Source organism: Botryllus schlosseri, chromosome 11 (assembly GCF_051294905.1).
Source record: "Botryllus schlosseri isolate E-star chromosome 11, Bs_hap1, whole genome shotgun sequence".
Classification (NCBI taxonomy): Eukaryota; Metazoa; Chordata; class Ascidiacea; order Stolidobranchia; family Styelidae; genus Botryllus; species Botryllus schlosseri.
In genome coordinates, this window is record NC_137246.1 from 18339200 (window position 1) to 18582308 (window position 243109).

A 243109-nucleotide genomic window follows, 5' to 3' on the forward strand; every position below is an offset into this window, starting at 1 on the left:
TTACTTCAGCATTATGTAGGGGGGATGTGGTACCGATGGATCAAAAATAGCAAAATGATCTCTGGCCCTCGAACTTCAGCCGAGAATAGCAGATCTTTTGCTGTCTCAACACTTCGATACGAGCTCTACCTATCGCGGACATTTACAAGAGTATCTGCCTTTTCAAAAAATATTCATTAACGTTTAAAATTTGTTGCTCGATCGTGTCATCGGTCTCCACCCGGTGGGTCCAAAGGCACACGACCATGGGACCTATGAGACATGCGCCCAAAAACTCAAATTTGTCAATTTGTTTTGTTGTGTACTATAATCTAAGCTACAGCAAGCAAATGAAGAATGTTTCGTCGCCACCTTCAGGAATAAAACAGATTACAGCAACTCAACTCAAATGTTGGCATAAATTCACGTTTCACGTTTTAACTTACAAAACATACATATTACCCGCAAATCGACATTTTGACTTTCAAATGCAACATGTTTACATTTTATAGTGCAATCCATAATTAAGATTTCCAGTAGGGATGGTGTGAACGTGAGGTTCACGTTCAGGTTCTGTGTGTGAGCCTCATACATGTTAAGGTTCACGTTCACAAACGAACCTTATGGTATAGGTTCTGCACTGCGAACCTTTTTCATATATTACAATTTTCATTTTAGTATAACATCTTTGGTTGAAATTAATTGCATTTTAACCACTGAGCTATATAAACTCTATGCATGTTGCTGGCAGCATAAAAAAAATCAACACTAACCGAGCATGCACCTTGACAATCTCGAAAATTTTACTGGCTTTGTTACAAAAGTTTGCTCGAAATATCCAGCTTTCCGGTTGTGACTCTGCTGTGAGCAATCACGCAACATCAGGAGCGAAATACACTACATTCATGTAGTCATCGAATGATGTTTATTCAACCAATCAATAAAATTGATATTGTTGTCTGATGTAAAAAGTCTAGCAGGCGTACGGAGACAATCTTGATTTCATACGTTTATTGTCTCATAAAAACCGATACCGTTCGATTGGGGTGTTGGCTACTGCTGCTGTATAACTTGTTAATGGGGATAATATCGGTAGCAAGTATAGAAACCGTTTTACACTTTGCTCAATATCAACGTAGCAATACTCAGATGCCGAATACATTGTCCGGTCTGGCCTAGACGGTTGAGGCGTGTAAGCTTATATTCACTTGCAAGTCCTCGTCGAAAAAGTTGGCGAAGCGACGGAAGATATTGATTTTATGGGATGGTTATATCATTTGATTGCCCCAGTTGATAAATTTGGCGACGTTTAAAACGTCAATATGTACTTCAGCATTGTGGCATTATGTGGCTTGGTATCGTGTGTATTAGGCTATCATTTCACTGAAATGTAGGGTTGTAATTAGCAGGACGTCGCGTGACGTCATGAGGTTCACGTTCTCGTTCACACAGAACCTTTCCGTGATACTGTCCATGATACTGTGTCTTATTTTTCCTTTCGTTCGTTAGTTTATTTTAATCTCATTTTTTATTCATTAGTCATCGACTGTGAAAATTGTTCCTGTCCCTGGTGGCTCGGCTCTGAAGACTATGTCATATCGAGCCTCCCGTCTACCTTGCATGTCACATTTCACTGTTACATTTGTGTAGTGTTATGTTGATATGTAATGTATACGAATAAAGATTCTCTCTCTCTATCCGGCCCGCTGACTGGAGAAGTTTTCCGCCATTGATCTATAGTATAGATTCTATACTTTGGGTACGGTATCAAATTCAAATTGAGTTGGTATGCCTCCAAAGAAGAACTGGTTTCGCCACTGATTACCAGCATGCATGGAGTTCAAGACTGGAAATAGCTGAGGCTTTACGCAGTTGAATACATGTGGGCATCACACATGTCCGAATCCATCTTCCGCTATCATATGGGAGATTGCAAAATTGTATCCACGACGTACGAGCACCATTTACGAACGAAGTTTTTCCAATAACAATATACTATGCGCGGTTATTGCAATCGCACGTTGGATTTATATCTACACACAAAGGCATGCATGGATTCTAGAGATAAGGATGCATACAACCCCAAATATTGAAACATGGTTGGTGATTATATTGAGTTACATTTTACGGAGAAAAGACGGTTCGCTTTGGGCGGTATCAGATTTATCCGGACTGTTAGTAAATTTATCTGAACTCTTAAACATGATTTTTCCTATATATACAGGAGTTCTGCTCATCAAATCAAACTGCAAATATCACTTCGAAAATTTGCATGGCTTGAATCGTGAAACACGGCCAACATGTACAACGCATGCGACATGGACATTCGGCCGTGCATGGGTGCTGGGCATATTGGTTCTAGTACTCGAATCTGAATCGAGTAATAATTGTAATGGTTCGAGTCGAGTAGCGATAGACGATTTCTTCCAGTACTGGATTCTTACCCTTTTTTCCAATGAGAGTTATGTTATCAACGAAAATCTAATTTTAAACAAATAAATTCCAGGGTCGTAATGACTCCATACTCGCGACTTTTTGGTGACTCGAGTCATTTTCTTAAAAATGAAGAATGACTCAACTCGAGTCAATTTGAGTATTGACTCGACTTGTATTCTAGTCATTGCGCATGACCAGAGGTGGTCAGTAACGAAGTACTTCTACTTTTTCGAAGTACTCAAGTAGTTTTCCTCTACTTCTGGTACTTACTCAAGTAGATCTGATTTTCGCTACTTCTACTTCATAATATTTTGTGATCTACTCACTTACATTTCGCTATTTTCAGTTTGTCAAGTAGAAGTAGTTCAATCCTCCAATCATGAAGATAGCCTGAGGACTTTCGGGGCTGCTTTCACAGAGTATTAACATATAATTTTCATAAAAGTTGAGTAGAGCCCCGACTTTTCGTCGCGCTTTGCGCGCAATGGATGTGGAGTGACCACTATGGTTTCACGAAAGTCCCGGTGAATATAATTTAGGTAGCGGGTTAGTGTGGTCCCGTTCACACCACATTGTCTCCCTTCGCCCATATGAAATATTTCATCACAGTATATATGGCTCATCACAACGTTTGAAACTGATGTTTCGCAATCTAGCATAGCATATCGTTATCTAGCATGTCCATGGTGTGTCCTAATCTGGAAAAGTGGACTCTGCCTTTTCTTTTAGTTTTAGAGCTGTTTTAGCATAGGCTACCACCTTTGAAACTTTCTGGACTAAAGACATGAAATACATGTTCTGTTTTTTGAAGTAGTATTTATATTTCACTTTCGATTCCCATTATCATATACGTTGGGTTCTAATTAATATCAGTTCTTTTGTCTGGCTAACATACATGTTGAAGTATAAAAGCAAGTGTAGTAATGTCTTTATTCTCTGGAAATAAAGCTACACAATATGGCAATTTTACGGTCCACCATATTTTTATTACCGTTTGCTAATCGCGCTAAGTGTTTACACCGTATCATATACAACTTCTCCGTATTGCTCTTCGACTAAACTACGGGCCTTATAATAGGGCGGAGGGCGCCATACCATGATATTTTCAAAAACGTGTTGTTCGAGAAAACAGAGGATTAGTATCGCATTTCCATATCAATACTATCATTTTCATCCCATGATCGAGCTCGGCACCTTTCGCATAGTTCAATTTGCACCATTTGACAATCCATGTGAACGAATTAGGATCGTTTTCACAACTACTTACTTACTTGAGTAGATTTAAAGTCGGTCAATTCTACTTCTACTTCAAGTAGTTTTAGGTTGCTTATGGAAAAAAGTACTTCTACTTGTACTTGAGTAGATTTTTTCGTCGCTACTTCTACTTGAGTAGCTTTCTTGACTACTTTGACCACCTCTGTAATTTCGAAGAATAATGAAGTTATCACACTATTATTATGTCGTCTATCACGCAGTACTTGGTACTCAGTGTTGGGATGACTCGAGTCATGACTTGACTCGAGTCACTTTGCCAAAATGACTTGACTTGGCGTATCAGAAATGTGGATTGACTCGTGACTCGGAGCAAAATTCACGAGTCAATTTCAAGTCATCAAGTAATCGGTGTCGATAAAAATCACTGTATCTTGGATATGTTCGCGAAACGCTTGTGTAACCCGTGAGACTGAGAGCGACCAATCATTCAATAAGCGTGCATTTCACCGAGCCTCGATTGTTCTCTCACAAATAAATTGACTGCAAACGAAGCTTAAAGCTTACGTTGTCGTAACTCTAGTGGTAAAGTAATAGAATAGCAAAATGTCTATTTTTGTTCTCATCTTACCTTAACCAAACCGATTGTTTTATTGAAATTGAAGTCGAATATAGTTTATATAGTCCTCAACCATTGGCACAGGCTCGATTGGTATCATATCTATTTGTAAATGGGTAACGTATTGCATCTTATCAATTCGTGTCCCTATTCGCAATTTTGGCTGGTAACTATAAACTGAGGCTATGCCATTACGTAGTTTAACAGTTCTACGTACATGTGAGCGATAAAGCGCCTTCTTGCGTGTATATTTAACTCTATATTCGTTCATCGGTTCGGAATCAATGACTAATGACCACTCAAACTGTATTTCAGACAGCTAGCAAATTGCAATGACGTAATCATGCCTCATACATACATCGAAAAGGCAACTTGACTTGAAATGTGACTTGAATTGAGTAACCTCCAAAAATCGAGTGACTTGACTTGACTCGAGTCAAAATGTGCAATGACTCGTGACTCGAAGGTAGTGACTTGATCCCAACACTGATTCATGGTACTATACTACTATGACTCGAGCCCGAGTCCAAGTCATTGTGTTTACTGCTCAGTTTCCAGTTAAAGTCTTGTTAAACCCACTTTTTAAACTCTGCTTGGTCATATCAGATGGCTCGCATTTATAATAAAGAAATTTTCTGCACTTTACCAGTTTCTAGTCGCATTTTCAAGTACCAGTAGCAATAGACGAAATCCCAATAGGGTGGTTACTTTACTATTCTTCGAAATTACAATGAAATGTCGGTCTTGGCCGTCTGAATCTAGAGTCATATGACTTGGTTCGAGTCGTGCTCAATGACTCGATTCCAAGTCGAGTCAATACACAGATTGACTCGAGTCATTTCCGTATTTTGAGAAAATGACTCGACTCAAGTCGAGTCATCAGAAAATCCTGACTAAGTCGAGTCATTATAAGCCTGGTATGATCAACCTGCAACGTTACCATCACTTTATGTTGTCTCAATGGCATATAGTTATAGGTCTAGTCTTTTTTGTCGCATAAAATATTTTGTTTGAGGTGTCTGCCTCATTCAGACTATAATGGGTATAGGTAGGCTTACCATACGTCCTCTTTTAAGAGGATTTGTCCTCTTTTTTGACTTTTTTGAAAGTGTCCTCGGAGGACGCCCTTTTGTCCTCTTTTTTGAGATTTTGTCCTCTTTTTTGAAAATTTAGGTCAGATTTAGAGGAAATTGCGAGTGATATGCCGCAAATTAGCGCAGAAGTGAAGCTCCGGCGGGTATTTGGGAGGGAAAAGTGGTGATGACAGCTCTGAGCGAGAAGAAGACCTTTTTTTTTTTTTTTAGTCATCCACCTGGCAATGTGGAGTGAAAAACGTGATTTTGAGCTCTGAGCCGAAGTGATGACCTTTTTTTTTTTTTTTTTTTTTTACTTTTAGTCAACCGATCATGAAGTGGGGAAAATTTACCGGTTTTTGAGAATTCTTCTCCAGTTTTGCATGTCTGAAATTTCTGAAAAAGTGTCCTCTTTTTTCATTTCCGAAATATGGTAAGCCTAGTATAGGTCAGGGGCGGGCAACATACGGCCCGCGAAGGGATTTTGTCCGGCCCGCGCACAGTTTTCCGTCTTATATGATAATGTGACACGCGGCTACACTACAGTCTGCCGAGATACCCCGCTTCTGGCTTACTACGTCAAATTTTAGTGAGTCTATGTTATTTGTATGTGCAGCGTGCAAGTGGAGCTTGCGCGTAAGTTCGTCGAAGCGAGAAGACTTGCATTATCGGCATTTACGATGTACTGAACCCTAATATCGTTTGTGGTAATCCTGTTGTTTGTAGACTACAATGGTCATTTACACCAGACCGATGTTACTAATTTTTGATTCCGTAACCGCCGACTTGTAGCACGGCACACTTGTAGGCTTTTGTAATACACCGCTAAGGCCAGGGGTCGCCAACTCAAAACGGGTCGCGGGCCACTTTTCAAATTTCGTAGATGCCGCGGTCCGCATGAATTTAATATCGAGATAAAATAGGTCACACAAATGAACAACGACGCTATCTCATCACGTACTCAGCCCTAATGAATTGATATATTGGTAAATGTGGGTTACTGGGCTTATCGAACGCCTTGAAATATTATTTATGGATTGCACCGTGAGTTGATTGATCACAGCATAGTGTCCTATAAGGTGTGTACAGTGGTGGCTTTTGGGGTGGGCGAGGTGGGCGGTCGCCCGAGGCCCCCCTATTTGGATGATGCGCGCCTTTTTCAAGGATAAAAACGAATAAACATGGAAATCCGTGTACCAAGCAAGAATATGATTCCGTATATACGTGTCAATCATCATCAAATCTCTGCATTTGTTAGAAAAGTCCTGTATCCCGATAATCATCACGTCTATGCATGCGGTAGAATTACTTAGTTTTGATGTAGTGTATCCTTACACATGCAATAATAGACATGGCCGAATCCAGCACCTGACCGAACCTTACCGTGGTGAAAGATAGATAATAATAATAATAGATGCGAAAGGGGGGTCTGGGGGGCGGAGCCCCCATAAGTTACGGTTAGATGCTTATAGGGCCCCCCCGGTAAGTCTCGCCCAGCCCCCCCCCGTTCGTAGGGCCACCACTGGGTGTGTACACAAGCAAATCTCACGGCTCAGTGAAATTGGTCTACGTCACACTTTCCCTTTGGTCAAAGGCAATTTGGCGGTAATTTTTGACCGGCTTGCCAAGCATTAATATTGATAAAACGGGTATCAATGGAAAGCTACCGCGGCACTGATTGCGGAAATATAAATTCTATTCTGCTCGTGGTCCTGGAACCCCCCAAATCAGCTTCGAATATTGCATTGTAACGGAGTTTGGTATCGTGACGCACTGACGCAACCATGCCGTCAAATTGCCTTTTACCAAATGGAAAGTGCGACGAAGACCAATTTCACTGAGCCGTGAGATTTGCTTGTGTCGACACCATATAGGACACAATGATCAGAGAGAAGCAGACATGGCTGCGCCTGTATGACAATGCTGTTCTCAAATCCACATTATATCCTCGTCATCATCGGCGAGAAATGGCTTTGAAGTGACATTACTGTCGTTAAAATACATTCAATAAATACAATTTATTCTTTGTGTATGTGGATAAATGGGCGAATAATGTATCCATTCAGCAATCCGGCCCGCCAAGTACTTAATTTTTCTATATCCGACCCGCCGACTGGAGAAGTTGCCCGCCCCTGGTATAGGTGACACACCATACACGACTCGAAGCCTAATACTGGATTTTGAATCGAACCACTCTGGTACTTGCCCAGCCTTATTTATGACTAGAAGGTAGCCACTTGATACCAACACTCTTCCAAGGTAGCAAAATCCTGGCAGAATATAACAGAGCGTCTCACATGACTAGGTTTGTTCATATATCTTCACAGAAAAGGTAAAATATGCTAGTTCTCGAGTAGCCTGTGTCAAAAGTATATTTTGATGAAATTCGTCACAGATGCGACCCAACGAGGAACAATATATCTTGGCTGTTTGAAAGTTTCAGATAATATGGGACGCGTATACTTTGCTATACTGTTCTTCTCCTGGTGAAGACGTTCTCTCAATTTCGCATTCTTAGTGACTAAAATCATTTGCGCTTCCAAGTCCCTATGAACGGATCGCAACCCAAAATTGGTGGATCCGATAATAGTCATATCGGGCAATTTTTCACCAGGTGGGTAATGCCACATGCCCTTTCCATGAAAGGTCCAGTTGCTTCGTACGTATTCCAAGAGAGAGAAATGACTTTGCCTTCCGGCGCCTTTAACATTGTCATAGAATTTTTTGCACAAGTGTATGTAAACTTGAGGGATATGCCTGCTAAATCCATTGCTGCTGAAAAATCCGTTTGCTTCAGGAGAACTCAATATTATATCGTATCGGGCATCGCTCTTGATGATTGTGTCACAGTAATCAGCAGTTACATTGAAATACCCTGTTGTGAAGTGCACTTTACTCTCTGGCAAAAACGATTTCATCAAGAGTTTCGTAACAAATTCATCTTGACGAATACTAAACAGCCCCATTTGAATTGTTGGATAAATCCAAGTATCTACAAATTCATGTTTGTCAACCGCACCAACGCTTGGTACATCACATTTAGCGATATTTTGAGGCTTGGTGGGAGGTGATGTAGAGGCATAATGGGTAAACTTCTTGAATAAATTTCGAGGTAATTCACAGTAGTCATCACAATGATTATGTGCTTTTGTGGACAGAGCTAGGTGAGATTGAATGAAATGCTTGACTTGTTTATTGGCATTCACAATGAACTCTCTCCGATTCCCTTTGTAAGGGTGCTGGGAGATGCTGTGTGCGAAGTCAACTTTCTTGTTCGGCATAAGTTTGAATGAAAACGATCCAACTGTGTCAATCAAGGCATTAAAATAATTGGCAACTTCTGGACAGTTACGCAAAGAAATGTATCGATCTTGCCGGTTCACAAAGTAATCGTGACTTAGATTCGCACCACTCATTATCAAATTATCATCAAAAATAAAAGCCTTCATATGAGCTACACTAATTAGTTCATTCCATCTTTCAGGTAAAAAACGTTTCATAAGTCCACGCAGGTTTGGTGTATGATAGAGATAAACCTGTAGCTTATCAGAATGTCCATACCGATTGAATAATGGGTTCAATATTTCAATTGAATTGTCTTTCCCTCTTGAGCCCCGAATGCAATCCATTAATATTGTTATGCTTATGCCATTCGCATTATCTTGTGCAGCCAGACAAATTGCTTCTATCAGTTCCTTTTCCAAAGAGCCAGTGCCCACATACAAGGAGGCCAACACGATTCTTTTCTTAGCGCAGCGAGCTTCTTGAATCAACTGTGTATGGAATTCTGAAGGGGTGTGTAAAATCTTGACGGAATCTCCATTCACACCAAACTCGGGTGCAAAACTGTGCAGCCACTGCAGTTCATGGTTAAATGAACCACTACTGGTACTTTTTTCCATACGAGCACGAGTCGTATCACAGGCTGTTAATTTATACCAGATAGGCTGTAGTGTAGTTTCTTACATCCCCTAGAAAAAATGTACAATGTACATAGATCTGATGTCACTTTTGGATTTTGGTAAACTATTTTTGCAAAAAAAAGGGGTTGTATAGGGTGCAGCGCAGTCATAGTATGATATCCAGTATCCACAATCTCAAGAAAACCAGATAAGATCCATAGCCAGTCGCGACAGTAATCAGTTATGAAATCGGTCTAACGTGCGTGATGTCAGTAGCTGTGAGGTGACAGAAATTAGCATAGTCGATTTGTGTGAAGTCAGGAACTCGCCTGATAACTGGTACTTTTTGGGGGGGACCACTACCTATGTTATTAAATTTTGCATAATGGCATTCATCATATTAGATTAGGCATGTACATCAAGTTTTTAGGCATCATAAAGGGCAGACGACGTCATAGATGATGGATAGTGACGTCACTTCCTGTTCAATTTGGGGAAAAAACCTTGGGGCTGGTTTTTCTTTTTCATATATCTGTCTTGTCTGAGGAAGGTAGGATCCGCCCCGGGCAGTAAGCCTAAATCATATGCTACCGCTTCCTACTGACCTGCAGCTTCAGAATCCGTTGCGTTGAATGTTTACAACTCGTACAATAAATTTTACAACAGCGTAATTTACGACCTATCTGATCTCAACGACCTTGGAACTTTTCATCGACGTCATAGCAGTCCTATGCACACCATTGCACCTTGATCAATTGATTCAGTATGATTCAGGTACCGGTATGTAATGTTATGGCATATATAAGGTTATATCTCATCTAATCTCTAGATGGTAATTATAAATTAAACGACACCGCGAGACCGCCATCATCATTGTGCCATATTCGCATACACATGTTGTGAATGTTTATGTATAGCTCACTCATCATCGCCTGATTCGCCGAGGAAGGTTGGTTCGATTGGTTTGAAATAAGGACAAATATGTTAGAAATGAGGTGAGTCTCATGTCAGAAATGAGGATAGTCATGTCAGAAATGAGGATAGTCATGTCAGAAATAAGGATAGTCGCTATATTCACTATAAAGTCAGTTACAGTACCAGGCACGACTTTCTAGTGCTGCTAACCCAGTCCGAACACATCCCAGACATGATGTCCAAACACGCCCCAGACACGATGTCCGGGTATCAACACAGGCCGAACACGCCCAAGACACCATGTCCGAACGGCAACACAGGCCGAAAACACCCCAGACATGATGTCTGAACACGCCCCAGATACGATGTCCGGGTATCAACACGGGCCGAACACGCCCAAAAGACACCATGTCCGAATGGCAACACGGACCGAACACGCCCCAGACACGATGTCCGAGTGTCAACTCAGATCCGAAAACAACCCAGACACCATGCTTGAATGGCCGAACATGCCCCAGACACGATGTCCGATTGGCAGCACAGGCCGAACACACCACAGACATGATGTCCAAACACGCCCCAGATACGATGTCCGGGTATCAACACAGGCCGAACACGCCCTAGACATCATGTGAGAATGGCAGTACAGGCCGAACACCCCCCCCCCCCCCAGACATGATGTCCGAACACGCCCCAGATACGTTGTCCGGGTATCAACACGGCCGAACACACCCAAGACACCATGTCCGAATGGCAGCACAGGCCGAACACACCCCAGACATAATGTGTGAATGGCATCATAGGCCGACCACATCCCAGACATGATGTCCAAAGTCGCCGCAGACACAATGTCCGAACACAGCCGAGACACCATGTTTGAATGGCCGAACATGCCCCAGACACGATGTCCGATTGGCAGCACAGGCCGAACACACCCCAGACATGATGTCCAAACACGCTCCAGATACGATGATCGGGTATCAACACAGGCCGAACACGCCCAAGACACCATGTCCGAATGGCAACACAGGCCGATAACACCCCAGACATGATGTCCGAATACGCCCCAGATACGAAGTCCGGGTATCAACACGGGCCGAACACGCCCAAGACACCATGTCCGAATGGCAACACAGGCCGAACACACCCCAGACACGATGTCCGAGTGTCAACTCAGATCCGAAAACAACCCAGACACCATGCTTGAATGGCCGAGCATGCCCCAGACACGATGTCCGATTGGCAGCACAGGCCGAACACAACCCATACATGGTGTCGGAACGCCCCAGACACGATGTGCTATTGGCAACACAGTCCCAACACCCCCCAGACACGATGTTAATAAGGTTGGTCGTGTTTGAAATAAGGTCAGTCTAGTGTTTGAAATAAGGATAGTCATGTTAGAAATAAGGATAGCCATGTTTGATATAGGGATAGTCATGTTTGAAATAAGGATAGTCTCATGTCAGAAATGAGGATAGTCATGTCAGAAATGAGGATAGTCATGTCAGAAATAAGGATAGTCGCTATATTCACTATAAAGTCAGTTACAGTACCAGGCACGACTTTCTAGTGCTAACCCAGTCCGAACACATCCCACACATGATGTCCGAAAACGCGCCAGATACGATGTCCGGGTATCAACACGGCCGAACACACCCAAGACACCATGTCCGAATGGCAGCACAGGCCGAACACACCCCAGACATAATGTGTGAATGGCATTAGGCCGACCACATCCCAGACATGATGTCCGAAGTCGCCGCAGACACAATGTCCGAACACAGCCGAGACACCATGTTTGAATGGCCGAACATGCCCCAGACACGATGTCCGATTGGCAGCACAGGCCGAACACACCACAGACATGATGTCCAAACACGCCCCAGATACGATGTCCGGGTATCAACACAGGCCGAACACGCCCTAGACATCATGTGTGAATGGCAGTACAGGCCGAACACCCCCCCCCCCCAGACATGATGTCCGAACACGCCCCAGATACGTTGTCCGGGTATCAACACGGCCGAACACACCCAAGACACCATGTCCGAATGGCAGCACAGGCCGAACACACCCCAGACATAATGTGTGAATGGCATCATAGGCCGATCACATCCCAGACATGATGTCCAAAGTCGCCGCAGACACAATGTCCGAACACAGCCGAGACACCATGTTTGAATGGCAGTACAGGCCGAACACCCCCCCCCCCCAGACATGATGTCCGAACACGCCCCAGATCATCGCACTGATTTGACACTGGCAACAAGGTCACTAATTCACACGCGGAAACTGCATACCATCTCAATCGCTCCACAGCTAAAAGAAATTCACGCTAGCACAGAACATGCAATATCCAGCCATACATCTCCCTAGCGATCGAGAAGCCTCAAGGAGACACAGCACAGAATCGCAACCATGTCGAACGAGCGACCACGAGGATCTCGATGCCACTAGGGGTCAAATGAGTAAAACACGGGTTCGGAACAACGAATGACAGCTCGCAGCAGTTCACTTGACTCTGCGAATGTTATATTGGCGATTGTTGAATTGTTCGACAACAATCGTTGCAGCATATTAATTCGTGCCTCATCTCGTATTGTTTCACTGCGCTGTCATTGTACCTGTACGTATCAGGGATGGTGTGAACGTACGGTTCACGTTCGCGTTCTGCGTGTTAACCTCAAAAATTTAGAGGTTGACGTTCACAAACGAACCTTGGCAGGTTCTGCACCGTGAACCTTCTTTATATATTGCAATTTTTCACATCAGTATAACAGCTTTCGTTGAAATTCTTTTAATTTCAACTTCGGGCCACTCTGTGCATGCCGCTGACAGCATAAATAAATCAACACTCACTAAACGAGCAGGCACCTTGCCGATCGCAAAAAATACTTACTTTGTTAGGCCTACAAAAGTTTGCTCGAAATATCAAGCTTTCCGTTTGTGAATATTTTGTGACTCTCTGCTGTGAGCTTGGCCCGCAATCACACAACATTACGAGCGAAATACGCTATCATGTAAGTAGTGAGCGAATGCGATGTTTATTCAACCAATCAATAAGATATAAAAAGAATACATCTTTGTCTAATGTAAAAAATCCAGCAGGCGTACGGGATCCCTCTTGATTCTATATGTTTATTATATTATAAAAATCAAATCCGTGCGATCGGGGTTATTGTTATGTTGGCTATTGTATAACTTGTTAATGGGGTAATATATAAACCCGTTTAAAACTGTTCAATATCAATGTAGCAATAGTCAGACGCCGAATACATTGTCCGGTCTGGCATAGACCGTTAAGGCGGAAGCTTATATTCCCAAACAAGTTCTCGTCGAAATCTTTGGCAAAGCGACACAAGATCTTGATTTTATGGGATTATTATATCATTTAATTTAATTGCTTTGCTTGATGACACATTTAGTAACGTTCAAATAATCAGCATGTAGGCCTACGTCAGCATTGTGGCATATGTGACCTGAGTCGTCGCCATGTATCGTGTACGACGTACGTACATTAATATATCAATTCACCGAAATGCAGAGTTGCAATTGGCAATATGACGTCACTTGACGGCATAGTTTCACTTTCGCGTTCACACAGAACATTTCAAAAAGGTTCAAGTTCACACGAACCTGAACCTTTTAGAGATTCATCCCATCCCTAGTACGTGGGGAATCCGATTTCTAGTTCCTTGGCGATTTTGAGGGTTTTCTGGTGCCCTGGCTCTTATAAAATATAATACAAATACATGTGTGTTGAATGGCACTGTTTTAGTGCTATAGGTCTATATACCCGATGGCATCAATGTTCTCTAGCTTCTTCGGTATATTCCAGTGATTCTCAACCTTTTTTCCACCGCCGTCTCCTCTCAGACATTCATGGTTGCCGCTTCCATATTTAAGCATTGTACTAAAGACGATGCGGTAAAGGTCGAAGTATGGTCGCTCATGCCGGGTTTTGACTTGACCTAATTAGAATTATTTCGCTCATGAATCGCGCCCAATGACCACTCAACTATTTATCGAACTAATAATTGTATGTACTATTTTCGGGATAAAATCAAGGTTGATATTCCGAGCGCAGGGTAGGGGCCATACCTATCAGATCGAACCCAATGTATAGTCTATATAGCGGCTAGGATATAGCTTAGGTTCTACCCGACAGGTAAAGCCCAGGGGCTCTCAGCCTATTCTTGGTCGTATAGGCCTTTTCCGGTTTGAAAATGTGTTGTGGCCCACCTCTTATCTTAGAGTTATAATCTTGTTGATTGCGTGGTAATCGACAGCGCCGATATGCATATTTCTCTAAAATATGCGCATATTTCTTTACTGATGAGTGATGATATTAAAATCTAGGCATAATGGGGCATGAAATCGCGCGAAGCGTGACAGAATTTTCCAAGTTGAATAAATATCCACTAACAAACGACCAACAAAATAATATTGGACCCCTACGATCTCCCAATTGGGGGTTTCGGTGTGGCAGTTACAGCCCTCGTAGATCATAGGCTAGAAGTCCTGAATATTATTCTGATCGCCCGCTGCTCCATTCGCATCGCGAAACACGATGATCAGATCCCGGCATCCACTGTGTAATTGGGACTTTAGTTCCACTGTTGTGTGGAATAATGATCATTCTGGACCAGCTTCGAACAATACATTGGTGAATGGGGTACTATACAGCAAAGTATCTGCGATTTCAGCTTTAATCCAATGATAAAATCAATTCATACGACTCTTACACAAATATCAGTGCATGGTCGCGGTGCTGTATCATTTCTGACTCAAAAGGTCCCCGTAATGTAGAGAAACCTGAATCGTGATTTAATAATACAAATAAAATACAACAAATTCAAAAGTCCGCGTTTACAGTTGAATCTCTGGAATTCATCAATCCTCACAACGCATACATACGGTTAACGATATATTACGACTCAAGTAAATGGAGCATAGAAATAAGTGAACTTGTATCGTCGTTACCGCGACTGTTTTAGCAGCGGTTCATAAGTGCATTGAACCAACCAATCATCATCGTCAATTTCATTGTTCGCGATCAAAGTGTTGCTCTACTTATTCTTGCTAGCTTGGTAACAATATGTTCAAGTGAAAAGCAAAGCCGGTGGCCCGCGAGCATTTCGAATGTTTGAATCCGGCCCGCGACGTAATTTTGAGTTTGACAGCCCTGGTTTACAACGCAGGATATTTGTGGCCAGATAGTTATTGTTTTTAGTTGCTTGCTGATGCTGTATAGTAAAGCGATGCAGTGAAGGAATATGAAATTGCTATAGTTGTTGAAATTTACGGACGGGTGATCAGAATAGAACCCCGAGGAAGTATCTGGCAGATGTTCAGTACGTTATCGCAAAGTATTCGAAGAAAGAGTGCGACTGTGATTCCGATTTTTGAAGACACAACTGTCCAGCATTTTGGCATATTAATATTAAATGATGAAGATTATGCTTTTGGAGATGCTGACTATCCACTGAGGACTTACTTATTCACGCCACTATTATGGCCAAGAACATTGACCGAAAAATGTCACTATTGTTTTCATACATAATGTTACCCTTTCTGGCATAGAGCACAGTGCTTTGGGTGTTGAAAAAATATCTCGCGCATTGCCTATATTCAAGGAAGAACCTCAGAATATAATTGTGACAATAGCCTGCCTCTGCCTTCACAATCTATCAATTCAGACGAGGAAGATGGAGCTGAATTTGATGAAATACTTCAAATGGAAGCGTTGAACGCACTCGCATGGTGTCGACTCCTACAGACTACACCAGTGGTTCCCAACCTTTTTTGGCTCATCGCCCCCTTTTCAAACTCCACGCCGATCATCGCCCCCCAAATATGGGGAACCGAAGAATGGGCATACAGACTGAAATCACCGGCGAGTTGACTAAGAAAAAAGGTCAACTTTTCGGCTCGACCGCGAAATTTCACTTTCCCAGCTAAATTTTGGTGAGCTGAGTAACAAAAAAGGTGATTTCTCCGACTTGATTCCAAAAGGACCATAACAGCACTTCGTCAGCCCCCAATACGTTGGTCTTGACCCCCCCTCCATAGGGCGATAAAGCAAACTTCTGCACCCCTCATACCCAACTCCCCCGATACCTCTTCACCGCTACTTCTCAGCACAAATTGTTGGACTCATTAGTTAGTCGGCTTAATTCGTGCGAAGCGCGAAAAATTTCCATCGGTATGATTGAATCGGTCAATATGATCGGGAATTGCATATATATTTCTATCAATTTCTTATCCTCTCTCTGCTCATGTATTCAGATTTACCGGTAAAGCTGAGTTAGGTGTCTTGGAAAATGTAGGGCCCGTAAATAATAATTTAACATATTCGGGCGAACCCGTGGGTATAATGACTTCGTTACGTAATGACATTTTGTGGCCTGTCTGCTATGCCAAAAGATATTCAAATCGCCCATACGTACTAAACTAAAAGATTCACACGAGTTGAAATTGGTATGTCTGCACAGGCAATTAATTTTTCTCTGCGAGATGGCATAATTTTGTGGGGTTCTGATTGCCAGGACAGGAACATTTGGCGCCAGCCATTTAGGCGCATATATACAATTAAATATATATGTCTATCGTATATATATCGAAGTCGGTCAGCATAAAGGCAGGCCTTTTCCCTAAGGTTTTCGCGTTCTGGCCCACTTCTCGGAGTCGCATGTTACATGGCCTGAGACTATACATATCTCTTGGTGCGACATGGTGTGACTGATGCCGAGATGCCCATTTATATAACTCATGCATATTATTTCTTGGAGGAAGGGTATCCAATAAGTAAGAAATATGAGACCAAGAAAAGGCGCGCAGCGCGGAATTTTTTTGAAAAAGTTGCCTAAATTTCCACAATAATTATTGTTAATTCACGAAAGAATTGTGGGCCTCCTTCGATCTCGGGCCCCCATCCCAATTGGGGTTTGGGTGTGGCAGTTACGGTCATGGACGCCAATATAGCCATTTCAACGCGCCATCGCCCCCTATCGCCCCCTTCGTCCGTTTTCGCCCCCCTATCGCCCCCTTGGCTATTTTCGCCCCCCTGGACCGACAAATCGCCCACGTTGGGAACCACTGGACTACACAAATATTTGCATGACAACGCATGATCTTGAGATTTCTCCTAGCTAGCATTCATGAATATTCTTGTTTGCAATACATTTGATTACACTCCAAAACATACTTGTGCTTTATTGCTTGCGACACGTCAAAATGAGGTAAAATGTGCATTATGGCTGTATTAAGTAAGTTCAACCTTATAAATTTGCGACACGAGATAGCGAAGTTATTGGGGCGTGTTCGGCCTATGATGCCATTCAGACATTTTATCTGGGGCGTGTCGGCCTGAGTTGACACTCAGACATCGTGTCTGCGGCGAGTTCGGACATCATGTCTGGGGTGTGTTCGGCCTGTGCTGCCAATCGGACATCGTGTCTGGGGCATGTTCGGCCATTCAAACATGGTGTCTCGGCTGTGTTCGGACATTGTGTCTGCGGCGACTTCGGACATCATGTCTGGGATGTGGTCGGCCTATGATGCCATTCACACATTATGTCTGGGGTGTGTTCGGCCTGTGATGCCATTCGGACATGATGTCTCGGGCGTGTTCGGCCTGTATTGATACCCGGACATCGTATCTGGGGCGTGTTCGGACATCATGTCTGGGATGTGGTCGGCCTATGATGCCATTCACACATTATGTCTGGGGTGTGTTCGGCCTGTGATGCCATTCGGACATGATGTCTCGGGCGTGTTCGGCCTGTATTGATACCCGGACATCGTATCTGGGGCGTGTTCGGACATCATGTCTGGGATGTGTTCGGACTGGGTTAGCAGCACTAGAAAGTCGTGCCTGGTACTGTAACTGACTTTATAGTGAATATAGCGACTATCCTTATTTCTGACATGACTATCCTCATTTCTGACATGACTATCCTCATTCCACACATGAGACTATCCTTATTTCAAACATGACTATCCCTATATCAAACATGGCTATCCTTATTTCTAACATGACTATCCTTATTTCAAACACTAGACTGACCTTATTTCAAACACGACCAACCTTATTAACATCGTGTCTGGGGGGTGTTGGGACTGTGTTGCCAATAGCACATCGTGTCTGGGGCGTTCCGACACCATGTATGGGTTGTGTTCGGCCTGTGCTGCCAATCGGACATCGTGTCTGGGGCATGCTCGGCCATTCAAGCATGGTGTCTGGGTTGTTTTCGGATCTGAGTTGACGTTGACACTCGGACATCGTGTCTGGGGCGTGTTCGGTCCGTGTTGCCATTCGGACATGGTGTCTTGGGCGTGTTCGGCCTGTGTTGATACTTGGACATCGTGTCTGGGGTGTGTTCGGCCTGTGTTGCTATTCGGACATGGTGTCTTGGGCGTGTTCGGCCCGTGTTGATACCCTGACTTCGTATCTGGGGCGTATTTGGACATCATGTCTGGGGTGTTATCGGCCTGTGTTGCCATTCGGACATGGTGTCTTGGGCGTGTTCGGCCTGTGTTGATACCCGGGCATCGTATCTGGGGCGTGTTTGGACATCATGTCTGGGGTGTGTTCGGCCTGTGCTGCCAATCGGACATCGTGTCTGGGGCATGTTCGGCCATTCAAACATGGTGTCTCGGCTGTGTTCGGACATTGTGTCTGCGGCCTATGATGCCATTCACACATTATGTCTGGGGTGTGTTCGGCCTGTGCTGCCATTCGGACATGGTGTCTTGGGTGTGTTCGGCCGTGTTGATACCCGGACAACGTATCTGGGGCGTGTTCGGACATCATGTCTGGGGGGGGGGTGTTCGGCCTGTACTGCCATTCACACATGATGTCTAGGGCGTGTTCGGCCTGTGTTGATACCCGGACATCGTATCTGGGGCGTGTTTGGACATCATGTCTGTGGTGTGTTCGGCCTGTGCTGCCAATCGGACATCGTGTCTGGGGCATGTTCGGCCATTCAAGCATGGTGTCTGGGTTGTTTTCGGATCTGAGCTGCCATTCGGACATGGTGTCTTGGGTGTGTTCGGCCGTGTTGATACCCGGACAACGTATCTGGGGCGTGTTCGGACATCATGTCTGGGGGGGGGGGGGTGTTCGGCCTGTACTGCTATTCACACATGATGTCTAGGGCGTGTTCGGCCTGTGTTGATACCCGGACATCGTATCTGGGGCGTGTTTGGACATCATGTCTGTGGTGTGTTCGGCCTGTGCTGCCAATCGGACATCGTGTCTGGGACATGTTCGGCCATTCAAGCATGGTGTCTGGGTTGTTTTCGGATCTGAGTTGACACTCGGACATCGTGTCTGGGGCGTGTTCGGTCCGTGTTGCCATTCGGACATGGTGTCTTTTGGGCGTGTTCGGCCCGTGTTGATACCCGGACATCGTATCTGGGGCGTGTTCAGACATCATGTCTTGGGTGTTTTCGGCCTGTGTTGCCATTCGGACATGGTGTCTTGGGCGTGTTCGGCCTGTGTTGATACCCGGACATCGTGTCTGGGGCGTGTTTGGACATCATGTCTGTGGTGTGTTCGGCCTGTGCTGCCAATCGGACATCGTGTCTGGGGCATGTTCGGCCATTCAAGCATGGTGTCTGGGTTGTTTTCGGATCTGAGTTGACACTCGGACATCGTGTCTGGGGCGTGTTCGGTCCGTGTTGCCATTCGGACATGGTGTCTTTTGCGCGTGTTCGGCCCGTGTTGATACCCGGACATCGTATCTGGGGCGTGTTCAGACATCATGTCTTGGGTGTTTTCGGCCTGTGTTGCCATTCGGACATGGTGTCTTGGGCGTGTTCGGCCTGTGTTGATACCCGGACATCGTGTCTGGGGCGTGTTTGGACATCATGTCTGTGGTGTGTTCGGCCTGTGCTGCCAATCGGACATCGTGTCTGGGGCATGTTCGGCCATTCAAGCATGGTGTCTGGGTTGTTTTCGGATCTGAGCTGCCATTCGGACATGGTGTCTTGGGTGTGTTCGGCCGTGTTGATACCCGGACACAACGTATCTGGGGCGTGTTCGGACATCATGTCTGGGGGGGGGGGGGTGTTCGGCCTGTACTGCTATTCACACATGATGTCTAGGGCGTGTTCGGCCTGTGTTGATACCCGGACATCGTATCTGGGGCGTGTTTGGACATCATGTCTGTGGTGTGTTCGGCCTGTGCTGCCAATCGGACATCGTGTCTGGGACATGTTCGGCCATTCAAGCATGGTGTCTGGGTTGTTTTCGGATCTGAGTTGACACTCGGACATCGTGTCTGGGGCGTGTTCGGTCCGTGTTGCCATTCGGACATGGTGTCTTTTGGGCGTGTTCGGCCCGTGTTGATACCCGGACATCGTATCTGGGGCGTGTTCAGACATCATGTCTGGGGTGTTTTCGGCCTGTGTTGCCATTCGGACATGGTGTCTTGGGCGTGTTCGGCCTGTGTTGATACCCGGACATCGTGTCTGGGGCGTGTTTGGACATCATGTCTGGGATGTGTTCGGACTGGGTTAGCAGCACTAGAAAGTCGTGCCTGGTACTGTAACTGACTTTATAGTGAATATAGCGACTATCCTTATTTCTGACATGACTATCCTCATTTCTGACATGACTATCCTCATTTCTGACATGAGACTCACCTCATTTCTAACATATTTGTCCTTATTTCAAACCAATCGAACCAACCCTGTAGGATTCGCCTCGTCTCCTCAACTCAACATTGACTGAGAATTGCGTAATGACGAGCTCGCTCAACCATGACCTACCTGCATGTCTAAAAAGAACAGGGGATAAACAGATGGAAATCACCGATCCGATAAATTTCGATGGGACATGGAATTATAATAAATTTTAAGCATAATTTGGATATGCATATGAAATTTTTCATCATTTGTAATCTTCAATGCGACTTTTGAACAAATTCCAACCATTACCGAGTTTGGACTTCGGACGTGGATTTAAAAATGATACCAAATCAAATATAGATGTTAATCTAAAATCCCTGATTGCTCTAGCTAGTTATAATTACTAAATTCAACATATATCTATCTATTCTATAAATCCATTATCCAACGACGAACAATGTTATCCGCAAGAGGCAAAATGAGAACCAACACCCCACGCTAGGGGTGCGAATAGCGCAGTGGATTCTTCCATCAGCTACTGCACGCTTCGTTGGTTACTGCAAGTGATTCGTAATGTGTATGCTCTGTGCGTGCATTGTGCACTGCACCTTTGGCATTTCCATACTATACGGCAGGGATATATAGATAGGAGTTCTAGATATCCTTGCTATACGGTAACCGTGTAATAGTTCACGTGTGACTAAGCAACATAACAGTAAGTAAATGTAGACCTGTATGCAGTTGCGCTAATTTGCTTATGTTAACATTCAGTTCAGAAAGTAACTAAATAATTCCAGACATCGATATGGCACTGCGTTGGGGAATATGTGCTACTGGCAAAATCTCGACCGATTTTGCTGCGTGTTTGTGTGCCCTGCCTGACAGTGAGCATATTATCACGGCTGCTGCGGCTTCTTCTCTTGAACGCGCCCAAGACTTCTCTGAACGATTTAAAGTAACCAAAGCCTACGGATCGTACAGTGATCTGGCAAAAGACGAAAATGTGGACGTCGTGTACGTTGGCTCCATTAATACGAAACATACCGAACAAATAAAAATGATGCTCAACGGAGGGAAGCATGTTTTATGCGAGAAACCCATGTGCCTGACTGTAAAAGAAGCTACAGAGGTCACTGCGTTGGCTACAGAAAAGAATCTCTTTCTCATGGAGGCAGTGTGGAGTCGTTTCTTTCCAGCCTACCAAATGGTTAAAAAGTGCATTGCTGATGGTGAAATAGGGCAAGTGAATCACGTTCAAGCCACGTTTGGTATAAATGCTCGTACTGTGAAAAGGCTTTTGAGTAAGGATATGGGCGGTGGTTCTATATATGACTTGGGAATTTACCCGATACAACTGGCTCAATTCATATTTGATGAAGCTCCGTCACAAGTTGTAGCTGGTGGTTTTCTGAATCAAGATGGGGTCGATGAAATGGCTGCGATAACTCTCAAGTATTCTGAAAGAAAAATTGCTTCTCTCGCATGCTCTTTTCTCACCAACATGCCAAATGAAGCATGCATATCTGGATCTAAAGGGTACATAAGAATCCATATGCCATTTTGGTGCCCTACCAGGATCACTGTCAAAGACAAAGTTTACGATTTTGAACTGCCGGAAGTACCCTTCGAGTTCAACTTCATCAACAGTGCGGGTTTAACATATGAAGCCCAAGAAGTCCGTCGATGTATATTGGAGAAAAAAACACAAAGCCCGGTTGTACCTCATTCAACCACTCTTGGATTTGCTGAAATTATAAGGAAACTGAGGAACGACTTGGGATATAAACTCGACGAAGACTAAAAAACTGTGAAGGACCTAATGATTCGATTGTGTCGGGAAATAAGCTAGTGCCATTGTCTCATTCTGCGGCGGTCACCACAAAGTTCAATTATGCGTGGTTTGCAACAACATCAATCACTTATAATTGCAGTTCTTGGGTTTATTCATATTATATGCAGCTAGGTACCCAACTACCCATGGCCCCTCTGAGGGTCCTTGAAGCCTTGTCTCCAGTTCTGATATTAAAATTTCACTCATCTTTTCCCTGTATGCCCCTTTCTCTGGAGTTCTGTATAGACCAGTGATTCCCAAGTGCGGCCCTGAGGGCCGCATGCGGCCCCCAGCTAGCCTTCTTGCGGCCCCCATAAAATATTAGGAAATCGAGTTGTGACAAAAAATTAAATTTATATTTATAAAATACACTAGCTTGGCTTGGAGTCTGGAGTTTTTAATTAAGACTGCAGGGAAGTCGTGAGTAAACTGCTATCGTTACGTCCATTTGAACGAGCAGTGGCTATAGATATAGGTAAAGACAGGACTGTAACTGCCGCACGCCAAACCCCCAATGAAGGGAGGGGGGGCGAGCTCGAACGGGGCTCAAAATTATTTCGTGAATTAGCATAAATTATAGACGCAAGTATTCATAAATTATAGAGTATTTTTTGGAAAATTTATGCATCTTTTTCAATTTTTTTTTTGCTGTAGGCGTGATTTCATGCTGCCAAATATCTTGATTTTTGGGTACTCATCCCCAAGAAAAAATGTGCAAGATTTATAAAAATGGGCATTGGGCATATCGGCGTTAGCTTTAACCGCGCCACGACGCACCAAGCGAGAAAACCTTGGCCGAACAGGACTGCCTTTATGCTGACCGAAAACGTCGTTATATATACAAAATACTGTCACTGTCTTGGCAATCTTAACCTCACGAGACAAATACCATCCCACAGGGAAAAATTATATTCCAGTGAAGAATTACCAATTTGAAATCGTGTGCGTCTCTTAGTTTAAGAGCCTGTTTGGGCGATTCTATATTTTTTTGATATAGCAGACAGGAGGTCACGAAATAACATGTTACGGAATCATACTAATGGGCCCTACAGTTTCCAAGACACCTCACTCAGCTCTAACGGTAAATGTGATTACGTGAGCAACGAGGACAAGAAATTGATAGCAATATATATGCAATTCCCGATCATATTGACCGATTTTATCAAGAATTATCGAAAATTTTCGCGCCTCGCGCTGGCTCACTTAACAGTACAACTAGTTTCGTGGGAAAAGCGAATGAGGTGATAGGGATAGGTTTATCACCCTGTGGGAACCCTACTTTTTTTTTGGGGGGCGGGGGGCTGACGAAGTGCTGTTTCGTTCCCGCCAACGGGTATCTACGTCCGAAGATGTTTAATTATTATTGAGGAGCCCTACCTTTTCAAGCACACTTCCCTCGGCTCTACCTGTAAAACTGATTACGTGAGCAGAGACAGGATAAAAATTGATGGCAATATATATGCAATTCCCGATCATATTGACCGATTCAATCATGAATTACAGAAAATTTTCGCGCTTCGCGCGTCTCGGCGATAAAACCTGTCTCTCTAAATCGCCCCGAAGGCAGCATAATTGGTAGTCCTATAGCTCACGACTGAAGCGTCCGCATAATTTGATAGGTCCAGTCTTTATCAAAAGCTAGTTTCGCACTGATTACAAAAATGCAAATTGGAATCTCGCCAGGGCAATAAAACTACTCCGAAATAGCCTCCAAAGGTCGACTGTTCTGAATGGCCAATGGCGTCAAGTGATTGATCGGAACAATGCCAATTTTCATATTTTGATGACATTTGGGTCCGTTTAATTGCCCTGGTATTCGTGCGGCCCCGACCGTGCTATGAAATTCTAAATTTGGCCCTGACACCGAAAAAGTTTGGGAACCACTGGTATAGACACTGTATTAACAGCTACACAGTGAAGACTAAAAGCAGCATCATCCAAATGCGCCCAACACGCTCTCGACTATCTACTTCCAGTACATACAATTGTAAGGTGTCCGGTCAATACCGAGAATACTATTACCGAGAATGCTAATACCGAGAAGGACAATACCGAGATCGTACGTTACCGAGAATGGACATTACTGAGAATGCAATATATGCAATGCAGGCATGTTATGCATCTGAACAGGTCGTGTGTGTGCATCAAGGTGTTGCCACATTCGGTATCGATTCTCAGGTATAAACTTTTCGACAACGTCCGTTAGATTAAGCTAGATTCTAGGCATTGGCTATTCTCGGTAATGTCCATTCTCGGTAATGTCCGTTCTCGGTAATGTCCGTTCTCGATAATGTCCGTTCTCGGTAATGTCCGTTCTCGATAATGTCCGTTCTCGGTAATGTCCGTTCTCGGTAATGTCCGTTCTCGATAATGTCCGTTCTCGGTAATGTCCGTTCTCGATAATGTCCGTTCTCGGTAATGTCCGTTCTCGATAATGTCCGTTCTCGGTAATGTCAGTTCTCGATAATGTCCGTTCTCGGTAATGTCCGTTCTCGGTAATGTCCGTTCTCGATAATGTCCGTTCTCGATAATGTCCGTTCTCGGTAAAGTCCATCTCGGTAATAGCATTCTCGGTAATAGTATGGAACCTAATTTTAAAGCCCCAATATAACTCAAATCACATCATTGAAACTGGTTCAACACCAATCAACCGAAAAGCCTGATCCATCACACGTTTGGCAGCTCTCATCAAAAGTATCCGGGCTGACACGGTGGGGATCAGATGAGGCAAACCTTCGACCAGAATATGATGACGTGAATAGTAAGCGCTGATAGATCGGCAAAACTGGTGTAGGTATTCAGTCAACTAAAACATGAATAGACAATATTGTTACCTCACCTATTTATGGCATTTATAATAATAATACTTACATGGTGGCAGTTTAATACGACATTGTGATTTTCAAAAACGGGAATTGTGTTATCAATAACATCGTTGAATGGCCATAGATAGTCTATGAGCAACCGCCACTCAGCGTCTTCGCGAAAGCAATTGTAATCCAAGTGTTCTATTGCAACATCAGGGTAATAACCTGCAATAGAAACTTGCGAAATATGCACAATACCATAGAATGATGTGCAATTGTGCAGTACAAGTATTCAAGCTCTGTGATATCAAGTAGCAGGTGAGCTACATCACCTGCTACTGAACATGCACCGGCACTGGGCAAACATACAGCTGTGTCTGGAATCACAAGTAGAGATGGGAAGTCTAGTTAGGTGCAAGGACATCTAGGCCACGTAGGAGTTAATTGGATGGCGTGGGCTAAAATCTAGTTTTACAGATGATTAAGAAAACTAAACCATAGTGTAGCTGTCATGTCACACCACAAGGAAACACGCATACCTTGGTTTACTTTTGCAGAGAATGCTTGCAGAAGCATGCAAATTCGAGAATAATTGTACAATATGAAGATGGCGTCGGTCGACAATCGATTTTCAAGCTTAATCTGACTTTTGCTACAATTTTTCAGGAATTCCAGCCTGAGAACTGCCGCTCGCATTTTCTTGAATACATTGTCCCAGTCATCTCCTGGAATTTCAATTTGATGTAGATAGCAACCTGAATGAACACTTCAAACTTGCAGCTCACCATCAGTATTTTCTTGCAGTTTAGATTCGAAGGACTCTTTAATTTGTTCTCTCCTCATATCGAGAAAATTAGAGAGAGTAATATTGGCAGCGTTACGAACTCCCGCATGGCAAAAATATTTATCGTCTTGACCAAAATCCACAGGATTGTCACGCTCACAATCCTTTTGCCACGCATAGAATAATTGAGTTTGCTGAACCACCACAGTGTTAGTTTGGTTACAAATATGAAAACATTGCACCTTATATTTTAAAGACTGGGACACCTTTTCCCTACATCCAAAGCACGTTAAGTTCTTATAATTGTTGATGACTTTTGAAGCAAAAGCCGTAGTCATCCTACTGTGACGCAGCGCTTGTAAACATTGATAAGCTTCGTCGGACTCCTGTATACAATCAGAAAAGTGAATTGGAATAGTTGTAGTTTGTTTGGGAGTTTCCTCACGGGTAAGACTGATGAAATTCAGGTTCATATTGAGACTGGAAATGATATCTTGAAAGGTATCGTTATCTTCACTATCCTTGGATAGAAATACTCGACAGGTGTTTGAAAAATGTCGTTGCATTACTTCACAGTAGAATAGGCTTCTCAAGTCGTGTAAGGTAGGCTTCGCGTTCACGTGACAAAACAAAATATATTGATCTTGAGAAGTAGGCTGCGATGCTGACGACAGATTCAACACTCTCGGTAGTATATACGAGAATGCTTTGTACTTATCCACATCAAGAATATATCCTCTGTCATTTTTGCTCCAGGATTTCAATGGAATTTCCCATACGCGACTGCCTTCGATTAACAGACACAGGGATTCATTCAATCGAAGCTCGAAAGCTTTCCCTTCGTCATCAATCGCAGCATACCTTTTCTCAAGAATCGCTAACATTGTCTTGATAATTTGGAAGTCGCCTTTCTTTCTCAAATCTGCATGTCGCGTTCTTTGCACAAAGCATTTGTTGCATGTTAAGTCGACACCATAGTTTTCATTGAGTAATTGAAGAAGCGTGGTTGAAATTCGCTCACAAAAGCTTTGCCTACTCAGTACATCGTCCATGACTCAAAAAAAACATGTATCTCTGAGAATGAAATATCAAAACACTGAATAGGACGATTTTTCATGATTACAACAGAGCCTTGAGACGCAACTTGAACAAAACACGAGACGAATGTATCTCTTCAACACTGAAAATATTACCAATCAAAAATAGCATTGCATTGTATACCATATCGTAAAAATAATACATGTCAGTGACAGCGATCATACAATATGAATTCAGTTCATGAACTAGCGATCGTAGAGTGTAATTGATCTTTATAATTTGCAGTTAAATGGTCCTCCCATGTAAGGCCATCTCCTATCGGTGGCATAACTTTTGGGAGAACTACGTTAAAAAGGAACGATTTGGCATCTTTGAATTGAAGAATCGTACCCCAGTTCCGTAAAAATCCCAAATGATATGGATTTCTGTAAACAGATCCAAGTTTTCTCGCTTTTTTATATTCCTTGTCGTTTATAAGTTTTTCAATGCTAGTTTCTCCTAAACTAATCAACCGGAACTGGATAACTGTCAGAGTACCCAATGCCGCAGTAACGGCCATGCAGAGTAGCCATAAGAACACGACGTTCGTTCTGAAGGAAGCGCTTGAACCAGAACACATGTCAATTAAATTCGATTGCAACGGAAAAACACCATCATTTTTATACTTGTCACTTACAAGATGAGACATCAACGATCTTTTCTCTGATGCATTTTGCATACTAACTACTTCGAAGTCGGGATTTGAATACAGACTACCAATCCAGTCTTTAGCACCTTGTAGCTTGGTTGAAACGTGGAAACAATCATAAAAAGCAGACCATGTCGTAGTGGTTACAAAAAACGTGCCTAACCACATGAATATGCAAAATGATATAAAATACCGGTGATTGAAATGGCCGACACAGTTGTTGATCCACGGGCAATGATGATCCATTTTCAAAATACATGTTTGGCATACACTGCAATGATGCGTTCTAGGAGGTTTCGGCAAGATACATTTCTTACAAACGGACGTCACGGCTCTATCAGCAGCCTCCTTAGGAGGTTGACCCGGATCTGTGGTGACAGCTTTGTAATAATGGAACACAATCATAATCAGTAAATAGTGACCATACAGTATAGTGATCATGGCGTATATCAGCGAATGCTGATCAAGCAATATGGGAATAACAATTACATAATATGTAATCACAACATATGATATCAAAACAGATACCAAAAGTACAAACATAAAGCCGAACCATCTTGACATAAAGTCAACAACGGTTATGACAGGTTCAAATATAAGCTCAGTATATGTGGAGTAACTGTTAAATGTTAGTGACAAGTAACATAATTTGACATATCGCAGTCTTCTTTTCAACCAATAACAGTCTGGGCATTTCAGAAATATAACTTTCATTTCAATCCTGTACAGATGGTGGTCCACTTCAACAATCTTCTTACAAGGCTACCACTTAATCAGAGATTTTCAGATCATTGTAGCAAAAATTTATACAACACTATCCGTGGGTTATACAAAGGATAGAATCTAGAGAAAAGTAAAAAAAAGTTGACAGCAAGTTGTAATCATATCATTTTGCTACAACATGAAACATAGTGCACAAATATAACATTATGGACGTCGTTCTAAGTTCACCATCAGTAAGCTAGGACAGCATGTACTCTGTGGCAGTCACAGACCCTTAAAATGAATCATTAAAAAGTATTAGTCATGTATAAAATACAGCATAAAACCAACACGAAACATCACTTATTCCGATTCAGGCGCAAAGATGACTTTCCACAAAACGGTGATTGATATTGTATGCCAACTTTTTCAAAAGCCCGCACAGGTATCCCCAAATCGACCATATACAAGGTGCCGTATTCGACAGGGAATGAAAAAGGCAACCCTGAACAAATAGACCACTTGATATGCAGATCAGGTGATGACTCCGAAGGTGGTGAGAGACACATTAGCGGAGCCCTGTTTTCATTACACCACTGTACCGCATGCCGATACCACGATTGTTGGGATGAAATGCCACAGTCATCTTCATTCATGGCGGATAATATCAAGTCAACCGGGGTCACGGGAAGTAGGGAATAATCATTTATGATCACTGCATTCGTTAAAGAAATCAATCTCAGTTCCTCTTGCAAATTGGGATGAATCTTGACAAAATGGGGTAAAAATACAGTTACTTTCACATTATGATTGGACAAGTGGCGAGCTGTAGCAATACCCTGCGCCCCAGTACGATGGGGTCCACATATAACAAGCACAGATGGAGGTTGATGAGAGTTTTTAGGGTGAAGGCGATTGGTACCTCCCAGCAGCGAGAGGGACATCAAACTGGCATTAGCACCAAATATTTCAGCCTGTCTATCAGCACCGAATCCCATCAACTCCGCAGCGTGTAAAATCTGCTTCAACGTATCATGGGAGATGGTGGGAACGACAAGACCAGCGTCGGTGTAATATTCTTCGATGCCAGTACCGCGAGGCTCATTTGTGATTATTTGCCGGTAAACAACAGGCCCCTTTTGTAATACAAACTCATCATGCTTGTATTTTTCTTCCACTTTTCTCCTTCTGTGCTTCGAAGGTGTCAGGACTTCACCATCACTCCCGGAATTGATTTCTTGGTAGACAGCGGCTTTATCAAAGAGAGCAAGGTTTTTTGCGAAGTCAAACTCTTCCATCATATCCGTAACATCAGTACCAAAGCACTCATCGTCTTTCTTGTATAATCCTTTCTTAAATTTAGGATATTGCTTCCGTGATGAGTTGAGTTTCAGGTTGATAGGCGATTCTCTGGGCTCATCGCTCCTACTTTCAGTTCTCTTTTTTTCTTTCTTAGAGGGTGTGCTCTCTTCTAGCTGGTTCGATTTCTCCAGCAATGCATCTATGATGATAATCTCAATGATATCAGAAGAACGGAGAGTTAACTCAGTCTCTGTTAGTTTGATTCCATTTCGGTATGGATTTGAAATAGTTATTGTCTGCGACTTTTGATCAACCTCTTTCACAACACCTTGACAATGTCCTACAGTATTTCTGCAGTTGATAGTCACCGTAGATCCAATGTAACCTGCCATAATCCCATAGAGGTACGTGCTTCAACACAGTATGTACCAATTACCAATAGTGATCAAATTATGTACGGTACTATTACAAGTGTACATAAATATTAGCAATATCTAGCTAGGCGATGGAAAAGATACCTTCATACGAACTGTAATTGACAAGTTTCATTCTTAGTTTCATTACGGCATGCCGCACTCCGCAGAAAGAAGTGGCTACTGACATTAGCAATCAGTCGAGGCATAGATTTCATAGACAACTTGTGAATCTCTGAAACCAGAACCCGTTCCCTCGAGAAAAAATACAACCTTTATAGATTCCGTGTTTTAACATGACGTCATCATTTGCTTACTCGACTACGATCCGCACTATCACACGTGCTCTGTCGATTTCGATGAGCGATGGTTGTTGTCACATGTTAGGTTTTTTCCAAATGCATTTTCGTCGTTTCAGGTTATCTTAGCCGCTATTAGTAGTTATATATATATTATTTCGACTTATGATTAGTTACGGTCGCTATAGCTAAAAATTGATACTGTAATATAAGGATTGCGCGATTCTATTACTTATTGATTGCTGTATCAGAATATTGACAGCAGCCTACTCAGTTCAGTTCGGCTTATTAGCAATTTTTATCAGTTCAATACACCACGAAAATTGCGATACAATGAATAGATAGGAAGGTGTCGAAACGACTTGGAGCTTCCCATGACATGCCGCCCTATTTCTTGTCGCTTTCTTTTTCTATACTATCTTCTTTACTTTCATTCAGTGTGCATGCCTCCTCTTTACATCGCCTAGGCCAGTGGTTCCCAACCTTTTTCGGTGGGAGGGCCAAATTTAGAATTTCAGAGTACGACCGGGGCCGCACAAATACCAAGGCAAGGAAAGGAACCGAAAATAGTCACCAAAATATGAAAATTGGCATTGTTCCGATCATTCGCCTGACGCCATTGTGTTGCCGCGCTCCCGTTGTTCAGAACAATCAACCTTTGCTGGTTATTTCGGAGTAGTTTTATTGCCATGGCCAGATTTCAATTCGTATTTTTGGAATCAGTGCGACACTTGCATTCGATAAACCCTGACATATCAAATTATTCGGACGCTTGGGTCGCGAGCTATGGGACTACAAATTATACTGCTTTTTGCCGGCTAAGCAGTACGCATCTCGGCGTATTCAATCGTGAGTCACTTGCTGCACATCTATCCGTAAATTAGTTATCAATACCCAGGGCCGTAACAGCACTTCGTCAGCCCCCCCCCCCGAAAAAAGTTTCTCTTGGGCCCCCCAGGGTGATAAACAGAACTTCGAAGCCCCCAGAACCCCTCAAGCTAGATGGCTGTTTCCCGCTATTTATCATCATCATCATCATCATCATCATTGGTTTATTAGCAATTTTATCAGTTCAATACACCACAAAAAATGCGATACAATGAATAGACAGGAAGATGTCGAAGCGACTTGGATTTGTCAATGGAATCGGACACCCACCTTGGCCTAGGCGTAGTAAAGAGGAGGCATGCACACTGAATGAAAGTAAAGAATACAGTATAGAAAAAGAAAGCGACAAGAAATAGGGCGGCATGTCATGGGAAGCGAGATCGATAGGTCAGTCGTGGTCCGGTAATCTTGAGGATGGACTGTATTTATTTAGTAGTAATTGCTTGTATTTCGACTTGAATGTGGACATGCTCGTCGACTGTCGGATGGCCGGCGGGATACTGTTCCACACATCAGGTCCGGCATATTTGATGGAGCGATGATCTTTTCGGTCGATCATATGATATTTGGACGACGTGGACGCGCGTGTGTTGTACTTGTGCGCTTTTGATTCAGAGGTAAAGAAGTCATTGAAATATTCGGGGCAACGACCGCAGTGAAACTGATACATAAACTTGGCGATTTCTAGTTTCCGCATATCTTCTATGTTTAGGACGCCGAATCTCTTCAGCAGCGACTTATTGGATGGGCAGCCAGGCCCCTTTGGGGCCCTAGCTATGATTCGGAGCACTTTATGCTGTAGTTTCTGCAGTGGCTTGAGTGCAGTTTTACTGGCAGCCCCCCAACAGAGGATGCCATAATGTAACTTCGATTGGATTAAGGATTTAAAGAGTATCAGGAGAACCCATGCTGGCATGAAGCGCCCAAGGCTGTAGAACAGGCCGCACTTCGGTGATAATTTAGTTTCTAGGGACTGAATATGACTCTTCCAGGACATGTTCGAGTCCAGTAAAACTCCGAGATATTTGGCATTATCTGTGTTGGAAACGGGCTGACCAGCGATATTAACATCTAAATCGGGTGTCCGTTTGAGGCACCTTATCTCGACTAATCGCGCGAAGCGCGAAAAATTTCTATAATTCATGATTGAATCGGTCAATGTAATCGGGAATTGCATATGTATTGGTATCAATTTTTATCCTCTCTCTGCTCACGTAATCAGATTGACCGGTTGAGCCGACTGAGTTGTGTTTGAAAAGGTAGGACCACTCAATAATAATTAAACATCTTCGGGCGTATACCCGCTGCCAGGAACGAAACAGCACTTCGTCAGGCCCCCTAAAACACTTAGATCTTGAGCTCCCGTAGGGTGATAAACCGACCCCCCGTGCCGTTGTTCGCTTCTGCCACGAAATCTGGATCCCCGTTTAGTGAGTCAGCGTGGAGCACGAAAATGTTCGATAATTCAAAATAAAATAGGTCAATAAGATCGGGAGTTGCATATATATTGCTATCAATTACTTTTCCTTTCTGCTCACGTAATCAGATTTACCGGTAGAGCTGAGTGAGGTGTCTTGGAAATGGTAGGGCCCGTAAATAATAATTAAACATAATCGGACGGGCGGACCCGTTGGTACGACTTCGTTACACGATGTTATTTGTTATTTCGTGACCTCCAGTCTGCTATATCAAGAAATATAGAATCGCCCAAACATACTAAACTAAAAGATGCACACGATTTCAAATTGGTAGTTCTTCACCGGCATATAATTCTTCCCTGCGGGATGGTAGCCTATTTGTCTCGTGACGTTCAGATTGCGAAGACAGGAACATTCGGCGCCAGTCATTTAGGCGCCTATGGTAAATTATACCTATATGTATTTTGAATATACATAACGACGTTTTCGGTCAGCGTAAGGGCAGTCCTTTTCGGCCAAGGTTTTCTCGCTGCCGATCGTTCTGGCACACTGCTTGAAGTAATATGTTACATTGCCTAAAACTATATATGTCTTCGTGCGTCGTGGAGCGGTAATGGCCAACGCCGATATGCCCACTTCTATAAATCTTGCGTATTTTATCTCTGTCGAAGAGTACCCAATAATTAAGGTACTTGGAAACTTGAAATCGCGCGCAGCGCCAAAAATCTTTGAAAAAGTTGCATAACATTTCATAAAATACTCTATAATTTATGCTAATTCACTAAATAATTTTGGGCCCCCTTTAAGCTCGCTCCCCCCGATTGGGGGATTGGTGTGCGGCAGTTACGGTCCTGTCAATACCTATATCGATACCTATATCTATAGGTACTGCCCGTTCAACTGGAAAGTTAGGGCACATTGCATTGAAACAGCAGTGATGTAATCTTAGCAGTCTACTCACAACTTTCCTGCAATCCTAATTGAAAACTCCAGACTCCAAGCCAAGCAAGAGTATTTTATAAATATATATTTTTTTTCATAAATCGATTTCTCAATATTTTTGTGGGGGCCGCAAGAAGGCTAGCTGGGGGCCGCATGCGGCCCTCAGGGCCGCGGTTGGGAATCACTGGCCTAGGCCAAGGTGGGTGTCAGATTCCATAGACTACCCCTTGTCGCTTCGACATCTTCCTGTGTTTTCATTGTATCGCATTTTGTGGTGTATTGAACTGATAAAATTGCTAATAAACCAATGATGATGATGATGATAAATCAGACACCCACCTTGTTTACTCGTCATTTGATTTGAACATCATCTTCCCCCAATGATATTTATACTATAAATACGCTTATTTGACAGATGAAGTGTCAAGTAGATATAGTGGAAAATTGTAGTAAGGATACTTTCATCAACCTTTTACAACCAAAGCGACGGCCATGTGTCATCAAGGGGCATGATATAGGCACTTGCAAAGATAAATGGACGGTCGAGCATTTATGTAAAGCTGGTGGGGATACCATAGTAAAGATTCACGTTTCCGAGCTGCCCCAAATGGACTTTCTGACAAAAAATTATTGTTACAAAACATTGAAATTCGGGGAATTGGTGAAGCGAGCGGCGGAGAAGCGGCATAACGATTATTTCTTTTCTGAAACCGAATACTATTATTTGAGATCTCTCGGAGTTGACGCAAGACGGGATGTTGCAGATATTAAACAGCAATTTCCTAGTCTTGCTGACGATATCAATTTCCCAGATTTTTTTCCTGAAGACTCGTTTTTTTCAAGCGTTTTCCGAATAGCGTCGGAGAACATGCAGCTATGGACTCATTACGATATAATGGACAATCTGCTTATACAAGTCAAAGGTCGTAAGCGTGTTGTTCTTTTTCCTCCAACAGATGTTGAATGTCTTTACCTTGACGGCGATAAGTCAAAAATTATGGATATTGATAAACCAGATACGGAAAAGTTTCCTTTGTTTTCGAAAGCCAACCGCCATGAAGTTTTTCTTGAGGCCGGTGATATCTTATTTATCCCTGCTCTTTGGTTCCATAATGTTGTTTCATTAGAATTTGGTGTGGCAGTGAATGTATTTTGGAAAAATTTACAACCAGAATTATATGATAAAAGAGACCCATATGGGAACAAGGATTTGGTTCCTGCAAGTAGAGCAGCGGATTCTCTGCGTCATGCAATGAAGTTGCTGAGTTCTTTGCCTGATGAATACAAAGACTTCTACGGCAGAAGAATGGTAGAATCTATAAAATCCCAAACTTACAATAGTAACGCTTAGCACTATCATCTAGGGCAGGTATCAGCGGCCTTGTTAAACGGCATTCCGACACCTCCAAGTTGACCAATATGGTGGACCCGAAATCATGTCCTATAAACATTCTTCAATGTAATCAGGATAACAATTTCAATTCACAAAGTATTTTCCATTGTTTTTCGGTGTCACAGATTCAATGCGATGTAAAGAGCAAAATAAGGAGACCTATTTCTGCAATTACTGATGGTTACTATTTAATCGAAGTTGCAGAATTATAGGCATCCGGGATATGTCTCATCTTGGAGCAATAGTTTTTATGTATTGTTGCATATGTTATATCGTATACAATTTCCAATTCGTGCATCTATGATTCTTTTGTGTATTTTACCTTAGCCTTGTATTACTATACCTGACATGAGTATCAAAACTAAGACATCGTGGAAGGCATTGCCTATCAAGTTGGACTTCAACGGAAGACAAGACTTGATAAGCTTTGAAGAATTAACAGAATATGACGTTGCTGATGCGGTAAGAAGTTTTTTTTCGCTCATTCGCTCACCCTTGATTCTACCTTTATGCCTCCAAATGGTAGATATAAATTACGTTTGTTCCAGACCGTGAATGAAGAGACCCAACCTGCGCAATTGACTGAGGCAAAAGTTAGCAAGCGGCAGAAGCGTAGGGTCGAAAGACTTAAGGAGATAGAAGCTAAAAAACTTCGTCTAATGGAGGATGCCAACATAGCTGCCGCAGAACCGGAGGAAATTGTTTCTTCTTCAAAAGTTCTTCACAGCAAAAATAATGTGAAGAGGAAAGAAACCTCGAAGAAAAAGTCCAAGTCGTCTCAAAAGCCCTCAAAGAACGACACCACAACTTCAAAAAATGAAAATCCTACCGGCTGTTCATCTAAATTCAAACCACCTGAAGACATAGACATGTCAGCTTGGGATGCGTTGATGGTTCCCGAAGAAGTAAAAAAAGCTCTGGCAGAAATGAACTTTGGTAATCCCACAGATATACAGAGTCGGGTAAGCTCATTAAAAGTTTTACAGTGTTGTGTCGTCCAAAATAACTCCATTATTGTGTATGTGTGTTATTTTTACTAAATAGAGCTTAAACAATAGCAAGTATTGTATCAAGACTGCTGATACCGTATAGTAGTATGACTCGGCCGTCTCCGACTTGATACTTGTTTGCTGTTGTGGGTTTTATCGATACCCTGATCTGATTAATGTGCGCTATTTTGAATTTCTTTCAACCTGATCTTCGTCAGGATGATTTCACGGGACTAAGTGAAGTTCTCTATTGACAGGTTATCAAGTCGGCTATCCAATCCAAGTTAGACATCGTCGCTGCTGCTGAAACGGGTAGCGGCAAAACTCTGGCGTTTGGCATACCTCTCCTATATCATATGATGGAGGACAAGAGGAGGGGCATCGATAAAGTCTTGCCACAGCAAGAACAGCTCGAACTGCAAGAGGATGATGTGCGATGCTTTGATTCTTTCGATAAGGATGTGGTCGTTCATTTCTAACTTGATTTGCTTAGATCATAGTTGACGACTCAGAGTTTCCTGTGGATGAAGATAAGTCTCCAGAAAAGTCACTTTTGTCACTTGTACTGGCACCAACGCGAGAACTTGCGATCCAGGTGTCGTATTATTATCTATGGTTACTTTGTACGACCGCATCAACTTTCATGGCACCCCTCTATATGTCTGTAGATAACATTTATGAATGATATGCTCTCAAGGCTGCTTAATATTTGGAGGGCAAATTACTTCCTATTTTGCAGCCTTGTTCAATGCTATTTTGTACTTCAAATTTTTTTCATGTTGCAACGTTGTTAGAAAAATGACAGCAATTTTTGAATTGTTCAAATTCAAGTCGCCTTCTATTTGTTGTGTATAGGTGAAGGAGCATCTCACTAAAGCTGGTAAGTATTGCGGGTTCAAAATTATTGCTATTGTCGGCGGCATGTCAGTACAAAAGCAAGAACGTCTGCTTAATTCAAAACCGGATGTGATCATTGGCACCCCTGGTAGACTATGGGAATTCATTCAGAAGGGTAAGTTTCAAAATCTGATCTCTTAGGTTTTGTGATAATGCTTTTATACCTCTTGGATATTTTAATTCTATAGAAGCCTAAAATACTAAGTATTTGAGAACATAGTGTGTCTATTTATAGCAGCTACAATGTGACATTACACTAAAATCATGAATTTCTTATGCTCTGTCCTGACCTGCATCTCCCCCTCGTTAGATCTCTCTTGATGCAGTTTGTTGTATGATTAATTATTCAAAATGTATAAAATAATGCATTACTAAGTATAATATTCCTCAAATATACCAACTAGCTGTCATATCGAGTGATTACAGACTTCATTTATTTGAATAGTAATCCTGTGTTATAGCTGGTTTTGGCCTACCATCAGATCACCCTATTTTTTTGCTTCTGCTGTTAATAGGTCTGGAAATCAGTATCAGCACAAAAGAGGACACTCTGTTTTGATTGCAGGTAATGAATACCTCTCCAAGCTTCATCTTATTCGGTACTTGGTTATTGACGAAGCTGACAGGATGCTGGAGAAAGGCCACTTTGATGAACTCGTCAAAATCTTGGAAGTGATAAATTGTCAAGAGTCGAAAAAGGTGAGAGTGCACGTTAGCTCATTAGCATAGGCGCCGAACGCTAATATCCTTAGATATGCGGGTTCGATGACGTCACAAAGAAATGACGTCATAATGTGACGGAATTGATAGCTAGGGTTAATATAGCATCGATTCATGAGGGTTAAGTGCATGCCTAAATGCCAATTATACATTACAATCCCTTCGTGTTAACGAACTTGCGCGTATGATATTAAGCTTGTCAATGAGTCCGGAAGTGCTGTCAATTAGCAAGTCCCTGATCGCTCGCGAACAATTAAATACGCCGCTTATCAATGCGTATTACATAACCTCTGCGACGATTTGCGCAAGGCAAAATGTCCGAGTTGTTATGGAATCTGTTCTATAATGGCACCGATTTCAGGTTGTTCAAACCCTTCTCGTCTTTTACAACTCAAGCCTTGACACACCTCTTCTGATGGTTATGTTTAAGTATTAGCGGAATTAAATTACACATGCACGGCGCACGCACAATCGCACATGTCTGCGGACATTCGATGTCATTCAGTTTAACGATGTCACGGCATTGTCTCCAAGCCATCGAGAGATAGGAGCCAACGCATGCTAGGCTCGAGACGCGATAGTTGGCCAGCGATCTTTCATACCAGGCCTGTTGCAGATGCGATTGTGTTGGCAAGCGATGATATCGTTCGCGCCAATGCAGATGCGATAGTGCAGGCTAGCGATGGTGCAGTGCGCACCGGGCCTAATGCTGATGTGATTGTTCAAGCTAGTGAAACTAGGCTTGTTGGAGACGCGATAAATCAGGCAAGTGTCCTAAGCGACAATTGCCGAGCGCACGGCAATCAACGACATAATTTCGCGATCATCTCAGCGGGAAATCGCGTCGCGTTACATTGTGTAGTGTGCTGTGCAAGTGTGCATGGACGAATCTTGCTAATTGGCAACACAAATCTCGTTAATTGGCCTTGCGCAATTGGTTACTTCGCTCACATAAGCGGCAGCAGGTAATGTCGTAAACGGAAATACATTGCGATTTGTTCTAATAAATAACACGGTCGGGGTTTATGCCGATACATGCCAAACCGAATTCTAGGTATGCTGCATATCTAAAAAAAAATTGTCTAGGTATGCGTGGCATACCTTGCATACCAAGGTTCGGCGCCTATGCTCATTAGTCAATATTTTTTTACTAACATGTTGTACTCGGAAAGCATATATATTCCTACATGTGCTGAAACTATTATTTGATTCAATGTATCGGATTGCAGTCCAAAAGACAAACATTCATGTTCTCCGCCACACTCACGACCGTCCACGACATGCCGAATAGACTGAGGACCAAAGCAAAAGTAGTCTCCAAAACCAAAAAGCTTGAGACATTAATGAAGAAAACAGGGGTAAAAGAGAAGAGATTGGTTGTGGATTTATCAACTGTGAGTACCGTATACTGATGATGCACAAATAGGTTGTATTTTATTAATGTATTCACTACTGGTAGCAGTCTCAGCCAAAGGCGCCTACTTTTATTTTTTTACGGGGTGGCGGAGTCTTGTCATAATCGTTCCATATCGATGACGTCATCATCGTACTAGAAGCACTTTACTACATGCCGCTGGTGTGCGTGCACCGCTAAACCGTTCGTGCGACGTTTTACTACCGGCCCCGTACTCATTAATATCAAACCATACAGTCGAGTTATTGAATGGATCTTAAAACGGTACGATCATTCAATAGTGTAACTGCGCTACCAGTCCGTCCGACGGAATATGGACGGCTCCCGTTCAAATGCACCGAACAAAAATCAGAATTTACGTCACTGAAAATTCGGAGTTGCATTAATGTTAGTCACGCGCAATGCGCCGAGTGAATAATGAAATTATACTACGCAGTGGCCTGGCAAGTTCGCAAGTAAAACACGACAACTCTCGAATACGAGGTTTCAAGTAGACGATAATGATGATTACAAACGCGAAATCGCGCAACCAATCAGTAATTGTCTCTGTTTGTGGCTTCGCGTTGAGTAGCTCGCATTGCGGCAATTGTTTGTAGATTAAAACAGCTCTTTTGGCGGCATTGGTGAATTTCCCGATTTTCTCTCCGTCTCCGCTAATCATTTTTGGAGTACATCGGTGTATATGCCGTAAATAAATATAGGAAAAAAATGTAACGTCCTATCCATATTTAATGTAACGATTATGGGCTAGATTCAATTCAGCTTCGCGATCTTATCAATGGAAATCCACTGTCTACCCAATGTACAATAGTTTAAATTTCGATATTGTTGTTCTCGATACTAGTACGTCCAGCTATCAAGTTTATTGGATTATAGAAGGTTCCCCGTTCAAACGAATCGAATAAATTCAGAATTTGTGCCACCCTGAATCGCATGGCCTACTGCACGTTAATAACGAAAAGGAAAATGACATTGTGCGGCAATTCCAGAGTACGAATATTAGGGATGGTGTGAACGTGAGGTTCACGTTCGCGTTCTGTGTGTGAACCTCGGAAATTTAGAGGTTCACGTTCACAAACGAACCTTGGTAGGTTCTGCACTGTGAACCTTTTTTCATATATTACAATTTTCACTCATTATAACATCTTTTGTTTAAATTTATGGCATTTCAACTGCGGGCCACTCTATACATGGTGCTGGCAGCATCAAAAAATCAACACGAAACGAGCATGCACCTTGGCAATCTCAAACATTTTACATGCTTTGTTACAAAAGTTTGCTCGAAATATCCAGCTTTCCGTTGGTTTATATTTAGTGACTCTCTGCTGTGAGTTTCACCCACGGTCACACAACATCAAGAGCAAAAAACACTACATGTAGGTAGTAAGCGAATGATGGTTATTCTACCAATCAATGAAATTGATATAGTTGCCCGATGTAAAAAATCTAGCAGGCGTAAGGGGTCAATCTTCATTTCATATGTTTATTGTATCATGAAAACCAAATCCGTGCGATTGGGGTGTTGGCTACTGTTGTGTAACTTGTTAAAGGGGTAATATCGGTAGCAAAGCAAGTACAGAAACCCGCTTTACACTCTGCTCAATATTAACGTAGCAATTATACTCAGACGCTGAATACATTGTCCGCGGTCTGGCCTATACTGGCATAGGCTTATATTCCCTTTCAAGTCTTCGTCGAAATCGTTGGCGAAGGACGGAAGATATTGATTTATGGGATTAATATATCATTTGATTGCCCCAGTTGATACATTCGGCGACGTTTAAAACGTCAACATGTACTTCAGTATTGTGGCATTATGTGGCCCGAGTCGTCGCTAGGTATCGTGTACAACTGCACATTTATATATGCTATCACTTCACTGAGATGAGAGCAAATTAACATTCCACAAAACATGTCAAATCCCGGAATTTTTGGTCGCGCTTCGCGACGATGTTTGCTAGATATGTTTTCATAAATGTAGTGGGTTATTATAACTCATGTAAAACGAATTGCGCGTACTTTTAGATCGCCAATTTCCCGTTAAAGCAATGCCGTCACGCTTGCTAGGGTTATTTTCAACAAAATGTTTCCAATTAGGTATTATATCCCGTAGCGCACAGCGTGTGAAAATCGAAGAAGGAGGCACTGTATATCACTTTTGAGAGTGAGGACCCCTTGTACATAAAATAAGTTTTGACGCTTTGTGCACAAAAATGAATAACTAAATATACTTGTATTTGAGAGCTACAAAATTAAATCTTCGGAATATTTCTTCATCGTATCATAAAGGATGATACCATCTAACGTTGTGGTTCACAACCTCATATGAACGTTATATAATATGAGTTGCTTTGTTTGGAATACATTCATGGTAAAATTAATAACTGGGTACAGTACTAAATTCAATGTGAGCAGATATATGCATCCCATTCTCAGCTGACTTACTTATAGTTACACAAAGCACTAAGACAAAATCCAAAAGCGCGATTAAAACGCGAAATATTTCCAATACCAAAGTCCCGAAAAGACCGACTGGACTTTGACCTCTTGCCAGGACCGAAACTGCAGCAACCCAAACCCCTAATCGGTGCGCTCGAAGGGTGCCCTAAATTATTTCGGTAAATGAACATAAATTACAAATAATGTTTTGACGACTCCCCCACGGAAAAATACCCATTTCGGCATCGGCCATTACCACGCCACGATGCACGAAGACATATAAAGTTGCGGTCAATATGGGACTCCGAGAAGTGTGTCAAAAAGATCGTCAGCGAGAAAACCTTAGCCAAAGAGGATTGCCCTTATGTTGACCGTAAACTGCGATGTACATAATTCTAATTGTCCATAGGTGCTTAAATCGCTCGTGCCAAATTATCGTCGTCGCAATCTGCACCCCACAGGACAAATAACATCCATCAAACAAAATTATTTGCCAGTGATGAAATACCAATTTTGAATCGTGTGCTTACTTTAGTTTAATACGTTAATGCGTTTCAATATCTTTTGACTATACAGCGACAAGAGGTAACAAAATAAAATCATGTAACGAATTAATTGTACCAACGGGCACGCCCGAATATGTTAAATTATCAATTACATGGCCTTCATTTTCCAATACAACAGCTCACTCAGCGCTACTGGTAAATCTGATTACATGGGCTGAGACGATAAAAAGTTTATAGCGACATATACCACCTATTCATTCATGCATTATAAAAAATTTTGGCGCCGAGGGCGACCAGGCCACACTAACTTTGCTGACCATCAAAATCACCTGACGGGGTTTTTGGGGGCGAAGCTCTCAGATGTTTGGTTTATCACGCAATGGGTGCGCAAGACAATCGTTTTTTAGAGGGGCTGACGAAGTGCTGTTACGGCCCTCCCTCTTACCCATTGTCTTTATTACAGTCCTTACAGTATGAGGTGGGAGGCGGTGGAGCACGATAATTTTTGAAAGTGGGCGCTGGAGGAAAAAAGGTTAAGAACCACTGGTATAGTGTAAGCGGGGGCCTATTGCAGATGCGATTGTCCAAGCCAGCTGAGTCAGGCTTGTTCGAGACGTGATAAATCAGGCCAGCGACGATTGCCGAGCGCACGGGAATGAATGACCTAATTTCGCGACCATCTCAGCGGGAGATCATCACAGACTCTCTCGCTAATTGACAACACTCTTCTCGCAAATCGGCTGCGCGGAACACTGATATTACAATTATTGAGTTGCAATTGAATATTAGAGTTCGAATGGTCGTTTCAAAATGACGTGGTTTCGCGTTTCACAAGGTTTCGATCCTGAAACCCCCTGGCTTTGCGCCTGGCACACGCGCGCGTATCGAAATCGAGCCGTCTCTAACGAGGTCGCGTCGATTCGCCTGATTACTAATTATTCGTCACAAATCACTTGGGCGTTTGAGCATTTTGTACGAGGTGGCCGCCACCTCGTAAATATGGCGACGAGGGGGCTGCGCCACTTCGTAACGTCGTAAGTCGGCGCCTATGGTCTCAGCTAATGCTCTACCTACAGGGCCCAGTATTTTGTGTTTATGAAGTGCGGCGTATTTTCAAATACCGTGATTTATTGTGCAAATCTATCCAATTCTGCTGCGAATGATGTTTTATACGTCCGCCAAATACAGTAACAGAACCTTTCTTTTATGGAAAGAAAAATGGAACGGCTGCCAATCTTTACGAGGCCAGGATCATTTGCAGCAACGAAGAGAAGGACCTGTACATGTACTACTTCATTCGGTCGCACCCTGGAAGAACTCTGGTGTGTAGTCTGTAATACCGTGCATCGGCAGTCAGGACACTTATTTTCCGAACCCTTCGGTTTTTAACAGATTTTCGCAAACAGCATTGACTGTATATTTCATATTACCGGAGTGCTGGGGGTACTCTCCGTGAACCCACTTCACCTTCATGCCAAGATGCAGCAGAGACAGAGGCTGAAGCATCTCGAAAGATTTCGCGATAATCCAAACTCAATTATGATCGCAAGTGATGTTGCTGCAAGGGGTATGTGCTGGCTTGCATCCATGGTTGTTACCATGTCACAAGGCTCAGAGTCACAAGTCAATCTCACTTTTTTAGTTTTGACTCGAGTCAAGTCGAGTCATTTGTAATTCACTACCGAGTCAAGTCCAAGTCCAAGTTAGCAAGCAGAGGGTTGAGTCCGAGTCATGGTATTATGACTCGAGTCCAAGTCATTGCGTTGTCTGCTCAATTTCGAGTTAAAGTCTTGTTAAAACCACTTTTTATAACTTTGCTTGGTGATATCAAATGGTTCGCATTTAAAGCATACTAATTTTCCTCACTTTTAACAGTTTCTGGTCGCATTTTCAAGTACCAGTACCAATAGGTGAAATGGTTGCCCGACATATGAGCATGCGACACAATGAAAAACAACAGTTTAGCATGCGACGCTATAGCATGAGGACACATTAGCATGGTAACATATGCGCATAGGGACACATGAGCATGGGGACACATGCGCATGGGGACATATCAGCATGGTGAAACATGAGCAAGGGGACACATGGGCATGGAAACATATTAGCATGCGACACTTGAGCATGGTTACACATTAGCATGGGGACTAATCAACATGGTTACACATGGGCATGGTACCAAGTGAGCATGAGGGCACATAACCATTGGGACACTTCAGCATGTTGACACTTGTGCATGGTGATATATTAGCATGGTGACATGCTAGCATGGTGACAAATGAGCATGGGGACACTTGCGCATGCGACACTTGCGCATGCGACACTTGAGCATGCGACAATTGAGCATGCGACACTTGAGCATGCGACACTTGAGCATGCGACACTTGAGCATGCGACACTTGAGCATGCGACACTTGATCATGCGACACTTGAGCATGCGACACTTGAGCATGCGACACTTGAGCATGCGACACTTGAGCATGCGACACTTGAGCATGAGACACTAGAGCATGCGACACTTGAGCATGCGACACTTGGGCATGCGACACTTGAGCATGCGACACTTGAGAATTTGTCATTTCTTAGTGTATAGTTAACTAGCGTCAAAATCATGGATTTATACCAGTCCGAAAATGATATATCTCCCCTCCTCCACCCTTAATACCCCCCTCCCAACTTTGATACCCATCACCCCAACCCTAATCTTGGGATACCGTAACCTTAACGCAAAGCCTAATCCTAACCCTAACTCTAACCCTAATCTTGGGATACCTTAACACCTTAACCCTAACCCTAACCAACCCTAATACCCCCCCCCCCCAACCCTAATACTCATTACTCATCACCCCAAACCCTAATCTTGGGATACCTTAACCCTAACCCTAACCAACCCTAATATCCCCCTCCCAACCCTTATACTCATCACCCCCAACCCTAATCTTGGGATACCTTGACTCTAACCCTAACCAACCCTAATATCCATCCCCCCAACCCTAATCTTGGGAAACCTTAACCCCAACATGGACCCTAATCATAACCCTAACCTAACCTAACCCTAATCCTAACTCTAAGCTAATCCTAACCCTAACCTAACCCTAATCATAACCCTAACCCACCTCCAACCCTAATGTCCCCCCTACCCACCAACGGCACGTAAAACTAAAATAATATAACAAGTCCCGTGTCGAAATGCGAATTTGCAATCGCTTTCGTCTCACAAAAAGATATATTCTTTTAGTTCGTCTGATACGTGTAAACGATTCCAATATATGTGGAGCAATGACAACCTTTATCGCTTTACCGTGATATTTGGAGCTTTTCAGACAAATCTATACGGTCACATGCTCATATGCTCAAGTGTCGCATGCTCAAAAGTAGCTTAAGACACGCAAGTGTCGCATGCTCAAGTGTCGCATGCTCAAGTGTCGCATGCCCAAGTGTCGCATGCCCAAGTGTCGCATGCTCAAGTGTAGCATGCCCACATGCTCAAATGTCGCATGCTCAAGTGTCGCATGCTCAAGTGTCTCATGCTCAAGTGTCGCATGCTCAAGTGTCACATGCTCAAGTGTCGCATGCTCAAGTGTCGCATGCCCAAATGTCGCATGCCCAAGTGTCGCATGCTCAAGTGTCTGCATATCCACGTGTCGCATGCTCAAGTGTCTGCATGTAGACGTGTCGCATGCTCAAGTGTCGCATGCGTACATGACCCCATGCTCATGTGCACCTTTGCTCTTATGTCCCCATGCCCATGTGTCCATATGCGCATGTGTGCCCATGCTCTTGTGTACCCATGCTCATGTGTCGTCAAGGCTCATGTATCGCATGCTCATGTGTCACCATGCTCAAGTGGCACTTATTAAATTGTCACCATGTTGATGTGTCCCTATGCTCACGTGTATCCATGCTCGTGTGTCCCTATACTTATGTGTCCCCATGCTAATATGTCTTCATGTTAATATGTCCCTGTGCTGATATGTCTACATGCCCACGAGTCGCCATGACCAAAAGTCGCTATGCTCAAGTGTCGCATGCTCAAATGTCGCTTGCTATTGTGTCGCATGCTAATATGTCCACGTACCAGGTGAAATACCAACAGTGTGGTTACTTTACGATTCTTCGAAATTACAATGAAATGTCGGTCTTGGCCCCCTGAGACTCGAGTCATATGACGTGGTCCGAGTCATATGACGTGGTCCGAGTCATGCGCAATCACTCGCGCCCAAGTCGAGTCAATACACAGATTGAGTCGAGTCATTTCCGTATTTTAAGAAAATGAGTCGAGTCATCAGAAATTCACGACTTGAGTCATTACAACCCTGCTAGCATCTTATCGCTCGCTTCCAAAACTCTTTGAGAACACTGCTGTTGAATAAGATACGCCCAGGCTTGGTTTGTTTTAGTGCAGTGGTTCTCAACCTTTTTGTCTTCGCGGACCCCTTATGTACTGTCACGGACCCCCGCAGACCCCCTCAAGTTTTCGTTCAAAATTTGCTCAAACATTGTGCAACCGTCATATGTGTTGTGCTTGTGAGAAACAGCCACACAATGACTTTTCATGAAAATAACATCATACTATATGTTGAAATTGGGTATATAATTTTATTATTTCGAAGTGAATCTTCTCCAGGGTGCTACATCTCTGATGTAATTTTTCAGGGCTGGACATACCTAATGTGCGGCACGTGATTCATTACCAGACTCCCAGAACTTGCGAAACATACATACATAGGAGTGGACGTTCTGCCAGAACCGGTTCGTGAAAGCAATAGGCCTTTTAATGCGCGATTCTCATATTAAAACGATATCTCACAGGAAAAGAGGGACTAAGCTTACTCCTTGTTAGCCCGGAGGAAATGCCGATGTATAACAAACTCTGCCGGTCAATGAAACTTGAAAACGGTATTCCGGAATTTCCATGTGATACCTCGGTTTTGGTCACTACGAAAAAGGTCGTCAATCTAGCTAAAGAAGTCGATTCCTTGGAACACATCCGCAAAAAGGTCAGCAAACGCGTGTCTGCCTTCCGCACAGAGATTCAAGGCTTGCTTTGCTCTTCGTTGGTTTGATGTCTATATTTTACAGGCTCGTCTTAACAATGATTGGTTCAGTAAGGCCGCCGCCGAGATGGATATGGAATTGGATGAGGACTTGTTAGTTTATGATGAAGATTCTGTCAAGACAGACGCGGACCTTAAACAGAAAAGAAACCAGCTGGACGCCCTTTTGAAGCGACCGATTTTCTCAAGACAGTTCAATGGTAGGGGCTGTTTTTTTCCTTTCCGCCATACTAAACCGATTCGATTGAAAGTTATTTTGTCATTCGATTTTACAGCGAAATCTCAGAAAGCTGGCAAGATGCTTACTTCTGAATCAACACAGAGAAGTGCTATTGACGAAGTGAAGAAGATTAAAAGAAAAGTGTAGTCATCAGCATTTCTGTTTGACGATCGTGAAACGTTTTGATAATGGGTCTCCTTAAAATATGAAATGTTATTGATCGTGCAGATCGCCACAGTTGTTGTTTCGCGATCTTAGCTATTCGATATTGTCAGTCGTCAGTGGAGAAAAGTCTTCGTCTGTAGAAGATAACCGTTTTTGGGTTCTCCATTCCAAACAATTTAAGAATTGTCAGAATTTTACACAAATGTAACTTTGATCAAAATTCCATGAATTTCAAGCTCATATCAATCCCTGCATCGTGGTGGCAGCAAAAAGTGGAATTCAAGTGAAAACTTGATATAGATATTGTATCAATAAAACTTCGATTGGTTATGTCCAGAATATCACGCAAGTCAGGTAGCGAATAAATTTGCTTCATTTCGCAATTGCAATATGCTTAGGCCCGGAAACGGGCTAAAAATCATCCTATATTTTCCTGTGCAATAGCATAGTTACCTATGCCCGAGACCTTGAGAACTGAAATGTAACCCCGCGTACCAGTGTTGGGATGACTCGAGTCATGACTTGACTCGAGTCCACTTTTTCGCATGACTTGACTTGACTCGAGTCACTTTGCCAAAATGACTTGACTTGACTCGGCGTATCAGAAATGTGGTTTGACTCGTGACTCGGAGCAAAATTCACGAGTCAATTTCAAGTCATCAAGTAATCGGTGTCGATAGAAATCACTGTATCTTGGATATGTTCGGATTGTTCGCGAAACGCTTGTGTAACCCGTGTGACTGAGAGCGACCAATCATTCAATAAGCGTGCATTTCACCGAGCCTCGATTGTTCTCTCACAAATAGCTTGACTGCAAACGAAGTGATCGAAGCTTAAAGCTTACGTTGTCGTAACTCTAGTGGTAAAGTAATAGAATAGCAAAATGTCTATTTCTGATTTCATCTTACCTTAACCAAACCGATTGTTTTACTGAAATTGAAGTCGAATATAGTTTATATAGTCCTCAACCATTGGCACAGGCTCGAATGGTATCATATCTATTTGTAAGGGTAACGTATTGCATCTTATCAATTCGTTTCCCTATTCTCTATTTTGGCTGGTAACTTTAAACTGAGGCTATGCAATTCCGTAGTTTAACAGTTCTACGTATATGTGAGCGATAAAGCGCCTTCTTGCGTGTATATTTAACTCTATTCGTTCATCGCTTCGGAATCAATGACCACTGATCACTCATACCGAAAAGGCAACTTTACTTGAAATGTGACTTGACTCGTGACTTGACTTGACCACCTCCAAAAATCGAGTGACTTGACTCGAGTCACCTCCAAAAATTGATTGACTTGACTTGACTCGAGTCAAAATGTGCAATGACTCGTGACTCGAAGGTAGTGACTTGATCCCAACACTGCCGCGTACGAGGGATGGTGTGAACGTCAGGTTCACGTTTGCCTTCTGTGTGTGAACATCATAAATTTAGAGGTTCACGTTCACGAACGAACCTTGGAAGGTTCTGCACTGTGAACCTTTTTCATATATTTCACTTCTTTATACGGTCTTTGGTTGAAATTTATTGCATTTCAATTGCGGGCCACTGTATGCATGGCGCTGGCAGCATAAAAAAATCAACACTAAACGAGCATGCACCCTGACAATCTCAAAAATTTTACTTGCTTTGTTACAAAAGTTTGCTCGAATATTTAGTGACTCACTGCTGAGAGTTTGACTCGCAATCACACAACATCGGGAGAGAAATACACTATATATAGGTAGTCAGTGAATGATGCTTATTCAACCAATCAATGGAATCGACATCGGTGTCTGATGTAAAAAATCCAGTAGTCGTACTGGGTCAATCTTGATTTCATGTGTTGTCTACTTGGTAATTGGGGAATTTCGGTAGCAAGTATAGAAAACCGTTTTACACTCCGCTCAATATCAACGCAGCAATAATACTCAGACGCCGAATACATTGTCCGGTCCGGCCTAGACCGTTAAGTCGTAAGATTGGTATCGTGTACAATCTAGCTAGGCCATGGCCCATGGGTTCTCAACCCGCGGCCCGCAGACGATTAATTTGCGGTCCGCGACATCTTTCATTATGAATGCAATTGCTACTGGCACGGTGTTGTCATGGAAGATCGATGTGTCATAATTGTCCAAGAGCAGTTGTCGTAACGAAGCATAAGAAGCTTAAAATGATACGATCGTTTCTTCTGGAGTTATACAATACATATCGCTTGATCTTGAAGAAAACGTTGCTATCTAGGTGTCAAGCCAAGCAATCCATATTTCGAGGCATTGTTCAAAATTGCTTGGAATATCGATAAGCCCAAGAATCTGCTAGAGAAGGTGTGACTTCAATAAAACTTTAATGCACAGTGCGAATATTCGCTGTTTCCGGAACTTAGCAGCAAGGCCAACATCACCTGACAAATTTTGGAGCTACAGATGTCTGATTCAACCTTCACCAGAAGAGTAACAGCAATGTCAGTCGATCTTTTATCGCATGTTCTGAAACACCTTGCCTCGTAGACTACATTAGCCTATCATAGGACTAATCCATCGACTTCACACACATTGCATAGCTAATTATCCAGGTGCGTTTTACCAGACTGGACAGTGGACATATTTCCAGAGGAAATGCTGACGGGTTAAACGTGGGGACAGGACCAGTGAAAAATATCAACTTGACAAAGCTAACTTCTGTAACTATTGGTGCAGGGCTCCAGCCATGGAAGGAAAGAAGAAAGGTTGATTGGTTTGCTCAGAAATGACCCCGAACGCCTCACTTCTCATATCAATGAGAGTTCAAAGTGATAATGGCCTCTGTAACGAAAAAGTTGCAGTAATTTTATACTTGCTCGCTCACGCATTGAAACAGAAAGTTTGGTTCTCTGGTGGAAGGGTTTGAGGGTGCATCTGCATATACCGACTTGGCGACGAATGCAATGCACGATCCATGAAGGGATTTACTTGCGCCGCTGGAAGATCGATATTCTCACAAAAAAGCAGCAAATGCAAACTTACGAACGCTGTCCCTCCATCAATGCTTTCGAATGCGAAAAAATGTACTAAATGCCAGAGATGAGCGGATTTGAAATTTCTATGTCCTAATCCAATCCAAATCCGAACCTTGAAATCCAAATCCTAATCCAAAACTTTTTCTTATTCAAGTCCATGTCCAATCCTAATCCGATTCCAACTGGAAATTCAGAAAAAATAATGATTTATGCAATAGAGGGATTCGAAAATATTCTTTCACAACCAACAATTCACTTGATTCAAGATAACTTAGTAACCATAAGTACATTAATAACTGATCTGAATAAAGTTTGTCGCCATTCGCCACACGACATTTCAATCTCCCAGAAAATAGGTGAATCCAATCCAAATCCTAATCCGTTCTGAAAAAAATGTCTAATCCAAATCCAATCCAAATCCGACAAAATTTCACAAATCCTGTTTTTTCAAAACCTAATCCTAATCCATGCTCATCTCTGCTAAATGCCCGTATAAGACTGGTAAATAGGCTACAGTAGCCTAAATTTAATAGCAGCCAACAAACGCATGGTGATAATGTTCTGCGGCCCGCAGCGTCTTTTGCTGTCAAAATGCGGCCCGTTATACGAGGGAAGTTGAGAACCTCTGAGTTAGGCTATCACTTCACTGAAATGTAGGGTTGGAATTAGCAATACGACGTCATGAGGTTCGCGTTCACACAGAACCTTTCAAAATGGTTCGCGTTCACGCGAACCTGAACCTTTCAGAGGTTCACACCATCCCTACCGCGTACCTCACGTGTTAATGAGTTCTCATGAAATCATTATCGGACATTGTGCCCTATAGTCACTGGCTATACTTCGTCGGCGACGTACCTGGGTAAGAAATTATTTGTGATAAAATGGCATTGTAACATTACTTGGCGTATGTGCTCACACGAAATCTTAAATAAAAGTTCGAATCTTTGACTATATTTTTAGTCAGTGAATGAAGTGTGTTCAAGAGAACCATTGAAAAAGCTGCTGGTGTTATACCACTTCAGATGAGCAGCTTTCTATTTTTCGGATTCTACGATCGAAATACCTTACAGACAAAATCGTTCCTACTTTTCGAATTTGATTTACTCTATTACTGACGTTCGCTACTGATGAGAGGCAGTCGAAAAGCTTTTAGCGAATAAATTCACAATATGAAGTTATTGTCTCGCGTTATTCGGAAGTTCTGTACCCCAAATGGCTTGTTGAAACACATTCTGTACCTATTCGACTGCGGATTTGTATCATTTTCGTTGAATAGTGATTTTGGTTATCTATTGACGCACAACGCTCTATTGATAAATACCGATTTCGTCACCACGAAACACATACATCAAATATTCGAGCCTGCAACTCGTTTTTTTCAATATTCGCAATGGTCCAGAACTACCGATTTTTGAGATGTCGCTCCTATGATATTTTTGATTCATTCTCGACCTGACTTGAATAAACCACGTGAAATCCAGTGGTGAAGCCAAGTTATCTGGTCGCTATTGGGCTGCTCTGTAGCGACTATCTAACCTAGCATGGGTGCTCGACATATGCACAATTTGAGTATGCGACGCAGTGAAAAACGACACTTGAGCATATGACTTTACAACCCCAAAACGAACCCTAGACCTGAAATTAACCTTAACTCATACTAAATGTAATCCGCATGCTCACCGTGCCGAAAGTTGCGGTTTAGTGAACAATTTTTTGGCGATTATCGCATATTCAGGTCACTTGCACCACGGTAATGAAAGTTGTGATGTTCATAATTTTCATGCTTTTGGTACGCTTCGCGGACGACTTTCAGTCACGTAGGCCTATCCATTCATCATCATCTCACTCTCACTTCGATGCGCTCTCTTCAGTGTTTTTCGAAGCTGACTTTATACCTGATCCATCCTTCAAAATAATAGGATCATTAGTGGAATAAGGGGACCTTTTTACTATCGACTCGACACATTTAATAATTTTATCCTGTCGGGGTCCAATTTTTTCCATGTTGTATTTTTGATGTAGACATAGAATTTTCGAAAGATTGCATTAAAGCAAGGGTTCTTAAAGTATGGGTCGCGACCCAAACATGGGTATACCTATGTGTCGCGACTGTACCAGAGCGATCTTTTCATACGTATGTAATGTTTACTGAATTTCTCGCAACAAAAAATATTCTTTTCGCGAGCTCCTATTGTTATTTTTTGCATACTTTATCCAAAGACACGGCGTTGAGTACTATATAGCAAAAAAAAAGGTCAGCTTTCCGGCTCAGCTCCCGAAATAGCCGATGGAGCGTTACTTCAGTGCTGATTTACTGTATCTCAGTCGGATTTGGCCCTATATTAAACCAAAATTCTCAAAAATGAGGACAAAATCTCAAAAAAGAGGACATTTGGTGATTTGGGCGTCCTCCGAGAACACTTTCAAAAAAGTCAAAAATGAGGACAAATCCTCTTAAAAGAGGACGTATGGTAACCCTATGTGAAGACCTTTGTATGCGTGCGTCACACATGTTTCGTAGAACTACGTGCGTACTGTTGATTCCGAGCACATATTTCATACGTGCCCGTAAAAACGTAGCATTTTTAACATTACAATACATTATTTCGATGTGTGAGGCTTTGGTCGTGACTCGCGAGATGCCAATAGAGCTCAGATATGGGCTGCGGCTCAAAATGTTTAAAAACGACCGTCTTGTAGCAATTAACATATAGATCAGTGGTTCCCAACCTTTTCCGACTCATCGCGCCCTTATCAAGCTCGACGCAAATTTTCGCCTCCCATATTTCGAAGCCGAAAAAGAGGACATATCAACGGGAAATTTTATACAATTATACTCTGATCGCTGTGAAATTGACTAAAAAAAGTTCATTTTTTTGACATGACTCCAGAAAGACCCGTCTCCACGTATAATCGGTCGGAGTGGTCTACCTTTTTTAGTCAATTATCGAGGCACCAGGACACAGTGCGGAGCGGATCGACAAATTCCCTGGTCCGGCTCCAATCCGGTTGTGCAATTCTCTGGCCCGGGTCCGATCCGGCTCCGGCCGCATCAGGAAAAGTGCTGATCCGGCTCCAATCCGGTTCCGGCCAAAAATGAAAAAGTCCGGCCAGAAATCCGGCCCTACTCGGTACGGAGGTTCCGTGAATTGATAAATATGCCTCGTTTATGTTCACACTGGCTTGGTGGTTATTTACGTGTGGTTGGTTGGTAGTTATATAGTTATAAAAGTTATGCTTATCCATAAAGATTCTGGCCGGATCAAAAAAGTAGTGATCCGGCTCCGATCCGGCTCCGGCCGTAACAGAAAAAGTACTGATCTGGCTCCGATCCGGTCCGGTCAAAATTGTAAAAATCCAGCCGGACATCCAATCCGGCTCCCGCCCATGATCCGCATTACCAGGACAACCCGTTTTTAGGTGCATTTCGTGCCGATTATTTAAATATCGCCGTTCTAACATTTTCGCCCCCGTTCGTACGCTTCCGCCCCCAATCGCCCCTTCGTTATCTTCGCCTCCTGTTTCTCAGAACCACCCACTGGGGCGATATCGCCCACGTTGCGAAGACTGAGCTATATAAACACGAACAACTGTACTAGATGAAGATTTTTTATCATAAATATTACCGCTAGAAGGCGTATAAGATATGTTATTTATTCACAGTCTGTTTTGGTTGCTTGAGCATTAGAATAAGGCGATCACCGACTATGATCCCAGTGGCAATGTATGATATATACAATACAGTCAGTTTAGGGCCTACATTGTGGGACTCTACTGGATTTCCCTAATTCCATATATATCATATCTCTAACGCGGGAAAATGTTGGAAATAGGAGTTCTTCTGAATTCAGGTGCGCAAGTCGAAGATTGCGGATTGAGTCCAATTTACGAGTGTTTATTAGCTCATTTTCCGTAGAATTCGAGCGGATTCAATGTACGCTTCATAGCTACTTTGGACCAGTATGAGGTTTCAACATCACTTTAAAAGTATTCCTTCGCAGTTTTAACCAAAACAAAAGCTATAGACCAGGTGCGCGTGGGCGCCAGGTCGCCTGTAAGGACAAGATGAGTCGCCCATGATGGCAGCAAAAATAATGAAATGAGAGCTTTGAAGGTCGAAGCGGAGAAGGGTTCCATGTGAACAGCAGTTGAACATGAGAGTCAGTTAACATTAAGGAACAGGCGCTGCTCGTCTTTGCGCCTGCAGATCCGAAAGGGAAGGTATAGTTAATATTCGCGAGCGTTGACGCAGAGATTGGGGCTTGGGCGCCCGGTTCGGCAACGCAACTGAACTCAGAGACGCTGGCGTGAGTTCGGTTAAGAGTTATCTTTAGTTGGTAATAGGTGGAAACACTGCCCGTTGCCCCTAATGTCAAAATGAAAAGATTCAACAATACACGGGTAAACGGCGGGAGGAATTGGTAGCCTTCGCATTAATCAGTACCCAATACCCAATAAGTAGCTCTTGGTTTAAAAGGTTGATCACCCTTGCTATATAGACCCATGGTATGATTATTTATTAATCGTATCATTGATAGAGGGCCTAAATGTTAAATTATTTATATTTCATTAATATATTTCCATCTCGGTTTTCCAGTTACTTTTGCTGCTTGCTTTGTACTATTTTCGATAACAATATCCGTCGATCTACTTCAATTCAGCATTTACATGAGACACGAGGTAAATATCACTGTAGAATGCTTATAAATAAATTTCGGCAACTAACGCTCATCTGTCTTATCGAGTTATCTAACAGACGCGCTACCGCAAAACGGCTTAGTCATCAACTGAGGCATGCTGAGATAAAGTGAGTAAATTTCACGAGGAACTTACATTCAATCGGATCACCGTGTTATAAAAGAGTCCGGCGCGCAGAGAGAGTCAGATACGAGATAGCGACAACGCTCAAGTTGCATCACGTTGTTTCAGCCTTTATCGCGAGGCAAAGGCAAAGGCGTTATTACCGCAGCGTCAGCGCTGTGCGATGTGAGAGAAGGTGTTTGGTGAAATGAAAGGAAAAAATATTGCGAAAAAAAGAACAGGATTAACAGTTCTTTATGATATTCTATCATCTTACAGAATTGTAACGGTACTGTTATGGTGAATATATTACATGGGCGACTAATAAATCCCTAAAACAACTTTCGCAGAGGACGCATGTTGAAAATTAATATCTATCTTTCCAGATAATTATCCATCGATTTAATATATATAAAGATGCACTTTCTTGCTATGAAACTACGTTTTCTCATAATTTTGATGTGTATTCTGCCGTTATTTTCGCGACGGTCGGTAACAAAACCCAAGCGCGGATGTCATCTCGTAGGTGAGTAAATTAACCATTCTGTGTCCCACAACAGTTATTTCAATTGGCATCAATCATACTGTTTTCTGCAGGCTTTGATTTAGTGGTGAAGAAAGATAATTGCCAAAAGACTCAAGTTCACATAAATGCCTGCCGTGGTTGCTGCGCCTCGGTATCGTATCCTTCGTCGTACGAAACAATTATGCATTCGCACTGGACGCGAAACGTTACGGCGCGGGCTTCGTGCTGTTCCATGGCAAGGACGCGTCGGGTGAGCTATACGTTGTTGTATCCAGAGGTTGTTCATTCCGTTAGGGTATATTGGAATTAGTTGACAAATGTTCGCCACGTGCGTTATAGCTACAGGGAGGTTCGAATCGGTGGATAAATCGGGTAGTGTGCGTTAAGGCCCTAACACGGCAGGTTTGAGATCGAATCCAAAAGTTAATCGCAGCTTGATTTGAGCGTTGAAATTAGCCAAAGTTTCACATCAGTGATTAGTATACTATAGAGTGGTTATTCGGCCCGATTTATTCCCGAAAAGCGTCTTAGTGGTGCCGATGGGTTGTGAGGTCGAGTACCACTAGGTGTTAGAGGTTGATCTAGATTTGGATGATTTAAAATGGACACGGTCGAATTTCTATGTATACTATAAGTCTATAACAACAAATCAAAAATATTCCCGGAAAGCCTACCCGACTTCCACCGCCTAGGCCCATAATGCCCTAAATTTCGGATTCTAAATAACGTGAAGTTATTGTAATTACTACATTACATGATACCCATACAAGTCTGACCCGAGCAATTCCCCCCGCTTATATATTTTATGTATGTGGACTGTAAGCTTGACTTCGGTTACTATTTAGCAAAGAAGATTCCGTCGTCGGACTGAATCTGTTCTGATGTTCCCGCCACTATAGGTTTCAATCAGGCGATGATAATCTCCCGACACGTATGAGGTATATGAGTTGAAAATAGTGTTCTAAAGCTACCGTCCTGTACGCGGGCGATGTTGCAATTTTGGCTTCCCACGGGAATCAAACTTTGGTTGTAAAAATTCCACAATGGTTTAAATCGAAATTAATACACGAAATTGTTAATTTCAACCCGCAAATGAATAAACGCAAACTGTTTGGTACCAAACATTATTACAACAATGTACTCGCTAATAATATAATCACTAATCAGTCACTCTGACAGGACAATTTATAAACATAGAATATATTATATTTACAATACTTATTCACAAAACAGCGAGTGGTGTTTTTTTTCATATGTGGAAGCACCGGTATAAACATTTTGTAAAGATCATTGAATTTGAGAAGATGATAATAGTTCCGAATGTCCTGTTATATAGCCTACTTGGCGTTCGTAGTTCGTACCACGCTAAGCCTTTAGGTTTCATAGAATATTTATGGCAGGAAAGAGTTAACTTCGTATTTGTGTGATGAGCGCAGGTTGAAGTATAAAATGTATTGTTGAGCACTTTTTCCTTGTGCTGATTCCACTGATCTTGTAGTACGCCAAAATACCAGCAAGTCAATTGAGCGTTTCCACCACAAAGTACATCCTTATCAACGATACGTATAATACCTCGTTAGAACTAGCGAGCACAACTTCCGTGGTGCAAGCGTCCTGGGAAGAAGCGATTCTAGAGGCAACTTTTTATTATGATAATAACGTATTGCTCCGTTGTGATGTCACAGGTATACGACGTCGTCACGATAGGTATAATGGCATTTCTTGGCCGCACTAAAATAATATTCTTGGTAATGTAGCCTACATAGTTGTATAGACTGACTTGAACTTTGTAAAAGTGTACAGCAGCTGCAGAATATCATTATGCTATATTTTTTAGATATAGTGTGACCACTGACCATGACCATCCATTTGACCCTTAGTCACCGAGAGCCATGGTTGCATTTTGCTCGCTCCTATATTTCTATACAGTCAATGTCCAGTTCATTGTCCATTTTAATCACAATCGGTAAGGTTTTACCGCAGACTGGATCAGTGAGGTCTGGACTGGATAGATCCTCGCCGTATAATCCATATAATTACAAGTGAAACAGAACGACACATGAAAATAATTCACAACAATGCACATCGAGATTTGAACCTTTTTTCGTATCATCGAAATATTGTGCCTTTGCTTGTTATGACGTCGCACACACCCCAAACAACTGCAATCAAGTTATCAAATCCTCTTTAAAATATTCAGCATTTTATTATCAAATTTCCACATCACAGATCGATGAATATTGATAAAGATGTGCTGTGAAAAAATAAACTCTTCCTTCCCCGTTTGAACTATTGGAACATACGCTGGCGACCCTGCCGAATAATTGACTCAATATTTGTTCAAGGATAAGGCAGTGTTTATGGGTGGTATAGGCACACCGTTATCGTTGATCTAGACCATTTTTCAGTACATAAAGGCATTTTTCAGTACATAAAGTCTCAAATCCATAGACAAATCGAAATAATTTGAAGGAACCCATTCCCATTCCCATTCCTTCATTACAAGCACCGCGATCTCGTATAAATTTTGGATTTCCCGAATCTGATCTTCTCCAAGATAAAATGTTTAATCCGTGATACACGCTTTAGAGTTGATATGAACAACAGTCTCCGTATGCCCGAACATGCCCTTAAACGCAGCAGAACAACGCAACAAGATAACAACGAACATCCAATGCTTTTGTCAAATGATTACAGTCCTATAAAAGTGATATAGAGTTACGAAATTTGCATCCAGGTAGATATATATGTATATACAGAACTATGTATTTTCAGGTGCGCTTCCAGATTAATTGCGGGGGATATCCGATGACGGAGGTTATTCATTCTGCTGTTTCGTGCGCATGCGGGACATGCGACAATTACTGAATATCGGCTTTGCGAACTACCTAAATTGGATTTGCATTTTCAGCGACTCCTCTTCGCAGAACTTCTTCTTACGTAACTCTTGCAATGCATTGTTAGAACTTTATCCGTTTGCTTTGTGGTAAATATACGGTTGTTTTGTGAAAACTGTGCTTGTAAACCCAAAATAGCTGCACAGTGCCCACTTTACGCAACATTCGCAAACAAATAGACAGAGGATCAGATGCACGTTTTCGAATGCATGAGGTGAAGTAGCTAACAATCAGAGGTAGTCAGTAACGAAGTAGTTATACTTTTTTGAAGTACTCAAGTATCTTTCTCTACTTTCAGTATTTACTAAAGTATATCAAATATTTCGATACTTCTACCTCGTAATATTATGTTATTTACTTTTACCTACTTTTCTCTGTTCACAGGTCGTAAAGTAGAAGTGATATGTTCTTCCAACGAGAGAGAGAATGAGACGGGGAAATTTAGTGACTTTTATTCGCTGAGTGCCATCAATAACTACGCTATATCACAATAGTTGAGGAAAGTTCAGAATTTTCGTCGTGCTTCGCGCGAAATAGATATGGAGTGACAAGTATGTTTTCGCGAAAGTATCGGCCAATATAATTGAAGTAGCGGGTTCCTTTCATGTCGCATTGTCGCCCGTACGACATGTTTCATCACAGTCAATATGGTTCAGAAAAAATGTTTTGAACTATCGTGTATCGTATAATCTGACCTGCAACTATCCTATCGCAATCTAGTATTCTATATAGCCGTACAGCAAATGTTCAATTAGGGAAAAAAGGGGTACTTGACTTGGCGTTAGACCATTGAGCGTCAACCATCGTTGAAACCGTCGGGACAAAATACATGAAATATATTACCCCTTTTCATAGCTTTATTTCTCTTTGTGCACGGTATCGTTACAGAGAGATCTTCTAATTCAGTGGTTCTCAAACTTTTTGTGTAGACACGCCCTTTTTATGATAGTGAAAAGTTTCGCGCCCCTAATCGTTATATCACAAAATAATAAAAAGAGCAATCAGAAAGCTAGCAATCCCAATGGATGTTTGATGGCATGGAAGGTTAGGGCTGTTGATTAGCGAATACTCAAATATGAAATTTGGACTATACACAGAGCAATAACTACGAGCTGGTGGTAAATCGTCCGGTGTGACTAAGAAATTTCAGTTTACTGCAGCATCGCGCCCCCTTCGGATGCTTTACAATGCGGGATACTTTGCAGAAGTGCTGCCAGTATAAGAATGAACTTGATCCAATTCAAAACAACAACATCGGGATTTCGGCATCATTGCTAGGGCCCCAAAAGCGCCTGGGTGTGCAACTGAAAAATCGTTATACACAAAAGATTTGGTGTTCCGGACATATAAGATATGAGGAAGCTAAAAATTGTCAAGCATGTGTATCCGTTCCATTGCAGACCCTGTCCGCTAAAGCTCATCACTAAAAAAAAGATTCACCACCTCAGCCCAATCCAAATCACAGCTTAGATTTGGTCTATTTAATATCTAAATATCTACCTAACAACAGGTATATGCCATCACTTCCAGTACTCATCACGAATTGATACCAGTTAGCGAAATATCTAGTCTTTTAGTAGTAGTTTCGACATCAGCTTTTAATTGAATACCTAAAACTAGTCCGCGGAACTCCACAGGTTGAAAACCTTTGCTCAAAGCGAATATTCGTGTCTGATTTAGATACTAACCCATGTAGTTTTATCACTCTATATAATCTTTTCATTATATCGCAATCTTGTGGGGTAAAAATTATAAAAATGACTGACGGACCGTTTTAAGGATATCATAAACGCAATTGTTTACGAGTATTCGATCCTTCAAACCTGCCCACATGTCGCACTCGGGCCATGGGTCGTTCTGTGGCAAAGTTTTACCTCATTTGAAGCGAGAAAATTCCTACTAAATTCAAAAGCCTGAGCATAATGTTACACAGAAAGGGTATAGAGATGGACTGATTACTTACTAGTCAAAAATTCCTCTCTTAAATATATTGCAAGACAATACTTCATTGACGGGCTGATGATACGTTTTGGTTACCTGTTAATATTTTGGAATGTAGGTCAGTGCTAGAGTTGCTTCTGTTGTGACTGCCTATGCTACGGCCCTAAAATGATTTAGCCTTATGCAAGGAGGGATGAGATCGTTATCTTGTTCAGCTCATCCCATCCATCCTAAACATGAAGGCTGTTTACTAGTGAAGGGAGTGAATATATCTATTAGGCTTTCATGCAGGTGTTGCGTTAATCGGTGAAAATTCACATTCTAATTGTATGAAGAATCGTCCACAAATGTACGTCCTATTTTAAACATTGGTATCATGAATTTTAAAAATACTTGTCAGGTTTATGCAAAAACAATCGGGTATCGTTAAATACTGTGGGTTTGAATGTATGGCAACAAACTTGACAGAGTATGGACATGGACACGCATTCATTATCTCCATAAGAATGTGTTGTGGATAAAACACGTTCATGAAATATGCATGCACTGCACGGTACGTTCACGTTCACCCGCATATAGCCTACTACAAGGCCGCACTAGAGCTTATATAAGGAGATTTACAGGTACAGTACGATCTATGGGATTGACTAATCGCAATAATAAAACCTAAATTTATTGTTATGAAACCACCGCATTGCCAAACGATAAAGACGTAGCTCTGATCGGTATAGTCAATGACCACTGGTAACATAACGGCGCAGTACCGTTAATTGGAAAGATACGTTCCTTGCAGTCGCTCCACTGATTTGCGGTGAAGTAGAATTAAAAGCCGCATCAAATTTGACTACCCAGAAACACACTTCAAGCACGACGCAGATGAATAATTACCGCTTAAGCTTCTTATAGCCTGCATAATCCAATTTCCCTGCATTATAGTACTACTCGCGTTTTAAACATGTGCTAGCACGAATTTGTTGCGCCAAACGTACGCTTGGCGTCTCAAAGCTCTTGAACCGACGTTTGGCGCATATGCCTTTGCTGTGATCGTCAACGTTATCTGCGAGATCTTGTCTGTTGCGGATGCCCTGAAACTCATTAGACAATCGGAATTGAACTGTTCCCCAGACTGCTAATTCCACTGCGTGTGCGAGTCTGGTAATCCACATCATTACAGCTCCAATTTGCATGTCTTCGAGCATTTTAATTGTTTTGAAATAACTCAACCCAGAAACGTGTTGCGTTTCGCTAATGGATTTGATAATCGAGCGATCCTGCTGTTTTCCCACTTACTAACGACACCGACACGGAACCACGGTAATGAGGTAATAGGTTAAATGCATGCGCGCTGCTTTGATAAGCTTTGCTTGTCTGTTTGCGACAACGCTTATGAGTGCTATTTGGGATTAGTTGCGCTACACATTGTGAGTGTCTCACGAAGGATACTATAGTGCACATTACAATTTTTTTGCGTGGCTCTGTGTGCTCTGTGCGTATTACAGCAAATTAACGTAATAGGAAGTAAATTTGTTTGGTCTCAAATTCGACAAGGGATGGAAAATTAACCCAGAAACATTCCGCATTTCGTTATTAATAGCAACTATAAATTCCTGATGTTTCGTATTAGGTAACATGGGTAACTTGAACAAGGCATAACATGCATATAAAAGTCATCGTCTAAATATATTACAAATAACGTGCGTAATGCCGTGAATTTCTCCATTACAAGGTCGATTCGAATTCAGCCATTGTGATTTTTGCAAAACGGAAATAGAATGGATATATATGAATGGATTCGATAACTAACCAGGTCAAACATCGTGAATTTGGGCTGTAGTGTATATTTTGAAAGGTGACTCAGTCTCATTCTTGCCATTGGAGAATTGCTTCCGAGTCATTTCGCACAGTCAGTTAAACAGGTAGCAGAGTTTGTGAACTATATACGGGACGATGATGCTGTATATAATACGGAACAACTATAATGCTGAAGGATAAGGTAGCCGGTAAAACAAATCAATGTCTACATGTTTGTTATGCGGAAAACGGCTCTAAAAAATAAATTAAGCAGTATACACATTACACATAAGAACAACAGACTGCGTACACTGGGTTTTGGAAAAACGGAAAATAGAGTTTGCTGAGATGACTTTTTTATAGCGTACTCAGAGTCTGCTTGTTTTTGCCTCGTGATCTTTATATCAAGCTAAGAAACACAGGCCAGTATGTCAGTATTCCAACATCCCTGTCACATGCACTGCGCGGTACAGTTTCCCTTTCCATGTGTTGGATTTTACGGACTCTCATCAACCGAAGTAAGTCTTAAATCTAGATTAGAGGTGCCGTAGATGGAAAAGACGGAAATACTACAGAAAAAAATCACACTCGCCAAAACATCAGGGATAAGGAAGAAGCAGTCCCGCACATATAAAGTAGTTGCGATATTACCGAAAGCCTAGGTTACGCCAGGTCTTGGAAGCATATAGCCTACTGCTGTAGAACAAGGCCGTCCATGTCTCCAGGCTCCAGTTATTTATAATAAACAACGGTGACGGAATGATGGCGATATCCAACTACCAAGGTTTGTTCGAATGTAAGTAAGTCTATTTCACAAACGATCGTATTTAGATATCGACCTCAAAGAACTCTATTCAATACACGTAAATGTTAACACACTACAAGACCCGGAATGATATCAGCAACGGTTGGGGACCATTGATCGTGATCCGAGTCGAGTCAATAACTCCGCAGTCGTGAGAGATATCGATATCCTCGGAAATTAATCAACCGCTTTGACAAAGAGAGAAATCAACATGATCAACATGTTATTGACAGGTTAGGGAACTTTTCCCTCGCTGCAATTAATAACTCGACTCGGAAAATGCCAATACAATAGCGAAAAGCCTGTAACGTATACAAACACATAGTAGATAACAGCGGGCGGTGACGCAACTCGAGTAGTTGAAATAATTCCACAATGACGCAACAAATATTTACCAATTCAATTGGTAGCTATAACGAGAGTACTGAAGGACTGAATTAATGATCAGACTTCCGCCAATCACCGTACACGCGAAATTGCTGAAACGAGCGGTTGGTCATGGTCATGTGAGGTTGCCATTTATTGAGAGTTTCGAACTTACAGTCATCCCAGGAATGCGGAAAAATATTTTAGCAACACAAATGGTGCATGTTGTGGATTCCGATTCTTTCCTAATACTCTGTTCATGTTCTCATTTCTCCGAATTTCGTTAAAGCAAACGCATGCGTCTTACGTCATCATAGGCGTGACAAGATCTGCTACAAAGTTTACCTATATTCGTTGATTCATATGCCCCCTTCAAACTAGAATCCCACCGCACTTTGTTACTGCCATTAATCAATTTCAAACTCCGATTCAGCATTCCTAGAACCTATTCTCTCTACCGCATATAGAAAGCTAGCCTGGAACCTACCTTCCGGTGGTTTCAGATAGGCCTGGTCAACGGATAGGTGATACCGTATACTACAAAACGTGTCAATATATTATCTATTACCTATTCAAATTAATCGCTCCCATTAAAGATTTCAATATGTTTGCATACCCCAAATTGTATAATATAATAAAGGGCGAAAATGTGGATGCGACTAATACAGGCGTATAGGAATTTATCTTGTGGTGAAGTCGGAATCGTGTCACTATAACACGGGGGCTTCCAACCAGTGAGTCAAAGGAGCGTTTTGAGATGGGCAACAGAGCTATTTGGAAAATTGTAGATTTTGTTAAAGTTTAGTTATACTTGATGTTATTCAAAGTCGAAAATGGGAGGGGGAACAGTAAGGTCATCATATGCCCTCCTTTATGAGGATTTGTCCTCCTCTTTCAGAAAATCGAAAATGTCCTCCGAGGATGCCTAAATGTCTTCCTTTTGGGGAATTCGTCCTCCTTTGTCGCTTCGAGAGCCAGGCTGATGGTCAGGCTCAACTAAAAATGCCATAAATGACGTGAAATCTGCGATGAGGATGTTCGGGCGGATCTTTCAGGAGTGTATTATGGACAAATGGAAAAATGACTTTTTAATTTTTATCTTTTTAGTCAACGCCACTGCAGCATTGTTATAAAGTGGGTCATTCGGGAGTCGAGCCAGAGAAACGACCTTTTTTTAGCCAAGACGACATAGTCTTTTCTATTCCCGTAAACATACTATTGTAATTTGTATAGATTGTCCTTCTTTCCAGATCCCAAAATATGGTAACCCTAGGCAAGGGCATATTTTATCCCCCGGCTACGCCTATGATGACAGCATACGACTAACAACAAATAAGATCATTTCGATTTTATGAAAGCTGGAAGTTAATGCTGAATTAACCAAGTCTACCGGCAGGGTCCTACGTCATATGCCGCTCAAACGGGTATGCTTAAACAAGCAAGGACTGAAGTGTATTTGATGAGTGCAATCGTTCTGATGAAAACTGGGAGATGCAGACTCTTTATAATGGTAACAAATTATAATCTGAAAGAAAGACTTCGGGCTAGATATTTTAAGTTGTCGAATATGACAAGTATTCGTACAAGAAAAGTCCACGTCTTCGTGAGATTTCAAAAACGACGCATATTTACCTATGCTAATATTTCAACCCTTTAAATTTCCACCTCGCAACTAATTTCATGCGCATAATTGCTTGACTACTCAACATGGGTGCTAATGACCACACCTCGGGAGCATTTCAATCGGTAGCCACGTCTCATATAAACGTGACGATGATTCCCAAACTTGTTCAAACAATTTATGAAATATTTAATATTTAGTACTCTACAGACGTGAGACACATGCTGACAGGGATGGTGTATAATAGTTAAAGGAAAACTACAAAAATGAAAATATAATGAATGGACAATGGACATTGACTTTTAGTTTTCATATTTCAATGATTTTCTGGTGCTGTTTTCCGTCATTTTATAGTCAAATTCATACATGTGATGGACCACGGTATACCTACAGTTTGATATCCACCGTGTTATCCACAGGATTCATTTTTAAAAGGCATTGATCGAAGCTGAGAAAATGGAAAATAATGGGACTTTGAAGCCATTGGAAGGATTATGCGTGTTACCCCTACACCAAAAACTATATGCATCGATGTAGCAACGAGTGGTCACACAAAAAGCAATTTACAGGATCGACTAAGATATCAGTATCGATAATGGATATGCATTTAGTCACTATACACATCGCCTTACCATTTAAGCGATTTGAAAGGACAGTATCAATATATACTTTTGCAGCAAGCATGCAATTTGCAGCAAGTAATAAAAATAGAACATATTGGAGACATCTTACGCTGTTATCCAGCAAGTTGACTTGAAGCTATGTAATATGCATTAATACGGTATAGCGTCCTTAAAAATCGTTTTTACGTCATGAATTATTGATATATGGAATGAGCGTCAACCGAAAATAGCGTAACGTAATATCTGCGGTATCATATTAACGCGGTGAAATCCCCCGTTGTGCTCTCGTGAACCGCAAATGTTATAGAGACGCCAACACTGTAGGATGACTCCTGACTTGATTTTCAGTATATCGATACAGAAAGATTTGTATAAATGTCGAGTCGATTTCCAATCACTGAATATGAAATACTAACCCAATCTTCAACATCCTATGACATTTTCAGCTATAAGGGTATTAGATCACCCAGTGTGCGTGCTTTTAACGCGTAATCTGATACCTATTCCCGAAGCTTCGAATATCACCTATGCATATGAATAATAATCATTCGTAGTAGGAGTTGAGGCCCGTTCAAAACAGGTTGCAGAGAGTTGTGATCCTTCGAGAGCCGCGAAAAGCAGTGCCAATTAATTGTATATCAAGTTCATCCATCCCTTGAAGTAACTTGACCAACTGATATGACGCAATGCATCTCCCAGTATTTGTCCAATCCGTGGGTTTCTTGGGCGCCCCGCGTTTTTATCCACATGTTTTCCGCATCGCGTCTTTAGCTGTATGCGACGTTTTCGCAATCTTCGGCCTCACTATCTCCCGGTCTATTTTTACCTATATATATATATATATCATTATGCTTCGCGGAATGACAATAATCATGCAAATCACACACCCCTCCCGGTACTGTATAATTGCGACCACAGCACTATCCGAGTCATTTCCTAGTGTGCGCTAGCGCAGTGGTTCTCAGCCGACGGTCCGTGGCAAGTTTCCTGTCGGTCATCCAGATGTGATAATATTTTAAAGCTCAATTCCATTATGCAAGAAGTTGGGTGCTTTTTCCAATAATTAGAGATATATAACATCGAACGTTAAATATATTCAGAAGTGTGGAATATATTGTTTTGTATGATGTCACAATAGAGAGTTAGTGAGTGGTCTACTTTGGGCTTGCGTTACAATATGGTGCAAGTGTTAAAAATTAGCCTACAATTCGTTTCGGACAAGTTATATGTAAAAGCTACGGGTAATTTCAAACAAACTTTGTTAAATTATGGCAGCATAATAGAGGTTATAGCAAATAGCAAAGTCGCATTTCTTTCAAAGGATACCGAACCATCACCATCACGTTAGCGGTCTTTAAAATCACTTCGCGAGCTTCGCCTAGCAGAAACATTAATAGAACCCCGTATAAATATCAAGTATAAAAAAGACATTAAATGAAGTTCCAATATTATATTTAAACTGCACGCATTTATCATAATTAACTTTAGTGGGAATTTCGGTTTTTGAAGTTTCACCGATTCTCAGCATTTGTCTTGACGTTTTACGGGTTCGCGAGGTCAAAAAGCTTGAAAACCACTACACTAGTGTACGGTACACATCCTTTCACATGAATCCGCGATTTGCAAGTGTGTCCTATATCTCTCTCTGTCGTTTTCGGAGCCCATGAGTTCAAAGTGCAAGTTCAAGTGCAAAAGATCTGAATATGAAACTAGAAATTCCGTTGGAATACAGAAGAACCAACTCCATTGTTTTTAACAAATTACGCACACGACACGCTTGTTAAAATGGGAACTAATCAGATAAAAATTGAAACCACACATACACTGGTAAAAATACGCCTTAACTGACAAGAAACTATGCGAATTGCGGGGCGATGAGAGCGCTTAGTTGCCGCAAATGTCAAACATTCATGATGCGCAAAACCGCTAAACCGATATCACACCGATCTGTACTGTATGTGGCTCTAGCATAGGGAATCGGTTTCATGCTCCTTCTTCAGCACTTACGCAATCAGATTGCGTGTAAACTTTCAAACCTGTGCAATGTGAATTCACATTACATACGCCCGTATGGCTTCGTAGCAATGCGTGAACCTCCCATCGCAGACGGTGACACACCCGCAGTATTGGTGACGTCGATTAACAGCCTTCGAACATTCTGTATTCGTCTGCTCGTTCTGAATTCCTTTTCATGCGCCGAAAGTACGAGTCATAAATATTCACAGTTAAGCATTGTTATCACTTTACATGCGGTAATGAAGTCGCGTTTCTGTCGCGCGTTGCAACATGTTGCAGGATTATCTTCACGTGATCAGTCACCTTCGTATATCTACTATATAGTTTTAAGCTCCATGCTCCCACTCGCAAATTGGGCTCAATCTATATCTTAAAGTATATATCGCGATTTAATAAGAGAGCTATTTCTACCAAGCCTCCACAGAATAAGCAGTTTCCTCTCACTGATATCAGTATCCGCAATGTTTGCTTTAAATGGATTTTGTTTTAAATGCAACCCTATAGTTGTAACGCAACCTCAGTGGTTATGTTACTCGGGACAGCACTCTCATAATCGACATCACAGAGATAGTGAATTCAGAAGCACACGCACGATAGCGAGGCGATAAGCTGTGCAGTGAGCAACTCAATGAATTTAATAAACACTGAAAATATTCCCAGGATTTGCTGAATAAATGAGTTCATAACACTTGCCGGTACACCACATGCACCATGCGTTAACACACACCTGATCAATGATCATGTAAACATGATTTAAATCAAATGCTAACACGCACCCGACGCCGCATATAGCCGAAAATGTGCTATCAGCCTCAACAAAAAGGCGCTTGTTATGAGTTCAGATTGACTGGCTCCTCTTAGCACGGTAGTTGTGGTCGATTGGAGTAAACGCTCGTGGCAGTATAGTCGCGGAACGGCAGTGAGCGCTCATACTGTTCGCTGCCCAATCAGATGTAGTAGGAACTAAGGAACAACGAATATTGCCCGTTAGCAACGACGCCTCAGTTTAGAACTTCAACGATTGAAGTAAAACATTTCGGAAACACATGATTTGGAAGCGTGTATTTCCATTGTCTTGTCCAGGAAGACTGTATCTGCTTGAATTGGGATGAATTATACCAACTTACCTCACCATGCAGTAAAGCACATGGAGATGATAAAAATGACATCCGCAAAATTTGTGCAGGATAATCTGCCACTAATATTCATCCGCCGAATCGGGGCAATTTCTGTTTAATTTAAATGATGTGTAAAATGAAATTAGCGTTATTCAACAACTCGCTTATTCTTCCGCATTTTTTTGTTTTTATTTACTTTTGTTCCAATGATTAGAATTTTTAGTATATATGGTCCGCTGTATAGACGCAACAAAATTGTCGTGGGCTGTATCACGTTGTGCAGAATTACAATACTAGATACCATGGCTTTCATTTAGTTGAAACTCTATCTATACATCCACCGGATAGTAATTTGATTCGACTTAACGCACTATATAATATTTTTTCATTCCCACCTGCACTTTCTCGTATAGGTACTAATCGACAACTCTTCGTCGAAAGTATATTCAAACCACGTAGCCGTGTAGAGGATGTAAGTTGAACGAAGTTATAAGGAATGACAGGCATTTTAGCGGGGTTCCGAATCGTGTTAAAGCCGTGTAACCAGGATAGGCATGCATTGTTTGGAAAGTAACTATATTGTCCTAAAGGTAAAAATAACTTGAAGTACTGTGAGACAAACAGAAATTGACTTCGTGACGCATATCTCGATACGTTCGCATGGCTCGCAATGGTACAGATGGCACTATCCTTTCTACGACCTTTTGTAGCGCGCACTATCGACAAACCAACCGCATGATCTACCAAGTTATTGACTGACAAGAACGAGTTTCCGCGCCACGAAAATTTGGTTCCAGTTTCGCTTCATATGAGTCCTACTCGTGCACAGATAGATTGATTTGTTTGTTTATTCTAGGTTATATTTAGACATTTCCCATCACAACCAATAGTCATATTTGTCGACGATTTACACCTCTCGAATAAAGGGCAAGCGTAAATCTCAACAGAAAAGGTTAGGATATCGAGTTTGGAATTGAATGTGATTGGCTTGACGCAACCCAGTGCAGGACCAGCACCTGCCGGTCTCAGAACCGACTTCTTAGAACAGGGGTGCCTAGTATACGTCGATCGTGATCTCCAGATAAACCGGGAAGGTAAGTCCGGTAGATCCTCCATACCAACCCGGTTCAGGCCTCGATTCAAGTCAAGCGCCCAGCATAATGGGGCTGGCGCATATGTCATCCATTTCCATTTTGGTCAAAATATAGTAACGGCTTTCAAACATGTGAAATTTGATATGACTTCAGGAATCATTAGAAGTTAGAAATACATATAAACGTAATGCGTGTTGTTTATTGACACTTCGTCGGAGAAGTCAATACGTTCTCGAAGCCGATTGAGAAACCAAATAGTGACAGTAAGTAGCATATCCACCGGTAAAATTCGGCGCACGTATTTCCGCGAGTAGCAGACTGAAACATATTTTCGGCTTTCTAGTTGGCAACATCGCACGACAACGATAGCCTTTCTGAATAATTATCCAGGATTTCATGCCCCATGAACGGCCGTCATTTGACCTGACCAGCCTAGCGTATTTGCCAGCGGGGTTACGAATAATTCTTGCGTTCAATTTGCGTTTCGACATTCTCATCCATGCCAACAAGACATTCTCGCTGTGTGGGTAAATTTGTGTTTGTTTAAGACTCACGACGGTGCGGATAATGCCGGCACAGCTTTCCTAAACAACTCCGCCACTCGCCTTTAACAGACAGTGAAGACTTTGCAATCGGCTTAAAAGGTTGCGGCGTTTTATTTCTACAAAGGATGGGGGCTTACGAAACTTGGTTGCCAAGGGGCATGTGATGACTCTCATGTATAGCAAGTTTGTTTCAGTTCGGGTTTTGATGCGGATACGAACACCACTAATTCTTTTTTTAATCGTTGCCGTAAACATGCCCATTTGCTACCGACATTCGGATGTTTCGGTGTGCGTGAAAATTCCGCGGGGGAAAGACATTTCGCTGGCATGTCTGATCGCCTTGATGTACGTCATCAGTGCCCTGTCGGGTCGACATTTATATCCGATCAATTTTTTAATGAATTCTCATTGCTCAGTTGATGCAGTTTTGGTATAAGTAACTCGTTGTTTGGATATTTTCGTGTCAGGCTTTGTATGCAGTGCGTGGGATCAACAAGCGAATGTCATGTTGGGTTTCGAGTTCATTATTTTTTTCTTCAACATAAAGATTGGGATTACAATTTCCAATGCAACTAAATAAATCCTCTATTCAGGTTTGATCGACTCTCTTTGCAAAGGAACTATAGATCTCGCTTTGCCTAATGCCTATGCGCAACCATAAAGGAAGGTTGCAAACATATTTGATCATTTTCGATTGCAGCAAGTTATTTTTCACGTCCAGAGCATAATTGCGGTCAAATGTCTGGCGTAATCACAAAGGCAATAAATTCATATATGTCATGATTTATACTATCCATCGAATAGGAAACGTTTGCTTGAAATTAAATCTTCACCGACAGAAAGATGTCGAGCTGAGGGATTCAATTATGATTGTTGCATTTCAACTGATGTTCCGTTTCGATAACTATACCTTTCCAGTCGTACATTGTACTAAATATCACGGGCAGAAAATGCAAGTTTATTACATCCCTATCATCTTAATCAAAAATCGAAAAGTGTCACCAATTTGTTTTAATTACTTAATTAACTAACTATAACTTCAGGAGATTGTTATTATTGTAGCCTATATAATTAGAAAACCGATCACTGTAATTGTAATCGAATGTTTAACACCATCAAATGGGTTCCACATTCCTTGGTACAAATGTAAACATTACGCAGTTATTTGTATAATCTGCCTTAAAAATGAAAGAGCAGCTTACTTTGCTCACTCTATTAATCGCCTGATCCGGTAACGCAATGATGCATTTAATATTTTAGCGAAACTACGTTTCATTCCGCAGTCTTGTGTAAAAATCCCTGATTTATACTTGAGCTCCACCGGCATTATTTGCTGCAGTTTCAATGTTATGAGGAAAACATTTCGAAATGTCCTGGAGTTTCTCAATCAGCAACCTATTCCTATGTCATACTGGAGGCAGTTTTAATGATAAGTTGATATACAAATACGCATATCGATTTCGACGGACTCGAAACCATTTCGGATAATTTTGGTATCATTACCATGTTTATTATATAGCATAATGGGTTTCAATACGGTTGTATGCTATCTGACACATTACCAAATCGGTATAGTTTGCTATGTTTTACCTCGAAGGTACGCTATCGGAAATTTGGCTAACGCGAACTCGACGAAACACGAACGTATAGGTTTTATAACCGAGCACATAATTGCCCGCATTATGACAGACTGAAACGCAAACACGTTGATATTAAAGTGTATGTAGTGTACAACGTTCGGAGTTTGGTATCGTCACATGTTCAGTAATGTTTAATTCTCGTTTTGATTACTGAGCTGCCGACTCATAACACAACCCATAGTGCCGCAACACCAATGGGCTAAATGGCAGTGGTTCTCAGCCTTCTTGACCTCGCGGCACCCCCAAAAAGGATTAATAGTTCGCTCCCATACAACATTTTGAATATCCCGAGTGAGAGGGTTCGGAAGTTGCTAACTAAATATTTCACCAATCCGGATGTTCGTGCCTTATAGTGCTGACCCTGATTACAAAAAGGTAATCACTGCCAGCCCTGCATTAATATCCAATTGGAGTGTATTCATTCGTGAAGTTTTATAGCCATCAGCACCATAAAGGATACCTAGGATTTGGACGTTGTCGATTTTTGTTGTATGTCGACAGTACATCAGGCCAAACGGTACCCCGGTAGAGAAACACTACGTTCGAGGTTAGTTTGTGGTGGTAACGGCACATTAACCGAAATTCCTTGGTGTGACCTGTACAAGTTATGAACCCATCTCTCTCAGTTCGAAATAAAATGATTTCAACGCAATCAAGCAGCTTTTAAACTTCGCCCCGTCTTGGCTGCGGTGATTCAAGTAAAAAATTCAGGGGAATTACGAAAGAACTGATGATGATGATTAAATTTATTCTAGAATATTCGCAACAAGCTATATACAAAGTCGCGCAGTATTGCTGTGGCGAAATCCAGTGTGCCAAAACTGGTGATCAAGTTTGGGCAAAATTTGCTTCTGGCGATATGGCTGACACGGTAGATAGCGGAGAATAGGATTCTAGGAAATTATCGAAGTCACACGGACCATTTGACTCCCATAGAGACGAATCGCCAATGTCAGTGTCCGTCAGATAAGCTAGTTTCATTGCCTCATACGCGTTTGCTCCTTCGCTGCGATCATGCAGCAACGCTACTGCCACTTCGGCGGCTTCTCTTGAATTGCAGCCATCCATAAAATACTTGACCGGCAAACGCGTTCAGAAACCGACATCTCAGGGGAGCTTGGATGAGTTTCCCGATCTCTGACTCAGCCGTTAACATATCTGCATGTTTTGGATAGCTATATTGAATATTACAATAGGATATGTTTAATATATTACACGTAAAATGAGTATTGCAACCCTAAAAGCATAAATGATCGATTATAGTTCGAGAAAAATGTTATATCCATTGTTCGGCACCCGACACGACTGGTAAAGATGCAATACGATCGCTTTGCACTTGAATTCACTCGGTTAAAGTATATAAGGCGACATATATACTGTGATCACCAATACTGCGGTTATCCGTTTATCCATTATGCGTTCTTATGTAACTCCGGAATCCACAAGTTATCAATGAATCGCACGCGCAGGTGTATGTGTTTTCATATAGGAAAATCCATTTTCCATCGAGAGTGAACAAATGATAGAGCAATATAGAGTTTATTAGAATATTTCCTTAACGTGGCTTCAAGCCCTCCATTTGTTTCTATACCTACCATACAAAATATTGGTTTTATGCACACATCAAACATAGTGGTGTTTTTCTAAATCATACTAGAACATCGACATCGTCTGTATTCACGAGATTGCTAGATAAAAATTCATTACGACGCTTACGTTTATACGATTTTTTACAGAGCAATCGATTGTATACATGCTAAAATGAACTACTATTAAGATTACTAGAAAATGCAGTAATCATCGTAACCGGTTACGATTGCAAATCACGACTATAAATAAATGTCCAGAATGAAACAGTAGATGTGTAAAACTATCGAATTCAAAAATGTAAAAGTAATGGTGGAAATATATTGAATTTATTCTACAATTTTGACACCCGCAATGAACATGTGATATTAGTTTTGACCTGCCCCCATATATCCCAGTTTAACAGGTGTGTTTAGTAAAGGGACAAAATTACTGGTATATTTTGGGTAAATTTACGACTATATTTCATCAAGACCAAGTTTATTAATATCGGAGTATTCAAATTCTTAATATTTCGGACGACTCCTACCCGCATCCGGCACCAGTCCTTCTATGTCCGGGTTAGACGATGAAAACCAATATAAATCTCCGTTCCTCGGTTACCTGAGCACGCAAGGTGAAATAAGGTATAGGTATAACCCATCATGCAGTGGTTCTCACTCAACCGGTGTTCCGTTCCTATTGGAATGCACAGGGGAGCCGCGAGAAAGAACGGTCAATATCAGGGCTGTAATTTATTCAGATTTATTCAACTTCTAGCTTTCTTCGCGTTTCGAGCTATTCAGTATGACTTCTATTTTTAAATAAAATTTAATATGAATAGCGAATACCACTCACTGCCAAAAAATGAATATACGCATCATCTGCAGAAATTAGTCTACACTCTACAGTCTACACATAATTTGGACTTGAAGGAATGGTCTACCTGTTTGCGCAATTGTTGGAAAACGATATATTCATACCATCACTTAATATCGCTGAGATGCTTTAGTCTTGGCAAGGGCACTTTGCAACTGCAAATGCATCGGCATTTCAGCGTACGGGTAGTCTTGACCGTTTGACCTGAACAATGCTTGAGATGTACGTACATTGTACAATTACGGGCCTTGGAAGTCCCCGGCTCTACCGGTACATATGGTCATGCGGGCTGCGAGAAGATAAAATATTAATATTATTACATTTACATGTGCCAATGTTATTGGCCAAATCTTTCATTGACTTTAAAAAATTTTCACGCTTCCCTTGAGGCCACAACTAGAAAACGAATACGAAGTAAGCTGATAAAAGGCGCTCGCTACTGTTACAGCTTGTTCGTGAATGGCTATACGTGAGCAGATTGAGCACCGAGCAGTGTGCGTGTTGCCAAATGGTACGTATAAAGATTTGTAACGAACTGGGCAGTGGGCCGTATGATAAGGGGGTCTGGCGGGTTTCACGCCTAAGAATTGTGTTATGTATCTTGCGGGCGCTCAGAACCAACATTTTGGTGTGTGACGAGGTATCGGTGGGCCCGCGCAGCGCTAAGGTGCCGCGAGGTCAAATAGTTTGAAAACCACTGGTAAATCCCATGTATGTGCACGTATATGTTCATAATATATGAATCAGGGCAATTGTTACATGTTTTTATAAATTGTATGCTATCTTACAGTTTCGAAGTATTGCCACCGATGTTACACAAGTTAAATTGAAAATATTGTTTGCACAAAATTTGGCCATCTGTATAACATAAAGTTACAGCTACACGGCATTGCAGGTCCACAAATTGACATTAAAAGGTGCGTGTTTACTCCTTGGCGATTCATATTAGACATGTGTTTTTCTTAAAGCACAACTTTCAAAATTGTTAAACGCACCTCGCACGGCTCTGCGGAAACGCGGTGACGGGTGGCAAATAATATAACTACAAGATTATTGTCGGCAACGAGACACACGATATGCGCCATATGTGGCTACTGGATAGTGGTTATTCCACTCATAAACAATGCATGTACGACGTACGTGCGTTCATTTAATATTTTCGAGATACTCAAAACTCTTGATGTATAGGAACTATCAAAACAGGGATTTGCGTATCAAGGGTGGTCGAAACCTATAACAGCTACTTTGATGAGATAGCGCGAGTCGCGTAACCTAATTGAAGGATCGGTTTTAAGTATGATACGGACGTTGCTGACCAGCAATGCCTAAATTCTATATACAAAGGATTAGACGTCGACCCTCTATATTTTTCGCCTCATAAACATGATTTATTGTCAACGACAACTATTCAGACAAGAATTTACGTGTATTTACCCCTCACATTGACTGTGCCCATATAGCAGGGAACGGGTGTTTGAAGGTCTTCTATAATCCACAGACAAATGTTTGCTTTGCAAATTTCCACGTTTGAAACATTCGACGCCTCTTTCGACGATCTTTTCCCCCAAACGAATTGGGTAGACCTGTTATACGGAGTGGATTACTAGTTTTTTCTCAGCCTTGGAGCGTAGGACAGCATCACTAGTCCGAAAATCTCTTCACGTAAAAGTTCACGGCGATTAATTGCTTGTGCACGTGCCTTTTCGGCGATCAGCTGTAAAGCAAGGAGGTTGTTGTTGTTGTTGTTTTTATTAACTCATATAATTGGCGCTTGCAACTCGTGGTTATTTGCGCCCACACAGTAAATTTCATACATTTCATAATGGCATGTCTTCTTGAACTTGAGTCTTTTTTTCGGCTCATTTGCTGCCTCCTTTCATGAGTTCGGCTCTCTCTTCGTCTGGGCTTTTCAATGCGCTGTATTACAGCGGGATCGGCGATGAGGAGCCCAGATAAACCTCCGACACATAGAAACATGGCAGAGCCGACACTCGAACCATCAACCATCGATGTCGTGACTGCAGTGTTTAACCAACTGCGCCACTCGCTTCCCCAAAAGCAAGGAGGTATTTTTCGATTTGGGGCGGACTTCGGCCTATTGCGATCCGATTCGCAACAACGCGAGAACGGCGAAACAAAACAAGGTTGCGGAGACTTTGAAAGGTATGCGACGCATTATAAGAAATTTGAAGCGGCTGGGTACATCGAAATCAAGACACTACGAACAAGTTCAATTCACGGCTGCTGAATTGATCGCACACATGCCGCCATTTTACAAGACCTGCGAGTAGCGCCGGCACAATGATCCGAGTCGTTTATTATCAAATTGTAATGATTCGAGTAGGGTAGTGCGGGACGATTTGTTCGAGTAATACTGAAATTATACGCCCCCTACACCCCCCACCACCAAGTGTTATATCTTCAACGAGAATTAAATAGTTACGATATCTTTTCCCCCAACATGGAAGCCTTGAAATCTCGACTGATCGCATCATAGCATTCAACCAAAACATCACGATTCCTATACGAAGCTAGGCACATTAGCAGAAATGACATTTCTGTGAAGCCGAGACCAACCCACAGCATTGTCACAAAGTCCAATGAAGTATATGTGTGATCGAAAAGTAATAAAATTATCTTTATGTGGTTTAGAACTGACAATAATTTATTTGTAATCGCATATATGGTACATAGTTGAACTTGCCTTTATCATCCATACTCGTATATGACGAAATGACGAGTGATACTCAAATACTTGACTCGACTCAAAGCTCGATTTGTAATCGAATTATACTCAGGTACTCAGCCCAACGCTACCCGCAAAGAGGTCAAAGCCTGTATAGGTTTAATTTCCAGTCAGCCAAAACACAAGATTCAAGCTATATATGACACGGATCGTTCGAAAATATTTCGAGCTTAACTATCGATCGACAAATTTTCTGGTCCTACTCCGATCCTGTTTTTTAGAGCTCTATGGTCCGACTTCGGTCCGACCCCTAAGGCGGATTCACGAAATGACGGTGATCCGGTCCGAAAAACTACGATATTAATTATATACTGACAGGATGCCTATTGAATATTGATTGAAACAATGCGAGCAGGAAAAGAAAAACTCAAAGATCAGGTCCAACCCTTATCTGAAGTAACTATGCCAACTTCGACTTGACATGTGGTTATTTCCGTGAACGTTTCACTTTAACTATATTGATTCGAGGGTGGAAAAGGGTAAGGCTGTCCTATTCTCAGTAAAAAGTAATGATGCGGCTCCGACCCGACTTCGACCGTATCAGAAAAAGTACTTATCCGGCACCGAACCGGTTCCGTCCAAAAATGAGAAAATCTGGTCGGATAGAATCGGGCTCCATTCAATGCGCCGTTCTAATGTGTTCTACAGTTTCCAAGCACAATATCAACCTTCGTTATCGGTCCCATACACAGCGCGATTCCACCACTGGTGGTACGTTTCAGATGTGTTTATAACTTACTTGTGATCACTCGATGACACCCATCATGCTCCCATGCTGATGTGACCCAGTGGAAAAAGGAAATGACCGGCTCTGATCCAATGTTGTATATAATCTGTGTTTTTCAAAAATATGCAAAATCTCTTTCTTTTCATGTACATTACAAAATACCGTAGAGCTTTATAGCATTTTTTGCACGGAAATGATTATGCATAGGTATATTCAACCGTTGAAAGTACAGCAAACAAGCAGACCCGTAATGAATTTGTAAATATGCACCTGTCTGCATGTACGAAACCTTACCATCCAGGGATTTATGTGAGTCCCGAAACCATACTCTCCAATTTCTAGCACCTTTCAATTATATATTGAGATTAATTTCTTTAGTTTAGTGATTGATGGCGGGCTGATGCATGCTTCCTGAAATATTTTTGAAATTTTATATGAAATATTCAGAAAAATGAACTCCGTGTAATGTGATATTTAGCTGAAATACTGTTTTGCGCATGGAAGAGAAACTGATAAGAGATAATATTTTACAACAGTATAGCAGAGATCCCATATCGAAAGCAGCGAGTGATGTATGCAGAAATCCACTTATCATAAGTACACCATTAGTAGTGCAAATAATAATTTCGTGTTTGGTGAATTGGTGACAGCTGTTAGGACAAATGTATTCCCTTAAAATATTTTTAGGGTTAAAGCAACATGCATGAGGGAATGGATATATTTATAGCTCAACTCATGTCTAAGCCATTTGATGTTACTGAATATCATACTCACTACGTTCAAGGAGCCAACTCTACCAGGTTGCGATTCCCAATAATGCGACATCACTTTCATCGCAATCCCATGACTATGTTGCTTATATCGACTATATGTGGTGTGGTATATATCGGCCTGCAAATTTGTAAACGATTTATTCTCATTTGTGTTTGGACCGAAAACAATAACAACATCGCGAGCTTTTGTGTATTAGGGTTCGGTACCGCAATACGAACGTTGAGTTTGGCACCTAATATGCTATGATAAGATTACTGCTTAATTTTAACACGCAATGTATCTATAAGATGGAACGTTATTGCAACCACGAAGGTGATTGTTTTATATTTCATATACGACTACCGTTACAATACCATGCGAAAGAATACCGTGCAATCGCTCACATTACAGCATGGAGTGACAAAACAGCACGCAGACTGCAGACTCAGTTCAGAGCCATTTCCCATTAGACATTTTTAGAGGGTTGCGGCAACGTTACGCCTTATCTAATAATCTCACAATTACGCGCAGATTCCGTGTAATTAGATAAGGATCAATTTTCACAATTGCCCCGCACGAATTTGAACTTTTGTTTCCTTTGCTTAATTATACCGCCGGGAATCTGACTGGTTTGAAAATATATAGGCAGATAACATCTTAATTGAAATGAGGTCTGGCTTACAATAGCATTACAGCGCAGGGTTCGTAATGATCAGTGTTTTTGGTCGTTAAGACACTGACGGCGGTGGCACGCACACGGCTTGTCGTGTTCAAACGCTACGCCTAACGCATTTTAACCTAATCAACGTCAGGTGAGATGTATGATGTGTTCCACCTTTTACTGTCGCCAAGGGTGACACGGGCACAATTAAAGTTAGCGCCCTCACCAGACGCCCTGCTTCATGCTCGTGCAATGCAACCCCAAATATGCGATGCGCGTTGTTTTTAACTGTATGCAAAGCATCCGTGACAGCAGTTCAAAAACAATGAACACTCCATCAGCCATTAATTATCTGGTAATCATCGAAATTTTGCGTATATATAGTTATATTGCCGGGAGCCGGCTCAACTGTGAACTCCGGACAAACCAGCAAATTCTGTGTGGATTACTCTACAAAAAGCTAACGGTTTGAGCGGCTGGTATTGATAGCGAGACAATGGCATATCGACGATTGTGTGTGGAAGCTTAGCGTATTTTTGGATGCGACATCGCATGCATTCGCAAAAGACATTCGTTCTTACAACATGAATAATCGCATAATGTACATACCAATCCACAAGTTCAAGAATGCTATAATTCTTTCATCCTGGACAATTTACAACACAGGCAATGTTTATCGGTATTGTAACGTATGCGGATTTGCGAACGCGTTGAAACGTCGGTTATGAACAATTTCACATGGAGTCACTGTGGTTATATTTGCGAACGATCCTCTATATTGCGCATCGCGCAAAACAAGTTGTATAATACATACATGGTTTACCGTTTACGGAAATTAAATAATAAGAGTCTGATCAGGCGTTGAGTTTTAGGTCGTTTCTGTTGATGCTTGGTATCTTACGAAACACGACGTGTTGTAAGAGGTGACTATTGGGAAAACACTAGGGATGGTGTGAACGTGAGGTTCACGTTCGCGTTCTGTGTGTGAACCTCGGAAATATAGAGGTTCGCGTTCACAACAGAACCTTGGTAGGCTCTGCACTGTGAACCTTTTTCATATATTACAATTTTCACTTCATTATGACATCTTTGGTTCGAATTTATTGCATTTTAACTGCGGGCCACTCTATGCATGGCGCTGGCACCATAAAAAAATCAACACAAAACGAGTATGCACCTTGACAATCTTAAAAATGTTACTTGCTTTGTAACAAAAGTGTGCTCGAAATATCCAGCTTTCCGTTTGTGAACATTTAGTGACTCTCTGCTTATTCAACCAATCGATGAGATTGATATCGTTTTTGATGTAACAAATCTAGCAGGCGTACGGGGTCAATCCTGACTTCATATGTTTGCTCTATCATAAAACCAAATCCGTGCGATCGAGGTGTTGACTGCAGCTGTATAACTTGTAGGATAGCCTAATATCGGTAGCAATACTCAGACGCCGAATACATTGTCCGGTCTGGCCAAGACCGTTAAGGTGTAAGCTAATATTCCCTGGTAAAGCGAAGGATAATATTGATTTTATGGAAGCATTATATCATTTGATTGCCTCAGTTGATACATTTAGCGACGTTTAAAACGCCAGTATGCACTTCAGCATTGTGGCATTATGGGGCCCGAGTCGTCGCTTGGTATCGTGTACATCAATATAGGCTATCACTTCATTGAAAGTTACGGTTGGAATCAGCAATATGACGTCACGTGACGTCATGAGGTTCACGTTCGCGTTCACACAGAACCTTTCAAAAAGGTTCGCGTTCACACGAACCTGAACCTTTCAGAGGTTCACACCATCCCTAGAAAACACCACAAGTGGATATATTATATATTGCTTGTCACTCTTTTTAGCTGTGCAATCTGCCATGTACAGTAACCTACCTGGAATATTGGATGCATAGGATTTCTTTAATAGGGCTGCAGTTGAGGTTGGCGTCTCCTGTCACAGTGCTTACATGATTTATCAATAGCCTTCTCACCATCACTGTCTTAGTGGGTTGTTATGAAGATATGTCATAGGGTGAGATGGATTCTGTACCACCCCATCAGTGAGCAAAAAGTTGGTACAAAATTCACCTCGCCCCATTGATATGGCCTCATTTGCGTGGGACTGTGGGTATATTTGACTAATTTTTACCAACTATGGTTATAATTACGTTCCCAAAATCGCAGCTAAGTTGTTTCGCATGCCACACAATTTATGTCGAAAATCTGGAATGCCTACTATATATCCACCCACATCATTTATACAGTGTCCACTGTCCAGCCTCTACGTTAATTGTCGTTTGGACGAGGCACCGTAAATACCAATCAACGAAAAACCATTTGCTTTGGGTATTACGCTTGAAGTTCGGTGTTTAAGTATGCACGATTCCCTACCATTCCATTGCATTAAATATATTATGCGTGGGTAACGTCGTAGTTCTCTGCATATCTATGAAAATCTCTGGTAAAGTTGCTTCATCACCAGTCTGCCGTAGAGTGAAAGTTCATAGGCCTGCATAACGTATCAAACACCGTACGTCGTGAGTTTTGGCGCTTCATATGCGACAGTTTCGGAGTGTCACGCTCAATTTATTTCATTATCTTAATATTCTACACGGTTTACTTGACGCTGACTTTCCATCGACGGAATATGTGCCCAGTAGCCAATACTTTTGTCAGAACCGATATATATTAGGTCTGAACTATTTAGGTGTCTGGTGGTTCCGAGGTCATCGACAAGCAATGTCGCTACTGACGCATGATTTAAATAACTCATTGACGCATCCGCCTGCAAACCCTGTTCAAAAGTGCTTTGATAATACGATTATACTACTAAACACAGCGGCAGAATAGACCGACTCTAACCGAACCGGAGCCCTTATATTCCCGTCAGTCACGGAACAGTACGCGGTTGTTATATACCTCCAAATACCTCCTCGACATAAAAAGCCCTCTGTTTGATCGGGAGAGATATCGCACAAAAACTTGAATATTTTGATTGTATTTTTCGACAGTTCCCACGCGAGGAAATTCATAAAAATAAAAATGAAACTCTTGCATATATAAATACATAGATAAGAACGCAATAAATTAGAACAGCATTAAAATATCGAACAGTAAACTTTAAATGTGCAAATAAAACAAGATTATGAACTATAGCGCTCGTATTGATACCATTCGGCGACGGCGCTTAATACCAGTGATTAAACCTGTCGCAACGACAACCGTATCCATCCAAACATATAAATACCGATGAGAATGCCTTGAAAAGCAATACAAGGCGCGCACCAATCGGCAATCTGGCTGATCCAGAAATGTCATCCGGATAAGCAGATTTAGTCTGCGTTATTTTTGCGAATCTTGAGCACCGACATATTCGCATTCCGGAATGTGCCCAGCATAGCGCGTTAATGAAACACAAGTGTTGAACAAGAAAATAGATGAAGTGTGCAAATATGAGTGAGGCACGGAGTTATACGCACAGTATGGCACCATAAAGAGTTGAAACCGGGAATATTTTGCTGCTGTGGTCGCCGTTACAATGGCCTGCACGCTGTGTTCGTTCCTTTGCATTTTGAACATGAACAGCTCTTTATGATGGCGATAACGTGTCTGCTATCCACTCCCGGGTTGCATCGCTGCAGGTTAATAGTCCGGTATTCGACTTTCTTCGGTCTGCACACTCTGTGGTTCTTTTTTACGTACGGTGGGTGCACGTCGGGTATCTCCCACGTTTCGCACATGCCCGCGCATATCCCCGTGTAGATGTAATTCGTCCGGCATCCCGGTTTTGTAACAGGTACCCACTGTCCTTTAACCTGGCATTGCCCGCATTCTAATTCTTTCGCTATTGCGTTGCCCGTGAACGATCTTTTAGGCACGATCGTCCTTCTTCTCATGCTTAGACGCCGGGAGTTTCCTCCTCGCCGATGCCGCTTCAAATCGTGAAGAAATTCGCGAAATTCAAGGTACTCCTTAGAGATGGCCGGTCTGCGAAGGCGGTCGACGCGGCTAGAAATATCGAACATATCGGCTGTGGCGACGCCTCCCCTCTTTAGATCAAAATCTTTTGATATTAAATCCACGCCTCTCATCTTTCGCGACGAAGTAGAAACGGAGCACTCGGCCGGTACGGTGAAAATTGAAATGTAACAAATCGCCATCGCCAGTGCGGGTATGCTGCAGGACACTTTTCGTCGGATTACATCCAGATTTTTGCAGCATACGTTTCGTGCGGCAGACGCTATTGACGCGGTCTGCATTTTACAACTTGGTTGTACTGTAATCTCCATCAATGTCGATTTAACTCTCGGTTTTTCTCGCTCGGATATATCCGTCTCAAATATACGACTGTTCCAGATTTCAATGTGACAACTGAAAGTCGCGCCCCTCTTATATAGATTTGGAAAGAGTGCGAAAAAATTCCCGTTCCGTATTAGTCACTGACTGCTCGTTAACCCAAGGCTGACGGGGAAACAAAACACGGCAATCCTGTTTCTTTTACCGAAACTCGCTTCTTTTTTTCTTTATCGACTTATTAAAAGGAAACAGTCACAGATTGAGCTACTTCGGTGCCGTGCGAGCGCCCTCCTGAGCCTGCAAATTCCAGAGTCTTCCGGATCACTTCACCGCCGCGGTCTAGACCGCATTTCAAACGCGCCGCGTTAAGCCACAAGGCGGAGGCAGCCGATGTTTTGAATCGGCGCCGTGCGATCTATATCAAAGATTAATTGATGAAATTTCACTTATCTCTCTACATCATATCTTAATTTGATCGATAAAGATCGCTCATACAGAGTTATCGCATTTTGAGTTTTCATACCCCGAGAAGGTAGGTAGACTTCCTTTGGTCAATCCACACGCTATTGGGATGATGAAAAATAGTAGTAATTGGATTTCCACTCTCGTGACTCTCGTAGATGCGATATTCTACCCGGACTTCAAATTAGGTTTACTGCTTTGCCATCATTTTTTCTGATCAAAGATATTGACGTAACCGATGACGGAGGCTTCAAGTCATATCTGATGAGTAGCGAAATGTTGAGTGTATCACACTTACTCCTAACGATTTATTCGCACACCATTCTAAAAGCTTGCACGCAGAGACGTTTGTCTATGCGTGAATAGCTTTCTTAACCGCCAAACTGCGAAACACAACGATATATTTAGGTCAATTTGGTGATTATCGTTAAATTAGATGACACGCTACTCGGGATGACCCCGGTTCATTGTAAATATGCTAGTGTCTTGGGTGTGGCGTGAATAAAATTCGAAATATAGTCAACATATCAACAGTTTATACTCGCGATTACATCTACCACGACAAATCTCCCCTCCAGTAGGCCTACATAAAAAAGTCGCAGACCTGCCTTTGTATAGGAAAAATGAGAATTCGCTATCTGTTGCGGAACAAGTGATTTGTAACTTCGTATGGCGTTTCATGTAATCATACATTGGAACACTGGCGGCGAGCATTTACCAAACTACTTTTTTATCGCTAGGAACTAGAGTTAATTTCAAACTTGCTGCTTGTAGTACAATTTAGAAAACAGTTACTTCGACTTCTGCGCAAGTATACTTGGAATGGCATTTGTTTTGCGCCACATAAAATGCTACAGAGTTTTTCTGTGGTCAGCTTTTGTTGCGCAATGATACATAATTTAGGCACGTCACAATTTACGTAAGAAGAGAGATGTTCAAATTTTGTCACTCTCCGACCGTACTGCAACTGCAGTACTGCAGTGCACTGAAATGCCCATAGATGCAAAGTGAGCTGAGCTGCAAGTAGCCTAGGCACGCGGTAGCAAAGACCACGATCAGGACACATGGAAGTGAGAGCGACTGAAGAATGACCGCGAGAGAAATTGAAAGACGTCCACGAGCGAGAGTACAATGACCGACCAATGAAAATTACGAAATTCGTGTCGTGGAGCAGAAGGCCTAAAAGGCGATACCACTGTCTCGTGAACATTTATACATACATACCAGAGATGAGCGGATTTGAAATTTCTATGTCCTAATCCAATCCAAATCCGAACCTTCAAATCCAAATCCAAATCCTAATCCAAAACTTTTTCATATTCAAGTCCATGTCCAATCCTAATCCGATTCCAACTGGAAATTCAGAAAAAATACTAATTTATGCAGTGGAGGGATTCGAAAATTTTCCTTCACAACCAACGATTCACTTGATTCAAGATAACTTAGTAACCATAAGTACATTAATAACTGATCTGAATAAAGTTTGTCGCGATTCGCCACACGACATTTCAATCTCCCAGAAAATAGGTAAATCCAATCCAAATCCTAATCCGTTCTGAAAAAAATGTCTAATCCAAATCCAATCCATATCCGACAAAATTTCACAAATCCTGTTTTTTCAAAACCTAATCCTAATCCATGCTCATCTCTGATACATACATAACTTGCCCAATCAATGGGGCAGGATTTTCTTGTATCGGTTAATTTCAGATAGCAATGTTATCTATTTGCAACTAAACGTTTGTGTACAGGAAACCGATACATATCTCCACAGTCCAGACTCTTAGAACTAGATAACTGACGCCTGGACGACGTCAAATTGGACTGCGTCTTACATCGTGTCTTGATGAAACCATGTAGGCTGATTGCAATAAATAGTGTGGAAATCCGCCTAATATTACGGCGTTTAAAATAGATGACTGGGATATATTATACTTTCAAGTTACCTTGACAAGGCCACATAATGACCAACCTGTCTTCTTAGCTTATTTTATATGAAGCCAATATCCCACATTTTATTCCCATAAGACCTATAACTTTACAAGACGGTACTGTCATAGTTTGTTGATTAGGGTTGCATTTAAAATGAAAATCAATTTAAAACAAACTTGTTTCAAACAAGGCCCTAATTTAAAACATGTTTTCATTGTTGTTTTTTAAGCCATGACGTCACAACGTGTTCAATGTTGGTGCAAACGGCCCATTGTCTACCAATGAAGAGTTCAATGCCCTTTAAGCGTTACAGAGCCGCTGTGGATCACAAGCCCAAACCTATTTTGATAATCCATGTGTTAAATGTTTCCTGAGTAAAGGTTTCTTCGATTCATGCCAATGATCGGTGCTACAATGATTACAGTAAGGTTACTATATGATGATCATGTACAACAGTTTTGGCTCATGCTTGCGATAACTTATCGTTAAGTTATCGTAGGCCCCGGTAAAAGCAATCAAGCTTCTTTATTGTTGTTGTTTGTGGTATTCACGGTGTTTGTTGACTACTGTTGCCATTGGTCATTTACACCAGGCCGATATTCCTTACTTTTGATTCCGTATCTGCCGGCCTGTGTAACGGCCCACTTCGGAGTTTTGTAACACACCGCTTACGCGGATGTGAGGGCGAGTTTCTAATTCAAGTTTCTAAACCAGGGGGAGGGGGGTAACCTGTGGCCGTAGAAGGAGATTTGTGCGGCCGTGGACACGTAATTCAATTAGTATGTGTTGGCGGCCGTGGACAATGTGGACATGCAAATTTAATTTATGAATTGACTCCCGAATTTTTGAGAGATTTTAATTAAAATCTTGATATTTTATTCGCGCCATGCCTTCATTTTTCGATTTTAATATAGTATCGCCCTTTGCAATCTAAGCACCATAGAACAGATGTGAACAGCAGAGGAAAATAATGCGCCCACTCCCCCGTGAATATCAAAAAGGTTGGCCACCCCTGTTCTAAACCTAAGTGTCCAACGAAGGTGTCACAAACAGCTTCTTGAATATCCTTATCCGCCTAATCTAGTTATCTGTGTTGTAATCGAAATAGCTGCTATAGCGCTACCCAGAATAGAATATAGCTAGATCAAGGTCCATGCAACTACATTTAAAACAGGGGTACGCAACTATTTTCAATGGCGGGTTGGAATGGAATATTGAGGCGGGTCAACAGTAGGGTTGCCATATTTTGGAATAGGGAATGGAGGACCCTTTTATCAAATCATAAAAGTTAGTTTACCGAAATTGTAAACAGCTGATTTTAAAATATTTACTAGAAATCTTGTTGCGTTGACTAAAAATAAAAAATAAAAAAGGTCATCACTTTGCCTCGACTCCCGAATTTCCCACTTTTTACGATACTTCTGTGGTGTTGACCAAGAAAAAAGTTCATCACTTCGACTCGACTCCCGAATTATCCGCATTTTACGATACTTTTGTGGTGTTGACAAAAAAAGGTCATCATTAGGGCGATTTGTTTGACCCAAAAAACGGAAGATTGTGACCAAAATAATCAAAACTTTGACACTTTGGCACTCTAATAGCCGGCTGGACTCGAAGCTCAATGTTCTACTTAGAATTGAATCATTCATGTACTGGGTTTTGCTCAGCCCGAATTATCAACGGGAATTATGGTATCGAATCTCGATACTTTTTCGCCAGCGTTGTTGTTGTCGTCGTTTTTTTGTGATATTCCTGGTGTTTGCTGGCTACTATGGTCATTTACACGATTCAATTTTCTTCATTTTTATTCCGTAGATTCCAACTTGTAGCACGGTCGACTTCTAGGCTTTTATAAGACACCCCTTAAACGGATGAGATGGCGAGGAGAAGCCTAGATTCTGGAGTCGACCTCGGTCGGACTCGAAGTTGCAACCCATTGGTGTTGCAGCTGTGGATTATACCACTACGCTATCTCGCCGCCGGGCTAGCCAACGTAGAAGCCTTGAAACGTCTATTGCTCGTATAACAACATCCAAAACATGTAGTACAAACTGCCCACGTTAGTGGAAATACAAATTATCTGGAGTCATGATCAACCCACAGTATTGTCACAAAGTGTAATAAAACAGGTATGGACGAAAAGATACCAAATTAGCTTGATGCGTAGTAGAACTGGCATTATTGCATTTGTGGTCGTAGGCCTACATGCCCTACATCAGGGGTGTCAAACTCAATGTGCGTCGCGGGCCATATTCAAACCTTCATATCCCTCGCGGGCCGGGCCAAAATGTTACCTTAAAATCCATGACCTTGTTTTTCACTGAATACTTTATTATCCAGCCCATGTTACTTTATTACATTATATTACGGACAATAGATGTTCAATTGTACAATTCTAGCAACACCTTGATACGCAAACAACAGAATTACCAAAAGAAATACGGGGATTGGTCATTTGCATACCGACATCTATCTTTAAATCGCGATTCGGTTTTCTCATGAGGCTGGGGCCTTGTGATACAAAATTCAGACAGCAGTGCGACCACAGATTTATACTGCTGTGTAGCCTAACTATAATATTCTATATGTATCTTGCATATAACGGTTTCATTTTGGCGTTTTCGCTTCTATGAATAATTAGGTTTTGGTCCATTTGTCCACAACGACCACAACACTCAGTGCGTGCACTTTTTTGCCTTCTCGGAATTGGGTGTCAATGTCAGCGACTTGTTCCATATAGTAACTGTAGAGTGAAACCACAAATCCGCTGTCGGATAGTCATAATGTCGCCTACGACGAACAATGAACATAAACATATACTCGACATTTGCTATATTGAGGGATTATTATATAATCGAAGTATTTCTTACAAAAAAATCTAATCATTTGTTAGAAATATACTGGATAATATAGGCATTTTGGGATCTACTCAGAATTGCTTCGCGGGACGAATGCGGTGATCGGGTCGTCTGTTTGACACCCCTATACCCTACATATTTGAGTTTTTCATGTCATTCATAGTCTTATGACGAGTACATACTCGAATCAAAGTCTCGATTCGGAATCGAATGACCCAGTTAGGCTACTTGATTTTGCCCAGACAAAGTTATTACCATTCCTCCCGACGTATTTTTAGCCAGAGACTGCCTTCCTCTTCAAATTTTCGTGTCCGGCTCTCCATTGCAAAATGGTCGCCGACCCTGTTTTACGTCACGTTACCATCAGTCGTACGGTCTACTCTACAATGAACGCAATTCTAAACAATAATATTTAGACCATGATTAGATTACACCGACACCTTTGAAATGGAAACATCCGTAACCCCAAAGGCAAAGCAATCGGCGGTAATCGAATCTAGTTTGATCGATAAATATTCATTTGCATTCTAATCACCGAATTCCTCAACAACATCAACAAAATCTGAGATGCGGCTGAAGTAAAAGATCCCAACCGAATCTGTAATACGAATTTAAGCATTAATTATAAACAATTTGATCACCACACAGATCACAATCGTTAGAAGGCAAAATGCACATTTGTTTTGCATTACCCCGTGCTGGAATTGGGTCGGAGGTGAAACTGGGCAGCGGGGCCTTATTACGAAAGCTCCGATAGGAGTAATACGCGGTAGAGTTGTCAAAGAATTGAATTCGTCCGCAGCACCGTAACTGCCGCACCCCAAACCCCCCAATTGGGGGGGGGGCGAGCTCGAAGGTGGTCCAAAATTATTTCGTGAATTAGCATAAATCAGAGAGTAAGTTTTTCAAAATTTTCTCGCGCTGCGCGCGAATTCAAGTAGCCGTTTATCTTTATTGTTGGGTATTGGGGCATTACCGCGCCACGACCCACCAAGAAATACAATCAAGTTTTAGGCCATATAACATGCAACTCGAAGAAGTGTGCCAGAACGATCGGCAGCGAGAAAACATTGACCGAAAAGGTCTATGCCCTTATGCTGACCGAAGACTTCCTTATATATACAAAATACATATAGGTTTAATTGTCCATAGGCGCCTAAATGACTGGCGCCGAATTTTCATGTCTTTGCAATCTGAACCTCACAAGACAAATACCATCCCGCTGAGAAAAATTTTATGCCAGTGAAGAAATACCAATTTGAAATCGTGTGCGCCTCTCAGTTTAGAAGCCTACGTTTGGGCGATTCTATATTTTTTGATATAGCAGACTGGAAGTCACGAAATAACATCATGTAACGAAGTCATATCAACGGGTCCGCCCGCCCGAATATGTTTAATTATTATTTACGGGCCCTCCCGTTTTCAAGACACTTCACTCAGCTCTACCGGTAAATCTAATTACGTGAGTAGAGAGGACAATAAATTGATAGCATAATATATATGCAATCGCCGATCTGATTGACCGATTTTATCATAAATTATCGAAAATTTTCGCGCTGCGCGCTCTACTCACAATACAGTGCAGATGATTTCGTGACAAACGCGAACAACGTAATGGGGGGGGGGGTGTTCAACAAACAAACTCCCAACGAAAATGATAGATAGCTGTAAAAAATGTATCGCTGGAGGGGGTCTGGGGGGCGAAGCCCCCCAGAAGTTCGGCCTATAACCTTATGGGGGGCCCAACACCAAAGTTTTTTGAGGGGGCCTGACGAAGTGCTGTTACGGCCCTGTTCGTCCGACCTCACCTTCTGACAAATAAAATAGTCGCGTTATTAATCTTAAAACGGAGCATAATTGTCCTTATTTTTGCGTGAGGCACTGAATATCCAAACCAAGGTTATGTAACGCATGGCGAAGCGTAACAGTCAAAAGTCGCTGGGTTTCCAAATAATTGGAAATAAATTATGCGGTATTCCAACAGTTCACCGGAATGTTAACGGTCGTTAATATATGACGTCACGGCTGTACTTGTGCCCGGAATTTTAGCATAATTTCACGGTCGCAAAAACAACTGATAAAGTTCATTTCAGTTAATCTACAAGATCTCCAACAAATGTTTACGAATCTCTTAGATTTCGGTGTTATCAGCTACGGCCGCGAACGGAGAGAAAGCCGAAATCGTGAAGGCGTCGGTGAGACTGCGTGGAGACCAAAAACAAATGAAGCTTTTACCGCTAGTGAGGTATATTAAGGCCTTGTTATCTACAACGCCTATAACTCATTTTCACCTAATCTGCGACTATATCATTGAGACGAGTCAAAAATAAAACCGAACTTACGTCATTTCTCAGACGTGATGAGATGCCTGGTGCTTTCGATGAACTGCAAGACAGAAATTCGATTTGTGGTTAAATGTTTCAGGTCATTAATCATTCTGATATGATGTCGTTTGGTAAGTTAGGACCAAGTTTGACATTTGTAACAAAACTGTTTATATTTCTTAGCTATAAATAATCATATTTTCAATGGAAAACATCGTATCAGCTACACTGATCTGCTATAGGAGGGTATACGTGATTGATAACCGGGCTCGATTCCGAGTCGGAGGTTATTCTGGGCTCCTCATCCCCGCGTCGTCGCTGTTCTTATGGCGACAAAGAAGCCCAGAAAAAAGACCCGATGAAAGAGCGCACTCGCATGGACTGGAAAGACCAAGAAGGAGCCGCCGAATCAAGACAAACATCGAAAAAGAATTGTGAGATCGGACACTAGGTCGAAGTGGATGCTATAGTGCAAGAGAACGCAACTATATGGTCGTTTGGCATCCTCCTATCTGTTCATTACATCACATTGTGTCTTATCGCATTGTACATTGTGTGTTTCTTGTTCAGATGAAAATATAGTTGAAAATGTCAATATCAACTTCAAACTGAGCAACGAAATTTTAGATTTTGCGTATTGAGTAAAATATGGGTGCTATAACTGCTATATATATATATAGATATTCTATATGTATGCATCTCATAAAATATATAAATATAATATAAAATTGTCACTCATGCTACGCGAAATGAAAAAGTAAATCTGAAAAATTCTATCTACACATTTTTGTCAATGACACGATTGCAAAGTTGCAATTAATACGTTCAACAATCCAGAATGGCGGCAAATGGTGCGATTTTGAAACCATGCGATTCGTAATCGGCGAAGTAATATCATCTCATATGTCTTGTTTTTCAAAGTTGTGTAGGGGAAACAAGCCTGCAGTCACACTGGCTTAAATTTGAATTGGGGGGAATGGCCCATACTTCTTATAAGAAAATAATGTTTTCTTGTAGATTTTTCAGAAGTGGCCTAAACACGTTCGCATTTCATACTATATAGGCCTACATTACACAACACATTGCAAAATGATGGAACAGGAACAAATCCATTTCAAGGCTACGGACACGGATATTGTGGAATCAATTTCAATGTTTTATATTTTCATGCATAGCTGTCGCCGAGGCTTCGGAGCTTTCGGGGGTAATTCCTGTCGCATCAGGACAGGATCTTGAATAAAACTTGCTGATTGTGATCTCATATGATCAAGTCTTCGCGGTCTCTGGGGCTGCTTCAGTCTATCCTGAGTTATATCCGGAAGATTGTCATCACTCCATATATGATCTTCATCGGACAAAAACCTGAGTAATCAGCAGTTCTACGAGTATCATACCATCGCTCGTGGTGATTGGTGACCGATAACTGTTTGTTTTGCCTTCCAAACTTAAGCGGATTTATTCCTCTCCATCGATGCTTATCTAACGGTATACTTTGAATAATTTTGTTTCTGTTTGTGAAGTTTCATTTTGCACCAAGCTATCTCACACGCCATGTTTGTAATGCCTGATTGCAATTGCCGGTAACTAGGAATTTTCGGATTCGACCTTATATTGTGTTGACGATGCGATATGCTTCATTAGTTCTATCAAAATATATTTGTCTTGCGAATTATGTTAACAGTCATTGATGCAGTTTCAAATGTTAACTGCAGGTCACGGTCACCCATTGGTAGCTGTATAGAATATGGATAACGAATTTGACATTTTGATGTAAACTCTTTGTCTTCGGCAGACCTACCAAGAATTGCAACTGACCATTTGTTATATTTTGAAGAAAACCTACACCAATGAGCAAGGTGCTACGATGGTTTGAATATAGAAGACTCGACAAGGAATGCTGGTGAAATTATTGATAAGATGACCCTGTTATACAATGGATCGAGACAAGCTGTTATCACCACGAAGACGGTTGAAATTATGTGAGAAATGTCAGCTCTTTAATATCGATATTCATACTTTTGGGTTTACTTGGGTTTGTTTTACTTTTGTATTCAAATACCACATGCCAAGGTGTTGTTGTTGTTGTTGTTGTTGTTGTTTGTAATATTCATGGTGTTTTTCGACTACTATATGGTCATCGTCCGGGTTCTTGATCAGTATAGGTCGTGGATTATATCCCAGGTCGGGTCTGACCGAAGACCTGATCAATAAAACTGGTACCAGCGCTGCCTATTTCCGGGACAACATGCGGAAGGGTGGTACAAGCCTTAGAAAGCCCCACAAGACTATTTCTGCACACTCCTTGTCCAGCGGCATATGCTCAATTGCTCATGCTCATCATGCACGCATCGTATGCATAAGTAGGCCTACTGATCGTCTGTATGTGTTGTGTACCATGCGTTGCTAGACTATATGAGTCGGTGTATGATACCGCAAAAAAATCAAAGACAAATGAACAAACGTCTTATATACTTCAGTAAAGAGTGTATAACACTGTACACATTACGACCTGACAGTCGTATCAACAATTTACCTTTCTCTGCGGAGCAATTTCCCAGAGCCCCAATGTCAATGACAATGCTGCCAATAAAATTGCAAACTTCCTTGGCGTCTCAATTTCAGGTTCACGCATGCAGTGTTTTCGTTAGGATTAGATATAATACTTCCGATATCTCGTACAACCAGATTTGATAGAATGTATAGAAGATGTATTACCAAGCGCAAATGTGTTGTATTCAACCTCTCGCCTTAATTGCGCGCGGTTTCGGATACTTGTCATCGCGTTTACCATGATTCGATTTCGAGCAATACGTATAGAACAAAACCAGTTATTTGTTATTGAGGAGGTAAAAGGTGCTGGACGGCGAGCATATGAGGATTCTAGAGGTTTCTGAACTAAGAAAGATAGTGTATCCGCTTCACGCTATCACGTTCGAGATTCCAGATGTAGATACGTGACAATAAGTACTTTCAATAGACCTACTAATTTGTCCTTTGGGCCTTTGTTCAACGCTAAGAAATATGTTTTGTCTTGATTCCAATCGCTGATCTCAATCCGTAATATCTTCACCTTTCGGCGTTGGCCTTTCGTCTACTGATCTTGGACTGTCAGATAAAGCATTGCATGGGTTATTAAACAGCCAGTTAGAGGTAATTTCAATTTTAAATCGGATGAATTACTCTGCAAATTTTATGCCGATATTGATTGCTCTGATAATTCGACCATGGCAAGCATGCCGCCTTGCGTGCACAGCATCAGCAAAATCCTTCTTCCCTGCGTGGGCAAAGAGTTGTTGCATGATACCCGCGTAGATATGGCGACAGTGGTGATGTCAATCTTAGACGGAACTTTGCATAACCTTATTACTGTCACATTATCTATAATCCTGCTTGACTTTATAAGCATCCATCACCTCAACACACCCACAAACACTGCGGGCAAGACACCCGATCCGAGGTATGGTGCCTTTTTTCATTGGCGTTTCCTCGACGTGTTCATCTTACTATGCAGTCTGCTCTCGACGCCGTAAACCTGCGCATCGACACTCAGCACAGCGGACGGACTGTGCCTAAGGACTCTGTCAATGCGGGTCTTGCATTGCTGCTCTTGAGTAACTATATATTCTCTACTCGACTCACCTAGGAATTGTGACCTTGCTACTTTCTCATGACTTCCATTGTGCTTCCCAATAAGCTAAAACTCAGTATTCTATGCATAGAGTTGGAAATATTCACTATACAACTTTGGCTTCAATAACCAACCCGTTAAACTTCGAAATAAGTTCCATCCCAAATCGAGATCAAGCATTCAATCAACATCAAAAATCACCGTCGGCTCCAATGTATTGAAGAAAATTGCGGCCACAACGTCATCTCCCCGACCATGAGTTGTGCCGTAGCAAAAACGCAACGTACGACACCCAGGAACGCATATACCCCAGTAGGGTTCAAGTATACGCAGAGGTGATCAAAGTAGCCAAGAAATCTACTCAAGTAGAAGTAGAAGTAGCGACAAAAAAATCTACTCAAGTACGAGTATAGAAGTACTTCTTCCATAAGCAGCCTAAAACTACTTGAAGTATAAGTAGAATTTACTGACTTTAAATCTACTCAAGTAAGTAAGTAGTTGTGAAAACGATCGTTATTCGTTCACATGGATTGTCAAAGGTGCGAATTGAGCTATGCGAAAGGTGCCGAGCTTGATTCGTTTTGATGCATACCAGGAGGTATCCAATTTTCGACAGCATAAGCATTTGTCCGCATCATGGGATGAAAATGATAGTACTGATATGGAAATGCGATACTAATCCTCTGTTTACTCTAACAGCACGTTTTAGAAAATATGCTATGGTGCCCTCCCCCATATCATAAGGCCTGTAGTTTATTCAAAGAGCAACACAGAGAAGTTGCACAGGATACGGTGTAATGTAGTGAAATATAAATACTACTTCTAAAAGCGAAGCATGTATTTCATGACAATAGTCAAGAAAGTTTCGAAGGTTGGTATGCTAAAACAGCTCGAAAACTAATAATAAGTCTGAGTCCACTTTTACAGATTAGGACACGCCATGGACTGCTAAATTACGATATGATAAGTAAATGCTAGTTAACGACATTTCTGTTTCAAACATTATGGAGCCATAATATTATATATACTGTGATGAAATATTTGATATGGCGAAGGGCGATAATGCGGTGTGAACGGAACCACGTGGAGAAAATTTTGGGTTTTACTCAGATTTTATCAAAATTAAATGTTGATGCTCCGTGAAAACAGCCCCGAAATTCCTCAGGCTATCTTTCCGTTTGGAGGATAAAACTACTTCTACTTGACAAACTGAAAATAGCGAAAAGTAAGTAAGTAAATAAAACAAGTGCGTAACACCTGTTCTGATCAATTTATTCGTGGCTTCACTTTGTAGGAATCCATTTATGTTTTATAAAACACAGGAAGTCTGGTTATCGCATATGTTTCACACGTGTTAATGGAATGGTGTTTCTTTCGAACAAAACCTGAACATTTTTCATTTAAGTATCTCCCATGACCCAAGTCATTGCCTTGGCCATTATTGTTTTGCCGGGAATGTGATCCTTAAGTCTTGAGTTAAAACGTTTCCGCTGTTGGATCCCACCGTGCAAGTATAATTTAGCGGCGAAATGTAATTTCCCTACCATAACGACAAATCAGACCGCGATCGTAGTGTGGTTTTTTGGCAATTATGCAATTACAAAGACTTGGCAATAATCAAAATATACAGTCGATGATTACGTAACGTTTTTCAAGTGGTAATAGAGTCGCTCTAACTGCTAACAGAATATTCACGCAGCGTAAAAATGCGGATGGATAACGGATATAAACGGTACGTAAAGATACTTGGATGCTGGGTAATTTGTTCGCATTAGTATCACATTAATTATTAATTTATTATCGATAAATAATCCAAAGGTCCCTGAAATTCATCGAGGCAGTGCATTTAGATCCGCTAGATCCAACTGGAAATCTATTGAAATTATTTCGTAATATGATCAGATGTTTTTCATACGCTTACAATGTCAAGTTTAGATGGGTGGATAAGTGGTATTTTTTGGCGAACGTACCGCCGAAGGTAGACTGGATTTATTATTTTCACTACGAAATATCTTAATGAAAGTAGATAGGGGGAGATGTGGTACCGATGAGAAACTGGGACCGAAAATACTTGAAAAATACTCTGTGATAATCCCATGATTACAGTACGAGAATTTGTTTACAATGGCATGCTGACAGAATCTTTCCTCACATGCAAAAAACTTCGACCAGTGTGAGTTATGAGGTCTGTGACAAATGATTTACGTTTTAGGGGGTGTAAAGTAAATTTGAAATCGACATTTGCATTTTTATATCACCTTCCAGACTAACAAACCCGCCATAATTTTTGATGTGAAGTATAGGGCTTGTATCAGGGTATATAATGGCACATATTTTTTGAATCAATACCATCCTCGATCGGACTATTTTCAATTAAATTACAAAATTTTTGGGGTGGGGACATACGGTACCATAGCCAAGTCAAGCAAAATAGATGGACCAACTAATCACTTAAAACAGAAACACGCCTACATATATAGAGGCTGTAAATCATGGTTGACTGTGGTGCTTTATCGCTATTACGAGGTATTTGAAAGTCAAAATGTCGATTTGCGGGTAATATGTATGTGGCAATAATTTTGTAAGTTTGGACGTAAATCAAAACGTGATTTTGTGCCAACATTTGAGTTGATATAATCTATTTTATTCTTGAAGGTAGCGACGAAACATTCGTCATTGGCTTGCTTTAGCTTAGATTGTATTACACAACAAAACAAGTTAACAAATTTAAATGTTTGAGCGTATGTCTCATATGTCCCATGGCCTTTGGACCCACCAGGTGCGGACCGATGATACGTTCGAGCAGCAAATTTTAAACGTTCATAAATATTTTTTGAAAAATCGGATATTCATGTAAATGCCCGCGATAGGTAGAGCTTGTATCGAAGTGTTGAAACCGCAAATGATCTGCTATTCTCGGCTGAAGATTTGAGGCCCAGAGATCATTTTGCAATTTTTGATCCATCGGTACCACATCTCCCCTACTGAAGTCATTGGCGTACGCGAAATAAATATGTATCGAAGCCATAAATTACCTGGAATTGAACAAAAAGAAGCCACGCATCGGTCTTACGCCTATAGTGAAGGATACGGTATGTGCGAAATGAGATGATGAGTCGCTAATTTGAGCTGAGCGGGGCAAGTTGATTCTAACCTGCGCACCTGCCAAGCATTGGATTTCATGCGGAAGTAAACACAAAGGTCATCGATGTTAGTCAAGTTCTGTCCGACCTGGGTCATGACACTGAACCCATGAAATCTCGCTGCACCAAAGTACGTAAGAAAGATGAACACTAATGTCATGTCTGTATATGTGCACTACTGTGGGATGCGTTGCAATGGTATGACGATATCGGAGCATTACAAAATATATGTCGGTTAAAGTAGGGGTACCAGCATATATGTCCTCTTTTAAGGGGAGTTTTCCTCTCTTATTCTCAGTGAAAGTAAACTGTCTTCGGAGGACGTCCAAATGTCGTCTTTTTTCATATGTCATCCTGTTTTTTGCCGTGAGCGAGACGTTTAGGCGATTAGACATCGAAGACTAAAAAAGGCCATCCCGTACAGTGTACTCGTGGATACCGATTTTTACGGTCTTATCACGGTGTGTTGACTAAAAAGGTCGACTTTACCGATATCCGAATAATATGTTTTGTTTACCAGGCCAGGTCGTCCCAGGCCTCAATGTAGAATCTTCACACTCTTCATTCTTCCGGCTCATCGTGCATCAAATGTCGGCCATTTTGTGGGTTATCGAACGAATGCGTAAGTGACTGTTGGCACTGGAGAGTGCCGTGTTCTGTTTGTTTTCGATATAGGAAGGCTATCTTTACTTGCCTGGACATGGGTTTGTTTAGAGTTTGATTGCATCGCTTTACGGACGGCCCGTGATTATATCTCAATGTCAATTACAGACGCAAAATTGCTCAATCGATCGAGTCGTTTGATAAGACGATTGGAATCGAGGTCAAATGATTAGTGCCTACGGAAGCAGCTGCTGTCAGGTATAATGAAGGATAGGATACTTTCAGCGACTATTTTCCTTATTAACCTCACGATCTTCACTTAGTTTTGGTGTAAAATGGTGCTTCGACTGCTATGATTTGTTCGTAACAGACAATAACATTGACTTCATGATTTCTATGCCAAGCGATCATCATCCCAATCTTCTGATTGTTCTCACCCGATCAGGAGATCATCACACATTCTCCGATTCGAGAGGGGCATTATGACCAATAGGTTGTGGGATCGAGTCCGATCCATCGGTCAACTCCTTTCCCAAGTGTTGGAGGTTTATCTAGGTTAATCCTCGACATCTGATACGCGTAAACGGTGTCTTTAAAAAAGCCTGGAATTAGGCCGTGCTACAAGCCGGCAATTGTGGAATCATATTAAAAGAATTTCGGCCTCGTGTAAATGACCACTGTAGTCAAAACACATCATTCATGAATACCACAAACAACAACAAGGGGGCCATTATACCCGCAGTGCATTTAATTAGCCTACATGTACGTTGTATAGTCCCTACTGCCAATTAAAAAAACAAATTTTCTTCCGTGGGTGCTGTAGGTCGCACAAAGTCAATTGAAAGAATCGTTTGGACTTGATATGGTTATACTGGATGGTATTTATCTCATCACCTCTCTGTGGGTTTCCAATATGATGCGGGGGGCTCTTGTTACAGTGTTGCATAATAAGAAAAGTCCAATATAATCGAGTACGAGGATCAATTGTTGCTGATCAGAGCTGATGATTCGGGTGCCAGATGTGAGGATACTGGAATCAGAGCATCAAATGAAGAAATCATGTACAAATTTGTGTGACGATGATGCAGCATAAACTGCCAATGCAATTGCCTCTTGGTATCAAAATGCCAAATTAGGTTTCAGCTCAGTTATCATTCGCATGTTTCATCATCTCACTGATCATGAATGACATTTACCATTCCGTAATCAAGATACATTTAATAGTTAGCCATGATGTTGCTACTTCCAATCGTTTTGTCATCAACGGCGAAGCTTATTATCGACACCATGTTAGCCGCACGTGATAAAGCCACAACAAATATCAATTTGATTCGGTCACAGTTATGATTGCTAACTTGAGGGTAGAATTGATTAAAGTATTGTAAATGAACTTAAATATTTCTCTTTCAATTCGTATCACATGGTAAAGTTGATATATCGTCAGATGTTATGGCGCTCTCGCCCGCGTGTAAGTTCAGTAGGCCACATACCATTCCATCATACTATCTTTCTCTTGAAACTGCAACAGTTCGCTTCTCAATACCGCCATCAATAATGTTGTGACGATAACGTGAAATTTCAGGTTGCCCGACATGATATCTCTGCATTTGATATTTGTTGCCAAATCATAACAGGTGGCCCGCTTACATTTACCCGGGACCGTAATAAAAGAAACCTTGATAACATCGGAGGTAATCCAATTAGTTATCCTACCACACACGAGACTTGAATCAACCAGGAAGGGTTTGCGTCTCATCAATAATAAGGATGTTCTCACACAGATTTCACGCTTCTCAATAATGTCGTGCTACAGTGAAGGCTCTATCAGCACTTCCAATTTCGGTTACATGCGTACAACGATCTCACCCTGCAAGACGACTATATACCACCAAGTCGTCGGAAACCGATAATTTCAAAGGTTAATTTCCAAAAATCATATTCCCATTATAGGTGTGCAATGAAGACGCAATCCCTGCGTAGATGATAGCAATCTTACCTAATTTTGAAACCCTTAGTCGGTGAGTGTTGCTACACGTTGATATTCGTGATACTTCAATTATTTTATTCGTTTCCGATGCATGTAGTCGGCAATATCTTCACGCTACAAAGTAATTGAAGCAGTGTGTCCTTCATGCTTTGTCGACACTTCACTGTAATATTTCCTTGATAGTACTTGATTGCTTGGTTTTAGTTGATTCAATATGAGTTGATTTGTGTCAAACTATACACCATTGAGTCAGAATTAAGCACGGCTGTATAGCAATGTATGGTGAGCCATACAAAATATAATGTGACGCTGACAACATTTTCTCCTTTAATACTAGCAACAGGTCGAAAATTTTTAGCAATGCCAGCAACATCGATGCGTCGAATGTGAAAATAGTCAAAATTTTCCCTCAGCTATGAGTACTCTCGTCTACTAACTCTACAATATATATACAAAGTCAAAGGCCCTAGTTGCGGAGCCGGCACTATGCTGTAACACCATTCTCGGTAATGGCATTCTCGGTAATGGTTTTCTCGGTATTGACCGGACACCCCGAGTACCACGCATCTGATAAGATGGTAGGCCTACTATATACAATATGCATAAGTGCAACTTCCGCATAAAAGACGAAATTCGACCAGTGGCAACTGAATGTATTTCTTATTTTCCCATGGACAATTTTGTCTCATTATTACAGTATCTGTTTAATACAAGTTCAAGAGTAATTGTAATTGTTTTTTGACACTGGTGGTACAGCAGTTGAAGCATTCATGTCATATTTGTTGTGGATTAACGAATTCGAATTTTACATGTTATTTTCATCTGTATAGGAGATCATGACTAAAAGCATTAAAATACAAAAAAAACAAATTTATGCTTTAAATTCGTATCCATTTTAAACAAAATCCTCCGCATACTTAGGTGCGCGGATTCTGCATACAGCACGTATGCAAACTGGAGAACTTTAGGTAGATTTCGCTTTCCCATAGTATACTGACTGACCCGTCACCATGAAAGTGTTCAATTCGCAATGACGTTTTCACTTGTGCGATTACACATAATATCGATCATCAGTGATCTTTCGAGCAGGTGCTATCACAGTGCAAATTCGTCATGATACCACACGGGTGGTTGGAAAGCATCAATGGTTTTGGTTTTACACCATAAACCCGGCGACATGAAACAGACTCTTCAGTTTTATCAAACGAATTGGCTGGTAATGAGTCGAGATAATGCCGATAACAATAAAGAGTGATGTCGAATGGAGCTTTATCGCATTGCCGGATATCCGGTACGACTAATGTTCCTTGAACAATGCTTTGTACGTGGAGTTCGCATTTAGAATGATACGGATTTAGAACACGTGTAGACAACGGGATGAGTTATTACTCCATCTGATTTCTTGAATACTCATTATATTACCGATTGAGATTTCATCTTTCGTTTATCGTAAATCGCAGTGAACTATCGACTATAGTGAAATAAAAGCACGAAATACGTCATTGTAATATATTTTCTAGTTTTAAGAAGACTTGGCGATTTTCTATTCAACTTTTAATACATTTGGTAGTAACCTCTGCCTTAATGGGGATGACTGCAACCTTATAAAGGTCACTGCTGTCGTCTAAAACAACGTCATAGCTCATAACTACTGCACTAACAATTTATTTACCACACGTTATTTGCACATTGCACACTGGGGAACGTTTTATCGCCGTATAAATTGTTTATCACCGTCGTTTTTATTCTTCTTGCAGAAAGGCATATAGTCATAGTATGTCACCTATAGGAAGAAACTATATTCGGAACGATCAAGCGCTTTCAAAAGATGTTCTAACTTGCATACAGGTCAAAATGACAATGACAATGTACAGTAATACTGTTGCTATTATTGTTTATAATATGGTATAAAATCACATAATTTAGCTATGACAATTGACTAAGCTAAACAGTAGCCACGCGCGAGTACGTCCCGTTCGTAAACAAGTTTACGAGTTCCAGTTGAATGATTCATACAAGCGGCGACATATACAATTGTATATTCACAACAATGATACTACAATAACTGCATGGAGGTGCCCCATGATTTTCTCTTTACGATTAGATGTTCTTTTATTGGTTCATCCACCAAATATTGAAACAGTGGCACGGTGGCATTCCACCATTAGCACGGAAACTACGTCAATATGATCTTATCGCACGATCTCACATATCTTGATAAAATCGAAGGAAATATTCGGTGACTGTCGCAAGATTTCATGACCACCTTCCGATCCGAAGTCTCACTTTTAAGTCGATTAATGAAGTATAAGCGACGTGGACGATTAATATTGATCTTATCCATGGTCAGTTGCGTAAGTCGGCAAGGTGGGACTATAATCTCAAGACCGTTAACGAGGAAATAAAAAAGCTCATTGCCAGCGGAATGCGAATTGGCTCTGATTTCAACCACAAAGCGTTACGTTCGCAAGGAGCGCAGAGCAAATTGTTTATACTTTCGGGCATGAATTCACGCGGTCACTTTGCGTCGCACCAAACGCACGTGAAAACGGTCTTGATTTCATGCACTTTGGTCGTTGGAAAGCCAAAACGAAACCAATTCCTCATGATAAACGATCGCCAGTGTTGGGATCAACGATATCACTATTAACTTGTGAGTTTTGTAAATTCTTGAAGCGTTACAGTGAACGGTAAAGGTACCCGAAACCTAACACATCATAAATTCGGTTTGATCATATTGCCACGTTTTGTGAAACGTCTCATATTAAAATAAAGTGGTATTTAATTACTTCACCACTGAGCGGTATCAGACCTGCGCAGTGCGAGCAGTCATTTCCTGTCCGTTAAATAAATGGGGGCGTTGCAAAATATCATTTACTCTGTCCGAAATTGCAGTAATTTCATTTACCACCGAGTACAGACGTCTAGTTGCTAGTAACTATAATGACGGACTGATTGCATCGCGACCATGACCATCCGTACTTCGCTAGCCTATACCGACAGCTAGCGGGAGTTACGACGTGCCTGTTCTATTCCAATTTTTGTCATCATTTACCTTTCTCATTAATCGCACAAGTATCAAGAATTATTATGATTCTGCAAATTCAAATTACTTTTGCGAATGAGCTTATATATATTTAGCGTTGTGTTTTAAACAAATATCAATTTAAAACAAACATGTTTAAAAATGCCTTCGTTTAAAACATATTTTTCAATATTTTTTGTAAGCCATAACGTCACGCATATTCAATTGTGACATCACAGTCGCTTGATTTTCACAATTGAAAATATAGGGTAAATAATAGCTCCTTTGGCAATATAGGCCTCCAACCCTTGTCATATACGGACCAAAAATATCTTTAACCAGGACTACATCGTCTTGCAGAATTTTTACCGGGGGCCGTCATCATCATATTAACATTCATTCAGTACCAATGATGTATCTATATCTACTTACTATAGCTGTTGAACCGACTATTTCGTGGGTTCCAACCACCCCATATCGTATACGTCGGCTGCATCGGGTGGTAATCGTCGTCCGTAGGCTCATACAACATGTTTTTGGAAATTATTTACACAATTAGGACGTAATTATGCAGCTTAAATTTTTTTTAAAGGCCTTTGTTAAAAACACGGTTTAAAACATGTTTTAATCAAACAAAGTGTTTTAAACAACTGCTTGTTTTAAATGCAACCCTATTGGAGATAGAACTGGCATTTCAGCCCAGGTGAGCGTCCGATTTCAAAGACTCCACCAGTGGCCCGCGAGGTTATTTCAGGCGGACTTGGACAACTAGAATATTTCCAGCTTTTTCGAATTAGATTAGAATTAGAATTAGAGCTACACAGTTATTTTCAAATTAGGTTAGAATAAAAATTGGAGCTACGCAGTGTTTTTTTTCAAATTAGATTAGAATTAGAATTACTGAATGAAATGAATCGGAAATGAATACAGCAAAAATCAGTTCATATCAAATCACAGTACATTCCCGTAACCATGAGAATGGTTAACGTCTGTACACCAAGCTTGGTTCGGTTTTTCACTGTACTAGGGGCCACTGCAATCACCGCTAACGATCTGATTTGAGATTTTGGAAATACGCGAAATAAGGCATTTTGAAATGTTAAAATTGATTTCAGTTTCATATTATTGTTGTTGTTTCAAAATAAACTATTCACCTGTGCTGAACAACACTATTTCACACTAGCTGAGACGGCCTCGGCGATGGCAACAGCATTCCATCGATGGAGAGTCTGCTGATATCAATAAGCATATTGCCTTGGCGTGCAATGGCCCCAGACCCTGCCAAGACAGAGACGCTTAGAAAAGGGCATATGACGTCCCCACAAGATCAATCTTTAGGATGAGATGGTCTTTCAGCTAGTAACGTGTGTGGTTATAGTCTCAATATCGATTCATTAGTCGTTGGAAAACGTAGTCAACTCGTTTGTGCCCCTATAAGCGACACCAGTCATTTTCACATTCTCGCAATACTTCGCGAGTCAGATTATTGAGACAGTTGATTTGAGGAGGAGCGAGAAATTGGATAGTGTGTTATTATGTGTGTATGCCTGAGAATCGCGGTATTAATTCCTTCTATCAAAGTATTGGCGAACGTTGATCGCGAAATGCAGCAATCCAGCCCGATTTGGTGTAATAATGAGCAAACAATTGCCGCGACGCAAGCTACTCATAACCCCATTGTGTTCAACGTGAAAAACGAATTACTAATTGGATACGCGCTTTGTCGATGTAATTAATCATATGTTACGTATTTGAATTGTTGTCTGTTTATGATACTCTCGCATTGCTGAATGACTGGTGACCACGCAACGTCATTTGTCGGCATCACATTGCGGGTCGCAGGATGTAACTTGGATCAAAAGTGGGTCGCGAACTGAAAAAGGTTGGGACTCACTGGCCTAGAGCATTAAATAAATAGTTGCTGACGATTACCCCTAGCGAGTGTCAGCCGAAAATATTCGGGTTCATTTCGATATGAATATACTATTTAATTGTATATTGAAGTTCTGCAATTTAGTAATTAGTAAATGAAATTAGAAACGCTCCGGCGGGTATTTCGGGAGTCGAGCCGGAAAGTTGACCTTTTTTCAGTCAACCAACCACAATGTCGGGAAATATGTAACATTTTTTCCGGATTTTACTCCAGTATTGTAAGTCTGAAAATTTGGAAAGAGTATCCTCTTTTCTGATTTCTAAAATATGGCAACCCAAATCAGGGCCGTAACAGCATTTCGTCAGCGCCCCCCAAAAACGTTGGTCTTGGGCCCCCTATGTGGTGATAAACCGAAGCCCCGCAGAGCCCCCTCAGCCTCTATGCTGTTTACCGCTACTTATCTGCTACATTGGGTGTCCGTATAGTGAGTCGACTTATCTCGCTTTATCGCGCGAAGCGTGAGAAGTTTCTATAATTCATTGCTGAATCGGGAAATAGGCCTATGATCGGGAATTGCATATACATTGCTATCAATTTTTATCCTCTCTCCGCTCACGTAATCTTATTTACCGGTAGAGCTGAGTGAGGTGTGATTGAAAAGGTAGGTCCCCTTAATAATAATTAAACATTTCCGGGTGTATACCCGTTAGCAGGAACGAAACAGCACTTCGTCAGGTCCCCCCAAAAAATTTGAGTCTTGGGCTCCCATTGGGTGATAAACCGACCCCCATCAGGTTATTCGTTTTTGCCACAAAATTATAGCTGTACTGTTTAGTGAGCTAGTGCGAAGCACGAAAATTTTCGATAATTTGTGATAAAATCGGTCAATAAGATCGGGAATTGCATGTAGGCTATATTGCTACCAATTTCTTGTCCTCTGTGCTCACGTAATCAGATTTACCGGTAGAGCTGAGTGAGGTGTCTTTGAAACTGTAGTGCCCGTAAATAATAATTGAACATTTTCGGGCGTGCGGACCGTTGGTATGACTTCGTCACATGATGTTTTTCCGTGACCTCCCGTCTGGTATATCAAAAAATATAGAATAGCCCAAACGTAGCCTACTAAACTGAAGGATCACACGATTTCAGATTGGTATTTCTTCACTGGGATATAATTTTTCCTGCGGGGTGGTATTTGTCTTGTGAGGTTCAGATTGCCAAGACAGGAACACTCGGCGCCAGTCATTTACGCGCCTATATGGACAATTAAACCTATATGTATTTTGTATATATAACGAAGTTTTCGATCAGCATAAGGGCAGTCCTTTACGGCCAAGGTTTTCTCGCTGCCGATCGTTCTGACACACATTTTGGAGTCGGATGTTACATGGCCTAAAACTTTATACGTCTTGGTGCATCGTAGCGCGGTAATGGCCAACGTCGATATGCCCATTTCAATAAATCTTGCGTATTTTTTCTAAATTAAAAAAAAATACTCTATAATGTATGCTAATTCACGAAATAATTTTGGGATCCCTCCGAGCTCGCCCCCCCCCAATTGGGGGGTTTGGGGTGTGGCAGTTAGGGCCCTGACCCTACTTGAGGGATGACTAGTAGACCTACTTATTCAGCAGAAACTGTTTGTACTTCGACTTGAATATGGACACTGGACATGCTGGAGGACTGCGTCGGATAGTCGGCGAGACATCTAGCTGTTCCATACTTGCGGTCCAGTATACTTGATAGGTAGAGGTGCTTTCTTGTATTTCGGCCTGATCATATTGTAGTTAGACGACGAGGACGCGCGTGTATTGTTGTCAGGACCGAAATAGGACTTCGTCAGCCCACCCCACCCCCCAAAAAAAATGTTGGTCTTGGCCCCCATAGGGTGATAAACCAAACCCCACCAACCTGTCCGTTGTTACGTCGCGATTGGTTGTACTGTTTGGCGAGTCCGCTTGTATCGTATGAACCGCGCCATGAGCGAAAATGTTTACATAATCTCAATATGATCGAGAAATGCATATGTATTGCTATCAAATTTTTATCCTCTTTCTGCTCACGTAATAAAGATTTATCGGTAGAGCTGAGTGAGGTGTCTTGAAAAATGTAGGGCCCGTAAATAATAATTAAACATATTTGGGCGGACCCGTTGGTATAATGACTTCGTTACAAAATGTTATTTCGTGACCTCCTGTCTGCTATGTCAAAAGACATTGAAATCGCCCAAACGTACTAAACTAAAAGACGCACACGATTTCAAATTGGTATTGCTGCACTGGCAAATAATTTTTCTCTGCGGGATGGCATTTGCCTCGTGGGGTTCAGATAAGGCGTACCGGGACAGGAACATTCGGCGGCAGCCATTTATGTGCCTATGGACAATAGGATTGTTCAGATTTGAAAAATTGTCCGGAAACTTCGACCATTGTGATCCAATGGTTTAGTACATAAAAACACTTTTATGAGCAATTTTGGTCATCTTCATCGTGATCTTCCTTTTCCTCAAAGCCCCTAAAGATCAGGGGCCAATTCTCCTAATTATTGGGGATTCCCCAGACTTTTTACCTAGCTCTTATTGTAAAGCAGTGCTCTGAGGTGATGATTGTACCTTTAGTGGAGTTTGCAGTCGAAAACGACCGTCTATAGGTGATAAATATCATGGTAATATATCTTTTTGGCAATCGTATTGAACTACATATGCCAGTGCGACCTTCTGGTACATGTGTTGTTATCTCTATAGGCCCACTGCTACAGCTAGTCAGGCTATATGAATGAGACAATTGCATGCATTTCGAGGTTGCTTTTATTTTGTTAACGTTAGTGAAAGATCTATTAAGTAGGAATATAATGTGCAATGCCAGTGCCTCCGGACAATTTCAGCTCATTTGTAAAATACCGAGTTGTCTAATTTGATGGAGGACCGGAATTTAGTTGAAGAATGCCTGAAACAAAGCGGAGAAGGGTTGTACCTGTCCTGCAAAGAACAAGAGACAAGTCCACTACTCAATATTCCCGTTCACTTATTGCCCGAAGACGACCAAAACGCAGGACTGTCCTGTTCAAACAGTCTAAGAGGTTACCATAGTGTGGAATATGACAAGGGTACCTACTGAGCAACATTGTGAAAATCCAACAAGTTCATGATACAAGGCTTGCTCTTGTAACAACGAGAGAGTCAAGTGAAGGCAATGTATGTTTCTGAAACTCAATGAATTTATTGTGAGAACATTTTGAATAATCAAACTTTATGAAGCAGATTATGGCAAAAAATAATCAGCACGTTATAACATTTTCGTGGCTTGCGACAATTGGTATTATCATTGAAAAGATGTTGAGAATTCCAAGTAATTTTCCATGTGTATGCTGAGGATAACAAGACAATATCACAGCCAATGCTTCATAGTTTGTTCCAAATCTGTCTTCTGTCAACTTTCCATCCCAGTGTATAGCAGCATGATTGGGTAGGTCTTGTTGGAATGATACAAATATATAATGTGAAACCTTACGGCAATAAGCCTTTATATGTCTCTTTTATACTTGATATGGATAGCACAAAGGCATCAATATTCCCTCCGCATGCCTGCATGAAAGCACTAAGTAGCATAGTTGCTTGGTTATCAGTCAATTTTAGGCGGTTCAGCTCATCAGTAATATGTTTCTTTCTTAACAAGTTTCTAGGAGCTTGAAGTTCAATAAATGAAGGATATTTGATTGCAGCATCATAATCAGAGGGTGGTGTACTGGTTTCCGTCCCAGGTGACGAGGACATTAATGTAACAAATTCATCACTAGAACTTAAGCTCGCAGATGCTGAAACAGGTTCGTCACTGATCTCAGCTTGGCTTCTTTCTAAGGTCTCATGTTTTCCTGCGAGTCGTGCACTGCGAGAATACTATTGGTCCTCATAAAATGCGATGTCTTCATTTTTCTGAGATGGCGACAACTGCGTCGCAATGTCCAAGGTCCCCCAACTTATCGAGTTCATCACAATTGACATGTTCTTTTGAAGATAATAAAGTTCAAGCGGCATGAAGTTTGGCAACCTCTTCCAACAGTTTGAAGAAGAAATTCCTGCGTTTTGGTAGTCTTAGGGCAGTTTTCTTTCAGATATAGCAGATATTTTATTTAATTTTGGGCCTCTATCGAGCTCGAACCTCCCCAATTGGGATGGGGTTGGGGTGCGGCAGTTACGGTCCTGATTATACTTATGCTTATACTTATTCGTGTGAGAGTTGTCGCAATGGAATTATTGACAGTATTCATGCACAAAATTTAACAACCAGATGCCGATAGGGCTATGGTAAGCCCCTAGAAGATGCATCGATTACGCTATGGTGGGCCCAAGACCGGTTTGATATTTGGGTAGGAGGGGGCTGTAAAAATGTTATTTCGGTCCTGATTACAAGTCCTATAACACACAACCACATAACTGCACCGACGCAACTGTATAGCAGGGCTGAAAAACTCCGTGATGGATGTGAACTTTTCTGCCTGCTGGGAATTTGGTGTCAATGTCACTGACTTTCTTTGTTCCCAATGACGATTAGAATGCAAATGCAACACTGACGTCTCATGGTAACAGTATAGAGACATGTGCTTATTTATTAGCTATTCAAGCAGCTAGAGCAGTAGTTCCTAACCTTTACTAACCTGCGGAACACATACGTTAATCTGTAACCCTTCGTGGAACATCAAATTTTCGCTGACTAAAAAAGGTCAACTTTCTCGCTCAGCGCTTTAAATAGGCTGCAGTTTTTCTTTCACGTCAGTTGGTTGACTAAAAAAACAAAATCCTCAAAAAAGAGGACAAAATCTTAAAAAGGAGGACATTTTCAAAAACCTGATAAAGGAGGACAAATCCTCCTAAAGGAGGTCGCATGGTAACCATAACCACAATACACATCTAACTATAGTCACTACAGTCTCTATAGCAGGGGTGGGCAATTATTTTTCTCCGTGGGCCAGATGAGAAGCAGAAAATATGTTGGCGGGCCAAGTCAGAAATCTTAGCTGTATTCTCCAGTGTATTGATTTTATTTCGAAATTGAAAGCAATGAATTACACTAAATGGTGCTCAGAGGATGTGTTGATATGGGGAATGAGAAAGTGGCGGTTGATTACAAAAAAAATTATTTGCCGTCATATTTTGAAACAATGTTAAACATGATTTGAGATGGCCGAAACAGCCGGTCGTCAGCCCACTCCCCCCAAACGTTGGTTTTGGGCCCCCATAGAGTTATAAACCAAATTCCTGGGACCTTCGACCCCAGACCAGACCCCATCGGGATGCACGTTATTAACACTATACTTCTGAGCGAGATTTCTTGTATACACTAATTGGCAACTACATGATCGCGCGAAGCGCGGAATTTTTCCATGATTCATGATTCAATCGGTCAATAATATTGGTAATTGCATATATTTTTTTAACCTCTCTCAGCCCACGTACTCAGTTTTACCGCTAGAGCTGAGTGAGGTGCTGTCTTGGAAATATTCGGGAGGGCCCGTTGGTATAATTACTTCGTTACATATTGTTATTTCGTGACCTCCCGTCTGCTATGTGAAAAGATATTGAAATCGCCAAAGCGTACTAAACTAAAAGACGCACACGATTCCCAATTGATATTTCTTCACTGGCAAATATTGCCTATGGACAATTGAACATCGTGGTTTGTTGGTCAACATAAGGGCAGTCCTTTTCAGCCAAGGTTGTTTCGCTGTCGAGCTGTTAATTTGATCAGCAGTTGCAATTGCAGTGCCTTCTCGGAATCCCATGTTGGCCGAAACTTCATATATATCTTGGTGCGTTGTGGCACCATCGACCTATAAATCGCGCACAGCTAGAAAAAAATTTGAATGAAGTTGCATAAATTTTCAAAAAAAGTCTGTAATTTATGCTCATTCACGAAATAATTTAGGCACCCTTCGAGCTCACCCATCCGCTAATTGGGGGGTTTGGGGGGCGGAAGTTGCGGTCCTGGGGATAATAAAAAGCTTGTCGTCTTGGTAGCTGGTTTCAGAGACGTCTGCAGCTTACCGAAATGACCTTGTTGTCGAGCCAAGCTTGCAGTTATTCCGAAATTCACCATCCCTTGATCGATTGCATGTCTTCGTGTTTTTGTCATAGAACCGACTTAAATTATAATCCTTAAACGGCGACGTGCTCGGCACTAACTACTAAAAATAGGGTAGTAAACAAATATTTAGTCGTCCGAACCTTCCATGAATTTCAACTTTTGGCTTTCTTTTTTTGACATCCTTTATGGGTGGTGATATATATACTCATAGAAATCACGGGCACTGATTGACTTGTTTCACGAATTAGGGATTTGCAAACGCATCATGTAACAATTTGAAACACAAATCGTCTCAATCAATCAATCAATCAATCAATCAGGTTTATTAATATTTTCAAAACATCGTAAGACTGCGATAAAATGAAAAGATAGGAAGGTGTCGAAACAACTTGGAGTAGCCTTTATTATCAGACACCCACCTTAGCCTAGGCGAAGTAAAGAAGAGGCATGTACAGTAGGGCTCTTCAAAAATGACTTTTTTTCTCAAATCGTACTGGCTACTTGATAAAATTGTTAGGTTACCTTATTTAAGCCTACACACAAAATTTGGTTCAATTCCAGCCAGTAGCCACTTTGCTACAGGAGAAGAAAGTTTCTATTTATTATATAAAAATAAACAATAAAAAATTTGAAAATTTTCTGTTCATCCCATGAAAGTGTAAGGCTGTCTATAGAAACGACGCTCACCAAATTTGGTTCAATTCCAACCAGTGGAAGCGGAGTTATTGCCGTCGAAAAATTTGGATTTGATTAAAATAGTATTTACGGTGACCGATTCTTTGTTTATTTATTATAGTTACGCTCACCGTAAATACTATTTTATTCAAATGAAAATTTTTCGACGGCAATAACTCCGCTTCCACTGGTTGGAATTGAACCAAATTTGGTGAGAATCGTTTCTATCGACAGCCTAACACTTTCATGGGGTGAACAGAAAATTTTCAAATTTTTTATTGTTTATTTTTATATAATAAATAGAAACTTTCTTCTCCTGTAGCAAAGCGGTTACTGGCTGGAATTGAACCAAATTTTGTGTGTAGGCTTAAATTAGGTAACCTAACAATTTTATCAAGTAGCCAGTACGATTTGAGAAAAAAAGTCATTTTTGAAGAGCCCTAATGTACAGCACACTGAATGAAAAGTAATGCAAAGAAATGCAAAGAAAGAAGACGCAAGCGACAAAATGAGGTGGCATGTGGCGGAGGGCGAGGTCGATGTTAGGTCGTGGTCCGGTAATCCTGAAGACTGGCTAGTATTCATTTAGAAGGAATTACTTGTATTTCGACTTGAATGTGGACATGCTCGACGACTGTCGGATAGCCGTCGAGATGCTGTTCCACAATTGGGGTCCGGCATACTTGATAGAGCAATGTGAGTAATGCGTGTTATGCGTAATGTGACCATGGCAACAAAGAAGGTTGGGGACTTCTTGTGACTTTAATTGTAACGGAATAATTTGCTACATTGACTTTACTTTGAATCGGAATTAGGCATGTGAGGTACGTATAGGCTGCGTAATCGCGGCATGTTAATGAACAGGCTTGATAGTGAACGAATTTCCGGTTCAGTTTATACATCCTATGGTTTCAGTCCACGCAAAAACATTAAAAAATAGATTTAATATTTTCAATTTCAACCAACCTTTCGCGGGCCGCACAGAATAGCTCCGCGCGCCTCACTTTGCCCGGGCTTGCTCTATAGTGTGAACGTTGAGGTTCACGTTCGCGTTCTGTGTGTGAACCTCAGAAATTTAAAGGTTCACGTTCACAAACGAACCTTGGTAGGTTTTGCACGGTGAGCTTTTTTCATATATAACAATTTTCACGTAATTGTAGCATCTTTGGTTGAAATTTATTGCATTTCAACTGCGGGCCACTCCATGCATTGCGCCGGCAGCATAAAAAATCAACACTAAACTAAGGTTACCATATTTTGTAACACAAATTCCGGAAGCTTTTTAGCGCCCACTAGCGGATTTCAAAATGAGGTATGAGCGCATCGTTGAGCAACATGACGTCACACTAGTAAGGCTTTGTCTACCGACTAGAGGTGGTCACGATCCGGTTCAGGAGTACATAGTTGTGTGTTGTAAGTTTTAACCAGGCTCGAAGTCACATTTTTCAGCCCCCTCCCAACAAAATAAACACTGATCTTGGGCCCATCGTAGGGTAATCGATGCAACTTCTGAGGACTTACTATATACATATGGTTTCTATGTGCATCTGGTCGTTGTATTATTTGAATGAATTCTGTCAATAATGTTGGTTCTTCCATATATTACTATATTTTCACCCTCACGTCCCTCCGCCCACGTGATCAGGGTTAGCGGTAGAGCTGGTGGAGGATTATGAGCTCAAAAATGCAAGGAGCGTAATTGCATGTACAATGTACATCCTTAAGTCACACCGATAATCAGCCTAATGCATGTACGCACTGCGCCACTGAGCTATATAAACACCGCACATTCGGTGGTTACCGACCTTTTATGGTCGCGACTCTACTTCCAATTTGAAAAATTTCCGTGGCCCAGTACAAAATTTGATAAGCTGATTACTAATTAAAGGTCGGCACATTTGCCCAGACTTACCCACGGCCTATTTTGGAAGCTGATTTGATTACGTTCAACGTCTTCGCGAACCCCAGAATAACGCAAACTACCCCCAGGTTTAGAACCACTATATTTGAATAAAGTATCCAAACGGCCTAAGCCGACTCTATGAATATACCGTTATCTTGTCATTGTGATTACAATTAGACTTATTTCTGTAAATGAATGTTATTTATATTTATTTTTGATTGCAATGTTCGGCCAGGGGGGTAGTCCCCAAATTAAAACCAGCATATGTAATACCAAAGCGCGCAAAGCGCGAAGAAAAATTTCATGTAGCATAAATCTGCCCAAAAATAATATTGCTCATGTTGATTTAGGAAAAAATTATGAACTGACTTCAAAATTCCGAACATTTAGGCATATTTTAGAAATTCCTCCCGGACGCAGTTTTAACAATGAAATTCCGGACATATGGTAACCCTACACTAAACGAGCATGCAACTTGACAATCTTATAGATTTTACTTGCTTTGTTGCAAAAGTTTGCTCGAAATATCCAGCTTTCCGTTTGAGAATATTTATATAGTGATCGACTCTCTGCTGTGAGCTTGACCCGCAATCACACTACATCATCGGGCGAAATACGCTACATGTAGATAGTCAGCGAATGATGCTTATTCAATCAATCAAAGAAACTGATATCGTTGTCCGATGTAAAAAATATCTAGCAAGCGTATACAGGGTCCATCTCGATTCCCTATATTTATTGTATCATAAAAACCAAATCCATGCGATTGGGGCGTTGGCTACTGCTGTGTCACTTGTTAATGGGGTGATATCGTTTGTAACTATAGAAACCCGTTTTACACTCCGCTCAATATCAACGTAGCAACAGTCAGACGCAGAATACAGTGTCCGGTCTTGCATAGACCGTCAAGGCGTAAGCTTATATATGTCCATGTAAGTCTTTGTCGAAATTGTTGGCAGAGCGACGGAAGATATTGATTTGATGGGTTTATTATATATCATTTTATTGCCTCAGTTGATAAATTTAGTGACGCTTTAGTGACATTATGCGGCCATGTGGATGTGAGAAATGCATTGTAACACAGGCGCGGCCATGTATGCTTCTCTCTGATCAATCAACACACGGTGCAATCCTTAATCAAGATTTCAAGGCGTTCGATAAGCCCAGTACCCAAAATTTACCAAGATATCAATTCATTAGGGTTGAGTAGGTGACGAGATAGCGTCGCTGTTCAACTGTGGCCTAATTAATCTCGATATTGAATTCATATGGCCGCGTCCTCTACGAAATTTGAAAAGTGGCCCGCGACCCGTTTTGAGTTGGCGACCCCTGACATAAGCGGTGCCTTACAAAAGGCTAGAAATGTGCCGGACTACAAATCGGCGGTTACTGAATCAAAAATAAGAAATATCAGACTGGTGTAAATGACTGTTGTAGTCGACAAACACCATGATTACCACAAATGACATTAGGGTTGAGTGCATCGTAAATGCCGATAATGCAAGTCTTCCCGCTTCGACGAAGTTACGCAGAAGCTCCACTCTAGCACACTGCGCAGTGCGCACACACGTATAAAGTAACATACAGTCACTAAAATTTGACGTAGTAAGCAAGTAGTGGGGAATCTCGGCAGACTGGGGCGGCGGGCCACATTATAATGTAAGACGGAAAACTGTCCGCGGGCCGGACAAAATCCCTTCGCGGGCCTGATCCGGCCCGCGGGCCGTATGTTGCCCGCCCCTGGTGTACATTAATAAATCCCTAGATATGGAATTAGCAATATGACGTCACGTGACGTCATGAGGTTCACGTTCGCGTTCACACAGTACCTTTCAGAGGTACAAGCCATCCCTAGATATGACTATATAGTAGTCGACAAACACCATGAAGAATACCACAAACAAGAACAACAGCCTGCATAAGCCACTGCACTTGTCATACCACCACAACATCCACAATTAAACTAGAGATCGGGCATATCATTATCATCATCACAAACCATATGTACCATTTTGAGTGTATATGTCTTGTCCAGATCTACACGGAGCTCGTGAAACCCATTGTGTTCCGTGGAAAACTGGTTAAGAACCACTGAGCTAGTTTTTTAGGTTGTAAATACCCCATATTGTTTCCATTACTCCTAATATATTCACGGTATATCCGCGAATCTGTAGCGTCACATAGTTAAAGAATCACCGCTCTGTCGGTCTGTCACCGTAATAGTTCTTTTGACGAAGTAATAAGCTCTCGTCTATGCCATTTGACACCGCCACAGCAACCCGCATAGGCGTAGCCAGGAGTAAATTTTGTGGTGCAAATTTCTTTCGATAATGTAGCGACGTTACAAATCCAGATCCCTCGTGAATTAGTGCAGGGCTCGGCAATTCCTTTTGTATGCAGCGTGCCAAAATGTCAAAAATTGTCAAAATATTACCAAATTGCTTGCCAAACATTTTTAATTTTATCATATTTAGAGTTTCAAGCAAGGAATCCACCAACCGCTCATCCCCAGCTGATTCTTAAAGTACTGGTCGCGAAGGGTGTAAATTTGGGTCGCTACCTTACTAGAGACCTATCGCTTGTAATATTTGCATCATTTATTTTTAGACGCGGAATGATAAATCTTCTGTGTTTGCTTAGGTCGTTTCCAAGTCCACTGCGTTCGGTGCCATATCCAATAAGTTACAGGCTAATCAATGTTGTTTCGATGATATGGCCTGATGATGAAAAATGTGTCCAACAAGTCGGTTTGATGTCACATTAATTTGGCCAGACACAATATTTGTCTGCAAAGCTCCAAAGGTCGCGGTAAAGGTTGTCGTTGCTCCAGATATATTGGAATCGCTTAAACGTAGGCTACCACACGAAACGAAAAGAGCATCTCTTTTCGTGAGACGAACACGATTCGAAATTCGCATTTCGGGGCTCACACACGGCCCACGGAGCTCATTATTTTCCTCGACGGGTCTCATTTGATACGTGCGGCTCAAACTGCGGGCGCTGGACTATTCGGCGTCTGGACAGTGAACACTGGACGTATCAATGTCGAACATCTTGGCCAACGTGCGGCGGTTATTTTATTTCAAGATTTCATCGCCGCCAATCATTTGTCGCATGTTGTCAGAAACGTTATGTCTACCTAGGTCGTGTCTTCTATGCTCCCACGGTGCACACTCCTAGACTAAAGCATCCAAACGTTCTCATACCGATATTAAGTTGCCGTTCTTTCATAATTGGTAATGGTATGACTCATTTCTGTAAAGTACGCATATTTAAAAAAAAAACGATTTATATATATATTTATTGGGGGTTTCGACACTACAATCAAGAAATCAGGCTCCAATAAATCGCATCTCCGAGATAAATAAAATATGCCTCAAAAGACTCTAGTTTATGTTGATTTACGAATTTTGGGTCGCCGGCGATCTTCGCACATTTTAAAATCTTCTGTTTCACTTCTTGCAAAAACATGTCTATGATACGTCGAGGGTTTTCGACCCCTGACTTAGTGGGTACATATGAAGTCCAGAATACACAATTCCAAAATTTGAACTTAAAGCCGGCTTTGGTACCTCTAACTTTCCCAGTGACTAACGTTCGAAGAATTGCAGTCTTCTTTTACAAATATTTCAATATATATTTCTGTATTTTTCAAGCAAAGAAATTCGGAATATTTTGTAAGGTACGAGGCAGTGCGCGAAACATGACTTCTCAAACGCCCAAAATATTTGACACCCTCATCGTCCGCGTTTGCCGAACAAAGCCAAACATTCAATCGAGCAGAAATTTACGCCACGAAATTACTGACAACGCGAATATATCACAATGGCACTTTCAACAAGTTCAAAACACACGAGTTTACAACTTCGTTTCACGTCGGTGATATCTCATAGGAAATTAAGTGCGACAGAACTGAAAGAGGCAACACGCACTGTGTGGTGTATAGTCTTTAAAACAAAAGGTAAACAAAGAAGAACAGAAGCGACACGGTCGGGTTCACTATATACAGAGACAGCGCTCGATTCAGGCGACTGGCGAGCGACTTCGAACCAAGCGGGCGGGTGTTCAAATGTATGCTTTCGGAATCTACCAATAAAATTCGCAGACATCCGACACATATCCCTGCATATTGGGAAATGCACTTGCAAGCTTGGCCGGGGCTGAACAATAGCCGTGCACTGCACACCAATCATGACCTTACATCGATGCGTTCGAGCACACAAACGACCCCTCAAATTAGGAAAATTCAATATAACTTTTCTCTGCTACAGCCATGGTTTTCAATTGTCCATATTTTGAAGGGTAATGTCTTATTAGGTCCTTAATTTTGACTGGTTCCTTGTTTTCAGTGCTCACGGCACGTCACAACAGCTACAAGTACACCATAATTAACAGATAACGAGCCGTGACGATGGTTTCGACTAGACCAGACGATTAGACCGTGATGATCAGATTCCCACATTTCGCGGTCAATGTATTTTTGAAGCCATCGACGGCAACCTTGGCAATAGCCACACCGCCCTCTCGCCACTGTAGCACGCCGCGCAGCACGGCGACCAGTCATCAGGCCAGCCTAACGCGGAATGCGACGCATGTTTGACACCATGGTTCGACAGTAATCGCGCACCTTGACAAATGGCAACGATTGAGAATTTGTACAAAAGCGAAAACGTTCAAGTCCCGGCGTCGATTGACGGACGACTAACAAAGAAGTGCTCGAAACGTAAAACTCTGGGAATTTCGTTCAGACAAAACACAATTTTCGCGATTGAGTCCCGCTATCGCGTGTTCTACGCCGATGCCAACGCGTCGGACAGAGTCATCCACTCGAGAGCGGATATGCCTTCTTCCACGGGTGCGTTGATCTCGCAATCGTGCAGCGTGAGTATCGGCAGCCACGAGTTGTTCTCGTGTTTCGAACGAGACAGAAACGCACCTCCGTCGCTTGAGAACAGTCCGAGGAAATTTTGTTTGCCTCCGTCGGCATTGTCTGAAGATGTAAACAAAAATTGCAGTCGCCATGTGTGAGCAATACTGCAAGATCGTGTTTGCGCGACTTTCAGTTTCGTTATCGGACAACGCGGCCTGAAAGCGCGGCATGCTATCGCCGCCGGCAGCATTGTGCGAATTTTCATTATTTGCTAGAAAAATCTGCCGCCAACAAACAGATGTCTGCGTAGTCGGTAAAAGTAGTCATTTAAATAGATGGTTATGGTACAGAACATGGGGATTGCTTTCATCCCGAATAGTCTTCGAGTTATAATTATAGTCATGGTTGGTAGCCAATTAGAAGTAGAAATAAAGCCGTAAATTTTTCCTCAAGTACGAGTAGGAGCCATTTATAAGTAATAAAAACGCAATTATTCTGGACCAATTTTTTGCCTAAAAGCTCGACTGTTAAGTAGAAGGCTAAGTAATTTGAAAACAAAACCTACTCGAGTACTCATAAAAAATATATAGTGACCACCTCTGAGCACGACATGAGGAAAAGCTGCAGTACGCTACAATAACGCTCCCAAACCGATTTTTCAGGTTGGAATTGGGTCTTACAGGATCTAACTAATAATGTGTCACAAATTCGTCATTCCAAACAATTTTTTTCCGTTATGGCTGCTATGGGAAGCAATGGTAACGGTGTAATGGTTCTTCTTCAATTTGGAAGTCATCACAAGCGACTATATAAGGTGGCAAAAAATTTTGGATTCAGAAATCTGATATCCACAGTTGGTGTTGCAGAAAATACCAGATCGCTGGCAACATATTTCAGAGGTCATTCGGACTCCATAGCATTTTACCATCAGGGATATAGGCCATGTAGTATAACTCTAATGTTTGTACATTTCTATGAAGGAAATAATAAGTTCTCACTCGCCCGGATATCCCCTCAGACTCAGTTTATATGTTGGAAATGTGTCTTAGAGGAACCAAGCCAAAATATTTTCAATTCTTACAACACTGGAAGCGGCAGCAACGGTTTTAGCTTCAAATCGGAAGTGCCGAGACTCTAATTAGGTCATAAACATTTCCGAGCGCCATTTTCGACCCAGGAACCCGGTAATCTACGGATCAAATTTTAATGAAAAGGATACAATTTCTGTCATCACGTTTCCCCCCTGATTACCACATCCTAGCGCCTACTACCGGAGGGGGTTGTGACAAGGAAGACTCGAAAAAATTGTACTTTTTGGACAAAAGTCTTTAAGCAGCTTTTTCCCACAGGGATATCTCAACACACGTGATCTGATTGCATACGTTGAATATTTTCAACAAGCCCAAGATCCCATAATTCCAAAAGCAGCAGAATGAAGGGCTTTTACTTGATATTCAGTTTAATACTTATTAAATTCTGCCCGGCCGAGTTAATTGGGTTAACAGTCTTTACCATTTTCTAGATGCACACCCTCATCTACAGTTTAGAGTTCCAGTACTAGACCATCAATCAAGTATCGTAACATAGTATCGATGAATCGGTGCGTTCGCCACTTCAAGGGTGCAAATCGGAATCCCAAATTTTAGCTTGAAAATGGCATTAATCCCCGTCACACAAATTACCTCGATCCTTCCAAGAGTCTTCCACGTATCCCGATCGAGTATCGAGCTGACGTTTCTGTCTCTTTACCGGCGAATTAGAAAAGCCGGCTATCGTCTCCTCTTCTGACAGACTACCGTCGTATGTCCCGCATTTATTTTGACAGCTGTATGCGGGCTGAACGTGTCTCTGATATTGTGTTTTCGGAATTGCGATGATCTGCAGATCCTTTGGTAACTTGCGCTTCATTCCTATCGACGATGCCCCACCAGGGTCCTCCGCCCTGGCTAATTCAAACGAGGGTGATACTGAGTTGTTATTACGGTCTCTCTCTGCGCTGCCGCTGCTTTTTGTGTGTAGCTGTGAGTAAATTAACGATTTGTTACAGCCGAACACCCAACATGGGAAAGTGTTAACGACGTACTTTGCCAAGGCCGCCATCTTCTCCTGAGAAGATATCTTCGATCGTTAAGCCGTCGGAAAATCCCAGAGCTGGATTGCTTCCGACCATTGGTTTTGTGAATTGCTTCTTGATATATGCTTGGCAAGAGTCTGTGGAAAAAAACGAGGCTGTTTTTAGCCAAATCGAGGTTTTTAGGCTAACGAAGTCCGGAATTTTTCAAGGCGACGATGACTCATTACTATCACTAATTCTGAGTATCACGGCACATCAGTACCTAGAAACAAGTCGCACGCTGGCGTCGTGACGGCAAATCAGACACAAAGAGAGCACAAAGGCCACTTCTGCTGAGGTCGGCGGATGTGCCGAAACACAACCAAGATACACAAATAATACAACATGTAAACAAGGTGAACTTAGGAGGTTCACGTGATAAACAAAAAACTGGAAGGAACAAAAATTATTGTTTTTCATGCGCAAAATAACATTGCGCGTTCATAAACAGGAGAAAAATAGTTGTTTCATCGTCGCGAAAGTACAGGAAACAGCGACAAGAAAACTTACCGGGTGACGCAGTAAATCCGAAATCGCACAGCGGGTCCCCGATAGACGGAGCGTTTCGACACATTTCTTCATCTGAAAGCAAACAGGTTTCAAGAGAATCTCTGTGGTAGGGAACTTCAACATAAAATTGAATAATATATTCATGCTAAGACCCGAATGTTTTCGGCTGACACTCGCCCAGGGACTAGTGAGGTTTTAAAAGAACATTGTACATCGACGGTCGTATCACTGAATATGACATCACTGGCATCAAGAAATTAGAATAATGAGGCAAACAATCCAAAAAGGGCCGACGGCAGTTACTTGAATGCCGCCACGTGGCACCGGGTCGGACACTAATTAAACTTACCTATAAGAACGGAATCAGTGAAATTAAAATCCTTGAACTCGATCTCGTCGCCGATAGAAGGAGCGTTTTTGGCCATGTCTTTCAATGCCTCTTCCGTCGGTTGGAAAATGCTGTTCGTCGAATCTGTAGAGATTGGTCACAGTGTAAAACTAATCCGCATAACAACGATATCGACGCCATGAAAATACCTATAATCTGACTGTCATCTCGCGGCAGCACAAAGATGGAATCTGTGCTGTCGCAGAAAATGGATTCCGTGCTGTCGAAGCATTGATCGTCGCAATCCACAACTTCGAGCTGTAAAAAAAAATAGGTTCATACAGGTTCAACGCCGTTGCCACGAACCGCAAGTAGAAATTACCTGGCTGTTGATAACCTCTTCCAATTTCGGCATAACTACGATTTCCTCCGCGCACTTCATTTGTGGTAACGACAAAATGCAATTCTCTTCCGTCACACCGCTTTAGAGATGATAAGCAAGGAATCAATCATCGTTTCTCGGAAAGCGTTACAGAAGCCAAGTATATAATATCGCACAAAAAACAATTACAAGAGAAACGTCTCGCTGACGAGATCACCAGATTAAAGCTACGGGGAAAGATTGGCTGATATGTCCCCGGGCTGCGCTGCCCATAATAGCAAGTCTGTAAGTCTGTACACATTAAATATTGATACATGCGAGCACCATAACAAGCATATTTATCACTTGATCGACTTATTCAATTTCACATTCAATATTCAATGACAGTAACATCTTGTAGTGGGGGAAAAGTCGACAACAGACTTAACAAGATTGACACCAAAATGGATACACAAAGGCGATGTGTGTCAGCAAATTCCTATCTATTATTCCAGTGCAACAGCTATCCGATTACTACGCGGAACTGCTTCAAGTTTGCAACTTCCATAGACGTTTTGTTTATCACCTTTTCGTGGAAACTGATTGACCGTGTTCAATGTACATCTAGCTATTTCCGTTCTTTGAAACTGTGGCCGTTTCGTTTTACGTTAGCGCTTGTCAATTGGGTATTTCCGTTAGATACATCAATACACATAGTGTGGTTAAAAACCGAAAATCCAACTCATACAACGCTTGGTTGCCAAAGAGTCGTCGACCTTGACTTGCTAAAGGGAGAAAAGCAGGATGTTCTACAGATATTACAGGTTACCATTAATCACATCACTGATCTCGTGATATTATTAGCCCATAAGGTAGGAATTTTCAAGGATTCTTTATCTCTACTGGTCGATATGAAGTGCATAAAAATGTGGAATGAAAAAACATCACGGAAAATACTCGTGATAAAAGCATGTTCGTGTTGTGTACATACCTGATCACATAATGTACGCAAACTATATAAGACGGTTGCTGATTTCTTGGATTGTTGATAACAGTCGCTTGCGACACGACCCACACATATCCACCAGACTTAACCAGCATGCGGTACCGATTGGTCGTGATTTGCCCCAGGCGATACACTGAACGAGATATTAGATAACAGATAATCTCTGATCGCAAAACACATTGCAGAGCAGCGTGATTGAGGTACAAAAGTAGAGCGTACGTGACTGCCGTCGACCTAGTTATGGAGGCAGGCCACAAAATTCGAGAGAAATTACAGACGCTCTCTCCTAATAAACGCCCATCGCGACTGACCTAGCACAAGGAATACCTGAACGTTACAGATGTACAGCACGCTACTTATAACTCTAAATTCAGCAATGGTTCTGTACACAAAGACCTCTGTCGCGTGGAAAGCGATATTCACGTGCTACAGTTAAGTGGTTAAACCACAGATGTAATTGCCATGCTGTTGAAAGCTAAAATATGATTTGATTGATTGCCATGATTATAGCTAGGAATATACTTGAAAGGAAACTTACATTTTTTATAGGAGTCTTCGAGATCTTTGATATCTTCGGTGTGGCAGAAGTCGAAATATGATTGGCCAATCATATCTTCGTCACGATATTTGAGAAGCTCCTGGACTCTGCAGAATATAGCACAAAATAAACGTAAATACAGTTGGCTCAAAATAAGAATACGAGGACGTACCTGTCATCATCGCAGTAAGTGAAGTGCATGTTCAGGCTATGTTGGCTCAAGAACGTGTTGCAGTCCAATACCATTTCAATGTTGGTCGGATGAGGAATTGGTTCGCAATACGCAATCATATAACGCTGATCGTCGGCTGCAAATGCAAAAAAAATGAGTACTGAAAACATAACATAACGTTGCTGACAAAACTCTTACACTCCAATTTTTGGACAATGCCATCACATTTCAGAACCTGCAAAATAACAAAATAATACGATAAATAAGCAAAGATGCATGTCACAAGATCCAGCACGTAATGCTCACTTTATAAAATGCAGATTTCAGATTGATATTTTTGCCGGCTGATGTCAATGTGCTCTTCATTCGCATGAAAAATGATTGGACATTGCTGTCCTCTGTAACATATTATTAGTAGTTGCAAAGTGCCGATGCATGTTCATTGTTCAACAAGAGCATTGTTATTAGGCTATTCACAATGATTCAACTCATTCCAGTACTCAAATCTGAGACGAGTATTGATTGCAATGATTTGAGTCATGCAGTAAGAGTTGGATTTTTCGAATACCAGGCCCCTAATTACAAAGATTTCACAAACGAGAATTATCGTCTCAACACTATCTTCCCCCATGGTACGGTAGCCCTGAAACCTCGATTGACTTATCTCAGTATCGAGAACATGTAGGATAATGCCATGTTCATAGAAATGACCTGTTTATGTTGCGATATTGAAACGAAATGCTATAGCATTGCTAACAAATATGAAGTTTTATTTTGATATGTACACGGTATTATTTTTCTTCTGTTTGTGTAAGAGATACAAATTTCAACTTGAAATTCATTTTACTGTGTATGATGTCATAATAAATGATACTAGAATACTAGAAGTTTAATACTCAATTCGGAATCACATCAGTCGGATACTAATTTGATCAGCTTAAACGTCAATCACATGTTACAGATAAATATATGTTTATTCCATGTTTTACATAAAAATCCCTTTACCGAACCAGTGAAACATGACAGAAATATGTATAGAGAATACATTTTGGTGCGGATAAAACACAAAATCCCACGAAATCAAGTTTATGTAACAGATCGTAATTGCCCATTAACGCACAATCGAAGTACCAGAATTAGGCTTATAAAATTACAATAAAACAGCCCGCAGGCATATTAAGAGTATCGGAAGGAATCAAGTGCACTTGAAAAATTTTGAATTTCATATTCTACGTCATAAAAAATTCCAATAAGACATGTCCAGACAAACCTACCTCCAGATTCCTTCATACAATTCGTTATCTCCAAGTGATCACCGTCATGCGCGTAGCCGAATAGATTCTGACCCATCAATTCCAACTGTTAACATGAAATTCCAGTAAATTACAGAAAGTACAAACAACAACTCTCCATACTTACACTACCGATGCCGATGTACTGCTTCACGTTTTCTGATACGAACAGAATATCACAATCATGCGATAGCACCAATATAAATCCATTGAGGGCATCAACATATTCTTTGTCAAATGCTGCTTCATCAGCTGAACTATTCGCTTTACAGTCTGGAATAGGATATATAATGTCAAGAAAATGGTTGCTAGCATGAACATTGCACCGGCAAAATCATCTTGTGTATATTATGATTCGCTTTACTATAAGTTAAGTGTAAATTAATCATAATGCAGTCATACCATCAGCAGCCTATCATCTTCTGACAATGAGTTACATCTCAAATGCTTTCATATGGCATACCGTACCGCAAGCTCATTTTGTGTCCGGCATAAATCAGTAGCGTAATGGAAAAAATGCTTCAGCAATTTTGACCATAATGTTTGCCTATTGGAGTTCTAGACCTTTCCTTATCATTCCATGTTACAATAAGTATCTAAGATTGGAAATCTCTGATATAATATGCAACTAATGAGATATTATATCCCACTGATCACAAGGGATGACTAGCCATTAGAGTCCTGCACAGATTCAGACGGGTTCCAAATTTCAACCAGTTCATCATTTGATAGACACAGAGTTAGTCAACATCAAGGGGAGATACCACACATGGTTCAGGCATGGGGCCGTTGCCATGCAGGCCTACTGCAATGTAGGCCAATACAGTTGTCAATGCAGCCATATGCAGCATACTGCCAATGTAGTTCAATCGATATCGGATTTTCGAGAAGATAACCGATAACTAGCACCTTTACTGATAACCCTGATATGTACAGCCGAAATTCAAAGACATGGCATCTACATCAATGAGCATTATCAAAGCTTGGGAGAATTTATTTGAGCAGCTTTACATCCCTAGCTATGCTTGGACATGAAATAAACTAGAAAGGCTGCATCTGTACACCCATAAGCTATATAATATATACCAATACTGCCAATCAGCAGTCACCTATTATAGGACTTCATACTGCTTGTGCTATATGTTGTGTTGTCATGAAATCTCCAATATTTTTTACCTCGAATGGCCGATATTTCTTTTAAAGTATTATATCAACTCGATAATATCAGTGAACCAATATAATCGGTGGGGCTCTAGTTAGAACTATTCTGCCTAGTAGGTTAAGTACTACTAAGTACTAAGCATTAAATGTAGTGGCCTATTCTAAAGCTTTGAAAGTAAAATGGAATGAAAATTGTATTGGACCACGCTCTATTTCACACTATCAGCTAACTATTGCAACTCAACAGTCTCTTTTCATTCAGCTAGGTTAGGTCAAATTTGTTTATTTCATAGTAATATTTGCTACATGTAGGTACTGCACAAAATTTTACTGTACAGACCTTTGACGTTGATTGCTTCGTCCATGCTCATCAGTTTACGAAATTTCATGTAGCTTATCATCAACCGCATAACCATTGACCTTGAATAGAAAATTCCATTACAACAGTCACTAAAACTCTCATTTTGTGAACTTACCTATCCATTTGTGCCAATACTTTGGACGGAACAGGCATTGCATTGCATATTTCATTGAATGTGTCTGATTCTTGTTGACGTCGACATCTAGCAGCATCACGGCTCTTTTCTCTTCTTCTTGCACTATAAATCAATGTATTAATTAGAAATCGAACTTACAAATAACTTTCCAAACAACGCTAACCTTCGATCAATGCTTTTTGGTTTACTCGCAAGTTCTGTAGGAGCCATGACAACCAAAATTTCCAACTGCGTCTTGGGTATGAGTAATACACAATAAATTCTAATCGAATGTCTTCGCGTTTTTGCTTCTGCAAAAAAATAACACGGATTGTACACGCAGTAGTAGGCTAATAGTAATAAAATGATGAGGTACGGTAAGTATCCAGTCTTTTTTGTCCCTGCGTTTACCTATTCATCAGCACAATATAGGCTACCGTTTTCTAGTCTAGAACCGGGCAGCCCTTTACTTATCAACCGCGTAACTATGTCGCATTTGCATAAAAACAATATAGTATACCTCGAACTCTGCTACACTACAAAAAAAAATTTGACAAATTTGGTCTCAAAATTAGACAAATTTGGTCTCAAATTTAAGAAATGAGGATGATTTGGTCTCATTTTACCACCCACTCACCATAAATGCTATTTTCGACTCAGACAACCATATATATATTGATCTGAATAGTACATGTGAGTAGTAAGTGGCATGTACCTTGATAACTATATCTAGTGAATATCTTGTAAACTCCTTAGTACAGTATCATCCCAACACTGCAAATTCTGGTCTCTCATGCTTCCCCTTCGCTCAGACCCCAACATTGAAAAGGATGCCCCCAAAGCACCCCTACTATTTTCGATCAATTCCGGTCTTACTTTTAAGACAGAAATTACTTGGTAAGACTAATTTGTCTTTAAGACTTTTTCTGCTAAAAAATCGATTTGAGACCAAACTTGTCTAATTTTTTTTTGTAGTGTACATTCTCAACTAGTCAGTACACGATCACGAATGCCAGCGACAGGCGCTCATTCAATCACCTTTCTATATGTCGTAAAACATTTGTACAACCAAATCTCATATTATCTAACTTTAAAATTCCACGGGCGATAAACACAACCGCCGCCATTATGCTGCACAGCAACGTAAATGAACTAAGGCCGAAATAATTTTCGAGGTCGCCGTGATCTTGTGGTAAACAACTTCGAGAGTGCCGCATTTTTACCTTTGCCCGGAGAGAAGTTTCGCGATCCTCTTCAAAATCTGCATTTTAATTGGTCGGGATAGCTCCGCCTCTCTCGAATGACTTGAAGGCGGGTTTCGATACGCATCATATGCTCTGACCACTGAGATATACGTCAATCGGCGATGGGTGGATCTTGATTTCTGAGAATCCGAATCCGTCCGACAGCTTGACTATTAGAATCTGAAGAATCTCACCCAAGAATCCATACGAATCTGAAAATCTCGTCCAAGACTCAGAAAAATCGAAAATGCTAATTGATGAGCGTTTTGGAGGTGCAGAACTTCAATATACAATTGATTAGTATATTCATATTAAAATGAACCTGAATATTTTCGGCTGACACTCGTCAGGGGTAATCGTCAGGAACTAGTAGAGAATTGGAAATAACATTGTATATACATTGTATATTGTACATTACAATGTTCTTTCCAAGTCTCTACAGTTGCTGTCGATTACCCCTGACGAGTGTCAGCCGAAAATATTCGGGTTCATTTCAATATGAATATACTATTCAATTTTATATTGAAGTTCGGTACCTCTAAGAAGCTCTTTAACTTCAATAGACAATTGAATAATGTTTTCATGTCGAAATAAACCGGGATATTTTCGGCTGACACTCGTCGTCAGGGATAATCATCAGCAACTAGTAGACAGTAGGAAGGAACATTGTAATAATCGTAAAGAACATTCGATAGTATAACCAAAACTAAACCATTATGTTAATTGTACAGCTGAGCTGAAATACAGCTAGGGCAGTGGTTCTCACCCCTTTTAACCTCGTGGTAACATCAGAAACGGAAAAAATAGTTCGTGGCGCTCTGGCATTTGAGAATAGACACCAGAAAAGGTGATCAACCTTATTCATCAACCCAAATTCTAATGATGTTGACTAAAATAAGGCCTTCACTTTCGGCCAAGCCCCAATATCACTCCACGGCCTCATCGCCGGTGACGCCGTTTTTTAGGCGCGGTACGCTAGTGGTAAATTCACAGTCATCGCCGATGGAGACTTCGATTCACGGGAATAGCACGTTCCGGAGTGTGAAAGTGTGGGAGGTGTATCTGGGCTCCTCATCCCCTACGTGGTTATGTTCTTACAGCGTCTTTACAAAAAAGCCCATTAGTTAACGGCGAATACAATGAAGGTGACTAAAGACCACCGAGCAAAAACCGGATGAAATAATCGTCATTTTTAACCGCTTGGCATCGAATAAGAATAAGTAATATTATATCAATGTATTTACTAAATATTCTGACGCGTTAGTCGTACGCTATCGATTGCATTTTCGCAAAGCAAATTGCAGCTAACTTTTGGCTATTTTTCTGTCTGGCAAAGGGTTAATTCTGACTTTGCATAATAAAAGGCAACGAATTAAAATTTTTGTTATTAAATCAAATCACAAAGCACAGGCATTTGGTACATGGAAATTTGCACATTAATGTATTAACTGTATCCAAATCAATACCATCGTTAAATGTTAAATCTAAAAGTAAGTAAATATTTCAGGCTAAAACAGTTCAAGTATAAAATCAGTTCAAAATGCGGAATTTTGTTTTGTATTCCACATCACTTTCCCGCATCAAGGCCCAGACATAATCTCCCATCAAGGGTTACCATATATTGGAAATCTGAAAAGAGGACAATTTTTCAAAATTTTCAGACTTGCAATACCGGAGGAAAATCCTGAAAAAATGGTAAATTTTTTGCACTTCATGGTCGGTTGACTAAAAAAAAAGTCAACTTTCCGGCTCAGCCCCAAAATAGCCGCCGAAGTGCTACTTTAGTGCTGATTTACTGTATCTCAGTCGAATTTTGCCCAATATTTAACCAAAATTATCGAAAAAGAGGACAAAATCTCAAAAAAGAGGACATTTGGGCGTCCTCCGAGGACACTTTCAAAAAAGTCAAAAAAGAGGACAAATCATAATAAAAGAGGATGTATGGTAACCCTGCTTTCATTATATTACCCTTGGTATCTCCTTTCGAAATCTCTTATGTCTTGATGGAATCGCTTCCGTTGATTTTCTGAATAAGCTCCAATATTATCTTTAAACTCGTCCAAGTGAGCATCAAGCATATGTACTTTCATCGGCATTCTGCAACCCATGTTTCCATACAACTTTACCAATTTAGCAACGAGTTCTGCATAGTTATCTTCCTTGTTATTGCTCAAGAACCCATTCGTCACATCTGCAAAGCTATCCCAAGCCTTCTTTTCAACAACATTACGCATTTGGATAAAATCATTCGACTTGAGAATCTTTTTGTGTCATGGCCCAATAAATACACCAGCTTTTACTTTAGCTTCTGATAGTTCAGGAAACAAGTTCTGGCGAAACTGGAATGCCTTGATCTCCTTTATCACCATTATCTCATTCTTTCACAAATGATTGCTTTATAAGGCCAAGTAGGCTATTAGGTGAAGGGGAGGCATAAGCACTTTGTTTGGGTTAATCAACCGAGTTTGCTTTTATTTTTTCTCTCCAAGAACAAATTCGTTTCGTTTTGGCCATATTTGCTTTTTGTAGTATTCTGTGGTAGCCCTATACTATCCCAAAGGCAAAGGTGGCAAGGATACTTGGTGAGCCCCCCTTGCATTGCATCAAAAACGCTACCATTTTAATGTCCCCAATTACTTCCCATATATATTGATCGTACAACACCTCAAAAATCAACCCTGCAAACATAAGTAGGCTATTTACAAAATGGCAAATATTGCAGATTACATTAACATTTAAAAGTGATCAACATCCATCTTGGATGCTCTTTAGCCATATTCGTGATATCTTTTCTCAAAAATATTGCGATTTTAGAATTTCATTCTCTAAACCACAAAAGAAGAGTTTATATGAAATAAAGTTGATTTTCGACACTTATTGGTACTAAGCAATAGGGAAAAATTAATTAGAACCTGGGAACAATTTTTTTGTAATAGTTGCGTTCCCGTAGTGAACACTCCTAGACTAAAGCATCCAAATGGTTTCATACGATATTTGGTTGACGTTCTTTCATAACTGCCAACACAGTTGACTCATTTCTGTACATTATGCATATTTTTGAAAACATTTTCCATATAGGCCTACATGTATATTTATTTATTGGGGGTTCAAAGATTAATATTAAGACATTAGGTTCTAATAAATCGCACGCAGAGCGAAAAAAATTCAAGATAAGTAAAATCTTCCCTTTATGTTGATTTACGAAATAATTTTGGATCGCCTACGAGCTTTGTACATTTTGAAAACTTCTGATTCACATTTTGAAAAACCTGGTCTCAATATGTCGCTTGCGTGAAATCATTTGGCGTGCCATGAAAAATCATCTCGCGTGCCGGGGGTTGCCGATCCTCGGTGTAAGCGGTGTATTACAAAAGCCTAGAAATGGGCCGTGTAGCAAGTCGGCATCCACGAAATAAAAATGAAAAAAATTAGGTTGGTGTAAAGGACCATAGTAGCCAACAAACACCATGAATACCGCCGCCAACAACAACAACATATAAATATGATTTATGTATTTTGGTACCTATGTTTCACAACCAAAGCCACTATGGTGCTGACAAAATCAGAGCAGTAGGTATATAATGCATGTATGATGTGACGATAAGCGCCTACCGCTCAGGCGGCCCGGGTTCGATACCGCATCGGAGGTTATTCTGGGCTCCTCTTCCCCGCGTCGCTGTTCTTACGGCGACAAAAAAGCCAAGCAAAAGACCCGCTGAAGGAGCGCCGTCAGAAAGAATGGAAAGTGCAAGAATATAGCAGGGTTGTAATGACTAGAGTCATGACTCGACTCGAGTCACGATTTTATGATGACTCGACTTGACTCGAGTCATTTACTCAGAGTACAGAAATGACTCGACTTGGACTCGAGTCATTGCGCATGACTCGAACCAAGTCATTGACTCGAGACTCAGACGGCCAAGACCGACATTTCATTGTAATTCCGAAGCCAACAACTATTGGCATTTTTTCTGTTGGTACTGGTACTTGAAATGCGACCAGAAACTGCTAAAAGTGAGGAGAATTGGTATATTATAAATTCGAACTATTCGATATCACCAAACAGAGTTATAAAAAGTGGGTTTACCAAGACTTAACTGTAAACTGAGCTGTCAACACAATGACTTGGACTTGAGTCATGATATCATGACTTGGACTCGACCCTCTGATCGCTGACTTGGACTCGGACTTGACTCGGTGGTGAATTGCAAATGACTCGACTTGACTCGAGTCAAAACTATAAAAGTGAGATTGACTTGTGACTCGGAGCCTTGTGACTTGGTTACAACCCTGGAATATAGACTAACATGCAAAAAGGAACTGTGACATAGGGTAGCCTATAGGTAGATGATAGCGTAGTGGTGAGCGTGGGCGCCATCCAAGCAGACGGCGCGGGTTCGATTCCTGGCGTAGAAGGTTATTCTGGGCTCCTCATCCCCAGTGTCGTTGCTCAGACAAAACGACCTGATGAAGAAAGAGAAGAAAGAGCAAGAAATGGCATCGAAAAAAAGACCGATGAAAAAAGAATAACCTCGAATCACACTGGGACATCGGGCACTAGGTCGAGGTGGATGTCAGTCAAGAAACCTCAACTGGTTGGTCCTTCGGCACACCTCTACACTATTACATATAAGAGTGTGGATAATTGGATGTGGATAAATCTGGTTCCTGCTAGTTTATACCCAAATCTGCAAAGATCATATTCGGTGCTGAATCAAATTTGTTCAAATGTTTGGATGATAAATCCATTTTCTGGTACCGATCCGCAAGGGTGGCCAATCGTTTCTGCCAAAGGGCCACATGAGATTTACGGACCATTGCGCGGGCCACTTGAATATTGATGACCTTTTGGTAGGCGTCCAATAAGAGCGAACCGGATTAGGTAACGGTGCAAACAATACATATAGGCTATTACTATACGCATCAAAATCGATAACAATTATGTCATTAAAACACAGTTTACATTAATGTAATAGTCGCGCGAGGCGTGAAATTTTTAAAAGTCAATGAATGAATTCGGACAACAATAATGATGCTTGCATATATTGTGGGTCGCCTCTGTATACCACTGAGTTCATTTGACAAGGACTGGATCATTCGGGGCCTGGACATATCAATATCGAAGATCTCGGCGAACATGTGTCTCATTTTGTGCCAAGGTTTCATCGCCGATGATCTTTTGGCGAGTGTAGACGCGAAGTGGCATGTTGAACGACACGTTCTCTCATAATAGCGAATTATAGCTATTGACTCAATTCTGTAAATTGGGCGTATTTTAAATTTTCAGGAAGGGGTAATAATACTAAAAGCAAGTAATCGAGTAACAATAAATCGCGCGAAGGTCTCAGTGGTTCTCAACCTTTTTGGACATGCGCCCCTCTTGGCGATGGTCAAAAAATTGCGCCTCCTGACCTCCTGCACTTATCGTGATGTCAAAAAGAGCACATCATCTAATATAGAAGTAGGCAACCTTTTTGCTAATCACAGCCGTATTTCGATTACTTATGTAGCCTAAGGCCGCATTCCAGGGCATAACCGTAATGAACTAACTGGACGCAAAATACCTATGTTAATCTGTCCAGTCCATATCCATTCTCGGCAAACTCTGAACCATTCTACTTTTCACAACGGCCTATATTGTACGCACCGAAATCGCGAGTGTCAATGGTATGAATAGTTGCTGGGGATTGCATATTGTCGCGCGGAGAAAATTTTTCTGATTCACGAATGAATTCCGTAATTAATAGTAGCAGTATCCCATATCAATTTCAAATATTTATCCTTTCTCAGCCCATGTGATCAGATAAACTGGTAGGGTTCATGGAGGGAGTGCTTTCAAAAATTTAAGGCAAGTTGTGAATGATAATGCATCTTCGGGTGGGCCAATTGTAATTAGTCACTTTGTTGCATGCTGTTATTTCTTGACCCCCATCAGGATTGTCGATTGTATCGGTAGTGGAAATACTGGAAATATATTGAAATCGCCCAAATGTACCATAAACAAATTTCTCTCGTGAGGAGCACACGATTCCGATTCCGGATCAGATTGAGAAGGGCGCTACTTTGTTAAAATCGAAAAATGAAGCTATGTTGGATTGCGCGGAGCGAATTCGTAATTCCGATTTGTTTGTCGACGGCCGCCAACACATACTAATTAAATTAGGTGTTGACGGCCGCACAAATTCTCTTCTACGGTCGCAGGTCGCCCATCCCTGATCTAATAGTATACATATGGTATGTTTTACGCCAAGTATGAATAATCCGCACTCCAGTTGTTGAGTCTTGTTGAGTTGTTGGGTCATTTCTGACAAATTTCCCCAAACTTGTTTGAAAATAGTATCAATTTATTTCAAGGTAGGTTGCACTGAGACGAATCCTAAATCCCAGGTTGAGAACCACTAGTCTAAGAAAAATATTAAGTCAACTAAATCTGCCACGAAATTTTATATTTCATGGTCATATATAAAGATCTACGAAAAATGGGCCTGGCCCCTGGCTACTCCGATGCGTCGGAATTGATATTTTAGTCATCAACAATCCCGCATTTCGTATGGTCAGGCTAATCAAATTTTTGGTTGGGCTTGCAAGTTTACAATAAATCACCTGGGTAATTTATTTTTTTGATATTATAGCTAATTTCGAAAATTACCACGCGGGCGACTCAAAACGTTCTCGCGGGCCACATTTGGCCAACGGGCCACATTTGGCCAACGGGCCACGGATTGGCGGCCCCTGTTGCAGGCTCCACCGCTTCACCTGGTGGAAGATTTTATTGCAGACATACTGTCTTCAAAGGCCTTCAAAGGTGTAAATTATTCCGGAAATATCCCGCATTGCGCATGCGTATTCACGTAGAAAGTCAATTCGGCCAATTTAGAGTTTGTAATTCAAAAATTTATTCCATTCGTTACTGCTTGGCTTTGTGAGAACTGGTATATGATTCAGTGTAGGCCTGTACTATGATTGTTTAATACGAAGCATGGAATGCGATTGGAAGCTGAAGCTGACCTGTATGCGACATTGCTGAGTTCGGCTTAATGAATTTCACCATAGTTCAAAACACCACAAGGATTGTGATATGGTCAAGTACTGGAAGGGATCGAAATAACTTGATATAGTCTTCATCAAACAACTACCTTATTGGCCAACAGATAATGATAGCGTAGTGGTAACGATAAGCGCCCACCAATCTGACGGACCCGAATGGATTCCCGTCGGAGGTTTATCTGGGCTACTCTTCCTCCGCCGTTGCCGTTCTCACGGCGACATAAAAAGCCCAGAAAAAGACCCGACGAAGGAAAGCACTCACCAGGAATGGAAAGAACTAGTAGAAAGGGTCGCGGCTTCAAAAAGATCAACATCGAAAAGAACTGTGACATCGGGCACTCTAGGTCGAGGTGGATGTTAGAGTAAAGGATCGCTACCGATTCGTGTCGTTCGACATCCGCCTATCTGTTCATGACATCGCATTGTGTCTTATCGCATTGTACATTGTGGGTGACTTGTTCAGATGAAAAATATAACCCAACGATATCATATCATATCCACTGAGCAGCAAAAAGACTGGTGTAAATATGAGGCATGCTATATAATTACAGACTGCATGAATAGTAACATAAGATAGCATTCAATGAATAAGCAGTGGAATTGAATGATCTTGCGCCGGTATAGGCGAGATCAACATTTCAGTTCGTGGTCCGGTAAACTCAAACACAGGTTAGTATTCCTTCATTAGAATCTCCTTGTATTTAGTCTTGAAGGGGCATGGACAGGGCATGGACAATATGGACAATTGGACATGCTCTGCGGTAAAGTTAGCTTACGATAAGAAAATTACGACAGCAAAGAACAACCTTCTTATCATTGCGATTAGGATATCGTTTGATAAACTAATGTCAAACATAATTTACTTGGGAAGGTGTATCCATGACGTGACTAAAGGCTGAAAATTGGAGGGGGTACTTGGAAATATATTTTTACTATAGGTAATATTGTCAACAAAAACTTGATATCGTGACAGTTAAATGTAGTGTAATCAACGCGTAGACCAGGGGTGGGCAAACTTTTGGGCTCGCGGGCCCCATTCACCATCTAAATCCTTTCACGGACCGCACTATATTAAATTGAGATTATTAGCCCAAAGGCAATATTGTTATTTAATCATATAGCGGTGATTCCTAAATTTTATTAGACACGCCCATCTTTATGATAGTGAAAGTTTTCTCGTCCCCTTTATCGTGATATCAGAAAATATCCAAGAGAGAAATCAGAGTTCTAGCAATCCCAACGGAAAGTTTGATGGCATTGGAGGCTATGGCTGTAGACGAGCGAATTATCAAATATGAAATATATGGACAATAGACAGGACAATAACCATGAAATGGAGACAAATTGCGCGGAGCGCGAAAATTTTGTCAGTTTATTTGCGGCTTCGCGCCTCCTTTTAAATGCTTCCACGCCCCCCAGTTTGAGAACCACTGTCATATAGTGACCGAAGAATTATGGAGATATAATCTATAAGTGGATCGTCCTCATCAGTAACGAGTTTGTAAAGAAAAACACTCGTGGACCTAGCATTCAACATCTAAATCCATTCGCCTGCCGCACTATCAAAAATTGAGATTATAAACCAAAACTCAATATTGGTATGTGATTATAGTGAGGATGTTGAAATTATATATATTTTGATTTAAAACCAACCAACCATTGATTTGAGGATATGGTACACGCGTCAGAAACATTGGCGAGCTGCTGGTCAACCTCAATATGAGCAATTTTCAAAACTAGGAATGAAGGTCGGTTGTCGCACCCGATTCTTAGAACAGGATGGAGATTTGAATCTGTGAGCAGTCATTTGTTTATAGATTTGCTGATTCTACTTTTGGTTCAACTCCAGGACACACAATGCTGACAGCGTCATAACCATGCTAGCTTCAAATAGATTTTAGAAATATAAATACTTCTGCAAATACAGAGAACGAATTATACCTAAAACACGCGCGAATCGGTTTATCCAAGTACAGCATTGGAGTGGCCAATGTAAAATTTCACACATGATCTGTAAGTCATTTCCATTTTGGCTTTCTGTAATGTTTAGCAATTAAAACCTTTTAAAATGCGTGGTCCGGCTATCGCACCAGCAATGAAATAAAAATATATACCAGTCAGAATATAACTTATAATTATCATGGTGAAATATAATGAGAAAAAGTTTAATGGAGTCCCTGCAGAAATTAGATTTTTACTGCGCATTTTTTCAATATTTTAAATACGATTCTTGAGCCTTTCGCGGGCCGCATGCGGCCTTCGGGCCGTAGTTTGCCCACCCCTGGCGTAGACTATGCCGGCAATGCGTTCGAATCAACGATTTAGGTTTCCCCCTTGGCAACGCCTTGGTTCCAGAGAACATTACTAATAACTATCATTCTCAAATCACAAACGTTACAATTTTGTCCACGTAAATTTCACATCACTTTCTATAAATCAACATTGCATGTGTCGCAAGATTTTAACACGACATGCCACCCCATTTTTTGTAGCTTGCTTTTTTCTAGTCGCTTAGACACCTCCCTATCTTTTCATTGTATCGCATTTTTGTGGTATATTGAACTGATAAAATTGCTAATAAACCAATGATGATGATGATGTTGCGCTTTGAAAAAGGTTTGGAGCCACCGCTGGACTTTGTCTACCATAGGCTACGGTAAACCCGTCCTGCAGTACTGAAAGGGCTGTGTCACTGATAGCGTCCCGGTTCATGCATTATTACACGCGACAATGTATGACTGTATTTTTAGCAATGCAAGGTGGATAGTTTTGCAGGATAGAATAGGAGTATTTTGGGTGGTCAACGGATTGAACGTCAGTGGTTGGCGCTGCCAAGCTATTATTGGGTTAGTATTCATGATTCCTGAGCCGCCGACTTTTAGCGCGGCCCACTTTCGTCCTTCTAGACTTTATAGAATAGACCTATAGAATAGATAAACCTCCACCAAGCTGATTGAAAAATGTGTTCGGGTCTTTCAGCAGGCTGCATCACGGTGTGATTTAGAGACTTAAAAGCAGTGATTCCCAACCGCGGCAACCATAGCCGCATGCGGCTAGCTACCCTTCTTACGGCTCTGATTTACCTCTGAATATGCCACAAATATATAATATACAGTTGTTGTTTGTTTCTATGAATAGTTAGAGTCAATTTTTGTATATGAATACTAAAATAAGGGGTATTAGTCATGTCTACAGCCGCTTCCGAAAACGGGGAAAGTGAATTCTTGCATAGTAGCGTCAATTATACGCAACGCATGTACCCGTCATACAATGATATATCTTGAGTTCTGCTTGTCATAGACCTTTATAGATCGTGTCTGTGACAAGTAAATTTCGACACAACTTTACTGACATCAAAGTAACGACTCATAGTCAAGTACAAAATTGCAATATTACCAATATATATTACGTAGCGTATAATCCCCTCAAACTTGTGCATTAAGTGCTGGGAATTATGAAGACTCTTCATTGAAGAGCTATCACATTACGACATATATAGTAGGCCTATACTGTAGTAATGATACGCATTTTCCGTTTATTTCAATGTATAGCACTCGCCAATCTGCGTCTATCAATGCTAAAATAACCGATATAGAATCTATAGAAGTTCACGTGCAATCGTGCATGCTTTTGAATTAGCTTGATGGTGAGATCCAGAGGTAGTCTGGCTAGCTATTCTTTAAAATTATCGTTATAAGTAGCCTAACTGAATGTTTTCATGCCCCTCCATACGTAGCCTGAAGTTTGAAATGCGGCTCCGACATCCAAAGAGGTTGGGAACCACTGCTCAAAAGGGTATAGGTCTTCGTTCGTGTTTTAGGCGCATATATAGACCATTGTAGAGTCACGAATCCATAAATTCACAACTGCGATTTCATTTAGATTTATAGATAACGAAAATTTCCTCGTTTTACGACGTCGTACAATAATGTAGAACAAAGAGCGATTTCGCATTGTATTTCATTGTCAGCTCAATCGCATTACTCGACGTCGAATGTTACGTCAATATCTCATTGACGTCAGTATTTACGCCATCTATGCATAAGTAAAACACAGGCGCGTCCACTTTTGTACAATCACATGATCTGCGAAAATGACTGGCGGACTGGGCGGTCAATCATGTTGGTTGGCAGCCAGTGACCGTACAATATCCCGAGGGATATCAGTTCTCTAGAGCGACCACTGTCCAGTGTCCAGTTGCCAATCTTCAAGATGAAAATCAAGCATCTGCTACTGAGTAAACACTAGCCTGCTTTAATAACATTATCAGATGACGTTTTTGACGTATCGATTGCGACAGTGCTCGCGCCAACGCATCCTTCCCACTCCATGGTCACTTTTATGCGATTACCTCTCCATATCCAACTCAATGTAGCCTCGGCTACACTCCGCGATGCTTCCTTTCAACGTGATTTGTAGAAAAATTTGGTGTTTGATTAATAAGCCACAGCAAATTATTTCAAATCCATCCTAACTTATAGTATCGCGATCGTGCGCTGTCTTAAACTGCTGATTATTATAGTGATACCCGGAGCAGAGTGAGTTGCTTTTATTATTTGCGTTCGACACAATGGGTATGTCGCGTGTGCATCATGGATAGGATTTGAGGATGGATTGTCATTGGAGATTAGATTTTGACACTATGGGCAGTATTCAGGATACAGGATACAGGTTTTCAATAGTAGCAGCTAACTGTCATTCGCACAATGTTGTCTATTTTATGCGAATGCGTTTCTTGCGCGCTGTGACGTCATGTATTCCGTCGGTACATCATGGTGTCTTCCGGTCATATCACTCTGCGGTGATCTACGTCACATCTGCATCGTATAGTATTTTCATAAATTTAAGGTCACCTGGGAAACGGCAATTAACGTAACCGGGACGTACGTATTGCGAATGCGTATGCTCACCCGACGTAAGGCAAAAGTGACTTGACTTTCGGAACAGTACGAGTGATTGACCATGACCACGCTACGACGCTCATGAATTCGGTAAATAACAAATATATTATGATAAGCATCTTACATTCGCCAGAGTGTAAATAAAGCGAATTTTAAAGTCGCAGCATCGAGTTTCAACATCGGTGTATACTGTATATTGTATAGTAATTTGTCAACTCCAACTGACCCGATTGAGTACAATTCGACGGACAGTTTTGATATCGAAAAAGCAAAGCAACGCGAAGGGACGCTTTGGCGGCTTACATTACTCCGCGCTATTATGCGACACTCAATGCCCATTGACTGTTTCATGTCATTCGCGACAATTGAAGTATTCACCAGATTACCGCACGCCGCACTGATCTCAGCGCGCTTGACGTCATAGCGGCCAATCGATCGCAGCCGAAGTTCCGTATTACGCATTCGTCCCTTTTGTTTGATGCCTGCTGGCGATGATGTGACTTTTGTCAACACTGTTTCGCGTTGTCTAGATTATGATGTGGAAGTTGTTCCTGTGGGTTAAAGGAAATATACAGATGATGTGACATAGCACAAGTGGACAGTGAATAGATTGCAGATGCTCGTTGCTCACGAATTACATTTGCGATAGAGACTATATGCTAGATTACATTATTCGAGGATGGTATGTCGTTTCTGTGTCCCTTGTTTCGTGCAATCAGTCGAATTTCTGGCTATGATGCTTCGATCATGCAGCGGCTGCTCTTTCAATGACAAGTTGCTGACAACCATAGTTCGGACATTGTGCTGCAATACAGGAAAGCCTGATGAAATGCCATTAACGTCGAGGGATATATTTTTTCCAAAATTGAATAACTCAATTTTTATTATAGTGTCTCCTTTTATATCACCCAGTATGTTCAAGTAACTTCAAGGAATTGATCCGACCAACGTGAGGTGGCAATATTGTTTACGCGATAAACTTCATAACTTAATGAAGTAATGCTACCCGGTCGCGGTTGTTGTTTTCGCATTTATGACGTTTCGGCGATTGTGGTCATTTCACGCCAGACCAATATTATTATTTTATGATTCCTGGGCAGCTCACCGGGGCCGGTCTAATAATGGTAGAACCCGAGCTGACTTAAGCACGACCCGCTTTCAGGTTGGGAGGTTTGTGAGAAATATGGTATTTGTTTCGTTTGGTGCTGACAAGATAAGTAAGTGATCGGGCAATATTCAAATCTGTATCCGACGTCAACATCGACGCAAACAACGTGGAATAGATTAGGTTTGAGGATATTAATGTTAAATTAACGATAGGTATTACAGCGATATTTTTCGATATCTCTTCCAGCCCAAGGATTGTCCTAGCCCGAAATATGTCAAGTCTTGCACTTGCCACCCTCATTAGTTAGTAATAGTAATGGTGAAATCAGCATCCTTTGCTGCAATGAGCAATTGAAGATTAATGAGTATACATAATGAGATGTTTAATTTACAATGATAGTGTGCATTACAATAAACGCTAGTTATCGCAGTGTCAATTGTAAAATACAATCATTCAAATCCTTAAGCGTACTGCAGAAACAGAACGCCAGCGTATCATAAATGGTCAACAGTTCAAACAACTAATCGCTTTATCGCGAAGGATTGTTTATGTAACGATATGTACGAGAGCTGAAGTGAGCAAGCAAGCATTCTTGTTTTCACTTGGGCTTCTCAGATCGTATAATACGGATTAGCGGCCGAAAAGAGCCAAGCCGTATCATTGATCGATAAATGGGTCCTGTACGTGCTATGACTAATGACCATATTGTCATTCCAGCCGTCCCACTATTCCATGCATAATCTGTATATCTTCTGTGCTCAGGTGCGCGAAATTGTGTGTTTACGGCGATCGCCAATTGATTTGGGCGTAAGATGTTTCTTGAATATCGCAGACGTATCGGTCTGTTAAAATTCTTTACAAAGGCCAATTTTCTTATTTACGATTGCGCCAGTGTCGGAATTGATGACCCGACACGTTCTGTTTGTACGGGCAGCACGTTGTTCGCGGTAAACACGACTATTTATACAGACGTCATAGCTTAACAACTGAGGTTCGGATGACGCACGTCAACGATCTCCCGCGAGGCTCAGCAATATGAAGCGTCACGTGACGTGATACGAGTCGGCAAATTCCGTTCCAGTATGGATCAGTCAATCTGCGTACCGTACTGCGAGCTCGCATGAGCGAACTTATAGGACTTTCTTGTCTCAGGCTCCATGCGAATAGCGACAATGTAATTGATACATAAGTCGAATTCTTTATGCTAGTACTGTGTCGATATATCCCTAAAGGGCATAATTAGCCAGAATTTGTTATTTTAGAAGTCTGAATTAAATCAATTAGCTGAAAAGATCTATTTAAAAAGCTTATTGCGAAGTGGAATGTCGGGAGTCATTAGGTAGAATTCCGTTTTCGTAAAATACTCCGGTGTCAGAAGACTTGTCGTCAAAAGACCTACATGTACTCATGAATAAGGAACGCTGTCCAGACCGAGTATTGGACCACAAAAGCAATTTGGAACCAGTGCTAAATAAGCATGGTAATGGCGGAATACGTCACTCGAAACAGGACACCCGTCAGGGTGGGATTTTACGACATAATTCGTACGATCGGACGAGGGAACTTCGCAGTTGTCAAGTTGGCGAGACATCGCGTAACTAAAACAGAGGTGAGTTATCCGTACAGTTTCGAGAAGCCGGGCGCTTGTGCTGTCTATACTGAAGCACATGACTATTATTATGACTATTTGCTCAAACCGGCTCGAAACTCCTGTGTCGACTCAATCATAGTTCGATATTTCAATCAAAAGGCACACCAACCAGCGACACTTTCGGTGTGTCTAGGTTGTGACACTATGGTGTTATAGGATTTCTAACCGATGTGAACCGTACACTCTGCAATAACATTAATGAAATTGCCTAACAATTATGCATTTTATGCGTATTTCATGTACGTATAGCACGTACGAGTACGTACATCTTGTGTGATCTTTGTAAAACGGAAACTCGGTAGTGCTGTGTAACTTGTGTGTAACTATGTAACAGATCAGTATTCGTACTTAACGTAGGCACAGGCGTGTTGTACATATAGTGTATACCGCCAGTTCGCAATAGAAGCATTGATACTCTGCTGATCGTGCGTAACCACACGAGTTATGACGCACGGGCCTTTTAATACCGACACCTTTCACTAATAGATATTTTTGAAACTAGCTCATCGGAACGGGGCCTGTCGCTTGAAAGCACCATCATCCATAATTACGCATGTACGCCCAATTACGATCTTTATCAAAGCAAAGGCTAAGTCAGTTGGTGTGGTGTGGATGACTTTTTGGATGGTGATTATTGTGTTTCTTGTCTTGAAAATGCTGTTTCAAACCTTTTCGATAGTGCTGCGTCTGCGTACGACCGAACCAGTTTATCTGCAGCTGCACGAATCGATAATACTTACAAGCCCTCAAGTTACAGTAACGTCAAGCAAAATACAGTGATTCATATAAAATGATCCCTTGACGCAATCAGTTAGGTTTTCTACATGCAGATGATATAATATATCGCATTTTTGAACTGTGACAGCGTTTGTTATGGCGTTAACGAAAAATGGTACGATGTTATACCATCGATTCCACGGACGCGTTTCGCGATTGCGAACAGTAAAATCATTATGTATACCGGCACACAATGCATGTCCATCCTGACGCAGGTCGCCATCAAAATCATCGATAAAACGCGGCTCGATCAATTGAACTTGAAGAAAATCTACAGAGAAATCCAGGTTCTGAAGCTGCTAAATCACCAGCACATTGTAAAGCTATATCAGGTATTTACAAAGCGACGCAGCGCGATGCGAGATCGCCCAATGAAATCTTTCAATTAATTCGTAGGTCATGGAAACTTCGTCGAAAATCTATCTTGTCTGTGAATACGCCAGAAACGGCGAGCTATTCGGTAAGTCATTGGGACTGCTGCGGGCAAAATCGAATAGCCTACCTGAGTGATTCTATTCCAAACCTAGTATTACTCCTTGTGACGTCATAACTGTATGGATGATGTAGCAGTGCGACCCAAAAGAAATCAATCCAGTTCTTCACCACGTTAACGACGACTTGGTAGTTTTCGACCTACTAATTTCATTGCATTTGCGAAAATGTTGTTGGTTGATCACGATTTCACAAAAGTGTGATCCACTAATTTGCGTAGCTCCACACTACATGTTTTGGATCAATCGAGGTTTCGGGGATTCCTCGGTGGGAAAAATGACAGAAACTATAAATCTCGTTGATAATAACTCTTAGAGGTAAAGAACGTATAATTTCAATACTCAGCAAATCGTCTTTCACTAGTGGACTCGAAATCATTGTGCCCATCCCTAGTCATTAGTTAATCCACCTAATTAATCCATTGACCATATAAGTAGCTCAGTGCCTTTGGCATATACTCACGTAATCGCGGCGTAGGGAACATATTATTAGAGCATAATGAAGGAGATCGCGGTTCAAAATCATTCGGCGTAGACCTTACTTACCGACGAAATATTCGCAATTTTCGCAGATTACATCACGGAACAAGGCAGGCTGCCGGAAGACAAAGCAAAACGGATGTTTTGGCAGGTATTAACCGCCGTTGAATACTGCCATAAGAACAATGTGGTACACAGAGATCTCAAGGTATGTGCGAAAATCTTGAAGTTTCAATTCAAGCATGCAAATTAGATTCATCAGTCTATTCAAACTGTCGTCGATTGTTCGCTCATAAATCTTTATAGTAATAAGATAATATTCAGCTACAATTTTATCAACTCACATCGCACACTCGTTCTTTAATTTGTGTGCCACAGTATCGTTTGAAGACATGGCCATCGGCCAACTAGCTTTAATTTTTATTCTGACCATGCGATTGGCAGAATAACCTTTATGATTTCCCCGCGAACGTATGAAATTCAAGAATTCAGTATGTCATTCTGACATTTCCAGGCCGAGAACTTGTTGCTGGACTCTAATAACAACGTAAAGCTTGCAGGTACAGTAGATTGAGCACGTACTTTGATCGCTGATCTTAATCAACTCCCTCTTTGTACAGACTTCGGATTCAGCAATTTTTATCAATCCGGTAATAAGCTCAGTACTTGGTGTGGCAGTCCGCCGTACGCGGCTCCCGAAGTGTTTGAAGGGAAGTTGTACGACGGCCCGCATCTCGACGTTTGGGTAAGAAATATCAGATCTACGTAACGCGTTCCCCGTATAATTAGTAAATTTTGATCGTTTCGGTATGAATTGCAGAGTCTGGGAGTTGTTCTCTACGTGTTGGTTTGTGGTACTTTTCCGTTTGACGGTTCCAACCTGGCGACTCTAAAGGAACGGGTTCTCAGCGGAAGATTTCGAATTCCGTACTGGATGAGTCAGGGTAAGCGTTTCACCATTATGACCCAGCACGACATTCGTAGGACATTATTGGGAAAATCTGGTTGATGGTTGGTGCTAAGTTTCTGATACCTGCAAATTATCCGCGTCTTTTCGCTCCTTAGATTGTGAAAATTTGGTGCGGCGGATGCTGGTGATCAATCCGAAAAAGCGCTTGACGATAACTCAAATTAAGAAGCACGATTGGATGCAAGAATGCGTACGTATCGGGACTTCTTTCTTATTCTTCATGGAAGAAGTAAACAAAACATTATCATCGTGAACGCTGAACAACTACGCGTGTTTGCTGGTCAAACTATATAGCTCCAGACCAGCAAATAGTGATAAAACCATGTACTATTGACATTGTTTTTTATGGGTACAATTTCACAAGCTATTAAACGCTGTTCTTGGTTACTAATTAACGCATTACTACGAACAGATTACTCAACTTCTGCACACGATAGCGCATTAAATGTTAGGATTCCACGTGATATGTAATTTATCTATTAAGCTAACAAACCATTGACACTTATGTCGTATCAACCTGACGCCAAACACGAGATTCGAGAGCTAGACAAAGCGCAAATATGAAGGTAGGAACTATAGGAATCATACCGACTTTCCATGCTACAGGTTACAGCACCCGTTTTGCGTCCTGCCAATTCACCCAAGATACCTCGGAGAGGCAAGCTGTCGGAATACAACGAACATGTACTAAAAATTATGCAAGGCCTCGGAATAAATCGTCAGAAAATTTTAGAGGTGAGATCGCGCGCGCTTTGTATTGATGCGGGAAATTAATTCTGGCCATTTCAGTCGCTGAGCTTTTCCGCGTACGATCACTTGTACGCGATATACCACCTGCTCGTCGACAGGCTCAAGCTACACAGGACAAGCTTCCCGTTGGAAGGCTCAATCACGTTCGACGGAGGACGCAGGCGCCCTTCGAATGTAGCAGACCAAGCTCTCACTTCGGTATGATATTGTCTCGTGAGTCACGCATGACTTATGATATGTGACCGGGCTATTGACGTCATGAAATAACGAGATTAGCTGTTTGACATTGCAAAGTTTTCATGACTGCCGCCGCGTGAGTAATATGGAATTAGAGCTGCCCCCCGTGTTCGATAACGATCAATTTTGTTTTTAACGGAAATACTGCGGAAAGGAAGTACCAAATCAGATTATTTGCGAAATTCATTTTCTGTTCATGAATTTTTAATATTATCCGCTCCGAATTGCGTCAATATGACGTCAACGCTTGCATATTCACAACTAATGCAATACCGATGCGATATACTGTTTGCTTGTAGATGTTTGAAACTTCTCACCAGCAATCCGATGCGGGCTTACCGGGACAAACGCACAATCATATTCCCAATATCAGCTCTGACGTTTCTTTTCAAGATGTTATCGCAGGTACGATGGAATGGAGGATAGGAGTTATGTCTTTCCAATGCTATACTTTAAAGCCATTTCCAATCTATATGAGAATATTTTACAACCATGACGCAGGCTACGCAGTACAAATATATAGTATAGAGTAGTCCAAACACAGAATCACTAAAGTAAATAGCCCAGGAAAGGGGGATCTGACAAGTAGGGCTCTACAGAACGATTCGAGTATTTGAATCAAGAATAAATTTTAGTGATTCGAGTCAACTAATGTGGGTTGATTTTTCGAGTACCGAAATTATGCGCCCCTGATTCGAAATATATTGGAACTAAAATGATATTCGATACTTTTTCCCAGCGTGGGAATCTCCATTAGTCCTCGAACCAGATCACTCAAAACATGTTGCAAATGACTGCGCATGTTAACGGGTATGGCAATTATGTGAAATATTCACCCGCGTCATAATTGTGATTATGAAAAACGAAATTATTTTTAATGTGGGAGTAGTAATATATTAATTTTGCCGTAATCATGCCCTACATGTATACTGGGCCATGTGGACTGTATAAAGCAGTGGTTCCCAACCTTTTTCGACCCATCGCCCCCTTTACAAGGTCAACACCGATCATCGCCCCCCAAATTTTGTGTACCGAAAATTGGGCATACAAATTGCAATCACCGGCGGGTTGACTAAAAAAAATAAAAAGTCAAATTTTCGGCTCGATGTCTGATTTGACACACTTTTTCACACTTTTGTAACTAAATTTTGCGTGGGTTGACTAAAAAAAAAAAGTCAGCCGTTTTGACGCGTCGTCGCCCCCTATCGCCCCCTTTGTCCATTTTCGCCCCCCCCGTCGCCCCCTTCGTCATTTTCGCCCCCCTAGACCGCCAAATCGCCCACGTTGGGAACCACTGATATAAAGGTTCGTTTAATAAGTGTACAATACACCCACGACGTGGTTCACCATATAGCTATCGATTAATTCATACATTTTCCGAAGGACTGCCACAAGTTCCGAATTGCCTCACAACTCCGGTGCGGTACGCGTCACCGCCACTGCCACAAATCCGGACGTCCATATACGAGGATAATACCGTGTCATCGGCCGGCCCTTACGCAACCGCGCTAAACGACGAAAACGCATCGTACGATAGAAAACAGCATCTTCTGTCGGTGGATTATAAACAGAAGTCTGTCGATTCCGAGAAACCAAATCTGGTAAGAGCGTTTATTCGTCGGGGGTTGTATACACTGCTAAGTGATAGTGTTTGTCGCTTAGGGCAATTACAATCTCTACAAAAGGAGGCACACGTTAATGGTGCCGACTCCAAGTCAAATTCAAATGCTGCGAGCAGGATTGAATAACATCGAACACTCTTCCGCTGTGAATACGCAGGCAGACCACTCGTCACAAGAACAAATTTCTCAAGTACGATCCTACTTTTTAAGCTCGTCGAAAGCACTCGCTTAATATGCTCGTTTTCAGAATCCCAACCCTTGCCGAAGATTTGAGAACGCTCAGTGCGAAACAAGAGTGTGCTCCGAGTGAGTATTGTTATCTGGCGGATTATCAAATTATATTGATACCCAGAGGTGGTCAAAGGCCTTTGTCGGTGCTATAGCACTTACAATACAGTAATACATTGGGTTATCATTTTCATCTGAACAAGCTACACATACAATGTACAATGCGATAAGACACAATGCAATGTAACGAACAGATAGGAGGATGTCGAACGACACGCATCAGTAGCGATCCTTTACTCTAACATCCACCTCGACCTAGAGTGCCCGATGTCACAGTTCTTTTTCGATGTTGATCTTTTTGTTCTTTAGTTCTTTCCATTCCTTGTGAGTGCTTTCTTTCTTCGGGTCTTTTTTCTGGGCTTCTGGACAGCGGGGGAAGAGGAGCCCAAATGAACCTCCGACGGGAATGCTTGGTCGGCGCTTATCGTCACCACTACGCTATCTCCCCCACTTATAGAAGTAACGTTGTAAATTTCTACTCCATTACAAGTAGAGGTAGTGATTTCCAAGCCATGACAAAATTACTTCAAGCGGGAGTAGAAAATGAAAGGACTGAAAAATACTCATGTACGTATGTTCGTTCATAAAGTATATTCGGTCACGTATCTTAGTGGCCTATTAAAGGTGGCTGCATTCGAAATTCCAGGGTACATCTTCCACAAATTGTTGCGATTTTCCGAAAATAGATTCAGTTACCGTGACTCAGTGGCCATTTCACCCAGTCGTTAAAACGATTTCGCTCATCAACGTGACGTAGACATATCCTAAAACTACATTATACTTTTTGAAAGTCCAAAGTGCAAAAAGTAAGTAGTTCAATAGAAGTGGAAGAATTAGAAAAACATAACCACAACAAAACCTACTTAAATACTTTGAAAACGTAGAACTATCTCGTTGTTGACCAGCTTCACCGCATCTGTTAGCAGCTTTCTGTTGTTGCGATGTGCAGAGTCGTTTTTAAAAATAATTATTGATCCGGCCACAGGAATGCTTGGCGGCGAATGACTAATTCAAAACAGTGGTTGGTTGGTTGATTTGATATCTCGCTCAAAACACCGATTTTCACCAAAACAGCTCGCATTCTTCACAACAGCTTCAAACTGTGAGCCGTTGAAATTATTGTATGTCCGACATAACAAACGTAGGCAGATGTGACACAGTATCCCACTCCTACACGACACTCATTCTTATCGACGCCCGCAGGGTAGCAGATTACAATCAATCAACAAACAGTTTCGCATCGTGTGTCTCACACGCAGTTTATTTTCAGTCAAATGTGCGAGTGCGAGCAAACGAATCCGATCGGCAATCTGCTGATGCCGTGTAAAAATTTACCGAACTCGTCCGAGCTGATGAATTTCAATCAACAAAACGCGCCGGTCAAGTCGCAATTGAGACGGCGATCGGGAGTGCCGGCGCCTTTGGTCCGGGGACAGTACTGTCCGGCGCACAACGCGAACAACGAGAGGGACGCGACTGATGCAAAAGTGGCGTATATTATCAGGCAACGCCAGCAATTGGATTCTTCGCCGATAGGTAATAATCTAGCGATGCCGTGTGTCGCAGTAGGCCAGCAGTACCTATCATGTTTATCTCTCCACATTCAGTCAATATTAAATTGTTACATTTTGTTTTGGCTTACTTAACGTTAAATTTTCATTGCATATAAATCAGGATGTTAGTAGCGGGCAGAGGCGGTCAGTACTGAAATGCTTATAAAGTAGCCACCTTCGATTATCAGATTATGCGATCCCTGGACATAGTCTACTATAAACTTGAACTACTGCTTCACGAGTAGCAATGTTGACTATATACTTTGAGCCAGCAGTAGCTATCATGTTTATCCCTGCAGATTCAATCAAACCGCATATATTCTATCATTGAATATTAGTTCGTAAAAGTTTGTCTGCTCCCGTGCGTTTGCTTTGCTTGCATTTTAATTGGGATCTAAGTCACGGGGATTGATGTGTCCCAGTTAGCCCCACTTTACAATTTGAAGTTGAAGCATTGTCACTTATCGTTCTGCGACCTCATATCTCACGGGTCATTTTGTCCCTACGGCCTACAGTTTGTTCGTCTCTTCATTAGCCCCCTCATATGTTGCCGGTGTTGAGAATAGTCAAATTCTTATATTTTGATATGTATGTGAGATGTTTACCAGAATGATTTAGAATCGTGCTGCCAATCGTGTTCAATGGTATGTCTTTGTGACATGCAGTTGTTTCAATAACGTGTTGCCCACGCTCGTCGCTCCTGTCAAATGTTCTCGGCAATATAATTCTAACATCAATATTCAATCAGGAAATTACAGCGGTTTGACCAATTCCGTTATTGAATATCAACTCCTTCACATGAGCACTCGTCAACCCTAATATTGATTGTGACCTCTCCAATATCATTTCCCGCGTCATACGTAAATCAATTCGTACTATCTCCTAAAATGTTGTTTGTTGAGTTTTGCAAACAACACTCAATCAGAAATAAGCAAATTGAATTCGATTCACAATCTGACAACTCCAAAGCAGGGCAGACCAACCCCCGGCTCACGAGCGCCATGCAACCCCTCGATCGGAATTTCGGTTTCTCACAACGGCGGATACCCAATTACCTTCACTGTCAATATTCTCATAAGATAGGGTTACCATATTTTGGAATCGGGAAAGGATGACACTTTTCGCTATTCTTGCTGTAAAACTTGGTGGGTTGACTAAAAAAAGTAGGTCATCACGTTCGTTCGACTACCGATTTACACACTTTTTACTTAAACTTAGTGGTGTCGAACCACAAATTTCCTATTTGGCGCCATTTATGCCTATTTTCACTCGATTATATTAGCTGTAAAAGCTGTAAAGGAGGATGAATTGCCAAAAAAGAGGGCATTTAAGCGTCATCGGAGGACATTTTCAAAAACCTTAAAAAATGAGGACAAATCCTAAAGGAGGACGTATGGTAACGCTATCATAAGAGGCACCCTAAATGTGATATGGTTGTAACGTAAGTGTGAAAACCTTATTCGCAGTAGGCATTACCTATTTTCCTCAGAAAGCCACCGTATTCGTCCCATTCACTCTAGATATCTGTATGGTATCGAGGTCACAATCATTTTCAACGTATCTAGGTTGAAGGGCGATGTATAATTCGATCTCATTCAATGTCACCGGTCGGTTTCTTTCGACAATATCTTGAGACAGCATATCTGTCTAGTATAGGCAACGAGACCATATTTGAACTCGGACAACAGAGATTTCACACCAAAGTAATCGCAATAATTCATGTTATGCAAACGTAAAATGGCACTGGGGCATTCAAGAGTCACAAATCAAATCACTGGCCTGCAATAACTCGTCGTCATTACGACATTGCTGTGCGACACCCTGAGTAAATGGACCAAATTAATAGATTCGTGAGTGTGGGCAGCAATGAAGCAATAGCCCTATGTATGGTGCGGCTCTTCGCGGTAAACCAAACAAAATGCGGATCTCAGGCTCTGACAGGCTGGTCATGGCCACACCTGTTGTAACACCAATTGTATCACCAATTTATCACAATCCGTCCTTTGTTTCAGGATTTCGGCAAGGGAGGCGTGCCAGCGACGGCCTTCTTTTATTAGGCGATAACATGCTCAAGGAACACCTACAGAGGCTTTCTCAAGGAACGGCGGTTCCAGAAACCACTTTGGTAAGCAAACAAATTTACGACGTTTTATCGAAAACTCCCGAGTACTTACTTCATTGTGCCAATCCAGTTTATGGCCGCGAACTTTATTATTGAATATTTCATTCTCAGGAGGACGGCGAAGCGCCGATGACTTTCGACCAGGCTACTTGTGGAAATCATTATCTACAGATTCCGGTAAGTCGAGGGAAGACGTCATCATAAAAGCGGTAATGGTATTAATTAAGGACACTCTGTCACGGCGGCTAAATTGCCTTCAATTTATTAATTGGATATAGCTGGATATTGCAAACCTGAACGCGGTTTTGAAATTTCATTCACGAATCATTGCATTTCCGATGGCTCATGACAAGCAGAAACGGCATAGTGTCAGTACAGAGTAGGCCATACTCTCTAGTCTATAGTGTCGGTAATATAAAGCTATTTATATTCAGAAACAGAATCCTGTGAATCGCACTAAAAGTGACGAAAGAAATCTAATCCCGCAACCTAATTCGCCTACCGCTACGCCGATAGGAAGTGGCAGCAACATCAGCTATCAACCGTACAACAACAGTTTAGCGAGGAGAAGAAGCTTGCACAATCAGCAACTTCAAAGGTTACTACAATTTCATGAGATTCAATGTCAACAACGACTTAACGCCCAGAGTTTTTTTCCTTACAGAAGCTCAGTGTCAGGTGGCTCGCCGTTACACTATGACAGTTTGGAAAGCGCCGTTTCACCTAACACAACTCAGCCGCCCACCGCGAATATACCGAACCAGATGGCGCAAGAGTCTCAAACATATACAAACGAATCGAATTTCCAATGGTCGTCGTGGAAGCCAGTACAAGAAAATACTCCTGCCGAAGGTATGGAGTTAACTAAACAATGTAAACTTGGTTGTGAACAAAAATAACTAGTTTTCGGGCTCGTGTTCCACCAAATTAACGTAGTAACGTGTAGTGGATTACTTTTACTTGAACGAGTGTTCCGATTGAATGTGTCTTGCACGAATCTTAACAAGCCCACAGCATGAGTTAACCATAATGCTGAGCTGGCAATCTTACATGGTAAAATTATCATTGACGTCTCATCTTCTCACATATTAAATTGTTTGAAATAGAGCCTTGAGCAAAATCAATGTGGGCGCGGCAGATGAGATCTTTGCATCATGGCGTCATTTCAATCGACATCTGATCAATGCTATAATTTATCGCAAAGTGTGATTAAAATCATAATTTCTTTTCTATTATTATTTTCTTCAGCTAAATACACACAATGTACCACGCGATTACATAAGATACAGCACATGAACTTAATATTCACATCGGCCTATTACTAGTATTAATGCACGGTGCTCGATCTCTACAGTCCCTTACTTTGCTTTTTGTCTTATAAAGACAAGAGCGGAGACTAGTAACTGCGACCAGCAATCTCTGCGAAATATTTCTCTACCATTTTACCCGCATTAGAAGTGCGTCATCTGACATTTGTTGAAAACTCCCAGTGCCAGCACAAATGCTCGTGAGGCAGCTCTAAACATTTAGCCTGGAGATATTATGATGACACAATGTTTGACAGACACTACACGCGTACCGAACATGTACTGTACGCCAATAGAGCTTCAAAAATGTGTTTCATAGCAATGAGATCGCCCGCCTCTTGTATTTCGCCATCAGAACAACGCTCTTCATTAGGGATGGTGTGAACCTCGCAAAGGTTCAGGTTCGTGTGAACGCGAACCTTTTCGAAAGGTTCTGTGTGAACGCGAACGTGAACCTCGTGACGTGACGTCACGTGACCTACATTTCAATGATGCGATAGCCTATAATAATGTACTATTGTACACGATACCTAGGGACGACTCTGGCCACATAATGCCAAATGATAAAGTATATATTGACGTTTTAAACGTCGCCAAATGTATCAACCGGAGCAATCAAATGATATAATAATTAATCCCACAAAATCAATATCTGCCGTCGCTTTGCCAACAATTTCGACGGGGACTTGCAAGGGCATACAAGCTTACTCCTTAACAGTCAGGGCCAAACCGGACAATTCGGCGTCTGAGTATTGCTACTTTGATATTGAGCAGAGTGTAAAACGGGTTTCTATAGTTGCTACCGATATGACCTCATTAATAAGTTATATAGCATTAGCCAACACCTCAATCGCACGGATTTGGTTTTTATGATACAATAAACATGTGAATTCAAGATTGAACCCGTTCGCCTGCTAGATTTTTTACATCAGACAACCATATGAATTTCATTGATTGGTTGAATAAGCATCATTCGCTGACTACCTACATGTAGTGTATTTCATTCTTGATGTTGTGTGATTGCGGGTCCAGCTCACAGCAGAGAGTTACTAAATATTCGAGCAAACTTTTGTAACAAAGCAGGTACATTTTTTGAGATTGCATGCTCGTTTAGTGTTGATTTTTTTATGCTGCCAACGCCAACCTCTAAATATCTGAGGTTCACACACAGAACGTGAATCCCACGTTCACACCATCCCTAGTCTTCATAGTGTGTTAAATTTACATCCGGTGTAAAATCTCTATTCAAACCACAGTGACAATCTCACGGTCATTCATTTGGCGACTGCCCGAAACTGCCGCTTGGATCGCGGTTTGGAATGTGCTAGGCTAGACCAGCGGTTCTCAACCGCCGGTCCGCGGACCGGTGCCGGTCCGCGACGACATTCCGACCGGTCCGCGAGGTATATTACAATTTTATACCTTAATTTCAAGATGCAATGTTGAAGGCGACAACACGAGCTGACTCATCGCTAAACAGCGCAGTTTGTGCGATCATTCGTTTTCGATTCATTCATTTCGGGTAGGACCGTAACTGGGGCCCCCAAACCGCCCAATTGGAGAGGGGCCGAGCTTGAAAACAGCCCAAAATTATTTTGTAAATGAACATATATTAGAGTTTAATTTTTTTTAAACTTCAACATTTTTCAACTTCTTTTCGCGCTTTGCGCTATTTAGTGTCAGTAAATGCCATGCTTATAGGTGCCCTTTTCCGAGAAAGACGCATGACTTATATAAATAGGCAAGGCATTTCGGCATCAGCCATTACCGCGCCGCGACGTACCAACGCAAGTTCAGGCTAACATGGGACTCCGAAGGTTGTGCCAAAAATTCGGCAGCGAGAATACCGATTCAGTCATGAATGATCGGAAATTTTCGCTATTGGCGCGATTAAGCTGCATAAACTTTCTGCTTACACTGAGCAGAATGAATGTGCTCACAAGTACAGGTGAAAACATCCACCCAACTGTAGGGTCTGGGGGAGAAGCTCCCGGAAGTTTGGCTTATCGCCCTGTGTGGGCCCAAGACCATCGTTTTAGGGGTGAGCTAACGAAGTAATTCTTCGGCCCAGGTTTGCGCATGGCCGGTACAGCTGCTGTAAGGTGTTGTCTTGCGGCACGCATTGTATTCGTAGTTGCCAGCGTAGCCTGCGTCTGGTGGCAGTGTGCAATGAGCAAGGTAGCACGACAAGGTGTTTGGTTCTACTCCGAAACGCTTCTTCTCTCGATATAGTCAAAGAGAAGAATATTATTCGTGTTGGCGTGGTCGGTTAAACCCACGGCCTTCGGCGCGAAAGACTGTAAACGACTCTCGGCGTTAGCAAGTTTATCTGGACAAGGCAATTTTATCTCGACTCAGCAGACCAACTACCATAAAATCACATGGATGCCATCATGAAGATAATTAATTACGATCAAAACCCACTAAATGTCACACTCTAGCACCATATAATTGCAAAAAACGTTTGCATACTTTACATTTTCGCTTCATTTCAATTTTGAAAGTTCACCGGTCCGCCAGACATTTTCGGTAATTTTACCGGTTCGCGAGGTGAAAAAGGTTGAGAATCACTGGGCTAGACAATAAAAGATCAATGCGTAGATTACTAACAGCCATTCCTTTGCCGACTACCTGAAACTGCCGCTTGGTCCCTAGTTTGAAATGCGATAGGCTGGACTATTACAATGTGTAGATCACTATCAGCGACTTTGAAGTTTCTGGTTGTGGTCAAGTCATTCAACCATCAAATACGACAGAAGGCGAATATTCACTACACGGTCGTGACTCGTAATAAAACACTTCGACCAGAATGCGCCTTAACCAGGGTTGTAACCAAGTGACTGATAGTTTCTGGCCTATTTTTTCAATTATCGGTCCTGATATACGAGTCAAGTCATGCGCAATGACTCGGGTCAATACACAAATCAACTCGAACTCGAGTCATTACAAACCCGGCCTTAACCGAATGGCATTCCTTTCGCAGGCAACACCAACCCACCTCAAACCATGTGGCAGCAGGTCGCTATGATGAAGTCTAACTCACGCAACGAGGGCGACGTATCCCCGCTGGCAGTAGCCTCTGACGAATCCGTCGCCACGAAAGCCGCGTCGCAAGAGCAACGCGAACAAAAGCCGGTACGGCAACAGAGCCTGCCCATCACGCCAAGCACTTTAAACCACGCGTTCGGCGCCAGCCAAAATCCCAGCATGGCGCAGATGCTGCAGCAGCGACGGCTGCAACGTAGACTGAAAGTAGCAGCCAGCAACATGATCCCGATACCTGGTTACCAATTGCCGCTACCGGAGATGGAACACTTGAAAATCGACACAGGCGGAGTCCTTGGGCATTCACCAACTAACGGCGTTTCCAGTCGACAGCACAACAACCTTGATTGGATTGATCAAAGCTGGCGCGTGCAGTACAACACGCTAGGATTACCCTCGCCGAATGCGAGTTATAAGACGCTCTCTGACTACGGCGGCTTTCAAGACGCTAACCACTTGCCGGAGTCTAATCCTATTTCGAACCAGACTTTTTCGTGGTCCTACGACTTTCCGAGCCAGTTTAAAAAATCCGCCGAGTTCGACGCAGCTAGCTTGCTGGTAGCGGAAAGCATTTCGAATTCCGCGGAACGACTTGACCACTCAGGAACGGAATCGATGGAATTTGCGATGTACTAAACTGTACTGCTACGCAGCAGCGACTCTGTCGAATTTACCTTGCGGGCAATCCACTGTGCAAAGGACTGAAGCGCAGGCTACACATCAAGGGCATAGGCCGTAACATATTCCATTGCATGCCATTAACACCATCTGACTTGATCAGTGTATAGCGCCAGAGGTGGTTAACAACCAAGCAATTTTACTTTATCAAGGAGTTGTCTACTTAATCAAATGGTTATGTTTTTGGCTACTTCTTCTACTTGAGCACCAACAATTACTTCGACCACCTCTGGTTAACCTTACAGAATTGCATGCATGCGATGCTAACAAAATGGTATCGACAGTTGTATTGGGAGATATAGCGTAGTGCCAGGCCAAAATTGCATGCCAGCCCTACCGGCTTGTGCTCATATTTGACATGTTGAATCGATGCACTGTGAATAAAGTACTTCTATCGATCCGCTCGTCGATGCGAGTGTTCAAAACGAGACAGCAGTGCAGACAAATTTCAGTAAAAGAAAATATAATCAACAAACTCAAATCAATGATCTCGTAAAACATCAACAGTCGCACTTATCGTACAATCGCAATGCTATACTTAAAAATGTGGACGAAAACACAAAATCCTCAATCCGAAGTGGCAGAACGGTTTTGCTCAATGCACATAGTGTAAAAGATGACCGCATCACGTTTCGTGTCGTTGTTGCGAAGTGCGTACATGTTCTTATAGGGAACTTGAAACTGCGAACGTCTCGGGAGTTGTATGGATTCGCCAGCTAGTGTCAGTTCCACGGAACCAGCTTCGACCAGACAGGACTGAAATAAGAAACGTTAGCAATCATTTGCTTGCAAGACTCAGCACTATAAAAATTTGTCTGTGAGTTGACCACATTTTACAAGAAGGGACGGACCAATGCCAACCAACGTATCATAATTGATTCGAACTAGCGAATCGGCAGAAATAACCATACGGCGGCGCTGAAGGGAGGAAAGGGTCAAACAAATCACCGATCATTACTTGACTCGAATTCCTCCACCTGGGCCTATACACAATACAGATATGTGTCCGCTCAGGCCATGGTAGGTACTAGTACTACAGGTATCTTATATCAGTTAAGCCCCTATTACCAAAATTAATTCAAAGCATTGACACTCAAGAGACAAACGATCGCAAAGAGAAATATCATGGAAGAACATTCACCATAGTCCCATAACCGCAGATCCTCTCCGGCTTCGCATACTTGGGCTTGATGATGATCCGGCCCTGCACGACAGACGACAAGCCCGTTTCAGACAAATTAACGGCCCGCGTTATCGAGATCCCGTCGGCGACTTGGTGCCGTTTTGGCCGCGTGGCTAGGGGTCCGCTGCCGCGCACGACGATTTGCGACAGATCTGGCAAAGAAACGAGAGTGAGTGTGAGTTGCAGGGTGAAAAGCAGAGGTGTTCAGTAAAGGAGTACTTTTTTCTTTTTGCCATTTCATTGCATCACAATCTTGCAGTGTTTTGAATTGAGGAAATTAACAATTAATCGACTGATGCCAACACTCAATTAGATTCCGCCTACTTGCGCTACATAGTAGAGTTGTTACCTTTTTAGACAACTTCCACTGCTACTTCAACTACTTGCTTTTCACATTTCGGGTTTTAAAATCTAGATGAGTGGCTCCTAACGTTTTCGTCTTCGTGGACCCTCTTTGAACCGACACGGACCCCCTACCAAGCTATAGTTCAAATCCAGATCTACTATCACGCAACCGTCAATTCGTCATTTGTCTGGCAGAAATATAACTGTATGTAGGCTAGCGATAAACAGCAACAAAATGACCTTTCTTGAAACTAACATACTATTTACATATAAACTGGGAACACGTTTCCTATTTCAAAGTGAATCCTGTATCTGCATTTCTTGAGGTTCGTGGCTGTGTCTCGAAAATTCGCGCCGTCGATTTGATATGAGCGAGGGCCGAAAATCCATTTTCACAAAGAGAGGTGGTGACACCTTTGGGTATGATCACAGCATAATATAAGGGAAACCTCTAGAATAGTCATTTCTATCTAGCTGCAATAGAGGTTGTGGATATCACATTAAAAATGGACTTTTGCAAGCAAATGTTTTCCGAAAGCCCGACAGAACATTCTAAACACCAATATGTTTGTATCAGACTATTGGCAATTTGCAGATTAAAATGACTTTGCAAAGTCGAATATTTCATCTCAGACGGCCATTCTGTTTTCTTGTGAGTTCTGAAGTTTTTTAGCAGTTATGAAGCGAAACGGCTTCGTGATTTCTCTAATTTAAAAAATACAAATTGTAGGTTATCAAGCATTCGGCAAATTTGGAGGTTTCGCGGACCCCCTGAAAATGCCTCGCGAGCCACTAGGCGTTCGAGGACTCCAGTTGAGAACCACTGATCTAGATAATAGTTGTTTGATATGTTTACAATTGCACCACTCATATGAGTAAATTTATATCATCACGTGAAATAGTCCCTGTAGTATCGTGGTTGCATAAGTTTTCAAAGATTGCACATATTTGGACTGCGATTAGTTATTTTGCTTTAGTCCCAAAGATACGTATTGAAATTTCGAAAGTAGCTGGCCATTAATTGATAAATGTACGCGAGTCCTTGACCAAATAAACTTTTTGGACCTACTTGCTGAATAGAAGTTTCCAGACCTTTTGCCTTAGTCGCTTAAATGCATCACACAATTTCAAACGTTGCACAGCATATCAGTTTGGGAAACGAAGTGGATCAAATCATGCTTTTCTACATCAATTGCGTGTTGCCTGCCGTTTGAGCAAGATTTATTATACTGCTTGTCAGCTCGCAGTTATATATCATGGTAAAATGCAAAAATTCACTAACATCAAAATCGAGTTAGGCTTTCCATGCATACGCTAATGACACATTTAAATGCATGAGGAATGAAACGTCGAATAACGATCTCAAATTCTTCAATCGGAAATTTTAATATATCATCGAACAAGATATCAGCAGTGCCGGCATATGCCCACAGATTTTTGAGCTGACACTCGCCAAACACGGTCGCTAGCTTGACGGCATTCTGTTTCACAACTATCGGCATACCAATTTCGCTACAACAAGGATAGGTGATATTTCAAAACGTCCAATCAAGTTCCAACTACAACACACAAACAATGGACGTAGTAGTATACATGAATCCTTCAACTGTGCACCCGAGCTTGGTTGCTGTTATAAAACAATAAAGGAGCTATTATATCAACTATAATCGGGAAGTGCCACTGATAAATTCAGATATTAATCTGCCCTTGCTCGCATTACCACGGTGATTGCATGAAACGGATACGCACCGATGTGACACATTGAATTTGTCGTGCTGTTGAGCAAGTTTACGGTCCTCTCTGCGATACTCCCAGACTGGTTCAATATGTCATCGTCTTCGCACGACGATGGTTCCTCTTCATCTGTTGCTGCAAGTTGGGTGGTTATTTTCAAAGCCGGCAGCACAACATTGCACGCATCTCACACCTACAACTACACCAGAGTTGGATCAATTACATTATTTCAGTTCAATTACAATTACAATTACAATTACTTTCATGCATGTTTCAATTACATTACAATTACAATTACTCCATGCTAAAAATATCAAATTACAATTACAATTACTCCTTGCATGCTTCAATTACATTACAATTACAATTGCTGCTGTTGAACATGTAATTGAATAATCATAAATTCAACTGTGCTCCTTGACAACGGTAGCGTCGTAATTAACAACAATTCAAGTATTCATGTTTCATTCATGATGCGCAAATACCCGTTAATTAATAAAAAGAAAAAACGTTTTCGAATTATTCCAGTATGCAGTATGTCGTTGAAAAAAGTATTATAATATATGCACGTGTTGGATTTGCGTATATAGTATATAATTGAAGAAATATTATTATTTTTTATCGAGGGACGTAGGAATTAGGATGAGGAGTAAAAACAAAACCGTGCTTTGTCAGATAAGACGTTATATAATATCCAGTGGTCTGGTTATTAGCCAGACGAAGTAAGGATGCAGTATCGTGATCTGAAATCGTATTGTAGATTGCCAATCCACGGACAGATGCGCAAGATGTGAGTCATGGATGAATGCACCGACAAACGTACTGCAGAGTCGGCTGAAAGCAGCAAACTTTGTAGTCCTAGAGCTGGCGATCCAAGCGTCCAAATTTGATGCATCTGGTCTTTATCGTAAGCTATTGATGCACTAATTCCGAAAATACAAATTAAAATCTCGTCAGAGCAATGTAACTGCTCCAAAATAGCCGTTTAAGGCCGACTGTTCTGAAAAGTGAGAGCGCCGCAGCAGCATGACCACAACAATGACCAATTACGCCGAGCGATTGTTCAGAACAATGCTGATTCCCAGACTTTCACGACTATTTTGAGATGGTACCATTGCCTGGAAATATACTTTGATTGCGGAATCAGTGCGACACTAGCTTTCGATTAGGACCACACATATCAAATTTCGACGCTTGGATCGCCAGCAATTGGACTATCAATTCTGCTGCTTTTAGCCGGCTCAGCAGTTCGCTTCTCGGCGTATTCAATCGTGAGTCACGTGTTGCGAATCCATCCGTTGGTTAGTAATCTAATAATTGTATACAATGGCAGCCGAGGCCAGCATAGCGGTAAAAATAAAAAACTTTGCATGCAAGGGCGCAGTCAAGGGCTTCCGCGAATGGATCCATCAAATTCCTTGTCGACATTTAAAGAGAATGCATTATATGTCAATTATTTTATGTTGTGCTTGTCAGGTATCAATAGCAATTTAATGTAATTGAAATTGTAATTGAGCAAAATTTTTGTCAAATTACAATCACAATTACAATTACACAAAATAAAAATGCTTTAATTACAATTACATTACAATTACATTGAAAAATGTATTTAATTACATTCAATTACAATTACAAATTACAATTGATCCAACTCTGAGCTACACCCACGAATTCTGATACGTCGGAAAGCGATTGAACACACTGCCTCTAAGTAAAAAGGAGATTCGTGCACATGGCAAATGTCACTCAGAGACGCATATCGAGCATGCCCCCTGCCAACGGAGACCTCAAACGTAATCTATAGATTTCGAGACTCGATATGGACTATGGAGCATAGCAGAACAGCGCATATTATCGATTGATTACAATCAGAGCCCGACCCATATCATAATCTCTAGCCGATAGCGATACAACATATTTTCGTCAACATCAAAACATGAGATGTACCGACGAAAGCTTCTAATTAGTGGTGGTAATTTAAAAGATATAAAACATACCCCATACAAAGCTCTATCCCAACGCTGCATCACTATGACTATCACCAAAACCACAAACACAGATCTGTAATAACGTGGCAGACTAGGCCTACCTATCGGAGCTGGTCTTTCCACTACAGCATCTGCCTTTTCAGCCACCCGTTTCTTGGCTCCACCCTTTTTCTTTGCTGCGCCTAGACAAGAATCAAAATGCCTGGGTCATATCGACGGCGACACCCCTCGAGGTAACAGCCGGAGACCGCTTGAAATAACTAGGGCTGGGGAGAATGATTTGAGTACTCCAATCTGAATTGAGTATTAATTATAATTATCTGAGCCGAATACTGAGTACCAAAACTATACGCTCTTTGCCACTAAGTGCGGAGAATGGAGATCATAAAGTTCGATTATCATGTTCATCAGGATTTAACAACCCATGATTAATGAAACCGGTTGATCGCAGCGCATAAAGTTAGTTTTAATCCCACGATTTAACAAACCTTTACGGACTATAGATAATAGTAATCTATAAAAACTATGTAGAGTGCGTAACATTCCTACGCGCAAATATTTCCGATAATGACCGCGTCGATTGTCTGTTAGGTAAAGGGTTCACAAAAGGATCAGACAATCAACGAACTATGTAGGCTATCCACCATTGCACTGCGATATATCTATCGATATTATAAAATCAATTTCTTCGCTGTACATTACTGATCACGCACGCCTTTAATTTCGCGAAGCTGATGAATTCTACCTATCATAGTCGCAGTATCTTTATCAGCAGCCTACCGTTTTATTAAACAAATTAACAAATGACAGCCAAAACCGAGTATTCGCATTATGATGCCATACATACCGCAACGCAATTGAAAACTCGGACACCTCAAGTAGTCATAGCACGTAACCTTATCCAACTTTACGCGCCGCGATTAGCAGTTTTCAATCACACAATCACCATTCTTCCGGATCAACTAACTTTATGATCCCCCCTTAAAATGCGTCCCGATTAGCGGTTTTTAATCACATGATTAGAATTCTCCCGGATAAGCTAACTCATGGGTGGGCAAACTTCTTAGATCGCGGGCCGCATTCGACATCGAAATCCATTTGCGGGCCGCACTATATAAAATTGGGATACCAAGCCAAAATTCGATGTCGTTATTTGATTATATAGTGACTGACGACACGGAAATAATATATATGTATCTGTATATTTAAAACAAACCAAACGTTGATTTGATGATGATGAACACTCGTCAGAAACGTTGACTAGAATATACAAGCTAGTCGTCTTCATTGTCAAAATTAGGGATGAATGTCGGGCGTCGGCTTAAAACTGGATGTAAATTTCAGTCTGTGGGAAGCGACCTGTTCATAGCTCTTATGATAGCAGTGGAGAAATTAGCGTAGCAGTGACGATAAGCTGCCGGCGACCCGGGTTCGATTCCGTGTCGGGGTTTATCAGGGCTCCTCTTACCCCGCGTTGCGTCGCGTCTTACGGCAACAAAAAGAGCCCAGAAAAAGAACGCACTCTCAAGGAACGGAGAGAGCAAGAAGGAGCCGAGAGATTAACATATAAAAAGGATTTTGACATCGGACAACCGGCCGAGGTGGATGTCAGTTTAGCAGACCGCAACTGGTCGTTCGGCATCCTCTTATCTGTTCATTACACTGCATTGTACATTGCGTGTCTTGATCAGATGAAGATATAGTCTGATGATTATTGATTGTACTTTTGGTGTAACTCCAGCACACACAATGCTGACAGCATCATAACTATGGTACCGTTTAATACGCTTCTACAATGCATAAATATTACCAATTACAAATATAAATACTTCTACACATATGAAAAACGAATCTATCTGACACACTTGCGAATCGGTTTTCCCAAGTACATCACTAAAAGTAATAAGCTCGCTCGTGTTGCTCTAATATCACACTCGTGGTCTGAATAAAGTCATTCACGTTTCAGTTTCTGTGATGTTTAGCGATTAAAACCTTTCAAAATGCATGGGCACCGAGGTCGGGCAATCGCGCCATCAATAATATAAAAAATACTATGCTAAGAATATAACTTCTCATCATGACGAAATATATTAAGAAAAAGTTCAATCAAGTGCGACAGTAATTTGATTTCTAGAAGCATTTTATCATTATTTTCATGTTTCTCGAGGTTTGCGCGGGCTGTAGTTTGCCCACTCCTAAGCTAGCTTATGATCTCTGCCCTTGAGAGCTGATTTGTAAACGAAGATGATAGCTTCGACATTATTTTCCGCCACACAAAACATGTATTGCAAAGCTACGCACGTTAGTGGAAATTACATGTGTGCGTGCAAGTCCTGAACGATCCGTGCCATCGCCAGAAAGTACACTGAAATGGGCATAGTCAAAATAACACCAAGCTATCTTTATTCTCACGTAAAGCTTGCGTCAATCTCTCATCGCGTAAAAGGTGCATATTTGAACTGTCCACATCTCTCACACTGCTAGTGTCATAATCTGCGATACTTGAATAGGCTATCAGATTCGAGGCCTAATACTCGATTCAAAATCGAGTCACTCAGGCAGCGGAATTCGATTTTGACCAGCCCTAGAAATAACGTGAACGAAATGGGATCGACGATACCTTTTGACTTTGCGTTCTCGGTCTGCTTGGTCTCGGCCTTCTTGGTCACCTTTTTCTTGGGTTTGCTTCTCCTTTTCTTCAGCGACACGGTAGCAGCGTCTAATTCCGCATCGCCTATGAACAGAGAATTTCGCCATTACTCGAGCAGTAGCAACGCCGTACATAACTCCTCGATCACCGGCAGACGTAGCGATTACCGAGATGTGTCAAACCTAATTCAAGCAGTAGAAAGTAGAAAATGCAGAGAGTCGATTTTTACGAGGGGTCGCAAACATTGAGCAGCGAGTCAGAGCCAGGTGACTTTGACAACACAGAATGACCAATGACATTACAAACAAGCGTATTGAAAAAAAAAAAATACATTCAATTATTGTGATGTAGGGGTTATTTGACCCCATTGTTATGACAATTTCACTCACGGAACCGATGCAGACATGTGACAAACTGCACGCAGATAAACTAACATCTACTTTACAAAATACAAAGTATAAAAACTCCCTTCTACACTAACGTCGACCACCTCTGCCTGGAAATCACTATTGCCACCCTTGGCTGGAACATAAATTCGCGTTACCAAACCATTACTCAAAAGTCAATGTAGCAACAGACAATATATTCATCATGCCGAATATATCCCACTCAAAGCTTTTCGACTGATTCTCATCAGGAGCGAACGTCAACATACCTTCGATTGTCAATTTCCTAACCCCGACCACTTTTTTAAATCCATGCTCGTCAAACTCCGTCCTGCAACGGAACAAGACATATCAATAGTCATGGTACTCGGCGTAGGGAGCACGCGGTCCACTCACGAGTAATGGATCCCGTATCTTACTCCGATACCGACTGGTAATCGAACTCTTTTGCTTCTTCGGACGCCTGCGCCGTCGTCGTCTGCAGAAGAGGCTGGCTCCACTGACAAAAAAGAACAGGCTGAATTCGCAGAAGGCGGGCCCGTGACCGAAGATTTAAATCGACCCTATCACCGTACGGACCGTAAAGACGAGTGTGCATGTCGGGTTTTCAAATTCAAACCAGGCTCAACACTACGGCAGGTTGATTACAAAATATTCCAATCCGAAGTGTGGTAGGTTTATCTAAGCTCCTCCTCACCATCTGAGCTAGGTAAGTGGACTCTTAAAAAATCCTAGAAGTGGGCCGTGCTACAATTCTGTAAATACGGAGCCGTGATTACAGACATGACAGTCGAGTACCGATGACTACCGTCTCCCTTTCCGATCGATCGCGTCTTGAAACGCAAATGCTTACCGGGATATTCTTCTATCTGTTTGGTCGAGAGGACGTTGTTTGTAGTTTGCAGCGCTCTCCTGCAATGCAAGACGTTGTCTTTAAACTTCAGGAAATACATCGCAGGTCTTAAAAATGGCCATGGACACACAAGCAATCGAGCATGTGCGTTGAGTTAAGGGTTTAGGGTTAATTTTGGTGTTAAAGTCACATGCTCAAGTGTCGCACATTAATTTGCAGTTTTTCATTATACCACCAGGGGTGGTCTGGTCATTGTTGGTATACAAGTAGAAGTAGTGGTCCAGGGGTGGTCATTGTAGGTGCGCAAGTAGAAATAGTGGTAACTTTGTAATTCTATAATCAACTAGAAGTTTCCAAGTAAGAAAAAAAGTTTAGTAATCGGAACCTAATTTGCCTAACACACAGAAATCTGCTGAGTAAAAGTAGTATAAAATGATAACCACATGAGCAGTGATTCTTCGCCAGTGTTCCATGGAACACCGCAGGCTCGTTGAGTAAGTATCAGGAGTTCGACCACGCAGTACGATAACAGTCTCCAAGGTGAAGAAACATTGATTTGCAATGAATAATCATTGTAATGTTTTCGTTTTGTTCTTTCACAACGTCGTTGATGCTGCCCAGTTCAATTTGCTCACAAGCATTCTTTAGTAATGTGTTGGTGACTCGGTGAAACTTTGGGTTCAGCGAAGTACTGTAACTTTTTTGAAGTACTCAAGTACGTTTGGTCCACTCACACTACTTGCTCCAGCCAATATGCCTTTTCATGTAACAGTATCCCGTGTTTTTTAGGCAAAATTAGGCCTAGAATACTCGCTTCCTACTTATTTGAAAATAGACATTTCTAATCGCACTCAATAGAAACTTGACTACTTTGACCATGTCTGCTTAAGAAGCACTTCACCTTTTTCGTTAGTGACAACACAATTGAAACAATCGAAAAAATTGCGACGTCGCGAAACACAAACAGCCTCATCATCACCTGGACTTGGGCGGCTTCGATTTCTTCGCCGGGGCAGATTTATTCGACTTTTTCTTGCCCTGCTTCCCGCCTGTTTTCTCCGGCTTCCCCTTCTTTTTCTTACCGGACAGCGGCGGCCGGGTCGTCTCTACGACAGTGCTGGACCTGTCGATCCCGCTGTCCGGGTCGGGCCCCGGCATATCCCCGTCAATTTCAGTAGCAGCAGCCGGCCGGACCGATGATTTTCGCCGGCCTGACCTGCCGCTTTTAGGCGTCGGTCGGACCGACATGTTCCGGCTTCTCGTCGAAGTTTCGTGCCCCGGGACAGACGGCGGCAGCACGATCGCGTTCCCCAACGAATAGGAATCGTGGGACACCACCTCGCTGGATCCGCTCTGCACGTCGTCACCTGGCAAGAAAAAGGCGCTCTTAACAAACTACTGGATTGTTGACATGCGCAACTTGAACAGAAGACCTTATCGGAGGTACAAATCGTCAATATCCAATTGAATACTTTCGGCTGACACTCGTCAGGGGTAATCGTCAGCAACTAGTAGAGAATCGGAAAAAGCATCAGCAGCATGAAAGTTTGAATAGTTATAATCTGGGAGAAATTTCATACCGCTGATGTCATATTTGGTTATACGATTGTTGATATACAATGTCCTTTCCAATTCCCTACTCCCGGACAGATACCCCTGACCAGTGTCAGCCGAAAATATTCGGGTTTATTTCAATGTGAATACACCATTTAATTGCATATAGAATATTCGCTTTTCGAAAACTCGAAACTAGAACCGGAGACCTTTAAAGATCTGCCACTTACTAAACTGAAATCCAAAACAGTTCATTAATTTTTTATTATATTTATGTTTTTGGAATCTGATCGGCTCTCCGATTGCGGCCAATGAGCATCAGCCGTTAAATTGTTTTTTCGTTGTACAATCTGCAACTGGAAGTGGAGCACGAACTACTCAAAACCCTAGTCACTAGTTAACCGCCACCCAACATTAATAGCTTGTACAAGTCTGTCATCATTTGTGACAGGCGGCAGTGGTGGGCCAGACATACCTTCGTCCTCGTCTTCCGGCGGCAGGGCGTGCGACACTGCTTTCCGAGGCTTTGGCGCTCTCGGGGTTGACGACGGTGGCCCAAATGTATCACGTGGTACGTCACTGAACCTGCGCGTCGAAGGTAGACTCAAAGTAGGAGTTTGTTTCATATGCTCCAACTTGACTACTTTAAAATCGAACCAAATGTTGCTGCGAAGTTGGAAAAGATAGTTTCCCTTCTAACAACTAAAGATTGTAACAAACGCACCGTTTTCCAAGTAGATTCACGGGAATGAGTTCTGTAAACTGTCACGAGTTGGAGTGTTTTGCGGCAGTGGTACTTAACCGGGGCTGAGACATTTTTTTCGTTACATTGTGTTATCGCTCCTGATATACGAAATTCGAATAGGTCACGAGTATGGAATGTGTCGAGTCATATGACTTGGTCGAATCATACGCAATGACTCAAGTATATGTCGGGTCAATACACAAATTGAGTCGAGTCTGGTCATTTTCCATTTTTGAGAAAATGACTCGAGTCATTACAGCCCTGGCGAACCGACTTCACAGCCCTGGCGGCAATGCTTTGTTTTCACTCTAGGTCCCCATTAGCAACAAGATGGTGACATCTGCAAATCAACATCGGGCCACAGTGTGATTCTGATGCTGCTAGAATATGTAAAATCTCGAGTTCCATTGAAGTAATGCTACCCCGATCAAACCTACATAAACACACTCACTCGTTAAAACAATCGTGTATGAAAAAGTACAACGTCAGTGACCAGGCGCGTAGCCAGCTGAAAAATAAGGGGAGAGGGGGTTTCGATTTTTTTGGATTTAGTAATGTAGCATCAATTCATTAGGGTTAAGTACATACGATGCGTGAATAACGATTATACAACATCCCCGTGTTGGCGATTATATGCGTATGATAAGCTTGTCTACAAGTCCGGAAGTGCTGTTAATTAGAGACTCCCTGATCTGTCGTGAACAATGAAATACGCACGCGTCAAACGTTCGAATACGCGCGCTTATCAACGCGTCCAACAATTAATGACGCCCGTTTGTCAATGCGTCTTGCGTCTTACGTAGCCACGGCGACGATCTGCGCAAGTCAAAATGTACGAGTTTTTATGGAATATGTGCTATAATGACGCCAATTTCAGGTGGTTCAAAACTTACCTCTTTTATAACTCAAGCCTACTAGACTATAACTCAAGCCTACTAGACTATAACTCAAGACTAGTGGAAATCAATTACGCATGTACGCACGCGTCGCACATGATTGCGGACATTCGATGTCATACAGTTACGAGATGTCACTCTTTAAATACAATCGTTAATCAGCATATACTTGATAGCATTTTATCCAAGCCATCGAGAAATAGGAGCCAAAGCATGGTAAGCCCAAGACGCGGTAGTTGAGCTAGCGATACCTTGAGTACTAGGCCTATGGCAGATGCGATTGTGCAGGCCAGCGAAGATATCGTGCGCAGTGCGCACCAAGCCAATGCAGATGTGATTGTGTACGCCAGCGACGATATCGTGCGCACAGGGCCTATTGCAGATGCGATTATTCAAGCCAGCAGAATTAGGCTTGTTGGAGACGCAGTAAATCAGGCTAGCAATGATCACCGAACGTGCGACAATGAATGACATGATTTCGTAATTATCTCAGCGGGAGATCGTGTCGCGTTACATTGTGAAGTGCAATGCGCAAGGACGAATCTCGATAATTGGCAACACACCTTTCGTTAATTGGCCGCGCGCAATACTGATAATACAACTTATTGAATTGCAACCGAGTATTAGCATCAGAGCGGTCATTTGAAAAGGTCGGGGTTTGGCGTTGAAGGAGGGGGTTTCGCGTTTCTAAAGGAGGAGGTTTCGACCCCCGAACCCCCCCCCATGGCTACGCGCCTGTCAGTGAAGTAAAACACGGCCAACACTAACCGATCGTCGATAGAATCCTGCCCGTCGCGGATCGTAGACTCGTTGACAAACGGCAGTTTGCTTCTCTGGTTTGACGGCGTGCCAGATTCGCTGTCTGTAGAAGATTAGAATCGGTCCGATAAGAATGTCGCAAATGAGCAACGTTCAACGTTAAGTCGGAAATTATAGAGTAAATGGGAACCACCAAGCTGACAGAACGATGACAATTGGCGATGATTTGTCAACGCAAGATGGGTGGAAATTAGGGGCAGTCGGTAACAAAGCACTTCTACCTTCTCAGAGTCAGTTTTGCTTACGTGCGCTAGTTACTCAAGTGGTTATGTCTCTCGCTTTGTGTAGGTGCCCCCCCCTGTATCAAGGTAACTGAATACATTTTTGAAAATGGCACCAATTTTTAATGGCGTTTTATTAGTCGCAAAGATGCACATTGCACGCCGCAATTTTCAAAGTGCAATCTCCGATGAACTCCTACCAGTTTGCGACCAATCGAGTAAATCTACTCAGTGATTTTCATACCATGATTGCTTATTTCTACTTGGAAGGAGCCTTGACATTTTTGGAATTCGCTACTCCAACTCGTAATCTAGTATAAATTTACGAATCTACTTGTACTTCTTTGACCGGTTCTGATGAAAACATCACCATGACCAATACCACTCTGGCATCGCCAACGGTCGCAAACAAACAAACCCGGCCGGTGCACTCACGTTTCGAACGCCTCCCGGTGACACTGGTCCCGTCCGATCGCTTATCCCGAAGCCGAGGAGACGCGTCTCCAGGCCCATCCTGTGACTGCAACCACTCTGCCAAACGCTTGTCCCTTCCCCTGCCAGTACGCCGTCCCGTCCCGGATTTCGACTGGTCGCGATTAACAACCACAGTCGCCCGGTCATCCACACCACTGGCAGACTCCCCGTCGGTAAGCCTAGTCCCGGAACGGACCAGTCCGTATCCCGCGGCAACGACATTTGAACTCCGCCTTTTCCTCGAAGACAAGACAATATCGCTATCGTGGTCTGAAGACGGGCTGTCGTATTTGCTTTTTGATCGAGCTTGTCCAAGATAAGCTTCGCGGACTTCGGCCGCGATACTCCTCTCCCCCATGGTGCGGTATATACTGCGGCGTCGCCGAGAGCTGTGCCGGGACTGTTTCGAGTCCAACCGGGCCTCTGTATCAGGGCTGGGTTCGTCTGCCTCGATATCATCGCCGCTGTCCGGGTAGCTCACCAGAGATCGAGCCGGTACTTTGTCCCGCGGTGTTTTACTCCTCCTTTTGACCGTTGACTTTTTGGGCCCGGACCGTCTCCCGGAATCCACGGCTGAATATTCCAAACTCTTTTTCGCCTTTGAGCTCAGCTTGAGACCGGTCGAGGACCTTTTGCGGGCGCCGCTACGATTCTGGCCCGAAAAGCTGAGCGAGCGCTTTGCCGGGTTGGCGCTATGGCGGTTCTCGGACGTCTTCTGCAAACTCCTTACCGACCCAGGCACGATACCTGGATCTGCACCGGTTATCGTGGGCGGCGAGTCTGAGACACTTTCCGGCAATCTGAACAACAAGCGTATTAAAATATTAAATCACACCGTGCACATGGTTATCAGTGACTTCGGAACTTGACGACCCCTTCCTAACCCTAGCATACTCCTACTCTAAACCCCAACGCTAGCCTCAATGCAACCCGAAAGCATCAATACATACATACAAGTGGCGAATTCAATAAGTGCCGTATATCACAATTCACGCTCATACCCAATGAAAGAGTCATTTTCAAGATTATTCTTACAATAATGATGCACCACTTTTATATTAAAAATAGTTGATACACTTCTAATGCCACTCGTGACCGTGCAATCATGCATAGAGGTGGTCAGTAACGAACAACTTCTGCTCTTTCAGAGCACTCAAATAGGATACTCTGACTATTTTGACACTTCTGGTGTCGAAATTACTCTGCTACTAAAAATAGCGTAATGGTGAAGCATCCGGCTGCTTGATCAGTAGGTCGTGGGTTCAATCCCCGGCCGGGTCAAACCAAAGACCTGATTAGTAACATTGGTGTCCATGACTTGCACGCTTGGTGCTCAGCATTACTGGGATAGCATGGAGGGGTGAGGGTGCAAGACTTAGAAAGCCTTATAATCTGCACCTTCCTTGCCCAATGCCCAGCGGCATATGCACATCATGCACTCATGGTATGCATATGCACAGATTGTGCGTATGTTTATCGTGAGCCGGTGTATATGCCGCCAAGTCATCAAGGACAAAAATACGTAATGTCTTTCCTTTTGGGACTTACTCGACTTGCCAATCATCTTCCAAAGCAGGTGGCTCGACCGGACCATCACCGAGACCCTAAATAACGATGAGATATGAGACAGCCGACACAAGTAAAACACGGGCAGCACATACCACAGATTTCCGCGTCGAGTTTAAGGGGCTGCCACTGATCCCGTCTTTGAAGGATAACCTGAAAAGAGAAATGAACCAAGTACGTTCACGCGAGAGCAGCGAGATTCCTGTTATCTGCCAACATTCAGGATTAAGCATGCAAAGTATAAAATTAGAAATTCTGCTCAAAATCCCATCACAGATCACAACCATCACAATGTGTAAAATTGCAGCATAACAAGCAGAGTGCGTCCAACTGTCCATTGACCAACATTGTAGATTTATAGTCATAGAACTCAATCAAACAATACCGAAAACACTCTCACTTGGAACAGCTTCATGAGTGATGCCCGCATTAGACCGATATTTTCACGGGAACAAATATCAGTCGGAGTCTATAATTGCAAAATTAAAACATAGTACCGCAAAATCACCTTTTTCTTAAACCTGTATCCTTTTCCTGTTTAGAATCTCGGCGAGACGATGTATAGCTTTTACTCTGAGACGCCTGCGTCACGTCCATCACTACAAAGCAAAAGAAATGGATCACTGCTGAAAAGAAGTAACTTCCAAGAGACGATCTCACTTTCCGTGTATTTCTCTAGTATGTTGCTTCTATTAGCCGATGCTCCTCGTTTTGACAAGCCAGAGAAAGTTGATATCTGAGAAGTGATCAACGTTTAGAAAGACATCAGATAATACCGTCGTCATAGACCATTGGGATTGCACCGCCGTTAATGCGCGACAAAAACAATCAATCATTCCCGTTTACACATCAGAGCCATAACAGAAAAGTTACACGCTTGGACATTTATTCAGTAATTCGTATTATCAGTGCTGCCAAACACTGAGAATCGAATGTATACAATGTACAGCCGCACGAGGTGCGTATTCATTCCGACATCTCTCACATCTCCTGCTGTGTTGTAATATGATGCGCGCGTATCATCGCTTGCCCGAATTACAGAGTCTGCTGCAAACCTCTTCCCCTCCTTGCCTTGGTTCAAGACTAATAACAGGAACGAAATTACTTCGAATATGCGTAACTGGCTACTAATTTACGATCATATGTGGTGCAGGCTGGTCTGAATCGTCTCAAATCGGAGTCATGACTCAACAGATTGTAGAATAGACGTGGACACTATCATTTGCGAAAATAGTAAGCCTACTTATTCATTTGTTGGCGAAATTGAGTGATTGAAATCTCCTGTTGCGTTGTAATATGATGCCTTGCTGGATACGGTGTTATGTTATTGCGATGTTCTAGTTTTGCTTCACAGCTTCATGAATAGTAGGCTAGTAGTGCCGGTAAGATAGCACAGCACCTTTTATTTTCTTAAAGCTTTGATGTCTGGCAGAATTATCACCTAAATAATCAAAATGGGCCGACAAAAGATGCAAATCGAAGATATATATTGCGTCAGAATAGTTAGATTTTGCGAACGATTTTTTTTGGAGGCACTTATCATCAATAAAAGCAATATACTCACCGCTTCGGGTGGCGTGTTTCGGATTTGCGAAAGCAACGACTCCCGACTTCTCCTATCGCTGCGCCTTGCCATCCTGACTTGACTGCGAGACATCTCCTTATCCAGCTCCTTATCTATGACATCACACTCTGCATCGTTTGATGTCGGACTGGGCCATCTGTTGCGCGGACGCAGCAGCGACGACCCCAGAGATTTTCTTTTGTCTACATCCCGATCCGATGTGCCGGTTGCGGCGTCCATAGATTTTTCACCGGCTTTGGACCGGCGTTTGTTCGGGTGGCTGCGCCGTGCGGTCCTGCTGGCCAGGAATTTTTTGTAAGGTCCGCCCGAGATCATTTGAGTCCCCGTATCTTTCACAGTAACGTCGATTTCATCGTCGCTGCGTGAAGAATCGGCTCCGTTTTGTAGAGGAGAATCTTCGTTTATCGACGTCTGGGTTGCGATGGACACGGTTACATCGTGCCTTGTCGCTGAAACCAATAGTGCCCAACATAAAAATGGAACTTCTCGCCAAAATTAGGTGGAAAGTTGACTACCAGTGAATTCGGCTAACCAGAGAAGATGGCCAATTGGCCATGAAACCGCTTGTTCTGTTCGGGTGTGCTTTGTACATGCAATTGAGAGCAAACACTTTGGACCGTCCATGAACATTAACAAGACAAAGCCGCCTTCCAATCGAACAGATGTTCACGTGAAGTCTTTACTAAGGGTTTCTATGTCTGACATGCAGTCAGAGTGAAAAAAAAACTTGTTGACAACTTTGATCGACCACAGATGACACATTGACATCAACAACTATCGAAGTACATTGCGTCAATAAATTCATTAAACCCTATTTTTGGTCTTTGTGCTTTACAGTTTTGTTAGTTTAAAGTTTACATTAAAGGGGCACTGCGCTCTAAAAATGATGTGGTCTCAAATTGAAGGGCAAAACGAAAGAAAAATTTAGGCCGCAGCCGTTTTCTTCAGAACGCCACCGTAATGGAGCTGTAATGTATTGAAATTTCCAGAGTTGCAGCACGCTCCAGCAATCACGCAGAGATCGAACTTTATATAGTTGTCAGCCGATGTTATGAAGGAAATAGAATACACTAGGCCCGATTTTGACATAAATCTCCTGACTGGACATCTTCCGTCGAACGTGGTATCTAAACCACCTTGGCGTGTACGATATATTTCCTTCATAACATCGGCTGACAACTATATAAAGTTTGATCTCTGCGTGACTGCTGGAGCGTGCTGCAACTCTGGAAATTTCAATACATTACAGCTCCATTACGGTGACGTTCTGAAGAAAACGGCTGCGGCCAAAATTTTTCTTTCGTTTTGCCCTTCAATTTGAGACCACATCATTTTTAGAGCGCACTGCCCATTGAAATACACTTTATTCCTTGCATAGGTGGATAAATACGCGATTAATGAATCGATTCAGGAATCCGACTCGCCCAAGTACTGAATTTTCCCGCAACTGACCCATCGTCTGGAGAAGTTTCCCGCCGCTGATGTATAGCCTACCAATAGAGCTGGGGTTTGAGGACGGACCCACGATAGGCCAATGCTGCAACTACAACTATATTTTACTACATTGTCCTTATTCATAGTATCTGTATTATTTTCAACTTATGTCCATATCTTATCATATTTCCAGTGTACACCGCAGGCCGGCGGCCGCAATAGGCTCAAGGGCTGGGCGAAAACGATGACCATTCTTTAGTCTCATGACATAGCTTTATAGACCAGATGGCAGAGTGGCCGCAGTTAGGATAAGGACTCTGCGAAATGGATGACGTTTTTCTAGCCATCCGCTGCCCAAATTGGGAGGTTGGCCTACTTCAAATTCAGTTCAAAATTCATCACAATGACGGGCACATACAACCACCCCAAAAATTTAGTGGTCCACGGTAGAAAGAGGTTAGGAACCCTATTATAGAAAATGTTGGATGGCTGTTTTACGAATAATTAAATTCAATCAGTCAACTAAAAATAATACAGCCAAAAAGACTCATACATTTTCGTCTTCTCTTGGGTGGTGTCGGATTATCATCAACCGACTCCAAAGTCTGAATCTGCGGTGCTTCAGACGACAGGTTATGTCGACTGACTCGAGAGATTTCCTGAGAAAGGGCAACAAATCAAATCCAAGCTGCACACAATATTATGAGTGATTCTAAGCAGTTACTATTCCGAGCAACACTCACCGGGACATCCGAAGCATCACCATCTGAAATAAACCAAGATATTGCAGATTTCATACATGATTCTAGGATGAACTAGGATGAGAAATATCAAGTACATGAAGAAGAAAAAGCAATACTTCAGAGCAGTGGCGGGAAACTTATGCCCAAATACAGTTATCGGTCTTACATGATAACATGGCCCGTGGACATCAGTTGGTAAACCCGAGATAGATGGTCATAAAACTACTTCGGGTCTACCGGTATGTACATTAGGGTTGTCCAAAATTTGGAAAATCTCAAAAATCCTGTTTCGACCGGAATCTTACTGCACCATTTCCGCTCCGCGTCTGCCTGCGTCTCTAGCATCAAAAATCTACGAACCCAGTTGGTCTTAATGCCATATCACGATTATATATGGCCAATAAATTGGCAGGGTTATCGATACATAAAATGAGCATAGACTTCTGTAAATATTTCGGCAATTTAGCAGTTCTTCCCACACGGCTTTGTAAATATATTTCCTTCTTTAGCATAACATAACTGACTTTCCTGTTCGCACCATCAGCGGCACATGTGATCGTCACATGTCCCTATTGGATGCCAGATGGTTGGACATTGATTTATCCCTCAGAGGACCAACTTTAATGTGTTTTATTATTCCCCTTTTTATGCATGCATTGTATTTTGCCTGACAACTAATCAGCAAGAAGCCACGGTCGTGCTCATTGAAGCATACCCGATTAGCCAATCGAGAGCCGTGATTTCGTGATTACTAGTCTTGTTGCCGTTCTATGGTCACTGGCATGCCCACTCGTCGGTGGCTACTTTCAAACGATTTGTGACAAATCTTAACGACTTTCCTGAGAGCTTATTCCATACCCATTGCTGTTTCTTATCAATAATCTATAGAATGAGACATTGATACTCATCATTTTTGAGATTTTCCAAATTTTGGACAACCCTAATTTACATTTTCGGGCAAACATTTCCGAACATGAACAGAACAGGTTTCTATGTCCAACATGCAGCCAGAGTTTAAAGAATTTGCTGACAACTTTGATTGACCACAGACGTCTCATTGACTTCAACAGCTCTTGAATAACATTACGTGAATAAATTCAAAATTTGGAAACAATTTAAAAATAGAAAGCCGGAATTGTAGGAGAGAATGAGAATATCAATTATTCACCTGATTCAGACTCTGAACACCGAAAATACCCCGAGATGTTATCGATGGGGCAGACCTTGATTTCCTTCCCCGTACGTCTAAAAATTGTTATCGACAATGTTCACAAGCAGAAGTCGCCAGACGTGGAAACACGACAATGAATCTCAAACTCACGTTCCAACATTGGGATTCCACCGGTTCCACCGGCTTCGACTGTTGGCTTTCTTCGTCTCATGCTCTTTCAAGAGCTGAAAAATGCATAGAGATGCCAGGGTGCAAAACCGGGAACACAATGGGCGATACTGGATGGTGCGGTCTTGAATACATTAGAGCAGGGGTGGCCAACCTTTTTGGCCATAGGGTCACATGCGGTTTTCCAAACCGTTGTGCAAGTCACTGTTTTAGTCATCCGATATGAGGGAGCCGGTTTAGTTAACGATGAGGCCAAGACTTCTTACTACGCACCAAAATCGCTGTCATTTAGGTCATGAAAAATCAGTCTGTAATCATGTTGTAGCGGCGCTAGGCGGAAAATATATTTTAAAGTTTACGAATGAACTCGGTCAATAATATTGGTGCCTGTCCATGGACTGTACACAACTATACTGAAGCATCCCAACGACCTCAGAAGATACCAGGAATAATCAGTTCTCTTGCTATTGCGAATAAAGTTAGACTCAATTCTGTAAGTTAGGCGTATTTCTCATTTGGGCCATTCCATACTTAGACATCCGATGTCCCCACCATCACCTCTTGAAATTTTCCGAATTTCGTAATGCATAGATGAGCTAATTCCTAACACGATGAACTTTATTTTATGAAAATTGGACTTTGAGGCTGTAAAGTCCATTAAATTGCAGTTTCAAGAGCACACTTCATTTTTGGTGACATTATAGCACGCGACAATTGGGCAAGCGTCACATGAGCATGTGAGTTAAATGACAGGTTAGGGGTGGCTTAGGGTTGGACTCAAGTCATTTTTATTTAATCATCAAGTCAATCCGAAATCTAGTAATTTTACGAACGGTCGCACCAAACCAAATCACAATTTTCAGTCACGAATCATCAACGGGTCTTCTACCGCATGATAGCTTTTAAAAGTGATGTGATAGTGTAGTTTGTTTATATTTCAGTGATATTAAACAGTAGTAATTTCAAGGTGAACTTTACGTTCTTATATCTAAAAAAGGTATGTGGCGCTTGATTATTGTCGAATACTTGAAATTCTAAAATGCTGTCGCGGGCCGCACAAAATGTTCTCGCGGGCCGCGTATTTGAGACCTCTGAGTTAGCTAAACCTTCTTGAATATTACAGTGACAAAGCCTGAACTGTGCGGACCCGAAATGAGCAGAAAATTGTTGATTTTCAAAGTGACGTAACTTTTTACCCCAAAGTCCAATTTTCATAAAACAAAGTTCCTCCAGCTTCGAATTAGCTTATCTATGCATATACCAAATTTCAGAAAATTTCAAGAGGGGATGGTGGGACATCGGACGTCCAAGTATGGAATAGCATATTTATAATATAGCGTCTGGACGGGTACTAAAAGCAAGAAATCTAGCGGCACTAAATGCCGCGAAGAAAGATTTAAAATTAAATAAATAAATCTGCCGCATTATACTTTTACTTCGTAAATTTACAAAGATTTACGAAAAAGATATGAGGGGCATGGCGCCTTTTGCCTCCTCTGGCTACGCCAATGCGTCGGAACTGTTTTACTATTCATCAATATCCCAAAGTTCGCAGTCAGACTAATCAAAATTTTGGGCTCCGAACAATCATAAATAGTGCAGCAAAGGTCATTGTATGGCGCCTGCGGTGTTTGGATTGTACATTGTATAGGATTCTTCAGAACAAGGCCGATTTCCGACTTTTAACAGCAATTGGGGGTGTAGAGTCAGTGCCTTGAACGGTTTACAATTTAAATTTTCGGAATCCGTGCGGCAATTATCGTTCGTTTAAGACTAGTTTCAAGGCAAGATCAATTTTGGTATATTGCACATCACGCACATAATGACATAGCCTGCATTGCCAATTTATATCCAGCGCATCACCTCTATACCTGATTGGAATCGCTGGCCTTTTTGCATGATATATCAGGTGTGAGCTGCGATGATTTTCCAAGTTGAAGTAATTTAATAAAAAATAATTAAAAAATGAAATATAGTGTGAGCACAGGACACCGATTCCAAACAGGACTCTATACAGTTTCATCACCATGCAGAGCATAATTCACAACGAAATATCATATAAGTGGTACAATACCTTGGAGAAATAATCATTTACACTCATACTGCCAGAAGCCATCTTTCCTGAGTCAGATTTGCTTCACCACGTAATCCGTGTGTGCAGGTACCTCCACGGCTTCTTTGCAGTAGTATAGCCTTATTGTTAGATTCAAAGTAGTATTCCGCGTTTATATACACACTTAAAACAAAAACGAATCAATAAAACCAACCATGCAAGCAGTACAGACAATAGGAGACAGGCCTATCATCATAATGCTGATCAAAACATGTGGAACTATGACACATGCTTTGCGCCATTTCTTTCAAACATAGTCATCCTGATGAGAACTGTATAACTTCCACACCCGGTATTTATTTATTCCGCGCCGCCGAACAAAAAACAACATGCATCAACTACAGACCTGATTGGAATCGCTGGCCATTTTGCCTGATATATCAGGTGAGCAGCGATGAATTTCCAAGTTAAAGTAATTTGATAAAAACTAATAAAAAAGTATAACAGAGTGTGAGCACAGGAGACCGATTCCATACTACAGAAAACTTACAAATGGGAGTTCAAAACTTTCACGGCGCCATTTTCCCATGACGTCATTAAGTTATGCTTGATCGGAAACAATTTTTGAAAACTATCATAAATCATAAGTATCTATCATCTATTTAGAACGGAGCTAGAAGCAATGACAAAGGCTTTCATAATGAAGGATATAAATAACTTTCGAACATATATTTCTAAATACTATAACATATACTTTGATCATTTACTACGTTTAGCGTCATCTAGTGGCTTATACATTTATATACAATACTTTCTTCACGTTTGTTTTGCCGAGGCTGCTCACTGCTCAGCTGCTGCAAAACAACAAGGGCTGGTAAGGTAAGATCGAAAGTTTTCCAGGTTGCAAAAAAATCCATTCTAACAAAGTCACTCAATTTAACTTTGGTTTTTGCTGTATTGTATATTGTTGATGACCCGACGAGATAACTTTCCTGTAGTTGCGGGCGTTGCATTAGACTCCGTGTTTTAATTGGTAAAAGTTGGAGGTTGTCCACTGTGTTGTGCAGGGACGGTATATGCATGCACCTGAATGGAGTACATGCCTCACTTATACTAACGAATTCCTCGATGTCCTTCCTGCAGGTGTATTAGCATGTTAACAGTGTCTCGTTTTTACTGTCTCCCCATTTTTCTGTGACTTCCCTCTTGTCAAAATTTCGAAAAAATAAATCAAGAGAAGGCCAGACTGGAATCAGTGGTTGTTTTCATCAATAAGTTGCGCGTGATAGAAGGGTTTATTTCATAGAATAATTAAAGAATTATATGAAAAGTTGTGCGTGACGTTTGCCACCAATTCCACTCTGGAGAGAAGGATGTATCTCAGTATCTACACTACAAAAAATAATAAGACAAATTTGGTCTTATGGTCTTGAAGTGACTTATTAGGATTGGGGAAAGAGGGATATTTGGGCTTGGAAGGGGATGTTAGGCTTGGGGGAAATTAGGGTTATGGGAGGGGGATATTAAGGTTGGGGTAAGGGGGATTGGAGGTGGGTTAGGGTCAAAGTTGGGGTTGGGTATCCCAAGATTAGGGTTGGGAATAGGGGATATTAGGGTTGGAGGTGGGTTAGGGTCAAAGTCGGTTGGATATCATGTCCCTCACCCCAACTCTAATATCCCCCTCTCCCCCAACCGTAATCTTTGGATGCCCTAACCCACCTCCAATCCCCCTTTCCCCAAACCATAATATCCCCTTTCCCCCAACCCTGACCCTAATAACCACCAACCCTAATCCCCAACTTTGACCCTAACCCACCTTTAATCCCCCTTTCCGGCAACCCTAATATCCCTCCTCCCATAACCCTAATTTCCCCCAAGCCTAACATCCCCTCCTAAGCCCTAATATCCCTCTTTCCCCAAACCTAATATCCGTCTCTCCAAAGACACAAAACACAACAATTCATTTTGACGTTTATAAATTTTTATTCGTGTTCATGGGAAACATTTATTGGTGATCATGGTGAACACTTTTCGATGTCTACCTACTATCGAAGATGTGCCGACTTTTTTGGATAAAAATTCACTTTGAGAATTTTTCGTTTAAAATTAAGACTGAAATTGCTTGAAAATAAGACCATTGTTGCTTAAAACCAAGAGACAAATTCCATGAAATTACTACGAGTGCTGTGGGTGGGGGCAAAGAATGTAGAAGGACAAGAAGTGCGAGGTCATTGTGTCGTCATTTCATTGTTACGTATGCCGTCCGCCATTTTGGTCTCAAAAGCTGCAGCGATCTGCCTTCAGTTTGCCTACAGACGCGCTCGCCGGTACTAATAAAATTTATTTTTTGGATAATTTCACCCTTTATTTATAAAGTCCGACTATGAGTGATTAATTTATACTCCAATTAATCATTACTAAGAAACTGGAACGAGCCTTAACCCGAGAATATAATAAAAAATTCAGAAAAATGTTCGTGGTATCAGAGGATTTACTCAGATATCTACACTCTACATTCGATATAGAAACACTGTTGGAGCTCAAAAACTACCCATACTTTCCAGATGAAAACCTGATTTTCAGTGCTGACATAATTGTATCACCGGCCCATCTGCATCCAGAGGCCTGCCCTTCTCTTTTCAAAGCCTGAATCTGATCCTTGTTAAGAAACCTGCCTATCCTCCTCCATCTGTTCCGCGTTATCCGAGCTTACATGCAACTACCAAAACGATCATAAATTGTACAATTCCGCTATTAATCACATTTGGGTATCTTGTATGGTTCTCATTGTGTATTTGTATCGTCAAAATGCTACAATTAATTTCACAAGGATTTCGCATTACCAGCGATTTCAACGGCGCAATTTCTTCATCTTTGTCCCTGAATTTGTTTGCACTGTATACCGTGGCACACAAGACCTGAACAGGTGATAAGGGTGACTCTAAACTTTTAATAATACGGTAATAATAATAACGCGCAATTTCTTCATCTTTCTCCCGACACCGGCAATTTCAATTGCAACAAACTTCGCAAAGTCGTCCATTGATCTCGCCTGTAGTTTATTTTGCATCTCCGCATCCTCTCTTCATCCACTGGAAAACGTTATGCAGCATAGCCACATGTAGGCCTACAATTAGGTGCAGCCCATAAAGGCATTTTGCTGTGGTAGTCCGGGGTGATCTGAAATAAAAACGACCAGCAGACAACGAAAATACATAAATTCACCTTGGTTTCTATGTCCAATATCCCAGTTGCGAGCGTAATCCCATAAATATCACTGCCAATATGACCGAAAACTACAGCCGCACGCATAGGTTCAGGCTGTTTTTGTGGTCTTTTGAGACCAAAATGGATGCCGCTGCGTAACAGTGGCGTGACGCAACAATGACCTCGCACTTCTTGTCCTTCTACATTCTTTGGGTGGGGGTATTCATGTCAGTGTTAGGTTCTGCATGAAGGGAAGCATAACATTCCTGGATTTGCAGTTCATTAGATACCCATTATATAACATTATCTTTTTTTTTTTTTTCCTGCCCTTCCTCGACCCTCTTTAAGATTTAGGGTCGCCTCTGGGTCAGGGGTTTTTTAATATATTTTCCAACTAAGGTGTGTTTGTTTCCAACTGAGTTTTTAAGGTTTGAATTAATATAACTATTCCTTCTTGCTTCTTATTTTCTTTCCCATACCTTATTACAACCAAATACTCCAACTGCTGCGATGGGTTAAAGGCTAGAAGGGGCAGTATCTCCCGTTGCGTTGGAATAGCTGCCTACCCGTCGCAAGCAGTTGGGGGGTTTTTGTTTTATGTCTCCATCCTCCCCCGGGGGAGTTTTTGCTATTTTTTGTTTTGGGTTGGCGTTTGGATTAACCAAGGTTTCTTTTGGAACCCAGCAAGCCCCCCCAAAGTCTTGCGTTTTTCTTTTTGCTTCCTCTTTCGTGCTTATGTTAGACTCTGTGTTGTGTCTAATTTTTCCGTCAGATCTTCCATTTCCGTGTCCGGGTATTCGAGTAATTTTAGCCTTTGTCTAAGCGTGCCGCACGTTTTTTTGAGTATTTCAGTTACCACATTCTGTGTACTTTTTGGTTTTTCGTCCCCGTTTTCCAGTTGGATTCGGCTTTGTATTATTTTATGTTTGTAGATGGCCAGGATCACTTTGGTCTGTTCTTTTCTTTTTTCTGTTTCTTCTCCTTTGATCACGTGATCTTCTGTTATTCTTATTTTTACTCCTTTTTCGTCCCGAATGTAATTGCTTAGTTTTCCTAATATTTTCTGGGCGACGGGGCATGTGTACACGACATGTTTTGCTGTCTCCTCTCCGTGGCCGCATCTCTGACATTTGGTATTTACTCTTTTTCCGTTTTTGTTGTTTAGGATGTTTTTAGAGATTCTTTTCGCCCCAAAAAGATATCCTTCGTGGGCTACTCTGAATTCTGTGATCCTTTATTTATTAGTAATAATCCTTTCTACACTTCCTGTTTGGAAATGGATGTTCCCCCACTCGATGTTTGAGGGGGGGGGTCGAGCCCGTATGTTCGTTTTCGAACGTGGCTTTTATAGCCTGATAGAATTTTTTCTGCGTAGCCTCTTTTATTTCATCCAGAGGCCAGTTCAGACTTTCCATCGTTTTTGTTATTTCCCTCCATTCTTGTGGGAGTTCAGTTTTATGTGGCATGTTGTTCGTAAACAATGCCGTGTTCCACTTCCTGATTGTAGGGCCTAGACAATATAAGTCAAAGAAATGCCAGAATTCTGTTGGTTTTTCCAGGCTGGCCAAAACATTATCTTGTTCATACCACTTACCTCTTTGTATACAATGCTCAAAACAATATATACTTGAGTCTGAGTATATAATAGTATTTGTGGTGGGTGCGACGTGCCACCACCATTGTGTCAGTGAAAAGTGACAAGGTACGGTAAATTGAATTCTTGTTCTAGCGCAAATGCATCCTGTATTTGACTTATTTGAATTGTGACATGTGACCAATGAGAAATGGACAAACATGGCACCACCAAATACCTTTGGCTCTCCGCTCTCCAAGCCACCGATTAGATTGTTTTTGCAAGGACCTTTGACCGATCAAAATTTGTCAAAGAAAGCTAATTACGTCTTGTGCTCCTGGCTCATGACAATTTACCATTCTGATTTATAAGACCACGGACCATGATGTTTCTTGATTAGCAAATTCTTCTTAAAAACAAGACCAGAAAAACTGATGCATCAAAGATTGTTCAAAAAAGCACAATGTGTCTTTTAAGAAGTGTTTATCGGTCTCAGTTATAAAACCGAATAATCTTGGCAATTCAATATGGTCTTAAAAAGTTTGATCAGTCCTAATTTTAAGACCAAATAATCTTGACAATTCGATATGGTCTTATAAAGCTGAATCAGTCAAGACCGAATAACCTTGACAATTCAATATGGTCTTAAAAGTTTGATCCGTCTTAATTTTAAGTCCGAATAATCTTGACAATTTAATATGGTCTAGAAAAGCTTAATCAGTCTCGATTTTAAGACAGTCTCACTTCATCAGTGAGACTAAATTTGCTGAAAATGAGACCAAATCTTCTCAATGTCTTGAATTTGAGACCAAAATTGCAAATTATTTTTTGTAGTGTATATATTTTGAAATTGCTCAATGAACCTCAACCGTATGATGGGTGGCACTGGATTTGACGGCAAGCCACCCTTTCATTCTTTTCTTGCCATTTAACAACACATCAAAATATAATTCAATTGACTGTTGCATTGATAGCGTTTTTGATTGTGACAGAGGAAACGATTTTTATCTTTTCATGCGTGCATGACTTAATCCTTGAACTCTGGTCTTTTGAATGATATCTATAATCTTCTTCAATCATAGAATGTTGACAGAGAGGGAATTGTTTATTCGGTTCCACAAATAATACATAAATAAATACAAAGGAATTGAAAGTAATGCACAATCAGGCTGTAACAAAGGGATTGACTGATCATACAGTAAGCTACAGCCTGAATGATGAATTGCTGCATCATTTGAAGTGAAGACGGCACATGCACCTGCCAAACATGAAAATGCATGCTACAAACCGTTAAAGGAGCACAATTGTCAGATAATGTAATAAAAACAAAATAACTGTAAAACCTTTCACCGTCAGTAACTATGAATAAATGTTTAATAAGAAACATGACTAATAGTCAAGAATCAACAAGTTCAGGAATAAATAAGTTCAGTATGCATATCACTGCATATAGTATTTATATAGATAGGTACTGCAGGAGGGAAGCTGGTAATTACTTGAATGACATCGGAATAATATTAGTAGTAATAAATATATATTACACAGATGATTGATATGACTTGAAACACCGACATGATATAGACCTGTGTGAATTTTTGGGTACTTCTATGCACCGACTGCAGGTTATTATAAGCTTGGTCACTCAAAATATGTCACATTTTGATGTCAAGACCATAATGTTGAATAATGGCATTGAGCTGCCAGCGGTCGGCATCGGCACTTCAATGAGCAGTGGAGAGTTACTTCGCAGAACATTGTCCAGTGCTTTGAAGAATGGATATCGACATTTCGATTGCGCTCATGTATACGGAAATGAATCAGAGATTGGAGAAGTGCTATCCCAGAAGTTTCTTAATCATGAATTCAGAAGGAATGAACTGTTTATCGCGAGCAAATTAGGTGTTAGTTGTCTTCACCCAGATGTTGTGAAAACAGAATTAGACGTCACTTTGAAGAATCTACGCATGGACTATCTGGATCTGTATTATGTTCACTGGCCTTTTGCCCTGAAATATGATGGCCCGATAAATAACTTTCCCGCAACTCCCGATGGATGCCCAATATTTGACGAAAATGTTGACTATGTAGAAACCTGGAAAGAAATGGAGAAATTTTACCACAGTGGACAAGTGAAGGCCATTGGGGTCAGCAATTTCAACATATCACAATTGAAAAGACTTCTTCAAAGCTGCGAAGTCCCACCTGTGGTCCATCAGTTTGAATGCCACCCGTACTTGAACCAAGCTGAAATGATAGAGTTTTGTCAAAAACATCGCATAACGCCTGTTGCATTTAGTCCATTATGTTGCAAAGATAAGAAAAGGCCGCTGCACAGTGTTGACCTTTTCAATGATTCGATTGTGACTTCTCTTGCCCACAAGTATGAGAGAACAGTCGCTCAGATTTGTCTCCGTTATCAGATTCAAAGAGGAGTCTCTGTGATTCCGAGAAGCACTAACGGTGAAAGGATGAAAGAGAACATATCGGTTTTTGATTTTTGTTTGTCTGACGAGGACGTGGCTGCTATTTCTGGGATGGATAAGAATGTGAGACTTTATTACCCAGATAAGTTTGCAAAACATAAGCACTTTCCATTTTAAGAAATTGATTATAATTATGTCGCTTCAGGTGTATTACTGCTAATTTTATTGTGCATTTGATGGTTGACAGTGTTGCATGGAACCCTACGCTAAGCAAGGCTTCTTGATGAATTGTAATCACACAAACATTGACTATCTCATTCCTTATGAACACATGTCTTTACATGTGCATTAAGTATCATGCTTTTATCCCAACTTGCATGGTCAAGAATGAAAGTACTAAAATGCATGAGTTTGGCTATATTTCAATCCCTGTTATATTCTTGTTATGCTGTGAAACTCTGAATTAGTGGTCTTTGTCTTCGATCAATTATACTGCAATGCAATGCGATGAATGTAGGCCTAGTGTTGAGAGACATATATAGCAATATTATGCACTTGGCTTTTAATGATAACTGACACTTCTATCCTGTTCAAATGGCTCATTGAACTCCTGGGGTTTATTTAAACGCCAGTTAAGAACCAGTGACTTAGTTTGATCAGGTTGCGGTTCGAATTGGATCAAACTGAGAAGTCAACTGACCCGGAGTGACTAAATCAGTTCTGTAACCAAATTACAAGGTTCGAGTTGCAAGTCAATCTTGCTTTCATGGTCTTGACCACAGTCAAGTCGAGTCATTTTCAATTCACCAAGTCCAACAGAGGGTCGAGTCCGAGTCATAGTGTTAAAACTCGAGTCTTAGGATGGAGCCCAATTCTTCACCTCAACTAAGTAATGCTCAAATGCTTATCTCCACTCAACCAAGTATCGATCGATACTTGGCGCCGAGTGCGCGCCAATTCTCGCTGCTCAGTTAAGTATCGATTTCCAGACGTCATTTTCCGAAAGTGCATTGTCAGATTTTTGAGGACGATTTTGTCGTGACAACGAGACGCTTTCCTCGTTGTTTCGTCGCAAAACCTACTATGTAGACGTCGATCTCACTGATTTACCTCATCCAGCCTCTTTCAAGATGGCCCAATAGAAATAATAGTGATACTTGAAGATATCCGGAACATTCCTTTGCCCCACAGAAGTATATTTACAAGATGTTACAAACCCATTCAAAATTCATAAAGAGAAGTTTCACAGCAGGCGCAAACTTAAGTGCGGGCCTCAAAGAACAAAAGAATGCATCGATATCATGTAAATAAATTGAAAATTTACATTTCTTCAAGGTGGGCCATTCCCAACATACACAACAAAAGTTGGAACCACCACATTCCCAAATCTTCTGAAATTTGGTACATGCATAGATGAGTTAATTTCGAACACAATAAAGTTTATTTGAGGAAAATTGATCCCCGGGGTCATCATAAGTTATGTCATTTTGAAAAATTGACGATTTTCTGCTAATTTCAGCTCTGCAGCATTCAGGTTTATCAATGTAAAAGGTGTAAACAGATGTTGGACTACAGTTGGCACTGGGTTTTCTGAGTAGCCAGTATATTGGTCTATATTCCCATGTGGTGTAGTGTTAAAGGTTGAATTGAGGTGAAACTTGGTTGATGGTCTGAAATCGGTCAAGCGGTACACAATTTAGAATGCGAATTGAGCAAAACCTTATGAAAGCTGGTTACAAAGACAATTTTCCATAGATTTTTTATTTGTTTTTTTGACTGTAAGGTGGGGAAATCGCAATCTCGAGAGTACACTGCATTTGTACATGGATATGCTTAAATTTGGAATATGGTAAACCGATGGTTCCCATACTTTTTTGACTCAACACACCTTGCTAAGCTCAAGTTATACTCTGCGGACTATATGTCAATTTCCAACAACCTATTTGAAACCAAGAGCTGTTCCTTGGGTATATATTAATGAGAATAGCTACCCATTGCTCCCGCTGTTTACCCGTCCGTTGTCGAGAGGGTACAGAAGAGAATTACTAATATAATTATAAACACAAAATCCACCCAAGCGCCACTGATTTCATTTGCTCAGCAGAACCTCACATCATGAAATAGCGGCGATTTACTGATACTACAATACCGGTACGGTACTCCGGTATTATGCGGGTGTAGCTTACAGTTGGCAACTGGCTAGTGAAAATTGACACTCAAGTCTGGTGGTGCGCTGACTCAAATCTGAGTGTTGATTCAAATGCATTTGAGTGTGAGTATACTGTTTGGCATGAGTTGAGTAACAAAATTATTGCTGAGTAGAGAATTGCTACTCAGCAGAGAAATTGGGCTCCGCCCTAAGTCATTGTATTCACTTTCGAATTCAGATCATGGTCAACCCACTTTATTACAACTGTGCTTAGCTGATATCAAATGCCTTGCATCAGTAATATACTAATTTCCCCACTCTTAACAAGTTTCGATCCCTATTTTTCCGTCTGAGTCTCGAGTCATATGTCTTGGTCTAATCATGCGCAGTTCAAGTACACGAGCCCAAGTTGAGTCAATATAGAAATTAACTCAATTCAAGTCGAGTCATCTTCCATATTTTGAAATTTGCGACTCGATTCATTACAACCCTGAACTAAATGTCTTACTGAACTACAGCTGTTACTAAACAGCATCAAAACTACCTACAAACCTCATACAGCGTCATTTATTTCCAGTTTCTACGCTAGAGTTGTCATTGCATGATGTCTTCTATTAACGATATACCTGATGAAATAGTGCTCAACATCTTTTCATTCTTACCAATTAACGATATAAAAAGGTAAGTGCTTGTTTTTGTACAGGCCTAGGACTGATAGCGTAGTAACCTTGATCATCTATTTTTCAGTTTATTGTTCGTGGACTCGAGATTTTGCAGTCTTGCAAGTGACGAATTTATATGGGAGCGTTTATGTCGTAATCATTGTTTCGTTGAGGAGTAAGGCCCCCTTTGTGGCATGATATGATGATCAACTTACTACTCTTTGTAATTTAGAAAAACATCAAAATCCTGGAAGGAAACTTACAACAACTATTATAGTCAGTATGGTACATACCTTCATACAGAAAATGAACTTCTTCGTACATGGAGCAGGCTTATGAAAATTGTGAAGACCAAGTTACCAATCATCTATGACAGTCTCCTAGGTACTGTTTCTTCTTCGAAGGTTATGGCTGCTATTTCAAATCTTAAATCAAGAATTGGAACCGTAGGCAGGAATTGATGAATGGATATTGGACATTACCACTCACGAATTGAAACCATGCTTTTTTGCATAAAGGAGGCTCCAGCTGCTCAAGACTCCTTAACTTACATATGTATAATGGTATAATGATACTGAGAGTGCACTACAACCTTGAATGTAGTGACAAACCCAGTAATTCATTTTAATCAGAGGTGATCAAAGTTGCCATTGTTCATAGTCAAGTAGAAGTAATACTGTAAAGTAGAATTAAAAGTAGTCATGTTCAACACATGTGGAAGCTACTCCAAGTAGAAGTAGACAATGAAACTCAGAAATGTATTCGAGTAAGTAGCTTCAAGAAGTCAATTTGGTCAAGTCACTGCATACTTTCAGCAGCCGATGTAAAGTGGTCACTTTGAACGTGATGAACGTAAAATAAGTAATGCTAATACAAATCTTCGAAAATGCATGTAATTACCATCATACAGGGGCTATTTTGTCCAGTCGTTGTGAAAATTTCACTTGTAACTGTGATCGCAACAGATCTCAAAACTACTTTGTGCTTTACAAAATCCAAATTTTAAAAAGTTGTGGTGGGGCCTTGAAACTGTTGAGTAGAAGTGGAAGTAATCAAAAAACACGACCACTTGAGGAAGTAATGCAAGTAGGCAATACCAATTCAAAATAAGTAGAAGTACTTCATTACTGACCACCTCTAATTTTAATCTAACTGTGAGAAAGGATATGCCACTTGAATACAATGCGGAAATAGTGCTACATTCTTGTCCATGACTTTTGTTCATGTACCACAGATGGAATAGATGAGGAAACCCTTTACGTAATGAAAAAAGCGTGGCAAGTCCGGTTCCCATCTTCACTGAAATTTCTGTATCAGCTGTGTGGAGGACAAGGCCCTATCTCCGATGCTATTTGTAGCAAACCAGGGTAGGGAAAGCAATACAGGGTGATCGATCAATTGATTCATGTTTTTCTTCAGACTATTCGGAAGTGTAAACAATCCATACATTCATGAGCGCGACAGCATTACCTCATTGCGTTTCCTTCCAATTTTACGTCAGAATTTGGAATATTCAGACCACTTTATGTATGTATATGTTCATAAGATTAGATTTCGCATTTGACAATTGTTCTTCCCTAGAAATGACACAAAGTGCATCAAGTATCTGCCTATAGCAAAGGATTACGCGCATCAGATTTTTGTTGCATTACCGAAAACAACCAAGCACCTCTGGACTTCTGATAATTGTTCTCCTCCACCTTATACCATTGTATGGACGAATTTGATGCAGGTAGCCTCTAAGACTATGCAAACAGAATGAATGTAGTCAGTGTTTGTACAGTAGAATTGAGAGTAACTTACTACTCAATTTTCAAAAACTAGGTTTACCGAAGGGGTTCATTAGTTTTAGCAGTTAATAGGTGATTGGGGCGCAACTTTACGAACAACGCAAAACGAATCCACCACAAATGATGTGATTTTTCGCCCGTCCATGAAACAGTTTTGTGATGATTTCACTCATGAAAGTGATATAAAGATATTGCTAAACTACTTTTTTCTCTACAAAATCAGTACTATAGCCCCCCAAAAAACAGTCTATTAGAAGTGGAACTTGCCAAAAACTAAACCAATTGGGTAAGTAGACTTAAACAGAACCACTTGGTATGTAGTGAAATTAGGTAAAACCCTCTTTGAGTCGGCCTATTCCGATAAAATAGAAGTCTTCTTTACTGACCATATCTGTATGCAACATCGCTGGTGTATGCAGCAGATTAATCATACAATTTTATATTTGAGGATCGCATCTTCCATGTTGCCGACTCATTGCAAGATTGGCTCCGAGAATACACAGACAGACTGTCCAATGGTCAATATGTCATTGAAAATGGGCACGTTCTCCGGTAATTTAGGCATATTCGGCTATTGCTACGGTGAATTTAAAATGTCCCATTCCAGATATTTCTACCACCCAGATAGTGTATGCAGTACTGGATCAATAACTGTAAAGGCGGGATGGTATACGGCTGCTATATATGAAGATAAAATGTTGTATCAATACAGGATTATGTAAGGCACAAGTAGGCTTGTACCGAGCTGACATTTATTTCAATGGCGACGCCTTTCGACTCAGTTTAGAAATGAAGGAAGACGCCGACCCTGGTGATGCATGTCAATTGATGTCGAGACATTGGGATATCGATCAGTATGTTGGAAATACAACTGTCCGTGAAGTTGTGGACGGCGAGGGTGTAGTGGGGCAGCGTCCAGTTATGAAACCAGGTTTTTCAAAGAACGGGCAATGCGTGGCTTTGATATTGAATGATGTGCATCTATTTACAGGGGTTACTTTCTCGTGGGTGAGTCGGACGTTTTTTCAGAAACCTGGCGGTAGCATGAGTGGTTATTTCACGATGCGCAACCTGTCAACACATGTCCTGAGCCGGGTTGTCTGTCCGAGGTTTACAATGCCTTTTCCAAAAGAATACCTTGATTCGTCCGAGGTTGAATCGTAGCGTAATGGACTGCCTGGTCGCTTGTCACTGCCGATTTTGTACCTTTTTCCATATCCTCAATAATAGTGCATTAATATCAATTGAAATGGATGGTATTCATGGCTAGGAATTTTCAATACTACTGTGTTCTTACAAAGTTATTCATGTGCACATTTTGCAGTATTTTTTCGGTGCGGATTACAAATGTGGTGAATCCATATTAACAATTTACGCTTTATTGCGAAAGACCAACCATGGACTGTGATGACAGCTTTAGTTGACAAAGAATTACTCTGATACCGTTGCTTCAACATCCAAACGTATGTTTTGGTATCATGGTCAGCACTGATAAATTCTACTCATGAACTTTAACAAAAATTCTGCTTTTTTGAAATTGCAATTCTATGAACATGCTGAAAAGTTGTAACAATGCAGGAGATGATGTGGTGATACCGTTCTTTTCATATTGAATAATAATTATGCATTTCACTGTTATGAGTAATTTTAAGGTACATTTTTCTGAGGCAGAATCTTGAGAAGCATGTACTAAATTGTACCAGAGCCTGTCATACAAGTCCGGTATAGGACTGTCATTCCTCCTACCCAATGAAATATTGGTCATCCCAAACTTCCTTACTTCAACCAACCAATCAGGATGCAATTGCGCATACATCACCCGAACTACGATATGCATGGGTGGATTGTAAGCTCATCAGGCTACTACAACTTCCATGATTCTGTCATTACAATAGGCCTACTTGCTCGCATTTGAAGAGAAATTACTTTTATAACTTTGTCCAACTATCACGCGATTTTGAGATTTATACGGGAGTATAGTTTGAAAATTCTACCTACCTCTATATAGCACGATCAGCTGTTCTGCACTAATTCACTTGGACAAAATACATTGGAATGATATTGCAGTTGACTTCACTGCTCGATGGCATCCTGTCATGCATTGTTGCGAGAGGATTTTATGACCACATCTTCTACAATAAGCTACCGCATATGCAGCTATTATATTAACAGAAGGGTGCTAACTTCACACTGTTGATTGAACGGCTGATAAGAACACTTGAAGAATTTGAGGTGCAGCAGTCGATAGGCCTGGCGTTGAAATGTGCATGTCGCAGGTCGAAAGTGAAATATTGCTACGCTGTAAGCATATCTTACAAAAAGTCTTTATTACATAATTCGTGACAGAAGATCTTGATTACATTCATCAGGCCAATGAAAAAAGATGATTTAATCAAGGTTTTGTTGGCATAGGCTTCAGTGAACAGGCTTTGGCCGCCTTCATCAATGATCTTATAGCTCGTGCTCTAAGTTCCAACTCCAGTATTTCCAGTTGGGTTTTGCCGGCGTATTCTTCAGACTTGTCGTCACCACTATAAGTATCCTCGTCGTGGACGTCCTCGTTTTCAACGTCAGCGATTACTTCGAATGCCTCTTCAATCTCTTCTACTTCCTCCACGAGAACTTCATCTATTTCTGGTGCCGTGTCTTTTACTGCTGGATTCTGGAATCAATAGTGTGTTTGAATCACGTCAATGACAGACTTCAAGTTGACTTTCTAACAAAACGATCATGAAAGAGGAGAATAGAACTGTGACAACTGATCTAGAAATTCGACAGTTTGGAGTTGCTTCTGGTCACTCAAACGATGGGCAAGGTTACTGTTACTTGCGCCGAAACATGACGTAGGTATTTCAAAGATTTGTCTAAACTGGTTTACATGTCATAATATCGTTGTACCATCCACACACTGATGTTAGGTTTTGACTGATACCGAACCTTGCACTAATCAGAAGATGTCCCTGAATGAGGTGTAACTGGTGATGCGTTTAGCTGTGCTATTGGTTTTCGATTTAGCTAAGCTTAAGTGCGGTAATAAAGGGGATTAAAGCAACAAAATCGCTAAATTATATATGTGCTATGTGCCACCATTGCACATGATTATTGCACTGTGTGTAGGCCGAATTCCATATTCGAGAAGTGTCTCAACAGCCATTACACATTCCGTGCTAGCAAACAATGCGTTGGCATTGCAAACATTCTAGTGGTAGCAATATTTTTTGATATGAAGGGGGCACGAAATTTTTCACTATCATCAAGGTCAAGGGAAGTTTGAGAACCACTGGTATAACGTGTATTCAAGCTAGTTTTAATAAATTGATTTGGTCAACGCATTGTTTTAGCAGTTAGTCGGAGGTGGCTACTTTTGTAATTTCAAGCGCATACACACAATGGCTAATGAAGCTAAAAATAGAATAATATAATGACATCGGACAGCGAAAATATTCGGTTTCATTTCAAGATGAATGTAGCCTATTAGCAACGTTCCCTCTAAGCTGCGCAATTGCGCAGTGCTGACACGGTCTCAGCGCACAGAAAATCTAAGCTGCGCACAAAAAATCCGAAGTGTTGTCCTTTTTTTAGTCGTTGCGCACTTTTGTTCAATGGATGCGTAGTAAGTTGGTGAGTGCGCGCAGACTCGCCAAAAATTAGAGGGAACATTGCCTATTAGCCTGCACATTGTATATTGAAGTTCTGTACCGCCAAGTGTCTCTTCAGAAACTAAAAATAAGTACAATTTCGAAAAATGTCTTCCGTTATAGTGGTTAGGCTATTTCGCCAGGTATTTTCGCAAACATTTCCCAAAACTGCTTTCTACGATACAAAATCTCAAGTTTGGAACGCGAGTAGTTTTTCTAATAAACTGTTCAGATGTCAAAGTCCACTAAAATAAAATGACACGACTAAACAGCCAAAACCTCAAGTAGGCTACTCCAAAATAGAAATCGTTCGCTAGTGACGCCATATGTTGATACCTCATTAGTACAGACTTTTTTCAAATACCATCAAGTGAAATACTTACCATTTTACTAAATGGACTGCGATGCACTGTTTCCTCATCACTACTTGAGATAGAATGAAGTTCCCCATCTTCGGCCTCATAATTCCCATATTCGGTGTCTTTAGCAATACTAGATGTTTCCGCATTAGTTTTGACAGACAGGGAGGTCGAAACATTGTCTATTTCACTGTGAATTGGTTGATGTGTATCATTTTCATGTACATTGCATTGAGCAGTATTTATAGCGGAGGGAAATAGCATTGATGGACCAGTCGCATCACTAGTGGTTGAATCTACGAGATTGGTCTGTAACACATTATCTTGACGTCTGACATTCGGTTTCCGCTTTTTCCTAGACTTTCTTTCATCATCCGACGAGTCCGTTCCAGAAGAAGAATCCATACTCATACCCGTCAAGACATGAAGAAGCCTTTTTGAAGACATAACAGTCAAATGCTCTCTACATAATTGCTTGATTTGATCCAAAGGCATGGGTTTTAGCGTGTCAGGCAACATGGCAGTAAGCTTCGAGCCTTGGATGATTGAGAAAGCAGTTTCCAACAAGACATCCCTGTCTTTAATCAAACTCGTCAGAGAAGACAGCGGCTTGGACAAGTCAAGATCGTCCGCGTCAAAATCTGAATCATCTTTCTGTTTTTTATGATCATGGCCGGAAGACTTTCCACTGTGACGTCTTTTAGAAGGTTTCCGACCTTCCTCCACTGTTCTCTTGGCTTTAGAGGACTGTGACGAAGATGCTTTTGTCCTTTCTTTGGGCCGAGTGGAATGCTTTTTGTGCACTCTCTCTTTTTTAGAACCATCATCAACCGATGACCTGCGCCGCTTGCTATTCTTTTTATCACTTATGTTTTTTTTCATTTCTTTGGTGAACTGCTCAAGACGGTCGGGGTTTACGGAAAGGACAGCGCGCTGGAACGCCGACATGAGTCACAGAAGCTTGCCGTGCTTGTCTTCTAAGAAGTGAAATCCTTTGTCGAGTTGCCTTTGCCTTTCTTTCGGCGACTCAACCTTCATATAATGACGGAATTCCTTCCGAATGTAATTGAAATAATATTCCTTTTCGGTGTATTTTAAATCAGTGAGACCCTTTGATAGAAGCTGTTTGTATAAACTCAGTACAGCACGTTTACTCCACTTAACCATTGCTCGAAACAAAGAGTAATGGGAGATCACTGACTACAAGATCGATGATCGCGGTTTGCGATCAAGTGGTTCAAGCTTAGAAGCTGTTCGTGAACGTTGCCGGTGGTTTCAAGGCTTTTTTGTATTGCTTCTTGTTGATATGAGAGGTGTACTGCTAGTGCCGAAAGCTTGTGAAACGTATTTTCAGTGCTGGAGATGCTTTGGTCCGTGGAAGCAAAAGCCTTGGAAGCTTGAGATAAGAGTTCGGACGTTTTACTTCCCTGAAATTTAGTATAGCTTACAAGTCATGAATGGATATCAACTTTCCAGACCCATAAAAATATTCAAGCATAACATGTACAGTAGGGCTGTTAAAAAAAACTTTTTACCCCAAATCTTGCTCGCTACGTGATTAAATCGTCAGGCTGCCTGAAAAAAACGATGCACACTAAATTTAACTCTATTTCAACCAGTAGATGTCGAGTTCTTTCAGATTGATATTTCGGTCATTTTTTAAATAATAGTATTTACGGTGACAAATTTAGTCATTCTGACATGACCAAAAATCTTGTTACAGGTATGCCTGAAGAGGCAGGGATGTCTTTTCCACTCGTTTCTATCTTGACAAGGGCCTATTGTGGAGTTTGGATGGAGACATCTCCAGTTAACGAAAATTGAAACAACACAGATCAGCTGCTGGAAATTAGTCCACTTCATCCAAATAGTCACATTAAAAGGATGGTGTGATAATGATCTAGGGACTAGTGATATTTTTAGCGACTTTTGAAAAGTATTTAGCGATATTCTAGCAATTTTTTTCAAAAATATCCGAAATCAGTCGATTTTGAGCAGCGAACATCATGCACATTCACAATATCATATGTGCGCCACAACCGCCGATCTGCATTCAGGCCACGTTCACGTGCATGGATATGAACGTCTTTTCCAGTGGTTCCAAGCGTGGGCGATATCACCAGTGATCCAGTGAAATATATTTATAATTAACACGGTCAAAAAATGCAAGTGAAGATGGCCTGTAAGGCTATAATGCATACGATGCGAAAAAGGGTCCACTTAACGGAAACTAGACGCGGAAATCAATTTTCCGAGCACCTTACCACCTCGGAAAATGGCCTTTCATAGTATATTCACCAGCCATCAGAGTTAGGTAAATAAATTTCCCGATTACGCGATTATATGTCCTCTTTTTCGGATCCATAAATATGCCCCCCCCCCCCCGGGCGAAAATGTGTGGCGAGATTGATAAGGGGGCGATGAGTCGAAACAGGTTGGGAACCACTGATATAGACAAAGCTAAAGTGAAGGGCAGACAGCTTGACTTGACCTATGTCAAAACACACATGAGATGAGGAGACGCGTTATGTTACGGTATATTTTGACTATGGGTCGTCAGTGAGATTATTATAACCGAACGAATGCACTCGCAGTTATAAAATCAATTTTTCAACTTACCTTTGACACTTGCTTGAACAAAGCCGATACGTCAGCCAAGTTTGTCTGTAATTGGTTAGCGAATTGAACGTTCGGGATTCCAGAAACGTGTGCAGATTGACCTCCAACAGCGATGTTCATCACCAATTCATCAACACTAACCAATATCTTACGCCAACAAAGAGTAGAGACAAGGACAATAAAATGCCAAAACTACAAGGACAGTCAAGAAACAGCAAAGCTGCGAACGCAACGCAATGCAAAATGCAATGCACCAACTGCAAACTGGAGGCGGAGGCTCGTCAATGTAAGCATGTACCACATGTATTAGCTGTATCAGTATTTGTGGTGGTCCCACAAAACACAGCCATTCCTCTTCGGTTTCTATAAACATTTAACCCAATATCATAAATTAAAAATTAAAAAATCCGATACTTTCAATTTCTAACCGCCCCACTTTTTACACAGACTTGGTTATAAATTTCATGAGCAAAGCACGATTGTGAGCCTCAAATTTCGAACACTGAATGCATCAACTACATAATAGTATATGTTATGTATGTTAGGTACAGTGCCGACTGCCGAGACAGTGACAACTCTGGTGCAGAAAGCTCAAGAGAAACCTTCGACTATTAATAGGTAGGCTACTCATCACGCAGAGAGGGTGGGCGAAGGCTGCTGCACTGATTCATATCGTGATTGTCACGCTGCATTGGTATCGGATTAATATCGTTACACCATGATATTCCATTCATAAATGGCTACAGCCACTGAGCTATATAAACACAGCACCAAAACTATGAGGTCGCGCCATGTTTGCATTTTGTGCTTATCATAAAGTTAATGTCATCGACAATGGAATTCTCGTCCTCGTAGTAGGTCTTAGGTCAAGGAAGAAACTTGCATTTTGTGGCGTTATGTTCGCTACTTGAAGTTTTGATTTGTTCTTATGCCTCAGAGACTGTGAAGCGGACCAAAAACCGCGGGCTCAAAATAACCCATATGCGCACTAGGGCTCTTCAAAAATGACTTTTTTTCTCAAATCGTACTGGCTACTTGATAAAATCGTTAGGTTACCTAATTTAAGCCTACACACTAAATTTGGTTCAATTCCAGCCAGTAACCGCTTTGCTACAGGAGAAGTAAGTTTCTATTTATTATATAAAAATAAATAATAAAAAATTTGAAAATTTTCTGTTCACCCCTCGAAAGTGTTAGGCTGTCTATAGAAACGATGCTCACCAAATTTGGTTCAATTCCAACCAGTGGAAGCGGAGTTATTGCCATCGAAAAATTTGGATTTGAATAAAATAGTATTTACGGTGAGCACAACTATAATAAATAAACAAAGAATCGGTCACCGTAAATACTATTTTATTCAAATCCAAATTTTTCGACGGCAATAACTCCGCTTCCACTGGTTGGAATTGAACCAAATTTGGTGAGCATCGTTTCTATAGACAGCCTAACACTTTCATGGTGCGACCAGAAAATTTTCAAATTTTTTATTATTTATTTTTATATAATAAATAGAAACTTTATTCTCCTGTAGCAAAGCGGTTACTGGCTGGAATTGAACCAAATTTTGTATGTAGGCCTAAATTAGGTAACCTAACAATTTTATCAAGTAGCCAGTACGATTTGAGAAAAAAAGTCATTTTTGAAGAGCCCTAATGCGTACATTATTAGAAGGCTCCAGAATAGTGTGGTTTCACCATAATGGATAGGACGTTGTTCGCATTATCGGCATATCTGCATGCCATAGTAACATATGACAAATAGGTGAGAGATTCTTGACCGGGAGATGGCAGCTTTGCACAATCCGTTACCGGCGCCTGCGCGACGACTTATCAGATCGTAGCATTGAAATGTAAATGTCGCCGAAGGACAGCTCCTTCGTTCATAACGCGTACCAGCGTTACGCGTACGCGAGTGATTGATCAGTTTTTATGGATTGATTCAGTCAGGTTTCAACGATGTTGAATTCTATACCAAACAATTGGGCATCCCAGCGTTGTATTTTAGTGATCGCGAATGATGATCGGTTGTAAATTACCAGAACTGCCTTCAAGCGTATCACAATCGCAAGTGCGGAAGTGTGTCAGGTTTTCTGAACTGTTGCAAGCAGCTAATCACATGTTTCGTTGCTATTGCCGTACGATAAATGCATCAGATAGATAGAAAATCATATACCAGTCGTTTAATGCCATTCATAGTCGAGTCGCTCGCTACATTAGTCAGTATATGACTATTGCGAATATGTCCTTAAAACTGTTATTCATTGGATTTGACATGGGAATGTTTACCTTTGTGGTGACACCACTGACACGCATATTCATGTGGTTCGCTAAAATAATCCACTTCTACCACGATGAAGAATAGGCTATATTAATAAAAATATATGCATGTTTCACGACGCAAATCGAACAGCGATTGAGGACTTGGTAAATTTGGTGTAAATTCACCGTTGATAGCACTACTTCAGCGACGCCCAACGATTTGCACAAAAAGTTAATCAATGGTCACCACTCGTCAGTCTTGCGATGACTCGAGTCACTTGACTAGACCCAAGTCCCATCCCTGAAACGACTTCACTCGGAATCGATGGATGAGAAGTATGGAATGACTCGGAATCAAATGTTCGAGGCAATTTTCAAGTCTTCGAAATTATATTTCGTAAAAGGATATTGAACCTCTTAGCTGTTTTGAGAAGTGGCCACATTCTCAATACTAATTTATTCTAATGAATTCCGCCTTTCCGATATGATTATGTATTGTAAGGTAATTGCTATCTCTGTTTGGAATCACTTCGGCGAATCACTTCCAATGGCTATTAGCGTATAGCAATATTTTGTGTATAGAGCAACAGATTTTGCAGTTACTGCATGACTCTACATAAATGTTAGTCATTCTGATTTCTGGACGGATAACTTCTTTCTGACGATGAAAGCAGCGAAACGTGTGAGAATTGAGAACGGTGGCGATGAAGGTAGTGCGAAAGCTCTCAAACGGACTTTGAGTAGGAATTCATTGGGCGGCTACAAGAGATGCCTTACGTGCTCAGACTTGACCGACTGCCATCGCGAGAAACGCCCCAGTTTTCTGGCGAGGACTTGTTTCGAAAGGATCGACAGCCACGAGCATGAAATCGCCCCGCCGCCCGTTGACAGCGAGGAAGAGGATTTCTTGTCCATCCGCAGATTATCGAGTACTGACGACGAGGGATCGCGCAAAGCCTTGGAGCACAAAGGAAAGGATAACTCCATAGTGATTGTTGACTGCGTCCGGACGGAAGATACATGCAAGTGCTTTCGGTAAGCCGACTAGAAAGAGAGCGAGTATCGTATAAAGTTATCCTATATCTCAGTTTGCAACACAATGAACCATAATTATATGCTAGACGTTGATCAGCCTGTACGAAAGTGGCCCAGGATGCTACATACCGACAGTACGAGAACCCATGCGTGGTCGCCTGGTCATATTGGCCTGGCGTAAGTGGTCACTGGTCACTGGTGATATTGTAGTCGAAACGCCATAATTTGCGCACAGTATGTGTGTTATATTGATGTTGTTTGAGAATGCATGGGATTTAAGTGGAAACTCAAACAATATCGGGACCAATCACTAGGGCTGGGCAAAATCGAGTACCTGAGTGATTCGATTCTGAATCACGTATTTATGCTTCGAGTCGAGTATTCGAGCACCACTCATTATGACGTCACAACACAATGTCAAAGTTCAAATATGTACCTTTTATGCCACCACAAAGAACATATAATGCCTGTTATCCGATACATTGAAGATACTTTGGTATTTTATCGATCATACCGATTTCATTGCACTTCTTGACAATGTTGTGGGATGATCATGACTTCGGAAATGTGTTATTTCCAGTAATGTTCGTAGCTTTGTACTATGTCTCGGATGCTGCGACACGGCCTACCAAGGTTTTAAGGCTTCGCAGTGGAAAATAGTATCAAAACTATATTTCTCGTTAGCAAATTAACTTTCAGTTGCAAGGAGGGTATAATTTCAGTACTCGAATAAATCGGCTTTTCACTACTCGACTCGAATCATTAAAGTAAATACTCGATTCAAATTCGAGCATACTCGAATCATTGTGCCCAGCCCTACCAATCACCAATGTAAAACAATTTTTAGTGTGCTGTGAGCTCCCATGCCTTTGTTATAATATGTTAGTAATCGTCAAGATCGTGTCTTTTTTTTATTATCCAGCGAAATATTCTGTTATGGACCTTTGCTACACGCTGCTCAGTATGCGTACATTTTCAACGATTCCAAGTCCTTCGTGGATATGCACATGAAATATGAACAAGGTACGTTTGCGTATATAATGTGACGTAACGACGATTGAGATGTCACTAGTTCGTACGCTTAGGGAAGGTCTTGTATGTTTGTAGCATTATGAACAGATGTGCCGCTATATTTAGCCAGCCTACATGGTGTTCGCTGTCTATTGTGGATATACCTGCCTAACCCATAACTATATGTCTCATATCTCCAATTCTCCACTATAAAATATGCTTGTTAACAATATATTTTTGATATCAGCTCACAATTTCACCAGTTCACAAGTTCAATTACGCATGCTTTACGCTTCGATTGTGGTGGCGTTGGTGTAATCATTTACGTTTGCATCATTATTATTATTATTATCAAAATCGTTATGTTAATAATAATAAACATCATTATCATGGGATATGGTCACGGAGATTTTTCTGCTTCTATAATCGAGAAAGAATTTTGCTAAAGCATGTAGCACAGAACTTGCACTTGTGTTGAATCAGTGTCCACATTTTTTAATCATTCACTTCTTAGTGTAGAAACCAATTCCTTACGCTGCATTTACAGATAAAGTATTTGGGGATTTCGCTGTCCTGCTGAACAAAACCAGCAACAGACCCACCGCGGATCAGGTGCACAGTTTCGTGTGCAATTACTTCACCGTGCCGGATTCAGAATTTGAATTGTGGACGCCGGCCGACTGGAAAGAGACGTAGGTCGATCTCGTGAGTCAAGACGCATGTCCGTACATTTTCAATAGCTGTTTTTATGGCGACAGGCCGAAATTTTTGAGTCGCGTCAAGGATCCGATTTTGAAATCTTGGGCAGTCGATTTGAACGCGCGCTGGAAAGACTTGGGCCGGCGGATTAAGAATGACGTGCGGCTCAATCCCAATCGGTACAGCATCATTTACTCGCCGAATCCGGTGGTCGTTCCAGGCGGCCGATTTCGAGAGTTCTATTACTGGTGGGTGTGGGAGAGTGATGACATACTGATATAATTGGTCGGAATAAAATAATTATTTCCAAGTCGCATGAATTTGAAATTGGGACTTAGGGTCGGCGAAATTGCCTTACCACTACCGGTTTCACGCCTGATGGGTGGGGAAAGTTGTCTTTCCCGAATATATTATTTTCGTTCGTGGTCTGAGCATATACGTTCGATAGTAACACGACGAAGTTAGTTATTGATTTTTAATACTGCGACAGAATAGACATAAGTTGATTGCACATAATAATGCGGCACCGTAATCACTCTAAGTCAAAGATATTTTTCCATACTTCAAACTTTGATGTTTGCGTAGTCGTTGTGACAATATGGCGTCGTCGTGGAAGCGGGAGCATCCTTATACTTATGAAACATATGGCCATAACCCTGCTAACACATGGATGTCTGTTTTCGTTTTCATGACTTCTATAGAATTATATACACTGTAAATACATTCAGTAGATTGATGTTTAAAAGATTTCGCCATTGCGTAGGGTGCAAGTTAGCCCTTTGGCACTTTTTGGTACCGCTTACTTTCACACCCATTGATGAACAAAGTCAAAGACACCAATCCTTATGGTCACTATTGGGGTAGTACGCACCAACATAAGGCATCCCTGGGAATTATCTCCATAACAATTTTTGTATAGGATCGTTTTAACCCGTTCGAGTGGGTGCGAAAGCAAGATTTTGAATCAGAAAGTCGCGATTACCTGATTTGCGTAAGATTCCTGCTAACGTTGTGGACACGTATTCCAGGCATTGGCGTTTCTAAGGACATATCATCCCTTTATATATTCCTCATACGTTTCGTTCACGCCAAAAGGGACAATTACTGGATCATACGCGGACTTCTCCTGAGCGAAATGTACGACACGGCGAAAGGCACGATTCGAAACTTCTTCGATATGGTCAAAAGATTCGGATACGTCCCGAACGGCGGACGGCTTTACTATTCCCGTCGCAGCCAGCCGCCATTCTTAACGCTGATGGTCAGAGAATACATACAAGATACGGGTATAACCTTAATTCCACCTGGGATATTATTTCTGACATTATTTCATAATTTGTTTCCCAGAGGTAGTCATACATACTTCTAGGGTTGCCTTTAAAACAAACGGTGTTCACAAAGTGTTTTAAACAAATGCCTTTTTGAAAAAAAAAATGTTTTTTTTCGAAACGTTGTCTAATTATGCCATAATTGTATAAATACTCCGAAAGACCATGTAGTATGCGCCTACGGACGATTTTCACCCCAAATAGTCGACGTATACGATGTTGGGTGGCTGGAACCCTACAAATCGTCTTCGGTTCAAGAGTTTTTGCACGTGGATATAGATCATTGTTAGGGAATGGCTGTTCTGATGATGATGACCGCCGACCGTAAAATGCTGCATAACGATGTAGTCCTGGTTGATGATATTTTTGATCTGTTTACGACAGTGATCGGAAGCCCTTTCTCGTCGAAGGGGCCATATTACCCTATATTTTCAATTGTCATTGCCAATCCACTGTGACGTCACAATTGAATAGGCATGGCGTCTTGGCTAAAAAGGAACAATAAAAAACATGTTTTAAACAAGGGCCTTGTTATAAACATGTATGTTTTAAATTGATTTTTGTTTCAAATGCAACCCTATACATCAGACCTGGGCAAAGTGCGGCCCGCGAAGCTATTCTGTGCGGCCCGCGAAAGGTTTCTTCGAATTCAAAACATAAAACTTGCTTCTTGAATGACGAAAACCATGGGCTGTCTCAAATGAACAGGAAATTCGTTTACTTTGAAGCCTGTTCAATAATATGCCACGATTGCGCTGCCTACGTAGGCTACCTGGCATGCGTAATCCAGATTCGAAATAAAGGCAACAGATTCAAAATAAAGGCAATGTGGCAACGTATGAGTAGCAATTGAGGTCACAAAAAATCACTCTTTCCATATAGTTTAGTTCAAACATTCCTCGTCGCAATTGTCACATTACGCGTTATGCGGTATGTGTTTCAATTTGTTACGAATTCTCGTAAGACAAGTCGATCAATGCTCGCGATTACTATTACTCCGTCATATCTATCACACATAAAAAAAATAACGGGCATGCCAAAAAACATAAACATAAAAGCTATTTAAGCGACCAAGAAAACATAAGCTTTGTACTATTGCATATTAATTTCATTGCAGTGGTTCTCGAACTGGGAGATGTGAAATCATCAGAAGGGTGGCACGAAGCCGAATTTTATTGAATACTAGGGCTTACAGCTGTTGCTCTGTGTATTGTCCGACTTTGATATTTCATAATTCGCTCATCAACAGCCATAATATCCTCTACTAGGTGTTTGAAGAGAGCTAAAATGTATCATGTTTAACATTGTTTCGAATCATGACGGCAAATAGACATCTATTAATTAACCGTCACTTTCTCATTTTCTAATATCAACAGTTCAACACATTCAAGGAGCAGCATTATTAACAACGAGATTCAGAAATAAAATTAAATTACGCTGGAGAATAAAGCTAAAAATTTTCACTCGGCCCGCCAACGTATTTATTTTTCTCATTTGGCCCGCGGGGAAAAATAATTGCCCACCCCTGCTATACATGCTCAAAGAAGCAGAACTACAAGCGGATGTATGACATAACCACTGAACTGTACAAGTAGTCAAAACCTATACTTGAGTACTCCAAAAATGTAGCAATATATTTCGTTACTGGCCGCTTCTATTTGCTCCTCGCTTTTCATTCCAAATTCCCGAACAGGTGACTACGAATTCCTAAAAGAGGCCTTGCCGGTACTCCAGACTGAGCATGTGTTCTGGGAGCGAGATCGGTCCGTAGTTGTACAGGACTCTGATGGGAAGCCTCACTCGCTCAGCAGATACGGTTCCGACGTGAACCAGCCTCGGCCAGAGTCATACCGCGAAGACTACGAGCTGGTGCACGATCATAAGCTGAGCCAAGGTAACAAAGAAAAGCGTGACTTTGCGGGCTTGTGATATCGACTGCTCGGAACTTGCATAGACGCAGTATGTTGTTTGCTTGATAATTCACGCTTTGTTTCGTAACAGCGGACAAGCTCGAATTGATGACTCACGTGACCTCGGCATGCGAATCGGGATGGGATTTTTCATCGAGATGGACCGGTATTGACACATTGTTATTGGTTGGATTTAGTTTTTACGAATATGAAGTAATATCGCGTGGATTCGCGTGCTTGCTTAATGTTGGAAAATCGCATTATTTTAAAGTTGTACGCCTTGGGCATAATGAAGATGTGATTATGTTGAAGGTATCGTGCCTAAATATCATGCTCCGCTAATTGGTCGAATACGTTATCAATCTGTTACGAATCAAATACTTGATTTAGGCGCACGACACGAGAAGGGCTCGAACGTGCTTTTGGAACTGAAGACACGTGACATCGTACCTGTCGACCTCAACAGCATCTTGGCCGCTGTCGAAAAAACTCTATCTGAATTCAACAAGCAACTAGGTATATGCGAAAGACATCAAATGTCCATATATACGTGCAATTAGTAACAATTTCTTATGGTAACTTCCATTCTCTATGCAGTTCAGTGCAGAGGGGGTCAATAATGAAATAGTTCTGATTTTTTTTGAGTAATCAAGTAGGTTTTGCCAATACTTGAACTCCTTACACAAGTGGTTGTGTATTCAGACTACTTCTACTTCTACTCGACAGTTTATGACGTAAAGCTACTTACTTTAGACACTTAGGCATTTGGAATGTAGCACTTACTTTAGAAAGTGGTTTTTATCATTATTGTTAATAAAATTATCAATTTGCCGAAATAGACCCTGTTAGATGGTAGCAGAATATATTTCGACAATTTTTATCGTAATCGGTGATTGAGGCTTGTGCCGATGATGCATCTTGTAACTTCGTAACTAACCCACCTCTGATTTCCTACGAAAAATGTGCGATGCCACGAGCCGAATCTATACTTTTTAAAACTACTTACTTCAGCATTTTTCAAACCATTCATTTTCTACTTCTACTTGAGTAGCAATGCTGACTATTTTGACCATTTCTGGTGCAGTGTAGTTATGATGGTGGGTGAAGCTAGTCTGCTAGAGTAATCGATCTGGTATTCTCCCTCAGTCTTGCATTGCAAAAGATGTGAGGCCGCCTGGTGTTTGATTTCTCAAATAAACCGTGTTTTTTTTTAGAGCAGAAAATCCCGTGCTTACAATGGCCGTTTTCGAGCTATTCTCCTTACAGCTCTGCGCCTATACCTTGACTTCATGCGACGCTTTTCCATTTCAGGTCGTACCGAAACAGCAACTGCATACCTCGAAAAATATCAAAATCGAGTGGACGCAATCGAAAAGATTCACTGGCACGAAGAAGACGGAACGTATTACGATTACGTCATATCGGAAGCGTCACACAATCGGTTTGTTCTCGTTACAGCGATTGAGACATATTATTTATCCATGTGACTTCATCAGACCGTTCAGCCAGTATATGGATCCTGAACAGTGCACACTGTATCGCCGATTCTTCTAGTATACTCGTGTATCACTTGTGACTTGATCAACAACGCAAGTAATCAAGAAAACATCAGATAATCACTTGGTCTTTGAGGAGAATATTCAGCGCCTTACTGACTACCTCTCTCTGAATATAAGCCATCACCACTTCCATATATTTGACTGACCTTATAGTTTCAAGTCGCCAAATGTGTTACCACCATTCAGGCAATACTTCTTATCGAACGCGACGCCTTTATGGACAAAATCCTATCCTTATTACGTCGACGTCGAGAAAAGAGAGAGGAAAATGCTCGAATACTTCAAAGCGCTGAAACACGACGTGTGTTGCTGAGTACACTCACTGGAAATAAGTGTCGGCATCTCTGACTGAATCTCTCAATTACGCAGGGTGTGTGCGTGCTTGATTTTCCCGGTGGCGTACCGACATCTCTAAATCACAGTGGGGAACAGTGGGACTTCCCTAACGCATGGCCTCCTATTGTGGTGAGAGGATTGTTGCGAATATTTCTAGGTGAAATGTGTACTGTAGTTAGCCGGAAATGCTAGCCCTCGTTTTGTGGTGGGGGTATCCTGGGGATTGAATATTTTCCGGATGTGGTAACGAAGTACTTATACTATTTCGGAGTATTCTGTAGATTTTGCCTACTTGCCCGACTTATTCAAGAGATTATGTTTTCAGTTTCAGAACTAGGCCTGGAATACTTACTTTTGTACTTACTTGGAAATAGCAAATTCCCTTTGTACTTCAGTAGACATATACGACGTTGCTCCAGCTTGTACTTGAGTACCAACGTTGAGTACTTGGACCCCATCTGACATTCCACACGAGATGGTGATGGACAAAATCGTATGCGAATCGAATCATCGCGTTTCAATTATTATCATTACCTATATGAAACAGCAATGTCAAAACCACTCTATGTGGAAGTACTTTCAAAAATTGGATTAGGTTGAATGGTTGCATACTTTATGCGGTTAATCGGAGAAGACTAATTTCGCAATTGTAAGATTTATGTTCGCGACTATTGAAAAATGATTAATGGCTATTTCACGCCGTAATAATGGCAATTTCACTCGAAAAAGTGATGCAAATATATCCCAAAACCTCTACTTTTCAAGATCCAAACTGTAAAGAGGAAGTAATCGTGCCTAATACCTCTTCAAGTACAGGCGCAAATAGTTTAAAAACGTGACCTAGTGGAAGTTGGCAAAACCAACTTGAGTACTCTTCGTTACTGACCACCTCTGGCTATGTATTGATAAGCGAAATTGTGCATTCTAGTCATTTTAAATACCCTTTTAACAAACTTCGTTCCTCTTGGGAAACTCGTATCTGGGCCTTGGGGCCTAACACCATTGACTCTATGAGTCTGCTTTACAGCATATGTTGATAGAAGGAATGGCGTTGAGTAAAGTGGGCGAGCTGCAAGACGAGGCGATCCGTCAATCTCGAAAATGGATCAAAACGGGCTATCGCGGATTCTCCAACCCAGGCTACGACAACGCCATGTTCGAGAAAGTATGCGCTTGCGATTGGCAGGTATAATGTCACCTTACCGACTGTCTTGTTTAGTACAACGTGTTGCGAGATGATGGTCTGCCGGGTAGCGGCGGGGAATATGGGGTGCAAGAAGGCTTCGGTTGGACTAACGGCGTGGCTATGATACTGTTGGATTCCTACGGGGAAATACTCAAAGGTGTGTGATGATGAGTTCTAAACGGGTCGATTTTATGAGCAGCAGCGGTCAGTAATGAAGTACTTCTACTATTTTGGTAGTACTTGACTGGGTTTTGCCTCTACTTGCTCTACTTCATCAAGTTGTTATATTTTTACATAGCTACGTATACTTGAACACTGAACAATTTTTTAGGCGAGACCACTTACTTTCTGCAATTTTTACACTATTCTACACACATCAAGCATGAAATATCCACAATATGGCTCACGGTAATGGAATATATAATCGAAGTTTGCGCATACTTGTAGTGTCATTTCAATATAGTATGTGACATGTGTGAAAAATGTCAACCATTTACGCAGAATTTTGGACTTGAGAATTGTGAGTGTAAATCTCAACATCATAATATGTCTGTAAGACTATACGTCGTTGTTGAAAAACGTATACGCTCCCAAATAGTCAAAAGGACCACGCGTACACCGCTTGCCTGCAGTAAGCTTGAGCACTCATTTCACACCTCTTGTTGAGATTTCACAACTAATATTTGTCCTATTTTCTTTCAAAAATCGGTGGTACTTATGACTTATTATAATTTTGTTTCAGTTGACGACGACACATCTACCTCATCAAGCAATCAACCGCTCGATTAACGAATCGTCTTATTCCTCGTATTTGTTTGTGACACAGAGTTCCGTTGAAATTGTTATATTCACTTTTGTGTAATCTTTGCGTTGAGAGTACACTTGGATCTCACGTATACACGGATAACAAATAGTTTTTAGCGAGACCGCACTTCGCAATAAAATGAGAGTTTTAGCAAATGTGCCAAAACTTTGGCTTGACTTGAAGGGTATAAACTACAGGCTCTTATGTAAAAATGACAAAGATAGAGAATAGGTATTGTAAAGCTTAAACGAAGAGAAGGAAAATCAGATATCATATATTCCCTAACCCAAATAGTTTGTGCTTACAACGATCTACATCATATTCAATGAATATCCAACTGGTTGAGAGGTTCATTCGGGCGCAAGCAATACAAATGATAAAATTTGACTTAACTATTACGGATGGTGCGAACCCTTAAAAGGCTCAGGTTCGTGTGAACGCGAACCTTTTTGAAAGTTCTGTATGAACGTAAGCCTATGACGTCACGTGACGCCATATTGCTAATCCCAAACCTACATTTCAGTGAAATGATATATTTATGCCAAGCGACGGCTCAGGCCACATCATACCGAAATACCTGCAGACTTTCTAAACGTCGCCAAATGAATCAACTGGAGATATCAAATGCTATAATATTCCCATAAAGTCAATATATCCCGTCGCTTTGTCGATAATTTCGATGAGGACGTGTAAGGGAATATAAGCTTACGCGGTAACGGTCTAGAACAGTGGTTCCCAACGTGGGCGATATCGCCCCCCAGTGAACGATTTTGAGAAAAAGGGGGAGATAATACCAAAAGAGTCGAAAATGCTAGAACGTCTAGTGAGATATATTTAATTAACATGGCCAAAAATGCACGTGAAGGCGGCTTATTCTGATTATGATGCGAAAAAACGGCCAACACAACGGAAAGTAGACGCGTTAACCGGTGTTCCGAGAACCTACCACCTCGGAAAAATAAGCTTTTTCTAGTAAATTCACCAGATTTGTTTCGAAATTAATAAGGGGCGATGAGTTGAACAAGATTGGGAACTACTGGTCTAGAACGTACCGGACAATGGATTCAGTGTCAGACTATTTCTGTATTGATATTGAGCAGAGTATAAACGGGTTTCTATAGCCTTTCTTGATACAGACTTGCTACAGATAATTACCCCATAAGCAAGTCACACAGCAGCCAACAGCCCTATCGCACGGATTTGGTTTTTATGATACATTAAACAAATCAAATCAAGATCGATCCCGTACGCCTGCTAGATTTTTTAACTTAGTCAACGATATATTGTTTAGATCAATTTCATCGATTGGTTGAATAACCATCTTTCGTTGACTACCTACAGGTAGTATATTTCGTTCTTGCGGGTCCTATCGTAGGCCCCGGTTCTTTATATTGTGAGATTGCGATTCAAGCTCCCTGCAGACAGTCACTAAATATGCACAAACGGAAAGCTGAATATTTCGAGCAAACTTTTGTAACAAGGCGAGTAAAATTTTTGAGATTGGCGAGGTGCATGCTCGTTTAGTGTTGATTTTTTTATGCTGTCAGCGCGATGCAAAGACTGGTCCGAAGTTTAAATGTTAAGAATTTCAACCAAAAATGTTATAAAGACGTGGAAAATTGCAATATATGAAAAAGGTTCACAGTGCAGAACCTGCCAAGGTTCGTTTGTGAACGTGAACCTATAAATTTCTGAGGTTCACACACAGAACGTGAACGTGAACCTCACGTTCGCACCATTCATATTAACTATATCTTATTAATCGCAAACAGTCGTATTAGTATGTTATGTAGGGCAGGGACTATTATAGTTTTGAGTTCGGGGATACGGAAGATGCGTAGATTATTATTGATAAATATTGGGGATGGTGTAAACTTGAGGTTCACGTTCGCGTTCTGTGTGTGAACCTCGGAAATTTGGAGGTTCGCGATCACATCAGAACCTTGGTAGGTTCTGCACTGTGAACCTTTTTCATATATTACAATTTTCACTTCAATATGATATTTTTGGTTCGAATTTATTGCATTTCAACTGCGGGCCACTCTATGCATGACGCTGGCAGCATAAAATATCAACACGAAACGAGCATGCACTTTGACAATCTCAAAGATTTTACTTGCTTTGTTACAAAAGTTTGCACGAAATATCCAGCTTCCCGTTTGTGAATATTTAGTGACTCTCTGCTGTGAGATTGACCCGCAATCACATAACATCACGAGCGACATGCAGTACCTGTAGTCAGCGAATGATGCTTATTCAACCAATCAATGAGATTGATATCACTTTTTGATGTAATAAATCTAGCGGGCGTACGGGGTCAATCTTGACTTCATATGTTTACTGTATCATTAAAACCAAATCCGTGCGATTGAGGTGTTGTCTACAGCTGTATCACTTGTGTAGTAGCCTAATATCGGTACCAAATATGGAAACTATTTTACGCTCTACCCAATATCAATGTAGCAATAGTCCGACGCCGAATACATTGTCCGGTCTGGCGAAGACCGTTAAGGCGTGAGCTTATTCTCACTTGCAACTCCTAGTCGAAATTGTCGGCAAAGCGACGGATGATATTGATTTTATAGGAGTATCATATCATTTGACTGCCTCAGTTCATACATTTACCGAGGTTTCAAACGCCAATACGTATTTAAGCTTTGTGTCATTATATGGCCCGAGTCGTCGTTAGGTATCGTGTACAATAGGCTATCACGTAATTGAAATGTAGGGTTGCAATTAGCAATATGACGTCACGTGACGTCATGAGGTTCGCGTTCACACAGAACCTTTCAATAAGGTTCGCGTTCACACGAACCTGAACCTTTCAGAGGTTCACACCATCCCTAAAATATATTCACATATGGACTGAAAGTATTAAGCTAATTTAGGAATGATATTACTCCTGCCTTTTCATTGTGTCGTAAACTCTGAATTGATGAAAACTGCTATGAACTTTTGAGCCGGTGCTTTTTTATTGACGCCAATAATAATAATTAGCCCTCGATGATACATTCACATTTCTTAATTGGGTGACGTCATATGGCAACTTCATGAGCAAGGACTGCCATGTGAGAAGTGACAACTTTCGGTGAATTTAGCAAGACCGTAAAACAACAGTAGGTAAAGAGAGTGTGATACCGGGCATGCAGAAGATTCTTACGGTGAATCTGCGTGGCGAATCTGTAGAGGCATCAAACCCAGTTGAGCTCAGTGCATCATACCGTCGAAAGGTGGTTGTTTTCATCTTTACCGCGAGGTGTCGCTTCGAGATCAAGAAACTAATGATGCTAAAAGAGCGAAATAACAAGGATTGATAAACAGTAATTTGAGCTTATGCTTGGGAAATGGAGAGAGCTGAGATCTAGGGCAGTGGTTCGCAACCGGTGTTGGATTTAGGGGGTTGTGGTGGAGAACAGACGCACTTGTAAAAAAACTACATGGGCTGCAGTATATACATTATACTTACATAATTATACAGGCGCAACACCACGATTACGGTTATCAGCTTACTGCTCTGGACTGTAGGCCTATGCGCTGCGTTGATAGTTTTATCACGTGTTGTTCGCAAAAACTCATTTTTAACTCAGGAAAGGAAAACCAATAATGGCGTCACAAACACGTCTAGCACGAATATTGCGGGTTATTGGTACACAAGAAGTTTTATTTTACAGTATATGGCGATTGTCCAATCAGACGTCCCAGAGAAGTTAGGTGCACTCAAACAAGCCAATAGTTGGTCCGTAACATCCGGCAAACATCAATGAAAAACCTTGAAGTTTAATAAAACGTAAGGATTGAAGCTTAAAGAAAGTACGGAAATATTTATCTGGACCTACAGGATTCAGGTTTGTGCAGAAAAATTATAAGCAAGTGTCACAATCATTGGATTTCGTTACACGGGTCGTCATCGTCACTATCAATTATTTGATTTTTCAACTTTGAACGATAGCGACGAGTCCTTAATAAACAGTGTCCTACCAAATTTTATTGGAGGGAGTATTTTAAGGGCTGAATAGGGGTTTTAGGTTGCGGGGAATTATGACTCGGAATAAATGAGAAGAGGATAATGAAGAAAAAGAGTTGGGAACCATCTGATCTAGGGCCTGTGCTCAAAGATTTGGAAGGGATACAACACCGATAGCGTAGTGCGGTGTATTAATTATTGCTAGTTTCTGTTCTTCATGTAATACATTCATCTCGATATCTGAGTGCATAACAGTACATTACATTACAGTGAGGTACATTACATATATTATTTGTAAAGTTGCTGCGTTAGTTATTAGTACCGAACGAAGGGGCCATCGATAATTAAGTTATACCTCTGTGTTGGTTCTTTTCAATTCAATGGACTATTTGCGTCAGAGTTAGAGTTACTCATGTGATTGATATTCGGGTTAAGTTGACCAGAACATTTCAATAATATAATCATTCTGGTCAAAACCAGAAAAACCTGACTCTGTGTTGGTTCTTTTCAATTCAATGGACTATTTGTGTTAGAGTTATGTGTTAGACTCATACGAATGATATTCGGGTCAAGTTGATCAGAACATTTCAATAATATAATCATTATCGTCAAAGCTAGAAAAACCTGACGCAACAATCTTAGATGTTAGTACCATGAGGCTGATGTTGCAATGGGTAGGTTTTTCTAGATCGCTCATTACCGTCTGTCGTTAATGGTGCTGGTCTAACTTATATTATCAGCTCTTGATTTGTATTCAGTAGTACATTTAAAATTTAATACTAACTGAATAGGTAACTTAATAGCTGTGGAGCTATTGGTTCATTTCGATCAACTGTGTTAGAGTTAGGGATAGAATCATACAGATCTCCGAATGATATTTGGGTCAAGTTGACCAAACCATGTTCGTCCAGTTATTTTTGAAACATCTCCTAAAAATACTTCTTGACTTACGGGAATCAAAATTTGATAATCATTCGTCACTGGCACGGCATAGGTGTAATCGAATCGTCTTGCAGATGGAAGAATTAGTCATATAATTCTCGCTACCAACTGGGAGTTAAAATGAGTTACAATCGAATTACCTGAATAAACGCGGTACTTTGGATTAAATAAGAGAGAGACAGCAGAAAAAGCGGTCAACGTGATTTTATTTTAGGCTTTCGAACAATGAAAAAATCGTGCTAGCACATGCGTTACGTGCTACGTTCTCTCAATCACCGGCGAAATAATGCTGACCAATCCAATAATAAATATTTGTGCCTCCGCCTAGTCATGGCTGGTAATAGTGGTAATGCGTGGTGAACACGCTTGCTCAAATGTATCGTCATTGATTTGTGAAGCAATAGCGAATTCATAAACCGCTGTCTTTGTGAGATTGTATACAATGCGGTATGTATGAGCCTGACATTGAACAGTACATGATGATTAGTCTACGAAGAAAACATCTGTTTAATGGCAAGTAGTATGAGTGGCATGTTAGACCATCGGAATACAAAGCGATTTTGAGGTGTTTTGCGTTGAGATTATAATGGTGCAATGCATGTTTGCAACTATATATACCTCAGTAATATGTGTAACGGAGTCTTGCGTTGTGTTAGTTTAAAATTTCTTCGATCTCTGGATTGAAATATGTTACAACGGGATATCTGGATTAGATGAATTTTTCGAAATGTATGGAGTAGTAGCGGTTGTTGTTGTTGTTGTTGTATTCGCGGTGCTTTGTCGACTACTACTATGGTCATTTGCACCAGGCCGATATTCTTTATTTTTATTCCGTAGCTGCCGATTTGTAGCATGGCCCACTTCTAGGCTTTTATAAGACACTGCTTACACGGATGAGATGACGAGGAGGTTATAGTAGCGGTAAAATGATGAAAGTTGTTAGGCGGCGCTAGGCTAGGTGGCTTGGTATGGTAATCCCTGATCATGATCAGTGATCACGTAACTCCAGTTCATTCATCATTGGGTGTTCAGGTGCCACACCCACTAGCATAGGGTCAAGAGATATCTGGTTTTAAATTCCATTGTCTACGAAACAGTTCAGTATTTGCGTTGTTGTGGTATTTCTGGAGGCGTTGTTCTGTCTCAATTCATGATTGGTCTGCAGTGGCGGCTTGGCGTAGGCGTTCTCTCGTCGACGTAAACTACTTCCTTTTCGCACAGTTGTGTTTCGCAAGTTATGTCGTAACTCTCGCTAACGAGAGAAGACTTAACGCCGCTGTCTCTCAAACCCAGACGGAGTAGCTGATCGCTGACCTCAAATTCCTAAGGTGAGCGAGCGATTACATAATAGCGCACTGCCGACCGGGCATAACTGGTTTTGTCTGCAAGGGAGTTGAATTGACGGCGTCGGCAGAGAACAGTTTGTCAAGTGGCGCTTGCGCAATAATATTGGCGTCTAGATAAGCCGGGTTCTTTGTCATTTGGGAACGTAGCGTCGAGAAATGAGCAATGAGCATATGGCCTCTTGAGATAAATTGTGGATCAGTTGTTAACGCGAGTGAGGTGTGTGAAAGTAAAAGGTTTGTGTTCAAATCGAATTTTGCGATAAATCAAATCTATTGCATATTCATGAGGAGTATAAGGTGGTTTATGTCATTTGGAACAGGAGTTTTGCATATCTTGAACATCCAATCACATTTGGAGGTTAAACTGGTATCGATTTTAAAGGGGCACTGCACTCAAAAAATGATGTGGTCTCAAATTGAAGAGCAGAACGAAAAAAAATTTTTGCCCGCAGCCGTTTTCTTCAGAACGCCACCGTAATGGAGCTGCAATTTATTGAAATTTCCAGAGTTGCAGCAGTCGCGGCTCCGGATAATCTCTTAACCCGTTACATGGCACGATGACTTCATCGTCGCACTTGCTCGACGCGATTACGCAGAGGACGAACTTTAGATAGTTGTCAGTCGATGATATGAATGACTCATGTCTTGCACACCAAGGCGGCGCTCAACGTACGGTGTTAGGTCAGGAGGATTTGTGTCTGGAGCTTGTCACGACTCTATAGTATTTGCCAGTTGAATGATACTGAGATGCCGTTACAGTTGTATATTGATGCAGATACAGCTGTCATTTTCAAGATGTATTATTGACTGCACAGTGCACAACCTTTGGAGTAGTGGTCTTGCGGAAGATACAGACACATGATATTTGTTAGACATATTTGCTTCAGAACATCGGCTGACAACTATCTGAAGCTCGTCCTCTGCGTGACTGCGTAATCGCGTCGAGCAAGTGCGACGATGAAGTCATCGTGCCATGTAACGGGTTAAGAGATTATCCGGAGCCGCGACTGCTGCAACTCTGAAAATTTCAATAAATTGCAGCTCCATTACGGTGGCGTTCTGAAGAAAACGGCTGCGGCCAAAATTTTTTTTTCGTTCTGCTCTTCAATTTGAGACCACATCATTTTTTGAGTGCAGTGCCCCTTTAATGCTGCGTAATTCAGATAACAGTCCAATCAATGCCGTACGCATTGTGGTAGTATGCAGGGCGATGTCACCACCGTGACTATCAAATATTTGTTCACTTTTCAGCTTTCGTAAGACATCACCGTAGTCTATATTTGCAATTACAATGGAGACGTACGGCGTGAAGCATTTGCTTCGGCAGGGTCACTTACTGTTGAAGAACCACAAACCAAATCGACTTCCCATCTGTGCGTTGAATGAACGAGACCGAACCACTACCTTAAACGAGGCAGAAGATTTCGTCAGCACAGTACCAGGAAATCATACCGACGTACATTGTTGCCAACCAATGCATGGATCAAGCCAAAATCCGTAAGTAGTGTTCATACTCGATTCTGCGTAATTTAACGTAGTTTTTCAATCTTACACCATTCATTCCATTTCAGAGGGATATATTGTTACGGGCCGTTACTACACGAAGCACAGATCTCAAGTGTATTTGGTGATTCAAAAAATTTCGTTGACATGAAGACAAAATTTGATGCAAGTAAGTAATCTCATTGCCAGTAGGTAACTTGTCGTCCGCGCCGTGAGGTATTACTCGCCATTCGGAATTAGTCAGCGTGGCTTTGTATTGGTCGTCATATCCTGTGTCATGTTAAGTGACTGTTGAAAAGCATGGCCTTCCAATTTACAATGACCGTTTATCATATTCCAGGCGAGATCTTACGAAAATTCCGAACCGTGGGCAAAGAAATAATCTCATTGAACCGCGCTAAAAAGCTCGCAAAATTAGCGGAATTTATTAAAGAAAATTTATCCCCGGTATCAACCGACGCCGACTTTATCAAATGGACACCTATCGATTGGTCGGAAAGGTACAGCGCTAACACAGCTGCGTTAGAAATGTAGAAATGTATAACTACGATCGATATTTCCAGCCCGGACTTCCTATCAAAGGTCGCGGACGAGAAGCTTCGTGCTTGGGGCGCTAAATTGAATCAGTTGTGGAAAAAACTCGGCCGCAAGATATCCGACGAAGTGTCAGAAAGCCCTAACAATCACAGCATCATATACTGCTCCAACCCTTTCATCATACCAGGCGGTCGATTTCGCGAATTCTATTACTGGTGAGTCATCCATGTTTTATTGCCTACACTGCAGTCATATTGTTCAACAGTGATGGTGTATCGTGCTTCGAAGTTGTGAAATCTGTGTAATAGCAAACTTTGATCAATTGCATTCTGATCAGATCATAGTCGCGGACAGCGTAATCCTGCAGATGCTGCTTGGCTAAGATCCTTATTACTCCACACGGCATTGGTGGCTGCGTTTAAACGCGAGGGGTTTCAGTTTCAGTAATATGTTGTACAAAACGTAACATATCGAAAGGTACTGTTTCGTCTGAACGCTGAAGGCTTTGTAAATAAATGGGCGTGTCGTATTATGCAGACTGTGATTTGATGTGCCGTTACGTATCATAGCTTTGTAAAGGTCACGTTATGGAGCAGGTTTAAAATATTGCCAAGGACAGTGACGCGAATGGATGCCATTGGCAGTAATTTCGACGTTTCACGATACTTTTCTTCCAATTCAGGGACAATTATTGGATCAATCGCGGTCTGTTATTATGCGAAATGTACGAGACGGTTAAAGGCACGATTAGGAACTTCTTCGAAATGGTCGACGCGTACGGATTTATCCCAAACGGCGGCCGAATTTATTACACCCGTCGCAGCCAGCCTCCGTTTTTGTCTCTTATGGTTCAAGATTACGTGCAATTTTCAGGTATACTTTAGTTTCGATGGTAGTTTGCGTTTTTGAACTGTCAGCACAGCTATTCGCGGTATAATCTTATACATTTATTGCATTGTCGGACGGTTTTCAGGCAATATATTTCGAGCACTCGTGCGCCAATAATATCACAAAACCGAAATTCGTTGTCCCGTATTTTGACGTGAAAATCACTGTGCTTCACATTTCGCTGGGGGCTGTTATTATGCAGAGTTCGCAGACGGTTTTATGCAAATGGTAATGCGTTGCACTCTTTGCTATTCGTGTTATTCCGCGATGACGCATTTTATCTCTCATGCCCATTGGTAATCTGCGGGCGTATCCCGGGTGGTTACGTGTTTCAATGTTTAATTTTATCCCAAGTTTGTGTTTTGTCCACTGATTTACCATGTTTATGACATCACAGCCGACCACGAACTTTCCCAATGTGATGGAATGGATCTATACGCGATAAAAAGCAGTTCAAATGAAGTTTTTAATTTTTTATTCAAATTTGCAGGCGACGAAGACTTCATTAGCGAAGCGCTGCCTTTTCTCGAGAAGGAATACCGTTTCTGGGAAACGCAAAGAACGGTCCAACTTACGGACAGCGATGGTAGCGTTCATCGCTTGACTAGATACGCGTCAGATGTGAATCAGCCCAGGCCAGAATCGTACAAAGAGGATTACGAGTTAATCCATAAACACGGCCTTGAAAAAGGTTAGTTTCCTATCACTTTGTAAATTAGTCGACTCGCTGACGCGTAATGAGCTAAAAGTCTTTATCATGACATTTCAGAAGCCAAACTCGAGTTAATGACGCATATTACGTCAGCATGCGAATCGGGATGGGATTTCTCTTCCAGATGGACAGGTATGGTTTACGGATACGCGTTTTTGGAAAAGCGAATATTCATGACTCGCTGTTCTGCTGAACAGGTGGCGAATACGACGGAGCCGAAGGTCAGGCACTTCTACTGCAGCTTACCACTCGTGATATCGTACCGGTCGACCTAAACAGCATACTGTGTGCCGAGGAAATAATTTTGGCGGGTTTCAACGACCATGTTGGTAAGTATTATTTTCTTTAGCTTCACAGAAAAGCAATATAGCCCGTATACACGGGACCGGAAAAGCGCTCCTTTGACTTTTGCGTGTACGTATAATTTACGTTACTGGTGATTTGAGTGAATCGTTGTCACTTGATCGGAACGCATCCTTAGAATAGATGTTCTTCGCGTGTATGATGAATAATCTTCTTAAATTCTTCGAGTTTTGAAAAAAATCGGTAATTATGTTTGCCACGACGCCAATTGTCATTATTTTTCGCGAAAACTATATTTTCGCTATTCATGTTTGATTGCAAATGCTCGGATTCGTTTATCATATGGATGTGTCTGACTGTATGCATGGCATGACGTTTAGATTTACTAATATTTTCGATGCATAGCAATCAAGTATGCCACGAAACAATGAGGGAAATATCTGATCCATGTTATTTATCATAATGACCTCGGCAGAATGTTTTACTGGGTATTGGCGTTCTGCCTGTAAAATCCGAAACTAATCTATAGTGTCTTAATTTTGCATAGATACAGACACGCCACCTATAAAAAACCGTGCGAATTACCCAACGGTAAGGCTGCCGCGGAATAATAAATTGCCCATCCTCTTCAAGGGAACTTGGTGCAATCCGAATTATTTCGGCAAAAGTACGCAGAACGCGTGGAAGCCATGGAGCGATTTCTTTGGAACGAGCAAGACGGGACGTATTACGATTACGTCATGTCCAAACAAACTCAAAATAGGTAAGCGTATACTCTCGCCGTATTCAACAGACCTAATTAATATGTATTTTCCTTTTTAGACAATTCTTCGCCTCAAATCTGACTCCGATGTGGACCAAATCATACCCGGCCGGTGTGGACGCCAGCAGCCGCGAGGTGGCCATGTACAAATATTTGAAAAGCCAAGAATATGAGGTAAGTGACAGTCTCAGTATAGTGACCTGGTATAGACATTGTCCGTATATCGCGAGGTTCTCAAGTAGATGCCAAATTGATTTATATTCAACTTTCGCACACGGCGAGACAGCCTCGTAAATTATACGCATCCGGTACGTTTAACAAATCAATTGTTTCCGCTCGCGATATCAATTCCACAAAAGCGCCTGCAATTATGGCAAGCGTGGGCGTGTATTTGGGGAAATCGTCATATGGGTGTGACTTGAAGTAACGAATTTTACTGGTCGATAAAAATAGAATGTTATCAGATTAAGGTACCACTTCGAGGGCTTCACATAGGTTTTCTTTTCAGGGAACTAAATTACTGGATTTTCCTGGAGGAATACCTGTGTCGCTAAACAACACGGGGCAACAGTGGGATTTCCCCAATGCCTGGGCTCCTTCCTCGGTAAGAAATGCGTTTGCTTCAATAAGTGTGATTGCATAACTAACGCGGCGCGATTCAATTGGCAGCATATGCTCATCGAGGGAATGTACGATAGTGACGTCATAGAACTGAAAGAAGAAGCGTTTCGTCAGGCGCAGAAATACGTCAAGTCGTGTTGGAACGGCTTTACGAATCCGAACTACGAAGACGCCATGTTTGAAAAAGTGAGCTTCCGCTCCGATCATCTCTATGCTGTACCTAGCCTACTATGAAATATTCAAATTGTCGGCAATTTTCTCTGGGGAACATTGAACGGTAGCGTGTGTAGCTGCCAGCTCGTGTCATTATCGCGTAATTAGCGGTAGAAGAGATCTGAAATTAACATCCCTCCAGCCAATATACATTAACCAAATACAAGTCTAGATAGACTCTGCGGCATTTGCATATATATGTATGTATCCTGTGCTGTACGTCTTAACAGTGTTGAGAAATTACAAATCACACGATTTCGATGCCTTGAACTTTCGTATCTCTTCTGATGTGTATCCGCGTTGGAAACGTGATTTCATTATAGATATATAAGTTCGGATGATATCACGAGTTTCAAAGTATTGCCTTTTAAGCAGTTACCACCATGGTCGTCTCCATAAATTCGTCCTTAGTGTTGGAAGTTTATCTATGCATAAGCGATGTCTTTAAAAATCCAAGAACGAAAGTGCGCCGTTCTATAAGTCGGCAGATCAGGAATCTTAATAAGAAATGTCGGTATAATGTAGGATAACTAATTTTACCAATCATCATAGATGTCGAAACACCATGAATACTAAAATCAACACATCCTTATTGTTTAGTTTTCCTAGTTACGCGGCGGCACCCGAATGATGGTTATCTTGTAAATTTTCAGTACAATGTTCTAACTGACGACGGTGTTCCTGGCAACGGCGGCGAATACGATGTTCAAGAAGGTTTTGGGTGGACCAATGGCGTCGCTATATGCCTGCTTGACACGTTCGGCGATAGACTTGAAGGTAAATGTGAACATTCTCGGCATACATCTAATATTCGTAACCGGCGAGATAGGTGAATGAAACCGTAAAAAGTGTATAATATCGCCTACTGCATTAGTGTCAAAGCATGCGACTTTTGACACACTTTGTCAACATTTTTTGCATATATGGCATACATTCATTCAAACATTAACTTGAGAGATAGGTGAATGAAACGGCAAAAAGTGTCGTATAATGTCGCGTACTGCATTGGTTTCAAAGCATATGACGTATGGCACACTAACGCGAGACATTTATAAATTTCTAAATCGTAGCTTTTCCCAAATGCGGAAACCACGTCACTAATTGTCAATTAGCGTGTCATTCGTAGCAGACACTATCACTCATGCGTTTCCACGCTCATTAAGGCGGGTGTGTGTATGGCTTCAACCAATCTCTGAGTGTCTTCGTCAATCAGGCAGACGCGTCCGATTCACGCCCCTTCGACACGCCTCGATTTTGGGCGGAGTCATGTTATGTTTTCGCATGCGTGTATTTCTGTGAGGTCGAATACGTGATATGTAATGTAACTATTGTAGATGCCATAATTTCTCGGAAATATTTCATTTCCCTGTTTCCTATGGACTACGATGAACGTCACAATGATCGGCTGCTTATTTTCACTTTATGTAACCATAGACCATTCTATTCGATATTCACTTGAGGACTATTTTTTACAGCCTAAGAAGTGGATCGTCACACTGAATCATGAAGTTTTACGAGATTTTACGCACGATACTATTACCTTTGCACTTACGGATCAGACAACTGCGTACGAAGGTGCTTTCGCTGTCATTTTCAAAATTGCTCTTCCGCTCTTGCGTTTCCAATGTCTTACCCAAATCATATTCTACTGTATTTTTATTTATCAATAAAATTATATTCTTGAAAATGGTGCTCCGTCGATGGTATCAGGTTGGGGTCAGGTTTGCTTACGAATCCACTGATTTATTAGTTCTTCAATTGAGACTTTCGAGTTAACACGCCTGTGTGGGTCATTGCACGACATAAAGACTACAGCGCTGAAGTGCTATTGCTTCATTGCACGGCGGAACAGAAGCGAACATGATGACCACCTATTTGATTCAATGGTTTCTGAAATATATTAGATACTTGGAAATCGTTCCACCAACTCCTCCGAAACTGTCCATTATCTTGGTATTCGCGTACCATAGGCCAATAGCCTTCAATCTTTTTGGGTTTGGGGAACCCTTGAAATTGCACCCTGTAATTTGATATATAAATTTACGGTGTCGTGTTGGAGAGAGAATCTGCTCGAGACAAAATGATCGATAGCTGAGCACTGCCATATCAAAGCTCGATTCGATACACATGCCAAAATCACCTGCATCAGTAACACACAGATCACAATGCCACTTACTTATCATCACTACAGTTCGAAAGGATTGCTGACACTTTTGGCTCACAGCTTTCATCACCTAACCATGGATGGCTTAAATTACCAATATATTATGAATAAATATCCACCCGACCAAGAAACGTCTAGTTAGGATATGCACTGAATCAGGCAGAATCACGTCGGTGGAAAAAGCCAAGTCGTAGAGTCACAGACATTGATTCAGGGATTGTAGAAGTACTTTGTACTCTTATGGGGAATGCCGTAAACTGAACATTTGTGAAAAAGTAATATTGCGTTGTATCAAGTAGTTGATAATTGAAACGTCGGATTGCAAATACCACAGCTGATCATTGCATCATCAATATTCGCTATCTTTGTAATTGCTTCAAATGTAATGAATTTATCCACATGTATTCGGTAGATCTTACGTGTATTTGTATGATTTTAAAAGCATCTCCGGTTTGTTCGATCATGAACAAATAACGGCTAGCTCGTAGAATGAGGGAATAATCCACACTAGACTCCATTATTATCGCAATTATCATCATCTCAACGAACCAACCTTCTATGCTTGTGTAAACAATGAACGTAAAAAGCTATAGAGCGCTCTCTAGCGTTGACTAATGATTCAACGAAATATAGGTAAAAAAAAAACTTTTCTAAAAAGCCCGGAAAACTCATTTACATACCCATATCCCATTCAGTGGCGTAGCAGCCACTTGGCGGTTATGACTCGGCGCCTGGGGCGCGAGGGGGCGGCAAATGAGGCTGCAAAGTGTACAGTGCACAGCCGGCTAAAGCAGCGTAATTGGTAGTCCCTAGAGCTCAAATTTAATCAAACTGGTCTCAATCGAAAGCTAGTGTCGCACTGATTCCGAAAACACACATCAATATTGTGAGCATGACAATGGAACGTCTCCGAAATTGCCGTCAAGGCCAATTTTTCCGAACAATAGTAGCGCCGCAACACAATGACCAATTGACCATGATAATGAAAATTGTATTGAGCGATTAAATTCGGAACCATGCCAATTTTCTGACTTTGACGGCTATTTCGGGGTGATTCCGTTGCCACGGCCAGCCTTTAAATTGTATTTTCGGAATCAGGGCAACAATAGCTATCGATTAAGATCAATATTGTTAAATTGGAGTTAGCTGCGGAAACTGACAGATTTAGGAGGCTGGTGCGGAGCAGTGAAACCACGTCAGATTGTAATGCAACAGCGTTTGATGTTTTACAGGGGTTAGTTAAATCGCACCTACTTGATTCGACACCATATTTATGCTCGTGTCTGAAACTTTGTCTGACCATTGGTGCTTCAATTGCGAGCTGTGAGAGGTGCTTCTGAAAGCTCAAACTGATAACGTCTTATTTACATTCTACCATGAATGATAATAAACTACCAGCTCGATCCATTCTTTATATAGAAAGAGACTACGTTCAAAAACTTGATCTTGAGGTTATTGTCGCTGATTTCGCTTCGGCGAAAACCCGAAAATTTTAGTTTTGAAGCGGCTATTGATATTTTATTTACCTAATACATTCGTTCACCATTTCTTGTCTTTATTATTTTTGGACTTAGAAACGCTTAGACGGTGAGGCTTCTTTCTCAGGCAATATAGAACTTCTGAGACGTGACATATTATTTGAAATTATTTTCATTGAAAAGATTGCTTGAAATAAAACTATGTCGAAATTTGCTGCGGTCTACTTAGGGGGCGGGGAGCATTTTCAACGAAACATGCTGCTACGCCACTGATCCCATCCCCTTTTCAATATACAACATACCTTTGCGAATTCGCTCTTGAGGCTTTATGGGCTGATTAAGCCATATTTACTTTGGAAGTATGTGATTGTTTTTCGAACTTTCACTGACGACAGGAATAATACTAACCAACAGTGCGGAGCGGATCGACAAATTCTATAGTACGACTCCCATCCTGTTTCTTCAAAATGGAGTCGTTCTCCGATCCAACTTCGGCCGTATCGAAAAAGTATGGATCATGCTGTAATACGCACCCAGACAAAAATCCTGCTAATATCTACCGGGGATTCAGCTAAATCCTCCACAATCAGAAAAAAAGAACGCATCCGACTGTCATCTTATTAGAAAAAGTATGAATCCGGATCCGATCCGACTCCAACCAAAATAAAACAAATCATGTACTATATCCATATCTTGCACTTACCATGGCCACTAGCCACTGTACAGTAGCGTGGGACATGAATATAATCCATGGACTGGATATGGACTTCTTACTTTTAGCCGGATCCGTCAGTTAAGTAATAGCACATTACGAACTTCTTTTCCACTGTGCTGTTTATGGCCAGCAATGCAATGATATATCCTGGAAAACGATGCTCCGGTAACGGAATTGAGTGGTGCATATAGGGTCAGGTTTACTAAAACTTGTGATCTTGCCCTAACTCAAGGTTTCGATCGAACACAACACGATTCAGTTGAAATATATACCTTCTATATTGACATATCTTTGGTTGAAAGATTTTACAAGAGGAAGTAGAGATAGAGATAATTAACAGGTATACGTTGTAATTCTGAGAGTTGTAGTGTTGAGATCTTTACAGCAACAATCGATGTTGAGTCCATCTCAGTTTTTTAGCTCGATGAAGTTCTGAAACATATTTTGGCGGATAATTATAATAAGGTTAAGGAAGGTAAGCTAGCAATGGCCGGAGATGTCGTTCCATATTTCAAGATACCTATCCACGACTAACAGGACAAGGCTATATGATGCATTAACCAAGTATACACTTGCGAAGTTATATATCCGGTGACAGTCCTGTAGGTACGATGATGCCACATTTCCATGATGTGAATCCATCCAATAATAATGTATGTATGTATATATGCATGTGTGTGTAATAGGAAAAAATTATAACAGCATCAAAACCTGTCGAAGTTAAAGTAGTATTGATATTACAAGGAAGCCACTTGAGCAACTAGTTAATGAAGCATACTTTGTGACCAATCCGGAAAAGTAGTATTATATTTAGAGGGGATTGATGGATAACCAGAGGTGGCCAAACTAGTCACCGTCAGTACTCAAGTAGTAGTAGAAGAACCGCCGTAAATTTATACTCAAGTCAAAGTAGAAGTAGCGTTTACAAGTAAGTAAAATAGTAAGTATTCTAGTCCTAGTTTTGCATAAAAACTGAAAACTGTTATGTAGAAGTAGAAGTAGTAGAAAATCACAGCTACTTGAGGAAGTAGTGCGAGAAGGGAAATTACTTCGAACAGTAGAATTACTTCTTACTGACTAGTGACCACCTCTATGAATAGCATATGGTATTTTTACATTTTCGTACTACTCGAGTGGGATTTGTCTAACTCTTGTGATTACGTTTTAGACACCTTCCATTTCAACTTCAACAGTTTGCGAAGTCAAGCTGATTACAATTTACAATATTACACATATTTTCGTCGCTACGTCACTCTGCGTTATGTCGTGAAGATGCATAGTGCAATTTAACATACTTAGTCACCGGCAATTGACTAGCAAAGGTTTGTGACTTCTCGTCTCAATCTCCTTCTTCAAACTATTCACTTCAGCAGCCTACTTCTCGGGACTTTTGTTTTTATAATTCTACTTGAAATAGTTTTGGCATGCTTTGAAAATCGCTACTTCCACTTGTAAATGAGTGTAAATTTACATAGTTACTTCTACTTGTAATTGAGTACCAACTATGACTACTTTGATCCCTTCTGGCTCTAGTATATGGAACACCGCTGACTATACGGATCATTGCTCACCTGAATAAGATAAGCTATGATGATTCCTATCAAAGCAAGTTTTATCAGCCGCATCACTTTTCCGAACGTGCCCAGTTCTCCAGGAAGGTTCTCTTTCATTGACCTGAAGTCAAAGCTCGTCATGGAGTTTACTTCTGATGCTGAAGAATCGCATACTTACTTGAGTCTATTCAAAGTCTTTTGATTGTAAGGCGGGTAGCGAATTGAAAGCAGCATATTCGGTGTCTTCTGTTCGTAGCAAGCACGCTTATGAGTGAAAGTATCGAAACCGTACTTGCCGTGGTAGTTACCCATTCCACTGTGACCTGTATTATATTGATATATGTATAAAGTACTAAATATGATAATTTTGGCATAGCCTACCTATTCCTCCAAAGGGTTGGAACTGATTATGATGCATCAAACAGTCGTTGATAACTGTTCCACCGCTAGAAGTACGATGCAGGACATGATCGACCAGCTAGAACAAATATAGAGAGATGCATATAGTCACATCAATATCAACAAGTGCGCATTGACCCTGACTGTTGTTGCAACCAACCTGCTTCGTTTGCGAGTAAACATAAAGAGCTAATGGGCGCTCTCTAGCGTTCACGAATTTTATGGCTTCTCCTATGTTCTTCACAGTCAAAATCGGCAACACAGGCCCGAAGATCTCTTCCTGCATCACAGGCGCGTCTTCCGGTACATCAACGAGTATAGTTGGAGCTGGACACAAAATCACTATATTATCTTACAGTTTTACAGTATCCTCACTTGTCTCTTACCGATGTATTTTTGACTTTCATCCACTTCACCGCCGATCACAGTTTTGCCGCTTGACATCAGTCCGCGAACCCGCGAAAAGTGTCGGCTGTTTATGATTCGCGGGAAACTTTTTGACGACTTTGGATCATCGCCAAAGAATTTTTTGACTGTTGTTCTGTTTGGAGTGAAGCGTAGATGTTATACCCTGATCAGGTGTGATGGTGACGCTACTTAATTATAAGAAGCAGTATTATAGAGCACATAGTAACATCAGAGATCAGTATACACCTGTATGATCTGCCCGCTAGTGGGTGACTTTGATCAACTCAGGCGCAACTTCACATACTGTTAAAGTACAGCAGTGTTGGGATCAAGTCACTACCCTCGAGTCACAAGTCATGTCGAGTCATTGCACATTTTGACTCGAGTCAAGTCAAGTCAATCGATTTTTGAAAGTGACTCGAGTCAAGTCAAGTCACTCGATTTTTGGAGGGGACTCGAGTCAAATCGAGTCAATTCAAGTCAAGTCACGAGTCAAGTCACAATTCAAGCCAAGTTGTCTTTTCGAAATACGACGCAAGGTTATGTCATTGCATTTTGCTAGCTGTTTGAAATATATAGATTTAATCGCCATTTATTTTAAATCGAGGAACAAATATAGAGTTAAATATACATGCAAAAATGCATTGGATAGCTCGCACATGCTTAGAACTGCTGAAGTACGTAAGTAACTGTTGTATATCTTCATTCTATAATTATCCGCCAAAATAGAGAATAGAATACGAAACCTCAGATAATTGAAACGAATTTATGAGATGCACTACCCATCTATATATCAATGTGATACAATTTGACCCGCGCCAATGGTTGACGAGTAATATAAACTTGTAAACTATATTCGGATTCCATTTCAACCATACATGAGGTTTGGTTAAGGTGGGAACCTAGCAGCAATGACCAGTCTATAGAACAGAGATAGATACTTCGCTATTCTTTTACTCTACTACTAGTTAACGTCAACGTGCGCCGTAGGCTCCGACCACTACGTTTGCGGTCAATTGTTTTTTTGTTTTTTTGGGGTATTCATGGTGTTTGTCGACTACTATGGTCATTTACACCAGGCCGATATTCTTCTTATTTTCCGTAACTGCCGACTTATAGCACGGCCCACCTCTATAGGCATTTTGTAAGACACCGCTGACGCGGATGATGTGGCGAGGAGGAGCCTAGGTAAACCTCCAACACTTAGGTATCGGGATTCGGAATGCGGTCAATTGATTTGTGATCGAACAATGGGGGTTCAGTAGAATGCAAAATTATTGAATGAATGCTGTCTCTGGTCACGCCAGCGTATCGAAAACGATCCGACCATGTCACATATAGAGCGCTTCTTATCTACACCGATTACTTGATGACTTGAAATTGACTCGTGAATATTGCTCCGAGTCACGAGTCATTCCACATTTTTGAGACGCCGAGTCAAATCAAGTCAATTCATTTTTGCAAAGTGACTCGAGTCAAGTCAAGTCATACGAAAAAGATGACTCGAGTCAAGTCATGACTCGAGTCATCCCAACACTGAAGTATACAGTAGATGGATTTGGAAGAAATGACGCTCAGCCAGTGTATAAGACGTGGTACGTGGGGCATTAGTCAACAGGTGTCTTGTAATATATAGGCATATACAGGCATAATAAGTATTTGTCCAATGTCCATAGTGTCTATGGCAAAGGCAATATGCCCACTGTCCATTGATGGACTGCAAAAGACGTTTGGGGCGGCGAGCCTTAATGATGCTAAATTATGGGTGCTGGAAATTAAGAGCTTAAATTTAATCGCGACCTCATCAATTCCACCAATTCATCGCGGATTTCTTCTTCACACAGAACATAGTCCGGAGACAGACAGACCTGTCCGGCATTCATGAAACGCCCGAAACAGATTCTTTCGGCGGATTTCTTCAGGTCCGCATCCCTGTCGTGTCAACATAAAATAATATTAGCTTCTATAGAGATATGAGAAGCAAGAATACTTGTCGTACTTTGCTACAATACAAGGATTCTTTCCACCGAGCTCAAGCACGACAGGGGTTAGATTCCTCGCAGCGGCTGCCATGATGAGTTTGCCCACCGCGATACCGCCGGTGTAAAGAATCAGGTCGTATCGAAACTCATTCAAGAGCTGAGCCGATCCTTCAGGCCCGGTTATGACAACTGGATAGCATTCCTGTAACGATAAATAGCAAAATTAAACGCTTCCATATTACTTTGCCTCATTCGGCGTCATACTTTACTCATGTACTTCGGTATTAGCTCCGCGAGTAAGTCGGCCGTGTGGCGGCTGGACTCGGATGGCTTCAGAACGGCAGAATTACCTGCAGCTATAGCGGCTACGAGCGGGGCAAGCACCAGAAGAATCGGGAAGTTCCACGCGCCGATAATCAAGCAAACACCATACGGTTCTTTTCTGATATAGATATAGTAAGTGGAATGTTACTTTATCGTTTGGTTATATATATATACAGGTACTGTATGTTCTCTTCACCTGACAGAGAGATTTGCCATTGCATTCATTAGATCTGATTTTATCTTTTCTGGCTTCACCCATTCGTCAATATTATTCAGCGCGAGGATGACTTCATTTCGAGTCACGTGGATGTCGCAAAGGTATCCCTCGAAATCGCTCTGGTAGATAATACACGAGTGAACAGTTCATATACTTGAAGATTACGTCATGTGCATGTGCAATGTGCATTGTGCATGATGCATCCGTGAATCCGGCGGTCACTTGCATCACAGTCAAATAATTAAGACCATACACACTACACATATATTGACTTGTTACATGAATATCTTCCCCATAATTCGCTTAAAAACTCTAAAAATGGTGCTTCGGACAATTTGCAAACTAGTGACCGCACTCACTGCGGCAATATTCTCGGTTTGGATGTATAGGCTGATAGATAAAAATATGTCTCGTATTATCCCATAATTAATGCTCAATGAAAAGTTGGTGCAGTTTATCATTTATATTTATAGAATTGTGTTTCATTGTACCTGCGTCTACCTGGAAGCTGATGGTAAAGCCGTGTGGCCTGCACGGTCTCACCCAGTATCACACCTGTCCCGCCTGGAATAAAGCCCGCATAATGCATAGTTGTATATATACTATAGTATATACCCTGGCCCACATACAGGGCCATGAGTGACGTGTACACCAAAAATGAGCTTTTAGGTTATTAAAAAACGCAGAATAGCACATTTACGCCATACCCTTCCCATATCTTTGTGAAGAGCCTTGCACAGTGCGTCCTCATTATCGTCAAGCAATTTCGCTAGCGCTGTTAACTGCTGTTTTCTGAATTCGATTGGCTTGGTTTTACCGCTGTTGAATGCCTTTCTGGCCCCTTCAACAGCTGATGTGAAATCTTTTCCGTTAACCATAACTACCCTAAAAGACTACACGACTTGCGCTCTACGATGGCATAGACAGATGTGGAACAGTAGATGAAGCTGCTGGTGGCAAACTAAGGTCGCAGTTATAGTTAACCCAATACGGCAAGCTAATGATTAATCCAGCGAGCGATATGCGTCAATGATATGCGACTAATTTCACCATAACCTTACTTTTAGACAGGGTCGGCATGTTATGCTGAAATATTATTGAATATGCGACAACATTAGCGTGAGGTAACTTGCAGGTCTACCGACAAGTGCCCGTATCCCCACAACAGCAAAGACCGTACAATGGTGAAACCAGCCATATGATCTCCAATTTGTGCATTCTATAATAACATTTTACTGTTTCAAAATATCACATCCATGCTATGACACTTAAAATAGCAATATGTCAAAGGCCATATTCCTGCAAATTGCTAAACTTTCCGTATGCCGACTAGAATGCAAATTGCACACTGTATACAGGTACACTGCACTTACACAACATCTGTGGGAAGATTTGAGCCTGTAATGGAGATGTGTTGTGTATTATAGTGGTGGTCTCTACTATACCAAAATTACGCACGTAGAACAACAAGAAATTTTGAACTAGAAGTTTATACTAGGGATGGTGATGGGAAATTTAAAGGTTCACGTTCACAAACTAACCTTGTTAGGTTCGGCACTGCAAATTTTTCTCATATCACAATTTTCGCTTCATTATGATATCGTTGGTTAAAATTTATTGCATTTCAACTGCGGGACACTCTTTGCATGGCGCTGGCAGCATAAAAAATCAACACTAAACGAGCATGCATCTTGACAATCTCGAAAATTTTACTTGCTTTGTTACAAAAGTTTGCTCGAAATATCCAGCTTTCCGTTTGTGAATATTTAGTGACTCTCTGCTGTGAACTTGACCCCCCATCACACAACATCAAGAGTGAAACACACTATACATGTAGGTAGTGAGCGACTGATGCTTATTCAACGAATCAATGAAATTGATATCGTTTTCTGATGTAAAAAATCTAGCAAGCGTGCGAGGTCGATCTTGATTTCATCATAAGAACCAAATTCATGCGATTGGGGTGCTGGCTACTGCTGTATAACTTGTTTAAGGGGTAATTAATTGTCGGTAGCAAGTACAGAAACCCGTTTTACGCTCCGCTCTATATCAAAGTAGCAATACTCAGACGCCAAATACATTGTCCGGTCTGGCCTGAACCGTTAAGGCGTAAGCTTATATTTCTTTGCAAGTCCTCGTCGAAATTGTAGGCAAAGCGACAGAAGATATTGATTTTATGGGATTATTATGTCACTTGATTGCCCCACACTGTAAAAATTATTCTTGTAAATTTACAGGAAAAAATATGGTATATTCGATTACTAGTTTACAGTATTTTTCTTGTAATTCGTTACAAGCTCTACAAGCTAAATCTAGTAAACTCAGTACAAGCTATATCTTGTAACTCTCTTTTTCTCTCTCTTATTATACCCAAATCTTGCACCTTTACTGGCAGAAAGACCCAATGCATTCGGCGGCCATGATTGTTCACAAAACTATAGCGAAAAGGCTCATTTATTTAAAGCCGATTAACAGCAGCAGATCAGCAGGAAATATACAGCAGGCTCAAGCACAGTATGAAAATCAACAGCATCAGCATGTATAAAAAGAAATTGTGCAAAAAATATTTGCATGACTTAGCCTGCAGCAGACCAAGCATGCTCCACAGGAGTGCACCTTAAATGGCTTGACAAGCACTCATGTAGTTCCTAAAGTATCATTAGGTCCAGTACAAACCTATTTTCTACTTCACAACGTCAGAATTGTCAAGTAATGAAGTATGCTGAAAATATAATCACTCGAGGCCAAATCTACTTCAGCACTCCCAAAAAAGCAAAACTATTTACACTTACCATTGTATATCAATGATCAAATGAATTTAAAAACTGCAAATCAATTTGTTTCACACATTGAAGCGACCGCAGACGGCATATGCAGCTCTTTGATTTTTGCAATGCAGATGGACAAGAAATGTAGAGTCTTATCCACACCACGTGCGAACTGGATATTGAATACCCAATGTATTGACAGGATGAGAGCTAAAGCATGTGTGAAATCTACTACGTCATTTATCACTAGCCCGTCGAAGTGCACCGTCCACTTGGTTTGTCGAGTGTCAAGATGTATGACTGGGTGCAGTGATTCTGGATTATCCTGAAAAAAGAGGGCACACAACTGTATACTGAAAGGCAAAGAGAGTATGAACTTATATAGCCAATGATACTATCAGAGTAATAATGGCTGATGTATTAGGTCAAAATTATGACTATGACAGCACTTATACCAGGGGTACCTTTTCAGCCAAAGGGACACAAGAGATTTGGGAACCATTGAGTGGGCCACTTGAATGTTAATGACCTTTCTTAAGTCGTCCGATAGGAGCCAACCGAATTAGGTAACATTAAAAATAAGACTTACATTTTACATTATGTCATGAGAACTCTGTGGGCATTCATGTCGCGATCGCGCTAGGTGGGAAATATTTTCAAAAACAACGAATGAATTCGATAAATAAATATGCTACTTGCAAATATTGAGGGTTGCCTTTGTATACCACTGGGTTCATTTTGCAAGGACATGATTATTAAACGCAATATTGATATTTGATTATATAGTGAGGACATGGAGATAACATATGTGCTTATTTAAAACAAGCCAAACATTGCTTTGACGCTCACGTGTCAGAAACACAGTGGCGAGATTTCATAGGCTGGCGGACCTCAATAACCAATTTGTCAAAACTATAGATATAAAAGTCGGTCGGCCCGATTCTTAGAACAGGATTGAAATTTAAATCTGTGAGCAGTGATCTGTTCATAGATTTACTAATTCCACTTTTGGTTCCGTTCCAGGACACACAATGCTGACAGCATCATAACCATGTTAGCTTCAAACACGCTTCTACTATGTGTAGAATGTAGATTCTACGCATACACACAACGAATCTACCCAATACACGCCCGAATCGTTTTTTATAAGCACATCACTGAAATAATTAAAAATGAAGTGGCCAATCTGAAATCCCACTGGTGATCCAAATTATGTCAATCTCGTTGCAGCAATCCCGCTGTGATATCAAGTATCTACCTTAGATCAGTGGTTCTCAAACGCCCCCTTATCGTCATATCACAAAACGCACCCAGGATGCTAAAAAACCTAACGGGTAGTTTGATGGCAAGGTTACGACTGTGGATGAGAGATTTTAAAATATGTAATTGAGACTAAATACAGAACAATAATTTTTTTCAGTCGAGCTCAGCTTCGCGCCCCCATTCAGATGCTTGCACGCCTCAACGGGCGTGCCCACCCGTTTGAGAACCACTGTCTTAGAATTATCGTGGTGAAATATACTAAGAAAAATTTAATCAAGTCCCTGCATTAATTCGATTTTTTTGTACGCATTTTATCAATATTTTTAAAAAGTTTTTTTAGAATCTCGCGGGCCGCACCGAACGGTGTTGCGGGCCGTAGTTTGCCCATCCCTGGTGTAGCACTACCATACTTCAAGCTTCAAAACTTACCCATGCAGGAAGATAATGATCTTCATCTGCCAAACTTGATCTCAGAACTTTATATTCTTGCACTAGAGCTGTACATGCCAGAGTTCTTGTATACGTTGGCACGTCAAGTCTGAATGAAAAGTGGATGAATGTTACATAGTCAAGAAGCTGAATGCACCAAAATTGGTATCGGGTCATCTCCAGTATTTTCATTCAGTATATCGTGAGTACAGAGGACTATGGTTGTCACAAAGCGTTAGTCTGTGAATAAGGAAGTAATAGATCCGACCAGATTGTGTGCAAGGCCCAAAATTATACCCTTTGTGACCCACCCCACACGTTGAAAAACGCTGCACTAGAATATAGATCACTTTAACAGCCAATACATACCCAAAGTGTTTCGTTAGATCGTGGAACAGATGGTCCACAATTGCTTTTCTTAATCTTGGCCTCAAGTCGCTTTTTGACTCCAGATGTTCCACCTCGTTGTGCAGATAAGCAGGAAGGCACACCTCATACTTGTGGTCAGACCATCTTTGAGGCTTTTTAGTACATTCTTCAGCATCCATCAATGGCGTATCAGTTATAGATGTAGAGGGCTCCAGATCATTCATGAATGATGAAGCATCAACGCCTTGTTCTGAATTTTGCAGACCACTGCACATATCTCCTGCAATTGAAATATCACTTATGAGACAAAATTCTGGTTCCCAAAGGAAGCGCTAGCTACAAACAAGGCGACTGGGAGGGGGAGATAAATTTTAAAATAATTGGTATTAATCGAATGTTACTGTCACACTGATCCCGAAAAATCTAAATATTGATTGACTTCTCCATTCTCAAAGTATTCGGCTGTAAGATAACGTTGCGCAACACGACTACATTTTAACGCCGGAACTAGAAAGTTATACTTAGCTGTCAGTGTTCATATTCTTGATTATACTAAGTATAGCTTTCTAGTTCCGGCGTTAAAATCAAGTCGTGACGATGTATAGCAGTGTTCCCAAATACATTCTTACACAGTGTGTAAGTGACATTCAAAATTACAAATTCAAATTACAAACAACGCCATAGCTGTCAGTGTTCATATTCTTGATTATACTATGGCAAGGTTTGTAATTTGAATTTGTAATTGTAAATGTCACTTACACATTGTGTAAGAATGTATTTGGGAACACTGCTATACACCGTCAAACAGTAGGTCAGGCGTGGCCAACCTTTTCGGCCGAAGGGCCACATGCAAGCGACTAACCGTTGCGCGGGCCACTATCCACACTATTCACATGTAGCGGGTTAGCCAGTCCTGCAGTAGGTGGCATAAAACTTACTATTCATCTGCTCTTCAGTCAATGATACATCCACATTACTGGTGCAATTTGAATTACGAACACCAGCGCCAAGCAAATCTGTCACTTTCGAAGGCCCTGCAAGACAAAAATATCAAGTAACGAAGCATGTATATTATGGTAATTGTATAACTATGAGACTAAATTACCTGATTTTTTTTTCACTCAATTTCAAAATAACGCCACTGCGTAGTTCCACATCAGAATCAAATTCAGCCCAGCCAAAATCTTTGTCATGGTACTCAATGTTGGCATTGTCAGCGGGAACTTCAGGAAATTTATGTAATACAGCAGTTTTCACTTCTAATACAGAGTTTATTCTAAACACTTTTGAACGGTCACCATAGGTCATCATTAACTAAACTGTGCTTCAGCGTTAGTCATAGCAATCAAGACTATTTCAATAACCTGAAATACATCAAATCACAAATATTGATCAGTTATATACGCCGCGACGTAGCCTCATCAGGTTAATGTCATTGATTACATATATCTGCGGTGGTTCATTCATGATACATCAAGTCGGTAGGACGAAAAACACGAACGCCATCTTCTTTAACAGAGTAACTATGAAAGTGTTTGATAAACTGAATAGACTTTATCAATTTAGTACAAAAGAAGCACTCGGCACTGACAAACAATATATACTCAATTCTACAAAGTGTTACCGTAGTTCATCAGCAATTTTCTCAACAACATAAATATCTTGAACCTGATATTTGTACACCATCGCAACATTCGGTAGGACACAGCCACAGACTCATCCTAAGTTGCAATAAACGAAGAAACCAAAACGTAAGAAACGTGCACCACCGCAAAACTGGCTGGTTTCGCCATTCGCGTTCGCGCCGAGATGGGCGGATATAATATTTTAAAATCCAAATCCTGTTACGAATTCGAGATTAAAATCCAAGTCCAAATCAATAAAAAGTAGGCATCTGATCCGAATAACACGTTGAAGTGTAAAGTTATGTGACATTTCAAGTTCATTTCTACATATATTGATCGTAAAATTAATCTAAAATCGAAATCCATTGTTCTTGAATCAGATAAAAATTATTAATTGCGATTATTTGAAATCCAAATCCAAATCCTTCTCGTATTGATCTCGCGCCTTTTTGATAAACCGCTCAACCAAAACCGGCGGATTTATTTTGTGCAAACAGGGTGAATTGGGAGTTTATATTGAAATATAATGACCAAAAGGATGATAATGAAAAATAGTAACAGTGGAATCTCATCGTATTTTGTGTCTTGTGCATTTTCCTATTGCCGGATATGATGTCTGGATGTTTTTGAACAACGTTTCAACTCACATATCTTAGGGGCTTGTCAGGGGTGTGTTCGAACTGCGTTAACACTCGGACATCATGTCTGAGGCGTGACTGGAGTAAGTTCGGACTGCGTTTTCTATCTAACATCATGGTAGGGATGTGTTCGGACTGCGTTATGACACTCGAGCATCATGTCTGGGACACATTTAGGGCATGTCTGGGGTGTGTTCGGCCTGTATTGACACTCGGATATCATGTCTGAGGCTTGTCTGGTGATAGGTTCGGATCACGTTGCTAATCACCCATCATGTCAGGGGGTATTTGTAGCGCGGTGGACACTCAAACATCATGTCTGGGACATGTCAGCGCATGTCGACGGGGGGAGGAGGGGGGCGGTGTTCGAGCTTCGTTGACACTCGGACATCATGACTGATGCATGTCTAAAACAGGTTCGGACTGCGTTGTGTCTATCGAACATCATGTTTGGGATGTGTTTGGAGTGCGTTTTTACATTTGAGCATCTTTATCTGGGTCATGTCTAGGGCATGTCTGGGGTGTGTTGGGCCTGTATTGACACTCGGACATCATGTCTGAGGCATGTCTGGGGGGTGTTGGGCCTGTATTGACACTAGGACATCATGTCTGGAGATAGGTTCGGAATGCGTTGTCAATCGAACATCATGTCAGGGGTGTGTTCGAACTGTTGTTGACACTCGAACATCATGTCTGGGACATGTCTGGGGTGTGTTCGAAATGCGTTGACAGTAAGACATCATGTCTGAGGCATGTCTGGAGTAAGTTCGAACTGCGTTTTCGATCGCGCATCATGTCTGGGACTTGTCTGGGGCATGTCGGGGGGCGTGTGCGAACTGTGTTGACACTCGGACATCGTGTCTGGGCATGTCTGTGGTGTGTTATGGTGTCTGTGGTGTGTTATCGTGTCTGTGACGAAGCTTGAGTGAGTACAGACTGCTATTTTTGTTCATTCTTCTTGCAGAAAATATAAACAATTTACAAGCACAATTACAAGCACCGACCTATGACAGCTTGTTATATGCTTGCATTTGGCATTTACAAGCTCCATCGAGCTTGTATCAAGGATTTATTAGCTCGTTACAAGCTATTTTACAAGAATTATTTTTACAGTGCAGTTGATACATTTGGAGACGTTTAAAACGTCAATATGTACTTCAGCATTGCGGCATTATGTGGCCCGAGTCGTCGCTACACTGTAAAAATTATTGTTGTAAATTTACAGCAATAAGCCTGGTGATTTAGGTATCGTGTTCAACTGTACATAGTGTACTTTTATATAGGCTATCACTTCACTGAAATGTAGGATTGGAATTAGCAATATGATATCATGTGACGTCATGAGGTTCACGCTCGCGTTTACACAGAACCTTTCAAAAAGGTTTGCGTTCGCACGAACCTGAACCTTTCAGAGGTTCACAACATCCCTATAGTTTACCATTGGCCGAGTATACAATCCAAGCCAGTGGGTCACAACCCGTTCAGTTTTAGCAACGTCTCGCGAATCAAACCAACTTTTAGCACCACCCACGTTCGTTCCAGACTTTTGTAAGACACCGCTTACTCGGAGTGGATAACCAGGAACAGCCTAGGCCCTAGATCAACCTCAAACACTAAGGTTGGAATTCTGCTATAGATTTCTAGAGAAAACAAATCTTATTATAAAATCAAACCGACTTGTGTTATATATTCACATTGACGTAATTACTAACAAGCACCCAACATATAAACGCGTAGGATTTTTCGATTAATTTGAACGCATACGCTAAGTCGCTAACGATCGCTCTGGTGCAGACGCGACCCAAATTTATACCCTTCGCGACCCATAATTTGGAAACCACTGATCTATCCAAGGTTTACTCTTTTTGCTGGAGCCTTGTCCCAATCGATTGAAGAAAAACGCCATACCGAACCGATGCGGGCGAATATAGTAATACTATAGAAATTAAACATGGAACGGCAACGACCGATTTTGCAGCTTCGTTCCGCTTCGCCGAGGCTGGAGTGGAGAGTGGTTTTGCGTAAGCGACTGTAGGATTTCTGGCAATCCAAAAGCTATCTTCCCCAGCACAGAAATTATTGAATATGGTCTTGATCGAAAGCCACTGCTTCACCGATTCCGAAAATATAAAGTAAAATAACGATCAGGCACTGATCCACCTAGAATCCGTCCTCCAAGTCGAAATATCGGCATTGTTCGAACAATCGGAGAGTCGCAACGGGTCATTGTGTTGCGGTTACCCGATTGTTCTGAACAATGCCGATATTTCAGACTTGGAGGACAGATTCTAGGTGGATCAGTGCCTGATCATTATTTAAATTTATATTTTCGGAATCGGTGCAACGGTAGCTTTCGATCAAGACCAGATTCAATAATTTCTGCGCTCGGGAAGATAGCTTTTGGATTGCCAGAAATCCTACAGTCGCTTACGCAAAACAATTCTTCTCTCCAGCCTCTGCGAAGCGGAACGAAGCTGCAAAATCGGTCGTTGCCGTTCCATGTTTAATTTCTATAGTAATACCAAACATTCATACAGAAGAGCAATACAAATACATACCTACAATACTCTACATACATATCTTACAAGCAATTCTGTAATTTTCTTTTTATGTTATTGTCAATGATATATATACAATGATTGGAAACTGCCACTATAGATAACTAAGGTAAACCGTTTTACCTTAGTTATCTATACTGCCACGCTCCCTAACGCTGTAAGGTCTACTCCCGCCGAAATCAGCGTGTGCGCGGATAAGGTTGACTGCATACACTTCATTAAGCAATGTTCCGTTGTGGAGTGCTGCTATCACCTTGGCTGGGAGGTATTTCGTTGATTTTTCGTTTGTTGGTTGATTGTAAATAAGTTTTACGAGCATAGTGAGACAGTACTGCATACTAAGGTCTAATCAAACTTCCGTCAGTGCGCAATATTCAGGTACTGACCAGCTGGTTAGGTTGTTGCATCTGTGTATGAGCGGAAAAGGCTTGGGAAATCAAGACAGATTGAGATTCGAACATTTGTTAGCAGCAACTAACGCCATCTGATATCTTGGAAGCGAAACTGATTAAGATCCTTGTGGGGGTTATCTTATTGCTAGTGGGTGGCCAACGTGAAAATTCGACGAGACCCATTTAACTACTCGCCCAGACATTGATCATTTGCTATGTCATCACTGCCGACTGCCGTTCGTTATGTATTTTGGTTGGATGAAAATGAAGACTCTCTCTCTCTCTTTCAGAAAGTAATTTTATAGACTATTCACAATTATAACTATTTTTCTCTAAGTTAATTGATAGATGAATAGTTGGTTGCGTCAGCATGCGCAGGCAATGTTGCATACCAGGGTGGGCAAAAACCTCTGCCAATGCGCATTTGTTCAAAGTTCCAGCAAAACGTTTTTGTACTGGCGCCAAATATGAATGGGCTGAAAACCTGGAGAAATTTATTAGAAGCATGCGTCAAAATCAGTGGCTGGATCAATTATACAAAAGAGACGATTTAAAGATTTGCGAGCTTCATTTCGCGTCATCCGATTTGTTGAAAGGTGAGGAAATGATTCTATACCGTACCCTTCATCATTGCATTGCACGGAATTAAGATGCTGCAAATTACCGGATGCACATTTTCGTATGCAAAGCTTTGCGAAGATGCGGGTGATTTTTGCTGCTCAGCTTCTCTCTAATAGTGTTGCGCGTATTATGCGAGCGAGGGGAGGTGAGGATATGGAAGCTTCTGCATGGTTTGCCGGTATTTTCAACAAGTGGTTCGACATTTTGAATACGTCAACTAAGTTCACCTACAACGCTGACTTGAAGCCATATTGCAGTCCAGACGATTCACGCTTGGACTGGCTGGAAAATGATTTCTTGCCTCAAATGCGAAAATGGAGAGATTCTTGTGCTGGAGGAACTGCAACTGAGTAAGCCAAAAAATTCTTGAGCTGGCAAACGTATGAGGGTCTCGAGTTAACGACAATGGCAATCGTTAATTTGATTCGGACATTCCTGCCATTGCTTCCAACAAATTACTATATTATTACCAAGAGGTTGAATCAGGATCCGTTGGAAGCGTTTTTTGGCCAGATCAGGAAGTCTGGTGGTACTTGTGAAAACCCGGACCTGGAGCGATATGGTCATTTGCAAAGAATTATTGGCGTCAGAAAAGACTTGAAAAATACCAGGGGTTCAAACGTCCTGTTTGATGCTTCA

General features: G+C 41.4%; 20 protein-coding genes and 1 pseudogene across 28 annotated transcripts; 10 read left to right on the top strand and 11 right to left on the bottom strand.

The window, feature by feature from the left end:
- Positions 1-7549: 7549 nt before the first annotated feature.
- Positions 7550-10725, bottom strand: LOC145450062 (CDP-diacylglycerol--glycerol-3-phosphate 3-phosphatidyltransferase, mitochondrial-like). Its single transcript, XM_080328539.1, has 2 exons — positions 9827-10725; positions 7550-9290 (listed from the first exon to the last, which is right to left on the bottom strand). The coding sequence occupies exon 2, from the start codon at positions 9219-9221 to the stop codon at positions 7683-7685; it is 1539 nt and encodes a 512-aa protein (XP_080184665.1). The 5' UTR covers positions 9222-9290; positions 9827-10725; the 3' UTR covers positions 7550-7682.
- Positions 10726-21515: 10790 nt separating this feature from the next.
- LOC145450065 (trans-1,2-dihydrobenzene-1,2-diol dehydrogenase-like) lies at positions 21516-22991 on the top strand. The gene has a single exon (XM_080328543.1). The coding sequence runs from the start codon at positions 21580-21582 to the stop codon at positions 22573-22575; it is 996 nt and encodes a 331-aa protein (XP_080184669.1). The 5' UTR covers positions 21516-21579; the 3' UTR covers positions 22576-22991.
- A 1052-nt stretch (positions 22992-24043) lies between these two features.
- On the bottom strand, positions 24044-27248 carry LOC145450061 (uncharacterized). The gene is made up of 4 exons (XM_080328538.1): positions 26198-27248; positions 25952-26137; positions 25477-25637; positions 24044-25411 (listed from the first exon to the last, which is right to left on the bottom strand). The coding sequence occupies exons 1-4, from the start codon at positions 27246-27248 to the stop codon at positions 25223-25225; spliced, it is 1587 nt and encodes a 528-aa protein (XP_080184664.1). The 3' UTR covers positions 24044-25222.
- A 21-nt stretch (positions 27249-27269) lies between these two features.
- On the bottom strand, positions 27270-28636 carry LOC145450064 (palmitoyltransferase ZDHHC16A-like). The gene has a single exon (XM_080328542.1). The coding sequence runs from the start codon at positions 28634-28636 to the stop codon at positions 27473-27475; it is 1164 nt and encodes a 387-aa protein (XP_080184668.1). The 3' UTR covers positions 27270-27472.
- A 128-nt stretch (positions 28637-28764) lies between these two features.
- On the bottom strand, positions 28765-30510 carry LOC145450063 (enhancer of mRNA-decapping protein 3-like). The gene has a single exon (XM_080328540.1). The coding sequence runs from the start codon at positions 30316-30318 to the stop codon at positions 28984-28986; it is 1335 nt and encodes a 444-aa protein (XP_080184666.1). The 5' UTR covers positions 30319-30510; the 3' UTR covers positions 28765-28983.
- Positions 30511-30717: 207 nt separating this feature from the next.
- On the top strand, positions 30718-35606 carry LOC145450066 (tRNA wybutosine-synthesizing protein 5-like). The gene has a single exon (XM_080328544.1). It carries the CDS (start codon positions 34302-34304, stop codon positions 35235-35237), a length of 936 nt encoding a protein of 311 aa, XP_080184670.1. The 5' UTR covers positions 30718-34301; the 3' UTR covers positions 35238-35606.
- Positions 35607-35610: 4 nt separating this feature from the next.
- On the top strand, positions 35611-47761 carry LOC145450059 (ATP-dependent RNA helicase DDX24-like). Its single transcript, XM_080328536.1, has 13 exons — positions 35611-35741; positions 35828-36241; positions 36526-36699; positions 36762-36863; positions 37124-37280; positions 37731-37864; positions 39115-39279; positions 43459-43566; positions 43637-43811; positions 46901-46996; positions 47057-47244; positions 47327-47501; positions 47577-47761. Exons 1-13 carry the CDS (start codon positions 35628-35630, stop codon positions 47666-47668), a joined length of 2094 nt encoding a protein of 697 aa, XP_080184662.1. The 5' UTR covers positions 35611-35627; the 3' UTR covers positions 47669-47761.
- An 8072-nt stretch (positions 47762-55833) lies between these two features.
- LOC145450878 (thyrostimulin alpha-2 subunit-like) lies at positions 55834-59005 on the top strand. The gene is made up of 3 exons (XM_080329376.1): positions 55834-55993; positions 56065-56243; positions 58769-59005. The coding sequence occupies exons 1-3, from the start codon at positions 55885-55887 to the stop codon at positions 58859-58861; spliced, it is 381 nt and encodes a 126-aa protein (XP_080185502.1). The 5' UTR covers positions 55834-55884; the 3' UTR covers positions 58862-59005.
- A 23750-nt stretch (positions 59006-82755) lies between these two features.
- On the bottom strand, positions 82756-84663 carry LOC145451103 (uncharacterized). Its single transcript, XM_080329590.1, has one exon. It carries the CDS (start codon positions 84060-84062, stop codon positions 83307-83309), a length of 756 nt encoding a protein of 251 aa, XP_080185716.1. The 5' UTR covers positions 84063-84663; the 3' UTR covers positions 82756-83306.
- Positions 84664-118175: 33512 nt separating this feature from the next.
- On the bottom strand, positions 118176-127700 carry LOC145450671 (hypoxia-inducible factor 1-alpha-like). The gene is made up of 17 exons (XM_080329179.1): positions 127574-127700; positions 127390-127512; positions 127254-127333; positions 125880-126025; positions 125735-125819; positions 124767-124858; positions 124659-124695; positions 124461-124596; positions 124289-124395; positions 123736-123883; positions 122766-122865; positions 122593-122701; positions 122405-122527; positions 122056-122127; positions 121516-121643; positions 121115-121451; positions 118176-119552 (listed from the first exon to the last, which is right to left on the bottom strand). Exons 1-17 carry the CDS (start codon positions 127618-127620, stop codon positions 119353-119355), a joined length of 2070 nt encoding a protein of 689 aa, XP_080185305.1. The 5' UTR covers positions 127621-127700; the 3' UTR covers positions 118176-119352.
- Positions 127701-141419: 13719 nt separating this feature from the next.
- Positions 141420-158058, top strand: LOC145450891 (serine/threonine-protein kinase SIK2-like). The gene is made up of 20 exons (XM_080329393.1): positions 141420-143298; positions 144333-144449; positions 144514-144577; positions 145181-145296; positions 145603-145648; positions 145709-145833; positions 145909-146032; positions 146154-146248; positions 146665-146793; positions 146848-147006; positions 147345-147450; positions 148429-148646; positions 148708-148857; positions 148915-148973; positions 150226-150491; positions 152521-152633; positions 152742-152807; positions 153065-153228; positions 153295-153482; positions 156921-158058. The coding sequence occupies exons 1-20, from the start codon at positions 143167-143169 to the stop codon at positions 157616-157618; spliced, it is 3135 nt and encodes a 1044-aa protein (XP_080185519.1). The 5' UTR covers positions 141420-143166; the 3' UTR covers positions 157619-158058.
- A 48-nt stretch (positions 158059-158106) lies between these two features.
- Positions 158107-180441, bottom strand: LOC145450890 (uncharacterized). 4 transcript variants are annotated; one of them, XM_080329390.1, is made up of 22 exons: positions 180250-180441; positions 178158-178231; positions 178005-178081; positions 176837-176859; positions 176647-176752; positions 174639-175108; positions 173735-173810; positions 173583-173673; positions 173170-173227; positions 173057-173112; positions 171466-172308; positions 170763-170852; positions 168829-168938; positions 167779-168166; positions 166800-166858; positions 166343-166445; positions 166216-166277; positions 165531-165644; positions 163012-163092; positions 160938-161057; positions 158802-158995; positions 158107-158416 (listed from the first exon to the last, which is right to left on the bottom strand). In XM_080329390.1, the coding sequence occupies exons 1-22, from the start codon at positions 180289-180291 to the stop codon at positions 158228-158230; spliced, it is 3426 nt and encodes a 1141-aa protein (XP_080185516.1). In that variant the 5' UTR covers positions 180292-180441; the 3' UTR covers positions 158107-158227. The 4 variants fall into 4 exon arrangements, with proteins under 4 accessions (XP_080185516.1, XP_080185517.1, XP_080185515.1 ...); XM_080329391.1 differs by having other exon boundaries at positions 160938-161051; positions 170763-170856; positions 171470-172308; positions 180250-180440; XM_080329389.1 differs by having other exon boundaries at positions 170763-170856; positions 171470-172308; positions 180250-180440.
- A 6150-nt stretch (positions 180442-186591) lies between these two features.
- On the top strand, positions 186592-187619 carry LOC145450677 (1,5-anhydro-D-fructose reductase pseudogene; annotated as a pseudogene).
- A 2445-nt stretch (positions 187620-190064) lies between these two features.
- LOC145449607 (F-box only protein 3-like) lies at positions 190065-191959 on the top strand. Its single transcript, XM_080327998.1, has 5 exons — positions 190065-190261; positions 190328-190417; positions 190475-190626; positions 191477-191609; positions 191662-191959. Exons 1-5 carry the CDS (start codon positions 190182-190184, stop codon positions 191804-191806), a joined length of 600 nt encoding a protein of 199 aa, XP_080184124.1. The 5' UTR covers positions 190065-190181; the 3' UTR covers positions 191807-191959.
- Positions 191960-192474: 515 nt separating this feature from the next.
- Positions 192475-193670, top strand: LOC145450033 (F-box only protein 3-like; the record flags this gene model as incomplete). The annotated part of the gene is made up of 4 exons (XM_080328485.1): positions 192475-192584; positions 192640-192750; positions 192815-192963; positions 193024-193670. Coding segments are annotated over 4 exons (543 nt in total), but the record flags the coding sequence as incomplete, so codon positions are not given.
- A 670-nt stretch (positions 193671-194340) lies between these two features.
- On the bottom strand, positions 194341-196977 carry LOC145450487 (caspase activity and apoptosis inhibitor 1-like). The gene is made up of 2 exons (XM_080329005.1): positions 196054-196977; positions 194341-194694 (listed from the first exon to the last, which is right to left on the bottom strand). Exons 1-2 carry the CDS (start codon positions 196975-196977, stop codon positions 194425-194427), a joined length of 1194 nt encoding a protein of 397 aa, XP_080185131.1. The 3' UTR covers positions 194341-194424.
- LOC145450488 (BLOC-1-related complex subunit 7-like) lies at positions 196896-198825 on the bottom strand. The gene is made up of 3 exons (XM_080329006.1): positions 198649-198825; positions 197273-197456; positions 196896-197198 (listed from the first exon to the last, which is right to left on the bottom strand). The coding sequence occupies exons 1-3, from the start codon at positions 198766-198768 to the stop codon at positions 196981-196983; spliced, it is 522 nt and encodes a 173-aa protein (XP_080185132.1). The 5' UTR covers positions 198769-198825; the 3' UTR covers positions 196896-196980.
- A 2575-nt stretch (positions 198826-201400) lies between these two features.
- On the top strand, positions 201401-210930 carry LOC145450549 (trehalase-like). 2 transcript variants are annotated; one of them, XM_080329070.1, is made up of 14 exons: positions 201454-201941; positions 202864-202964; positions 203500-203644; positions 203711-203899; positions 204747-204937; positions 206673-206873; positions 206981-207055; positions 207280-207405; positions 208201-208330; positions 208635-208749; positions 208818-208913; positions 209812-209949; positions 210004-210127; positions 210713-210930. In XM_080329070.1, the coding sequence occupies exons 1-14, from the start codon at positions 201571-201573 to the stop codon at positions 210757-210759; spliced, it is 2049 nt and encodes a 682-aa protein (XP_080185196.1). In that variant the 5' UTR covers positions 201454-201570; the 3' UTR covers positions 210760-210930. The 2 variants fall into 2 exon arrangements, 1 of the variants encoding a protein (XP_080185196.1); XR_013918514.1 differs by lacking the exon at positions 210713-210930 and having other exon boundaries at positions 201401-201941; positions 208818-208941.
- Positions 210931-216675: 5745 nt separating this feature from the next.
- Positions 216676-224259, top strand: LOC145449924 (trehalase-like). 4 transcript variants are annotated; one of them, XM_080328361.1, is made up of 15 exons: positions 216684-217009; positions 218279-218524; positions 218599-218699; positions 218871-219030; positions 219094-219282; positions 219750-219940; positions 220446-220646; positions 220725-220799; positions 220865-220996; positions 221604-221733; positions 221793-221907; positions 222242-222337; positions 222403-222540; positions 223221-223344; positions 224043-224259. In XM_080328361.1, exons 2-15 carry the CDS (start codon positions 218319-218321, stop codon positions 224045-224047), a joined length of 1863 nt encoding a protein of 620 aa, XP_080184487.1. In that variant the 5' UTR covers positions 216684-217009; positions 218279-218318; the 3' UTR covers positions 224048-224259. The 4 variants fall into 4 exon arrangements, 3 of the variants coding, with proteins under 3 accessions (XP_080184487.1, XP_080184489.1, XP_080184488.1); XM_080328363.1 differs by lacking the exon at positions 216684-217009 and adding an exon at positions 217100-217244; XM_080328362.1 differs by lacking the exon at positions 216684-217009 and adding an exon at positions 217119-217261.
- A 2919-nt stretch (positions 224260-227178) lies between these two features.
- Positions 227179-232772, bottom strand: LOC145449926 (aldehyde dehydrogenase family 3 member B1-like). The gene is made up of 11 exons (XM_080328364.1): positions 232515-232772; positions 231787-231926; positions 231531-231708; positions 231284-231468; positions 231085-231216; positions 229263-229417; positions 229037-229203; positions 228859-228955; positions 228656-228800; positions 228496-228598; positions 227179-227356 (listed from the first exon to the last, which is right to left on the bottom strand). The coding sequence occupies exons 1-11, from the start codon at positions 232683-232685 to the stop codon at positions 227333-227335; spliced, it is 1497 nt and encodes a 498-aa protein (XP_080184490.1). The 5' UTR covers positions 232686-232772; the 3' UTR covers positions 227179-227332.
- A 1473-nt stretch (positions 232773-234245) lies between these two features.
- Positions 234246-240014, bottom strand: LOC145450764 (uncharacterized). Of its 2 annotated transcripts, XM_080329274.1 has the most exons (5): positions 237742-240014; positions 237575-237670; positions 236637-236916; positions 236268-236376; positions 234246-234900 (listed from the first exon to the last, which is right to left on the bottom strand). In XM_080329274.1, exons 2-5 carry the CDS (start codon positions 237579-237581, stop codon positions 234640-234642), a joined length of 657 nt encoding a protein of 218 aa, XP_080185400.1. In that variant the 5' UTR covers positions 237582-237670; positions 237742-240014; the 3' UTR covers positions 234246-234639. The 2 variants fall into 2 exon arrangements, with proteins under 2 accessions (XP_080185400.1, XP_080185399.1); XM_080329273.1 differs by having other exon boundaries at positions 237575-240014.
- Positions 240015-243109: the final 3095 nt, after the last annotated feature.

Excerpts from the sequence above, each read along its gene's own strand:
- LOC145450062 (XM_080328539.1), bottom strand. The coding sequence starts at position 9,221 with ATGGAAAAAAGTACCAGTAGTGGTTCATTTAACCATGAACTGCAGTGG.
- LOC145450065 (XM_080328543.1), top strand. The coding sequence starts at position 21,580 with ATGGCACTGCGTTGGGGAATATGTGCTACTGGCAAAATCTCGACCGAT.
- LOC145450061 (XM_080328538.1), bottom strand. The coding sequence starts at position 27,248 with ATGGACGATGTACTGAGTAGGCAAAGCTTTTGTGAGCGAATTTCAACC. Across the intron at positions 25,638-25,951 it reads CTCTGCAAAAGTAAACCAAG|GTTATTACCCTGATGTTGCA; the intron begins GTATGCGTGTTT and ends TTTCTATTGCAG. Across the intron at positions 25,412-25,476 it reads TCGTATTAAACTGCCACCAT|TTGACTGAATACCTACACCA; the intron begins GTAAGTATTATT and ends TTCATGTTTTAG.
- LOC145450064 (XM_080328542.1), bottom strand. The coding sequence starts at position 28,636 with ATGAAAGTTATATTTCTGAAATGCCCAGACTGTTATTGGTTGAAAAGA.
- LOC145450063 (XM_080328540.1), bottom strand. The coding sequence starts at position 30,318 with ATGGCAGGTTACATTGGATCTACGGTGACTATCAACTGCAGAAATACT.
- LOC145450066 (XM_080328544.1), top strand. The coding sequence starts at position 34,302 with ATGAAGTGTCAAGTAGATATAGTGGAAAATTGTAGTAAGGATACTTTC.
- LOC145450059 (XM_080328536.1), top strand. The coding sequence starts at position 35,628 with ATGAGTATCAAAACTAAGACATCGTGGAAGGCATTGCCTATCAAGTTG. Across the intron at positions 37,865-39,114 it reads ATTGTCAAGAGTCGAAAAAG|TCCAAAAGACAAACATTCAT; the intron begins GTGAGAGTGCAC and ends ATCGGATTGCAG. Across the intron at positions 46,997-47,056 it reads TGGACGTTCTGCCAGAACCG|GAAAAGAGGGACTAAGCTTA; the intron begins GTTCGTGAAAGC and ends GATATCTCACAG.
- LOC145450878 (XM_080329376.1), top strand. The coding sequence starts at position 55,885 with ATGCACTTTCTTGCTATGAAACTACGTTTTCTCATAATTTTGATGTGT. Across the intron at positions 55,994-56,064 it reads GCGCGGATGTCATCTCGTAG|GCTTTGATTTAGTGGTGAAG; the intron begins GTGAGTAAATTA and ends TGTTTTCTGCAG. Across the intron at positions 56,244-58,768 it reads CCATGGCAAGGACGCGTCGG|GTGCGCTTCCAGATTAATTG; the intron begins GTGAGCTATACG and ends ATGTATTTTCAG.
- LOC145451103 (XM_080329590.1), bottom strand. The coding sequence starts at position 84,062 with ATGGAGATTACAGTACAACCAAGTTGTAAAATGCAGACCGCGTCAATA.
- LOC145450671 (XM_080329179.1), bottom strand. The coding sequence starts at position 127,620 with ATGGCTCCTACAGAACTTGCGAGTAAACCAAAAAGCATTGATCGAAG. Across the intron at positions 124,396-124,460 it reads ACTTACTGCGATGATGACAG|AGTCCAGGAGCTTCTCAAAT; the intron begins GTACGTCCTCGT and ends TATATTCTGCAG. Across the intron at positions 119,553-121,114 it reads AGACTCTTGGAAGGATCGAG|ACAATGCCGACGGAGGCAAA; the intron begins GTAATTTGTGTG and ends TTACATCTTCAG.
- LOC145450891 (XM_080329393.1), top strand. The coding sequence starts at position 143,167 with ATGGTAATGGCGGAATACGTCACTCGAAACAGGACACCCGTCAGGGTG. Across the intron at positions 147,451-148,428 it reads TTTTCAAGATGTTATCGCAG|GACTGCCACAAGTTCCGAAT; the intron begins GTACGATGGAAT and ends CATTTTCCGAAG. Across the intron at positions 153,229-153,294 it reads CACAATCAGCAACTTCAAAG|AAGCTCAGTGTCAGGTGGCT; the intron begins GTTACTACAATT and ends TTTTCCTTACAG.
- LOC145450890 (XM_080329390.1), bottom strand. The coding sequence starts at position 180,291 with ATGGCTTCTGGCAGTATGAGTGTAAATGATTATTTCTCCAAG. Across the intron at positions 161,058-163,011 it reads GGAAAGACCAGCTCCGATAG|CAACAGATGAAGAGGAACCA; the intron begins GTAGGCCTAGTC and ends CCCAACTTGCAG. Across the intron at positions 158,996-160,937 it reads AAATTCAATGTGTCACATCG|ATCTGTCGCAAATCGTCGTG; the intron begins GTGCGTATCCGT and ends TTTCTTTGCCAG.
- LOC145449607 (XM_080327998.1), top strand. The coding sequence starts at position 190,182 with ATGATGTCTTCTATTAACGATATACCTGATGAAATAGTGCTCAACATC. Across the intron at positions 190,627-191,476 it reads CATCTATGACAGTCTCCTAG|ATGGAATAGATGAGGAAACC; the intron begins GTACTGTTTCTT and ends CATGTACCACAG. Across the intron at positions 191,610-191,661 it reads GCTATTTGTAGCAAACCAGG|ACTATTCGGAAGTGTAAACA; the intron begins GTAGGGAAAGCA and ends GTTTTTCTTCAG.
- LOC145450487 (XM_080329005.1), bottom strand. The coding sequence starts at position 196,977 with ATGTCGGCGTTCCAGCGCGCTGTCCTTTCCGTAAACCCCGACCGTCTT. Across the intron at positions 194,695-196,053 it reads GCAGTCCATTTAGTAAAATG|AATCCAGCAGTAAAAGACAC; the intron begins GTAAGTATTTCA and ends TATTGATTCCAG.
- LOC145450488 (XM_080329006.1), bottom strand. The coding sequence starts at position 198,768 with ATGAACATCGCTGTTGGAGGTCAATCTGCACACGTTTCTGGAATCCCG. Across the intron at positions 197,457-198,648 it reads TGTTCAAGCAAGTGTCAAAG|GGAAGTAAAACGTCCGAACT; the intron begins GTAAGTTGAAAA and ends ACTAAATTTCAG. Across the intron at positions 197,199-197,272 it reads CGTTCACGAACAGCTTCTAA|CAATGGTTAAGTGGAGTAAA; the intron begins GCTTGAACCACT and ends CTTTGTTTCGAG.
- LOC145450549 (XM_080329070.1), top strand. The coding sequence starts at position 201,571 with ATGAAAGCAGCGAAACGTGTGAGAATTGAGAACGGTGGCGATGAAGGT. Across the intron at positions 201,942-202,863 it reads GATACATGCAAGTGCTTTCG|CGAAATATTCTGTTATGGAC; the intron begins GTAAGCCGACTA and ends TTTATTATCCAG. Across the intron at positions 203,900-204,746 it reads TTTCGAGAGTTCTATTACTG|GGACAATTACTGGATCATAC; the intron begins GTGGGTGTGGGA and ends TCACGCCAAAAG.
- LOC145449924 (XM_080328361.1), top strand. The coding sequence starts at position 218,319 with ATGGAGACGTACGGCGTGAAGCATTTGCTTCGGCAGGGTCACTTACTG. Across the intron at positions 220,647-220,724 it reads TAAACACGGCCTTGAAAAAG|AAGCCAAACTCGAGTTAATG; the intron begins GTTAGTTTCCTA and ends ATGACATTTCAG. Across the intron at positions 221,734-221,792 it reads TCCAAACAAACTCAAAATAG|ACAATTCTTCGCCTCAAATC; the intron begins GTAAGCGTATAC and ends TTTCCTTTTTAG.
- LOC145449926 (XM_080328364.1), bottom strand. The coding sequence starts at position 232,685 with ATGGTTAACGGAAAAGATTTCACATCAGCTGTTGAAGGGGCCAGAAAG. Across the intron at positions 229,204-229,262 it reads TGAAAGTCAAAAATACATCG|CTCCAACTATACTCGTTGAT; the intron begins GTAAGAGACAAG and ends TTTTGTGTCCAG. Across the intron at positions 227,357-228,495 it reads TCATAGCTTATCTTATTCAG|AACTTCATCGAGCTAAAAAA; the intron begins GTGAGCAATGAT and ends AATATGTTTCAG.
- LOC145450764 (XM_080329274.1), bottom strand. Across the intron at positions 236,377-236,636 it reads GATCTAACGAAACACTTTGG|ACTTGACGTGCCAACGTATA; the intron begins GTATGTATTGGC and ends CTTTTCATTCAG. Across the intron at positions 234,901-236,267 it reads ATCATTATCTTCCTGCATGG|GATAATCCAGAATCACTGCA; the intron begins GTAAGTTTTGAA and ends CTCTTTTTTCAG.